Source organism: Solea senegalensis, linkage group LG11, assembly GCF_019176455.1.
Source record: "Solea senegalensis isolate Sse05_10M linkage group LG11, IFAPA_SoseM_1, whole genome shotgun sequence".
In the NCBI taxonomy this organism is placed as follows: domain Eukaryota; kingdom Metazoa; phylum Chordata; class Actinopteri; order Pleuronectiformes; family Soleidae; genus Solea; species Solea senegalensis.
Window position 1 is genome coordinate 23699501 of NC_058031.1, and position 246478 is coordinate 23945978.

Below are 246478 nucleotides of genomic sequence, written 5' to 3' on the forward strand. Positions count from 1 at the left end.
GCATTTAACTCAGGGGGCTCAAACTCAAATGACCTGGGGGCCCCAGAGCAGATAATCTGGTCATTAGGGAACCAGTCAGAGGGAAAAAACAATATTTGTGATGATATTTAACAGAATTTTAAAATAAAAAGGGTTTGTGTTGATATGATAGCACATTACTCACTCTCCCGTCCCCAGTGTGCGAACAGAACTTGGAAAAAAGACTTCAACCAACGACAGAACACCCTCAAACTCCAAAATCTGGTTTCTTTGGATTATTTAAAAAAGGGTTAGGGTTCGTATAAATATAAATCATCAGTCCCGTTACTGCTTTTAGGCTTCTGTTGTTTGGTGAATGCGTGTTATTGTTTTATTGAAATTTGATGTGTGTGTTTTTTTGTTGCTGTTGCCTCTTAGCCAGGACGCCCTTGGAAAAGAAATCCCATTGCAAACTCAGTGGGATTATCCCGGTAAATATAAGTGAAATAAACAAATAATAAATTATCGTTCACAAAAAAAAAACACATTTATGATTCCCACATAAAACACACATAAATAAAAAGCTGTGGACACAAGGGGGAGCTCCGTAGAGACTTGTTACGAGTAATTCAAGCAAAAAGTGAGCTATAATACTTTATTATAAGTTAAATATTAGATTTTTCTCGAGCAAAACTTGCTTGTCAATATTTATTTTTCTTTTTAGGCAAAAAAAATAAGAACAATTTCCCAGAAACAAGGCCAATTTTACGTTCGTATGCACCAGCTCTGTGTTGAGAAAATATCACCAAACTATACCTCGATGGGTTTGACCGTCAACGTTGCTTCTTCAAACTTACATCTCAACCTAAAGCCATGAACCTCTGCTCCATGAAACTGCAGCAGGAAGAGGCTAAAAAAAAAAACAATATGGTACAGAGGATGAAGAAGAAGCTGGAGAGTAGGAGGAGGAAGAGGAGGAAGAGGAGGAAGAGGAGTTTGGTTGCCAGACTGGAGCGAACGTGTCTTTGGTCCTTTAGCAGATTGGTAGCGCTGGGAAATCAGTGATACTGCGAGAGTGGCTGAAAGCTGAAAATCTGCTCATATTCCTTCAGTTTCCACCACACTGATCTCTCTCCCACACACGCACACACACACACACACACACACACACAGGCGTGCAGATCCTTCATACGGACACGAACAGCCCACTGGGAAGTCCTGCTGATATGCAGAGCAGCAGGACCGACACCTCACTACCAAATGTTCATCCTCTGGAGCGCTAATTACGTGAGCCGTTTGTAAACGCCACGATCAGCGCTCTTAGATTATTATCGATGTCATTACAGAACAACGTTAGCTCGTGTACTTCACCGAAAAACCTCAGGAGTGATGACACACGTTATTGAGATTATTTAAGATAAGAGAAACAAATGGAGGAGCCACACGGTTGGTGTCGTGGTTAGCGCTCTTGCTTTTGCAGCAAGAAGACCCAGATTTGCGGGTCTTCTTGCTGCGGGTGTGTTTTCTCCAGATTCTCCGGGTTCTCCTAATTCAGGGATTAGGTCATTTGGAGACTCTAAATTGACCATAGATGCAAGAGTAAGAGCAGACGGTTGTTTGTCTCCATGTGTCCCTGTGATGGACTGGCGAACTGTCCAGGGTGTGACCCCGCCTTTCGCCCCCTCGAGACCCTCATGCGGAGGATTAAAGTGGTAGAAAATGGATGGAAACCAATGGGAAATATACTATAATGTCATTTGTCACATATAAAAAAAACAAACTACTTTGTGGTTAAACGAACAAATAAGGAATCGAGCGAACATCACATGACGGGGAATTTCAGGATCACTGGTAATCGTCAAGAAGACTCTGATGAGTCCAATGATGCTAAAATCGTGTCTGTTAATCCGTCACACTGAACGCTGATCCACCATGACGGCTGGAGCAAATTCCAGTGAAGCTGAATCCCAAATGCTCTAAAACGAAGTTTGAATCAACATAATAAACATACGTAAATAGCAGAATCCTTTGTCCCAATTATTTTAGGCCACAGCAACTTGGACTGCTCTGCATCGCCAACCTTTTCCACCACTTGTTTTTCTTTCAAGGCAAATGTGAAATCTGAGGCGGTGAGAGAGCATCGCCGAGTCTGACTCACAGAACCAGAGGCAGCAGAGGGAGCAGATTCCAAAATCAAAGGCAGAGTGGAATCTGTGGGCAACGGCGCCGCTATAACAACACATTTCATACCACACATATGTTGAGGACACGACTGGCTCCCCCACCGCGCCGCGCAACTTCACAGATCTGCCAGAGAAGCTGGAAGCCATGAAGTCGGTGCAAGTGAAGCAGGAAAATGTATTCATCTTGTGAAATGTCACAGGTACACTTGTCTGAGATAATCCAAAGATGGGAAAAGATGTTTTCTTTAGTAAGGATCGTAGTTTGGAGGTTTTGCAGATCTATAGTTTTAATTTCAGGTCAGGTCAAATGAATGAATGAAACTTGGGCTGAAGTTTCCTGGCGGGAAATCTAAGGAAAGCTACGTTAACGTTGTTGTTAACTATGTGAATAAATAAGAGAAATCCTGCAACTCTTCACGTTTCCTTCAGTTGGACAGATATCGCAATGATTGTCTCGCAATATATCGATGATCAAAGAATCGTTGTATCGTGATATTATTAGTATCATGGACCATGTATCTTGTGATTCCTTCTCCTGTAATATGTTGAATACATTTGTAAAAAAGGCACTACACATTATAAATTAAATGGCATATTCATATTGATTCAAAATACGTTTTAAAAAAAGTCACTTAATCGCACTTTTTGTGTGTGTTGTAGCTCGGGGTGACTGCATATTAAATGAAATGTGGAAGTTCTTCAAATACAGTAGCCCTGAGGGAAACGGCTCATAATTATAATTATTATTATATGTGAAGAATGAATATACAGCTGCACTGACACTTCATGCTAATAATAATTAGCACATGCAGTCCAATTATTCTGTGCAATATCATCACACTGCCACTGTGGATTACTGCACGGGGAAAACAGTGACGCAACCGTTTGGTCCATAAAATGTCATCAAATGTTGAAAAATATTGTACTGAACATATCACTGGAAATGATGATGTTCTCAAATGTCTTGTTTTTGTCCACAAACCAAAAGATTCCGCTTTAACGATTTCTTTGTTTATACGGCGCAAAGAAACCAGGCGATATTCACATTTAAGAAGCTGAAAAAACTAGAAAACCTGTTTTAATTCTTAAAAAAAACACTCAAAATGATTAAATGATTATCAAAATAGATGACGATTCATTTAGTAATTGATTAATAATCAATTAATCGAGTAGTCTTTCTAGCTCTATACTACAGTAATGGAAAATGACGTGACTAGGGCTGAAACAATGACTTGATTAATCGACTACTAACCGATTACTAAATGAATTGTGAACTATTTTGCTAATCGATTGATCGGTTTGAAGCTTTTTCGTGACTTAAAACAAGATTTCTGATTGCTTCAGCTTCTTAAATGTGAATATTTTCTTCCTTTCTTTGCTCCATAAAACAAAGGAATCATTCAAGCAGAGGTCTTTACACATGACGCCTCACAAAAGGTTCCTTTCACCGCTGATGAAGGACAACGTCCTTAGAATTCACTCCACAACGACTCAGGCTCGAGAGCTCGGGGGCAAAAACACAACTCGAGAGATTTAAAAGGGGGATTCAAACGTTCAAGAGCTCGGTCCAACTGAACTGACACGGAATCTGTTTAACAATGAAATGTATTGAATTTCATAAAACCTTCTCACAATTTATTGCACAATGCAAGATGTGTAAAAATACAATGTTTCACATCGGAACGCAACAAATCATCTCATGACGGGAAATATTTCTTGTTACATGACAAATGTTGGCATTACAACGTCAAAAATGTTCACATTATAACGGGATTATTTATCAAATTACAATAAAATGTCTCGATAAAACGGAAAAATACACTGTTTCACTTTAAATCTCTTCAGCACATGAAATATGTCGCGTCATCGCGTGAAAAAACCACATCATTTACCACATTATAACAAAATATTATAATAAGATGTAAAAATACAATGTTTTTTAGGCTAAAACGTGATGGGTCATCAACTTATAACATGAAACGTGTCACGAAAATTGTCACATTTGAATGTAATAATTATTATAAAATTTCAAGTTTTAATGTTAAGAATTATACGTTTCACATTATAACGCGACAGAGTTACTCACATAGGTTTTACAATAAAACATGATAGTTTTTCACTTTGTAAAGTCATACGTTACATTAAAAGTAAAGTCTGATGGTCGACTAGAGGTTACTCGGGTTGTCTCTCAACGGGAAGACCAGGGGTTCAATTCCCAGCTCAGCTAGTCAACTAACAATGAGCAATGGGCATTGCGTATGTTGCTCAGGGGTACCCAAGGCAGGGATTCTAACCGGCAACCCCCTTGTGACAAGCCCAATGTCCTTCCACTCAACCATGGGGTGCCACAACAATTTTTCACGTTTTAATATCACAATTTATCACATTTAATGCGATTAATTGTTCAAATAAAATGCAAAAATGCAACATTTCACATGACAATGTGGCAAATGATCAACTTTTTGTTGCGACATGTCATCGTAAACGTGAAAACAAGAGGACAAGACATGAAAATGTTCACACGGTGCAACAGTGAATTCTCTTTTTTTATTATTACAGTAATTATTCATTTAATTAAAGTTCACCTGGATAATCTGTGACTGCGATGAAAGAAAAAGGCTGCAGGTAAAACAAGCGTCTGTTGTTCAGGGAGCACATAGTGAAAATTAAAACTATCCACACATAAAGTATACATATATATATATATATATCTTAACGCTTTGTCGCTGAGAGCACACGCTATAAAAAGCTCTACCTCTGAGCTACGACTGCGAGCTGCCGGCTAAATTGAAAAGCCATATGCTTTATAGACGTGCGCACAAATAAAAAAGTGACAGGTGCACAGAGAACAATGCCCGCGCGAGGCGTTTGACGTCGCCACAACTGCGGCAAAACAAAAACAGAATCACTAAGCAGGAGGTAAACCTGGGCCCGGCTCATTTGCAGTCGCGAGGCGTTGGATCTGTTCCTGCTGCTGCGCGTACGGCGGCGGCGGTGGCGCTCGCCACACACACAAAAATATACAAATAAAAGAAGACCTGAAAAACGCAAAGACTTCATTGCACCGCATGTAAATCAATTAGGGGCCCCGAACATGAGAGCTGATGTGCCACACTGCCACTTTGTCTGCTCTCTGTCCACTGTCTCCTCTCTCTGAGATGAGGCTGGTGCTGGGAACAAGGCCAAACACACACACACAGAGTGACACACACACACACACACACACAAACACACAGACACCATGACTGGGCAAACAGGCTGAGGCACGCACCTGACTGCAGATGCAGTCCCAAACAAATCAGAATCATTTAATCAGTTGCATTTGCCGCATCTAATTCACTGCCCAACTCTGCTTAAACCCAAATATCTTCTTTCGCCGCGTGTCATTTACAGGTTGTTGTTCTTTGTTCTCCCTCAGCCCGATGTTGGAACGCCACCCAGGTCTCATGATCAATTTGTGTACAGGATAATTGCCTAAATGTTCATTAGCAAAAACGTGTCAGCTGCTGTTCCATTCATAATGACACTGCTCTGTTTCACCGGAGTGGAACAGTCCGGTTTGGTTTGGTCAAATCAGCTGATTGGGCGACAGAAAAACATAACAACTCCAGAACCATATCATGATGTTAGAGAATAAATCAGCATCTATTTTGAGTGTTTTTCAAAATAAAGGTTTGTCGAGATGATGCAGAGTGCGTCAAAGTTCGACTGCATGGAAACGACCGCGCTACCTGAAACTTTACCATGTATCAAAAATTATATATATCTGATATCTGTATCCATACGGTATTGAAAATTGTTACTCAATTCCCTGCCCCACCTTTATGTGGAGAAGAATGAAAGTGAACTTTTCTTTAACCGACAACAAAGCATGAAATTTACAACAAATTTAGCAGATATAGAGTCCATTTTTTTTTGTTTACCATCGTAAGTAGAAAACTCACAAATACAGGTCGACAAATGTGAGTTTTCTATGTCTGATAACAATTTTTAAGGGTTTTTTTGCCCATAAATATAGCCAATTTCACCTGAATAAATTTTACTATATAACGATAACAAATAACACAAAAAAACCTTCAGTAACCAGTTATTGAGCAACACTAACAGTCCGTTTCTCCAATCTACATTTAATGTCTCCACTGCAGTCCAGTTAAATACTGTATTTTCAAGAGAAATCATTTCAAAAATAAAGTTTTAGTGACTTTTAGCAACATTTATCAATTGTTTGAGAACAAAAAGTTGAAATTTCAGTTAAAGAGCTCATCATTAAATAATAATCACCCACTGCGATGATTAAAAAAAGGCAAATATTGAACCGATTAGCTGTAAACCACTTTGTTTTTTTTTTTATTTTAAGTCTATGCTAACTGAACTGCTGAAATGGAGTAAATGAAGAGATTAGCGTGTTCGCGTGACGGCCAAATGCATCTTAAGTCGATGATTCTCCTCATTTCCTTTCCCTCCACAGAGAAAAACCAGACGTCTCTGATTCAGTTCTGCTTTCACTATAATAACAGCGAGTGATCATATTCAGTTGCATCCTGATACTAAACTCCCAGCGACGCTTTCTTATTGAATCACCTCAGCAGGGAAACAAATCTTTATCTTGTTTACAATATTCCATGTCAGCCATTTTGTGTGAAAACACGAGTTGAGGAGCCGGGCAGAACGAGGGGGGGCGGGGAGAGAATAGATGGTATTACAGTGGAGTATTTTTCTCCACAGCAGTCTGTGATATTGCCTCCTCACACCTGGGGATTTGTCTGCTTAGCGGCACTCATTTCTCTTGAGGTACAAATTGTTTACTTAGCATACGAGTGTGACAAGAGTTTCAAAGATCAGGGGCTGAGTGCAGCCCGGGGGTTTCTGCGTCTGTGTGCGAGACCAAGGTCTCCGAGGCCAAGAGTCTCTGAAAGCATCCTCGGAGGCGGCCGAGCCGGCCAGGTGCCAAATCTGTTACTGCAATTACTCTTGACAGCAGCGCCTTGGCCTTCCAGGAAGGTGGGCTTCTTCCTGCGCTTCACCACAAGCGCTGGCGGGACCCGTGTGTGGGCAGCAGCAGCGGCAGCGGCAGCGGCAGCAGCGGCAGTAGCCACGCCGGCTTTCTCAGCCTCGGTGAAACCATCAAGCGGAGTATGTAGGCGTTTCTTTTGTGTGGTAATGAAACTGAGGAAAGACTTAGTGGGAATGACTCGGAGAGGTGAGGTGAGGTGAGAGGGGAAAAAACATGAAAGGATTCAATGATAAACAATGTTCAACTTGGACCTGAAAAACAAAATAAGAAAAAAAACATTGATTAAACGATGTAAAAATGATGTAAACGCCCTGTTAGCTGCCTGTTAGCGCCCCCTTGATGCTGCATGCTTGGTTTTTAGTTACAAACTCACTGCTACATGTTTGTTTTTAAACTTCAGTGAAAAATAATAAAACACAGTTCACGTCACGGTTTCTGCGACCTTTGACCTTTGAATATTTTTTTTCTATGATACAACGCTGAGCGCGAACACGCTGAGTGTAAAATAGTCTCAGAGCTCTGTGTGAGATCACGACACAGAAAACACAGTTTGATGTTCGACTTAATTGAAAGGTTTCAATTATAACAAATAATAACAAATAAATAAATAAATAAAACCACATTCATTTACACAGAGATGTAGATTCTTCTGATAAAACTAGTATTTCAAGTCCTGTTCTGATGTTTGTGACAAAAATACTGTGGAGAACGTTGTCAACAACGGCTAACCTGAGATTAAAATTACAATAACCTGAGATTAAAATTACAATAACCTGAGATTAAAATTGCACGTGTTTTTTCAGAAAATGTTTCGATGTCGAACTTTAGCTTAGCATTAGCACCCGAATAGTAGTTAGCTTAGCATTAGACAAAGGAGAGTAGTTAGCTTAGACCAAAGCGAGTAGTTAGCTTAGCATTAGCCCCAGAAGAGTAGTTAACTTAATATAAGTCCCAGAATAGTAGTTAGCTTAGCATTAGCCATTGGAGAGTAGTTAGCTTAGCATTAGCACCAGTATAGTAGTTAGCTTAGCATTAGCCCAAGGAGAGTAGACTTTACTTGTGATCAAACAACCACAGTAACATGACTTGAACAGCAAAACACACATGAATGAGTGAAATGAATGAGTGACGACAGTCGACTTTAACCTGCAGCATAAGTCACAGTGACTCTGTGGTCAGTCAGATGTCACCATGGCAACAACTGCTGCTCATCCTTAAATTGTGTGTGTGTGTGCGTGTAATTACTCCGGTGAGGAGCTGAGCCAAAAATGCAGGTCTTTGAACACACACACACACACACACACACCACACAGTTCGACATTCAAGACTTGAGGGGACATTGCATTGACTTACATTCATTTCCTGGAGACTTACTCTAACCTTAACCACAATTACTACTGGCCTAATCCTAATTCTAACCCTAACCTCAACCTAACCTTAAAACATATCTTCACCTTAAAAGGTAGTCATTTACATTATGGGGACTTGATGTTTGTCCCCACAAGGAAGACAAGTCCCCATAATGTGACTGTGTAAACAGTTTAGGTCCCCACAACATTAGTAATACCTGGACACACACACACACAGAAGCAGAGTAATGGAACAGTAAATCAATGAGGTGACAGGATGTTTGTGAGGCTCACAGGAAATTGAGGATCTCAGCAGGTGACTGCACCACAGTGTGTGTGAGTGTGTGTGTGTTTCTTATTAAAATCAAACTTCTTGTCATAAATGTGAAGAACGTGACGTATAACGCTGCATCGTCAGCGTCTACAGAGACGATGAACGACTGAGGTAAAGGCCAGTTTCAACCTAAACTCACTGTGTGTGAGTGTGTCTGAATGTGTGTGTAACACTGTGTGTGTGTAACAAATTAATATTCATTGATTCATCTTATTTACTAGATCAATGGTTTGGCTCAGAGACAATGATTGAGTTTGAGTTTCTTTGTTACAAAAAGCAAAGAAAGCAGAAAAATATAGTCACCAATTAATTAGTAATGAATGAATTAATAACGAATGACTCACTGAAACACCATCATGACAGATCAATATGGAAACAAACAACTGATCACAATGTGTATAACTATATAAAGTGTCAGTGAGCGGCTAACGTTGAGACAACTGACACCTTTAATTCCTGCAGAGAAAAATGGAGAATAAATCACATTTTACTGTTCCAGTGTGTGTGTGTGTGTGTGAGTCACACAGTGCTGCCTCCTACTGGTGACTGTGACTAACTTAAAGCTTAACACTAAGCTATGTTGTGGCTAACTTATAGCTAAAGTCTTGACTGTCATTTAGCTAACTTTTGCTCAGGGAAAACATTTTGTTAAGATCTTTCTTTGCTTACTGTAGCTAACTCTTAACCAACTTAAGTCTATGTTTATGGGTATATTTTAGTTATTGCTCTTCATAAAAAGCAATCTTTTTTGCTTACTTTTGGCTAATATTTAGCTCTTTTAAGTAACTTTCAGGTCTCTTTTCATTAACTTTTGGCTAACTTATGGCTAAAAGGCAAACTAATAACTAATCATTTTAACACTTGACTGTCAATTAGCTAACTGTTAGGAATCTTTTGTGCAACTTTTTGCTAACATCTGACTTTGTCAACTGTTCACTTTCAGCTCTGTTACCTAACACTAAGCTATCATTTTATCCTTTGACTAATTTAGTCAAGGTTTTGACCATCTTTTGACTAGCTTTTAGCAAACGCTAACCCAGGGGTCTCAAAGTCACATGACCTTTAACATCTAGTTTGCTCAGGAGTGAAAAAAACGGTCAAACCTTTTGGGAAAAAGGACGTCGTGGTGAAAGTGTTTCATAGTGGACAAGTCTGTCCTCTCTCTCTGTGTGTCTCTGAGGGGACATTTCATTTGTCCTCCACAGGGGGCAACATTTCTCTTCTCTATTTATTCATCTGTTTTTCTATGGTTGCAAACAGCTTCAGGCTGTTTGACGTTACACTGGACTCGTCCTCACCCGTCCTCCACCTACACCTGGTCACTCGCTGACCTGCACCCAGGAGAGCTCAGTGTGTGTCTGTGTGTGTGTAGTTGTTTGGCTCGGAGCAGCAGCAGCTGCTTCCTAACTGTGAATCATTGCGTTACTTTTTTTTTTTCATTTTCTCCGCCTGAACGTTGTCGCTGAGTGACCACAGATCGACTCACTCTGACCTCTGACCTCAGTGCTGTCACTGACCTGCTGTGAAGCCTGGAGGACAGAGAGGAAAAGGTTCTGAGTTTAGAGCTGAGTTTTCCTTCTTCCTTCCTTCTTCACCAATAACTCTGTAAAACTGATTTTAACCATTTAAAAGAGACATGTGTAATAAAATGTACGCCAGTTTAAGTCTGCGATATCTACGTCACATGTTCACGTCTTTATCTCACTGTTAGACAGACGTTTCCAACAGGAAACTGAAGTTCTTGTAAAGCACTCACTCACAGATTTTAAATGCTGAATTTTACAAAATCAGAGATTTGAACTTAGTGATGGAGGCAGCAGAGGACCAGCAGCTCCTGTGTCCCGCCAGCTAAAATCACTGATTTTCTCTCTGTGGTTAAAGTGAGTGCTTTACAAACGTCAGTTTCCTGTTGGAAAAGTCTGTTTGTGTTCACTCAGATTAAATCAGATTTTCCCTCTTTAAGTGTCGGAACGCTACATTTTTCACTTGGTCATTATGGCATGTTGAGTTCAGACTGATCATCAGGCTTCAACACATGAAACACATGGATGATGATGTGTTCACTGACATTTAAAAACAGTTTACTGTAAAATATTATCCATGAAAGATTAATGTGCTGATCTGCTTCAGACTGTCAAAGAACAACAGCTTCACTCCCTCCATCCATGTCATGTTAACTCCTCCATCACTGTATCACTCCTCCTCCTCCTCCTCCTCCTCTCCTCCACCAGAAAAGTCATCTTCAATTACGTTGATACAAACTGCAAACAAAACAGAGTCAAGACAAAGAGAGAGAGAGGCAGAGAGAGAGAAGGGAGACTTTCACCTCCTCTCTCTCTCTCTCTCTCTCTCCCTCCAGGCAGTTCATCCATCCTTCCTACTCAGAGACAGAAATAGATGCCGGAGAGAGAGTGTGATTCTGCAGGGACATGACCACTGGACACACACACACTTTATATATACAGTATATATACGTATATATATATATATATATATATATATATATATATATATATATATATATATATATACTGTATATATACAGTATACATATACAGTGCGTGGCTGAGCGCAGCCTCGGCTCAGCCATGATGACTGAATATTTAAAAGCTGCTGCTTCACTTAATACTTTAACTTTAACGATTTAATGATGTATGTGTATCTGTGTGTGTGTGTGTGTGTGCTCTACTTACATATATGTGACTTCATTATTCATCAATCAATCAATATTTTATCTGTGAGATGTCAGAAAACTTTAATTTTGAAGTTTATTTTCATCGTTCACGTCCAGTAAAAACCTCAGCAGTTTGTTGTCGAGGTTAGAGCGCCCCCTGGAGATGTGAATGTGTGTGTGTCGTACACAGCGCTGCCTCCTGCTCGTTTCAATGTGCTATTGAAATCAATATTTCTGTTAGCTAACTTTTGGCTAACCTTAAGCTAGGTTTGGGCTAACTTAGCTATCATAAAGATAACTCAAAGGTATCTTTTAGCTAACTTATAGCTAATATTTATTGGTTTTGGTTAAGTTTTTTAACTTTACTGTCATTTAGTTAACTTTTATTTAAGCTTTAGCTAAGTTGTTGGTGTCCTTTGTGTAACCTTTAGCTATCTTTTAGCAAACCTTTCAATAACTTTTGACTATCTTGTGGTTAACTTTAGCTAACTTTTAAAAGCAGCTTTTGATATCTTTTGGCTAGCTTTTAGATAGCTTTTGGAACCAGCTAGGTTTGGGCAATTTTTTGCCAACGTCTGTCAATGTTTGGGCTAAGTGTTATCTCACTTGTCCTTTGTATAACTTTTAGCTATGTTTTGACAAAATGTTTAATAACTTTGTCTTTTTGGCATTTAAAAAAAAATAAAAATATCTTTTTGCTAACCTTTAGCGAGGTATGGGCTCCTGACAATTCTTTAGGACACAATGCTATCTTTTTGCTACTTACAGGCAGAGAGGACCGCCCTCTTTCTGGAGTTCTGGCTCCTGATTGGATAGAGTTTGTTTCAGAGACACATGATCATCGTATTTAACAACATGAAGATGTAACTCAACAACGTCAACAGTCAATCAGTCATTCAATCTCCTGCTGATTCATTCATGAAATGAGCAAGTGATTACTGTTTTAAATCAGCTGATGCACACACACACACACACACACACACACAAATCTTTCCTCTGACTTCATGGTCAATGACAGCGCTACACTATAATCTAAGGTCTGACATCAGTGAGCAGCGAGCGATCAATCATGTGGTCAGTTAATCAATGAGTCGGTCCATCAATCACTCTGTCTGTCTGTCTGTCTGTCCACCTGATGTGCAACAAAAACTGAGAGAGAGAGAGACGTCAAGGTGAGACGAGTCTTCTGTCTCATCTCCTCCATGTCTCTCACTGTGTCTCTGCGCAGTGATCAGAAACACATGTGGGAAGAACGGACACACACACACATATGCATGCACACGCACACACACACACACACACACACACAGAAGAATGTGGGGGAGAGCAGGTCATCTGGAGCTGAACCAGAATCTTCTGTTTGTCGAGGCAGAAATACAAACTCACTAACCCTGTTCACACTGGACTTAAAGGCATAGTTTGTGTATTTGAAGAATGTATAGTGACTGCGATGTGAGGAGCGCCCCCTGCTGCTGAGCCTGTACCAGCCTGTAACCAGCCTGTAACTGCATGTATCTCTCTGTGTTTCTGTTATGTGTAGATCTTGTGTCGCCCGGTGACATTTTCCTGCTCTGCTGCTGTATACACAAAAACGTTCCCTCAGTCAGGTCTGAGAGAGTTACGTACTGCAGCTTTACATGTTTTGTTCAGTGAGTTAAATCTGTTTTTCCTCTTCTTCTTGTTGTGTTGAGAGTGAGGCCCCTGCGTGTCAGACTGCTTCTCAGCAGCAGGGGGCGCTCACAGCACGTTTAAAAAGACTGAACGACACCTTTAACTGCTGCAATGTTTCTGTTGCAGCCCTACAGCAGGACTGTGCCCTGGTGAATGTGAATGTAAATGTGTGTGTGTGTGTGTGTGATACACACTCACAAACTGAGGCCATTCCCTTGTTGTGACCCAGTAACAGGAGCCTCACATTCCTGATTAATGATGCAGGTTGGACCCAAACAATGAAAACACACACACACATGACTCTGCATTGACTCCCTCTCACTTAAACAGACTAAACAAAGTCTGATCATTAACCTTAACCTTAACCACAATTCTAATCTTAGTTCTCCTAAACTTTAACAGAGGCTCTGCCTCATTAGGACCAGGTTTTGGTCTCCATGAGGACTACTGGTCCTGACAAGTTCAGTGTTTACGACAGAACACACACACACGTACACCCAAACATGCAGCGGTGCGTTCAAGGACGTCGTTCCTCTCCGATGCTCATGAACAGACCGTGAATCAGTGAGAACATGAACAAAGGTCGTGACCTTTTACAATGAGTGTTTGTGTGTGTGTGACATGGAGGTGAAAGGTCACGAGATGTTGCAAGGTTTACTGCCGTGACCATTAGAGAGATCACTTTAAAGGGACAAATCATGCTCTTTTTTTCAAGTGTGCTGCTGGGGACAACCACTCACTCTCCCACACCAAACCCCACAGAGAAAATCAGTGATTTTAACATCACACACACACAGGAGTTGTTGATCCACTGCTGCCTCCTTCATTCAGTTCAAATGTCTTATTTTAGTGAATTCTTCGTTTGGATTTACCGCAGTGACACAAAGTGACCACACGAGGCAGCAGAGGACCAGCAGCTCCTGTGTCCCTGCAGCTAAAATCACTGATTTTCTCGATGGACTTTGGTGTGGGAGAGTGAGTGGTTTACAAACTTCAGTTTCCTGTCACATGAATAGAGGTAAATCAGATCAGTGCAGGAAAACCACTGTGACTCATTTAGCTGAGTGCATTTGAAGGAAGTGAATAAATCAGATAGTGGCGACAGCTCGTCAACATGATGGACGGGTGCAGGGGGCGGGAGGAGGAGGAGGAGGAGGTGGAGCCGACGTGGAATAAACCCAGAGATCGTAGAGTCAGTTTGTGAAGGTGAGAGCAAAGTGAGTGACAGTGATGTCATCAAACAGATGACCTCTGTGACCTCAGGTTTAACAAGCACAAGCACACACACACACACACATTCTGCTCACGTTCGCCTTTAGTCACTCCGGTGAGGTGAGTGAGTGATGATGAATAACAGGAGCAGGAAGAAAAGGAGGAAGAGAGAGAGAAGGAAGAGGAGAAGGAAGAAAATGAGAGAGGAGAAGAAGAGGAAGAGTGATGAAGAGGAGGAATGAAACACAGTGAGCATGTGTAATGAAAAGAAGTCCATGTTGAAGAGACTCCTCCTCCTTCAATTTCCTTCATTCTGTTAGAAAACATGAGCAGAATACTGATGGAGGGATTACACACACACACACACGCACACACACACACACACACACACACACACACAGAATCTTGCAAGAAAAGTAATGACTTTCTGCCTTCTGTGTGTGTGTGTGTCTATAGAGACCTGCTCTTGAACCAGGTCTCCAGACTCTCCTGGTTCAGTCTTCAGGTGTAAACACAGTATGTAGCCCCACACACACACACACACACACACACACACACACACACACTCTCACACATGTGTGTGTGTGTGTTTTCCTCTTCATTTCATGCTTCAGTAAAAACCTCCTCAGTCTCCGTCTTGTTTCTCCTCCTCCTCACCTTCATCTCCTTTCCTCTCTCACTTTCATCATGTCTCCTTGTCTCCTCTCCTCTAAATCTCTCCATGCGTCTTTGTCTTCTTTCCTCTCTCACATGTCTCCTAAATTCTCCATGTCTCCTTGTCTCCTCTCCTCTCCTGATATTTGTTTGTTTTGATGCCGAATTTTTTTGATTTCTTTTAAAACAAAACTTGAGACTTTAGTAACTTTCTCTCCTTTGATGATGAAGATGTTAAAGTTTCTCCTGCTGATGAAACTCAAACCTCTCTCCTTTCCTTCCCTCTCTCCTTGTTTCTCCTCCATCCTTGGCTCTGTCTCAGTGAAGGTCACTCGCTCACTAACGATTACCGATTTCATTCATTCTGCTGCAGTGAGGAGGGGGCGGAGTTTTCAGTTTGTGACCTTCACTTTTGACTGAAGGTCATTAAAGAAGGCGTCAGCACCACCGTCCGGCTGCAGCTGTCATTACAGCAACAACAATGACGATATCGTTGATATGTGAAGTTTGTCCTGAGTTAAAGAGAGACTTTTATTTTGAAAACTGCAGGGTTGGGTTATAGCATGAATGAAGAGAAACCAAGACTTTTATTTTGAAAAATTGTGCATGTATTTTAGCATGTGTGAATAGAAACCAAGGCTTTTATTTTGAAAATGGTAGGGTTGTGTTTTAGCATGGACATTTGTTGGGATTCAAAATTAAAGTTTCAATTCGTCCACATTAAAACAACGCTGCCCTTTTCAAAATAAAAGTCAGAGATTTTTTGTATATATATAATATAAATATATAAATAATTTTTTAAAACATTAGCCCAGATTAATTAATTCTAATTCTATTACAATTCATTTTAACAAAAAAAAATTATTTTCAGTATTTTCTGAATCGGCTTCCGTCAGCCTTTCATATACAATACCACCACCTGTTGGACTAGCAGGGGAATTACAGGTACACGATGCTAAACAGAGAAAAAAAATGACTTTATAATGTTTTCAGCGCGGACACTTTGTGTAAATAAGGTGACGAGTTTAAGTAAATTTTAGTATTTTATAAAAAATTCATCACAACAGAGAAAAATTCTACAAAAAATAAAATACAATATGAAAATGTGTGTGTGTGTGTGTGTGTGTGTGTCCTGCAGGTTCCAGTCTGTAACAAGTTCAAAGGCCGCCAGTCTGTGTTGCCATGGTTACAACCTTGGCCCCACGAGGAGAATCAGCTGACTCTGTGCGATGATGTCATCGCTTATCAGCAGCCAACTTTCCTTACATCCCATAATATTTGTGGGGGGTTGTGGAGCGTTAATAGATATTATAATTATTGGAATTATGAACTTATCATTGGAAACATGATATAAATGTGTGTGTGTGGGTGTGTCTGTGTGTGCGTGTGCGTGTGCAGTGAAGGTCACATGTCACACATCAGCTGATCACACTGAGGAAACATGACGAGACATCATCGAAAAAACAACAACAGAGAAAAGAGCAGAGGTCAAAGGTCAAAGAAACAACTTCAGGCAAAGTGTCATCACACACACACAGCAGTGATGTCACATGTTCATGATAGCTTGTACGACACATTAGCATGTTGTATTAATGTGCATTAGCATGTTAGCACATGCTAATAAAAAAAACTACCGTTGACCAGAGAACACAAACTTTTCTCTTTAACATTTCCTGACTTTATGACAATAATTCATTTATCAGTGGACGTGATTGACAGCAGCACCACGTTAACATCACATTGATTGATTGATTGATTGACTTGAGCTGATAAACAAACTCTCTGATCAGTTCACTGACCTGACACTAAAACTGTGACTGCAATGACCACTGAGGCCTGTGGAGGGCACTGTTGTTCATGTTCATCCACAGAGTCAGGAGGAATCAGCTGTCACACACACACACACACATTTTAAAACCACTCACTCTCCCACACCAAAGTCCAGAGAGAAAATCAGTGATTTGAGCTCACGGGGACACAGGAGCTGCTGGTCCTCTGCTGCCTCGTGTGGTCACTTCTGAACACAGAATTTAAACTTTGTGATGGAGGCAGCAGTGGATTAACAACTCCTGTGTGTGTGTGATGTTAAAATCACTGATTTTCTCTGTGGACTTTGGTGTGGGAGAGTGAGTGGTTTACCGGCAGCCATTTTCTTTTCACCGAGGCTGAGTGTCAGCAGCAGGGGGCGCTCACAGCACTGTGTCAAAATAAACCAAAACACTCCCTCCCTTCCTTCCTTCCTCCCCTCCCTCCATTCATCCTCTCCCTCTCTCTCTCTCTCAGGACTGACCTCAGTGTTGCGCAGCTAAAACACACCCACGTGTTTTAAAGCAGGAAGCGACACACACACACACACACACACACACACACACACACAGCAGTGTTGTGTACCTGTTGTCGTGTCTCCTCGTCACTGTCAGCAGGTGTTTTCCACTCTGACCTCTGACCCTGTGCAGCAGGAGGATGATGATGACGATGATGATGATGAAGTCTCTCACTCTCTTGTTTGTGTCTCTGTTCAAACTTCAGCTCAGTCGTCCTGTGTGTGTGTCTGCAGACCAGAACAGGGGGTTTGTGGGTAAAACACAGAAGAAGTAGCCGTCTCTCTTCTCCTCACCCCTCCTTCCCCCCTCTCTCTCTCTCGCGCTCTCTAACAGCGTCCCAGAATTCCCTGGTGCAGCTGCTGCCGCTGAGCTGCTGCTGTTGGTAAAACCATCTGTTGCAACACGTCTGCCTCTGCACTTTCACTCTCCCTCACTCTCCCTCACTCTGAGGCTGAGAGAGAAGAGCGAGAGAGGGAGAGGGAGGAGGCGGGGCCTGAGACTCACTGTCAGCCAATGGAGAGGCCGAGAATTCCTTCTCTCGGTCTCTTGCTCTGCCTGGAAGAGGAGGAGTCTTGGGCAGAGAGGACGCACGCACACACACACACACACACACACAGAGACAAGGAGACATTAAAATTGAGAGGAGAGGAAGCAAGGAGACACTGAAATTAAAGAAGACAAGGAAAAAACAGGAGGAAAGGAGACTTGGAAAAAATTGAGAGGAAAGGAGACAAGGAGACATGAATTAAATGAAAGGGAAGGAGATAAGGAGACATAAGAATTCAGAGGAGAGGAGAGGAGACAAGGTGACATGAAGAAGCTGATAGATGAGACAAGGAAGGATGGGAAAAAAAATGGGATGTGTCCTCGTCTCCTTGAATGTCACGTCCATGTCTCCTTTCCTCTCAATTTCCCAGAAGTTTTCAAAATAAAAGTCTGAGATTTTGTTCACTCACATGAAACCACAACTCCCACAGATTTCAAAATAAAAGCAGAGCAGCTGTGTCTGCCAGACACTCTGTTTTAGTGGGAAAGTCTAGAATAAAGTGGATAAATAAACTGAAATGTGCAGCGAGGACAAACTGTCTCTGAGGACGTGTGTGTGGACAGCTGTCCACTGTCCGACGATGATGATGATGATGAAGCACAGGCGCTGTCATAAATACTTTCAGTGACGAGGCAGCAACAAACTGAAGTTTGTAATCCACTCACTCTCCCACACCAAAGTCCATAGAGAAAATCAGTGATTTTTACATCACACACACAGGAGTTGTTGACCCACTGTTGCCTCCATCACTAAGTTCAAATGTCTTATTTTGTCACTAGTATTTGAAATCCTACATTCGGGTTTATTTCAGTGACACAAAGTGACCACACGAGGCAGCAGAAGACCAGCAGCTCCTGTGTCCCCACCAGCTAAAGTCACTGACTTTCTCTAAGAGGTTTGGTGTGGGGGAGTGAGTGGTTTACAAACTTCAGTTTTCTGTTGGACAAGTCTGTCTAACAGTGAGATAAAGACGTGAATGTGTTCTTAAGACATTGTAGACTTGAGGGCGCTCACAGCACAGTCCCTTCATGGCTACTTTTTCAAGCTGTAAATGTCCCTTTATCACCAGAATGTTTATCAGATAAATAGAATCCAGTTCACAAATAAAACGATCAGAGTGAGACGTCAGTGACGCTCGTCTGTGAGAAAAAGCTCTGCTGCCTCAACATCTGTTTGAATCCAGCGAACAATAACATACAGTGATGATGTCACATGACGTCGTCACACAAACCCTCAGCTTCTTATACACACCCTGAAAGTAGAGGGGGATATAGAGAGAGAGAGAGAGAGAGAGAGAGGGAGGGGAGCAAAAAGAGCGGGATGAAAGGTGGGGAGAAAGAGAGAGAGGAGGAGGAGAGAGATTGTAATGGAGGTGTTGGCACAGCTCCTGTCTGTTCATGTGGCTGGTGGCTTCACTTAAACTGAGCAAACAGAGAGACAGAGAGAGAGACAGAGAGACAGAGAGAGAGAGAGAGAGAGAGAGAGAGAGACACAGAGAACAAGAAGTCTTCTTGTTTCCAGTGAACGACACAAAACTCAGACGGAAACCATAAAAAAATTCAAGTGTTCATGAGTCCAGTAAAGACCTGCTCTTAAAAACCACACAAAAACAAACACACAAACGCGACGTGATGCATTTAAAGACATGTTTTCGCCGTTTTATTATATTATCACATTCAGCCATGGTTACGTGACATGACAACCATGTGTGGATGAAGCTGATATAGCTTTTCCTGCTAATGCTACGTTACATTGGATCCCAAGTGTGTCCAAACAGTCACGGTCAAAACAGCGTCCAACAATGATAAAACACTCCAACAATCTTTTCTAAAAGAGTTAGCTCGTAAAATCTACGTCAGTTTAAGTCTACAATGTCTTAAGAACATGTTCAGGTCTTTATCTCACTGTTAGACAGACTTTTCCAACAGGAAACTGAAGTTTTTAAACCACTCACTCTCCCACACCAAACCTCATAGAGAAAATCAGTGATTTTTGCTGGTCCTCTGCTGCCTCGTGTGGTCACTTTGTGTCACTGATTTAAACCTGAATGAAGGATTTTAAATGCAGAATTAACAAAATAATACATTTTTACATACAACATAATATATACTTAGTGATGGAGGCAGCAGTGGATAATGGAACTCCTGTGTGCTGTGATGTTAAAATCACTGATTTTCTCTATGGGGTTTGGTGTGAGAGTGAGTGGTTTACAAACTTCAGTTTCCTGTTGGAGAAGTCTGTCTAACAGTGAGATAAAGACGTGCACATGTTCTTAAAGACGTCAAAGACTTTTGTTAAGGGGATAAAATCTCTGCTGGCAGCCATGTTACATTCTATTTCTCCTCCCTCAGCAGTTTTCTCACACGAGGAGCTCACAAACCTCTGAAAACACTGCAGTGAACACCATCAGTGGCTCTGAGCCAAACTACAGTGGAGTGAATTAACTCCAGTGTGTCTGCGTCAACACAAACTGATCATTATGGACATAATAAAAGTTTATTTTATGGCACAACAGAAGCATTAGAACTGCAATGAGTTCACTGTAAACTCATCCAAATGTACATTTACGTTTAATTAAGTTTGAAAATTAAAAGTTTGCTGCTGTCGAGTCATGAGTCGTTCACTGCTTTTATTGTTGCAGAGTTTTTGTGAAGGTCAGAGGAAATAAAGGTTTGATGCATGAAAGAGAGAGAGAGAGAGAGAGGTTTCAGTGGATGCTGTTTCAGGTAACAAATGTAAAGTTCTTGAAAATTCTCTCTCTCTCACACACTGGGAACTTTCATTGTCTCACACTTGTTTCTGACACTTTTTGGCAGTCGTTGTTGGTGGCTGAATAGAATGGCTCATTATTTAGCAGTCAGTCTTCTGGTGGATGTATAGAATGACCCACTTTTTGGCATCAGTCTCTTGGTGGTTGAAAAGAATGGCTCATTATTTGGCAGTCAGTCTCGTGGTGGATGTATAGAATGACTCACTTTTTGGCTGTCGTCTTTTGATGGCTGCATAGAATGGCTCATTATTTGGCAGTCAGAAAGTTGGTGGATGTATGGAATGCAGTGTTGTTTTTGTCAACGATGACGATGACAAAATTATGCCCCTTTTTTTCATGACGATAACAAGACGGTGAAGAGATGAACATCTCATGTTTGACGACGAAAACTTGACGAGACATGTGTGAGTTTTCGTTGACGAGACGAGAATGGACGTAAATGTCAGTGTGTGGTTTGTCAGACGTTCAAAGTACACAACATTTCTGCTTATTGTGCGTGTAATCTGTCAATCAAAAGCTAAAAATGACTTGGTCCGTGTTTCAAGACGATTTACACTCTTCGCCCTGATGACGCGACACGGTTGGGGCGCACTGAGGACAGTCTGCTACGATCAACAGTCGCGCCGGGGGCATGTCCGCGGCCCTGGGAAGCGGCGCGGTCCGGGCGGGGGTTCACTGTAAAACACTTTCGCCCCAAGCCTTCCAAGACGATCTGGAGTCGGTCGCGGCGCACCACCGGCAGAGGAAATTTCATGTCAAACTTATGTGTGACACTGTTGTATGATGAAGTCGGCATCAATTCATGAGAAAAACTGTTGAAAAGTGTACTTTTTTTAACTAAAACTGACTAAAACTTTTTTGAGTTTTCGTCGACTAAAATTGGACTAAAACTATCACATATAGAAATGACTAAAATGTGACTAAAACTAATAAGAGTTTTAGTCCAAAAGACAAAAACCAAGACTAAATCGAGAATGGCTGCCAAAAACAACACTGATGGAATGGCTCATTATTTGGCAGTCAGAATCTTGGTGGATGTATAGAATGGCTCATTATTAGGCAGTCAGAGAGAGCGAGAGAGATGGAGTGAGGGAGATGGTGATGGATGAGTGTGTTCTCTGCAGAGTAATTAATTTCTCAACCTAGACAACATTTACTGTCAGTGTGAACAGGATTAATGACACACACACACACACACACACACAAATCTTAGTCCCAAACTTTATCCAGTTCCACAGAAATGAGTTTGTTTCTGTTTCACGAAGAACGAACTAGGCAGAAGAACCTGAGTGACTGAAGCTAACGGCACACAGTTCAGACGATTAATGTCGCCCAGCACAGCTGAAGCTAAATTTACACACACACACAGCACATCTCTCTCACACACACACACACACACAGACACATCTCTTGACACACCAACATGGAGCCCCACCCGTCCGTCAGAGGAAACTTGTTTCTATTCAATGAGCTGCAAATTAGACTGACCTGGTCCCGCATACACACACACAGTGCCCCCCCCTTTTCACTTTCTTCCTCCTCTCTTTAGAGACCCGGTCAAACCAGACACAGAGTGGCCATCAGTCAGACCACACACACACACACACACTCGGGAAATGAGGGGGAGAGAGTGACTGAGTGTAAAACGCAGGCAGACACAGAAGCATGCGAAAGGTTAAAGGTCAACTGATTGATTGTTTTAAGCCGATCAATCGTCTCTAAAATAGGACATTTTTATATCGACATTATAAAATCGTCAAGTAAAAGAATTCCTGCAGTGGTTCTGACCCTGAACGCAGCATCTCTGTGCGCTGTGGTCGTAACTTTTATGTCTTTTAATTCATATTAGTTATTTTCAGAATGTATTTTCTTGCGTCGATTAATCACTTACTAAATGAATCGTCAGCTATTTTTATAATCAATTAACTAATTTGAATGTGTGTGTGTGTGTCTGACAGCTACTGTAGCTTTAACAGGAAGCTGTGTGTGTGTGGTCAGAAATGTCCGTCCTCTAGGGGGCCGACAGCTGGTTACCATGGCAACAGAGCGCTCCGCTGTGTGTGTTTTAAGTAAATTAATGGTGAGATGTTAATTAGACCGCCAACGGGCTCCTCACAGCAGGACCTGCTTTCACACTGTTAAACACACACACACACAGCGACAGATGGAGATTAGATCGTTTAATAGTTCATCAATATCTATGAGGTGGAAATCTGCTCTCATGCAGCTTTTCCAGCTCTGCCTCTTCAGCGTTAACAACAGAAGAGCGAACCCTGGAAAACCCTGGAAGACCCTGGAAAATCCTGGAAAACCCTGGAAAACCCTGGCGAATCCCAGCGTCTATCTCCCACCCACTGATCCGCTGACTCCCAGAGATGAGCTTCATTTGGTTTTAATGTGGAGGCTGCTACGGGAATACGAAGATAAACAGCTGATTCTGAACAAACTCGTGAGGCGTTCTGATCACGTTCTAGAGCAATGTTTAGTGCTGAAATGTAAATAAATACAACAATTGTAGAGGAGGCGGAGCCTCACTTAATGTCTGAGAAAAATCAACACTGCCCTCATCAGCAGCACAGGTGCATGATGAGTACACAGGCGTCAGATTTAAATAAATACGATACATGCTCCACAAGATGATACACAGTCCATGATACGATACATGCGCCACAATACGATACATGCGCCACAATACGATACATGCTCCACAATTTGATACATGCTCCACAAGACAATACACAATCCACAATACGATACATGCTCCACAATGCGATACGCAGTCCACAATATGATACATGCTCCACGATATGATAAATGCTCCATGATACAATACATGCTCCGATACGATACACGATATGATACATGCTCCATGATACGATAAAAGTTCAACAATACGATACGCTGTCCACAATGCGATACATGCTCCATGATATGAGACACAGTCCACGATATGATAAATGCTCCATGATACAATACATGCTCCGTGATACGATATATGTTCCACAATACGATATGCGGTCCACGATACGATACATGCTCCACGATACGATACACGGTCCACGATATGATACATGCTCCATGATACGATAAAAGTTCAACAATACGATCGCGGTCCACAATACATGCTCAATGATATACATGCTCCACGATATGATACATGCTCCCGCGATACGATACACGGTCCGCGATATGATACATGCTCCACGATACGATACGCGGTCCGCGATATGATACATGCTCCACGATCGATACGGTCCATATGATACATGCTATCGATACGGTCCATATGATACGGCGATGATACGATAAAGTTCAACAATACGATACGGTCCACAATGCGATACATGCTCCATGATATGAGACACAGTCCACGATACAATTCATGCTCCGTGATACGATATATGTTACACAATGCGATGCACGGTCCACAATGCGATACATGCTCCACTATATGATACACAGTCCATGATACAATACATGCTCCACGACACAATACGATCGTGGAGCACGATACCATACGTGCTCCACGATACGATACATGCTCCATGATATGATACATACATGTATCGTATTATACTGTTAACCTCACTCATTTAAGCAGCGCCACCGTGAGGAGACGTGAAGTAGAGAAACTGGCAGGGACAGTTTACTTTAGAGCGTTTTCATTTATTCATTTAAATATCATTATTTGCCTGGAGTATCGATTATCGTTGCACGAGGAAGGAAGGACGACTTCTCTCCCATCCCTACTTCTCCTCTTTTTCTCCACCATGTTTTCCTCTTTTCCCTGACCTCTCTTCTCTTTTCTCCTCTTCCCTTTTTACACATTCTTGTCCATCCTCTCGCCTCCTGCTTAATTCTCCTCGCCTCCTCAGCAGAAGGTCAACAGGGTCGACAGGAAACATCCATCATGTTTTCTTCTCCACCACTGAAGGCAGTGTGTGCGTGTGTGTGCGTGTGTGTGTGTGTGTGTCCATCAGCGTCAGATACAACCTGTCACTCAACAATGTTGTCGCCACACACACACACACATACACACAAACACACAGCTGATAACAGTGATGGCAGATGAATCTCGCCGCTGTCGTGTCAACACTCACTTAATTTGCCACTGTGGTTACAGCAAGTGCAGACGTGTCGACACACAACCACAGATTAAAATGAAAAACATTTCACTTTAACGTGTAAATAAAATAATTAAGTCACTGATGCTGAGTCAGTGACTCTTAAAGGGAAAGTTCAGGCACTAAATTAACTGTGTTGTTTATTTTAATCACTAAGGTTTCTGTTTTTAAATGTGAATATTTTTATAGTAGTTTTAAATCATAGTCACTTTTCTTTTAAAATGAAGTTGAAACTATGGGATTCCACAAGGTTCATTATTGTTTACTATACATATATATGTATATACTTTATATATCTCCTTGGGCAGGACATTCTAAACTCATCGCCGTCTACTCCTGCAATGGCTTCTGAACATCTTCAGCATGTGTTTGACAAAGTACAGGACCAACTTTATCAATTGCAACTTGTTTTATTTGTTTGATGGTTTTTAATATTTTAAATAACACTGTAAGGGTACTACTGCTGCTGCTGCTGCTGCTGCTGCTACTGCTGGTTAAATGAAGGCTAAACAAATGAAAATAAACATGTGTGATGAGTTCAAATTAATCAGCCACAGAGAGAAGATGTTTCTACCGAAACAGAATGACTTCATGTGATGAAGACGAGGACTTTCTTTACTGTGATAGAGAGCAGACATACTCTTCCTCCTCCTCCTCTGACACACAATCAACCCCTTCACATCCTCCTCTTCCTCTCCTTCTCCACTCTTTTGTCGCTCCGATAGAAAAGGGTCAGTGTCTTCTACTGTCTGTGTGTATGTGTCATGACGGAAACCAGACACAGTCAGTCTGACTCTGACACTGACACACACACACACACACAAACACACACACACGCAGTGTGGATTAACCTTGGTCCTGCTGAGGGTTTTGTTATAAATAGTCTGATGTTAATCCGGTGAGTTTTAATCCCGCTCAGTAAATATGAAACATCTGGAGTTTCTGTGTTTGTGTCGTCAGGTGCAGATCGTCCTGATGTTCAAACATCTGGAGCAGATGGAGAGTGAGGATGATGAGTCAGAGTGTGATCTGTGTCAAACTCACAGAAACAACACAAACACTGTTCAGCGACACCAGATCACGTCCAACATGGAAACACTCTGTTTGTTAAATGATGGCATGAGGCTTGGTTGGATGCTTGGTTGGATGACTGTAGGTTGGGAGTTTGTTGGTCAGTTGGACGGAGGTTGAATGGATGAACCCAACATCAGGATTATGGATTATCCATCTGTCAGAGATGAAGCAGGACCTCATCATCCAACAATGAGGTCATCTCCATGAACTGAACCTGACGACCCCTGACGACCCCGACAACTGACAACAACCGACGTCGATGAGAAAACATCAGCATCGAGAGACACAAAAACACGTCGTCGCCAAAATCTTTTGAAGTTCAGCCAGTGGCGGCTCCAGGGAGGAGCTAGGTGGTGCTGTGGCTCCGCCTATAATAGCCGATGTCTCCATAGTTACATCTATGATGCTCCAACATTGGACTTGTGTTGGTAACTGTGTGTCTGTTGCTGCTGTTTGCTGCTCTGTTGTATTCAGAGCTCGACTGTGACACACAGCGTCGTCGTACCTGGTGAGAGGGTTCAACACCTAAATGTTTTCCGCCTCACTACAGTCGCTCTGTGTCTGCGCTCGCTGCGGCTGCCTAACACCCCCCCCCCATGTTGTTGCCTCAAACATGGCACTGGCTTTGAGTGTGACCGGCTGATGATTGGCGGTTCTGCCTTAAGTCCCGCCTCTCTTGGTGTGTTAGATTTATCATTTAGCTCGTGCTGAGGAGGCGGGAAGTAGCTAGGTTCATAGTTCACACACTACAGAGTTTTGACTTGTTTTCCGTTACTGTCAGTCACTTTTGGACATATAGAAGCCCGAAGTTATCAATATTGATTATAAAATATAAGACATTATTCAAAGGCATTCATTTTCACAGATACAATTTTTATTTTATTAGTCATGTTTGTTCCAATATCTTTAAGTCCGTTTTTATTTCCTGTTAGTTTGTAGATCTCTTTATTATTTTATACTGAGTGTTTTTATACTATGCAAGCAACCTCCATCATGACACGCCCCATATCACCTGCAATAGATTTGACTTCAGCTAAATATAAAATCACATGACCTGATGTCACAAAAGCAACACATACACACACACACACACACACACACACACACCAGCCATGTACAGACTGTAATATCAAAGCAGTGACAGAGACTACGATAAAGATGCAGAGAAAACTGTTGGTTGGATGAAGGTTGTTTGTTTGGTTGGTTGGATGTAAGTTGTTTGTTTGTTTGGTTGGATGAATGTTGGTTGTTTGGATGAAGGTTGGTTAGTTGGATGAATGTTGGTTGGTTGGATGAATGTTGGTTGGTTGGATGAAGGTTGTTTGTTTGGATGAATGAATGTTGGATGGTAGGATGACAGTTGGTTGGATGAATGAATGTTGGATGGTTGGATGATGGTTGGATGAATGAATATTGGATGGTTAGACAAATGAATATTGGATGGTTGGATGAAGGTTGGTTAGATAAATGTTGGATGGTTGGATGAAGGTTGGTTGATGAATGAAAGTTGGACGTTGGATGACGGTTGGTTGGATGAATGAATATTGGATGGTTGGATGATAGGTCAGGTCAGATAGGTCTCTCTCTCAGCGCCACCAGCTTTGTAATACTGTTAAAGTATCACAACTATATTATAAACAGTGACTGGTTGCACGTGTCTTCACTTTTCACGGAGGCTCATTTCAACAGTTAAACTCAATCAGTGTTGAAGGCGTCGTCACGGCAACAGCTCTAATAACCATAGCAACAGTAGTAAGTAACACCTCCGGCTGTCGCACGGTGAAAGTCAAACTTATTTCCCTGAATTTAAAACACTGTCGACCTTTAAAAAAAACCTCACAACACCAGTTGAGTGTGTTTATGTTCAACAGTTCTTCATTATAACACACACACACACACACATATATATGTAGTTGATTGATATACTGAAGGGATTACTCTGATTTTTCTTTACAAAGTTAAATTGATACTTGAAGTCATTATCTTTAATTAACAAAAAAAATACAGTGATATATGTTAGTAAATGATAAATAATGATGATTTAATGCAGTTTCTTCACGTGAAACAAAACCTGAGACAGAAAATCCACTGATCTATACACAGGTCTCCACAGGTAACTGTGTGTGTGTGTGTGTGTGTGTGTGTGTGTGTCCGACACACCCTGAATCACATCGGTGTCTGATGACTCACTGATTCTCTCGCACACACACACACACACACACACCACGCCCATTCTCCCACGCAGAAAATGATTCTCACATCACAAAGTAAAAGGTCAGCGATTCAGAATCTATGAGCAGAAATGTAAAGAAATAATAAACTCATTTTATTATGATTTTTGTTTTAGCCAATTAACAAAAGTAATAAAGTCAGTAGATATAGTATATTCTCATTAGTAAGAATATGTTCACGTCTTTATCTCACTGTTACACACACTGTTCCAACAGGAAACTGAAGTTTGTAAACCACTCACTCTCCCACACCAAACCTCATAGAGAAAATCAGTGATTTTAGCTGGCAGGGACACAGGAGCTGCTTGTCCTCTGCTGCCTCGTGTGGTCACTTTGTGTCACTGAGGTCAATCTGAATGAAAGATTTTAAATGCTGAATTAAACAAAATAAGACATTAGAACTTAGTGATGGAGGCAGCAGTGGATCAACAACTCCTGTGTGTGTGAGGTTACAATCACTGCTTTTCTCTATGAGGTTTGGTGTGGGAGAGTGAGTGGTTTACAAACCTATAGGTTTGAATCAAAACTGGTCCTCACAGCATTTTAAAGACATGTGTACACACACACACACACACACACACACTCTCAGAGTGAGCAGTAATGGGCTCTTCTGGGATCAGCTTTATCAATATCGCAGTAGACGGAGGAGTAAAGCATCAAAGGTTGAACAATTAAAGCTGCAGATGAAGAACAGACAGAAACCTTCAGAAGTTCACACACACACACACACACACACACACACGGTGAAAGTGGCACCCGTGCGTTGCTCAGCGGCTCTATAGCGCCCCCCCAAGGTGAAAACAGAGGCACAAAAGTTGTTAACGTGCATCAAATCTCTGGAAACGTGGCACGGAGGTCAGATCTGGCAAAAATGTGATATAGTCATTGTGCTCAGACCTGTGCGTTGCACCAGAGTTCTATAGCGCCCCCCTAAGGTGAAATGTGGATGGAGCAAGCCAAAATTACAGGAAGTCGGCCAAATCCATCCTAGTGATTTGCACGAGTCCGTACCAACATTAAAAAAACACGACACGATCGCAATCCAATGAGATCAGAACGCAAACTGACCCAGAACCAGATCCTGGTCCTCATCAAAGCTGAGTTTATTTCCATTTCATTTATTCAGTCTTCAGATCAAGGGTTTTTATGGAAAATATGTGAAAAGTTTTTTCTGCTTCTGACTGAAGTTTAACGACGACACGTCAGACTCTTCAAACCCGCTCAGCTTCAAAGAGCCTCAGTTAGACGTCAGCTTCAAATATTAATAACTGCAGCCAGTACGGGTTACCCTTTAATCAATATCCCTGACACACACACACACACGCACAGTGTCTCTGTGTCCATGTCACTGAATGTGTCCACGGGACAAAAACCTGAGTCAGCGATTCTTAATCTTCTGTTTCAATCTTCAGACACTGTGTGTGTGTTTGGACATAATATGCATTATATAAACGTATATAAAAGTACATAACACCACATGCATAAAAAATGTATAACTACACACACACACACAACTGCATGTATAACATTACTCACACACTTATGCTCTTATGTATACGTGTATATACTGTATATCACACATTGTGATGAATTTAATATTATGCAAATAAAGTAACATACATGTTTTTATATGTATATATATATATATATTAATATACAGACAACCACAACATAACTGCATGTATAACATATGTAAATTATATGTGTGTGTATATATGTTAAAAAAAACAGACTATGTTTAGAAATACATATGACCACATTATATTAAATGTATAACTACACATACATATATATATATAGACAGTACATACACGTGTACATAAGAGCATATATGTGTGTGTGAGAACCTGTTGACTGCTGAGTGAACTTCCTGCTGAGAACACGAGTCAAAAGCTTCAGGAACAAACAAACACACACACACACACACACATACATCATCCCTCCGCTCTCTGACAAACTGTTGCCACGGGTTACCATCACCTCCCATCAATCACTGCGGCAGGAAACAATGCTGTGACAGACAGGGTCGCCATGGCAACACAAAGACCCGCTGATGACTCAATGGAGAGAGAGAGAGGGGGGGAGAGAAAGGGAGCTGCCTTTCTGAGCCCGAGTCTGGTTTAAGAGGATTATCATCTCTTTACAGAAACTGATAATCAGACTAATTAGACTGAGAGAGAGGATTAAAAAAACATTATTTATTCATAACACGTAACAAACTTTTCACCCTTTCATCCTGCGTACGATGAATACATTCAATGACTTCTATTCTGTTATAAAATAAATGTGAATATGAGAAATAGAAACATCACAGACTCCAGGAGCTCGGGCCACAGTTAGCTGCTTTTTCATTAGGAATCAGATGTATGTGCATGGGGGGTCTCTCCATATATGGGCACAGAAGTGTCATAAATGTGGAAGCTGTGGGGCCTTCATTGGTAGGAGGTTCATTAAAGGAATACTTCACTGATGTGCACTCAGTTCAGTTTCCCCTGAGTCAACAAATATCTTCATTCTTGTTGTTACCAGTGTCACGTGGTCCGAGACGACGTGAACGTAAACTCAGACTCTGACAGACTACCACCTGTATATACATAAATATGTAAATATTTAAATAAAATATATAAATAAAAGTGGTTTACAGTGAACTTCTTTCTCGGTTGTTTTTGTCGGAGGTGAACGTGTGAGATGTGTTCTTCACACTGAGAAACACAGAGCTGCTCATGATCTCTGTGAAAAGCCACAGCACACAACACTGCGGCTGTGGCTGCTTTTTCACAGTAAAAGTCATTTACATGAAGGAAACCAGTGTGTGTGTGTGTGTGTGACTAATTAGGACAAGACTAATAAAATCCACACACACACCAGCTTATGTGTTTCCTCTGACACCAACGGTCACTGATGGAGTTCACGATTATCCACAGTGTGTCTCATCGACCAGAACAGATAAAAAAGGAGGCCCCAGTGTGTGTGTGTGTGTGTGTGTGCGTCTGTGTGCACTCGAGCCCTTTCAGATTCAGACGGTAAACAACTCATTCATTATTTCTCTCTCGCACACGTTAACCATACCAACATCAAAGAACCATCACCTTCTACGAGACACATCAAAGACGAAAAGTTACCTGGAGGTTGTGCAGGTGCAAAAGGGCGTGGCCACGGCAACCATCGGATCAATTGCCAAGAAACAGGAAGTGTCCTGTAACTTTGACCGTGAACAAACTCGAGCTGATCGGGAGGAAACAGCCTCACCACTGGGGGGCAGCAAATTGTGTTTAAAGACAGGATTTTTGGTTTAAAAAAGTTTCCAAAGTGAAATAGGATTCCAAGATGGCCACCAAGTAGTGTGCTGTGATTTGAAGAATAACATTAATATTAAACTGTATTTACAACAAAATTTGATTGTTTTAGCCCAATATTATAATATTAACAACTATCTTATAATTTAACTTTAACCTCAACTTTTGTTTTTACAAATTTTACAAATCTATTCCTGTTAATTCCCGTGGAAAGTTTCCAATTTGGAAAATTAATTCCCTCAAATTTTGCAACCTCTAATCAGAAGTGAGCAACGTTCATGTTGATGAAATTAACTCATCAAGAGTTCAGAGTCAAACTGGAGCAGATTGAAACCTCAACTTCTACAGCTGCTCATTAGCATCTCCGCTAACACACACACACACACACACACAGGGGTCCCAGGCCTCCTGTTGTGTAGCGTGTGATGATTACAAAGACCATCTTGTGTGTGTGTGTGTGTGACCCTGAGGTTTTATTAAAAAGCTCTTTTGTGGCTTTGAGATGCTAATCGTTCTATTATCAGCAGGATAAAAGAGAGTTTAGCTGCTTAAAGACAAACAAATGACTTCTGGCAGACACACACCATACATGGCTAATGAGCGCTCTGCCTGTGTGTGTGTGTGTGTGTGTGTGTGTGTGTGTGTGTCAAAGGTCAAAATCCTTCAGTGTACTTTAAGGTCAAAAATCCTTCAGTGTACCCAAGGTCAAAGTCCTTCCATTGTGTCCAAAGGTCAAAGTCCTTCCAGTGTGTCCATGGTCCAAAAGTCCTTCCAGTGTACCCCAAAGTCCAAGATCCTTCAGTGTGTCCAAAGTCCTTCAGCAGTGTCCAGGTCCCAAGAATCCTTCAGCCCAAAGTCCTTCAGTGTGTCCAAGGTCAAAGTCCTTCAGGTATGTCAAGGTCCAAAGTCCTTCAGTGTGCCCAAGGTCAAAGTCCTTCAGTCCAAAGTCCAAAGTCCTTCAGTGTGTCCAAGGTCCAAAGTCCTTCAGTGTGTCCAAGGTCCAAAGTCCTTCCGTGTGTCCAAGGTCCAAATTCCTTTCAGAACCAACTGGATCCAAAAAGCCGTCAGGGAGTTGGACAAGGATGACAAAACAAACGCAGCAGAGAGTCGACGACGCTTGAGGATGTTTTAAGATTATTTAAATTATTGCACAAATAAAGAAAAATGTTTAGACATTTCCCTGCCTGGGTCAGTGTGGATCAACTATAACTGAGACTTTTATTTTGAAAATTGCAGGACTGTGTTTTAGCATGGATGAACAGAACCTGATGGTTTTATTTTGAAAGCTTTGGGCTTGTGTTTAAGCCTGGATTAGTAGAAATTAAGACTTTTATTTAAAAAAAAAACTGCATGGCTGTTTTAGCCTGAATGAACAGAACCTGAGGCTTTTATTTTGAAAGCTGCAGGGTTGTGTTTTATGGATGAAGAGAACCTGATGCTTTTATTTTGAAAACTGCATGGTTGTGTTTTATGGATGAACAGAACCGGAGGCTTTTATCTTGAAAACTGCATGGTTGTGTTTTATGGATGAACAGAATGTGAGAAGATGAAGGTGAGAAAAGAGGACAGGACTGTCTCTGTGTCTTTGTGCTCCACATGTGAGACGTGGGAGGTTTTCTGCTTCCTGTCCTCACACCTCGTCTTCACACACACACACACACACACACACACACACGCACACACACGAATAAAGATGCTCACATGAAAGAAGAAAACCTGAAACTTTAGACTTCAGAGAAACAGAGGAGTGGCCCCCTGGTGGACGTTCAAGAAAATACAAAACAGATGTTAGCATAGCATTTTCATTAGCATCAGCCAGATCACATGATGTCAGTGGTGTGTGTGTGTGTGTGTGTGTGTGTGTGTGTGTCTCTGTGTCCATTTAAGTCTTTATATAATCCAGTATGAATAAACATGAGATGATTTATGAATAAACATGGCAGCACTCTGAAAACACACACTGTCACACACACACAGTTCATGGATATTCAGCAGCAATCCTTCTGTCGTTCACTCTCTGTTCTCCTCTGACAAAGGTTCAAACTTTACCTGCTTTTTCTTTGTCCTTTTTCTCCCGACAGACACCTGAATGCAACACCAGTTACAGACACCTGACGCAACACCAGTTAACAGACACCTGAATGCAACAACAGCCACAGACACCTGAACGCAACACCAGTTACAGACACCTGGCGCAACACCAGTTAACACCGCAGCACCAGTTACAGACACATGCGCAACACCGGTTAACTGAGCAACACCAGCTGCAGACACCTGAGCGCAACACCAAACAGACACTTGAAGTAACACCAGTTACAGACACCTGAACAGTTACAGAAACCGCAGCACCAGTTAACAGAACAGAATACAACACCAGTTACAGACACCTGAACACAACACCTGTTACAGACAAACAACACCAGTTAACACCTGAACACAACACTTAATACACACAAGCACCAGTTCTAGACACCTGAACACAACACCAGTTACAGACACCACAACACCAGTTACAGACACCTGAACTTTACAGAACAACACCAGTTAACACAACACCTTACACAACAGCACCAGTTAACAGACACCTGAATTACAGACATGCAACAGCCACAGACACCTGAGCGCACCAGCAGCAGACACCTGAATGCAACACCAGTTACAGACACCTGACACAACACCAGTTAACAGACACCTGAATGCAACAACAGCCACAGACACCTGAGCAGCATTACAGACACCTGTTACAGTTACATTTAACAGACACCTGAGCCCACCAGCTGCAGACACCTGAGGCAACACCAATTACAGACGCGAAAGTAACACCAGTTAAAGACACCAGAACACAACACCTGTTACAGAAGCGTGTAGCAACACCAGTTAACAGACGCAGAATACAACACCAGTTACAGACACCTTTAACAGACACCTGAACACACGGTTAATGACACACCACAGTTACAAACAACACAACACAACACCAGTTATTACAGACACACAGTTTAAACCAGTTAACCACCTGACAACACCAGTTACAGACACAAGTTAACAGTAACACCAGTTACACCTGAACACAACCTGTTACTCAACACCAGTTAACAGACAGAATACAACACCAGTTACAGACACCTGAACACAACACCAGTTAACAGACACCTGAACACAGTTACATGTTAACAGAGAATACAACACCAGTTACAGACACCTGAACACAATTAACAGGTTACAGACACCTGAACACAACACCACAGACACCACAACACTTACACAAACACGCAACACCAGTTCTAGACACCTGAACACACACCAGTTACAGACACACACAACACCAGTTACAGAAACTTGTACACAACACCAGTTCACCTGAACACAACACCAGTTACAGACACCTGAACACAACACCAGTTAACAGACACCTTTACACACAATGCAACAACAGCCAACACCAGCAGCAGACACCTGAATGCAACAGTTACAGACACCTGGCGCAACACCAGTTAACAGACACCTGAATGCAACAACAGCCACAGACACCTTTACAGACACCTGGCCAACACCAGTTAACAGACACCTGAAGCACACCAGTTACAGACGCAGGACACCTGAAGGCAACACCAGCTGCAGACACCTGAACGCAACACCAATTACAGACACTTGAAAGTAACACCAGTTATAGACACCTGAACACAACACCTGTTACAGAAAGCGTGCAAACCAGTTAACAGACGCAGAATACAACACCAGTTACAGACACCTGTGTTAACAGACACCTGAACACAACACCAGTTAATAGACACCTGAACACAACACATTAACACCAGGATGAACACAGTTACAGACACCTGAACACAACACCAGTGACACCTGAACACAACACCAGTTACATAACACACCTGAACACAACACCAGTTACAGACACCTGAACACAACACCAGTTAAAGACGAACAAGTTCACCCTGAACACAACACCAGTTAACAGACACCTCAACACGACACCAGAATACAACACAAGTTACAGAAACTTGAACACAACACCAGTTACAGACACTTGAACGCAGCACTGGATTCAAAGAAGCACGTGACTCACCTCGACAATGTCCCCTCGTGTCGTCGTGACGTCATAAAGGCGGTTGTCACCTGTCGTGATAAACTCTTTTTTGACGTCACGAGCGGTTCATTTAAATGTCATGTCGAACATCAATTCCTCCTCTTCTTCCTCTTCCGCCTCTGCTCCTGCCGCCAAAACTGTGCCGGTGACGTCACACGCCCATTCTCTTTCTCACCTTGATGGACACCACCGCTTGTCTGTTTGGCTGCAGTTGCCTCTTTGCACCACAAGGACTGATAGAGAGTAAGAAAGTGACAGTGAGAGCAGCTGAGCTGCATCAGCAGGTGAACACTGCCTCCCTGTGGCTTTTCACTGGAACTGCACCTTCACTGGGTCAGAGGTTTTTTTCATGGATTTTTATGTCATGTTATGTCATGTCATGTCATGTTATGGTTATGTTATGGTTATGTTATGTTATGTTATCCATTATCTACGGCTTTATCCTCCACCGGAGGGTGCTGAGCCAATCTCAACTGACATAGGGCGACACCCTGGACAGTTCGCCAGTCTTAATTTCATCACTTAAGTTACTTTTATATTTTAGTTACTAATTACTTACTTCCACCCCCACGACCCGACCCCGGATAAGCAGAAGAAGATGAAGATTACTTACTTCCATTGCTCATGAGCAGCCCATGGACAAGGATTCAGGGTCACCAGTTCAAATCCCAGGACAATAACTGGGTGCTATTGAGCAAAAGTAAACCCCGCCCACTCCTCCTGTGTGTGTAAATAAAACTAATACTTATAACTTTATGAAAAATCAAGAATGCAGTGGTTTTCAGATCTGAGTTCAGCTTTAATGACACAAACATCATCGTTAAATTTGTGTAAAAAAAAATAAAACAAATGTTACTGATCGTCGTTTATTGATCAAACTCCGTCAGTGAACTGAACAAAGAAAAAAAAGATCAACACTAAAAATGGAACCTGGCCTGTATGAAGTCATATGTTCGCCTCTTCCTGTGACATCATAATTGAAACATAATCAAAGCAAACACAACCGGAGGGGGCGGGGCTTATTCAGAGCGATGGCAGAGCTTGAGTTTGTCAGGTCAATCACAGCTGTGTTATCTGAAAGGGGGCGGGTTTAGAGTTGTTGTTTTTTAAATAAACAAAATGGCTGCTGGCAACAAAATTGATGACAGATCAGTGTCTGGATGTCACATGACTATGATGTGATGTCACATGTCGTGATGTCACAGTCACGTGTGGAGGCATTTGTGTCTGAGCGTCGATGAAATTAAAAAAAAGAATTTAAATAATAATAAGAATAAAAAAGATGACATTATAGGAAACATTTAAGTTTCACCCGGAACATGAATAAATGTAAACATGACACTTATTTTTTTGCGCATCAGTTTCGTAACAACAAAACAAATCGCGACGACTCGTCGAAAATGAAGTACGACATTTCCTCGCTCTCTAAAAACAAACGTTTAAAAATACAAACTAAAAAATAAAAGCGCTAACTGCGGCGTCTGCACGTGTCATTTCCTCCCACTGAGGTCACATGACAGGTGTTGACTGACAGGTGTGAAGCAGCCAATCAGAGGCCGCGGAGTCAAACGCCATGACATCACTCCGGCTGCGTCGTGGCGGCAGCGCGGCGATCGGACGGCAGATGGTCACAAAAGTCAAAGTCCAAGGTTTGGAGGCTCCGCCTTCTTTTCTTTTTTAAACTTATTTTTTAGCCCTCTGTTGTTGATCGCCCCTCAGGTGCGCCTCCTCTTGACTCCTCCCGGACTCGCAGGATTTGATGATGTCAGCAGTTTCTCTGCTGCTCGGCTCCTCTTCCTCTTCTCTGCCTCCTTGGCTCCTCCCCCTCCCAGGGCTCCTCCTTCACTCCCTCCCTTCTCCTTCTCTCGCTCTCTCTCTTTGTCGCGACTGCTGCTTGTTCGCTCTGACATCTTCACTGACGAGTTGCTTCCTGAAGAGAAACACGACACAAGATGGAGGCGGTCACTGAAGGTCAGGGGGCGGGGATACACGATACATGTTGCAAGATAAGGATAAAATAGAGACAAGTCTACGATATCTACGTCACATATTTGTCTTTATCGCACCATTAAACGAAGTTTGTAAACCACTCACTCTCCCACACCAAACCTCATAGAAAGAGCAAACTTCAGTTTCCTGTTGGAAACATCTGTCTAACAGTGAGATAAAGACGTGAGCATGTGACATACATCATATATCGTACTTACACTGAGCAGAAGAGGGCGCTCAAGCACACATCAAAAACATGAACTCAGGTACCTTCTTCATGTGTTGCTGGAGGTTCTCGCTCCATCCTGAACTCCTCTTTACTCTCCTCCTCTGAACCTAGTTTCCCTACACACACACCAAACAAAACAACAACTTGTCAACACAAAATAATTCCCAACAGGGGGAGGAGCCAATGAGGGGGAGGGATTAAGAGAGAGAACCAACCTTCTTTGACCTCCTGAATGATGTCCTCGGGCAAAGAGAAACTCTTCTCTGTGTTTGGAAACGGTAAGATCTCTGACTCGTGCTACAACACGTGCACACACACATGCAGACGGACAGACACACACGCACACAGACACACACACACAGACGTTCAGGTTAGGGTTAGGGCACTAGTAATTATGGTTAAGGGTAAAGTAAGTCTACAGGAAATTAATGTGTGTGTGTGTGTGTGTGTGTCCTCACCAGAGCCTGCATGTCATACATGGTCCCCAGATGATCCCAGATAACAGAAGACGACACCTGACGTCCAATGTTCTGACTGAACTTGTCTCTGATGCAGATCATGTGGAAGTGACGGTTCACACCTGAGAGGCAGACAGACAGAGAGAGAGAAAAAGCTCAGGACATTGTTTTTAAACTAAAGATAAAAAGTCTGCTTTTAAAGTCTTAACAAAAATCAGATCCAAATCAAAATGAGACTAACACAGAGAGAGACAGACAGGCAGGCAGACACACAGTGGTCTCAAACTCATGGGCCGCCCCCTCAGTCGATGTCCTGTGACCCTTCACTTATATAAGCTCGTCTATTGTTTTCATTTGATTTCTCGGCTTCTTAAATGTGAATATTTTACAAATAAATAATTCAAACTCAACTATTTTGGTTTCATCATAATTTTATGACAATTTCTGGAGCACTTTTTTAAACAGTTCAACTTTACTCTTGTTTATTTTAAATAACGTAAACATAAAAAGGGGTTTCATTGACGTCATCACTACTTGTGGTGTGACGTCACACTGTCGTTTACATATAAACAAATAAATGAAGCAAACGAAACCTCACAGATTACAAATGTTTTCATTTTATTTGTTTTTTATAAAGAACAGGTGAATGCGATCATCGTCACTAGTTAAGGTCTAACTAACTAACTAACCCCTCTTTGAAGTGATGCGTTCACGGACGTCTCTCTCTCTCTCGGTTGTTGTTAGCATGCTAACGTTAGCTTCTCACCCACGGGCTTGTGTCCGATCATCGCGTGAAAAAGACAAACTTCCACTTCGTGACTCCAAACCACCGAGTCATCTCCCGGGACCAGAGCCGAGTCCGGAGGCTTCTCTTCGGCCTGACTCAGTGTCACATCCGCCTCCCCCATCTCCGCCGCCGAGCCGAGAACCGAGCGAACACAGCCGCCGCTAACGGAATCGAGCGCAGCAAGCACCGGAAGTCCGGGGCATTCGCTTCCGGCTATTGTTGGTTTTTCACAATAAAACATTTCTGCAGTGAAATAGGCCCCGAAACAACTAAATCACCGACATGACGATAACAATCTGATATTGATTTAATTCAGAGTCGCAAACAACTAAATAACGGTCAGAAAAATGACGACATCGATAAATAACAAACGGAAAAGGATATGAATGTAGCACTTCCGGTCTCTTTGTCAGAATAAAAGCCTAATTTCAACTGTTAATGTTAAATAGATAATTACAGCATTTAAAAGTATGATTTATTTTGGATTTTGTCAGTAGTATGTTACAAGTGTTTTTATTTTCCAATAAAAGTGACTCTCATTATATTACATGTAATTTAGCAGACGCTTTTATCCAAAGCAACTTACAAGGGAATTGAGTACACATAATGAAATCTGGTTGTACATACTGTGAGTGAAACACCAGATCAGTGTTTGAATCCTATTATTAAACATTAAATATGAATAATTAATAGCATTATAAGATTTTCTCACATTTACACAAAGGATTTGTGTCATTCCTGTGTAAGGGGGGTGGAGTGGCGAAAGACATCATGGTCGCATGTTCGACTCCCCCCCCTGGCTGATTGTACTCAATTCCATTGTAAGTCGCTTTGGAGAAAAGCGTCTGCTAAATGACATGTGACGTAATGTAATGTAAAAAAATAAATGTGGAGTTACAGATCCTCTTTAGTTCTTTAAAATCACTGAGTAATGATCAGTTATTTCATTACAATCATGTGTATTCATTTAAGAACTCGGAGACAAAGAAGTGCCGTGACGGCGACGCCTGCTTCTCTATACGGTGATCGACCCACCAAAAACTTTATTGCAAATAAAATACAGTCGGAGCCGTGAGACGACGTCCTGCACAAACAACCAGAGAGAGAAAAAGAACATAATAATAATAAGAATAAGAATAATAATACAATGTTTTTAAACATGAGTTTCTGAGCTGAACATGAAAATAATGATGATCCTTAAGTTTTTATTTCTCATTATTTACATCAACATAGAAAAAGTCTCTGAATGAAGCATCAACGTCGTTTACGTCCAGAATCTTTATGTGAAAACTCGTAACATCCACACAGTCCTTTCTCAAAAAAACAACAAAAAATTAACAAAATTCTCCCTTTTTAATTCTCTTCTCGGATCCTTTACCAAGTTGCATTCTGGGACATTCTGTGCTTTTAAAAAGGTGCAGTGTGTGAAAAATAAAATAATTATCCTTCATAATGAAGTAATAAAATCACCAGATTGATTTTCCATATCCGCAGAATGAGCCGGAGTAGATTTTTGTGACAAACTTTTTTTTTATCTCGTCCGCAGTTACAGGACAAACACGGACACGTTTAATTATTTAAAACACTAAGTGAAAAACTTAAGGGTTAACCGTTTTATCATGGGTTAAAGCTGCAGTCGGCAAGATTTCTCTCACACAGATAAAGCTCATCTGAGAGAGAACTGGACTCCTCCTCCTCTGGATCTCTGACCAATCACAGGACAGTTCAGAGAGAGAGAGAGAGAGAGCCTCCTACTGGCTGTAAACAGCTGTTTCAGTAAAAAAGGTCAACAACACAACACGTGTGATAACCAACAACACTGCAAAGAAACAAAAACTAATACGATTCTGAATGTGTCAGAGTGGGCGGAGCCTATCAGATTTCCTCAGCTTGTGTGTTGTACGTGCTCGTCTGGTGGGTGGAGCTTAGAAAAGAGGGAGAGAGCTGCAATTTCAATCGACACGGGTCATTAAAAATGTTACGTGTGAAAAGTCTTGAAAAACATAAGATCGGGAAAATGTCGGACGACAGAAAATCGTGTTTCAGATCAACGGAAAATCAAGTTGTAATGTCGCGGACAGACACGATGAAAAACGGACGCCTCCTCCAGCTGATGATGTCACAAGGCCCCGCCACCCTCAGAGCAGCAAGAGGCAAGGCTCCTCCTCCTACTCTGCTGCGCTCACAGGCGCTAACATTCTGAAAGTTTAGGAAATTAAGTGGGCGGAGCTTTAGAAAGAAAAAAGCCTTGTTTCTGCAAAAAAAAGTAAACTAATGGCAAATTCTAAGGTTTAAAGTTACTTTAAGTAAAAATTTGTTAAAGAATTTCTTTGCTTGTTTAACTTTCATCTTAAATTCCTTGTTTTAAGGAAAATTAAGTCTGAAAGTAGCAGTATTTTAAATCGACTAAAGAATACTTGGCTGGTTTTATTTATTTATTTATTTTTACAGTGCAGCACTGAACGTCGATGGCGTTTATTTCATTTACGAAACTTTTAGCTGCTCATGAAGTTTTTCTTTGTGCTTCAGACAAATTGGTGGCGACGACATCGAGGAAACAGAAAAGTCGCTATGAATCTTAAAAACTACGATAAATAATTTGGGTTTTTTTTTTCCGTTCAATTTCATCAAACATATCCATCTGCCACTAAAAACAAACATTTTATGATTTGGAAACCTAAGGGGGCAGAGCTTTAGCACACAAAGGTTTATTTTCAATTAAGTAAAAACGAGTCGCATTTCTGGGAAAAATAATCTCGGCAAATACAAGAAAAAAGAAACAAGGCCAGAGGCCCATGTTATCGCCACCTGCTGGTGAGGAGTGGAACACAGTTTATCCACTCAGACGGATGTTTCTTTCCCGAAATCACACCTCAGTGTTTGTAATCGATTGCCAACTCTGGTGCATTCAAGAAACTTGGTAAATTTCAGATATTTGCTGCTGCCACCATGTGGGAAAAGATGCACCACAAATGATCTCAGAGTAGAGAGATATTCTTTTACAGAATGCAGTAACTGATAAAAACCATATTCTTTCAGTTTTGTACCTTTTTTTAATATTCCGATAATATTGAGAAAACGTCCGAGTGTGCGGTTTATTTCTCAGGATTCACACAAGTGAACACCATTTCTACACATTTAAAATAAAAAAATGAACAAAAGGAAAAAGAAAATGCACAGAATTAAAATTATACTGGATTTTTCATCTTAAAATTCTGGCCTTAAACACGAGAAAAGTGACGCAACACAAATGATGACGACGACGATGATGATGATGATGCTGATGGTGAACAGTTTGTTTCACCTCAATCTTGCAGAAACGACGTGGTGACACGAGCGTGAGGCGAGGGGCGTTCAGCCAGATGGTTAACGACAGCCGTTACCACGGAGACCAGCGGCTGCTCCCGCTGCTTCAAAGACAAAAAATACACTAGCAACACAAGCTTCGTTTCCCTCGACGACAGACAGACACAGCTGGAGCGGCGAGACAGGGAGGAGGGCGGGGCTTCAGTGAAATGTGGTGGTGGCAGCAGGCTGGATGACGGTGGAGATGGGCGGAGCAGAGGGCGGGCAGCGATGAATGCTATTGGTCCTTCTTCTGCGATTCTGACCCCTCGTCTTTGGCCTCCTCCTCCTCAGGTGGTGTCTCCTCGTACCTGCAGGGAGAAGAGGAGGGGGGAGAGTCAGAGTGATGTCATTATGTAGAATAATCTAAATCTAAACGGATGATGTCATATGTTCTGATGACACAAACATGATGATGTCATCAGCTGGTGAAACAGGCTCTTTACCTGCCCAGGTGAGACTAGAAGACTAGGGAGAGTAAACAGAGGGGGGGCGGGGTTTCTACATGGCAGTTGGCTGTAATCGGCGGCGGCAGGGGGAGGAGCCTGTTGTCATAGAGACGGCATCCATTGAGCTCGCCAAGCTGGCAGGTGAACCGCTGACTGTTGGGAAGGAAGTGAGTCTAGGAGACGCGGGGAGGACTTCCTGTGCCGACTCATAGCTAACCATGACGAGGGGAGAGGAAGGAGGAAACAAGGAAAGGAAGGAAGGACAGGATATGCAGTTGACGAAAATTTTAAATAAAAAAAGAAGAAAAGAGGATCAGACGGAAAAGAAAAAAGGGAAAACATAAGAAAAGAGAGAAAGAGAAAAAGTTACGTTTTTATCTTAAGTTAAAAACTAAGATGTGAGAAAATGGAGGAGGAAAGATGGAGGTGTGGGAGGAGCTAAAGGGGACGCAAGCAGCTGTCAATCAATGATGTCGCAGGGCAAGGAGACGATAGAAAAATGGACATGATCAGTTATCTTTACACAAATTAACGTTCTCTCCAAAACCAAACCCCACAGAGAAAATCAGTAATTTACAGGAGCTGCTGGTCTACCGCTGCCTCGTGTGGTCACTTTGTGTCACTTAAATAGTCTGAACGAAAACTTTCATATGACAAAAATGTACTAATTTGAACTTAGTGATGGAGGCAGCAGTGGATCAACAGCTCCTGTGTGTGTGATGTTGAAATCACTGACTTTCTCTATGAGGTTTGTGTGGGAGAGTGAGTGGTTTACAAACTTCAGTTTCCAGGTGGAAAAGTCTGTGTAACAGTGAGATAAAGACGTGAACACGTGACGTAGACATCGTAGACTTAAACTGACGTAAATTTAAATCAGCTGCATCTTTGGTTAAGAGGCTATATCTGTTTTTCTTCATGTAAGACTTCCCGTGTCGTGTGCGTCTCTTCGGTCCATCAGCAGGGGGCGCTCACAGCACAGCCAGGGCCCCACAACATGTGTCAGTGTACTTTTAATTTGAATTGGTTAATGAAACAAAACTTAATTGTATATATATATTTTATTTCAAACATATACAAATAAATCTGGTTCCCCTGATTCATGTGTGGGCCCCCAACCCAGTGTTTGGGAATCAATAAACCTGAACTGTCCCTTTAATTTACTGTAAAAACATAATTATCTCCACTGAAACTAGAATTTGATCATGTGACAGGGGGAGGGGGAGTGGTTGCCATGGTTACTGACCTGAACATCTCAGTGAGCTCTCCTTTGATCAGCGCGACGATGACAGGGAAGCCGATGCAGGCCGGGACCAGGTAGAGCAGAGCGGGCTGCAGGTCAAAGGTCAAACACAGTAAGACAAGTTAAAGGGGACATATTATGCAAAATCAACTTTTTAACCATTTTAATACTTATATTTGGGACTCTGGAGGCCCGACCAGTCGCCAAAGTGTGGAAAAAGAATACTCAGTCATGTTTTCGTGGTCCCCCTTAGTGTAAGTATAGGCGATAAAACACGCGATGTTGAATTCCCTGCGCTTATGACGGCAGCATGCGCATTTCACTGCGAATGTTACCGCCCCACCAGTAAGTTTACTTCGAGAGCTCCACCTTAGCTCCACCTTGTCCCTGCGAGAGTGCAGGCGAGGGAGGAAGAGCGGTATTATGTCAACGCGGAGGGACAAGTGTGCTGTTGGTGGCTGCACAGTGGAGCACAGTGTTTTACAGAGGATTTTATATATGAAGCTAATGTGCCGGATAAAGTCAGCAAACGTGTGTTCGCACCACTTCACATTAGACTGCGGCCGGCGGTCGCCGTATTTAGTCAGGGGACATATTTCACCGACGTACAAACACACACATTGTTAAGAGGTGGAGAGGTCTCCGGAGCACAGTCACCGGTCTGATACAGTAACATACAGCGGCAGTTTATGCAGCTTGCCGCGCGCCGCTGGCGATCAGCGGTGCTGTTCCTAAGTGTTTTTAACTGATTTACAGTTCGGCACTGTTCGGCTAGATCCTTATGTAGGACGTCTCTTCCTGTGACGGCACTCTCGCTGTTTTCTGGAAGAAGTGGGTGTGTGTTTGCCTGTGTCTCATTTGCATATAAAAGGGACCATGCACGAAAACCGAGCGTTCTGAAAGGGGCGGGTTTAGCAGGGTTATTGAACTGCTATGATGCTTCATCCTTATGGTATTTTGACCAAAGCATGTCACTGACATGTTCATTAGGACACCAGGGAACTATTTTAATGGGGGAACTAGGGTATAATATGTCCCCTTTAAAATATTCAGAAACACAGTGAGGCCACGCCCCCCCCGAGCAAGGACGTACCTGTGCGTGTTTGAAGGTGTGCATGACGAAGATGGTGAGGCCGAGTCCAAAGATGTAGGCGAGGAAACTGGAGTAGAAATATGTCCTGCTGTTCTTCTTCAGGCTGCAGGTGAACAAAAACTTCATTTAATAACCATGTAAACATAGACGTCACAGAACAGACAAGGGGCGGGGCTTATTACCTGACGTCAAAGCGCAGCAGCAGAGCGATGAAGATTCCAGGGATGACGATGTCACCGAGACCCAACATCGCAAAGTTATTGGCCTGAAGACCTTTCTCTAAAAGATCCTGAGGAAACACCACTACGCACACACACACGATGATCATTTGTGTTTTTTCATGCTACCTGTCCTGCGGCTAATGCTAAGCTAAATACTCTCATGTGGCTCATACTATGCCAACTACTCCCCTGGACCTGATGCAAAGCATACCACTCTCTTGTAGCTAATGCTATGCAATTTACATATCCTGCGCTATTGCGAAGCATTCTACTCTCCTGGACCAAATACTACACATGACACTCTCTTGCTAATGCTATGCTATCTACATATCCAGTGCTAATACTAAGCATACTACTATCCTGGACCTTATACTAAGCATACTACTCTCCTAGGGCAAATGCTAAGCTAATAACTACCTGGTGCTAATGCTAAGCATACTACTCTCCTGGGGCTAATTCAATGCTAAGCATACTGCTCTCCTGAGGCAAAAGCTAAGCTAACTACCATGTGTTGCCAGTGCTAAACAAACTACTCTCCCTAGGTCCATGCTAAGCTAACTACTATCTGTTGCCAATGCTAAGCATACTACTCCCCTGAGGCTAATGCGTAACAATTATCTGGTGCTAATGCTAAGCGTACTACTCTTCTAGGGCAAAGGCTAGGCTAATTACTCTCTGGGGGCTCATGCTAAGCTAACATCATCCTGGAGCTCATGCTCATCTACCTACTTGTCTGGGGCTAAACAAACTACTCTCTGGGGCTTATGCTAAGCTAGCAGCTGTCCTGGAGCTCTTTATTATAATTAACAAACGGAGTCGACAGGTGGCGCTGGTTTATGAATGGACTGTTGTATCAGAGCACTTATATCGTAGATTTTAGAGGCAGTCAGATATAATCCAATACTCGTTTTTTGACTGATATTGGAACAATGTCAATATCGGATCGAGACATCCCTAAATCTGCTGCTCTCACAGGGCTAATGCTAAGCTAATCACTCTCTTGAATCAACTCTGTATTAAATCTGACTGCAGTGGACATAAAAACATGTCGTAATAAAGACAGGAGGTAAATGTTTAATGTAAAAATGAAGTGCCTCTCCACTTACATTTGATCGGAGCCTCAAAGGACTTAGCAACCGTTACCATGACGTTGGTCCCGAACACCTGGGGGGCATTAAAGTCTTCATAAAGTCTTCTGAATTAATGAAGTATGTTTGTATTAATCAGTTATTACTATTGATCATCTCACCCAGAATACGTCGTAGACAAACAGTCCCCCCAGCAGGATGCAGCCGGTACTGACGTTGTTCAGGTGGAGCAGCTCAACGCCGTTCAGAGCAAACGCCAAACCAAACAGGTTATTGGCTATCCAGTGCTGTGACATCAAATACAGACGTGACGTCATCAAACACAGACGTGACGTCATCAAACACAGACGCAAATCTATTTCCACATGGTACTGTATATTTTAATAAATATTAATTAATAAATGAAGTTAAATATTTAAAATGTGAGAATGTGATAACAAAATATATGCATTTATTAAAAGTATTTCATATGTTCATTTATCAACACTGTAGGTGGTGGTAATGAGGCTTATGCACTTGGAGCTACCCGCCATTCAAACAATAGAACAAGGAAGTAGCTGCTGTTCCAATTAAAGAATCATACTTGTGTACCCTGTACAGTCGTACTTCTCAAGAACGCAAGTACATGCATACGTGAGTATTGAGTATGTGGTCGTCCCAGGTTTAGTGACATCATACAGTAAATGCGACGTGTGAGCGTTTACCTTCTTGAGCAGGTACCAGACTCCCACCACACTGCTGACCACTAAACAGATCAGGTTCTTGTTGTCAAACTCGTAGTTCACGATTTCTGCCGACAAACATCAGACAGACATGTTTTTATGTTAAAAACATTTAAAAAAAATACAACTTTATTATTTACCAAATTTCTCTCTGGTGGAGGAATATGCTTTAATCTCCTTTGACCGTGTCTTTCTAAGAATTCTCGAGGCTGATTTTTTGTACATTCATCGCATTTATTTGTGTCGTCGTCCTCTTGTAAAGTCCTGGAAAGTTGTCACATGGGGGTTCAATGACCTTGTGGTCGACTCTCTGCCCGCCACATGATCAGTTTTGTGAGTATTGATGACACACAGGCGATCGCAGCCGATCAGTGAGGTTCACGGAGGGAAAAGTGTGTGACGCAACATCAGTAAACACAAGTGAAACTCTGATTGACAGGACAAGGCGTGAGTGTTGTGTCGACCGTGAGGAGACGCGTGTCTCACCTTCTTTGGACTCTCCAGAGCCTTGAGTGAAGAGAAGCTGGAACTGTTTGTTTGGGAAAGAATCTGGAAAGATTCTGGAGATCAGAGGACTGAGACACAGACAGGGACAGACAGAGTGTCAGCATCAAACGTTTAAAGTGTCAACGCGACAAACGTCCAGTGTCCTCCTCACCTCATCGTGTGAGACAGAGCGAGGACGCCCAGGACGAAGAAGTAGACGGACAGCAGCAGGTTGATGTACTCTTGAGAAAACACCTGCAAGAGAGTCGCACATGTCCTCACATCAGGTCCTGAGGATGCATGGAGCCACTCCCCCTTTGTCCACCCCCCTGCAGAGCTGCTGAGGAAACCCCGCGTTACCTTAAAGAAGAGGTAGAGTCCGAACAGCGTGCAGCTGGCGATGATGGGAAACCTCGCCGCGTCTCTGCTGGTGATGGTTTCAGGCATGTCTGCTGCATTCTGGGAGAAAAACACAGAGACTCTCAGTGACGATGTGGATTAAGGCAATTAAATCAAATAATACAAACAGACAAAAACACACGAATATTAGTTAAATGAGTTCAATTATAAGCTGTATCAGCCAAACATCCAGCAGCTTGACCTTCATGTAAGTGAATGTTTCTACGAATTTAAAATGTCATATTGATATAATTATAAAAAAGAAAAGCATTTATTGGGTTGTTTTTTAAACTGTGGTTGTTGCTGCTTACTTTGAGTGAAAACATGTCTGCCAGCAGAAACAACACTCAGCTACTGGAATCTATGTCGACGTCTTCAGAGCGTGTTCACGTCTTTATCTCACTGTGAGACTTCACAACAGGAAACTGAAGTTTGTAAACCACTCACTCTCCCACACCAAACCCCATAGAGAAAATCAGTGATTTTAACATATTACATACACACACACACACACACGAGTTGTTGATCCACTGCTGCCTCCATCACTAAGTTCAAATGTCTTATTTTGTCACTTCTGCGTTTAAAATCCTACAATTGGGTTTACCTCAGTGACACAAAGTGACCACACGAGGCAGCAGCTCCTGTGTCCCTGCGAGTGCAAATCACTGATTTTCTCTATAAGGTTTGGCGTGGGAGAGTGAGTGGTTTATAAACATCTGTCCCAGTGAGATAAAGACGTGGACACGTTCTTAAAGATGTGACTGACACAGATCTTACGAGGTGAGCATCTGTCATAAAGATGATCATCACAAAAACAATCGACAGAAATTAAGTTTTAAACTCTTCAAATTAAGATTAAAAAACACAGGGAACCCGAGCAGCAAAAACAATGATGAAGAAGTAACAAACACCAAACATCAACATACATGAATCAATGTGACAAATGAAATGGGCTTCAGGACGATATTGTAGCATGAAACTCAACAACATCAAGACAAGAAACGACGAGATCAACGTTGTCTCCATGACGACAGACTGAAGATGACAACAGTGCTGCGTTCACATTCGCTCAGACTTCACCATCATTTACACGTGGACAACAACTTCGACACAAATCTGAAAATACACTGCTGTCAACGACAGGGGAGCCCTCTGGGCGGGGCCAAAGAGACGCCTCCATCTATATTCTCCTCCATCGAGTCTCCTGAGACTGAAACTGGGTCAGAGACGAGGAGATGAGGACAGAAGGAGAAGGAAGATTCCCTGACGACGAGCCGTGGATTAATTCAGACGTAAAAACATTTAGTTTCATTCACATCAACAAAATGAAAAAGATAAGAATTAGACACCAAACATATGCAGACGACGATGAACAACACATAGCAGCAAAGACCTGACGGGGGGTGTCGCCGATTCTCTGACGGACAACCACCACAAATTTAACCCCGAAGTTTCCTAATGTGAACTTTGACCCAAGCGACGTCTTTGTTTACAGAAATTAGAGTTACTTCTATTTAACGTTTCAGTTCACGTTTAGTTGATTTGAGCAAAGTTTTAGTAGACTCTTCACAACCTTTTGCCGTTTGCTAATTTTTGGCGAGCCTTGACCTAACATTGACAGTCAAAGTTAGGTCAAGGCCAGCCAAAAATTTGCTAAATCTAAGCTATTTTGGCTTAGCTTCTGACTACCTTTCACCAAGTTTTAGCTGAATATCAAACATTGAATGTATTTTCCAACTTTTAGTTAGCGCTCGGCTAAATTTTAGCTAACAGTCAACTGGTAAACTTTTAAATCACTAACGTTTGGCAATCTTTAGCTAACGTTTAGCGAGCTCTTTGCTAACTTTTAGCGAGCGGTCGGATTAAAAAATTAACTTGTCAACTGGCAAACTTTAAGAGATGTTTTGTCATTTTTGACAAACGTTCGCTACATTTATATAATAAATAATATATATAAAGTTTCTGTCCATTGCTACGATTAGCTGTCCCCTCCGTTGTTAACGTTCTAAAATGTTAGTGTTGGCAGCCATGTTTTCATTGAGCGTGAGCTACAGATGTTTTGTTAGCATCAGTGCAGTAACAGCGTGTGTGTGTCACTCTCATACTCACGCAGAAACCAGAACCGCTACCATTCTCTCCCAGCTCCTACAGACACACAAACGGACGGACGGAGAGGACAGACATGCCGGCAGACAGACAGATGAGCAGACAGACAGGAGAGACAGAGAGAGACGATCAGAACTCAGAGAGGACACAGCGTCTTAGATCTCAGGTTTCTATGGCGACCATGTTGTACAGCAAAGATGGTCGACTTAGGAGAGAGAGGAAGTAAGACATGCAGAGGCGTTCAGGAGCTGGAGTCAAACCTAGGAAATCACAGTTACCACCTGACAGAACCAGAGTATTTGATGAATCAATGGATTATAAAAACGATACAAAAAAGTTTTAACATTTATAAAACCAAATCTTTCTACTGCAACTGTGATGACCTCATTTGACATTGCATCTATACATATCTATCTATCTATACATACATACATACATACATATATATATATACACACACACACATCTATCTATCTATCTATCTATCTATCTATCTATCTATATATCTATATATATATATATATACACACACACACACACACACACACATATATATACATACATACATATATACACACAAAAAGTTGTAAAAAGTTACATAGAGTTTAAGGGAGTTTCTGAGAACAGAATTCAACAGTGTTTTTAAAAACACAGCAGCTGTTGCTGCAGAGGATGTGGGAGGTTTTTTAGGGTTTTTTAAACTGTCACCTAAAGGCAACTGCGCATGTCTGAAACACACACACACACACACACACACACACACTTGTAAAAAATGTGCAAATAACTGAATATTGTACACGTGTCTCTCTCTTTCATTTAAATTCCTTCATCTACTCTTCACACCTCTACCTCTTTATTATTATTTATATTATGGTCACTTCAGGCGTGACCCTGTGACGTAGCGAGCTCCGTCAGGTTAACGTCCATCAGCAGGTAAACAACACAGACACACGATTGTAAACAAACATCTGTCAACACAAGAGAACCCACTTGTCGACACAAGAACACGTTGCGGTTATCACAACCACAATGAGCAAGGTTTGCAATATTATTGTTCTTTAAATGTATATTCTTACACCCAAGCGAGCCTTTAGTTACATTCAGTCGTTTCACAGGCCTTTCAGAAAGTGTGTGTAAATAAAGATTTATCAGGTCAACATCAGCGCTTGTCAAACTCTGGAAATGATGTTCTCAAATGTCTGAAAAGTAATTCAGTTTGAATGATTTATTTGTTTTATGGAGCAAAGAAACAAGCAAATATTCACATTTAAGAAGCTGAAAAATCACACAAACTGGTTTAAATTATAAGAGGAAAAAACACTCAAACTGATGAACGATAAATCAAATAATCGTCACTGCAAAGTTATTACAAAACTTTACGAACATTGAATAAAACTCATGTTATACACATTTCTCACATGATCAAACTATATTAAAATAAAGTTATTTGGCATTCCCAAATAAACCACTAGGTCTGTATGTTGGTTAACTACAGTCTATTTTCAACGTCACGCCACGGTTTTCTTCTCGATGCGGGAAATTCACCACGTTTGATTTTTAATCAGAATAATATCGTATATTTGCTCCATCGCCACGTCAGACAAATAAACGCCTCTGATTTGTAAAACCACCAGAACACATACGTAGCAACAGGTTTTTAAAAGCGAATTCGCTTCTTTGAAAATAATGAAAACATTCGTAACATCTGTTGGTTTTCAAACAGACAACTGTGCGTTTTTATGTTTTTAAACATTAATCTGACATCGGTGCAGACTTAGTTAATAATATACTTCGTCTTTGAAGCTCATTGACTGTCGGAAATCTTATTTCAGACTATTTTAAAACCGCTAAACTAGCTGTTTGCTAACTGTTGGAGGCGGAAGCACGCGGCAGCCGGGCTGCGGTGAAACCGCTAAACCGCCGCTCTGCGCCGCGCCGCTTCCACGGAAGCTCACCTTAGATTTGGAGCAGTCGACGGAGCGCAAGGCTCCGAAGAAGATGGGCAGCAGCGCCATGAACACCAGGCTGCCGTACGCCAGAGCCGTGCCCTCTGGTGTGGCCACGAATTTAGCCGTGGCGTTGAGCACCTCGGTGCCGTTCGAGTCTGTGGTGTTCAGGGCGTCCAAGATCGCGGCGGCGGCGGCCTCCGAGGCCGAGGCCGGGGCTGGTTCTGCCTCAGACATGGTTCTTCAGAAACGGGCTGGTGTAGCTGACAGACGCGCGCGTGTGTGTGGAGGAGGCAGAGACAGAGAGTGGCGTGATTCTCATTCATCCACACCGGTAACGGTCCTGTGACTGACGCTGACGCGCTGCTGCTGCTACCGCTCAGGCGGTAAGGCCACGTTTCCTAAAGCAGCGAGCACAGAGGCAGACATGAGACAGGAGGTGTCACTCCGCTGCTGTATCCAGGAACCAAACACATCACTGACGAGTCCGCAGCATCTTCACAGAGGAAACTACACTATTACGTCATCACCCACTTGCTGAGCTTTTGTTTTGTTTAGGAACACACAGTTTTGTATTAAATAAAAGTGATACTTGATTAAGTACTTATGTTACTAAAAAATGACTTTGGTAGAAGTTAAAGTCACTTTTTATAATATTAGAAAAAGTCTTGTTTATGACATTTACTGGGTTAGGGTACGTTTTTAGAAGTAAAACTATTTTAAAAGTGAATCAGAATTGAGTGGTGCAGTGAGTTATCATTCAACTTGAAGGTTCTAGGTTAGATTCCGAGCTCCACTTGTCTACATGCTCGGTTTTTTTACAAGTTCAGGGGGCCATTTCCTGTTGAGGGATTCTGCTAAATGCTATGATAACAAGGCAATCAGAGATGGCAGACTTCACCCCATTCACGTAACAAACCTCTTTCTGCCTGTACGTGTAACAGACTCGTGTTGTGGCGTAACAGAGCGCCTGACTCCAGATCAGCAGGATGCGTGTTCAGATCAGTCATCAGGGTCTCAATTCTAACAAGCCTCTGTCGCACAGACAAACAGTGAAGTAATGCTGCTTAAAAATGACACACTGTGCTTTAAATTATGAAAACCCTGACCCTGTTTATCAGGATATCAGGAAGCTACGCTCAGCGCGAGACATCTTCACTGACATAGACGATCTGTGCTATGAGGAAGTAGCGCTTCATTTTTTACTCGCCGACAGAAAAAAAAAATGCAAATGTTGCTGCAGCAGAAGCAGCAGCGCCCCCAGAGGATGAGCATAGTACTGACGTTCTACTGAAGTACAAAGAAATATGACTAAAATAACTAAAGTATTACAAAAAATCAGGGTTTTTTTTACACATATTTAAATAGTAAAGCTTTTATTCATGGTTCTGTGTGTTTATGGTTGAATATTTTCTGCAGCGGGAGCTCAGACGTGCGCATGTTTCAAACGCAAACAAAAAATAACAATTTGAATACAGAAAACTTTATTGATTATTAAAAACAGTCATTTCTCAAATATTTACATCAGATTCTGTACAGAGACAAAAACAGAATGAGGAGGAATATAAAATAAAATAATGTTTGTTATAAAAACAAATCAAATTTACCTAAGAAATAATAACAATAATAATCCAGACACGTTTAAATCTTCATTCATTCATTCATCAGGTCACACAGCGTGAAGAACCACGTCATTGTCAGAGTTTTAAATGATTCTGTCGCCATGACAGTTCAACGAGACGACGTCAGAGATCGTAAAAAAACATCTCAGTGACCACGTGACTCATGTGAAACACTGGTCACTTGACCTTCACGACACATCGCTCACAGAGACCGGAGGAGCTGGACGACGCCGAGGAGGAACAGCAGGGGCGTGGCCTGAAGGAGGAGGGCGGAGCTCTTCAGTCTCACCTCCACAGGTAAGTTGTCACTCATCTTCCGCACCTGGAAGTCAGAGTTTGTTTATATTAAAGGGATAGTTCACTTTTTTAAATGCTGAGTGCCTGCATAAAAACATGGCTGCCAGAGGAGACATGAGCAAAAACTGAATTTAGCCATTTATAATAAAGTCTACGATATCTAAAGAACATTTTCACATCTTTATCTCACTGTTAGACAGACTTTTCAACAGGAAACTTAGGTTTGTAAACCACTCACTCTGCCATATCAAACCCCATAGAGAAAATCAGTGATTTTTACATCACAGCACACAGGAGTTGTTGATCCATTGCTGCCTCCATCACTAAGTTCAAATGTCTTATTTTAAAACCTTCAGATTGACCTCAGTGACACAAAGTGACCACACAAGGCAGCAGAGGACCAGCAGCTCCTGTGTCCCTGCGAGCTAAAATCACTGATTTTCTCTATGGACTTTGGTGTGGGAGAGTGAGTGGTTTACAAACTTCAGTTTCCTGTTGAAAAGTCTGTCTCACAGTGAGATAAAGACGTGAACATGTGGCGTAGAAATCGTAGACTGTGTCAGGTGTCGCGTCAGACAGGTAAACAAACCCTTTTCCTTTGGATCTTGAGCTCTCTTCCGATGTTGAAGACCTTAGCGGAGTACGGAACGACCGCCTTCAGGAACACCCTCCCATGAACCACGATCCTGATACACGCACGCACACGCGCACACACACACACACACACACTAATATTTTAAAAGCTGAAAAATCATACAAACTTGGTTTGAATTATTTACAAAAAAGGTGACAGTTATTTTAGTCATCGTTGGATTATTTAAGCCCTAAAACTATTTTCCTCTGAATATTTTTAATATTCCACATTTACCCTCTCTCTGTCTGTGTCGCTCAGTCTCACACACACATTCTTGTACAGCATAAAGGGGACATATTATACCCTATTTCCCCCATTAAAATAGTTCCCTGGTGTCCTTTGGTCAAAATACCATAAGGATGAAGCATCATAGTAGTTCAATAACCCTGCTAAACCCACCCCTTTCAGAACGCTCGGTTTTTGTGCATGGTCCCTTTATATGCAAATGAGACACAGGCAAACACACGCCCACTTCTTCCAGGGGGTTTCTGATTTGTCCTCTTTACAGCACTCACTCACTCAGCTCCATTTCTCTCCCCCTCCCTCCACTAGTTCTCTGACAATATCAACATGGCTGCGTGCGCAGAAAACAGCGAGAGTGCCGTCACAGGAAGAGACGTCCTACATAAGGATCGAGCCGAACAGTGCCGAACTGTAAATCAGTTAAAAACACTTAAGGACAGCACCGCTGATCGCTGCATAAACTGCTGCTGTATGTGACTGTATCAGACTGAGTCTGTGCTTCGGTCATGGAGGACGTACTGAACAAATATGTTTAATTAGGACGTGTCAGAATGGTCAGTTATGAGCTCTATGTGACCTTTTCTTAACAATGTGTGTGTTTGTACGTCGGTGAAATACGTTTGCTGACTAAATACAGCGACCGCTGGTCGCAGTCTGATGTGAAGTGGTGCGAACACATGTTTGCTGACTTTATCCGGCACATTAGCTTCATATATAAAATCCTCTGTAAAACACTGTGCTCCACTGTGCAGCCACCAACAGCACACTTGTCCCTCCGCGTTGACATAATACCGCTCTTCCTCCCTCGCCTGCACTCTCGCAGGGACAAGGTGGAGCTAAGGTGGAGCTGTCGAAGTAAACTTACTGGTGGGGCGGTAACATTTGAGGTGAAATGCGCATGCTGCCGTCATGAGCAGATTTTAAAAAAAGAGTTTTTCTCAAACGCTGTAATACTCACGCCAGGACTGTGTGTGGTGCTGTAGCTTCATTTGAAGTACACACACACACACACACACACACACACACACACACACACACACACACACACACACACACACACACACACACACACACCTGTCAAAGGGACAGCTGGTGTCCTCACGGACGGTCGTGTCCACTTTGTCTCCGATCAGCCACGAGAACGAGGTGTTAGCGAAGAGTTTGATGTTTTTCTTGTCGGTCTTCTTCATGTACGCACAACCAGCGTGGAAATCTCCCAGGAACATCACATTCTACACACACACACACACACATACATCTTCACATGATGCTCACTACAGTGATTATGTGTATCTCTGTGTGTGTGTCTGTGTGTGTGTCCGCACCAAGTTGTCCCACAGCTTGGTCACCGTCTCAAAGACGTCGTACAGTTGGTTCATCTCCTGAACGGCCTGAGCTGGATCAGAGTGAAGAGGAACCAGAACAAACTTGTTGACTCCTGCAGAGGAAACGAGGGAGGAAGAGGAGTGAAGGAGTGAAGGAGGGAGGTAGAGGAGGAGATGATGATGAAGATGAAGTGTCTCCACTTACTGGTTTTCATGCTCTGGAAGTGAACGGCGAACGGTGCCCTGGTGAAAACTTGTGGTTTGCTCTCGTACTGATGTTGACCAATCACACTCGCCGTCTGTTCTCTGATTGGACGAAAGGAAAAGATGTGATAATGAAGATGGAGAAGAAGATAGTTCTGTCCTCTGTGAGTGAACGTCTGACCGTCTCAGCTGCGGGTGAGCGACTGAACGTCTCACCTGTAGATGAATGTGTGAACGTCTCACCTGTAGATGAAGACGTACTTCTGCATGTCAGTGGCAGATTTCCCCAGAGGTTTACTGGACACAGACTTGTAGACAAATCCGTCGTACCTCAACACAAACACAGAGAAACACTGTTACTACAGCACAAACACAGAGAAACACTGTTACTACAACACAAACACAGAAACACTGTTACTACAGCACAAACACAGAGAAACACTGTTACTACTACAAACACAGAGAAACACTGTTACTACAACACTGGAACACACAAACACAACAAAAGAGAGAAACACTGTTACTACAGCACAAACACAGAAAACACAGACACAGAGAAACACTGTTACTACAACACAGACACAGATAAACACTGTTACTACAAAACAACCACAGAGAAACACTGTTACTACAACATAAACACAGAGAAACACTAACACACACAGAGAAACACTGTTACTACAACACAAACACACTGTTACTACAGCACAGTTCACTGTTACACAACATAAACACAGAAACACTGTTACTACACAAAACACAAGAAACACTGTTACTACTACACAAACACAGAGAAACACTGTTACTAAACACAACACAGAGAAACACTGTTACTACAACACCGACACTAAACACTGTTACTACAGCACAAACACAGAGAAACACTGTTACTACAACAAACACAGAGAACACTGTTACTACAGCACAAAACACAGAGAAACACTGTTACTACACACAAACACAGAGAAACACTGTTACTAGAACACAAACACAGAGAAACACTACATTACACAACACACACAGATAAACACTGTTACTACAACACAGAAACACACAGAGAAACACTGTTACTACACAAACACAGAGAACACTGTTACTACAGCACAAACACAGAGAAACACTGTTACTACTACACACAAACACAGAGAAACACTGTTACTACACAAAACACAGAGAAACACTAAACACAGAGAAACACTACTACACAAACACAGAGAAACACTGTTACTACAACACAAGAGAAACACAGAGAAACACTGTTACTACAGCACTGTTACTAACACAGAGAAACACTGTTACTACTACACAACACACAGAGAGACTAACACTGTTACTAGAACACAAACACAGAGAAACACTGTTACACAGAAACCACAAAACACAGAGAACACTGTTACTACAACAAACACAGAGAAACACTGTTACTACAGACACAACACACACAGAGAAACACTGTTACTACAGCACAAACACAGAGAAACACTGTTACTACTACAACAACACAGAGAAACACTGTTACTACAGCACAAAACACAGAGAAACACTGTTACAGCAAACACAGAGAAACACTGTTACTAGAACACAAGAGAACACCAGACACACACTGTTACTACAACACAAACACACTACAGCACAAACAAACACTGTTACTACAACACAAACACAAGAGAAACACTGTTACTACCACAAACAAAGAGAAACACACAGCATAAACACAGAGAAACACTGTTACTACAGCACAAACACAGAAACACTGTTACCACACAAACACAGAGAAACACTGTTACACACAAACACAGAGAATAACAACACAACACACAGAAACACAGAGAAACACTGTTACTACAGCACAAACACAGAGAAACACTGTTACTACAACACAAACACAGAGAAACACTGTTACTACAACACAAACACTAGACACAGAAAACACAGAAACAGAGAAACACTGTTACTGCAGCACAAACACAGAAACACTGTTACTACAGCACAACACAGAAACACTGTTACTACAAACAAACACAGAGAAACACTGTTACTACTAAAACAAACACACAGAAACACTGTTACTACAGCACAAACAAACTGTTACTACAACACAAACAGAAACACTGTTACAGCACAAACACAGAGAAACACTGGCTACAGCACAAAAACATAGAGAAACACTGAAAACACTGAAACACACAAACACAGAGAAACACTGTTACTACAACACAGAGAAACACAACACAAACACACAGAAACACTACAAGTGTACTTACACAAACACAAAACACAGAGAAACACTGTTACTACAGCACAAACACAGAGAAACACTGTTACTAAAACACCAACACAGAGAAACACTGTTACTACAGCACAAACACAGAGAAACACTGTTACTACAACACAAACACAAAACACTGTTACTACAACACAAACACAGAAAAACACTGTTACTACAACACAAACACACAGAAACACTGTTACTACAACACAAACACAGAAACACTGTTACTACAAGCATAAACACAGAGAAAACACTGTTACTACTACAACACAAACATGAGAAACACTGTTACTACAACACAAAACACAGAAACACTGTTACTAAAAACACAAAACACAAACAAACAGAGAACACACAAACACAGAAACACTGTTACTACAACATAAAACACAGAAAACACTGAGAACACACAAACACAGAAACACTGTTACTACAACACAAACACAGAGAAACACTGTTACTACACAAACACAGAGAAACACTACCACAGCACTGTTACTACAACACAAACACAGAAAACACTGTTACTACACACAGAAAACACTGTTACTACAACACAAAACACAGAGAAACACTGTTACTAAACACAGAAACACTGTTACTACAACACAAACACAGAGAAACACTGTTACTACAACATAAACACAGTGTTACTACAAAACACAGAGAAACACTGTTACTACAACATAAACACAGAGAAACACTGTTACTACAGCACAAACACAGAAAAACACAGAGAAACACTGTTACTACAGCACAAACACTACTACAACACAAACACAGAGACTAAGAAAACACAGAGAAACACTTACAACACAAACACAGAGAAACACTGTTACTACAACACAGAAAACACTGTTACTACAAAAACACAGAGAGTTACTACAACACAACACACAACACAAACGCAGAAACACTGTTACTAACACAAACACAGAAACACTGTTACTACAACACAAACACAGAGAAACACTGTTACTACAGCACAAACACAGAGAAACACTGTTACTACAACACAAACACAGAGAAACACTGTTACTACAGCACAAACACAGAGAAACACTGTTACTACAACATAAACACAGAGAAACACTGTTACTACAGCACAAACACTGAGAGAAACACTGTTACTACAACATAAACACAGAGAGAAACACTGTTACTACAGCACAAACACAGAGAAACACTGTTACTACAGCACAAACACAGAGAAACACTGTTACTACAACACAAACACAGAAACACTGTTACTACAGCACAAACACAGAGAAACACTGTTACTACAGCTCAACAGTGAGGTTTTATCTTCACCACGTTTGTTTGTTTGTCAATGAAACAATGAGATTTCCTCAAACTTTAGCATCAGACGCAGGAAACATTCAAATAGTTTTCAATTTACAAACTTAAAATTGACAATTAACTTGAAAGAATCATTAAAAAAACTGATTATACTATATTTGTTATTTATTACATACCACATTATTTTGTATATGAAGTGATAATACTAATAATAATAAATGTACTTTTACTAAAGTAGAGTTTAAAATGTGAACCCACCACTGTGGCAGTTGTCCGTTAGCCTCGTTAGCCTTGTTAGCTCTGCATCAGTTTAACCAGATTACCAAAACCACCAAAAATCAAATGTCAATCACATGCTGATCAGAGGTTTACACCAGAGTTCAGACAAAGAAAAGGTTCCCTTTTTGCAGAAAGCAGCTGGTTAATGTGTAACAGGAGGAGAAAAACCATCCACCACAGAAACTGAATCAATGATTCACTGACAAATCCAGAGGAAACATGAACAGAGAGGAAGCAATCACTTTATTAAACCAGATTAATCCAGATTATTGTGGTGTTTTCTCTTTATCTAAAACAGCAGCAACAGTGTGGAAAAGAGGCTTTGTTGTTGGATTAATTATTGATTCATTTTGTATTGGCAGCTATACTCCAGTATAAGTACACAAGAGTGATCCTGGAAATTCAGATCACATCTATATCTACATCTCTATATCATCTATCTCTACATCTCTATATCATCTATATATCATCTATCTCTACAGTATCTGTACATCTCTATATCATCTATATCTACATCTCTATATCATCTATCTCTACATCTCTGTAGAGTCTTTATTGATTGATCAGGACATTACTTGTATATAAAGTATTGATCACTTTACGACAGTAAATGTACAGAATTCATTTCACATTATTTTATAAAACAAACAAAGTCAAAAATGAATGTCTCATTTCTCTGTGTTTGTGCTCAAGCCAATCAGCATCGAGAACCCCATAGAGATAATCAGTGATTTTAACACTACACACACAGGAGTTGCCTCCATCTCTAAGTTCAAATGTCTTATTTTGACACTTCGGCATTCAAAATTACTTTTATTCATATTTACCTCAGTGACACTAAGTGACCACACGAGGCAGCAGTAGACCAGCAGCTCCTGTGTCCCTGTGAGCTAAAATCACAGGTTTTCTCTATGGGGTTTGGTGTGGGAGAGTGAGTGGTTTACAAACTTCAGTTTCCTGTTGGAAAAGTCTGTTCTTAAGATCAAACTGATTAGATTATTGTAGCCGGCACTCGGCAACAAATAAAAAACCACTTGTACTGTGTATATAAGTCACAGTGATTCAGAGTTTGTGTTGACTGACGGACTTGTTGATACTCGGTGAGTGACTCTCCCTAAAATAAAGTGTTACCTGTTAGACATCAGGATTAGTAGAGCGGGTGAATGAAGGTGATTGGCGGATGATTAATTCTGATTAGATAAAGTTTGACATTAAAGTCCACAGTACCTTTCAGATTCCATGCTGGAGGCAGACACAGACACATCATCATCACCATGTCCACGGGTGTGTGTTAACATCAACATTCTCATCATCTGCCACATGACACTGCGTCCACAATCTTTTTTAGTTTTAAGGGTATTTTCAGTCTGGATTTTGTCTGTTTTTCAAAATGACTGTGACCTTTAACCCCAGGATTTCTCGTTGCTTTTTTTTTTAAAGCTCCGCCCACTGCAGTAAAGAAAGTGAGTAGCGTCACTTGTTTGTTTTTTTTACCTGTTGATGGACTTCAGCAGAGCTTTAATCACTGAACCATCAGGATCAACAACGTCCTGCAGGAGACAGATGTCACAGCGATACACCACCTACCCACACACGCACAGACACACACACGCACGCACACGTCAATTCTACATGTATGTATTGAAATATTAAAGGCCTAGTTGAGTAAGTGCTGACTGCGCTGCCAGTGCCCCCTACTCACTCTCCCACACCAAACCCCACAGAGAAAATCAGTGATTTTAACATCACACACACAGGAGTTGTTGATCCACTGTTGCCTCCATCACTAAGTTCAAATGTCTTATTTTGTCACTTTGGCGTTTTAAAACCTTTGTTCAAATTCACCTCAGTGACAAAAAGTGACCACACGAGGCAGCAGAGGACCAGCAGCTCCTGTGTCCCTGTGAGCTAAAATCATGGTTTACAAACTTCAGTTTCCTGTTGGAAAAGTCTGCGATAAAGACGTGAACATGTGACGTGGATATCGTTGAGTTAAACTGATGTTGATTTTAGTGTGTGTGTGTGTGTGTGTTACCCGGGTCAGAGTGTTCATCATTCTGTAATCCTTAGCTTTTTCCTTGTTGAACTTTTGTATGTTGTACGAACAGATTCTGAACTCCGACGTTGTACTTTCACTTTTCGCGGGCGTGAGTGTGAGGAGAGAGAGGAGGAGGACGAGGAGGAGAGGAAGATGAGACGAGCGCCACCTCATGGCTGAACTGTGGAAACACCAGAGGAAACACAGTTACATCAAATCTGCTGTTAATCAGGAAACATCCTGGGATTTTACTGAATAAAAACAGTTTACGAAAGTCCATAGATTTGATTTGATTTAGTTAATATTTGTTTGTAACTCTAACCCTGTTTTTGTTAAAAAAACACCACCAGGTACCAGGTTCTATCACTGATGGAAGAGAAGAAGAAACACCTGCGCCGAGCTGGAACTGTGGATTTAACAGGGTCAGAAGTCAGACAACAGCGGTGAATGAGTGAGTGAGTGCAGGGGGAAGTGGTTAAACTGGTTATGACCGAGGATAAACGTGTTCAAACCTGCTCTGAAATCACACAGACAACTGGATACACACACACACACACACCCCTGTCCATGTTTAAAGTCACAATGTTACGACAACGACTGTATTTGTGACTTTGTTTTTTAAAGTTTAGTAAACATAAAGGGGCGGAGCCTTCTGTCATCATGTAATCTACCGTCATGTGGTTTTGTATCCGTGCATCGTCAGAAGATCCAGAAGAAACCGGTGAATTAATGTTACAAATGTTACCAAGTCACAAAAATAATATGTTACTGACGTTAAAAGAACCTGCATGACCATCATGTCCGTTACTAAGGTAACAAATAAGTGAGTTGTTTCTTCAGGTTTTGTTAGCAAATACAACTTCCACTATGGATTGAACATGTTTACAGTGTCTTTCAGAGGGATTTAAACGTAGTGATGACTGTAACATCGTCACTGAGCGTCAGCGTGGAAATGTTACGTCATAACAAGGAGGGTCTGTTATCATCAGCGTCAGTTTGTCCTTCTGTTAAAAGGTTTTTTGGTGGATCAGTCTGACGTGTACGTGATCACACAAGTATGTTTCCCATCCAATTTTGGTAAGAATTGACTCACTGATGACGTCACAAAACACGGTCAAACTTTCAAGAACGCCCAATCACTTACAATGGGCAAAACGGTAAATAAGCATCTTGATATCTCTGTCAAAACTCATCAGATTTGAATGAATGAATGAACGGTGTGTGTTTGCAGGATCACACTCTCTGAGACTGAGTTTCATCTGGATTTGGCATCAATGTAAATGTAACACTGTTCAGTCTCATTGAACAAGTTCAGATGTTTATGTTTCAGCAACTTGTCCCGTTGCTCCTCACCGGGTTAAACATGCGTCCAACATCATTTTCGTCAAACAGCTGATATGGACGTCCAGCAGTGATTCAGCTGTGTCTTTGTGTGTGTGTGTGTGTGTGTGTGTGTGTGTGTGTCGGGCCCTGGGGCCAGTGTGGGACCGGTTGAGCCACTTATATTCCAGACCTACGACACTCCTCTCTCTCTCTCTGCTCGCTCACACACACACACACACACAGTGTGACTAATGCACACGGGTAAACATAACTAACCTAACTATAACTATTAATACCAGGACAAACACGTAGAGTTTGTGCTGTGGTCAGTGATACTCCGCTCAGACTCACTGGATCAGATATTGGACAGATCTTTAAAAAAGAAGAAAAAGTAAATCCACCAAATTCAAAATGGCCGACTTCCTGTTGAGTTGAGGTCATGGTCCCAATGGACTTTTTGGCCGTTTCTCAATACTCAAGTAAACAAGTATGTACTTGCTTACTTGGGAAGTATATACTTGAGAAATACGCTGGGAGTATATACTTGAGAAGTACAGGAGTACACAAGGCTGTTTCTCAATACTCAAGTAAGCAAGTATGTATGTATTGTTCTGCTGTTTGAATGGTGGCTGGTGCTGCAGCCTCATTAGCGCCACCTATGGTGTTGATAAATGAACATATGAAATACTTTTAATAAATGCATATATATGTAGTTATTATTTTTACATTTTAAATATTTAACTTCATTTATTCATTTATTTCTATTAAAATATATAATACAAATAATACAATGTGGAAAATAGATATATTACAGCATTGTAGAGTAGTATATATACAGTATATGTATACATATATACTACTCCATAAATATATAATGTGTACAAATCTCTACATATCTAATATTTACATATAATATTTATATACAATGGCCGTGCGACTTTAATATAAATTTACATTCAAAGTTAAAAATTAAAAATAAATGAATAATATACAAACTTTCAAACTGTCAGGTCAAAACGTTTCCATTAAAAACAAAATAACACGTCAACAACAAATCTATGGATCACACCGAGCATCTAAAGACAGCGACGTCTGAGCCAGCGGATCATTTCATCAGGACAGGCCGAGGTCACGCTGCTCTGTGCCGGGCACATTGAGCGCCGAGCGTCCGCAGAGGCGGAGCTAATCACCGCCGACAAACGTCGCTGCCAAACTATAAATACGTCAGATCTTAATACATAAACCACATGTTTGAATTCTAAATGACTAATTTCTCGCTTCAAATGATGTTAAAACTTTGTTCTGGGACACAGAAAAATATTATATATCTGGGATACATGGCCATCCCAAGTACGCTTAAGTCACCTCCGATGCATACTTGGTAAAAATGGGCGGAGCGAGAACACTTCCCGGGTTTGAGAACCGTCCTCGCTGTTCGCTTACTTGAGAATTGGAACAGAACTGGGACTGAGGCTGATGACGTTTTCACAAGTACGGGAGTACGCACAAGTACGCACAAGTATGGATATTGAGAAACGGCCTCTGTTCGTCTTGTGCTGTGACAAGTTTACACCAGGTTTCTAGAGCTGTAAAGTCGATACGTTCTGGTTCGACTCAAATTCTGTCTCAAAGCCGACTTTTTGCTGTGTTCATTTCATACAGTTTTTGGTTAATTTGATTTCATCTGGAGGAATCTACCAAGTGCTAATGGGGGTGTTTTCAGAGCACCCCTGTTCCACAGATCGCAGCATGTCTTCAGAGAACACCCCCCTTGTTTTCAGTATTTTGGATTAGCCCAACCCACAGCTCGCCTGCAACAACGACAGCAATCTATTTGTGTCTCAGCCGTGAAGCGGAGCTCCTATGTTCAGTGTCTCCGTGTGAGGACATGAGACAAATCATCTAAATAATCCTCAACAGTTGATATCGCGCTGATATCAACGTAGTATAGTATATAGTATATTTTCAGAAATCATGTGCTATCATATTGATCAGATGCAAAACGCTTTCAGAGCCGCCAGCCCCGCCCCCCCCTCGACTAGTCGATTTTGAGTGGAAATTTCAGGGCTTCAGTCGACCAAGAATTTTTTTGGTTGATTACAGCCCTACAGGTTTCGTCAAAGTTGGTGTAACCTAACTTTGGCTCACACATCGGAGCGCTCTGACAATATCACATTCCCGCCACACCTGACCTCCGTGCCAAAGTTTCCAGTGTTTTTATGCACGTTAACACAGATGTGATGCACTTTGAGCACCTTTCATTTTATTGTAAAGTGCTGTAATGCATAAACACTGAATTTAAAATATCAGATATGGATGTAAACGAGTCGCTGTATTATAGAGGGTTGGGGGGTTGTTATTTTAAAAGTGCATACATGTTTCCTATATTTCCTGGACGTCGATAGAGAAATAAATACACCGCGTGGTCGCTGTGGAGTTGATAAAACGATTGATATAAATCTATTTTTAAAAAATAAAAAATGTCTGTCTCCCAAAGTGCTGTCAAAAATCATGCCACGCCAACAGGTGGCGATATAGCTGTAACTGTAAACCCTCGTTAGGCAATCTGAAGTCAAAGAATGTCACTGTTAGACAGACTTTTCCAACAGGAAACAGAAACTTGTAAACCACTCACTCTCCCACACCAAAGTCCAGAGAGAAAATCAGTGATTTTAGCTGGTGGAGCTGCTGCCTCGTGTGGTCACTTTGTGTCACTGTGAACGTGTTCTGAAGACATCGGATTTTATTCCACACGTCTTTTGTTAAGTGGTTAAAATCTGTCTTTTTGGTTTCACATCAGATTTCACATTCATAACTACAAGTGTCTGAGCGTGACTGCCCCCTGCAGGTTGATGATGATGATGATGACCTGATCCAAAAACTGATAATTCACATTCATCATGTTTGTGTGTCGACACACAAATGAGACGTGAGTCACTTCTGCCTGTCTGTGAATGTTGTCCCTCATAAAACCACACTTATTAAAAAAAAACATGAATAAAACGCTGTTACCAACGATCAAAACCATCTCATCACATCGAGAACGTTTGGCTGAAATTGTGTCAAAACCAACTTATTTAAAGTTTCCAGTAACAGAAAAACATGAGAGTTTGTTTCAGTGTTTCAATAAAAACAGGAACAAGGTTTATGAAGCATTCAGCAAGTACAGAGGAATTTTTTTAAAGGTATGTTAAGAAGAACAAAACACACACACCTTAATTTAGGCCACATGCTGACACACACACGCACACACTCAGGCAACAAACACCTTCCTCAAACTGGTTAACCACACACACACACACACACACACTGAGCAGCAGCTGGTTCTGTCCAGTCTCTGAGCAGAGTTCTGTTTTTTCTTACCTGTGCAGGTGAGCAGAACTAAGGTGAGGTCAGTGGAACCGAGTGTGTGTTCACTGCTCCTGCTGCAGGGTGGAGGCGCTCAACAACTGCAGATCTAAGCCCCGCCCACTTCACGACACCTTCCTGGTTCTGCTGTCAGGTTAACCACGCCCACTATTCATCACTACTGCTGCCTTCACTGCCCGTGGGAAAAAGAGAATGCAGGTGTACACATATAAATATGTATGTATATATATATAATTACGAATATCAAGATTTCACTGTGGTCACTTTGTGTCACAGGTCAATCTGAACTGAATTGCTGAATTAAGACAAAATAAGACATTTGAACTTAGTGATGGAGGCAGCAGTGGATCAACAACTCCTGTGTGTTGTGATGTTAAAATCACTGATTTTCTCTATGAGGTTTGGTGTGGGAGAGTGAGCGGTTTACAAACTTCAGTTTCCTGATGGAAAAGTCTGTGTAACAGTGAGATGAAGACGTGAACATGTTCGTGAACATGAACTATCACTCGTCAACAAGACAACATTACTGCTACGATTTCAGTTCAAATATTTGTCTCCCTCTGCTGGTCGCTGTCAAACAGCACAGCGGTGAATGTATGTGTGTGTGTGGATGTGTAAGTGTAAGTGTGAGTGTGTAAGTGTAAGTGTGAGTGTGTATGGGTGTGGATGGTTCGGTGCTGCCTTTAGGTTCCAGTCCTCGGACCTCGTCACTCCCTGTGACCGCTGTCATGGACTAACATCAGCGGGACCAAACTTCTCTTCAGTCCGCGGTGAGTTTATTTATCTTTAACGAGTCCGTGAACACATCACCAGCCGTTAAACTAACCTGTTAGCAGCGTGTTCGCTAACTTTACTCTGTTGTGTGTGAGCAGAGCGGGGTTTTATTTTAGCTGTTAGCTTCACTGTCAGTCCCAGTTCAAACCGCGACAGTTTTACGTTTAAAAGTTGAGATTTAACGGGTTAAAAAATGAAGTGAACGCAGTGAGTTAGCTGACAGAGACGCTGCTAGTTAGCTTAGTTTACTCATTAACGCACTAACTGCTCATTTATTCACTGTGGTGTGTGGAGCTAACAGTGTTAGCAGCCACCTCCTTCACTCAGAATAACCTCAGGCTAATGTTAATCTAGACTTCGGTTCGGTTTTTTTGAGCCGCGGTTCGGTTCTTGTATGTGGAGTGCGTTCATGTTTGTGTTGTAATGTTTATCTGGACTTGTTTTCACTGTTCGGTTCGGTTCTTTTGAGCTTAAGTTCGGTTCTTGTATGTATTGGAGTGCGTCCATGGGATGTCAGAAAAATCTGAAGTCACTCAAGAGTTTGGAAACTTTGTAAATCCTAGATCGTGACTCACGAAGTCATATTCATCGAAATGAGAAGAGAAAGTGAACGTGTTTAAAGCTGCAGTATGTAACTTCTGTAGAGCCACAATTAATGACCATGATGTACTTTCACAACAAATTCATCTGTCAGTCATTTCCTTGATTAACCGATTAGTTGTTTGATTGTTTCCTAAAATGTGAGGAAAATATGGATCACTGTTTGTCAAAGCTGGAAATTATATCACAACTTTATTCTCATAATATCACAACTTTATTCTCATAATATCACAACTTTATTCTCATAATATCACAACTTTATTCTCATAATATCACAACTCAATCATAATATAGTGACTTTATTCTCGATCGATTACTTGAATGATTATTTTGTTTTATGGAGCAAAGAAACCAGGATCATTTCATGGTTGCAGCGCCACAGTGAACCTCAGTCAGCGTCCCTCGTGTCTTTCACAGAGGACGCTTCTTTGTCCTAAACCTGTTTTTCATTTTATTCTTAAAATCAAACACAGCTGATCAGAGTGAAGGGAAGAAGAATAAAAAAGTTTCCACATGTTGAGTGTCTTCTTTCACTGGACGATAAAATGATGACACTGCATTTTTCATGGCTTCAGGCTGACTCAGCAAGCTCCTGCATTATTAATGTGAGACACGATTTCCACTGTGAGACGTCTCCATCTGTGAAACTGGAGACACGTCCACTCTGCTGCTGCTCTGTGTGTGTGTGTGGATTCTGTCTAATATAAATCAGATCAATAAACCACGCCCACAGCTTTGTTTATTTTGTTATTGTTGTGGTGACATGCCACCTAGTGCTCATCTTGGTGAAGTACAGAACGGAAACAAACAAACAAAAGACCTCACAAATGCTGATGTGTTTTTCCCTCTCTGCTCTCTTAGCCACGCCCCCCCCCCTCTGCCCTGCTGGGCAGGTTGTCATGGCGACGCGGCTGCTGGACCGTCTGAAGCGGTCGCTGTTCAAAGATGGTCAGGGGGCGGGAACGGAGCAACAGGAGGGAGGAGGTGCGCAGGGAGAGGAGGAGATTGGCAAGGAGCGCTGGGAGGCGGAGCTAGCAGAAGAGGAGGAGTGTGTGACGGACCGCCTCGGTGGGACGCTCTGCTTCGACAGTGGAGTCGGGGGAGGGGGGGAGGACGGCGGCGAGGGGGAGGGGTCGGGGCTGGACAGTGACTCTGACTTCCTGGGCGAGTCAATGGAGGAGGGGCTTAGCAGCACAGGTGAGGTGGCGTTTATTGAAGCGGCGTCTCTTTAATCTAAAATGAATCCTGTTCTTCTGTCTCGTGCAGAGATCAGTCCCGTCGGCGTGTCTCCTGTTGGCCCCTCCCCCTCTTCCCTGCTGACGCGGCAGCTCCAGGAGAGCTGGAGACACCTGCGTGGACTCGGAGCAGGAAGTCCCGCCCCCTCTGGGCGGAGACAGACGGAGAGCCTGTTGTTCGAGGTCACGGACGCCAGTGTGGTGCAGGACGCAGCCTCCAAGTACGTGGTGAGTTCAAAGACTCGCTCAGACGTTTGAATTGATTTTGGAGGTCAAAGGTCATTTTCTGAGTCTAGAACAGAAGCGGTCTGTCACCTGTGGCCACTTATTTAACCTTATTTTATTTTCTAATCTCATTTTATTTTTTCTTTAATCTGATTTAATTTCATGTAAAAGATATTTTATTTTATGCCATTTAATCAGAATTTTTTTATTTTATCATTTTATTGATTGTTATAGATTATTTTAATCTCATTGAATTGTATAATTTTTTTAAACCATCAACCAACAAATCTTATTTTCTGATAATTCTGTATCATCTTATTTTATCTTTGTTTTCTTTCACGTTCGTGTTGAGATTATTAAAATAAAAATTGAGATTAAAGTGTCGTCGTTGTCCGTCAGCTCTACACCATCCACGTCATCCAGTCCGGTGGCAGCGACAAAACCCCGGCCGTAATCACTCGCAGATATTCTGATTTCCAGCGCCTTCACGCCACGTTACGACGTATCCATGGAGACCAGATGGATCGTGTCTGCTTCCCGCGTAAGTGGAGTGTACACACATTGTTGTCGTCATGGAAACCTGACAGCCTGTCATGACCCCGCCTCCCCTCCCCCTCGCTGCAGGAAAGAAGATGAGGAGAAACTTCACGGCAGAAACGATCGCAAAGAGGAGCCGAGCGTTCGAACAGTACCTGTCTCACCTGTGTTCACTGTCCGGCCTGCGGGGGGCACTGTGTGTGCGACACTTCTTCTACCTGAGTGACCTGCACACGGGGCAACTGCTCATCAGGTATCTGTTGCACAAAAGGTCTGAAAATAAAATTAGAAATATTTATAATTTAAAGATGAATTGTAGATAATTAGTGACAGATATTGATGAATTATTGATCATTTGTGATAAATATTGATGAATTATTGATCATTTGTGATAAATATTGATGAATTATTGATTATTTCTGACAACTGTTAATGAATTATTGATCATTAGTGACAAATATTGATGAATTATTGATCATTTCTGACAAGTGTTAATGAATTATTGATCATTTGTGACAAATAGTGATGAATTATTGATCATTACTGACAGATATTGATGAATTATTGATCATTAGTGACAAATATTGATGAATTATTGATCATTAGTGACAGATATTGATGAATTATTGATCATTAGTGACAGATATTGATGAATTATTGATCATTAGTGACAGATATTGATGAGTTATTGGTCGTTGGTGACAATTTTTTTTTCCCGTGGAGGGTGGGACATTACCATGACGCCCTCGGTCCGCTGCTCAACGCGAAGAGACTGCAAGAGAAACTGGGCTGGGCCTGTTTCTACGACAGCCAGGCTCAGACTCCGCCCCCGGCCTCGCCCCATTGGTTCTTCACTCTGTTGGGTCTGACCTGTTGTTTCCAGGAGGTGGAGCAGCTGGAGGAGGCGCGGCTTCACTGTGACCTTGCCCTCCGTGTCTTGACCCTCGCTGAGAATGAGACTGAGGGCAAGCCCCTCCCACAGACTGACATGTCCCACCCACACAGAGACAGACCGCACCCCCTGCTGCTGCCACTCTTGCAGTTGGTGGTCCGCCTCTCGTGGCAAATGGGGAGAGACAAGCGGCAATGGGAGGAGCTTCTGCAGCAGCTGGAGGAGCAGTGGGCGGGGCTAGACAATCAGCCAAGCATCAAAGAGTTTCTGGTCAAACACAACCTGCAGGAGAGCGTGGGGGTGAGTTAGAGCCAGGGGTTTGTACTCTCGCTCACGTACAATCACGACATTTCATCAACAGACTTATATGAAAGAAAATAAAGAAATAAAATGATTTAAGAAGAAAGGGAAAAACATAAATATATATATATATAACAGTGAAAACAATTAATTCATTAATTGTTTTCATTAATTCTACATAAATTATTCTTTAAGAATAAATTATATTTATTGAGTCATCATTTTCCAAAAATATTGTTTACAAAAAGAAAATATTTTACGATTCTGTTAAATAAAGAAAAAGTTTATTTCAATAATTAATTTGTTGTCAGCTGACCCTCACACTTCATCTCTGGAGTCGGTTGCTATGGAACTGGTGGTCAATGGTGAAGTGGACGAGGGACAGAAATAGACATGAAGAGTGAAAGGATGAACAAAGTGATTTAATAAAAAACATAAGAGATATTTCACTTTTTATATCAAACAAATGATATAAAAGTCACTCCGACTTTATTTATGTCGTACTTTTCATACAAAGTATAAATGTTTTTTTATTTTGTCTTATAAACAAAACATGGATGCTAACCACTGTTAGCAGTGTTAGCATCACTAGTGGACAAAAACACTCACATTTACGACAGATTCACTGTGAAGAAGGAGGTTTTCTTGTATGAGTGACGGCCATCTTGGAATCCCGTGTCAGGTGAGAAAATCCAAATTCAGAGGTCGTTTAATTTAACAGGAACACGCCCCCTTCTGGGTTGTTTTTCTTTTTCTTTTGTTAAAGTTTGCAGATTTCTTTCTTCAGGTTAAGCAGAGTTAGCTAGCTTGTTTTTTGGTTCGGTTTTGTACCTTAAAGCTTCTTTGTTTATTCTTAAAGCTAGCAGGGTTAGGATTAGCATTAGCAGGCCTATGACATCATCACTACGCCGTCGTCTGTTGGAAGAAAAAGTCTGATATTTTTCCGATTTTTCTAAACTTCAATTTAGCAACTGTTTCTTTCTGTCAGAAACAATTCCTATGTATGTATTTCCATTATTTACATGAATATTCACTGAAAACACTCTGTAAACGGCTTATTTTCATTAAAAAAGTGGTGCAACTGGTTCCTGAACTTCCTGTAGTATTTTCCACCTCACAGCTGATCTCTCTCACACACACACACACACAAGAGGTGAAATGCTGCTCCCAACTGTTCAAAGTTTTGTTTTTAACTCAATATTTGATTTGATGATCAAATGTCAGATGTGATGGATTGACTTTTGACCTCTGTTACTGTTACCGTGTGTGTGTGTGAGAGAACAGCTGATGTTTATTTTACTGAATACATTTTCTTACAAACAGCAGGTGAGTTTATTATTTATGTCAACTATGTCAACAATGTCACTGTTTCCTGTGACGACGATGATGTCACTGTGTTTCCTGTGACGACGATGACGTCGCTGTGTTTCCTGTGACGACGATGATGTCGCTGTGTTTCCTGTGACGACGATGAGGTCACTGTGTTTCCTGTGACGTCATCACTGTGTTTCCTACACTGTGACGACATCACTGTGTTTCCTGTGAAGTCGTCACAGTGTTTCCTGTGATGACGTCACTGTTTCCTATAATGATGTCACAGTGTGTCTTTCTTTTCTGTCTGGTCTTTGTCTTGCAGTGCCTGCAGTCACCAGCAGAGGACGTGTCAGATGTGTGTTAAGATTTTGGAGACATCACAGTGTGGTGGTGACGTCATCATCATCATCACAGGTTAAAATGCTCTCTCTCCTCTCTCCACAGTCGTCACGTCACCATGGCGACACGGCCAAGAGCTGAGACATGGGCTGCCGTAGAAACATCAGTTGCCATAGCAACGGTCACAGGACAGAAGCACACCAGTGTGGCCGTCAGTGCGAAGTGACACATGGCTCCACCCACAAGTCAGCCACTCACAAAGTGTTGTTGATGTGGAGGAAGTTTTAACACTTTTATTCATGAGGAGTGATGATGTCATCACACATGCTGTGACATCATAACAAGGGAAAATGTCTCCATGACTGAGAAACATGAGGACGAGACATCAGCTGATGTCCTCCTGTGGGACGACATCAGACGGTCATCATGTACATCTGTGAGTAAAAGAGGGTTCAACACATGAAAACAACACACACACACACACACACTCTCTCTGTCTCTCTGTCACACACACACGTATGGTTCCTTATTTTTGAAAGACACCTCATGGCCCAGTGGAGAGGGAACTGGGCTTGTAACGTGAGGGTTGATGGTTTGAATCTGTGCCAGGTCATGAAAAGTCTGGGGTGCCCCGGGTTCTGCTCAAAGGTTCCTAGTAGAGGATCGTTTGAACCCTCAGGGTTCCATTTAATTTACTACCCTTTTAAGTCATTAAGGACAAAAATATCCACTTCCAAAAGCTGCTGTAAAAACTTTCCAGATTAATAATTTTCTCTGTGTAAATCTCTTCAGTAACTTCAGCCATGCTCAGACCTACCAAACATTCAATCATTCTGAGGATTTTAACCCTTTCAATGCCCGCTTTTACACTACATGAGGTAATATACACTGCCTGGCCAAAAAAAAGTCACCACTTATCATACGCTCTAGGGTCATACGCTCTAATAGCATTTAGCTTTGATTATGGCACTCATTCGCTGTGTCATTGTTTTCGATAAGCTTCTGCAATGTCACAAGATTTATTTCTGTCCAGTGTTGCATTCATTTTTTACCAAGATCTTGTATTGATGATGGGAGAGTCAGACCACTGTGCAAAGCCTTCTCCAGCACATCCCAAAGATTCTCAATGGGGTTTAGGTCTGTGAAAATTATGCTTCCTCTTTCACAGTTTGAGCCCGATGAATCCCGGCATTCAGTATATTCCGGTAGTCATCTGAAGTCATTCTTATGCACGTGATGTTGCTGAACCTAGACCTGACCAACTGCCAAGACTACCAACAATAAACGGCAACTGGCCAGGCAGTGCATATATATATATATATATATATGTATGTACTGTATGTAGTATGTATGTATATATGTGTGTACTGTATGTATATATATATGTATGTATATATGTGTGTATGTGTGTGTGTATGTATGTATATATATATGTATATATATATATATATATATATATTATATATACATGTATACGTGTGTATATATATATACACACACATATGTATGTATGTATATATATCATTGTATTGATTTATTAGAAAATTTAGAACACTGAAATAAGTGGAATATTTTGAATATTTTGAGGAAAATTTAATCAAACTCAAAGTACTTCCTGTTTCCCCACAAAGTCCCACAACATTGAAACTAGTTAGCTAGCCTCTTGTTGCTAAACTTGAGTTTAACAAATCATTGAACGTTCAGTCTGCGATGGAAAAAACAAAATAAAGTTACATTTACATGTAAACGTGGTTAATTGTTGGTGAAAACCAGGACATGCTAGTTCTGTGCGAAACGACTCTCAATAAAAATCATCCATCTTTATTTACCGTCGTTGATATTACAGTGCATTCCAGTTTGTACTCGGAGGTCGCAGTCGCCCTGTTATGACAGTTGTAGTGCCCCCACAGTTAAAAATGAATTCAAACTCAATTCAAGATGACTGCCCCGAGCATCAGTGGTATGAACTACACTGTTGTCGCATTAGTTTCTAGCTAGAACGCTAACATTGGTAAGGTTAGCATTATTTGGGGGCTAATGTTAAAACTGTAGCGTCCGCGTCCTCGGAGACAACTGGACTGCACTGTTTATTGTGAGTTAGCATGCTAGGTAACATTGTATGCTAACAGTTGATTGTACACTCTCATCTAAGAACATTAGCTTAGCACAATTTAACAAAAGTTTAAATCTATTCAAGGCAAATAAATGATAAATAAAAATGTGTAAAAAAAACTACTACATATATATGTATATATATATATATATACATGTATATGTATATACATGTATATGTATATATATATATATATATATACATGTATATGTATATATATATATATGTGTATATATATATATATATATATATATATATATACATGTATATGTATATACATGTATATGTATATGTATATATATATATATATATACATAGTTCATGGAAGAGATGAAATCCCATATACTGTATATGTATATATATATATGCACACACATATATATACACACATATATGTGTGTGTGTGTATATATATATACATATACAGTATATGGGATTTCATCTCTTCCATCAGAATATTAAAAATAAAGTGACTTGTTTTCCATATTTAACAAAAAATGCATTAGAGAGAAACACAGATAAAGACAAATGTTTTTATAATCTCTCTGTCACATTTTATATATGTTTGTTTTTTACAAATGTCAGAAATTGAAACAAACTAAATAAATAGTTTTACATTTTGCAAAAATAAAAATAAATAAAGAAATGAGCTTTTAATGCTAAATGTTATGACGCTTGAGTCGTGGTGTAAATGTACAGTCGCGTGAAAGTTGTTCAGTGAATGGGTGTGGTAAATTGGAAATGGGAGGGGCAAAAACCAGACCTGAAAAACGTACATTATGCTATCTGGCAGCAGGTTTCACGTACATAAACTTGTACATCGGGTTGGGAAACACAAAAAAGTTTTAAAATAAATGAAATCCTGTGTGGCTGCTAGGGGGCAGCAAAGTTGTAGCGAATTCTGATGTTACGCCACAAAAAAACAAACTGATTTATAGTTTCTTTATGTTACTTTTACAGAGTTGATCGAATCCAACTCAAAACTGGTGAAATCATTAAAAACACATTGTAGATTATGTGTTTCGAGTTTTGTGATGTATCGTATAGCGGTGTCCGATTATCGTCCTGCCCTGAAGACGTGGGGGCGTCACCATCTCACAGGGGCATTGGTGCTACCAGCTATCTTTAATTTACATTTGTGCAGTACCACCGGTAAACATGTGGGGGCCGTGTGGGTTACTAAAAATGAATTTCAAGTTGTAAAGAAATGAAACAACGCAGCCACGTTTGCTTTGTCTGTTGTCGCTATAAACTCCGCCCACGCTAACGCAAAGATGCATGAAAGTATGATGGCGATTATTACGTTTGACGCATTTTTAAAGGTAAAAATCCAGAGAATCCTGTTTTGAAAGCTAAAGTTTCACATTTGGTTTTATTTTGGGTTTTAAATGTGCAACACGTTTGATTATATTATGGACTTTGCATGGCAAAGACGTTTTAATGTTTTATAACGTTATCGATTCATGTTCATGAGTCCAGACTTTAGGAACTGACAATCCTGTCACTCATTCACTCACTCACTCATTCAGTCACCTGACAGTGAAACCGTTTATTCAAAATCTCAAATTATTTCTTAAAATAAACTGGTTTATGACTTCTTCATACTTATTTACACTCCTGTAAAGTCTGAGTCTGAAGACGCTGAACCATCCACGACAAACGAGTGAAAGTTTGGAGAAACTGATCCAGGGTTCAGAGAAGGTGCCGGAGTTTCTCCACAGATTTCACTCGGAGACACAAAAACAAAAATGAAGACATGTTTCCAGAGGTGTGAAGAAACCCATCAGCTCTTTAATGTCTGATTACAGACCTGCACACTGTCCTCTGTCCTCACTGTCCTCTCTGTCCTCTCTATCCTCACTGTTCTCTGTCCTCACTGTCCCTAGCTAGACAGGACTATGTGCTAGAAACCTGGAAAAAGCTTGTGAACTTAAAAGTAAAATCCCGTTGACTGGCGTTCGGTGATTGGCTGAAAATCCCGTCGCGTGAACGAGGTTAAAAATACGTCTTTGCCGGTGAAAGTGAAATCCAGATTTCTCACGTATTTCTTTGATGATATGTTGCTTTTTTCAAAACAGTGGTTCCCAAACACTGGATCAGGACCTCCAGATTTTTTCTTTTGCCGATTCTAAATGTTAGGTTTTACAGCTGTGACTGTGAATGAGTCAGTTTATGTGGTGGTTTGTTGTCTTGAAAAAGTGTGTCCTGGTGGTTGGTTTAAATGATGAATAAGTGCAGTATTTAGCAAGTGTTTGAATGTTTCAGTTCCATCAGTGACTGGTTCGGTCGGTAACCTGACACACCCGGGGTTTCAGTCCGTCAATAGTCAGCGGAGTGGGACGTCCTTTGATCAGACGGTGGTAACTGATAGCAACGGGCTGGGACACAGCTGATTGTCGCTCTCCACTCGTGTCCCGTGGGTCAGCAGCTCCTCCACCGTGGTCCAGTCGTCGAGTAGCTTGCTGTTCCTCAGCCGGTTCTGCTTCATGTGGCTCAGCTCCAGCAGAGTCTGAGACGACGGCGAACCCTGGACCCCCTGGTCCTCGCCGCCTCTCCTCTCCCTCTGTTGCCGTGACAACGCCATGTGACGTCTCCTCTCCGTCCGACTCCAGTATCTCCCCGCCAGTCGTCCGTCCTCTCCCTCCTCCTCCCGTTCTCTGGCTCCACCTCCTCGCACTTCCTCGTCCGTGGTGACCTCGCTGCGTTCGCGGGCCAGACGCGACGCTCGCGCTCTGAGCAGCTGATTCCTGACGGACTTCTGATTGGACGGTCTGCAACGCGGAGACGGCGGAGAGTGCGAGCTTCGCTGTGGAGCACCAAGTGTGCTGTATAGAGGCACAAGAGGCCCTTTGTGGTTGCTGGTGCGATTCCCAAGAGTCTGGAAGCCTCGCCAGTCCGACACTCCACTGGAACCCGATCCTGGACTCTTGGAGAGCGAGTCGTCCTCTCTGCTGCGAGTGGTTCCGTGACTGTTTCTGGGTGAGTTTTGGTGATTTGTCAGACTGGTTCTGTCCATGCTGAGGTGACAGTTAGTGGGATAACTGGCCCCGCATCTTGGACCCAGACTGATACGGGCTGGTCCTGGCTGCTGGTTCTGGACTTTGTTCCTCAGACCATTTGGATCAGTCATGTTGGGGTGACTGGCTCTGCGGCGGTGCTGTGCGTCACTCAAATCTTGGATGGTTCGACTCCGTCCTGGAGCTTCTATGGTCACACCTCCTCCTCGCTGCTGTTCCAGCCACAGCGCCCTCCTCTGGCAGGGCTCAGTACGACAACCTGCAGATTGGAAAAAGAAATCATTTGCACAGCGTTTACGGACCGAATCTTTCTGATGCCATTCAGGTATCACTTTTGTAATAAACGGTGGGAGTCTGAGATTTAAGATACGTTCTCACTCAACGTGAAAAGGTTTTTCATGTGATGAGAAATATCTAGTCGAGGCAAAGACATACGAGCAGATTCAGCAGCAGTAACAGCGGTTTGTGAATCCAGCACAAATCATTTGCTTTAGATGCTGAAGATGAAAAAGATGTGAACTGAACTCAGATGACACTGAAATCTATATTCACCAACAGACTGACTGCCAAATAGTGAGCTATTCTATACATCCACCAACAGACTGACTGCCAAATACTGAGCTGTTCTCTGTGTCCACCAACAGACTGACTGCCAAATAATGAGCTATTCTATACTTCCACCAACAGACTGTCTGCCAAATAATGAGCTATTCTACACATCCGCCAACAGACTAACTGCCAAATAGTGAGCTATTCTATACAACCTGGATTCTGATGAAATGTAACACTAGAGACCAGCTAATGCGATATTTGCCAAATAATGAGCTGTAATCTATATTGACCAGTAGATTCATTGCCAAATAATTAGCTATTCAACATATCCACCAGCACACTGACAGCCAAACAATAAGCATTAACAGACAGATGGACACTCCTTAAATAAAATTTCACAATCCAGTGTTTGGTGAGATTTTTCTAATGTCTGGATGTTGTGTCAGAAATGGAACACAAGTGGTGTGTGTGTGTGTGTGAGAGAGAGAGAGAGTGAGAGAGACTGGGCCATGAAGAAGAAGGCGGGGCATAAAGTGAGTTAAGTGAGTGCTAGTAGTTGTGCAATTAAACAAAACTTATTCACAATGCACTTTAAAAACGATCCTTCAAATTCAAATCAGTCTGGACGAATATCCACGTTTAAATAATCTATTTTTAAAAATGATGTCAGTATTCACCTGTGGACGGGGACGGTGGTGAGCGTTGGCGAGGTAGTGTGGGACTCCGCTCCGCTCTGTGGAAGTGAACCGTGGTGGTCGTGCTGTTACCCACAGTGCAGCGGGAGGCCTGCGCCGCTGCCGGATGAGTCATCGGAATGGTTTCAGGGATGGACTCTAAGTCCCAGCGTCCTCTCTGCTCTCGGGGGGAGTGGCCTGAGCGGAGGTGGTGGGGCTGCCGGTGGCCGTGGATTTTGTGCAGCCGCCTGTGCTCGCCGGTGCTGACACTGTGGAAACCCGAGTCGCTGGGTTCTGACGAGACGAGGGACTCGGAGGAAGAGGAGGAGCCTTGGGAGGACGCGGTGTGACCCGGCAGCGAAGACATGGCGTCTGTCTCGGCCTCGGAGAGCGCCACCTGGTGGTGAGGGCTGTCAGAACCACAGCCTCGGCCGCTGTCGAGCTCACTGAGAGGAAGGTACGCTAGAGGATGATCTGAGCGCCAAGGAGTGCGATAGTCAGACTAAAGAGGGAGGAAGAGAGGATATCATTTCTGTTATTATGAGTATGAAGACGTGAACATGTGACGTAGACATCGTAGACTTAATCTGACATAGAAAACCTCACTTTAACACTAATTCAGTCAAGTCAAGAGTAAACGATCAACAATATCTTCTCGTACCTGTCTGGAGAAATGTTTTGGCTCCTGGTCGTAGCAGCCGATCAGACAGCTCTCTGAGTTTGGCTGGTAGGGCGACATCTCGTGTCCCTGGAATAGGAACAAGAATCAGCGTCAACTGTTTAAATTACGTTCATAAAAATAATCTTAATCTATGTAGTCACCTGGTAATCCAGTCTGTCCAGGTGATCTAAACTGTAGGAGACGCTGGGCAGGTAGCTGTGACCCGGGTGCTGGTCGCTCGACGGTCTGGACAGGAAGCCGTTTGGAGGATACATGTCCGACGACATCATCATGCGACTGTTGGTGGAGTAAAGGTCAGGTGACATGGTCATGTGACCGTAATAGGCCCTGTGTAGAGGAAGGACATTAAGTTACGTTAGGTCTAATTCTGGGAAAGTCTCAGTCTGGAGAAGAATTTATCTTATTTCACTATTATTTTATTCTGTCTATATTTTGTATATTCAGTGAAGAGTCTACTGTTTATTTTTGATTTTCTTGTTTCACTTATAAGCTGCTGGAAATCTAACTTCCCTAAGGGAGTCATTTCAAGGGATCAATGAAGTCTAAGACAAGAACACTCTTGGTCTTGGTCTCTAAAAGTCTTGGTTCCATGCTGGTCTTGCTTGATCTTTGAGCACTTTCCCAAATGTTCCTTGAATCGAGCCCAAACCCATACCCCCCCCCATGGCAACCTGACCACACTCACCCACAGCGCCCCCCCGTGGCCTCATGACCACACTCACCCACAGGGCCCCCCCGTGGCCTCATGACCACACTCACCCACAGCGCCCCCCCGTGGCCTCATGACCACACTCACCCACAGCGCCCCCCCGTGGCCTCCTGACCACACTCACCCAGCGCTGAGTCCGTCTCTCTGAGTGTCCTCCGCCTCCATCATTCCCATGGCTCTCAGCGCCTCCCAGTGTCTCTCTGTGGGAGCGCTGCACTCGATCGCACAGTGGGACCGCCTCCTCCGGTGGCCACGCCCCCTCCCCCCCTCTACCTGCATCACGATTGGCTGGCCGTACTCGTCCACGTAGTGCAGCTCCTCCCGGTGTCGGTGATGAGGAGATTCACGGGTTTTGTCCTGATGAGAGGGAACGCGACAGATCAGATTTTGTGAAGCAGTGTCACAGTGCCACCTACAGGCCTATTTCTGTGTTTACAGCCTGAATGTCCACGTGTTATAAAGGACACAAAGGACAGACGCAGCTTCAGAGGACACTCTGACAAAATGTCCACCGAGTCCAAGTGATGACAAAAGTTAAAGAAAGAGAGCAGCGAGATGTGGGTCAGGATTCAGGCGCCTGCTTTAACCTCAGGGTCAACACGAACACGCACAGGCACACGCACACGAACACACACACGAACACACACACACACAGAAAAAGTCCATGTTAGAGTGATGTGCTGTACCCTGGAGAAGTGTTACGCTCCACCGCACTTTGACATTAATGCAGACTGATTTCTCTCTCTATGCCTGTGTGTGTGTGTGTGTGTGTGCGCGTCGTTGATTCACTTTTGTCAAACTGCAAAACTCTGTAAATCACGACGCTCCTCGTTCTCGGCACAGAAATCACAGTGAGCTCGTAACATGACATCAAAGTGTCACATTCAATGAGCGGCGTGAAACTATATCTGAACTGATGAGAGGGTTTCACTGTAGCACACACACACACACACACACACACACACACAGACACACACACACACAGAGAGAGAGAGAGAGAGAGGTCTGAACTTAATCAAAGTTTGACGTTTGTTTCTCATTCTCTGAAACCACTCACTCTCCCACACCAAACCCCATAGAGAAAATCAGTGATTTTAGCTTGCGGGGACAAAGGAGCTGCTTGTCCTCTGCTGCCTCGTGTGGTCACTTTGTGTCACTGAGATAAATCTGAACAGCGTTTTCAAACACTGAAGTGACAAAATAAGACATTTGAACTTAGTGATGGAGGCAGCAGTGGATCAACAACTCTTGTGTGTGTGATGTTAAAATCACTGATTTTCTCTGTGGGGTTTGGTGTGGGAGAGTGAGTGGTTTACAAACTTCAGTTTCCTGTTGGAAAAGTCTGTCTCACAGTGAGATAAAGACGTGAATGTGTTCTTAAAGGTATCGTAGACTTAAACTGATTTTATTACCCAGGTCTGTTCTCACTGAGCGCGCTGACTTCAAAACACCTTAACTGTCCCTTAACACTCACATTCACCACCAGTAGAGAAAAATCTGATGCATGATAAAAACTAACGAGCTCCATGAAAACTACACTTTTTCACAATCTGACAAGTCACATTTTTCTATTTCAGGATTTTTTTTTATGACGAAACAAAGAATCAAAACAAAGAATCAAAACAAAGAAACCCTTCAGCCGCTGAATCATCCGTGCAGCACAATATTTCAGGCTTTTTTTGTCAAACCACTCCATGACGAGCCGCCACCGCTCACTCGCTCTCGTCGTAGAAAAACATGACTCACTCTTTTCCTCAGCTCATGATATTGACTCTGTTTTGTCCCTGAATGTGAAAACACTCACACAAACATCAAACTTTTATTAGATTTCCTCAGACAAACACGCCGACCTTCATAAACACAGTTAGCTCTTCAACGCCACTGTGTCTCTATGGAAACCATGTGTTTACATGTCAGTGAGCACAGACGTAAACGTCCTGAGGTTTGTCTGATGTGATGCGTTTAAGGACATCTGTTAATTGTCTTTTTTTTTTTCGTGAGCATGTGAGATGTTTTTTTACATCGTCCTGACGCAGATGAAACTAAACATTAGAGACCAAATAATGACAAATAAAGTGTGTAACATGTAATATTTACTTAGTTTATACATTATTCTGATGTTTAAATGCTGCCAAATAATGAGCTGTTATCTCTATCCACCAACAGACAAACTGCCAAATAGTGAGCTTTTCTAGACATCCACCAACAGACATGGTGGATGTCAAAAGCCAAATAGTGAGCTAATCTAAACATATACCAACAGACTGACTGCCAAATAATGTGCTATTCTACACAACCTGGACACTGATCAAATGTAACACTAGAGACCAGCTAATGTACATTTGCCAAATAATAAGCCATTATCTATATCCACCAACAGACTGCCTGCCAAATAATGTGCTGTTATATTTCTGTTATTAAAAACTGTATTTTCTTTTTTAAATCTCAAAGTAAATATTCATGTATTTAATGTTTAGTTTGTACTTTATTTTACGTAAACTATTCTGTGTTTTACATCAACTTTACATGAAATCCTGCATATTTCTCAGTTGGAGGAAAAGGAAATTTTACTTTTTTTAACAAATCACAGACAGAAAACTACAGAAGAGCAGCTGTAGTTTTCTGATGTCAACAAACTACGTTCATTCCTGAGAAAACAACACAAGATCAAATAAACGCACACACACGCAAACACACACACACACACACACACACACACACACACACACTAACCCAGATACCAGCTGAGACAAAGACTGAGGGAGAAGATGAGTGAAGGCTGGAGGCCACTGTGTGTGTGTGTGTGTGTGTCCGTGTGTGTGCGTGCGTGCGTGTGTTTTCTGTCATAAACATCTCTCTCTCTCTCTCTCAGTCTCTCCCCCTCAGTCTCTCCCTCTCTCTCTCTCCCTGTCTTCCTCTGTCTCTCTCTCTCTCTCTCACTCTCTCACCTTGACACGTGTGAAGCGACAGCCCATTCTGACTTTTCCACTGAGTGGTAGAAGTTAGCAGGAGAGAGAGGGGGATGAAGAAGGTAAAGAAAAGGAGGGATGAACAGAGAGAGAGAGAGTTAGTTGGTCCTCGTCCATCCGCCACTTCACATGTCCACACTGTGATGTCCCTCAGTCTTCGGGCCAATCAACTGTCATCCTGTGCTGCCGTGGAAACTCCAGCTCCCATGATGCCGTGGTGTAAACAGCAGCAGCAGACGGAGGGAAACTGCAGCAGCTCCATCACATTAACACCCTCTCTCTCTCTCTCTCTCCTCATAATCACAGAGCAACACGGGGCGAACGAAGAGCCTCTGAACGAGAGGGGCGAGCGAGGCAGAGATGAAATCTCAGAGAGAGAGAGAGAGAGAGAGAGAGAGAGTGGTGAAGAGCTGAGCTGTTCTCATCTGACAGTTTCTTCTTCTTCTTCTTCTGTCTGCATCTCTCTCTCTCTCTCTCTGTCTTCTCGCTCGCTCACTGTAGCTCTGCTCCTGTCGGCCAATCACAGATCCCGGATGAGAGGAGGAGGGAGGCAGCTGTTCTGATTGGCTGAGAACAGCTGTTACTCACAGCATCCATTCAGGGTTTTTCTCTCCTCCTGTGTGTGTGTGTGTGTGTGTGTGTGTTTACAACAGGAAAGTCAGTCAGTCAGTCATCATCTACCGTTTAATCCTCCACCAGAGGGTCGCGCTACAACAGGAAAGTGAAGTTTGTAAACCACTCACTCTCCAACACCAAAGTCCATAGCATCACAGCACATAGGAGCTGCTGGTCCTCTGCTGCCCCGTGTGGTCACTTTGTGACACTGAGGTCAATCTGAAAAAAGGATTTTTAATGCCGAATTAACAAAATCAGACATTAGAAGTTAGTGATCAACGAAATCTGGAACAAAAGGTTTTTTAAAAGAAAAACTATGTTTTATTTCTTTTTATTAATCATATGTACAGACATTTACAGCAATCGTACGAGTATCTATAGTTACTGAAGAGACTTCCTGCTGAAGGAGAAACAGTTAGACTGTAGTTTCAGTCTGAGTGAATATACAGAGACGTACAGTAGATACACTATATTAGAAGACGCAGGGTCGTCTGTTAGAAACACACACACAGCAAACATCCCCTCACGTGCTGTTAATAAACACGAGACACAATAACAAAGACGAGATGATGAGGACGATGATGATGCTGTGGATTTAGTGCAGTGACGTCACCTTCACCCTGTAGAGACAAACAAGTCTTCACTGTTCGTCGACACGTTCATGTTTCCACGACGAAAGAAAAGCAGGAAATTACAAAACTCCTGGGTTTAAAATACTGCATCTTATCCTGTTTGTGCTTGTGTCTGAACTTTGGCTAAAAGTTAAAGTAGATGAGACATCAATAGCCTAGCTTAGCATACAAACAGGAAGCAAGCACTGGCATTGTGTCAAATGCCTAAATAGGAAAGAAATAAAGTTAAGGTAGATGATAAAATCTGTTTCCAGTTTCATTAGCCTAGCTTAGCATAAAACAGAAAGCAAGAGCTAGCTTGTTTCAAACTTCTAGCTTAAAAAGAATAAAAAACAAAACAAAAAGTTAAGGAAGATGAAAAATATGTGTTTCCAGTTCCAAGAATATTTTAGATATCATTAGCCTAGCTTAGCATAAAAACAAGAAGCAAGAGCTAGCTTGTGTCAGACATCTAAATAAAAAATACCTGTGAAGATCATTTGTAAAATCTTTGATGACTTATCATTTCCACCATTTTAAAAATAAACATCGCTGATGTCATCAGTCAACGTGAGGCCAACAGGTGGCACTTGTGAGCTCAGTGTTAGCGTGTGACGTGTCAGTGTTTATGTTAGCATGGATGCTGCTGAGGCTAATCACATAGCTAGATCATTATCATCGTACGGACGTATACCAACACATGCTGACTCAGCAGCACCACCTACTGAGCAGTTTGTGCATCACAAACGATCAATATGTCACTTTAGGTTCAGTTTGTCGGTCTTGATTTTTTTGATTCTAGTCAGTTTATATATCCTAAATTTTAGTCGTATACTTTGAGTTTTTTCCCCTCTATCGATGTTTTTTTTTGCGTTGCGTTGCATTTACGTTTCCTGCCTGTGGACATTAAAGGTCCAGTGCGTAACTTTTAAGAAGAAGAGAATCTCACCACTCATTATGTTTACATGATGTTAGAAGAAGAGAAAAACTGACTTACTGTGACTGAAATTCTACTCAACTGAATTTTTCCCGCCCCCGACTGACCTTTGACCCGGAAAAGAAGCAGGTTCAAGAAGTTAATGGCTGGTAGAAACACGGGTAATTGAGCCGTACATGCTAGCAAGCCACCAGCTAATGGTTGTTTTGTTCTGTGACGTCATTATTGGACAGAAGATGCCTGAAACTGCGCCACCTAGAGTAGTGGAGTCAAATGCTAGTGTTTATGTTTACATTGAAGAACAGTTGTTCTCACTTGGTAAAAAAGGTCTAGAAGAAAAATCTAGAGACTCACCACTGGGTGTCACTTGTTAACATGATGTCAGATAAAAACCTGACTGAAATTACACGTAAACACGTGAAATTTAACTCACTGAAATAGTCAAAAATCCAAACAGTTCTAAACGCTCTGCACAGGTTCCACAGTTCCCTCCCCTTGACCTGTGACCCTTTGGAAATAGTAGAAGAAGCAGGTTTACAGAAGAAGAAGAAGGCAGCGAGAAAAACATGTAGAAATCTAGACAGAATTTTTGCTGGGTCATCTTATAGAAGCTCACAAAATTGAGCTGGACATGCTAACAACTAGCCGCCAGCTAAAGGTTGTTTAGTTCTGTGATGTCATTATTGTCCAGAAGTCGCCTGAAACAGCGCCACCTAGTGTGGTGGAGTCAAATGCTAGTTTTTGTGGAAATGCACGGATTCATTCTTACACACTGGACCTTTAACATGTTAGCATCATGGTTTTAAAAAAAAAACACGTAAAAAGTTGACGAGGTCATGTGATGTGTGATGTCAGCAGGTCACATGGTTTCCTCACACAGCTGTTATCAGGCTTCTGATGATGAATTATTAACTGACCCATTTCACTCGGTTACCACAGGACGGACTGACAAGGTCCGGAGGAGATGACTCCTCCCCCTGCTCCTCCTCCTGCTCCTGGTCACAGCTTCAGAGCGAGGAGCACAGTCAGAGATGCTAACAGGAGCGACGGTGAAGTTGTTGAACCAGCACTCGTTTGTTGAGGTTTCTTGGGATTTTTTCTCACTATGTCACTTCCTATTTCTTTGACCGCCTTTTCTACAGATTCCTTTCTCTCCTCGTCCTTCTTCTTCGTCTTCATCTCCTCCTCCTCCTCCTTCTTCTCCTCAGCCTTGTTCTTCTCGCCCTCAGTGGTTGAGTGGACCAGAGGAGGCGGTGTCTGCGGCTCAGGAGTGACCTCAGGGTCGTCCACAGAGATGGTGGTGGTGACTCCAGATGTTACAGGAGGAGGAACCACGACATCTCCCTGATCAGACGTCACTGGAGGAGGAGGAAATGTCCCCCATTGTGTGTCGTCCGGGTCGTCTTCATCCTCTTCTTCCTCCTCCTCCTCCTCCTCAGCAACTAAAACAAGTACGAAGAAATATGTTTTCATCACCTCGTCTCATAGTTAATGAAACATTTAAAGCATAAAAAGGCTGACATTTCATTTATAGTTTCACAGTAAACTACACAGAGAAAATCAGTGATTTTAACATCACAGCTCACAGGAGTTCATCCACTGCTGCCTCCATCACTAAGTTCAAATGTTTTATTTTGTTCAGATTGTGCCAGAAAGTGACCATATACATATATGTATGTACATATATGTATATATACATACATATATACATATATATGTGTTCCTGCCAGCATGGCGGAGTAAACAAACTGAGTCATGTGACGTCTGTAGCTCTAGACTTTTAAAGAGTTTCTTACCACAGAGGTTGTTTTCACACTTGAGCAGGTTTTCAGGACATCGTGAACACCAGTCTCCTTCAACGTAGGGACGCTCGTCCTCGTAGTTTCCTCTGAGGACGCATGCACACGCGCGCACACACACAGTGGTCGTTAGTGGTACTGCAGGAGTTCAGTTATGGTAAACCTTAACGAACCTTAACTAGTAGAGATGTAGTAAAAGTCAAAGTACTTACGGTGGGTAATAGTTACAGACGAGGAAGGAAACTCTCTCCCAGCCTAGACCCTCCATGGTACTGCAGAGATGAAAGGCACAGCCCACTCTGTGTGTGCCTGCCCACACCATCTTTGACACACACACACACACACACACACACACACACACAGAGGGAAGGAGATAAGGAGAGAAATGGGGAAATTGACAGTGTGGACAAACAGAAACTGGGACAAGAGACAAGAAGACATGCGTGTGTGTGTGTGTGTGTGTGTGTGTGTCACCTGTGTGTAGTGTCCACACATCTTGTCTTCGTCACAGCTGTGGTTGTTAAAGTCATAATGCAGATGTTCTGCAGGAGGAAACTTGTGTTAAATACAGAAAGAAACTGTCGTGATAATAATTATAATAATACAGATGCATTAACTTCAGGTCAATCAGTCTTTTATTATTTTCCATATGCAACACAATGTGAAGTTATAAATTGATAAAAATAAATAAAAGTGTTTAATGGCCAAAGGAAATGTTAAAAACTAAATTCTTAAAAATAAATCAGCAGCAGTAGATGAAATATGAATAACTGTAAATAATAATAATTGTCAATGAAGTGGTGAATAAATACAAATAAGGTGAAAGCTTAATATGAATTCATCATAAATTTAATTTCTTTCTGTTTGCAGTGAATTCAACTTACATACATTTTACCACCAGGTGGAGACAGAGAGCATTGGATTGGAGTGGATTGATTATGTCACAGTTGTTTTCTGTTACTATGACAAACGTCCTGGTTTTTAAACATAAATACAGATATTTATAGATATATAAATCCTACAGGTACTGAAATATCACTTTATCATTGTTATTATTATTCCTACTTAGTTGTTAAAAAAAATCCACTAATATCATATATTTAATAAAGTTATTTAGGAAAACTTTTAAAGAAATTTTATTAAAATGTGTAAAAAAAAAAAAGGAGAAGAAAACTTTTCAGTGAGAATTCAGATGTTTGGACTCACCCAGGAACCATTTCTCCAGAGCTTCTCGAAGGTCCAGAGATCCAGTTCCAGCGAACAGGTTCTCTCCGGTGTCCGTCAGCTCTCGGTTGTGGTTCCAGATACATTTAGCCGCATAGCCTTCTGCTAACAGCTTCAAGCTAGGGTCCCATTTCTGCAGACAGGACGATGAAACGTCACTGTGTTTATCTGTGTTAGCCTGAGTTAGCCTGTGGTAGCCTGTGTTAGCCTGAGTTAGCTTGTGGTAGCCTGTGTTAGCCTGAGTTGGCCTGTGTTAGTGTGTGTTAGCCTGAGTTAGTCTGCGTTAGCCTATGTTAGTGTGTTTTAGCATGTGTTAGCTTCCATTATCCTGTATTAGCCTATGTTAGCGTGTGTTAGTGTGCTTTAGCATGTGTTAGTGTGTGTCAGCCTGTGTTAGTGTGTGTAAGCCTGTTTTAGCATGCTAACGCAGGTTAAATTGACTGCGACATCATAATGCTCTGCTAAACCACTTTTTATCTGGCCTTCATTCAAATGCACAGGGCAGCAGATTGTGAGCATATTTCCTCTGACTTGACTTTTGGCAGAGAAAACAACCTCAGGGTGGTTTTTTTTAATTAAAAATATACTGAAAACATGTGACCTGGAATTTCTGTGTACAAGAAATCCCACATTCGGACTTATAATTGAACGCAGCATGTGCAGATTTCAGTTTCTGACCACAGATGGTTGACGTTAGACTTACACGGCCTTAAAAATGTTTCTGAATGTTGATGCGTTCTGTGGAGATTTATCCTGTATTATGGAAGCTTTTACTCACGAAACAGAATGTGTACAGACGGACGGATGGGAGGGGCCTGCAGCCCGAAGCTTTAAGAGCAGATGTTCTCACAGAGGAAGTTACTGTAAATGATAGTTCAGCTGTTTTCAAGTGTTTTTTAATCGAGGTCCTGATGATGTGTGTGCGCTCTTAAAACCTTCACACACACACAAAATGGCTGCCAGTGGGGACTCCAGGAAAAACACTCAGCCCATTTCTCAATATCCATACTTGTGTGTACTCCCGTACTTGTGAAAACCTCATCAGCCTCAGTCCAAGTGCTGTTCCAATTCTCAAGTAAGCGAACAGCGAGGACGGTTCTCAAACCCGGAAGTGTTCTTGCTCCGCCCATTTTTACCAAGTATGCATCGGAGGTGACTTAAGCGTACTTGGGATGGCCATGTATCCCAGAATACATTTCGGCGGAGCATAGCAGCAGATAATAGAAATATAAATCTGAAATAAATATTTTTCTGTGTCCCGGAACAAAGTTTTAAGATCATTTGAGGCGAGAAATGAGTCATTTAGAATTCAAACATGTGGTTTATGTATTAAGTAAAATTTAAAAATAATAACAACATATATATGTATTTATTAAAATTATTTCATATGTTCATTTATCAACACCGTAGGTGGCGCTAATGAGGCTACAGCACTTGGCGCCAGCCACCATTCAAACAGCAGAACAATACATACATACTCGCTTACTTGAGTATTGAGAAACAACCACATACTTGTGTACTCCTGTACTTGTCAAGTATATACTTCCCAGGTAAGCTAGTACATACTCGCTTACTTGAGTATTGAGAAACGGCCTCACTCTCCCACACCAGAGAGAAAATCAGTGATTTTAGCTCACGTTGGTCCTCTGCTGCCTCGTGTGGTCACTTTGTGTCACTGAAGTTAATCTGAATGAAGATTTTCAAAAGCCGAATAAACAAAATAAGACATTAGAATGTAGTGATGGAGGATCAACAACTGATTTTCTCTCTGGACTTTGGTGTGGAAGAGTGAGTGTGAGCGCTTCACACGGCTGGTTTTAATTATCGCGATATAATTACGATGAAATGACTGTGCAGCTGCTTTTCATTCGTCGTGACTCTGGTCCTTAAAAACTCTCAGGGAAAGTGGAACTGTTTTACTGAGGCTTTGTGTTACAAACCAAAGACTCCAGGGACGAGGATTTACAGGAAAGAAAGAGAAGAAGAAGAACTCTGGTTCTGACAGTCACTGCTTAGAAAAACATGTAATATTATCATCGTCATGACAGTGAGGAAACAAAAACACAGGCTGTTTTATTTATTTATTTAATCTGTGTCGTTTCCTTTGCACTCACCAAACTAGAGCATCACCCCCCCGACCTATGACCTCTGACCCTGTGACCTCTGGTCTGACAACAGTATGAGCTGAGGTATGTGATTTCCTGTGCGGTGCACACTTTCAGAACATCAGTATCATGTTTTCCATGCAGTATTTGGACCTTGTGTCGCCCGGTGACATTCTCGGGGCTGCACACAGGAAGTGATTTGTGTGACGTCGACACAGACACTAGAAAGAGCTACAGTGAGTCACGTGAGATGTCCTGACGCTAACAAGTCGAACTTCCCGTTCCTGTCTCCACCCGCCCCTGCTCTACTGCTGTATACATACAAACGCTCCCTCCGTCCGTAATAGATATCAAAACTTTGACGAAAGTAAGAAAAGTCTCAAGTCTCGTGACCCGTTTAAAGTTTCAACCACGCCTCTGCGTTAAAGTATGACGACATTGTGAGGCTCCAAAGTGGGCGGGGTTCCGATCATTTTTCCGACTGTTTCCCATTCGTGTGTGTGTCACAGTCAGAACATGTTTTCTACAGTCACTAAGAGTGTGTGTGTGTGTGGGTGTTTATTTGTTCTGCGATGACACACAACACAAACAATAGTCAGGGGTCTCCTCCACATTCCTCGCTCCATCTGGTCTGTGTTATGACTTTGGTTCATGTGCACAGTCACACACACACACACACACACACACACACGCGCGGCAGGTCATTTGATCTGTGAACAGCTGATTTTGTTTCACTCAGTTAATCCGTGATTGATTTCATCTGTTTATGTTTCAGGATCTTTGATAATCGATGATGTGTTTCTGCTGAGTCACCATTTCTGACACAAGGCAAAACTATCACAATGTGACAGATTATAGATTATAGATTATAGATTATAATTAAGATCACCTCGTCTGTGTGTTTCGAACAGACAGACAGAGAGTGAGAGACAGACACATTCAGACAGACAGACGGAACTGGGTTTTGGGATCAGTAAGATTTTTAGAAGATTTTTACATGAGTAAGACTGTAACTCTGCTGATCCAGGTCAAAGGTCAAACTGTCTGAACTTTCCTTCTTTTATCTCCTCACTCCTCCGTCCTTCCCTCCTCACTTATTCCCTTACATCTTTCTGCCCCTCCTTCTCTCTCTCCGTCTCTCTCTCTCATAAAGTGAGAAACAAAAACCTGAGCATGGAAATGTTCCAGTGGGGCTTCCATACAGGTCATGACCTCTCCTGCTCTACACACACACTTTCTCTCTCTCTGTCAGCTCTTTCTCAACTGGTTTCCTCCCATCTGTTGCTCAACCTGAGGCTCGACTCTCCTCCTCTCCTCTCCTCTCCTCTGTGATGGAGGGATGATTTCCTCTACAGTGCTCTAAAGCTCACATCATGATCTGGATCATGGTCTGAGGAGGAAACACCCTGTTCCTGGATCTGAGCCTAATTCAGCGTTTCTGACACGCGAAAAGAAAACTGATTCTGATTCTGATTCTGATACTGATACTGATTCTGATTGTGATTGTGATTCTGATTCTGATTCTGATTCTGATTGTGATTGCTTTACTTTCTTAGAACCAGGGTACCTGCCTCTACCTAAACAGCAGCTACATCCATGTAAATGTATATTTGATATAAAATGACAATAATAAGTCAAATGTCTCAAATATGAAACGTTATATTTGAACGTTTTAAAGAAAGAAAAAAGCAGAAAACAAAGTGATGAACACATGAAAAACAGAGATAATTAAAACAAGACAAAAACACAGACAGAGCCAGAGGTGACCTCACATCTATAAATCTGTCCTTTAATCTCTGACTTCCTCTTTTTCTTCTTCTTCTTCTCTTTTTTAACCATATCATTTGATGTGAATGTGTTAATGAAACAACAGCAGCTGCAGAACCTATTACATCACTTTATAACAATCTCGTTATTATTTAGAATAAATCATCATTTCATCTGTTTCTGCCCTGGTTTATGTCTTTAAACCAGTTTATAAGTTCATATGTCTAAACCGGTTCATATGTCTAAACTGGTTCCTATATCTAAACTGGTTCATATGTCTAAACCGGTTTATATGTCTAAACCGGTTCATATGTCTAAACCGGTTCATATGTCTAAACCGGTTCATATGTCTAAACCGGTCTAAACTGGTTCATATGTCTAAACCGGTTTATATGTCTAAACTGGTTCTAAACTGGTTCATATGTCTAAACCGGTTCATATGTCTAAACCGTTCATATGTCTAAACCGATTCATATGGTCTAAACCGGTTCATATCTGTCTAAACTGGTTCATATGTCTAAACCGGTTTATATGTCTAAATTCATATGAAACCTTATATGTCTAAACTGGTTCATATGTCTAAACCGTTCATATGTCTAAACCGTTATATCTAAACTGGTTCATATGTCTAAACCGGTTCAAACTGGTTCATATGTCTAAACCGTTCATATGTCTAAACCGATGTCTCTATATCTAAACCGTTCATATGTTCATATGTCTAAACCGTTCATATGTAAACCGTTCCTATATTTAAACCGGTTCATATGTCTAAACCGTTCATATGTAAACCGATTCATATGTCTAAACCAGTTCTAAACCAGTTCATATGTCTAAACCGTTCATATATCTAAACCAGTTCATATGTCTAAACCAGTTCATATGTCTAAACCGGTTCATATGTCTAAACCGATTCATATGTCTAAACCGGTTCCTATATCTAAACCAGTTCATATGTCTAAACTGGTTCATATATCTAAACCGGTTCATATGTCTAAACCGGTTAAAGTTAAACTTATTTTATAACACTGATCAATATTTTCTGATCCAAACAACTAATGAATGAATGAATGAATGAATGCTTCGAATCACTCGTGTTTTATTCACTCTCTGAAAACATTCACACGTGTGATATTTTGTCCTTTCATCGATTATCATTTTAAACTTCGATTTGTTTTCATCAAAACGAATTTGCTGAATTTTCCCCAAACATTGAATTAAGATTTCTGTTTTTCTATGTTTTAAATAATGAGCATACAATGAAGTCGTAAAAATAACATAACAAACTTTAGTTTTTACAGAGATGGTAATAGTTCTAAAAAGGTAATGTTCTATAACTGTATTATCAATCAATCAATCAATATCCTGTCACTGTGAGTAAGTCACATGATCAGAGGAGACGCAGGCGTTGGTGTGATCCAGTTTGATTCTTCCTGTGTGACTCGATCATTGTGAACAATGAAGCTCAGTCTGAAGCGCAGCGTCGTCACATGAACACCAGCGTCTTCTCTGTTTCTGTCATTCTGCACATTCTCCGTGTGTCATCAGCTGTTGATTCTGGATCTTTCCCTGTTCATATTGTTTAGTTTCAGAGGCGTCAGAGGTCACTTTAATGCTACGATATCTTTACAAACATGTTCACGTCTTTATCTCACTCTTAGACAACAGGAAAGTGAAGTTTGTAAACCACTCACTCTCCCACACCAAACCCCATAGAGAAAATCAGTGATTTTAACATCACACACACAGGAGCTGTTGATCCACTGCTGCCTCCATCACTAAGTTCGAATGTCTTATTTTTACACTTCGGCTTTAAATATTCTTAATTCAGATTGACCTTAGTGACCACACGAGGCAGCAAAGGACCAGCAGCTCCTGTGTCCCTGTGAGCTAAAATCACTGATTTTCTCTATGGGGTTTGGTGTGGGAGAGTGAGTGGTTTACAAACTTCACTTTCCTGTTGGAAAAGTCTGTCTCACAGTGAGATAAAGACGTGAACATGACGATTTGTTGATTGAGCCTCAGGCTGGTTCTCAGCAGCAGGGGGCGCTCACAGCACTCAGCTGTGTCCGTGTCTCACACAAACAACCACACACACACACGTACAGAGTATATATACATATATATATATATATATATATGTATATAAATATGTAATTAAATAATTTCCTGCCATAATAAGCCAGGTGTGCTGCCCCCTGGTGGCAGCAGGTGTTAGACTCTTACCAGTGGCAGCATGGCGGAGGCGCTGGGCGACACCTGTCCTCTGTAGTGGTTGTGAAGCTCCACCAGCAGCTCCTCCTGCTCCTCGTTCAGGAAGCTCCAGGCTCCTGGAAGCAGCAGGAGGACCAGGAGCATCCTGCATACCCATAGAGGAGCGCCCCCCACTGGGCAGAGGCTGCAGTGCGAGGACCCCCGACTCTGGGGTCCGGAGCTCCTCAAGAAGACTCCGTCCTGGGTAATCCTTTGGGTCGAGACCCTCTGGAGCTCTGAGCGGCTCCTCTGGTGCATGATGGGAAACTGAGTCCGGCGGGACGGGTCAGTCCAGAGTCCAGTGAAGAGAGTGTGTGTGTATGTGTGTGTGTGTGTGTGTGTGGACAATAGGCTGTTGTCTTTGTTTTCAGTGTGAGTGTGTGAGTGTGTGAGTCCTCTCCCTCTCAGCTCTGCTGATCTCTGTCTCTCTGACACTGTTTTAAGAGTCAGAGGATCCTCCCCTCACACACACACACACACACACACACACAGGCTGCACCGACTGGTACGCACAAGCCAACACAACACAAAGCTGCTTACTCCATATTCTTCATGTCTCCTCCTCCTCCTCCTCCTCCTCTTCTTCATTCTCACACCTTCTCTTCCTCTCTCTTTCTTCTCTTTCTCTCCATCCTTTTCTCCTCCTCCTTCACCTCTTTAGTGGAGAAGACGTGAAGCGTCAGAGTGTGTTTCCATGTTTGTGAAGTGTCTGCACAGAGGAGACGCTGAAGACATTCACTTCTGTTGAAACTTTACAATTCCATCGTTTAAGTGGACGCAAAATGAAAAGATGATGTGTGTGTGTGTGTGTGTGTGTGTGTGTGACTCAGACACTGTCACACCCACTGACTCTCACTCACTAAAGCTGTGTTTTCACTCACATCGTAACATGCAGCCAGCTGTAGACACACACACACACACACATTACACCGTCCAACACATTCCTCACTGTGTGTGTGTGTGTGAGATGATCTGTGTACTCACACACTGATGTTTGTCACAAAACATCATTTTCAAAACTGAAATATCTGAAACTTGACTTAAACTTTTCTTTCCTTTAAAAGATTTCTGCTTTTGATTCTGAGATAAAAATCACAATTCTGAGAAAAAAACTCTGAATTTTCTCAGAAAACTTTTTTTTCTCGTTTGTTTAATTTTTTTTATAATTAAAACCGTGCATGCGTGTCTGTGTGTGTGTGCATGCGTGTGTGTGTGTGCGTGTATGTGAAACTGAAAACAGTGGATGGATGAGGAGAAAACTAGCATCGTTCCACGATCACATGACAACAGCAGTCATGTGACGTGGCATTGACAGCTGATTGGACGATTCAAAAAACAAACTCCAGATGTTTATCCAGAGTGGAGAAGAGAGAGAAAAAAAACAAGAAAACAAAAATATAGAATAAAGAAGATGAAGAGGTTAGGAAGAGGAGGAGACTGGAAATCCCCTTTACACACACACACACACATATCTATACATCATGTGAATAATATGCAATGCTGTGTGTGTGTGTGTGTGTGTGTGTGTGCTTGCAAACTGAGCCACGCCCATGAGATTCTGTTGTCATTGACTGGTTGCTAATGGCTAACAGATGATTGTGTGTGTGCATGCGTGTGTGTGTGCGTTTGTGTGTGTGTGTGTAGGGTGTGGACCCTCTAACCTTCAGTGTGTGATTAGTTCAAGATCCCAGTGCCAAATTTCACACACACACACACACACACACACATTATTATGCAATAACATAGAGAAACCCGGCCTCATCATCATCACTGTGTGTGTGTGTGTGTGTGTGTGTGTGTGCCAGGAACATATGACCCTGACGAAGAAGAAGATGATGATGATGTCGTCATGGTTACAGAAAGTCGACCGCTCCTTAGAAACGATGTCTAACCTTCACAGTGACCACACACCATCATCTCACTGAGGTCACTGAGGTCACTGGGCTGTGCCTGTCCTGCAGGAATTGTGTCAGTTGGTTTCATTGTGTCAGTTGGTTTCATTGTGTCAGTTGGTTTCATTGGGTCAATTGGTTTCATTGTGTCAGTTGGTTTCAGTATGTCAGTTGGTTTCATTTTCAGTTGGCTTTCATTGTGTCGTTGGTTTCAGTATGTCAGTTGGTTTCATTGGGTCAGTTGGTTTCATTGTGTTAGTTGGTTTCAGTGCTTCATATGGTTTCCAGTTGGTTCTTCATTGTGTCATGGTTTCAACTGACCCAGTTGGTTTCATTGTGTCATTGGTTTCATTGTGGTTGGTTTCCCAGTTGATTTCAGTATGTCAGTTGGTTTCATTGGGTCAGTTTCATTGTGTCAGTTGGTTTCATTGTGTCAGTTGGTTTCATTGGGTCAATTGGTTTCATTGTGTCAGTTGGTTTCATTGGGTCAATTGGTGTCATTGTGTCAGTTGGTTTCATTTCATTGGGTCAATTGGTTTCATTGTGTCAGTTGGTTTCATTGGGTTCATCATTATTCATTGTCATTGGTTTGTATGTCAGTTGGTTTCAATTTCATTCATCAGTTGGCTTTCATTTGGTTTCAGTATGTCAGTTGGTTTCATTGGGTCAGTTGGTTTGTTGGTTTCATTCATATGGTTTCAACTTCATTGGTTTCAGTTGGTTTCATTGGGTCAGTTGGTTTCATTCAAGTTGGTTTCATTGTGTCAGTTGGTTTCAGTGGTTCAGTTGGTTTCAACTGTTTCATTGTGTCAGTTGGTTTCATTGGGTCAGTTGGTTTCATTGTGTCAGTTGATTTGTATTGGTTTCATTGGGTCAGTTGGTTTCATTGTGTCAGTTGGTTTCATTGTGTCAGTTGGTTTTATGTCATTTGGTTTCATTGTGTCGTTGGTTTCATTGTGTCAGTTGGTTTCATTGGGTCAGCTGGTTTCATTGGTTCAGTTGGTTTCAACTGACTCAGTTGGTTTCATTGTGTCAGTTGGTTTTCAGTTGGTTTCAGTGGTTCAGTTGGTTTCATTGTGTCAGTTGGTTTCAGTGGTTCAGTTGGTTTCATTGTGTCAGTTGGTTTCATTGGGTCTGGTTTTATTGTGTCAGTTGGTTTGGTTTCAAGGTTGGTTTCAACTGACCCAGTTGGTTTCATTTGGTTTCATTGGGTCAGTTGGTTTCATTGGTCAGTTGGTTTCAGTATGTCAGTTGGTTTCATTGGGTCAGTTGGCTTCAGTGGTTTCATTGTTTCAGTTGGTTTCGTCAGTTGGTTTCATTGTCAGTTGGTTTCAGTGATTCAGTTGGTTTCATTTGGTTTCATTGGTTCATTCATTCATTGGTTTCATTTGGTTTCATTGGTTCAGTTGGTTTCAACTCTGGTTTCATTGGTTTCATTGGTTCAGTTGGTTTCACTGGGTCAATTGGTTTTGTGTCAGTTGGTTCATTGTTGGATTGTCAATTGGTTTCAGTTTCAGTTTCCGTTGGTTTCATTGGGTCAGTTGGTTTTATTGTGTCAGTTGATTTCAGTTTCAACTGATTGCTGAATGGTTTCAACTGTTGTGTCAGTTGGTTTTATTGTGTCAGTTGATTTCATTGTCAATTGGTTTCAACTGACCCAGTTGGTTTCATTTTTCATTGTGTCAGTTGGTTTCATTGTTGGTTTCAACTGACCCAGTTGGTTTCAATTGGTTTCATTGTGTCAGTTGGTTTCATTGTCAATTGGTTTCATTGTGTCAGTTGGTTTCATTGTGTCAGTTGGTTTCATTGGGTCAGTTGGTTTTTGTCAGTTGGTTTCATTGTCATTGGTTTCATTGTGTCAGTTGGTTTCATTGGGTCAGCTGGTTTCATTGGTTCAGTTGGTTTCAACTGACCCAGTTGGTTTCATTGTGTCAGTTGGTTTCATTGTCAGTTGGTTTCATTGTGTCAGTTTCATTGTCAGTTGGTTTCAGTGGTTCAGTTGGTTCATTGGTTTGGTTTCATTGGGTCAGTTGGTTTCATTTCAGTTGGTTTGGTTCAGTTGGTTTTATTGGTTCAGTTGGTTTCATTGTCGTTGGTTTCATTGGTTCACTTGGTTTCATTGTCAGTTGGTTTCATTGTTGGTTTCATTGTGTCAGTTGGTTTCATTTTCATTTTCAGTTGGTTTCATTGGTTCACTTGGTTTCATGGTTTCATTGTCAGTTGGTTTCATTGTATCAGTTGGTCATTGTGTCAGGTGGGTGATTCAGTTGGTGTGTCAGTTAGTTTTTGGGTTCGTAGTTTCAGTTAGTTTCAGTGGTTCAGGTTTCAATGTGTCAGTTGGTTTCATTGTGGTTGGTTTCAACTGACCGTTGGTTTCAATCAGTTGGTTTCATTGTCAGTTGGTTTCAGTGGTTCAGTGGTTCAGTTGGTTTCAGTGGTTCAGTTGGTTTCATTGGGTCAGTTGGTTTCATTATGTCAGTTGGTTTCATTGTATCAGTCTTTATCTCACTGTTAGACAGACTTTTCATTACATTACATGTCATTTAGCAGACGCTTTTATCTAAAGCGACTTCCAATGGAATTGAGTACAGTCAGCCAGGAGTGGAGTCAAACTTGCAACCATTGCGTCCATGATGTCTTTCGCACACAGGGTACCGGTCTTAACCACTGGGCCACTCCACCCCCAACAGGAAACTGAAGTTTGTAAACTACTCACTCGCTCACACCAAACCCCATAGAGAAAATCAGTGATTTTAACATCACACTCACAGGAGTTGTTAATCCACTGCTGCCTCCATCACTAAGTTCAAATGTGATTTTGTCACTTCAGTGTGTGTGAAATCCTTCCTTCGTTTTGTACGTGACACACACACACACACACACGAGTGACTAGTGACTTTACTCCAGACTTCTGTAGTTGTTTTTAGGATTGTTCAGTAGTTTTAATTTATCTACAATTCGGCACTGTTCGGCTTGATTTCTGTCCACATGTCTCCGGAGTACAGCCTCCTACTCCACAGTCTGTGATGCCGCTCGCGATCAGCGGCACTGTCCCTAAATACACCACTCCACTTTAAAAGACTCCTGTTAAATATAGAGGTTTCCCTGGTCGTTGTTGGAGATTAACCCACGTTTTTAGGATATTTAAGTAGTTTTAAGTGATCTACAGTTTGCGCTGTTCGGCTTGATTTGTGTGTGGGACGTCTTTTCCTGTGACGAGACTCTGGCCAGTCAGCGGCCGGCAGTCTGACCAATCATCGCATAGTACCTACTTAAGCACGCTTGGAACCTCGCCGGAGCAGGGTTAGGAAGCATAGTACCTGCTGGTGGAAACACTACTTAAACCGTGCCATGGCGTGACGAGGCGAGTAGAGCCGGTGGAAACGCCACACGAGGCAGCAGTAGACCAGGAGCGCCTGTGTCCCTGGGAGCTAAAATCACTGCTTTTGTGAATGGACTTTGGTGCAGCCGCAACACGGCTCATTTGAACTTTAGGAATTTAAGTGTTTTTCATTGGTCGCTTAAAGTGTGAGGCGTTTAAAGACAGCGTGTTGCGCTGAGTTGCAGTGAATCTCCTGTGACTGACTTCACTCCTTCAGGAAACAGAGCAGCTGAGGCGGATTACATCAACACATGTTTCTCTCACTGAAGCCACGAGCCAACGCACAGAGCTAATAACTGTTTACACAGCGACGCACTGACACGCATAACAGTGTCAAATAAACACCAGGCTAATGCTGAGAGATGACGCTGGCTGAAATGTAAGATTAAAAACTCTTAAAAGTGTCACTTTTTTAAAACCCCTCACTCTCCCACACCAAAGTCCCCATGGAGAAAATCAGTGATTTTAACATCACAGCTCACAGGAGTTGTTGATCCACTGCATCCATTTCATTTGGATTGACCTCAGTGACACAAAGTGACCACACGAGGCAGCAGAGGACCAGCAGCTCCTGTGTCCCCGTGAGCTAAAATCACTGATTTTCTCTATGAGGTTTGGTGGTTTACACAAACTTCAGTTTCCTGTCGGAAAAGTCTGTCTCACAGTGAGATAAAGACGTGAACGTGTTCTTAAAAATATTGTAGACTTAAACTGACAGATTTTATTAGCTAAATGTTTAGTTTTAGTGGCTAAAATCTGATTTTCCAGCCATTTTGTTTTTACTGAGAGAGAAGTTAAGTGTCTCAGGCTGCAAAGTAGGTGATTTACTGGACATGCTAGTATGGTATTAAAAATCATGCTGAATGATAGTATAAGTTGTTGGGCATGGATGCTAACATTAGCAGCTAGCACCAGAGGTGACACAGCAGCTCCTGTGTCGAGCTAAAATGACTGACTTTCTCTATGGACTTTGTTGTGGGAGAGTGAGTGGTTTACAAACTTCAGTTTACTGTTTCATGTGAACATGTTCTTAAAGATATCGCAGACTTACGAAGCCTAGAGGAAGTAGCAGTTACCACCAGGGGGCGAGCTTCTGCTTTGTTGTGATGTGGTCTGTGGATGGATTTGTTCTTCATGTTTCTGTACAGTTTTACTGTGTGAACATCATCACAGAAGAACTCGCTCATTTAGGGTGGGACTGTCTCTCCTTCCCTTGTCTCCTCCTCTCCTTGTTTCCTCCTGTCTTTGTTGGGGTGGGGACCCTTTTTCTTTCATCTGACCTTTTTATTACTCCTTCATTACTCCTCCCTGTGTCTCCCTTGTCTCTTAAAATGTTTATTGTCTCTTTTTTCCTCCCACTCTTCCTTCATTCCTGTTTTTTTATACTCATCTTTCTGTCTAAACATCATCTGTTTTCTTACTAACTTTCCTCCGTCCTCTTCTTCCTGCTCTCCTCAACTTTCCCTCCTTCTTGTATTCATTCGTTCATTCCTTCCTTCTCTCCTTCACTCATTTGTACATTCCTTCCTTCCTCATGTCCTTCCTTTGCTCATACTGTACATGTGTTACTTCCTTCCTTTGTTCATTGCTACTTTCCTTCTTTTGTAAATTCCTTCCTTCCCTCTCCTTCTCGACCTTCATTATTCCTGTTTTTTACTCTCTTCTTGATCTCTAAACATTTTTCTTTCAAACTCCCCTCCTTCCTTCCATCCTTTCTGCCTTCTTTCATTCATTCGTTCATCTTCTTTTGCTCGATTCTTCTGTCCTTCACTTGTGAATTCCTTCCTTCTTTCTTTCCTTATGTCTTTCCTCATACTCTCATACATCTGTCCTCCCCATTCCTTCCTTCCTTCCTCGCTTCCCTCTCTCTGTCTCCTCATCAACCTTCATTATTCCTGTTTTTCAATCTCTTCTTTATCTCTAAACAATATCATTTTTCATTCAACTTCCTTGTCCCCCTCCCTCCCTCCCTCCCTCCCTCCCGCTCCCCCCAGCCCTCTCTCTGGGTGTGTCTCTGGATCAGTGTGTATTGATGACTGAATCATGACAAACAGCTTTTACTTGACGTTTTTCCAAATGTGTCTTTAAAACATTAGAATCTCTGTGACCTCATTCTTTTCTCCACTGTCTCCGATTAAATAACTTCCATCTTTAATAACGTATACGATCATTCAGCATCGTTTTTTAAAAAAACATATTAGCGTGTTAAAGACTCGTTACCTTCACTCAGTGAAAACAAAATGGCTGGAAAAAAAGATTTTAGCCACTTTAACAAAAGACTTCTTTAAAAAAGTTGAAGTCTACGATATCTTTGAGAACATCTTTGTGTTGACTTTTTCAACGTTTGTAAACCACTCACTCTCCCACACCAAATCAGTGATTTTAGCTTCAGCATCGTTTTTTAAAAAAACATATTAGCGTGTTAAAGACTCGTTACCTTCACTCAGTGAAAACAAAATGGCTGGAAAAAAAGATTTTAGCCACTTTAACAAAAGACTTCTTTAAAAAAGTTTAAGTCTACGATATCTTTGAGAACATCTTTGTGTTGACTTTTTCAACGTTTGTAAACCACTCACTCTCCCACACCAAACCTCAGTGATTTTAGCTGCGGGGACACAGGAGCTGCTGGTCCTCTGCTGCCTCGTGTGGTCACTTTGTGTCACTGAGGTCTTTTGTAAATAAGACATTTGAACAAATCAGTTTCCTGTTGGTAAAGTCTGTGTATTCTTATATCGTAGATTTAAACTGACGAGGAGTCTTTTGTAAAGAGGCTAAAATCTGTTTTTTGTATTCTTACAGTGACAAACTCAAACCCCTCTTTATCTGCACATGATTAGAAAAAATTAAATACTTGAAAAACGGCAAGTTTCCGCAGACATGAAGTCCTCTCCTCCCTGACCTGTGATCTGTGGTGCTGCGCTTCTGCTGCCCCCTGCTGGCAGCTCACAGCAGTCACAGCTAAAACAGTCACATTCAAGCACTTTCAAAGTCTCTTTTTACACTTTTTCAGCAACAAAAACCTTTAAACCACAGATTTATATAAAACACACACAACTCATTATTCTTCCACCTCGTGAGCAAACTATTCAGAGAAACTCAGTCACTATTTGTCTAAAATTCATTGAAATGACATCACAATATCGGTCAGAAAAAATGGAATTAGATATTTTGACCTAAATCATTGAGCCTGAATAAAAGCTATGGTGTTAAAAATGTAAAACATCACAAGATTTAACTTTCAATTCCATCTACACCTGTAAGATTAATTATTAAAATAACACAAGAATTACTTTATATTTAGTTATTGACTTAGTCGGATTCAATACTGCAAAGTTTAACTTTAACTAATCATGAATATTTTACAGTTATTGGCTTTATTACAAAATAACATATTTAGATTTCGTTAACGACCACCTGCAGTACCGTCACAGTCCACCGGGGGTCTGGCAGAAAAAATGTAATTTGCGCTTTTTTAAAGATTTGGGCGGAGACTTTAAGTGGATGGGGCGGAGCCTTTAAGCTCTAGCGTGCATAGAGCATAATAATAAAAAGACAACAATGACAAAGTTTGTAATAAATAAAATTATATTTCACCTTCAGTTTAAATTAGAGCTTCACAGTAAACACAGTTCGTTCCAGTCGGATGTCACATGACCTCAGTGGTGACATCATCATGGGGTCGGGTGAGGTCAGGTGTTGTCGCTGAACACCTGTCCCAAGACGGCGAGTCGAGCGCTGAACGGCTGCACGGGACACGACAGCGGCGGCGGCGTCGACTTCTTCTCGCCAGCTTTCAGCACAATGCTGTCCGAGTGGCCGGTGGGCGGGGCCTCTGTGTCTCTGTGGGCGGGGGGCTGTGATTGGCGGTCGGGCTGCGACAGGTGCAGCAGGAGCTCTCGCAGCTGCTGGCGGTCGTGACGGTGGCGGCTGCAGCAGTAAAGTGCCGCTGGGTCCAGTGGGTGAGCCTCCGTGTTGAAGACGAAGCCGCCGGCGCCGAGGACGCACTGACCGCCCTCGCCGCCCTCCTCCCAAGACCCGCCCCCCTCTGTGCCCCCACCATGCAGGAAGTGGGCAGGGTCAAAGAGTAGGTAAAGGTACTTGATGGTTTCGGCGAGGAAGAAAGACTCCATCCTGTTGTCCAGCTGATGATCGCGCAGATCTTTGACCTGCAACGCGAAAAAAAACAGTTTTATTTCTGTGCAGTTACACCTGTGACCACCAGAGGGAGCAGTGGACATTACATGTCATTTAGCAGACGCTTTTATCCAAAGCGATTTACAATGGAATTGAGTACAATCAGTGGTTGTCAGGGGTGGAGTCGAACTTGCGACCATTGCGTCCATGATGTCTTTCGCACACAGGGCACCGGTCTTAACCACTGAGCCACTCCACCCCCAAGCTGTAGTTTTTGTTCGTGATTTTCCACTCGCTAACAAATTTCACACGTTACAGCTCATCGCGATTGAACGACACGATGTTTGAACTTTAGCCAGTTTTCTTTTTCTTATATTTAAATGAAGTTTTTGTGATTTTTCTTTGCTCCATATTTGTGATATTTTTGGTTCGACAGATTTATCGATTATGAAAATAATCAGAATTTGACGTTGTGATTAAAGTCGTGAACTTAAAGCTTTGTTTGCGTGTTTGTTGGTGGACAGACACACACTCACACTCGCGTATCCACACGACGTCTTGGCGATCTTCTCGATGGACTCGAGCGCGTCGAGGCCCAGCTGCAGGTAGGTGTGGTCACCTGTGGCTCTGAACAGGTACATGGCGCTCTCTATTAACTCTGGAAAACAAACACTTCATTGATTCACAGATTCTTCACAGACCGCGTTGTTACGGACGCTGTGATTGGCCCAGAGGTCTGACCTGGTCTCAGTGGGTAACCCTCTCTCTTATCCACCGTGTGACCCTGAGGGATGCTGTAGAACTCGGGCAGACCTCCGTACTGTCTCCACACAGAGTAATAGTTCTGGAAGGTTCTCACGGCTCCATCCAGGTTCCCTAACAACGACTGACACCACAACAACAACAACAACAACAGGTGAAAATAACGCTGACCACGCCCTTCAACGACAAACGTTTAAACTTTGGTTCAGGTTGGATCTTCTGTCGTGAAGGTATGACAGGTTCGTAACTCTGGCGCCACCTAGTGCAAAATTGGCCCAAAATGGCCGTCAGTTCTAAAATGGCTTTGGTAAAATGTTGTTGCTTTTTGTCTGTATGTAAAGTGGGCGTGGTCACTGCTTAGCCACCCCCGTTAACCAAACCTGCTGTACACCTTTTATTGTTCAGTAAAAAAAAACCTCACTTGCTAACAATGCTAGCCCGAGCTAGGTTAGCAGTGGTCACTCCCACTTCTGACTCTCGATATAAATGTAACACACTTTGAAGCTAAAGCTTTTATGCGAGCATCTGTGTGTGTGTGTGTGTGTGTGTGTGTGTGTGTGTGTTACCTGCAGACCGGGCCAGAACGCCTCCAGACTCTGAAACACCGGCATGGTAACGGTGCCTTTATGCATCTGGACCCACAGATACCAGTCATCGAAGCGAGTGTAGTTCTGAATGGCTCGGTCGTATTCTGTGACAGAGACACGCCCATGTGAACGTGATTTCACCGTGAACGTGATTTAACTGCCGTGAGTGAAGAATGTGGACTTGTTTTTTTTTTACCCAGGAACATGTGGAGCAGTTCCTCATCCTGCAGCATGATGGCACCTTTCACCAGATACTCAAAGTAGGAGTCCACGCCAGCGCCGATGCCGGCATCCTGAGCGACCCACTTCTTTGACACGACGTCAATGTGGTTCCCAACCTGGACAGAAAGACAGACGAGACAGAGATGACGACGGACACAGAGACAGAAGAAAAGAGTCAAAACAGCAGGAGTGGAAAAGTCGTCACCAGTCCGATGTCAGATCTGGTCGTCCACAGAGACTTCAGAGCTCGCCGCGCCGTGTCCTCAAACGTGGTGTCCCCTGTCAGTCGACTCAGCGCCGCAAACTCCAGGATGAACGTCCCCACGCCGGCCGTGCAGGTGACCGGCGTTTCCGAGGGACTGACGCCGCGCAGCAGGTTAACCGTCCCGTACGGCATCCCCGAGGGTGTCTGAAATGCTGGACGGCACGCGGTCATGTGACATCGTCTTCATTTGGAGTGTGCGTGTGTGTGTGTGCGTGCGTGTTTCATACCAGGCAGCAGTTTCCTGGCAGCGTCCTCTGCCATCCTCAGCAGTGGACCAGAACACGGCCAACCGGGTTCCAGCTCCATCCCTGCTCGCCCCGACAACAGGTGAGCGGAGAGGAGACCGCCCACCACTGCGCACGCACACACACACACACAGATGAATGAATCACAGATTAGTGTTTTAGTCTGGATTAGAATAAAAACCTCTCTCTCTGTGTCGTCACCTCTGATGTTGGTTTCAAACACTGACGCGTTGACATCGATGTCAAAGTCCACGTTGTCCTGAAGCAGCGACGCCACGCGACGGAACTCTGTACCATTGCCCAAAACCTACACACGCACACGCACACATACATACACACATGCACACACACGCACACATTTTTGTCGTCATATTTTTTTGTTTTTAATGAACGACATATTAACTTTAAACGTCATTTTTATTCAAAAACAATATAAATATATATAAATAGAATAAATCTAAATGATATTTTACCAGCAACGTGTCGAGAGCATCGATCAGAGTCAGAGAGAAACTGTGGACGAGAGAAAAAACGTTTGAGACAAAACAAACAAACAACAGCAACGGAAGAAAACGGTGTCGTAAACAAACACACCTGCCCCAGGTGTCCTGTCCGTCACAGGTGAGTGGGCGGAGCTCGTCATAGGGGAAGGCGTGGTCTAGGTAACTGTCATAGGCGTGGTAGAACATGGACTTGATGCGTTGTCTGAAACACAAACAGCTTCACTTTTACTGACATAAATACATAAATATAGTGTATACTGTATAAGTGTGTATATACATATACACAGGTGCACTATTAACAAATTGTCATTAGTAATAATATTATTATTATTATCATTATTATTATTATTATTATTATTATTATTAATAATAATAATAAAGAAGTGTTTTATGACTGATATTAAATTTGTGTGTCAAATGAGAGACTTTGTATCTATGGATTTCTGGTTAAATTCTGCTGTAAAAATCAACCACTTATTTTACACAGACATGTTTTATTTATTTAAAACATTTTAATTAGAACATTTGACGTTGTGTGTGTGTGAGTGAAAATGTGTAAAATTCTGCTGAATCAGCTTGTAAAAAATGTTTTATTAACTGATGTTACATTTGAGTTTTGTGAGTGAGACTTTTTATAGTATAAATGTGTGCATATATGGTTAAAATCTGCTGCAAAAACGTGTAAAAATGAATTCATCATCACATAAAGATATGGTTTGTAACTGATATTAAATTTGATTTTTCATGAGTCAAATAAGATACTTTTTATTGTATAAATCCGTGGTTTTGTGGTTAAATTCTGCTGTAAAAGCTTGTTACAAAAAAATTACCTGTTAGATAACGACATTTTTATAGTGAAAATCTTTAGATTTTGTTTACAATGAACGAATTATTACGTAAAGACATGGTTTATTTATCAAAAAAAACATTTGTTTATGAATGCTGTGGTTTCATGAGCGAAATCAGAGACGGTTTACAGTGAAAATCTGGTTGTAGTTGTTAGTTTTCAGACTGAACAAAGTTGTGTTTTGACACTTTCAGATGAAATTATGATAAATAATGATGAGATAACGCTGGAATAACGACCTGACAGCGAACATCTGCTCCTCACTGAAGTGACGAGCCGCCGCATCATCGTTGAGCAGCAGCGACAGAAACAGCAGCGACACACAGGCGGGAGCGCGCATGGACGCAGCCGAAAACCCCCGAGCACGACCGGAGAAACCCGAGGACACCCAGAGAGACGCGGAGCTTCAGATAAAAACGAGAGAAAACGCACAGAATGAGCGGTTCTGTCGGAAACGTTCTGTTGATCTCTCTGCTGCTGTTGTTGCTAATGCTACAGCAGAGAAACAGGAAGTGGACCAACCGCGCATGCGTCAACATCGGTTTTTTTTTTTCTTCTTCTTCCTGCTACTTTATTGACACAACAAATTGACAGAACGAAACAACACACTGTTATTTTACACTGGTTATTTTTGATCGTGAAGTGATTTTCTGTTGTTCCGCGTCTTTGACATGTGATTGTTTTTTTGTTTTTTTGTTTTTTTTAATGTGATTGTGGGAGGAGTCAAATTCAAACAAGTCGTCTGCACCTGAGATTTAGACAAACAGGTGTCAATGTCGTCATTTACATGTGAAACTACTAAACCATCTTTAAATCCATAAAATGGACATTTACGCCCGATTTTTTAAAGTCCGTGAAGGCAACACGGGAGCATCCACCACGTGACGCTGTTTTTGGTTGCCATGGAGACCGAGAAGGAAGCCAATGAAGCTGTTGGTGAGTTACATTTGTAGTTAAAGTTCGTTACGTTCACGTGGAATATTTGACCCATTGTTTTCTTTTGAGCAGAAACTAGTTTACACTCAATGGTTTTCTTTAGTAATGTGTATTTAGTAACGTTATTTATTGTTCATAATTTTCTTCTTTCGGTTTTCTCCACCACCAAAATTTTATGAACTCAGTTAGTTTTTCGTAGCTATTTTACAGCTGTTTGTGAAATTCTTTGATAGAATTACGATTACATCCATGACATTGTTGCATTACAACACTGCCGTCGTTGATGTCTTTGATCTTTGATAATTTCACATCAAAGGGTTCATGGTATCTATGTTTTAATGGCAATGATATGACTTCACTCTTACGCTTGATGATTTAATTTACTTTGTGTCTTTGATTTCATTAGTTTTAACAAATATCAGGTAAAAAATACACTGGAGGTGACATAATATAATGCTAATGCTAACATGTGCTAATGCTAAAGTAGTGTTTAAGCAACAAAAACAGATTCATCAGATTCAAAGCCGACAGTCATTGACACTAGTTTATTTAATGTTTATAAAAATGTATATTAAAGACTGAATGTTAGTCATTGTGTAATAGTTTACTAACCTTAGCTAATGTTAACTGGTCTAGGTTTAACAGGTGCTAATGCTAATATAGCTTCAGGTTTAGTTGAACAATCATTAACAGTGTAGTTTATTTCTTTGTTTTTCAAACTAACGTTAGCTGGTTAGCTTCTTCTGTGGTTAGCCGTAGGCTTACCTGGTACAGGCTAACAGGAGCTAATGCTATGTTAGCTTCTGATAAGTGTAATATTTGACTTAAATCTTAAAAAATAATCAACAGATTTAACATTTGCAGTCATAAACACTTTACTAACTGAATTTAAGTCGATGTCTTTAGTTCTCTGTAGTTTACTAACCTTAGTTAAAATTCATTGGTACGGGTTAGCAGGTGCTAATGCTAATCTAGCTTCTGTAATATTAGTTTAACGACTAAATAGATTCAACAGATTCTTTCATGAATATTGTAGTTTATCTAAACGTTTTAATGATAATGATGAAGTTTATTTACATGAAACTTGTCTGAACTAGCTTCCTGTTCAGTGAAAGATGAAATGCTGTTTGACAAACTAAAAACAAAAACAGATTAAACAGCTACAATCAAGAACATTTCTGATAGTACTAATGATAATAAGGATGTTTATATTAAAAATGGTAGTTTAGTCATTTTTCGAGGTTACTGAACCTAATGCTAATGCTAAGCTAGCTACTGGTTCAGTGGAAGATAAAAAATACTGTTGTTGTTTTTTTACATGACGACAGTTTCTGTGTCTGGACCTGAAATAAACAACGTAAACTCGAGGTGAGGAAAAAAATATTTTTTCACATCTGCACAATGTGTGTGTGTGTGTGTATGTTCAACACGTAACTATTTAAATATATCCTTTTAATATGTTTATTAAAGTTGGAGACAGACGAGCAACTGAGGGAACAGACACAAGAGGAGGAAGAGTCACCTCAACAGCCTCTGTGAATACACACACACACACACACACACACACACCAATGTCCACAGAGAAAGTCAGTATTTTAACGTGACAGCGTGTGATAATGGACTCATGTCATGTTACAAAAGATAGTCAGTTTATAATATCTACATCACACGTTCACATCTCACTGTTAGACAGACTTTTCCTACAGGAAACTGAAGTTTGTAAACCACTCACTCTCCCACACCAAAGTCCATAGAGAAAACCAGTGATTTTAACATTACATTACATTACATGTGATTTATCAGACGCTTTTATCCAAAGCGACTTACAATGGAATTGAGTACAATCAGCCAGGGGTGGAGTTGAACTTGCGACCGTTGCAACCATGATGTCTTTTCGCACGCAAGGTACCGGTCTTAACCACTGAGCCACTCCACCCTGCATGTTGTCTTCACCAGCTTGAACATGGCCGACGCCTCCTATCCCAGGTCCTACACCACTAACACTTCTCAGGAGAATGAACTGTTGGCCATCGCCGACAACTTCCACCGTCAGTTTTCTCACCTGCATCCTGAACGCAAGCGGCTGCTGCTCTGCCCCGTCAACGAGTGTGGAGTAAAGGTGACGTGCGTTCATGTTTACGCGTCTGTGTATCGGTGTCTCTGTGTATGTGTGTATGTGTGTATTTGTGTCTGTGTATCTGTGTCTCTGTGTCTCTGTGTATATGTGTCTGTCTGTGTATGTGTGTCTGTCTGTGTGTCTCTGTCTCTGTGTGTCTCTGTCTCTGTCTCTGTCTGTCTGTCTCAGTGTGTCTGTGTGTGTCTGTGTCTCTGTCTCTGTGTGTCTGTGTGTATGTCTGTGTCTGTGTCTCTGTCTCTGTGTGTCTGTGTGTGTCTGTGTCTGTGTCTCTGTCTCTGTGTGTGTCTGTCTGTGTCTCTGTGTGTATGTCTGTGTGTCTGTGTGTGTCTGTGAGTCTGTGTCTCTGTCTCTCTGTCTCTGTGTGTGTCTCTGTGTGTGTGTGTGTGTGTGTGTGTGTGTGTGTGTCTGTGTCTGTGTCTCTGTCTCTGTGTGTGTCTGTCTGTGTCTCTGTGTGTCTGTGTCTGTGTCTCTGTGTGTGTCTGTGTCTCTGTCTCTGTGTGTGTCTGTCTGTGTGTCTGTGTCTCTGTCTCTGTGTGTGTCTGTCTGTGTCTCTGTCTCTGTGTGTATGTCTGTGTGTCTGTGAGTCTGTGTCTCTGTCTCTCTCTGTCTCTGTGTGTCTCTGTGTGTGTGTGTGTGTGTGTGTGTGTGTGTGTGTGTCTGTGTCTCTGTCTCTGTGTGTGTCTGTCTGTGTCTCTGTGTGTCTGTGTCTGTGTCTCTGTGTGTGTCTGTGTCTCTGTCTCTGTGTGTGTCTGTCTGTGTCTCTGTGTGTCTGTGTCTCTGTCTCTGTGTGTGTCTGTGTCTCTGGCTCTGTGTATGTCTGTCTGTGTCTCTGTCTCTGTCTCTGTGTGTCTGTGTGTCTGTCCATCTGTCTGTGTGTCATGACACCGTGTGTTTGTTCCATCATCAGAAGTTTGTGTCGACGACGATACGACCTGCTCCCACGGATCATCCTGAACTGTATAGCTGGCAGGGCTGTGCCTCGTTTGTGTCTGACTTCCTGACCCTGGAGCCTCTAGAGCTGCCCTACGACCCCGTCAGTGAACATGCACACACACACACACACACACCATATGACTGTATACCTACCTACTACCTAATTATCTACCTGGCTAATTACCTACTTACTTTTAAAGAAGTTACTGACTCACACACTAAACTTTCATTCTCATTTTCAGAACATGAAAGTATATCATACAGTTTCTTGAGTTATCAGCAGCTCTACGTTAGCAAGTGTCTAGTTAACCAAGTGTTTACGAATAATCTTGACTTCCTGTTTATTTTTACATGAAATGTTTCTCCCACAACAAACAACAAATGTTTCACTCGATACACTACCTCCAATACCTCTGTTGCCCACCAGTGGGAAACCCTGACTTACTTTCGTGTGTGTGTGTGTGTGTGTGTTGTGGTCACAGCCCGCTCGTCTCTTCTCGTCCACACTCGTTATGCAAAATCAGAGAGCCACGAGTTTTGAGTACGCCGTCCTGCTGTGCGGTCTGCTGCTCGGCGCCGACTACGACGCCTACTGCGTCAGCGGCTACGCCCACCGAGAGATGTGTCTGTTGGACCAGAGGTTGCAGGACTGCCCCCTGCTGGGCACTCAGGCGGAGGTACGTACCGCCCTGCAACTCGACAACTGCGTTTAAGTACAAATTTGTAGAATTTGTACTTTGTTTTGATGTTATTTTATGCAAAATATTGTACTTGTGTGTGTGTCCAGAAGGTGGCGTCAGAACATCAGTCCCCGCAGGACAAATACACGGTGAGACCTCCACGGCAGCTAAAGAGTCACTTTGAGGAGCAGCTGCAGGAGAAGAAGAAGGAACAGGAGGCAGAAGCTGCCTCGCTTCACGAACAGGAAGTGGAGGAGGTAACGTGGCGACACACAGCGTTACACAGTGTCTAGGTTTAGCTTCTTTCACACTAAAATGTTTGGGTGTAACTGTGATTATTAAGCCTGGGAGAAGCTGTTCAGTGGCCCTGTTAAAAATGATTTTGAACAAATTACTTTTCACTCTCTGTCCCGGTGCAGCCGGGTGAGCAGCGACCCTTTGACCCCCTGTGGGTTCATTGCTGGGTCCTGGTTCTGTCCGGGTGTCGCGGTGTCCAAGAGAACTTCTTCATCGACCCTCTGAGCGGCCTCAGCTACAGCACTGACACTGCCAGCTTCCTGGGCATCGAGAGCCTGTGGAACACCTTCAACTGCTATGTCAACAAACAGGACTGTGGGCGGGGCTGCGGGGTGAGTTCACGACACACCGTCCAATTTAGAGTCAGGGTCACAGGGTCACGCAGACTGATGTTCTGATGTTGGCGAGTTTAGTTCATGCTAAACTCACTGTTGAATCGTACCGACTAACCTACCTACTAATCTACCAACTAACCTACCCACTAACCTACCCACTAATCTACCCACTAATCTACCCACTAACCTATCTACTAACCTAACTAACCTACTTACCTACCTGCATAACCTACCCACTAACCAACCTGCTAACTACCTCACCTACCACTAACCTACCCAATCTGCTAACCTACTAAACCTACCTACCTGACTACCCTAACCTGCTACTAAACTACCTACTAACTACCAACTTACTAACCTACTTACTAACCCTACGACTAACCTACTACTAACCTCTGCCTAACCTAACCTAACTAACCTGCTACTAACCTAACCTTCTGCAATAACCTGCCCACTAACCTGCCTAACAACTTAACTAACCTACTAAACCTACTTACTAACCTAACAACTAACCTACTTACTTACCTACTGACTAACCTACCTAAATCTACCGACTAACTGCACTAACCTACCACTAACCTGCCCACTAATCTACCGACCCTCCTAATAATCTACCGACTAACCTACTTACTAACCTACTGGCTTACAAATCTGCTAACGACTAATCTACTAACCTATCTACTAACCTGCCAACTAACCTGCCTAACCTACCGACTACCTACCTACTTACTAACCTACTAACCTACTAACCTACTAACCTACCTAATCTACCACTAACCTGCTTACTAACCTACCAACCTAACCTACTTAACCTACCCTCTACTGAGTAACCTACCTACACTACTAACCTACTGCCTTACCTACAAATCTAACTAACCTACTTACTAACCTAATCTCAAACCTATCTACTAACCTACCCCTAGAATCTAACTAACCTACCCACTAATCTGCTGACTAATCTACCTACTAACCTACCTACTAACCTACTTACTAACCTACCCACTAATCTGCCGACTAATCTACCGACTAACCTACCAACTAACTTACCTACCAGTGACGTGCAGTGAGGTTCATGACTGGGGAGGCACTCATCGGATGTACAAATATATGAACCTAAAATAGAAGCTTATATTTCAATTCTGACCTTAATTGAAACATTTAGTTGTTTTAAAAGCTTTTAGTTATGCTTTAATCAATTAAACCACAAGACTCTGCAGGCTCACAGCGCCCTCTGCCTTGAGTCAGGCGTACTGTTTGTCTCACAGCTGTTTGATAACTAATCTGCTAATCTTATAACTAATAGATTTTGGAAAGTCAGAGCACATCATCAGAGTGTTTTATTTTGGATGTACAGAGGGACAGCGACACATTATTTGCTGTTTGTGAGGTATTACCAACACCATTCACCGAGCGGCACGGCAAGGTGCTGCCTCACGACACGTCTCCTCCTGCATTTGAACGGGACATGCAGAGATTTTGACATTCTTAATTGAAAGTATTTTTTATCACTGGATTTGTACGGAAAAGGATTTGTAATACAGGAGGCTCTGCCTCCCCTGAATGCACGGCACTGCTACCTACTAACCTACCTACTTAATAATCTACTATCTCCCTACTTGTGTGTGTGTGTGTGTGTGTGTGTAGGACGTGCTGTATGACCTGGAGGATGTGAACCTGTGGGAGCCGGTCATCTACGGAGCAACAAGTAAAAAGGAGCTGATGCTGGAAATCGAGAAGGATGAGCAGCGTTTGTTCTCTCAATACATAGAGGTGTGTGTGTGTGTGCGTGTGTGTGTGCGTGTGTTCAGCTCAGACACAAAAGTCAGTCAAACACACTTTTTGTCTTGAAGCCGCTCAGAAAATAAGAATATTTTGAGTAGCCAGAAGGGGGCGACTTCTCCGGTTGCCAAAAGAAACTTAAATTTTCCTGTTTGACAGTAGTCTGAGGCCTTTGGTGTGGGAGAGTGAGTGGTTGTCACTTTAAAATATTGATTTTAACACTGAGTTGTTTGTGTTGACGATACAAAGGAGGACGAAGACGTGCAGCTGGCAGAGTACAAGGAAGAGGAGAAGGAGGAGGAGGATGAGGAGGAGCCCCAGCCGTTTGCGATGCCCACACCGTGGGTCACTTACATCAACATCACCAATCAAGGTAGAGCGCCTCCTACTGGTGATCTGCTCATGTGACACAGCAGCGACTGACCTGTCGTCTCTCCCTCAGACCTGGAGACTCGTTTTCCCAGAGGACAGAAGGTGAATCGCTACAGGAAAGCTAAGCTGGAGCAGTTTGTCCCGTACCTGAGGATGGACGGTCTGGTGTCCCGACTGAGCCTCTACAAAGACCGGGACTGTGAGTGTGGACCAGCAGACACTGGTGAAGACACATGGACCACGAGGTTCAGTGTTACAGCAGTGTGTGTGTGTGTGTGTGTGTTGAAGGCACTGAGGTTGCCATGGTGAAGGAGGAGTACCTGCACAGATCTGATCACCTGGAGCAGAGAGAGGTCAACAAGGTCGAAGACTTCACCACAGATCGCTTCAAAAGAGGACGACGCTTCCATCTCATCTGTAAATCTACTTCCTGTTGTATCTCATCTGTAAATCTACTTCCTGTTGTATCTCATCTGTTGTATCTCATCTGTAAACCTAATCTCATCTGTTCTGTCCAATCTCATCTGTAAATCTACTTCCTGTTGTATCTCATCTGTAAATGTACTTCCTGTTCCATCTCATCTGTAAATCTACTGCCTGTTCCATCTCATCTGTAAATCTACTTCCTGTTCCATCTCATCTGTAAATCTACTTCCTGTTTCATCTCATCTGTAAATCTACTTCCTGGTCCTGGTTCTGACTTGTTGGTCCTGGTTGTGACCTGCTGGTCCTGGTTCTGACTTGTTGATCCTGGTTGTGACCTGCTGGTCCTGGTTCTGGTTCAGTCCACAGGTACCGGTCCATGACGGTGGACAGTATTCATGAGATGGAGTTCAGTGACGCGGCTCGTGTGGATGATCTGGTTTGGAGGGTGGTGACACCAGGAGAGATGACGGAGACGTTCCACGCTCGACCGGACTTCCTGTACTACAGACGCTCCGTGTTCGGCCGACACGTCCAGTTCTCGCAAAACAAGGAGGCCGACCCGAAGATCCACCTGGTTCAGGTAAACACCAAAACCTGTCCAGATCCCAGACCTTTAAATTCACAAAGTTCTGGACTGACTGGAAAGATGCAGCTCCTCCTTGTAGCATAAATATAAAGTCTTTATTTTGCGATTGTGATAATGAAAGTCCTGGATCCTGGATCACACCAGGATCAGGTCTGGCTTAGACTGGTCTCTAACGTCCACGATGGTCTGTGAAGGTGGTGGAGCGTTTCCATAGAGACGAATCCAAAGCAGCCAACGAGGACGTGGCAGAGCGCGTGTTCATGATGAGCGAGGGACGCATCGACGTGACCTTTCACCTGCGGGAGCACAGGATCATCGCGCTGAAGATGAGCTTCACCACGGCGGCAGAGAACACGCAGCAACGGAGAGGGGAGGAGCTAACACCTGCACAGGTACGCATGCGCGCGCACACACACACACAATAAAAGTTTCTACAGACACACTGTTAAACGTGCTGTTCTGTGTGTGTGTGTGTGTGTGTGTCTCTCTGTGTTTATGTGTGTGTGTCTCTCTGTGTGTCTGTGTCGGTGTGTGTGTGTCTCTGCGTGTCTGTGTCTCTTGTGTGTATGTGTGTGTGTGTTAGATGGAGTGTCTCAGGACTCCGACTCTGCGTGAGATGACGTCTTTGATGGCGGATGAGGATAAAGTGTCTGTCCACATCAAAGAGTCCATGAAAGAGGTAACAATGAGGTTATATGACTGATCACATGACTGTAAATAATATCTTCATCCTGAAATCCATGTTCCTGGGTTTAATCTCAATAAAAATCCATGTTCCAAGTAAAATCCATGTTCCTGGGTTTAATCTCAAGTAAAAAATCCATGTTCCTGGGTTTAATCCTAAAGTAAAAAATCCATGATCCTGGGTTTAATCCTAAAGTAAAACATCCATGTTCCTGGGTTTAATCATAAAGTAAAAAATCCATGTTCCTGGGTTTAATCCTGAATTTTTATTCTGATATTCTGATCCATGTACTCATGTTTACGTTGTCAGCTGATGTAACGTTACCTGTGGACAGGTGAGAGACATTGTGTCCTGCAGAGAGAAGGAAGAGACAGACATTTACCTCTTGTTTTCTCCATGGACGACAGTAGGGGCCGCCAGAGCGCGCACGCAGAGAGAGGAAATGGTGAGACACACACACACACACACACACACACACACACACACTGACCTGAACTTCCTGTCCCTGCAGGAGAGCCTGGCTGAGGAGGAGCACCAGTGGCTGCTGGAGAAGGAGAAGGACATTCTGGCTCCGGTTCTGCTCCGACTGAGCAACCCGAGGACTCTGAGCGCCAAAGACGCCAAACACCTGCGTCAGGACTGTCTGAATGAGTTCAGACACAGACTGGCAGAGAGACAGAACATCATCCTGCAACGCTTCGAGAAGGTAAACCACCATTCACACTCTCCCACAGAAACCCCATAGAGAAAATCAGTGATTTTAGCTCACAGGGACAGCTGCTGGTCTACTGCTGCCTCGTGTGGTCACTTTGTGTTACTAAGATAAGTCGGAAAGAAACATTTCAAATGCCGAATTCACAAAAATAAGACATTTAGCAGTGGATCAACAACTCCTGTGTGCTGTGATTTTAAAATCACGGATTTTCTCTATGACCTTTGGTGTGGGAACAAACATCCTGTTGGAAAAGTCTGTCTCACAGTGAGATAAACACGGGAACATGTTCTTAAAGACATCGTAGACTTAAACTGACGTAGGTTTTTGTGAGTCTGCTGGATTCTTAGCAGCAGGGGGCACTCTCAGTCAGTACCTCATAAAACCTGATCACTTTGAAGACTTTAGAGAAGATGGACGTGTGTGTGTGTGTGTGTGTGTGTGTGTGTGCGTGCAGGAGAAACAGGAGCTGCAGATGAAACAGGAGTGGTACCAAAGGAACCAGCTGAACATGACGGAGCAGGAGGAGGAGGAGTATCAGAGATCCTGCTGCGAGAAAACTCTGACCATACACGTGATCGAGAAACGACTGGACATGTACGACACTCACACACACACCTGCACACAATAGTTCCACATAATGTATATATATGTATATATATATAAGTGAAAATGAATAGTTTTGGATCATTTTGTTGTGTTTTTCTCTCACAGGCACAAAGAAGAAGCTCCGGCGAAGCTGCTGGAGTTTGATCATAAACTGAGAGAAGATGATCGTTTGGTTCGTCTGCTGCTCAAGTGTCCACACTGAGCTCAACTACATGTCCCACAATGCACCAGGGCTACACAAACAATCCCTAAACACACTAATATGGGAAAATAATGCGAGAAAACAGGAAACAGATGCAAATGATTAAAATGTTCCTCATAGTTTTCAGGTATTGTTAAGGTTTTACATTTATGTCAGTAGGTGGCACTTTAGGTTATAGAAGAGGATCAGGGTGATGCGTGAGAATGTTTTTAGAAACAAAAAAAGAAGAAAAAAGCAAGAATTCTAAGTCTGTGAAAATATTTCACAGAATTTCAAAATAAAAGTTTTTGTTTTGATACGAAACAACATATGGTTCACAATGAAAAAATATAATTATCATTCAAAATGAATCTATAAATAACAGACAGTATTTTTGATGATATTTCACAGAATTTGACACAGTTTGCTTTTAATATGAATTATTTTATAGAAAATGTATTTATGATGCAAACTGAATAAGTGAATAAAAAATAACTATAGAATAAACTTGAGACCTTAGATTCTGTCAAATGACATTTTTGTTGATAAGGTGTCTACTGTCTGTTTTAAAATACAAATAAATATGTTGTATATGTTGCAGTGTTTATGTCATTTAATTATTCACAGCATAAAACACAACTGTTACCAATATTTGCTTTGTTTCAATAGAAAAACAAATGAAAAGGTAAAATAAATGATAAAAAAGCTGAAAAATCACACAAACAGGTTTTAATTATTAAAAAAACTCAAACTGATTAATCAATTATAGTAGGTGATTCATAAGGTAATTGGTTAATATTTGCAGCTCTAAAAATATTAAATAGTAATAAAATCAAACAATGATCTGTGTTTCAGAATAAATAATCATTAAAAACATGTGTTTTAGAATAAATAATCATTAAAAACGTGTTAATCATCGTCGGCGTCATCAGAGGAGAACTAACGTGATGACGTCATGAAAACGAACACCTCCGCTGTGTCAGATGACACAAACACTTCCAGCTGGTGGTCGGTCTGTGTGCGCGCGCATGCGCGGTGCGGTCGGTTCGTCAGTATGAAGAGTGAATGGTAGCAGTGTCTGCTGCAGCAGAGGTAAATAAAAACATCTTTGCTTTTCCTTCACCTGCTCTGTGACGGATGAGTGAGCGCGCAGGTTCTCGCCTCCGCCTTGCGACATCAAACACGAAACTTTAATGTGCCGCCGCTACAGCAGCTGCTCTGCTCAGGCTAGCTGTTAGCCGCGTTAGCTTGTGACACTGAATAGAGAGGAGACACGGCTCCGTTTAACAACACACACGAGCTCAGCGGCTCCTGCGCATGCGCACCATACTAACATCCACCTATAACAACAAAGTGCGCAGTGTTCGCGTGTTTGTATGTGACGCTAACACAGTTCGCAGCGTTAGCATGTTAGCTACTGTCAGAAATCTCCGAGTTACTCCGGAGGGGGCGGGGCGAGTTTTTGTTTAGGTTTTGACTGACAGTAGAAGCGTCCAATGACAAGTGTGAACGAGCGGCCCACGAGCCAATCAGAGTGTATGACAGAGAGCGCTTACACAGCAGATGAGAGGAGGCGTTTTCTGCAGCTGACGTGGAAAATTCACTTCATTTTCAAAACAAAATCATCTGAAAGAAAATATTGTTAAAAGTCCAGTGTGTAATATTTTGTGGCAGAAATTGAATCTACTACCTATTATTGTTATTATTATAATAATTATTATAATAATTTTGATCACCGTACATGGAGAAGAGATAATATTTCACTTAAATAACTAGTTTTACTTTGACATGCCACAAGGGGCAGCTGTATCTTTCCTGTCTTTCCAGGACCTTTCACCTTTCACAGGAAATATTCTGAATGCTTGGTTACATGAACCACTCACTCTCCCACAACAAACCCCATAGAGAAAATCAGTGATTTCAGCCCGTGGGGACACAGAAGCTGCTGGTCTACTGCTGCCTCGTGTGGTCACTTTGTGTCACAGGTAAATCCAAACAAAGGTTTTTAAATTCAGAATTAAAAAAAATACAACATTTGAATTTAGTGATGGAGGCAGCAGTGGCTCAACAACTCCTGTGTTCTGTGACGTTAAAATCACTGATTTTCTCTATGGACTTTGTTGTGGGAGAGTGAGTGGTTTACAAAAATCTGTTTAACAGTGAGATAAAGACGTGAATATTATATTTTTCTGTGTGTGTGTATGTGCAGATGAAGACTCCTCCTGACAGGGCAGGAATCATATTTGAGGTTGGAGCACAGGTGGAAGCCCGAGATCGACAGAAGACCTGGTCTGAACTATTAAACCTCACACACAGATGTTTTCTTATTTTGTTTTTACCTCTGTGGTGTCTCTCTTGTCTTTCACTCCTTCACAGAGTTCTGTGCTGTTGTTGTTATTTTCATTGCAGGTACCCTGCTACGATCGAAAAGATCGATTTTGACAAAGAGCGAGTCTTGATCCACTACCGTCAGTGGAGCCGACGGCACAATGAGTGGTTTCACTGGAACTCGCCGTATCTGCGGCCGCTGGAACGCGTCAGTCTGAGGAGACAAGGCCGCAATCCTCCAAACTCTCAACCGGTACGTCCTTATGTCCCTACGTCCTTACGTCCTTACGTCTTTACGTCCTTATGTCATTACGTCTTTACGCTAACACAGGAACATTTTCTTATGTTAGATGTGTAACAACAGATTTCACCCACTTAATCAAAGTAACTAATACAGTCTGCATCAGCTACGACATCTTCAGCACACACACTGTAACACTGTAAATTTCCCCACTGTAGGACAAATAAAGGGCTGTCTTATCTTATCTTGAACATGTTCACGTCTTTATCTCACTGTTAGAAAGACTTTTCCAACAGGAAACTGAAGTTTGTAAACCACTCACTCTCCCACACCAAACTCCATAGAGAAAATCAGACATGTAAACACATTCCGACAAAGTAATAACAAAAAGGGACTTGTACTAACATTAAGGTGTCAACACATGCATTACCAAAAAATGTACAATATATAAAGATATTAACACTAGGACTACAAAAAATGAGTTAAAATAGAATGTGTTCATTGTAGACAGTTTGCAGAATATACACAATATGGGCTTGATATTTACTGTATAAATAAACCAAGGTTGAACATGAACAAGTATGAGTATATTGCACTTATGTAAATTTACAGTATATAGCACAGTATATTGCATGTGCCTTCTTAACATGTCGAAGATTTTATTAGCTGAGTCTTTTGTTAAGTGGCTTGAATCAGTTTTTCTTTGTGTCTCTGTTCTGGGCAGCAGGGGGCGCTCACAGCACAGTCAGCTCTGGTTATGTGTTAAAAAGCTGAACCATCCGTTAATAACTGACACGTCCACCTCTGTCTCCTCTCTCTGTGTCTCAGATGTTTGTCTCCGGGACAAAGGTCCTGGCCTGTTGGACCGACTGTCGTTTCTACCCGGCCAAAATCCTGCGGGTCAACAAAGATGGTGAGACTCACCTCGACCTTTGACACCTGACGGGTCACTGCGTTCCTGTGTGTTCTAATGTGTGATCACACCTAACGTCACGCTATGAAAATACGTCAAGTGTTTATGCAAAGATGCAGTAACAGTAATCTGACAAATCTGTGCTTTTGAACTGATTCACAAACTCCAAACCAAACCAAAAATGTGTGAATGCACCTTTATTCCCTGAACAGGAAGTTGACTCTGTGTGTGTGTGTGTGTGTGTGTGTGTCAGACTCGTACACAGTGCGCTTCTATGACGGCGTGGTCAGGACTGTGAAGCCCACCAAGGTCAAACCTTTCCAGGAAGTAAGAAATACTCATCCTTTGATTGGCTCCAAATAAATAAACCACACCTCCTGTTGATGCTCAGAGTTCTTCTCTTTTGTACGGAAACAGAAATCAAAGTCGGAGAAGAGTGCCGTGGGAAGCGAGGGATGGGAGGAAGGAGAGAGTGAGGAGGAGCATGAGGAAGATGGAGGACAAGGAGAGGAAAGACAGGGGGAGAAGAAGGAGGAGGAGATGGAGGAGAAGGTCACATCAGAGAAGGAAAGAGCAGCAGAAGGAGAAGAGGAGGAGACGAAGAGGACGACAGAAACTTCATCCTCTCATCCACCAGCAAAGCAGAAAACAGACGACAGTAAGTCACATGATCTGTTTGAAAACATGCAAATCTGGTGGATGTATAGAATGGCTCATTATTTGGCAGTCAGTCCCTTGGAGGATTTACAGAGGAGCTCATTATTTGGCAGTCAGTTTGTTGGTGAATGTATAGAATGGCCCATTATTTGGCAGTCGGTCTGTTGGTGGATGTATAGAATGGCTCATTATTTGGCAGTCAGTCTGTTGGTGTATGTCTGGTCATTACCTTTAAGGGCTGTTGCATTGATAATCATTGTATTTATTGTATTGAAAATATTAACATTAGATACATTGATTAGAAGATCATGAAATTGACAAAATTGAATTTAAAAAAGTCACTTAACACTTCTTTAATAATATTTGTGTTATAGCAGAATTTGACCATATTTATAGTCAATGTGAAAGTGAAACAAATTTCAGTTTCAGGCTCTCTGTCCTTTTTTAACCGTGACCTTTACCCTTTCATTAAAAAGGTTGTTGTTTTTTATTCTCCACCGTCTTCATGAGTGTTGAGTGTTACCCGTTTCCTCTCAGTATCACACACACACACTGCTTCTCTGTCCAGATAAAAGCAGCGGAGCACAGAATCAGCCGATCACAACTGACTCCGCCCAGTCGACTGCTTTCAACTCCGCCCACATCAACAGAGGTGAATCTGAGTTAGGAAATTCAGCCGTGACACGTGTGTGGTCACAATAACAAAACTGTTACTGTTATTTATTTGTTTATTTATCAGGTAAATGTTTCTCTCTCTTCCCCAGACGTTCTTTTGGAGCGACAAGTTCACCTGCCAACCACGCACAAATTCAGCAGAGAGCCGTGTGAGTGCTGACACACTCACACACACACATTCGACATTCATGCCTTGAGGGGGACAATGCATTGACTTACATTCATTTCCTGGAGATTTACTCTAACCTTAACCACAATTACTACTGGCCTAATCCTAATCCTAACCATAAAACATATCTTCACCCTAAAATGTAGTCATTTACATTATGGGGACTTGCTTTTTCCCCATAATGTCCCCATAATGTGACTGTGTAAACAGGTTTAGGTCCCCACAACATTAGTAATACCTGGACACACACACACACACGCTGGTTTTGCATGCTTTGTGTGGACACTCACAGACATAATGCATTCCCTAGCTCCTTACCTAACCATCAAAATGAAATGCCTAACCATTGCATTAAGTCCCACAACTTAAGACCAGCCAACATGTCCTCAGATAGGTTTACTTGACAATTAGTCACAGCTTCACCAGTTCCTCAAAAAGGAGGTTCTTTCTGCCTCGTTAGAACCAGGTTTTGGTCTCCATGACTTCTGGTCCTGACAAGGTCAAAGACACACACACACACACACACACACACACTCACTGTCCGTCCGTCCTCTCTCAGTGTACAGAGTCATTAAGAACCAGCCTCCTCCCATCCTCTCCATTGAGTTGGACCACAATCCGTTCAAGTGTCCGGCACCGGACTGTACCAAGTCTTTCAGGAAGGCGAGTCTGCTTCACTACCACATCAAGTATTACCACTCTGACCAGCAGCTGGACGAGCGAGGCGGCGAGGAGGAGGCGCCGAGGTACACTCACCCTGAAACCTAAAGCCTTGAAACTGTGAGGGACAGACTGACATGTCCTCACACACACACACACACACACTCTGACTGTGGTCGTTGCAGGAGGAAGCGGTCGTCGTCTGAAGGAGGTGATCAGGCGTCAGAGAGGAAGCATGAGAACCAAAGTATCGTCTGTCATCATGATGACACGGAGCAAAGCATCATGGGAACAGGTAGGACACACACACACACAGGTGTTTGACTCAGGTTAGAGTCACCAACATGTCTGTCTCTGTCTGCGTCTGCCAGCAGAGGTAAAGAAGGATGTGGGGAGGGACAGGAGTGGAGGACAGAACAGGAAGGAGAGGAAGAACTTCCTGAGGGTCAAACTAAAGAAGAAGAAAAAAAAGAAGAAGAAGAAAAAGAAAAGTCAGTCTGGTGAGACACACACACACACACGTCAGATTAGAGGAACAATATGCAGTACCCCCATGAACACTAGAGGCACTAGACCCACTTTCATGATCTGGAATAATCTCGCCACATTTTTATTTACAAAATACAAATACAGTTGTTTAATATGGTTGTGTTTTAGAGTGGATGAACAGAAACTGAGACTTCTATTTTAAAAACTCTAAAGGTGTTTTTAGGCATGGCTGAACAGAAACAGAGTCTTTTTTTTTTGAAAATTGTGGGGTTATGCTTTATATTGGACAAACAGAATGTGAGACTTTTACTTTGAAAACTGCAGGGTTGGCATTTAATGTGGATGAACAGAAACTGAGACTTTTATTTTGAAAACTGTCGGGGCATTTTGAGGTGTGGTGGAACAGAACTTGAGACTTTATGTTATAGCGTGAATCAGCAGAATTGGTGGCTTTTACTTTGAAAACTGCAGGGTTGTATTTTAGCGTGGATGAGACTATTATTTTGAAAATTGTGGGGTTGTCTATTAGCGCAAATGAACCGAATTGGGGACTTTTAATTTGAAAAATGCAGGGTTGTATTTTAGCGTGGATGACCAGGAGACTTTTATTGTGAATTAGCTTTATATCCTGTTGTTCTGTTCATCGGTCACTCATCATTTCAAACTAACATAAACCTCGACTGAAACGACATTACAGATACAGTGTTTCCTGGTTTGTAAAGAAGATGATTGGCTGCTGGCTGAAGGGGACTTATGCCCCACCCCACCCCACCCTGACACGCCCCGTCATCTTTAGAGTTACCGGATCTGTCTCCTTCCTGTTACATGTCCCCTCTTCTGTGTTGTCAGGACTTGGCAGCAGTGACGATGAGAACGTGAACAAACCTCCGATTGCTGTGAAGCTTTCCCCCAGACCTGACGACACGCAGCCACAAGGTGGCGACACAAACAGATGTGAGCGTTGATTTACTGCAGACGTGCGTATCAAACATTCAAAGAGACTCGTCTCAAACGTCTGTCTCTTGTTTCAGTCGATGAAGGCAGCGACTGGTCGACGCTCACAGCAGAGAGTGGCGAGGACACGCCCTCTTGGCCTGTTGCTATGGACACAGACGAGTGTGAGGTGGTGAGGTGTGTGTGTGAGGTGAACGAGGAAAACGACTTCATGATCCAGGTAAAGACCACGCCCACTTCTGATGCAAACACAATCAGACATACAGAAAGCATTTCCTTCATTAAAGTGTGTGTGTGTGTGTGTGTGTGTGTGTGTGTGTGTGTGTCTCTGCAGTGCGAGTCATGTCTGTCTTGGCAGCATGGAACCTGTATGGGATTATATGAAGACAACGTCCCTCACAACTACATCTGTTACTACTGCAGACACACTGCAGGTGAGACATGACTGCACTAATCCCAACCATTCATGTTCCTGGGTTTAATCCTAAATATAAAAATCCATGTTCCCTGCTTTAATCCTGTTTTAAATAATCCAAGTTTCCAGGTTTTATTCCTGAATTTAAAAAATCAAGAATCCATGTTCTGGACTTTGATTTTAAAATACCTTTTTCCTATTTTTAATCCTAATTTTGAAATTCCATCTTTAATCCTGAATTTAAAAATCCATGTTTTCCGGTTTAATCCTGATTTAAATAATCCAGGTTTCCAGGTTTTCTTCCTGAATTTTGTTTTTTCCTGAAAAGTCAAGAATCCATGTTCTGGACTTTAATCTTGAATATGAAAATACCTGTTCCCAGGTTTAATCCTAATTCTTGAAGTTCCAGGTTTAATCCTGAATGTATAAATCTATGTTGCAGATTTTAATTCTGGAATTGTAAATGAATGTTCCCAGGTTTAATCCTGAATTTGAAAATCCAGGTTTTCAGGTTTAATCCTGAATTTAAATAATCCATTTTAGATTTGAATCCTGAATTTAAAGAATCCATGTTCCTTGGTTGAGGAATATAATATGGATATTTTTTCCATATTATATTTTATTATTTTATTATATTTCTTCCAGGTTGGAGGCGGTCTCTGTGCCTGCGATCGGAGCCTGATTTGCTGATATCTGGTCACATGTTCGGGCTGTCGTGTGTGAAGGAGAACTACTCTGAGATGAACTCGTCAAAGATCACACACACAAACCGTCTGATGTCTCACACTCACGGTCTCAGTCAGGTCCTCAGTGGACTGCAGCTGAAGATCAGCCTCTTACAGTGAGTTTGTTTCATCTTTGACTCGTTCACGTTCAGGTGTTTGTGTGTTTACTGTTTGTTTGTTTGTCCACTGTCCACGCAGCTCTCCGTCCCACCCTGATCTAAAACTGTGGAGGTTACCATGGAGATGGGAAGAGGAACCCAGACTGGCGCCCAGCCCAGCAGGAGAACCGGCTCTCAGTTATGTCAGCAGCGAGCACTGCTACCAGAAGCCTGGAGCATCATGGGAAAAAACAGAGGAGACACAGGAAGACAGTGGACACACGGTAACAGCTGAGCACATCGGTGTATAGATCAACGTAAACTACAGGGTTGTGTTTCAGTGTGGATGAAGAGAAACTTTTATTTTGAAAACTACAGGGTTGTATTTTAGTGTGGATGAATAGAAACAGAAAATTTATTTTGGGAACTACGGGGTTGTATTTTAGTGTGGACGAAAAGAAACCTTTATTTTGGAAACTACAGGTTTGTATTTTAGTGTGGATGAACAGAAAAATAAATTTTATATTGAAAACTACAGGGTTGTATTTTAGTGTGGATGAACAGAAACCTTTATTTTGGAAACTACAGGGTTGTATTTTAGTGCGGATGAACAGAAACCTTTATTTTGGAAACTACAGGGTTGTACTTTAGTGTGGATGAACAGAAACGTTTATTTTGGAAACTACAGTGCTGTGTTTTAGTGTAGATAAACAAAAACTGTGACTTTATTTTGAAAACGACAAGTTTGAATGTATACAGAATGCTCTTATTTGGGAATTTGTAGCGAGTGGTGAATCCAATGTCGCTTACACTTCCTGTCTGTTACTAAGCAACAATGACAGGTCATGCGACATGTGTTTTTTGCGTAGCAAAAATGCACATCTGTGTGGTTTTCTGTCTTTAGTGTAAACAACAATTATGGTTGTGGGAGGAGCTCAAATATGTGTGTGAATATATATATATATATATATATGTATATATATATATATACAGTATATATCTGTGAGGTCGTTCAGTGCTGTGAATAAAACAACAGTGGGAGTGAAGTGAAAACAAAGAAGCTGCTCCTCATCTTCGCTGCTGTTGCTATGATACCACTGTGGAACTATTTTTACCTCAGAGTGTGAACGCAGTGAACACACACTAAGCTCTGTGTGTGTGTGTGTAGGACATAAAGACTGAAGATGGCGACAGACACGTGACCGACACGACCGCGGACGATTGCAGAAACATGGTGGCGGCAACCTTCGCAGAGGAGCGCAGCCATGGCGATTTACGCAACGTCAAGACAGAGCGTCACACACACACGGAACACAGGAAACACACACACAGCGGGACACACACACCTGTGACACACGAGTGTGAGCTGAACCTGCTGGAACACGTGGAGTCTCTTCAACAGCAGATCAGTGCGAGGATGGATGTGATAGAGAGAGAGCTAGACGGTAACACACACACACACACACACTTCAAACAGACTTTTCCAACAGGAAACTAAAGTTTGTAAACCACTCACTCTCCCACACCAAACCCCAGGGAGAAAATCAGTGATTTTAACATCACACACACAGGAGTTGTTGATCCACTGCTGCCTCAATCACTAAGTTCAAATGTCTTATTTTGTAAAATTTGGCATGGGAAATCCTGTGTTCAGATTGACCTCAGTGACACAAAGTGACCACACGAGGCAGCAGAGGACCAGCAGCTCCTGTGTCTCCATGAGCTAAAATCACTGATTTTCACTTTGGTGTGGGAGAGTGAGCGGTTTACAGACTTCAGTTTCCTGTGTGGAATCACTAACATCTAATCATAATAATCTCTCCCTCTCTCTACACCTCTGTTTCTCTCCCTCCCCCTCTCTCTCTCTCCCCCTCTCTCTCTCTCTCTCTCTCTCTCTCCAGTCTTGGAGTCCTGGTCCGACCTCTCAGGCGAGCTGGAGCCTCCCGACCCTTTGTCCCGCCTCCCGGAGCTGAAACAGCGAATCAGGCGGCTGCTGTGTGACCTCTGCACCGTGCGACGCCTGTCGTTCTGTCACTGACACACACCTCCCTCCTTCACCTCTGAACTCTGTGACCTGGGAGGTTACTGACAGAGAGATGGACGAGACCAGATCACTGACTGTTGTCAGAGAAAACTGTTTCACTGGCAGGACAGCGCCCCCTGTGGTGGTCGCAAAAGAGGACTTTTTTTTTTTATAAAATGACTGAACAGGAGATTTTTAGTATTTAAATTTCACAAAGGTACAAAACAAACGCTTCCATCATGATGCCAAGACTGCTTTGATTTTTGTTTGATTTTGTTTAAAAGAGATTTCTGTTGTGTTCTGTGAATCAAGTGTTAGGAGCTAAGGCTGAACTTTAGTGCATGCAGCTAACCAGGCTAACGGTCTTCCTGCTGTGCAATAACATAACCACACTGACATCTGAGCAGCACTTTGTCCCAAATATGTTTCTGTCGCTCGACTGTGTCATTGAAGGGATTTTTGTTTTGTTTTGCTTTATTTCAGATTCATGTTGAAGCTCATCCTTTAATTTTTAACCAAGCGTTTTTTTCTCTATGACAAAACATTTTAAAGCTCACGCCACATGGTCGTTCTCTGACACGACAAACACAAAAACAGGCTTGTGTGTAAATATTCTTTTTTTTATGTGACTGTAAAAAAAAGCTGCAGATTTATTTTGATAGATTAAGACGAGCTTCTGTTTATGAAGCTGCAGGAGAGTTTTAGTGAAGAGTGGAGATTTGTTTAAAGAAAGTGTTGAGATTTGTTGTAAAACTCAAAATATTTCACTGAATTAAATAATAAAAAATACATTTCTCGAAACGTCACTTTTTTTAATCCTCTGATGCCAAGTCCTGAAGTTATGCATAATATTTAAGTTATGATAACAGTATTATCATAATATTTAAGTCATGATAACTGTATTGCAACGTTTAAATCACTTTAAGTGTTAAGTGTTTTTAAGTGTATTCAGTGCAACTTAATATTGGCTTGCTCCATCCATATTTCACCTTAGGCAGCGCTATAGAGCCCTGGCGCAATGCACGGGCCTGAACACTATGACAATTACGCATTTTCGCCACACCTGAGTTTTTATGCACGTTGCCTCAAAGATGATCGCAAAGCCACCAATATAATATAATAATAATCTAAAGAGAAACGGTACCTGCCCTAATTATTTCATCTGCTGGGCTCATTTAATGTAAAGTGTCTCCATCTAGTGGAGCAGAGAGGTTATAATATCGCTATAATGAATTCGTAAATACAAACGAAACACATGAAAAAAATCAAATAAAGTATGAAAAAAACGCAGAAATTGATAGAATTTTTCTCATGTAATTTTTGGTCACGTGACCGCGGAAGCAGTGTCCTGTTATTTGCGTGGCTCCGCCCTCCGTTACTGTCCGCGTGCAGCTGTAGCTCACACGCACACAGAGAGACACTCACGTCAACAACTTCTCCTGCGTTCACACAGTGAACCGATTAACCAGCGAAACTAACCAGCTAAACTAGTCGTTGGACTAATAGAGGAAGTGAAGTTAGCCTCTGGTGCTGGCGGCTGCTGACGGTGAGTTGCTAACTAACTGCGGCTACCGGTGAGTTTTAATTCATTACTGCCACCATTCGTCAGCTAATGAGCAGCTAACGTTAACTCTATCTGTGTATGTGAACGGTTAACAGAGTTAGCTCTGTTAGCAAGATGTTCTCCTTCTGTATGGCGACAGTATATTAGGTTACAGGTGCGTGTGTGTGTACGTGCGCGCCATGAGCTCATCCGTAGCAACGGTTGCTAAGGCTGAGCTGTCTGTCTGGTGCTTACATTAGCATCCCAGCTCATTAATTAAGAGGAAGCAGAGTTTAGCACCGATTTTAGGTTAGCGTGTGTGTATGTGTGTGCGTGTGTGTCTTTGTGAGGACCATGTTTATAAACCACAGGAATAAGGACACTTTGGCTCAGTTTAAAATGACTGTTTTTCTTTGGTTGAGACCTGTTTTTTTTAGGTTTAGAATTAGGGCTCGGTTGAGGATTAGGTGATAGTTAGGTTCGTGTGTGAGGGTCCTGTGTGTGTTCTTGTGCTTGCTCCCTCTTTACATCTTTCTGTCATAAACTTTGACCTTGTCGGGACCAGTAGTCCTCACGGAGACCAAAACCTGGTCCTAATGAGACAGAACCTAATTTCTGAGGAATTGGCTAAGATTGGAATTGTGATTAGGTCATGGTTAGGGTTAACCGTTAACTGGTTATGGTTCAGGTTAATGATAAGGCTTTGTTTAATCTGTTCAAATGAATGGATGTCAATGCAGAGTCCTGTGTTTGTGAGTGTGTGTGTGTGTTCGAGTGTGAGTGAGTGTGTGCATGTGTGTGTGCTTGTGTGAGTGAGTGTGGGCGATCATCACAGAAACATCCTCAGACCTGCACCTCACTGTTTTCGTCACATGTTAAATTCATCTATTAATCGATTTTAAGGCATGAGCATGAAGACAAAAACATTGTGATTTATTTTTAATCTCCACCCACACACACAGTGTCGTGTCGTGTCGTGTTGTGTAACACAGTGAGCCTGAGTGATGCTGGACTTTCAGGGCCAATATTGATGTTCGGAAGTTTTAAAAAAAATCACTATATTGGCAGATACATACTGTTGGCTCCAGGATCTGAAAACACATAAAAATAACTTTAATGAGGATTCACAGTGTTTTGTATCTGTGGAAAAATCAGTTCAGTTCTGCTCCGACTGTTTCCCTGCACCTGAAATATCCAAAACTCTCCACTGAAACAGCAGATGTTGACTGTGAACGTGACGTGTTCACTGTTTGTAGGTCATTGTAGCTTCACACTCACTTCATCTGTTTGGGTCAAAGCCAAAATCACCCGAGGGAAGGTTCGACATCAACCAGAGAGCCACTCACACAGGACTCTGTATTGATTTCCATTCATTTAGTTCCTGAGAAATGAGGTTCTGCCTCATTAGGACCAGGTTTTATGTCTCCATGAGGACTACTGGTCCTGACAATGTCAGTGTTTATGAAAATGTCCTAAAGAGATAACAAATACAAGAACACACACACACACATAACTGGGTTACTGCCATTCGAGATCACTGACTGTTTCCATTAGATTAAAACACACACACACACACAGGAAATATGTCTTATTTTTGTCCCTCACTTGTCTCAAAGGTGTGTCTCACTAAGTTGACGGACAGTACATCAGTGGTCCCATGATGGAGGAGCTTCATGACGTCCAGCTGACTGAGATCAGACCACTGCTGACGGGGCAGGTGAGGGGGGCGGAGCTCAGTCTGGGCCAATCTTCTGTGTTTACATTCGTACGTTAACTGTAAACACATGAGGTTGTTTACATTTTGTTTCCTATCGTCCATCAGTCTTTAGTGAACTCAATCAGGAGGTAGTCATATATTGAATAGCCAGCAGGGGGCAGCTCTGCTGTGAGGAGTTCAGATTGATGTGAATCTATGAATGTTTTGGAAAAATTGAATCTCATCCTGGATCAAAACTGAATTCATTCAGTATTATTAATATAGCCATGATTAATCTGTTTCTCTGTGTGTGTTTTTCTTCAGAGTGGTAGAAATCTTCAGGATTTTGACTGTCAGGTATGTTCATCACTGTCACACACACAGTCAACTCCAGAAAGATTTCATCATCATCAAGGTTTTCAGTGGCTCTTTCTGTTTGTGTTTCCGCACTGGCCAATATGACCAACAGAGGCTTGTTTTGCGTGAATGGGTTGAAGTCTGCCATCTCATATTGCTTGTTTCTGTTAGAAAGAACTTTTTCACTCTCCAACACCAAAATCCATAGAGAAAATCAGTGATTTTAGCTTGCATGGACACAGGAGCTGCTGGTCCTCTGCTGCCTCATGTGGTCACTTTGTGTCACTGAAGTAAATGTGAATGAAGATTTTAAAATGGCAAAGTGACAAAATAAGACATTTGAACTTAGTGATGGAGGCAGCGGTGGGTCAACAACTCCTGTGTTCAGTGATGTTAAAATCACTGATTTTCTCAATGAGGTTTGGTGTGGGAGTGATTGTGAAGATCCATAAATAAATCTGTCAGGTGATTCGCAGTCAGTTGATTAATCAAATTAGTCTGTGACACCTCAACCTCGGTATGAACCATATGACCACACCAGGCTGCTGCTGCTGCTTCACATGACACAGCATTGTTCAGCACCAGTGACTCAGCAGATCCACGTTCCACAGTTAGAATGTGGTGCTTTTATGAATGTTATTTTCATCATACATGATTGATCAGTGAGTAGCTGTCTTCTTCACGCATGTTCAGAAGGAGGTCGACTCTCTGTGTGTTGTTCACAGTAATGAGAGTGTTTTTTTGTTTGTCGCTCAGGAGCACGATGTGGAGACGGCCCACGGCGTCCTGCACGTCACCATGAGAGGTGCCGTGAAGAGCAACCGACCCACAATCCTCACCTACCATGATGTCGGACTGAACCGTGAGCTCACTTCACTCAGAGCTAACACCACAGGTTACCAGGTTACAGCAACCTAAAGTTAATGTGTGTTTTTACTGTGTGTGTGTAGACAAGTCGTGCTTCAACACCCTGTTCAACTACGAGGACATGCAAGAGGTGACTCAGCATTTCTCAGTTGTGCATGTTGATGCTCCAGGACAGCAGGAGAATGCTCCAGTCTTCCCCACAGGGTAACGCACACACACGCACGCACGCACTCACACACACACACACACACACACACAAAGACCAGTTATGTATGTCATCTGTGTGTGTACAGGTACCAGTATCCCTCCATGGATGAACTGGCTGAGATGCTTCCGTCTGTCCTCACACAGCTACAGTGAGGTTTACACACACAGAAACACACACACTGTGACTCAAATATGAGTGTCATGTTCATCACCTCAATTTACAGTTTAGCAGGATGAATTCAGCCACACAATTCACTGTGTGTGTGCTTGTGTGTGTCAGTGTACAGACTGTGATTGGGATCGGTGTTGGAGCTGGAGCTTACGTCCTCACCAAACTGGCTGTAAGTAAACAAAGCTGCTGTGATGATGACGGCTGCTCATGTCTGACCATCGACTGCTCATGTCTGACCATCGACTGCTTTGCTTTTAACTATATTTTAATAGATCTACATATAAAAAAATAAAATATAGTTAAATAGCTATAACTTGTGATTTGAGTATCTTATGGTAACGTGTAGCTAACATTACCTAACATCGTGACTCTGGACTTTTCCGATTAGCTGGAACTTTAGAGGGGCGGGGCTTCTAGAGAGATTTTTTTCCTTTTGAACAAAAGCAACAAATCTAGTGACTAATCTAGTTAAAATGATTGTTGTTTCAGCTGAAGAAGCCAAGTCTGGTGGAGGGTTTACTTCTGATCAACATCGACCCCTGTGCAAAGGGCTGGGTGGACTGGGCTGCCTCCAAGGTAACACACACACCAATGGCACTTTTCCACTGTACAGTTCCAGCTCGACTTGACTCGGTTTGGTGTTATTTTCTATGACTTTATCGTACCTCCTCAGGTTTGGTTTACATAGTTTCATAGTTTTCAGTTTTCATGTCTCATTGTTTCTCTTCTCTTCTTTTGTTTGTGACAGCTGAGCGGCTTCACAAGTAACCTGGTCGACATCATCATGGGACACCACTTTAGCACTGTGAGACACACACACATACAGACACACCCACACACGCACTCAAGCACGCACACACGCAGACACACACACACACACACTCACACACACACACAGATTGACATAGGGGATAAATGTATGCACATTTCATGTCAGTTTCCTTCTGTCACTCAAATAGACACAATTATTAATATTAATATTTAAGCAGGAATAATACTTGATTGAAATGAAAATGTCCTGTCAGACAGCTGTACACAGAGCTTATACAACACATTCAAATAATTTAAAATATACATAAACTAATGTGAAATCACATAATCAGAAAGATGTTCAATAAAATGAATAAAGTTAAAGTAAAACATCTACATTCAAATGTCTCTGCCTCCAGTTCATATTAAATGTTTTAAAAAGTCTGTGACCTGTGACCCGTGTGTAGGAGGAGCTGACAGAGAATCAGGAGATCATCCAGACGTACAGACTGCACGTGTCTCAGGATATTCCTCAAGAAAACCTGGCTCTGTTCTACAACAGCTACGAGAGGTACGACGCCCCCCTGTGGCCAGTCATGTTTTACTTAGGAATCCCCCGACCTTCTGTTTAGACACATAAATACTTACATATATAACATATCATTTTTAATGTGTAAATATAAGTGGTAAAGCCTTCTGTGTGTTATCTACCTTCATGTGAGGAGAAAACACTAAAAACAACAAAGTTAAAGTCTTAACTAAATCATGACGACCTAGAACAGACGTGGGCATTTTACAGCCTGCGGGTCCGACAGGGATGGCCAAAGGGCCATATGTGGCCCGCGGGCCGTGCAATACAACTGTGTTGCTTTTATTTTGAAAAGCCTGACGTATGGACGCACATGTCTGCGTCTGTCTGCACAGTGACAGGTGATGCAAGCCAGGCCAGCCCTGACCCCCTAAAAGTGAAGAAAAGTTAATTCCGAAGGGCTCGTTTTCAACAAGACATGGACTGCTAAATATTTCTTTACAGGCGTCAAAGGTAACGCTGTGTGTTTGTGGTACACAAGTCGCTGTGTTTCAGGATTACAATCTGAAACGCTACTACGTGACCAAACATGAGGAGAAATACAAGAACCTATCTGATGAAGAGCGCGCAAAGGAGTCGGAGGCAGCCGATATGGAAGACAACGTTAAGAACGATGTCTGTGGTTCTTTTCTTCTACAGGAGTTATCATTATCTTCCTCCCTGTTTATTATCTTATATCTAACCAGCGAAGCTCCGGCACTCGTATGTGAACTCGTCCGGTGTGATTGCAGCATTAGTGTCTGTGTGTGTGTGTGCGCGCGCTCTGTGTATGTTCACTGCACTACACCACAGTAGTATAGTATAATAGTATTCATTATATAGTGCAGTAATTTGATATTTTCAATAAAGTTGGTTAGTAATTGTGTGTTTGTAGGCTGCCCAATTTACAGCAAAACAATACAATTTACTGCTTTTTTAGATAAAAGAGGTAAAATTAAATTAAAATTAATTCAAATTTGGCGCAGCCCTCAACAATATTTTCTGTTTCTCATGTGGCCCCATGGGGAAAATAATTGCCCACCCCTTACCTAGAATATGCAGCTCCCCCTGGTGGCACTTGACAGTAAATCACTAGGACCATACGTTTGTGAGCTCATGTGAAAATGTTAACAACCTTCTCCGTAATTACAATCTTCACAATTATGTAATAATCCACCAGATTAACTAAATGTGTGTTTGTGTGTGTGTTAGTCGTGAAGAGTTACAGATAGAGCGACCTGTTCCTGGTATGAATGAAAACACCGTCGTCACACTCAGGTACCCTTCTTTATTCATTATTGTATTATTATGAGAGCGAGAGATTTCTGCTGACTCATGACTGTGTGAAAGAGAGATTTCCGCTGACTCATGACTGTGCGCGAGAGAGAGATTTGTGCTGACTGATGACTGTGTGAGAGAGATTTGTGCTGACTCATGACTCAGTGTGTGTGATTTGTGCTGGCTCATGACTGTGTGGTATTTGTGCTGACTCGCGACTGTGAGAGAGATTTGTGCTGACTCATGGCAGTTTGTGGTATTTGTGCTGACTCATGACTGTGCGAGAGAGAGAGATTTGTGCTGACTCATGAGTCAGTGTGTGTGATTTGTGCTGGCTCATGACTGCGAGAGAGAGCGAGAGATTTGTGCTGACTCATGACTGTGTGTGTGTGATTTGTGCTGACTCATGGCTCTGTGTGTGTGTGATTTGTGCTGACTCATGGCTCTGTGATTTGTGCTGACTCATGTCAGGTGTCCTGCTCTGCTGGTGGTTGGAGACTCGTCACCTGCTGTTGATGCAGTGGTGAGAGTGAACTGTTGTTTATTTAATGACATAAAAACTGAAAACACGCTTTTTATCCACATGTTATTGTTATGATTTATATCCTGATATAAAAGATCAGTTTAAATTAAAAATGGCTGTACATTGTGAACGTCCTTGAATTATTAATAACTTTTATAATGAATGAATTAATCTGTTTCCATGACAACTGATACTGTGTCATTGTGATGTCGTTGTATGTGTTTGTGTGTATTCATTTGCAGGTGGAGTGTAACTCCAGACTGAACCCGACCAAAACTACACTGCTCAAGGTGTGTGTCTCTGTGTGTGTGTGTGTGTGTCTGCTCTTTTCTTTTCTCTCATGTTTTCAATAGAACGGTTTCTTCTCTTCAGTTGTTTTTTGTCACCTGACTTTGTTGTTTGTCTCTCTAAGATGGCGGACTGTGGAGGACTTCCTCAGGTGGTGCAGGTAAATCTGACTCACTTCCTGTCTCATAATCTAACAGCACTTTACATTCTTGCCTTTTAGACTGTTCCACGCTGATTATTTATGTTGTTTTCTTCTCCGTCCTCAGCCTGGAAAGCTCATCGAGGCTTTCAAGTATTTTGTTCAGGGGATGAGCTACAGTGAGTATCAGTGAGTGAGTGAGTGAGTGAGTGAGTGAGATTCACTCTGTGTTACAGTCATGTTTACACTGACAGAAAACTTTTTTATAATGAAAGTTATTCATCATCAAAACCTGATTTATTATGAAATTATTAAGAAATCACTTGAATTAGGTGTGTGTGTGTGTGTGTGTGTGTTTGTGTGCAGCCCTGGTTCACTAACTGTAAGTCACAGTTTGCAGTGTTGGTGTCCAGTTGTGTACATGTTTTCTGTGTGTGTGTGTCTGTGTGTGTCTTCTGTGTTTTTTAAATCTACAGTTACTACTCCTCCTCCTCCCTCTCTTCTTCTTCTCCTTGTCTTTGTCTCCAGTCCCTCATGTTGTGTTAAACCACCTGAGCAGCCAATCAGGTATCAGGATTTTTACACACACACACACACACACACACACACACACTCACTCCTTATGTTCATGTCCGCTCCCTCTTTGTCTGACGTGTGAAATCAATTAGGTGTGTGTGTGTGTGTGTGTGTGTGTGTGCTCTTGGTTTATCATATTGAATCATTCTGCCCCAAATCTTAATTTATAATTACAACCAGTTTGGCTTCTAAAAACTGATTCAATCTCAGAATGAGGCGAGTCTTTGAAAGGCCCCGCCTCCCCAAGCTTTTCAAAGAGCTGTAAATCACAGCCTTAGACTCATTGTTACATTTGAATCTTCACTGTCCATGATTGAAATCTCTTCTGATTGGACAGTGAACTCACACACATACATACACACACACACACTCATGTCTCTGTGTCTCCCTCTAGTGCCCTCAGTTGGTATGACCCGGCTGGTTCGCTCCAGAACTCACTCAACCTCCAGTGTCAGCTCCACTGACGGCAGCCGGAGCCGCAGTAACACCAACTCACAGGCAGAGGGCGCCGCCTCTGACGTGACGCCACCGCTCAGCTCGTAGACGTCCAAGTAGGACGTTCTCCTCCTTCTTCTTCCTCCATCTTAACTCCTCTCCTGCCGTTTCAGTCGTAAAACGTTCTTCCCGAACCTCGGCGGCCATTTTGGCTCGGGTTTGCGTAGGACACTGATGTGGTTGCTGTGGTAACGATGTAGGAGTTAGTCCACAGTTGTTGTTTGTGTTTTGTTTTTTTTCTTCACTTCAGGCCTGATCCTTTCTTCTTCTTTATTATTAATGTGCTTTTATTTTGAAGGAACAGTTTCACCAAAACACTTTTCTTTTTATGTCGCTCACTCCTCTTCTTTCTCTCCCTGTCTTCTCTTATCTTTTCCTACTTCCTTCCCCTCCCTCCTACTTTCTCCTGCTTCAGTTCTTCTCTCCCTCCTTATTTGTCTACCTCTCCCTCCTTCCAATTTTTTCTCTGCTTATTTCCTTCTTCCTCTCCTCCTCTTCTTCACTCCATGATTATAAAACTCTCAAACTTCTCGTTAAAACTATTTGTTAAATATTGAACTAATTCATTTTCTTTGTATTTATTTAGTTTTTACATCAAAGTCGATAAAACTAAGATCAAAGGAGCTGATTATTGGTTATTAACTGTAACCAGCACTCACTCATCACAGCTCTGCTGTAACTGTAAATCTTGTCTCTTCCGTGGTTTCCATGGTAACGACAGCATGCTGCTCGTGGTGACAACTGTTCAGTGACTGTCGTCGTTCGTGTTAAACAGCAGCAGCTGATGTCACTCCCTCATCCCAGAGCCAATCTCTGAGCTGTTAGTTTCCGTGATGACATTTATTATTGATTATATCAGATTGATGAGCCGTGGTCATGTGACGTCGCGCACATGTGTGCTCAGAGAGGACGATGCTGCCCCCTGCTGGACGACTTTAGGAACAGAGAAGGAAATAAAGGTCGATTTGACGTTTATTCGAAAGCAAAAAAAAAAAGTTTTTTCCCCCGAATCATAAAATGCTTGAGAAATGTTTAAATATTTCTGCGTTTGATTGTTTAGGAACTTTAACTGTAAATCTGCTACTGCTCAGTATTTATTCAGACGTTTGTTGTTTTTGACTTTTAATGGAAACAGTTTGTTATGAAATAAAGTTTGTGATCTATAACCAGGTTTTTTTTAAATCTCTTACTTTACAGACGAAACAATACGACATGAACTTCCCTCACTTAACAAATTAAAAGTCACTTTCTCTTCTTTTTTTTTTACAGTTTTAACATCACAATGAAAAGTCTGTATTTTTTTATTCAAAAATTATACATTTACATGTCACATTTTTACATAGTTTTGCCTCCAAAACACTGAGTCACTGTGGTGTGAAACAAGACACGAGACATTTATCTGGCTGACAAACAAGAGGGCGGGGCTTAGCAGGATTCAGCTGGCAGGGGGCGCTATGGTCTTACTGCAGAGTCGAGCGAGCAGTCCGGCCATCTGCAGCAGAGAGTTCACGCCTTCAGCCACACGCATGTGAGTATAACCGATTTCCTGCAGGGGGGAAGAGACGTCACTTTTCAGAATAAACCTCTCAGATTTTCTTTGTGTAAATGAAAATACAACCCTGCAGTTTTCAAACTAAAAGTAGTCTGTTTCTAGCCTCCACACTTAAATACAACCAATCCATGCTAAAACACAGTCTGCAGTCAAAATAAAAGTCTCACATTTTCTTTGTCCAACATACAATACAGCCAGTTTTCAAAATAAAACACTCAAATGTCAAAAGAGTTTGTTTGTCCATATTAAAACAAAATAAGCAGTGTGGACTACAGGTGTAACTAAAGCAACAGTGGTGTGTTTTAAACCTGGAGCTCCGTCCCACCTTAATGAACTCCAGCTTGAGGAACTCGGCCATGTTGAAGGTCTTACAGACCCTGAAGATGTTCCCGATGACGTCCTCTGGAGAGTAGCCCAGCGACCACAGCTGCTCCACCACCTTATACGCCTCGTCGATGTTTCCCTCCACACAGTGTCCCAGCATGCTTTTCACCAGCAGGGGGTGTGGCTCGTCGCACACCTTGAACACATTCTCGCTGCTGATGTAGCCAAAGCCAGAGTGTGTGGACTGCAGGTTGTTCAACGCCTGAACAATACAGACAAAAGAATAAAGGATCAGGTGGGAAAAAGACGACGGGGCGACCGAGGTGAGTGCCGGACTCCGCCCCCTCACCTGTCTCATGTCTCCCTGGGCGGTGAAGATGATGGCCTCCAGCCCGTCATCGGACACGGACAGACGTTCCTTCTCCACCACGTCCTGCAGCCGCGCGAGGATCTGACCGTCCGTCAGTTTGGAGTAACGCAGCACGGCGCAGCGCGACTGGATCGGCTCGATGATTTTATCGGAGGCGTTGCAGGCAAGAGCGAAGCGAGTCGTCTTGGAGTAGATCTCCATGATCCTCCGGAGAGCCTGCTGAGCTCCATCTGTCATACTGAGAGAGGAAGACGACGGAGGCGAGAAAACATGTGACGTTAGTAAACCACTCACTCTCCCACACCAAAGTCCGCTGATGTTTAAATCAATGATTTGTTGATCCACTGCTGCCTCCATCACTAAGTTCAAATGTCTGATTTTGTCACTTTGTTCAGATTGACCTCAGTGACTTAAAGTAACCACACGAGGCAGCAGAGGACCAGCAGCTCTTGTGTCCTGACAGTCAAAGCCATATTTTGTCTATGGACTTCAAGTTTAAGTTTTACTGTGAAAGGTCACAGGCAGGAAGTGATGTCATGATGGTCTCACCTGTCGGCTTCATCCAGGATGATGATCTTGTGTCGTCCTTTGGGCAGCGTGACTTTCTGCTGAGCAAACATCTTGATCTTGTTCCTCACGGTGTCGATTCCCCTACACACACGCGCACAGACACACGTCAGTGGACACAGAGTCAAAGTTATACTGATGATGCCACAGTGAATGCCTTTTTTGATTGTTTCTCTTTATATTTCCCATTTGTCAGATTATGTCCTGTTCCTCAGTTTACAACCAGTTCCTCAGATTATGTCCCTATTGCTGAGTGTATTTCCTCTTCCTCAGACTATATCCTCTCAGATAATGTCCCTGTACCTGAGATTATGTCCCCTTTGCTCAGATTACGTCCCTCTCACCTGTCGTTGGAGGCGTTCAGCTCCAGCACGGCGTCCTTCATGGACGCTCCCAGCAGAGCTCGGGCCAAACACAGGATGCTGGTGGTCTTTCCTGTTCCTGGAGGACCTGCAGTCACATGACCTCAGATTACATTCTTCAGTATGTGTGTGTGAGTGTGTGTGGTCACGGACCTGCTATGATTGTGTGTATGCGCGCACCTGCTATGATGATGTTAGGAACGTTTCCCTCTCTGGTAAAAACCTCCAGGCGGCTCACCGTCTCCACGTTCCCCACGATCTGATTCAGTTTCACGGGTCGGTACTTCTCCACCCACGGCAGCTCATAGGAGCCTCCGGAGCTTTTAGACGGACCCTCCCCGGCCTCCGTGCCCGCCTTCGGGCCGCTCTCCGCCGGCCGCTTCTCACTTTCATTCTCCGCCATCTCCACGTCCATGACACCGGTGTGTTCCGCTGCTTCAGCCCGCCAACAGACTCCCCTTCGCCGGCGACCGCGCCACAGCAAACTGACGCCTGATTGGCTGAAAGCGAATAGCAAAACATCTCGCGATATTTAGAATTAGACGTTCTCAGAACGCCGCCCCCGCTACCTTTGATTGGCTGCGGATAGAAGACTGCGAAACCTAATACTGCTATTGTCACATTATATACTGTATATATTATATACTCATTTTAAGTAACGTCTGTCTATGCACTCTAGTGGAACTATTGCTAAAGGACCGGAAGTCGTCATCGATACGGACTGACCTGACTTCCTACTTCCGCAAACACCGCTCGTCCGTCGGCTTCAGCTCCAGCAGTTTCCCCGTCTCTCGGTGGTTCAATGCGGCGGCGGACTCCACTCCTGCCCCGGGTCTCTTCCTCCGCACTGCCGAACATTTATGACTGATTGATCCGCAACCATGACGTTCAACAGCCGCTGTTCCGCAGCGGATCCTCCGGGCCTGGAGAGTCAGCGGCGGGAGGTCGAGTCTCTGCTGCGGGAGAGTGAGCTGTGTGTCGGGGACAGTTGGTGAGAGAGCGGGGCTAGCGTGGTAGCTAACGGTTATCCAGCGGCGGTTACCGGGGCGGTTTAACGGCAGGGCCGGGTCGCTGTCGGTGTGTTGGTGTCGGTTTAACTGTTCGGTGTCGGTTGTTCACCACTGGTGCTGCTGTTTTTGTTTGTTTCGTTTGTGAGACAGACGCTAACTGGAGCGTTAGCCGCAGCTGCTAACATTAGCCTGTCAACCAGCTGTGAAGAGGCGTTCACGGTCCGGCTCGGAAAAACTTCCACTTTTGTTTTTTTACCGGAAACAGCGTAGTATTAGTCAACACGCGCGGTACACGATAACATCGCGACATTGCAGCTGTAATCTACCCGTTTATGTCATAGTAAAATACCCGTTTGTAATAATAATTTACCCGTTGATGTAGTAATAATGTGCCCGTTTACGTCACAATAAAAGTTACATGTGTGACATGTAGCAGTTTATAACTGTTCATAACTGTTATTTTGCTACTCAAAATAAACTTCACTTCCTGGAATCTAAAAATAAATTAAATCAAATCTGAAAATAAGTTATTTTCGTTTTTAATCAGTATATTTAGCGCTGGGTGATGTATGTTTTAGTCTGTATCCCACAGAGCTGCAACTAACTGTTGAAACAAATGTTGGAAAATGTTCTTAAATGTCTTGTTTTTGTCCTCAAACCAAAGTTATTAAGTGTGAGTGTGTGTTACAGGTACATGGTGGAACGTCGCTGGTTTGATCAGTGGAAAGAATTTGTGGAATCTGGAGACCGGAACTCGTCTTCGTTCCCCGGTCAGATTGACAACACCGAGCTGTTTGAGGGTCAGTGACCTCTGACCCTTTACACCACCAACAAATTTAATAATTTAAATTCTCATTTAAATTATTATTATTTGTTTTTTTAAATAACATGTTAGTTGATGTTAGATGCTGCTAAAAACAAGAAACGTGTTGTCTTCAGAGCTGGACTCGTATCACCTGAAGGATCGTCTGGTGGAGAACGAGGACTTTGTGCTGTTGCCGGCTGAGGCATGGCACAAGCTGCTGTCCTGGTATGGCCTGGTGGACGGTCAGCCGCCGCTGGAACGCAAGGTGACCCCACGACACGACGCTGTGACGCACACTCTGTCTGTGGAGACATGCTTTAACTGTGTGTGTGTGTGCCTCAGGTGGTTGACCTGCCCAGCACCATGAAGGTAGAGGTTTACCCCGTCGAAATCTTCCTCTGTCTTCATAGCGACATGGAGAACGTCGTCACTGCACCGTTCAGCCGCACTGACGACATCTGTGAGTGTGTGTGTGTGTGAGTGTAGTAGGGTTGCAAAATTCCAGGACTTTTTTGTTGTAGCATAAACTTTGGTGTGGGAGAGTGAGACAAATGTCTTGTGTAATAAAGTCTTCAATCACCTATGATATCTCACTGTGCTCGCAGGGACACAGGAGCTGCTGGTCCTCTGCTGCCTCGTGTGGTCACTTTGTGTCACTGAGGTCAATCTGAACCAAGGATTTCAAACATCTCTGTTCAACAAAATAAGACATTTGAACTTAGTGATGGAGGCAGCTCCTGTGTGCTGTGATGTTAAAATCACTGTTTTTCTCTGTGGAGAGTGAGTGGTTTACAAACTTCAGTTTCCTGAATCAAAGTTTAAGTTAATTTGAAAAGTAAAAAAAAATTGATGGTGAAGAGTTTTAAGAACTTTCAGCAGATTGAGAGACGCCCTCCAGTGGCCAAAAATGGTGTTTACTCAGAAGAGAACTGGCCTTTTTTTACTTTCTGCCCCCCCCCCCCCAGACTCCATCCAGAGAGCAGTGTGTCAGTCGTTCTCGGTGCCTCCGGGTTCAGAGTGTCGTCTGTGGATGAAGAGTTCAGACAGCAGCTGTGAGCGTCTCAGAAACGTCCACATGAGTGTGTTGGACACGTGTTTGAGTTCAGGGATGGTGAGAAGACACACGCTGTATATATATGAAACATGTTCAGAGACACTTCCTCATAACAAATGAGCTGGAACATGCCTCTGTGTGTGTGTGTCAGACGGTGATCATGGAGACGAGGAATGCTGACGGTACTTGGCCGAGCTCCAGACCTCAGATCATGTAAGAGCAGCCTCTCTCTGTTTGTTTTCATATTTTTATCATGTTTATCCTCTATCTTTTCTATATCATTAAAACATCAATTATTATTCAAATAATCCATTATTAATCATTCGACTACTTTTCAGCTTGTTAAATGTGAATATTTTTTCATTTGAGTTTGTGGACAAAAACACAGACATTTCCAGGTTTGACTGGAACACTGATCAATATTTTCTGACATTTCTGACATGTTTCTACACACCAGTGGAGTCGCCCCTGGTGACAGTTCAGTATATTGCTTCTTCTGAGTTGGCCTCTGTGAGGTTAACGTGAAGTGTTGTTGTTTCTCAGGAGAAACTCTGTGGAGGAGCAGGAGTCGTACCGAGGTCAGCCTGGAGTCTGTGGCCTCACTAACCTGGGAAACACCTGCTTCATGAACTCTGCTCTACAGGTGAGTTCACATCCACACACCAGCTTACAAGTGTGTGCGTGCGTGCGTGTCAGTCATGATGCGTTCACTGTCTGTTGGTAACTCTGTGTGTGTGTGTCTCTGCAGTGTCTGAGCAACACTCCGCCGCTCACCGAGTACTTCCTGCAGAGCTCGTACCTCGAGGAGCTGAATTTCGCGAACCCTCTGGGGATGAAGGGTGAGATCGCCGAGGCCTACGCTGACGTCATCAAACAGATGTGGTCGGGGAGACATTACTCTGTGGTGCCGCGGGTTTTCAAGGTACAGACACATTAACGTTAACCACGACTTTGAAGTGACAGAAAGAGGCTCATGTTTCAGGAGCCAAATATGTACAGGGACACAAACACACACACACACACACACTCACAGGAGTTGTTGATCCTCCATCACTCAGTTCAAATGTCTTATTTTGTCACTTCAGTGTTTGAAATCCTTGGTTCAGATTAACCTCAGTGACACAAAGTGACCACACGAGGCAGCAGAGGACCAGCAGCTCCCGTGTCCCCACGAGCTAAAATCACTGATTTTCTCTATGGGGTTTGGTGTGGGAGAGTGAGTGGTTTTCAAACTTCAGTTTCCTGTTGGACAAGTCTGACTAACAGTGAGATAAAGACATGAACATGTGACGTGGACATCGTAGACTTAAACTGACATAGATTTTATCAACGGAGTCTTTTGTTAAAGAGTCTGAACCCTGTTTTTCCTTGTGGCAGCCATTTTGTTTCCACTGAGCACTCACAGCTTGGTGAGCTCTGATTATGTGTCAGTACCTGGTACAACCACACTTATATGACGTGTGTGTGTGTGTGTGTGTGTGTGTGTAGACAAAGGTGGGTCACTTTGCGTCTCAGTTCCTTGGTTACCAGCAGCACGACAGCCAGGAGCTTCTGTCTTTCCTGCTCGATGGACTTCATGAAGATCTGAACCGAGTCAAAAACAAAGAGTACATTGAGCTGCGGGACGCAGACGGACGTCCTGACCAGGTGAGACACACACACACACAAACACACACACGGTCAAAAGTGTTTGGTTTTTTTATTCCTCACCTCCTTCCTGTGTCACAGGAAGTGGCGGAGGAGGCGTGGCGCAACCACCGGCGGCGGAACGACTCGGTGATCGTGGACAAGTTCCACGGCCTCTTCAAGTCCACGCTTGTCTGTCCAGAGTGCCGCAAAGTCTCGGTGACCTTTGACCCCTTCTGCTACCTGAGTGTGCCACTTCCTGTCAGTAAAGAGCGAGTCATGGAGATTTTCTTTGTCTCTCTGGATCCACACGCCAAACCCGTGCAGGTGAAAGTTTCAGACAAGATAGATACACGCACGCACGCACGCGCGCACACGTGCATCAACAATCACGTTAATGTTTGTCTCCGCAGCATCGAGTCGTCGTTCCTAAAGCAGGAAAAGTGTCAGATCTCTGCTCTGCTCTGTCTCACATGACCAACGTACCTGCCTCACAGGTCAGTGTGTGTGTGTTTGCACAGACCATAATAAAGGAGTATTATATAACTTTGCTTAATTTAAATAAACTTGTGTCATATGTTGTCGAGGAGTGTTGAAGGTTAACTGTGTGTGTGTGTGTGTGTGTGTGTGTGTGTGTGTGTGTGCCAGATGGTGGTCGCTGACGTCTTCAACCATCGTTTCTATAAAATCTATAACCCTGATGAGTCTCTGAGCTGCATCCTGGACAGAGACGACATCTTTGTGTAAGTTTGTTTGTTTTGGTTTATTTTCTGTATTTCATTATATTTAGTTTATTTATTTCTGTTTGTTTTTATGTCTCACAGATATGAGCTGAGTGAGCAGCAGCAGCAGGAAGAAGAGGAGGAGGAGGAGCAGGGAGCAGCAAGCAAGGAGGAGAAGCAGCAGCAGGAGGGAGAGAGCAGCAGCAGGGGGGGAGCAGCAGCAGCAGCAGCAAGAGGAGGAGCAGCAGCAGCAGCAGGAAGAGGAGCAGGGGCAGGAGCCTGTACTTCTCGCTCTCTACCTGCGGGAGCGCTCTCATTACAGAGATTATGGGTCGGGCAGCAGCTCGTATGGGACGTCGCTCTTCGGTCACCCGCTGCTCCTTAATGTGCCGCGCAGCAGCTGCAGCCAGGAGGCGCTGTACACACTGTTCCTGCAGAGGCTGGCGTGAGTACATAAACATCTGTGTGTGTGTGTGTTCATCATCTCGACATCAGTTTTTAATACGTGTGTGTGTGTAGACGCTATGTGCGACCTCCTGACCCCTCTGAGGAGTTGGAGGAGGAAGAGGAGGAGGACGACGAAGAGGAACTTTATAAAACACAGACCAACGGCATCAGTGACGGTAAGTTCAGGCTCATTTTCATTAACCGTTAACTTGATATGAATGAAGCTGATTCGAAAACAATGGCCTTATAAAACTGAGACTTTTATTTTGAAAATTGAGGGCTTTATATTGACTTTGAACAGAAAGAAACAGATACTTCTATTTTGAAAATTGCAGCGCTTTATATTCACTTTGAACAAACAGAAACTTTTATTTTGAAAACCACATGTCACCATGACAACGTGTTGAATCTACAAGTGAATTTTCTGATTGTTTTCTTCTTGTCTGTGTGTGTCTGTGTGCGTGTGTGTGTCTGTGTGCGTGTGTGTGTGTCAGATGACGCAGACAAAGTGGACGAGTCGTCTCCGTCCGCTCCCTGCTGCACTGACACACCGCTGGCCAACAGCCAATCACAGGACAGCAGCATTGCCGCAGAGCCCCTCCCACACCTCAACCACACGCCCTCCTCAGTGGACAACAGTGACCCCATACCAGAGACCAGCAACGGGTCACATGACCAGACTGAGCTCTGCCCCTCCGTCGTTGCCACAAACTGCACAGACGGCGTGGAGCACGGTCGCGATGCGAGCGAGGAAACGGACGCAAATGTCTCAGAGACGCCGCCACAGACCTGTGAGACTGAGGACGAGGAGCGAGAGGAGGACAAGCAGGAGGAGGCGCGGTCTACCAGCCCGTCCACCAATGAGCAGCCGGCAAAGACGAGGGCGTGTCGTAAGAGGAGGAAGAGTCTGTTCAGCATCCAGGCGGTGAACTCTAACGGGACGACAGAGAGAGGGATGGGAGAGGGAGGGAACGCTGTGTCCTTCAGCTGTGAGTGTGCGCACACACAGACACACGTCTCACACACACGTCTCACACACACGTCTCACACACACGTCTCACACACACTCTCACAGTAACGCGTGTACCTGTCGTCCTCAGCTCAGCCGTACGTGGCCATCGACTGGGATTCAGACATGAAGAAAAGATTCTACAACGAGAACGAAGCCGAGGTCACTTTGTTTGCTTGTGTCTTTAAATACAAATAAGAAATCACACGGATTATTAAAGTAAAGATTGATATTTAAAGATTGTTTGAGGCTGACTGTCAGTGAAAACATGGCTGCCAGCAGCAGAGACTAAACTGCTTTTATTCTCCTTAACCAAAGACTGGCTTCATAAAATCTACATCACTTTAAGTCTACGATGTCTACATCACATGATCACGTCTTTATCTCAACGTTAGGCAGGAAATTGAACTTTGTAAACTATGTCCCCGCCAGCTAAAATCACTGATGAGCTTTGGTGTGGGAGAGTGAGTGGTTTACAAAGTCTGTCTAAAGACGTGAACATGTTCTTTATTAGCTGGACATTTTCAGCCATGTTGTCACTGTGGCGCTGTGTTAGCACCTCCATTAAAGGGGACATATTATGCAAAATCTACTTTTTAACCATTTCAATACTTATATTTGGGACTCTGGAGGCCCGACCAGTCGCCAAAGTGTGAAAAAGAATACTCAGTCATGTTTTCGTGGTCCCCCTTAGTGTAAGTATAGGCAATAAAACACTCGATGTTGAATTCCCTGCGCTTATGACGGCAATATGCGCATTTCACCACGAATGTTACCGCCCCACCAGTAAGTTTACTTCGTGAGCTCCACCTTAGCTCCACCTTGTCCCTGCGAGAGTGCAGGCGAGGGAGGAAGAGCGGTATTATGTCAACGCGGAGGACAAGTGTGCTGTTGGTGGCTGCACAGTGGAGCACAGTGTTTTACAGAGGATTTTATATATGAAGCTAATGTGCCGCATAAAGTCAGCAAACGTGTGTTCGTATTTGTTCAGTACGTCCTCCATGACCAGAGCACAGACTCAGTCTGATACAGTCACATACAGCGGCAGTTTATTCAGCTCGCCGCTGGCGATCAGCGGTGTTGTCCCTAAGTGTTTTTAACTGATTTACAGTCCGGCACTGTTCGGCTCGATCCTTATGTAGGACGTCTCTTCCTGTGACGGCACTCTCGCCGTTTTCCACGCACGCAGCCATGTTGATATTGTCAGAGAACTAGTGGAGGGAGGGGGAGAGAAATGGAGCTGAGCGAGTGAGCGCTGTAAAGAGGACAAATCAGAAACCCCCTGGAAGAAGTGGGTGTGTGTTTGCCTGTGTCTCATTTGCATATAAAGGGCCATGCACGAAAACCGAGCGTTCTGAAAGGGGCGGGTTTAGCAGGGTTATTGAACTGCTATGATTCTTCATCCTTATGGTATTTTGACCAAAGCCTGTCACTGACATGTTCATTAGGACACCAGGGAACTATTTTAATGTGGGAAATAGGGTATAATATGTCTCCTTTAAAAACCTGAACTGCCCCTTTAATGTCTCTCCATATCGAAGGTTTACATTTGTGTTTGTTTTTTCTTCTTCTGTCAGAAATATGTGAAACACGCCAGCATGGACGTTCCTCAGCAGCAGACCACGGTGCAGCTGCAGGAGTGCATCGAGCTGTTCACCACTGTGGAGACACTGGAGGAGGAGAACCCATGGTAACACACACACACACACACACACACACACACACACACTCTCTGTCTCTGTGGTGAGTTTGTATGATGACCTGTGTGTGTCATCAGGTACTGTCCGGTGTGTAAGAAACACCAGTTGGCCACTAAGAAGCTGGACCTGTGGTCTCTGCCTGAGGTCCTCATCATTCACCTCAAGAGGTTTTCTTACACCAAGTTCACCAGAGAGAAACTTGACAGCATTGTGGATTTTCCCCTCAGGTGCCACCACACACTCACACTTTTATTTTGAAAATTGCAGGGTTATTTTATCCAGTGCAGACAAAACCCAAACCTGAGGCTTTTATTTTGAAAAACATGGGGTTGTATTATGTGTGGGCAAATAGAAATTGAGGCTTTTGTAGGGTTGTATATGTTTGTGTGAATGAATGAATGATCACAAACAGGGACTTTTATTTTGAGACCATGGGCTTGCATTTTAGTCAGGGCAAACAGAAGACAGAGAGACTTTTATTTTGTATAACCACAGGATTGTCATTTGCACAGATGAAGAGAAAGAGCTGCAACCAACAATTATTTTCATAATTCGTCATTCGATTCATCGATAAATCGTTTGCTCCATAAAATATCACAAAACCTTTAAAAATGTTGATCAGTGTTCATCAAATCTGAAGATCAAGAAATGCTGTTCTTAAATGTCCAAAATGAATAACTTTTAATGATTTCTTTGTTATCCAGAGCAAAGAAATAAAGAAAATACTCACATTTAAAAAGCTTTGGATGAATCGCTTAATGATCGATCAACCTATTAATTGTTTCAGCGCTCGAAAGATACTTTTATTTTGAAAGGGTCTAGTTCAGTTTGATAAAGTCGTTGAAGAAACATCGCAATGTGACCTTGTGTCATTGTCTTGTTGTTGCCGTGGTTACAGAGGCCTGGACTTCTCCAGCTGTCTTCTGAGGAAACATCTGTCAAATGAGGAGCCTCCGAGCTGCTATGACCTCATCGCTGTGTCCAATCACTACGGAGGACTGAGAGACGGACACTGTAAGTGTGTGTGTGGACGTCAGGTAGCTGTGGCTATTGTTAGCATTAATCAGCAGTGTAATCTACAGACACCAGCAGGGGGCAGTCTTGTGTGAAGGAGTTGTTGTGACAATAATTGTAATAATGACGTGTTTTTGTTTGTGTCTCTCCAGACACCAGCTACGCTAAGAACAAGGACAACGCTCAGTGGTATTACTTTGACGACAGTAAAGTGACCTTTGCCTCCGAGGACCAGATCGTGGTCAGTGTCCGAACTTTTGTTTCTTTAAGTTTGTAAAGTCGTAGAATAATGGGATTAAAATAACTGCGTCCATGATCAAGTACTTAACGTATTTTGACTGATTTAATTCTTTATTTTTGACATCTTACCGTACCTTGTTTTTCCATTTGACGTTTTATTTTACGATGTTTTTACATTTTAACGTCTTACTTTACGATGTTTTAAAATTTTTGATGTCTCACTTTACGATGTTTTTACATTTTGACATCTTACTGTACCTCGTTTTTCCATTTGACGTCTTATTTTGCAATGTTTTTACATTTTTGACGTCTTACTTTGCAATGTTTTTACATTTTTGACGTCTTACTTTGCGATGTTTTTACATTTTTGATGTTAGGACATTTTGGTTATGGGTTGGACGTGGTGTGTGATGTTTTGATGTCCTTTACATATTACTATGTCTTTTTTACGTCACTATACTGTGAAGATTTAGCGTTGTTTTTGACGATAAAGTTGTCGTACCTAGCGAGACGTGAGGATTATTATTAACTAATAACGTTGATTATTGATCGTGTTCCACAGACCAACGCTGCCTACGTCTTGTTTTACCACCGACAAGATAAACTCAGAAAACCCACACTGCCCCCGCCCAACACAAGCTCCGCCTCCTCCTCTGCCCCTCAGCTCGCCAACGACATCACTTCCAGCAAAGATGACAGCACAGATTTGGGCGCCGCCTCCTCCTCTGCCTCCGCCTCTTACATCACCATGGAAACGGACTAAATAAGAGCGAGAGTTTGACTCTGATGGAGTGACTGTTTTTTTTTACTTAAGTCATTTATCAACAACACTTGAACTTTGACCTCTCAGTTCTGCTCTGGACTTTAAAGGGACAGTTCAGGGTTTTTACGTGAGATAATCTACGATTTAAGATGACGCAGATTTTATTAATGCAGTTTTTCACAAAAAAAACGATGAACTGTCCCTTTACAATGAGTCATTCTGGATTCTCAGGTAGATTCATCAGGTTTTTGTTTTTCAGGAAACGTTAAATTAATCTGCTTAAAAAAAATACTGTTTCCACTTTAAATAAATGATCAGTTCATATTTTTATTTCAAAATAAGACTTCAGATGTTAATGTTTTAAAAAGAAGCTATAAAGTTTTTTTTCCCAGTGATAAAATAAAAATAACTGTTTCATATTTCTGTTGTGTACCTAATATTTAGGTCGATTTCTGCTTTAAATTCATTTTTGTTTTGTTTTTTTGTTTTAGCACTATTTTAATTCATTCCATTTACCATGAAATTTAGACAAAGACGTCTTTGACGTTTCTGTTTGCTGTATTTAATAAATAAACATATCTGAACGTTAAATTCATCATGAAATAATTTTGCAATAATCTGCTTTATTTTGAAAATCATGGTGAATGTGTTGGAGCAGAAAGCATCATAGCAAACAGAGTTATTTTGAAGCTGCCACAGACCATAAATTAATCTTTCTCTGTTCATTATGATTGTTTTCTTTGTATTTAGATTTTTGTTCTTGAATGAATTTATTGATGGACAGGTGGAGGACATGAAGACGCTTCTTATTGCTGTTTTTGTTTGTATTTATAGATCAAACGACCTGGGCTTGATCTCTGTAAACACCAGCTGTGTACAGTATTTTTCTAACATCTTCATTATTATTATTCTTCCTGGGTGGAACCAGCAGGGGGCGCTTTCTCTTTATTCTTCCCTGTCAAATATCAGATGAAATATTTTATTGTACTGTCAATTTTTTTATATGAATAAAAAGATTGTTTTCATCATCGGCTTTTATGTAAAATTTACTCTCACAGCAGGCGACATCTGTCTTTCTGTTTGGACGACCTACTAAAGTATGACTTTTTCGTCTCATTTTGGACGACCTACTAAATTGTCTCATTTTAGACGACATACTACACTATGACTTTTCCGTCTAATTTTGGACGACATACGACACTAACTTTTTCGTCTCATTTTGGACGACATACTAAATCGTCTTATTTTAGACAACATACTAAAGTATGACTTTTTCGTCTCACTTTGGACAACATACCAAAGTATGACTTTCGTCTCATTTTGGACGAAATACTAAACTATGACTTTTTTTTTTACATATTTTGGATGACATACTAAAGTATAACTTTTTTGTCTCACTTTGGACGACATACAAAAGTACGACTTTTTTGACAAATTTTGAGACGAAACAAATTTGAGACGAAAAAGTCATACTTAAGTATGACTTTTTCGTCTCATTTTGGACGACATACTACACTAAGTCTTTTTTTTACAAATTTTGGACGACATACTAAACTATGACTTTTTCGTCTCATTTTAGACAACATTTTAAAGTACGACTTTTTTGACAAATTTTGGACCACATACCTAAGTACGACTTTTTCATCTCATTTTGGATGACTAAAGTATGACTTTTTTGTCTCACTTTGGACAACATACCAAAGTATGACTTTCGTCTCATTTTGGACGAAATACTAAACTATGACTTTTTTTTTTACATATTTTGGATGACATACTAAATTATGACTTTTTTGTCTCACTTTGGACGACATACTACGAACAAATTTTATGACTTTTTTTTTTACATATTTTGGATGACATACTAAAGTATGACTTTTTCGTCTCACTTTGGACGACATACAAAAGTACGACTTTTTTGACAAATTTTGAGACGAAACAAATTTGAGACGAAAAAGTCATACTTAAGTATGACTTTTTCGTCTCATTTTGGACGACATACTACACTATGTCTTTTTTTTTACAAATTTTGGACGACATACTAAACTATGACTTTTCGTCTCATTTCAGACAATACTAAAGTACGACTTTTTTGACGATATATGACTTTTTTGTCAACAATTGGACAACATACTAAAGTTTGAGTTTTTCATCTCATTTTGGACGACATACTAAATCGTCTCATTTTGGAAGACATACTAAAGTATGACTTTTTCGTCTAATTTCAGACGACACACTAAAGTATGACTTTTTCGTCTCATTTTGGACAAAATACTAAACTATGACTTTTTTTACAAATTCTGGACGACATACTTAAGTACGACTTTTTTGTGTCATTTGGGACGACAAACTAAATTATGACTTTTTCGTCTAAATTCGGACGACGTACTAACCTATGACTTTTTGGACGACATACGAAAGTATGACTTTTTTTGTCAAAATTTGGACCACATACAAAAGTACTACTTTTTAGTCTCATTTTGGATGACATACTAAAGTATGACTTTTTCGTCTCATTTTGGACGACATACTAAACTATGACTTTTTCGTCTCATTTTAGACAACATTTTAAAGTACGACTTTTTCGTCTCATTTTGGATGACATACTGAACTATGAGTTTTTTGTCTCATTTTGGATGACATACTGAACTATGAGTTTTTTGTCTCATTTTGGACGACATACTAAAGTATGACTTTTCGTCTCATTTTGGACGACATACTAAAGTATGACTTTTTGTCTCATTTTGGACGACAAACTAAATTATGACTTTTTCGTCTAAATTCGGACGACGTACTAACCTATGACTTTTTGTCACATTTTGGACGACATACGAAAGTATGACTTTTTTTGTCAAAATGTGGACGACATACTAAAATATGACTTTTTTTGTCAAAATTTGGACCACATACTTAAGTACGACGTTTTTGACAAATTTTGGACGACATACTAAACTATGACTTTTTTGTTACATTTTGGACGACATACTAAAGTAGGATTGTTTTTGTCAATTTGGAAGACATACTAAACTATAACTTTTTGTCAAAATTTGGACGACATACTTACCTTTGAGTTTTTTGTCACATTTTGGACGACATACTAAAGTATGACTTTTTCGTCTCATTTTAGACGACATACTCAAGTATGACTTTTTTGTCACATATTGGACTACATACTGAACTACGCCTTCTTTTGTCTCATTTTGGACGACATACTAAACTATTTTTTGTCTCATTTTGTCTCACCATGTGTTATCGTGTCACAGAAAGGTCGTGACCTGCTGTCGCAGAATGACAGATGACATAACTCCAGTGGTGAGTGATTGGCACATTTATTGAAGTGTGGCGTCAGTGAGGAAATAGAAGGCGCTAACAGTCCAGCAGGGTGATGACAACAAACACACCTGCGTCATGTATAAAGCTCCTCTGGTCTTTGAGCGCTGAAATGTCCCAGTCGTCTTTGAACGGTGCGTCTGATCCGCGAAACCATGAAACTCGTGCAGAGAAACGTTTTCCTGAGGATTCGTGTGAAGGAACTCAGACCTCGTCCACAAACGTCTTTTCTTCTCTGGAACACAGAACTCACAAACACTGATCCAACATGTGACACTAAAAGTCATGGACTTATTTTACTATTTTGTTGAAGAAAGTTGGCTGAGAAACATCCTGCAAAAGCCTAAAAGTTAACATTTATCTGTTTTCTACTTAATATAACTGATCGAATGACATATATTTTTTGTGCCATTATATTAAATAATAAGGTTAAAGTTCAGAGCCTGAATCTTTTTAATAACCCGTAAATGTTCATCCGACGTCTCTTTTACAGACAACAAATATATTCTATGTTTGTGTATATTTTGTGAAGGCACTGAAGGACGTGACTTAAAGTATTTGAGGTAGTAAATTTATATATTGAAGTGTGGACTTTGTGAGGACTGTGTTCCAGAACCTTCCACTGGCAGAACTCAGGTGTTGCAGGAAAATTTCGTCGGTCGTCGTTCTAAAACATGGCCGACTTCACCTCCTGACTGAAGAAGCTTCCAAAGTTGAGGTCTCTGCTCATCAGCTCCTCCTCCACGTTCTCCAGCGCCCACTTGTGTTCCACGATCTCCAGAGCTTCCCACTCACTCTGAAGCCAACAACGACACCAAACATCCCATCATCATCAAATAACAAAAACAATAACTCAACAAGACTCAGCCTGAGACACAGAACAAGCCGTGTCCACGTCTTTATCTCAACATGAACTAATCACTGAAGTAATTTTAGCTGGTGGAGACACAGGAGCTGCTGGTCAGCTGCTGCCTTGTGTGGTCACTTTGTGTCACTGAATTAATTTGAATTTGAAGGATTTTAAATGACGAAGTGACAAAATAAGACTTTTAAAACTCCTGTGTGCTGTGATGTTAAAATCACAGACTTTTTTAATGGGGTTTGGTGTGGGAGAGTGAGTGGTTTACAAACCTCAGTTTCCTGTTGGAAAAGTCTGTCTAATCTCTCTGTGCTACACTGCAATTGGTGAAAAATCTGTGTAAATAAAGTCGAATCCTTTCTTTGATCATTGGCTTTGTATAATGATGACAAATTATTGTGGAATTATTGATCAATCAATTTAATCTCTCTAAATGTCGCCGTCTTAATGAAGGTCTCACCTTAAAGGCCTTGTTGGGGTCAGGGGGCATCGCCATGGCAGCACCAGTCATCTGATCCTGCATGAGCCGCGACTGATCAGCAGCTGTGAATGACAATACATGCATTTCAGCTTTTATTATTATAATAATATTATTTTCTCATTCTCATAAAACATGGACATTAAAGATTAAAAACCCTACTTTAATCAGTTTTTAAAGGTCAGAGGTCATAAACACTGACTCACCGTTGTCTTGTCCCAGTATGAGGCTGTACATGCTCCTCAGTCCAAACACGTTCAGGAAGTACCAGGACGCAGAACTCACCCTGAACACACACACACACACACACACACACACACACACACACACACACACACACACACACACACACACAGTGGAGAATAACGTGTGGTTTCAGCTTTTTCTCATCAGTATATTCACATTTTTATCGATCAGTAAAGAAAACAGTAATCAGACTCAGGGATTATCAAAGTTACCAGGAAGCATCGAGTGACAGCAAGTCGATTCCTCTCTGTAACATGGGCTTAAACCTCAGAGTCAGAGGGAATGGCACCTTTGCTGAAACACAACAACACAACAGTTATTTAGTTATAAACAAAGACATAACACTAATGATTGACAGCTGGAGAACTCACTGATGACGAATCCAGAGAACGCCCAGTTTATCCATCCACCGATCACAATCATGGGCAGAACGTTGGTCAAGTTTCCCTTCATCATGTCTGTCAACATGCTGGTGTCTGTCAGACACACACACACACACACACACACACAACACAGACACACACACACACACACACACACACACACAACACAGACACACAGACATAACACAGACACACACAGAGACAACACAGACACACACGTTAGAAAAACAATAGCAAATATTTCACATTGTGAAATGTTAGATAAAGATTAGTCAATTAGTTAAATATTAACTAAATTTACAGCCAAAAGTTAACAAAGAAGAACAACAGTGAACAAAGACGAGAATTATAACCAATAATCAAACTATAATCAACCATTAACACCAATAACAACACAGTTAAAGACAAACACAATCCTGTTAATTCATGGTAAAGACAAAGACACACACACACTCACACACCTGTCATAGGGTTCTTGGGGACGACCTTCCTCTTGACCTTCTTAAAGAATCCCGTCTCTACGTTGTTGAAGAAATATTTCCTCATGGCGAAAGACTGAAACAGTAAAAACACACAACAGACCACGTCAGACCACATTGGACCACATCAGACTGCATCAGACCACATCAGACCAACAGGAAGTCCACCATTTTGGATTCTGTCCATAGTTCCACAAGAATTTCAAACACTTTTGGCAAATTATCTGTAACTTTTGTTAGAAAGTTAGAAATAGTGCTACCTAGTGGGAACACAAAATATCCAAGTTTGTTTTTGTTTTTTCTTAATCTATAATTCCTAAAGTGACAGTCGTGTGTATTTATTTACCTGTCGGGGAATGTACTTCCCGTTCTCTCGAAGGATGCGGCTGCGCAGGAGAACCTGACTGAACACAGACATGTAGCTCAAGTTAAAACCAACAGAACCAACATCGTCCAACACTTTAACAGCCAATCAGAGCAAGGGAGGGAGGGGGGCGGAGCTCAGACAAACACTGTCACCTGTCAGAGACCTGCTCCAGCTCAACCTTCTTGTCACTGTGGAGCAGCTGTGTGACGTAGTGACGGATGATCCCGACGAAGAAGGTGATGAAGACGATGGGCAGAACCACCCACAGACGGATACTGGAGTCCAGTAAGAGCTCTGGACCGGCCATCGCTCTGTCCTCAAGCAGCCAACAGAGACAGACCAGGGGATGCTCTGATGGAGGACAAATACAGAGGACATGAGTGATAAAACTAACTATTATTTTTATAATCATAATCATCATCCTCCGCTTATCCGGGGCCGAGTCGCGGGGGCAGCAGTTTCAGCTAGGGACCCCAGACTTCCCTTTCCCGAGCCACATTGACCAGCTCTGACTGAGGGATCCCGAGGCACTCCCAGGCCAGAGTAATCTCTCCAACTTGTCCTAGGTCTACCCCGAGGCCTCCTCCCAGCTGGACGTGCCTGATACACCTCCCTTGGGAGGCGCCCAGGAGGCATCCTCACCAGATGCCTGAACCACCTCAACTGGCTCCTTTCAACGTGAAGGAGCAGCGGTTCTACTCCGAGCTCCCCCCGGATGACCGAGCTTCTCACCCTATCTCTAAGGGAAAAGCCAGCCACTCTCCTGAGGAATCCCATTTCGGGTCATGACCGAACCTTCATGACCATAGGTGAGGGTAGGAACGAAGATTGACCGGTAGATCGAGAGCTTTGCTTTCCGGCTCAGCTCTCTTTTCGTCACAACCGTTCGGTAAAGCGAATGCAATACCGCACCAGCCGCTCCGATATTGATCGATAATATTGATCAGTGTTTGTCAAACCTGGAAGTGATGATGATTTCAAATGTCTTTGTTTTTGTGCACAAACCAAAATGATTTTGTTTTAATGATTTCTGGAAAATATTCACATTTAAGGAGCTGAAAAATCACAGAATCTGGTATTAAATCTTAAAAAAAAACCAGAAAGAAAACACTCAAACTGATGAATCAATGATTAAATTAGTTTAATCAATTAAGTGAGTAATAGTTTCATACTAAAACTGTTTCTGTCATTATTGATTATTTTCTTCGTTAATCCCGTAATTATTTTGTCCTTAAAATGTCAGAAAATTGTGGGAACAAAAGTATTTTTCCAAAAGTAACATCAATAATGTCCTCAAAACAAACCAGAGCTTAATGACATTTAAGAAGCTGAAATCAGCTTTAAGTTAATTCAATGAATCAGTTTGAGTGTTGTTTTTAGTAATTAAAACAAACACACACACATACGTGTATATACATATATATACACACATACGTGTATATACATATATATGTACATATATATATATATATATATATATATGTATACACTTGACTGTATGAAATGTGTTGAACTAATAAAGTTTTATTGATAAATTGAAATGTTTAAAATAAAACAGAGGAGGCCATTTTAAGTCCTGACTGTGGATGAAGTGACATAAATAAAAAACTTTGACACATAAACTGTGATTTTAAGACAAATATAATATACTTTTGAGTGAATGCTCTGATCAGTTCAATTGGTCAGTTAAAAACGTAACGTCACCAGATTATACGAACATTTAAACAGTTTCCTGCGCTCAGCTTCCAATATCAAATAAAATCAAAAAATTAACTAAAATAAGCAGCAGGTTTAAGGAGAAACTACCGGCTAACAGCTAACTATACATGGACTCACCTGTTGTTGTTGTTTTTTAAAGTGACCTTCTTCTCCTGACACCTGCGGACAGCTGCTACCGTTAGCATTAGCTTACCTCACTAACCTGCGCACTCTTTCACATTTAAACGACGCTTCCTACAAACTGTGACAGTCCGGTTAGCTTAAGAACACTCTGGAGAAATGTCCGTTAGTGAGAAACATATCCGTGTTTTAATTCAACTTACCACATTTATTAAATCCGAATTATAAAGCGAAGCGAGCGACACGCGACGTAGCTTTAAACAGGCGGAGAGGAAGTAGCTGCTTCCGGATTAACCGGAAACTCAGCCAAAATAAAACAAATAAAATATAATTATCTTCATATATTAAAATGTTTAGGACTCAATAATCTTGGCATAATTATTAGTGCCAAGATTATTATCCTTGACTGAGAGGAAACTAAACTAAAACACACAGATTAAAACTACTGATTTAATCTGAAATGTCAACTCTGACACCCCTGAATAATTTCTAACAAGGTTTTATGTATGAATCTATTTTTGTATTGTTTTTTTTTATACTTGTCACTTGTCTTGTGTTTTCCTGGTTTAGTATAAATCTAATTGTTCTTACTTTAGAAAACATTAAATCTTAGTTTATTTTGAATGAATATCCAGATTAGATCCAGATTATAAGATTATAAAACACTGAGTAATAAAATGAATACATTTTCAAAAAAAAAACTGAATTGTTATGATAAACTAAAGTATCTGTAAAAAATAAAGGTTTTGACCACTTTCTACAACCTCATGTTTGTTGCCATGGTTACTGTTGTTGTTTCAGACCCTCTAAACAGTGCATTTGTGTGAAATCAGACAAACACAAAGGAGCTGCGTCTCCATCGACATGAACACATTTTTATCATCTTAAGAGCAAATAAATATTTCCACTTTTTATACTCCACCCCCCCGTTAATCTCTGCAATTTCAAAAACAAAAACAAAAAGTAATATATATTTATATACACAGCTAAAATGTCCATACATAGTTTTTAAAATAATGTCGTCTCTGTTGACACATATTTGACACTGTACTCGTACAATTTTACATGAAGACTGTTCCAGTCTGTCTTTGCTCTACATTATAAACAAGAAACACCTCCATGTCCATCATGTCCATCATGTCCATGTATAAATACACATGACACAGACAGGTCCTCACACGGGAACAGAAGATATTTTTAAACGTAATGAACCTAAATTTTTTTAATAATCCAATCAGATGTCATTCTAATGCGTTTAAAAATAAAATAAAAGCTCTTGAGTTCCCAGTGTAAACAAAGCGTCTCCTGTTCTTCTCCCACTTCTGTACATTCATGTTTGTAATACAGTTTCATTCAGTGCAGATACTGTAATAATAAATACATGCAAACTCATAGTGAGAGCAGACGCAGGCAGAGATCATTAACACAATCAAACTGAAAGAATTATTCAAAGGACCATAGGTGACTTTTTACATGTTCCCGTCTGTAGGTTTGCAAAATACTGTGAATTTTTAAAAAATGTGAAACTTTCCATGGGACTTAATGAGAAAGTAAACGGGGAAATTTGTAAAAATGTCCAGGTCGTGAAATTGAATATAGTCGTTATCTATAAATAATCAGATGTTGAATATTAATGATGTGACTTACTGCAGGGCTGCTGAGGCTACGCCCCCATGATAATACTATGAGGTAGATATTTGATCTATGCTGTTAAACTGTTTAACTAGTTTAACTATCACATCAACATGGACATAGCTGCTAAACCACATATGCTAAATATAACCTAGCTAGGCCATTTAATTTAAGAGGCTAGCTTAGCATGGTGCTAGCTACCTGGAATATGATGCTGTTTCTTTTGCCCCCTGCTGGAAGAATTTATACAACATCCGCTGTCAAATATTTTCAAGCTCACTATATATAATATATATGTATGTGTATGTATACAGTACATACACATACTGTATATATAAGCTATATGTGTGTGTATATATGAATATATATACAAATATATACGTATATACACATGTGTTTAAATGAATCTGCATCATGTTTTTTTTATTGTCTGATTATGTTTATATTTGTACACGACACTGTTTCTTTAAATCATCCCAAAATTTCCCATTAAGTGCACATGGAAAGTTTCTGGAAATGTACCAGGAATGTTCCGCCCCTGTCGCTATGATGACATCATTACTTCCACAAACCACACACACACACGGTTCTCAGCCCATGTTAATCCTCACACACAGTATTTTGCAGCAAAGGCTGTCATCGTCACAATCCTGCAGGTTTGTCTGAAGATGAAAAGGAAAGAGGAAGTGTTCTGATTCTGATAATCTCAAATCAATAAATATGTCTGATTTTCTTTTTTTCTGACCGTTTTTTTTTCCTGAGAAACTCATGAAAAACCTACAACTGAATTTAAATCTGCAGAAACAAATAAATGAACAGAAAAAAAGACCGCAGTGGCCAGTGTGTGACGCCAGAGTCATGTCAGGTGTAGACCACGCCCTCAAAATGTACATATTTGTTACTGAAGGTGTACGACCTGTTGCCAGTAGGTGGTGTATCATCGTTGTGACTGGGCCGGAAGTGTGCTGCAATATTCCTGCAAACATCATTTTTTGTCCATGGTTGCCGTGGTAATCCACATACAGATGAAAGGAAGGTGAGGGGGCAGAGTCTGTTTGGGTGGAAGCCTGATGTGTGTTTGTGTGGTCATGGGAAGGCAACATTTTTTTTAACTGTAATTCCTGCTAAATGTATCGGATCGACCTAAAACTCGGTAAGATCGCGATGTGCGCAGCTCCTGGTGTTGACAACGAGTTTGGTGAGTTTTCGTGCGTGATGAGGTCCTCAAATGCACGGGCAAAAAAGAAAATGTGATTACGAACTGTAGAGGGCAGCGTTGCTCCTCTTTGTGTACAGCCTTGGAAAACTTACTGGAAGAAGAAGAAGGTGACGATGGAAAGCGTGTGAGTTTCACTGCGACCAAATCACAAACTACAACAATATTTAAAGTGGAATGAATCGAAAACTAATGTCTCTACAGGTCCTAACGTCCGTCCTTTAGTGGGACATTTAAAAAATAAATAGACTAACAAACGTTGTTATGGAGCTTCAGTGAAAATTTTCTTGATTTTGGTTGCAAAATTTTGAGCGAGGTAGTTTTGACTCAAGATATTTATCTTATTTCACGTGTTTTACTGTGGGGTCACGTGACAGAGACCTGACAGCTCAACATGGTTGAATGGTTCCCATTGAAGATGATGATTTTAGATCAGGTTCAGACGTATGTGTGTGTGTGTGTGAGTGAAAGTAATCAGTCTGTATTATTATTATTGTTGTGATTACTAAAACGGGAAATTCTTGATTTGTGTCGTAGAAAAAAAAAGTAAGTTCCTTTATAAAAAATCAGGTCACACTCATTAAAGCACATGACAAAATAAAAAAAAAAATGCTAAAAATACAAAACAGCCCAGGAGTACGTTATGTTAGTAGAAGCTCGTCACACAACAATATTGATAATAATATCAGTGTCACGCTCTGAAACAAAGAGGTTCTTCAGACTGGAAACAGCAGCGGATCCAGGACGCTTCCCTGAGGAACTACGTCACCTGATCCACTAAAGCTATTTCCACTAAACCCAAACATAAATGTGAATTTTACAAAACATAGTTTTATTCTTTTCCAATGACGGAACCCGAAAATATTGAAAAAAGCCTGAAGAACCTCAATGATTTATTTTTTAGAGCGGACACTTTTCCACCGTTTCCACCGCGTGGAACGGTTCGGTTTGGGTCAGTATTTTTTTTTTACAACCGCTACGTTCTCTGGCGCCGGAGTAAAATAGCACAGTTATCAAGCTCCGCCCACAACAGTCAGCTGTTGGATGTAAATATCCCATGAAAAAAAGATTCCATTGTCGTCTGTTGTGTCACGTTCCACGTTGTTTCTGAGTGGAAACTCGAGCCCGACGCAGGACTTTACCAAACCAGACCAAACCGAACCTTGATGGAAAAACACGGCGTTTGTTAAGTCAAGCAAATTGTGAACCTGTTACAGATCGACGCTGTTGGCCCATTGAAAACGGAACACACTGTACAGTTAATATCTACAGTTTCAGTTCACTCAGAGCATCATTCAAAGAGTTCTGGACCTTTGTACCAGTCGTCCTGGGCCTCCTGACGTCAGCTGATGTGGACTGAACAGGGAAAAAGAAAAAAAACATAGAGAGAAAATACATTTTTAAATCAGGCTTTAAATAAATAAAAATAAGAGCCAAAATTAAACGGAAACAATGGTTTCTCTTTGTTCTGTGTGACGATGAAATGACTCCGCCCTTCAGGAGGGCAGAGTCAGGTCCAGGTTCAGGTTCAGGTTCTGTTGTCGGAGGACGACGGAGATGACAAACTCAGTCCTTCATCGCGACAATCAAGGAAATGGCTTCATATTTGTTATTGTTTAAAAATACAATCAATCAATCAATCGACACGTTATTGATCCTGATGCTGAATTGTCGTTAGATTCCAAAGTTTTCACCTCGTTCTTTCACATCACAACACGTCGTTCATCGTAAAACCGCGACAGATTTAAAACGCGCAAGGGAACTTAACTTATTCTACAGGCAGCACATTTTAATTCACAACAACTCAATTTTAGATCCAGGATATTGTTCTTTTTCATGACGATATCATGACAGTCACGCTAGGCTGGTGTGGGTGAGGGGGGCGGAGCCAATTCCCGCTGACACAGGGTGAAAGGCGGGGCCATCGCAGGGACAAACACAGAGACAAATAACCGTCGACTCTCTAGAGAGTCCAGTTCACCTCTGCATATTTTTGGACATATGGGAAGGAACCCTCCTGCTGCGAGGCAACAGTGCTTGCCACGTGCATCACCGCATTGACCCCATTTAGTCTCTTCAGTAGAGATAATAACATCATCATTTTAAAAACCTGTACGGGGCGCTAACACGAAATATATGTGATAATACATTTTATGGCAATAACCTCGAGCATCCTTACTGAAAACGACAGTGTTCGTGTTCTGCATTGTTGTTTTTGTCAGGATTCTGATTGGCTCGTCTGCCTCTATGCTTCCCGTTACACTGCCACCTGTAGGTTTGGCCTGGTCATGGTCGTGCTTGAAGGTTTCTGTAGTGTACGATGTTATTATAAGATATATTATACAGGGAAAAATATGATTTTTTTCTATAAATACGTGGCTGTGTGGTCTTCTCACGTTGTATCTTCTAATCTCCAGAGGTTATTATTTGTTCAATAAAGTTGTTTTTCCTGATGATAATTCAACTTTAACTTCAGATCATTATTGGGAATTATTATTATTATCTCATAATTCCGCGTTAGCTGACGTTGTTTCCGGTCTTAACTCCTTCATTTACCCTGACGTTTCACTCACGTTTGGCTCTTTGGCTTCGTCAGATGCCGACGAACCAGCGAGACAAATACTCTGTTTCCCAGAATGCACCCTGTTTCAGTACCTTTCAGCATAATCTCCCTCATTGACACAAACACACACACCTATGAAGCGTGAAATAAACGTTTACGTTGTCACAAATTCAAGCTTCAGTTTCCAATAGAACCAGGAGAGGCGATCGTAAAGGGACATTTAATACATCTGCCTTCACAGGAGTAAATTATTGAGCAGATGATGTCACCACTTTAAAGTCCCAATCTGAAACGACAGCATAGCGCCTCCTCCTGCTCAAACCCTGTAATCGCAAACATTAAAAATAAGACATTTTGTAGTTATTTTTTTGTTACGATGGCTTATTTTGAAGTTTTAAAAAAGTTTAGAGTCCGTGTAGAAAGTAAAGTCTTTTCAGTGAGATCCACTAAAGCACTTCATTTTTTTTTTTGGAGGGGGAGGGGCAAATCAACGCTGGATTGGGGCTTTAAATGACGAGAAACTCCCTCCCACTGCATATTTGAACCACACACTCACCGACACTCAGTAGATATTGCACAGGTCACGCAAAACCTGTCTAAGACACAGACACTGCACCAAATCAAAACAAAGCACTCAGCGTCATCTCACGGCTTCTTTAAAGGGACAGTTCAGGTCATTTGAAGTGTGGTCACAGACTCGCGTCACACTCATTTTATTCTCTTAAAATGAAAGTCTTAGCTGATAAAATCTACATCGGGTTAAGTCTAGGTCACACGTTCACGTCTTTGTCTCACTGTTAGACAGACTTTTCCAACAGGAAACTGAAGTTTGTAAACCACTCACTCTCCCACACCAAAATCAGTGATTTTAACATCACAGCACACAAGAGTTGTTGATCCACTGCTGCCTCCATCACTAAGTTCAAATGTCTTATTTTGTAAAATTCGGCATTAAAAATCCTTTGTTCAGATTAACCTCAGTGACACAAAGTGACCACAAGAGGCAGCAGTAGACCAGCAGCTCATGTGTCCCCGCGAGCAAAAATCACTGATTTTCTCTATGGGCTTTGGTGTGGCAGAGTGAGTGGTTTACAAACTTCAGTTTCCTGTTGGAAAAGTCTGTCTCACAGTGAGATAAAGACATGAACATGTTCTTAAGACATTGTAGACTTAAACGGACGTATGTCAGTGTTTGCTGACCCATTGTTTAACCACACTTGAAAATACCTGAACTATCCCTTTAATATCAACATCCAAAACAATGGTACGAGTGCTTTTTGTGCGAAAAACAAAGTGGTGCACTCGTGAGTTTTTTTTATCGTTTGTTTGTTAGTTTTTGGACAGTTTCCGTGAAAGGACTCACGGACGTTCCTTCAGCTAACAGAGTTAGCGCCAAGCGCTAACTGTTGTGTTGAATTCTCAGGCACTGTTCCCTCCTTCTCGACTCCTTCTCGTCTCTTTCTCGTCTCTTTCTCGTCTCCTTCTCGTCTCCTTCTTGTCTTCGTCTGGTCCCCGAACCGTTTGTTCACGTCCGTGACTCACGTGTTCTTTCTCATCACAACACTCCGTCAAACTCGTCCCAGGACAAGGAGACGAGGACGTTTCCTTCACACAAGTGAATGAAAACGCCACGTTTCACGATGTTTCTCCGACAAACATGGCAAGTTTTTACCTGCGGGGGAAGTGGATGTGGAAATAACACAGGCTGAGTAACTTCCTCTTTCCCTCTCTCAGAGCTCTCCTTCGAACCAGGCGGCCATTTTGGTACACTTGCATTTGCCCTCCTCCTCCAATCCCTCTCCCTCTCTTCTTCACTACCGCCCCCCGGTGGCTCGCAGCAGGGTGGCAGACCACCGCTCTTTGCCTTCTTACACGACCGTGCTGATCCGGCTGACGGGCTTCGATTTGGGCCCGCCCCCTTGGCCTCCCCCCACTCCCGGATGCGGGGAGAGTGGAGCGGTAGAGGGGGGAGGCAAGGGTGAGTGCGGAGGGGGAGGCGGGATGGAGGATAGGGGCGGATACTGAGGGGCGTAAGGCTGTGGGGGCGTCTGCGAGACGAGACGTGCCGACGGTGTTTGTGGCGGCGGGGCGGCGAAGATGAAGTGCGTGGAGGGTGAGGCAGAGGGGGAGGGGCTGAGGGGGGAGTGTGTGTGCACGACGTGGTTGTGAGAGTGTGTGTGAGCGTGGGGGTGAGGCTGAGAGTGCGAGATGGTTAGCGGAAGCTTGGCTCCGCCCCCTGGCCGCGCCGCCACCGTGGGGTGTGAGTGGTAGAGTCCGTGTGTAGTAGGGGTGAGGGGAGAGTGTGGGGACAGTGGAGGGGGCGAGGTGAAGCCCAGGCCCGTGGTGTAGCGTGGGTGAGGGGCGGGGCCATGCTGAATCCTCTGAGAGGGAGCGCAGCCGGGCGGCCCCTGCCGCTGCGGGGCGGAGAACCTGTGCGAGAGGGCGTGGTGGTGCGGAACGCTCTGCATGTGGTAACGGTGATGATGGTGGTACGGTGGCGGTGGCGGCGTCTGCTGCTGCTGCTGGTGCCCAGAAACACTGACTCCGCCTCCTCCACTGTTGCCGTGACAATACTGGGCGTGAAGTGCCTGGAGTTTGGACGGAGCCCCGCCCGTACCTCCGCCCCCTCCAACTCCTCCCGAGTCCGACTGACCGAGGTTGGCGGATGGGGAGGGGCATGGGGAAGGGGAGGAGGGGTGGGGGATGGGAGGTGCGGGGGCGGGGTAGTGGGGGGGTGATGATATCATCAGGGGACTCGGAGGACCCTGAGGAGTTGGTGATGTCATCATCAGGGGACCAGGAACCTTCCCTCTGCGACTGCCGAAGAAATTCCCCGGCCGGACGCCGCCAGCTGGGCCGCCCGCCATCCCGCCTGCGCCCCCAGCCCCTCCCCCGCTCACGAGAGGGGAGCTGTTGACCCCCACCACCTGGTTGTGACAGAGCCCCGGCCCACCCCCCACCCCTGTACCGGGGCTCTGAGTAGGGCGGTGTGGCCGGTAAGCTGCTGGAGATGAAGGCACCATCATGGGGCTGTAGGAGAGACCTCCAGCAGGCAGGGGGCGCTGCTGGTGTGGTTGTGGGCTGCCAATGATGGAACCCTGAGGAATAGAAGAGGAGTTTGATGAAAGAAAGAAAAATGTAAGAGAATGAAACACATGAGCTGCTGTTCTTCTGCTGAGTGTGGTCACTCTGACTGTGACTGACGTCAATCTGAACAAAGGATTTCAAACAGAATTTGAACTCAGTGATGGAGGCAGCAGTGGATCAACAACCCCTGTGCTGTGATGTTAAAAAGCGGTTTACAGAGCAACACTAAGCTCACTTTCCTGCGTCTCAGCAGCAGGTGGCGCTCACAGCGCAGTCAGCACTCAGTCGCTCAGTGTAACCTGATCAAAGTTTAAAATGTCACAATTCAACAGACTGACCAAACAAACACATGCAGCAGGGGGCGCCACATGGTGTCAGGGAGGGCTCAACTCCGCCCACCCCCACACTTACTTCAATGGTACTGTCCAGTGATCCCACGCTGTTCCGACGACCTCGCTTCCCTGTGACACAATCACAACAAACATGAGTTCAACATGAAACTGTTACAACATCATTCAACAACAAACATAACATTTTTAATACGCCATAATATTATTGTTAAATAAATATCAAACATACTCATTGTATAGTAAGTATTTGTGACTAAAAGGAATGATGAATATGAGGCTGTTAACCACTTCACAAAGTAAAATCTGTCAGTTTGAGTCTATGATATCTACAGAACACGTCTTTATCTCACTCACTGGACGTTGGTGTGGGAGAGTTCAGTCTAACAGTGACATAAAGACGTGATATCAATATAAGATCATACATGAAAATCAATTTTCACTGAGTGAAATCATAAAAAAAGGCTGAACTCTCCCTTTAACAGCAAAAAAAATCTTTTTTTCACTTGAATTTTCTGAAAATGACCAACTGATTTTGGGCAGTAGTTGCAATTCCTGTTAACGTCCTGCAGGTGGAGATGGAACACAGAGAATCACAGCATGACACTGGAATTGTGATTCCAGTGTCAGTGATCCTAGTTCTGTCTGTTTCACCTGCTGAGCATGTCTGTTGTGATTTAACACCTGTGACCTCTGACCTCACCGCTCACCTGTCTCTGACAGGTCCCTCAGGGAGGAGCTGAGCGCCGTGCGCTTCAGTCCGTCCACTGAAGCGTACGTGTCGTCGAGGCTCGGCCGACCCAGGGTGCCGTTCAGCACCTCACTCTTTGCAGGCCCGCCACCCATAATGGCCCCGCCCACCGTGATGCCGCCGCCTCCCGGTCCTCCCCCCGCCAACACGCCAGGACGCATGACACCCTTCTGCTTCTCAAGCTCCGCTGGAGGGAGAGACGCAGCGATGGAGAGGATTATAATTGAGCTTCAGCTGAATGTCTTTTATTAAAAAGCTGTTTTTATTGTTCACACTCACACTCCACCCTGTACTTCTCCATCTCCTGGACTTCTGCGATGCTCTCTCGGAGGTCGGAGGTGAAGCGTGCTCGGTCCTGTTGACTTGGAGCCGTGAAGACGATCAGCACCTTCCTCTCTCCACCGGGATTCGCAGATGTCAGTCTGATGCCGTGAGGGTAGTCTGAAAAAAAGTGAGTGGTCATGAGTCTCGGTCCTCAAGAGTAGCCAATGTAAACATACACACACACACACACTCCATGAGGACTACTGGTCCTGACCAGGTCAGTGTTTATGACATGAAAGGTCCTCAAGAGGTAACAAATACAAACCAACACACACACAAAAACACACAATGTATCACACTATGTCCTTATTTTCAGATTTAACTTATTGACACTATAAATGTATCAATAACTCTTTTAAGAAGGAACTGTAGGCAAAAGTCATATAGGGAGAGCACCTGCCATCTAGTGACTCTTTCTGGTAACTGCAGAGATGATGAGATACAATTTCCTTGAAGAGTAAAGATCCTAAAAGTCTGACCATAAGATGTCACAAATTATACGCGATAAAATCTGTGTAAGTCTACGATATCTACATCACATGTTCTCGTCTTTATGTCACTGTGAGACAGACTTTTGCAACAGGAAACTGAAGTTTGTAAACCACTTATTCTCCCACACCAAACCTCATAGAGAAAATCTGTGATTTTAACATCACAGCACACAGGAGCTGCTGATGAGTGCTTTACAAACTTCAGTTTCCTGTTGGAAAAGTCTGTCTCACAGTGAGATAAAGTGGGGCAATATGTTGTTATTTTGCAGAGGAACAAACAGAGCATAAACAGGATTGAAGTGACCAAGTATGGAGGAGCAGCTGTGAGGTGCATTCAAGGAACACCGTAACTTGCATCAACAAATCACTGCACTAGTAATTAAGTCGCCATCAGCTCATTAAAAAAATTGTGGAAATACATGAAATTTGTCGCACTAATAAATGACTGCCCAATGGTAACTGACAAATTGCATTATTTTCAATATCATGAATATTGTTATTGCACGTTATCCTGGAAAAATGTGATGTAATTTTAAGCCTGGATCGCCCACCTTTAATATTCACAAAGATACATATAGGTGCATCCACCCACACACACACACACACACACACACAGTGACTGTGCTGATGAATCATATGGGACAATCTGTCCTGGTCACAGTCATCATCACAGTCTGCCAAGTCGTGTTCAGCTGCACCTGCAGAAGCAGAATTGTCAGCAACAACAACAACAACAACTGAACAACACAACACAACAGAACAGCGTCACTTCAGCTCATGTTCACACATGACTTTAAACTTCTTTATTTTATTAGTTTGACGTCAAACAACATCTTAGCTCTGTCATGATAAGCAGTAATGTAATGGAACAAAGTACAATTACTTTGTTACTGTACTTCAGTGCAACACTCGCATATCTGTGCTTTACTTCTTGTTATTTATATTTACTTTCACTCCACAACATTTCCTCTAAATCTCCTTGTTATTACCAAATAAAATCAGAGAAAGAAGAGTTGGTATTATGGTCTGTATTTTATAGAGCTTTTCTAGTCTGGATGAGCTGCTTTACACTACACTTTTCACCCATTCAAACATCTTTCACTCACATTCACACATTCACATACGTTAATATGGGCTTAAGTGTCTTTGCTCAGGGACTCATACTCGAGCAGAGCCAGGAATTGAACCAATAACTTTCCAGTTGAAAGACAACTCACTCACTCACTCACACAGCATGTGTGTGTGTGTGTCTGCTGCCTGTGGTGTAAAAATAGATAGATGAGCGGGAGAAGAGAAATAAAAAAAATAAACTAATAGATGAGACAGATGGAGAGAGCAGATGGACGAGAGGAGATAAATGAAGAGAGAGAGAGAGTACTTACAGGTGTTCTGGAAGGTGTGGACCTGCATGTCCACCAGGGGGAAGGATTGTCTGAAACTGTATGTTACTGAAGACTTCTTCTTCTGGAAGATCTTTGTCACCTGAGGAAGAGGAGGAGGAGGAGACAAAAGAGGAGAGGAAGCTTGATGACGTCCATGTTTTTGCCTTTCTTTCTTTACATTTAAAGGTGTGAAAACCTAGGGTGGTTATTTTTAAATCTCTGCTCTATTTTCTTGTCAAGTCCATTTTTATTTATATCATCATCTCAGTTTGAGCTCCACGTCGTTTTCCATGACGTCAACTACTCCCAATGTTCTTCACTTAAATGAATATGGATTCATGCTGTTGTTTTGACCTTAATATGACCTTGATGTGGAAAATGAAGTTTGTAAACTCACTCTCATCACAGGACACAGGAGTTGTTGATCCACTGCTGCCTCCATCACTAAGTGCAAATGTCTTATTTTCACTTCAGTGTTTGAAATCCTTGTTTCAGATTGACCTCAGTGACATAAAGTGACCACAAGAGGCAGCAGAGGACCAGCAGCTCCTGTGTCCCTGTGAGCTTAAATCACCGATTTTCTCTATGAGGTTTGATGTGGGAGAGTGAGTGGTTTACAAACTTCAGTTTCCTGTTGGTCTGTCTGTATCGACTTAAAATGAGTTTGTGAACACAGACTCTTTGTTGTGAGCGTGTGTTGCTTTTTTACCATCAGCAGGTCGTTGAACAGAAACACCTCCCTCTGGTGGACGCTGCTCCTCTGAGCTCGGTTTGGATCTGGAACCTCGAACAACTGACAGCAGCAGACGAGTCTGCGATGAGGCAGCGAGAGCACCTACACACACACACACACACAGTAACATGTTTGTTTTACAAACAGCTACAGTTACTCATAGAAGTGCTGTCTTTTTAAAAATGTAATATAAATTAATTACTGGCTTCTTGCCGACCACCATCCTCTCCACCGCCTGAACCTGAGACACGTGGTCATCGTTGGTCCTCAGCTCCCACTTCTGGATTCTTCCGTAAATGGACACCAGCAGGTCTCTGGGAATGTCCTGACCGTTATCAACACCTGAAGAAAGATTGACTGACTGGTTAACTGGTTGGTTGGTTGGTTGGTTAATTGGTTGGTTGATAGATGGATAGATAGATAGATAGATAGATAGATAGATAGATAGATCGATAGATAGATAGATAGATAGATCTAATAATAATGGACCACTGACCTCGCAGGTTCTTGATGAAGTCCTCGAGCTTCATTTTCCTCTCCGGCTTCACGTTGGGGCTGTACATGTCCGTGTTGAGGAGGATGATGGCAAAGGCCAAGATGAAGATGGTGTCTGGATTCTGGAACTGCCGGATCAGCACCGGGTTACAAACACAGTACCTCTGACTACAGACAGAGAGAGAGAAGAAAGAGTGAATGAAGAAAAGATCACGGACTGGACTGACAGGTCTGAATCTCCACCGGTCACCTGAAAGCCTCCACCAGCCGTTCTACCCGCTGAGCTTCACCCTGAACTTTGATCTGAGCCTGGAACTTCCTCAGCGCGTCGTCAAGATCCATCCCAGAGAAATCCATCTCATCCAGGACGCAGCTACGGACGAGAGAGAGAGAGAGAGAGAGAGAGAGAGAGAGAGAGAGAGAGAGAGAGAGGAAATCAATTACAACTGCTCCAATTTAAGCTCCTGTCAGTTTACAGCTGCTTCATCTTCTCTCCTCCTGAGAACATAACTCAGACTGAGGTCATGTGACGGCCTTGTACTCACTCTAGCACGTCCTTGTTGAACTGCTGCCGACTGCCCAGGAACTCCCCGATCATCTGCCTGCTCAGTCCTTTCCTCTCCAGGATGAACCTGGCAATACCGACTGGTGTGTCCGACACAAAACCTCTCTCGATCCGGAGTACTGGATCCTTCTCGGCTTCCCTGGGCCAAAACAAGAATTCCCACTTGATTTTCAATAAATTCGTGTTGTTCATGCAGATTTGGGGATTAGGCAAATTGGACATTCTAAATTGACCGTAGGTGTGAGAGTGGATGGTTGTTTGTCTCTATATGTGTCCCTGTGATGTACCGGTGATCTGTCCAGGGTGTACCCCGCCTACAGCCAGCTGAGATTGGCACAGCGTCCCCACAACCCTCATGTGGATAAAGGATAAAGTGGTAGAAGAGGAATGGATAAATGGGCCTTTAGTCATATGAGAGTTATTGGCGTGTCTACCAATATCCGATAATACATTTTAAAACAAATATTGACCAATACTGACATACTGCTCTGCTTTTGGGGCTTTATTGCCTTTATTGGATAGGACAACATAGCTTGAGGGAGAGGAGGGGAGACATACCCTCCCAGATCACTGCAGAAGGCCTTGACCCATGGACAAGCTCTTCTAACTGACTTACTTGTTGAAGAGGTTGAGTCCGATGCGGTACTGCCGCCGCTGCACCACGTCGTTGTTGAAGGCGGGCGAGTCCCAGCTGTGCCGGCTCTCTCTCTGATAGGTCTGCTTCCCCAGCGTGGCTCCTCCCATTGGCTCACGCAGGCTGTCGCGCGACGACGAGCCAGAGCTGCAGTTGTTGACAGTGGTGTCGTCGTTGGAGTTGGTGGTGGTGGAGTTGACGCTCTCATTGTCTCCGTCTGAGCAGAGCAGGTGGTGGTGGTGGTGGTGGAGGTGCTGGTGGTGGGTGAGGGTGCTGCTGCTGCTGCTGAAGGGCCTCCATGTTGTGCAGAGCCAGAGACGAGGAGGACGACAGCGGCGAGGGCGTGAGTGAAGGTGGCAGGGGTGAGAGAGGTGTGAGCGGTGGCACGGGTGAGGGCAGAGGAGAAGAGGGGGGTTCTGGGTAAGAGTGTGGCAGGTGGTGGTGTTGGTGGTGCAGGTGGTGGTAGTGGTGCTGGGCGAAGTGGTGTGCGTGCTGGATGTACGGAACGCCGGGGTGTCCGTGGTGCATGTGCATGATGTGTGGCTGGCTGTACTGTGGGTGATGGTGGAGGATGGTGGGGAGGTGGGGGATGGGTGAGGGGTGAGTGTGTGGGTGAGGGTGTTGGTGTTGGAGTGGGTGTGAGGGCAGGGTCCGGGCGGAGGGGATTGGCAGGGGGACGTTGGCGGGGCTGCGTGTTTGTCCCTGCGCTGTGGCGACCGAACGGCCGTTTGGTTTGTGTTTGATGGTTCCTTGAGGTGAGTCGGCCTCGCTGCTCCCTCCCTCACCTCCTCCTCTTTCATCGTCTTCACTCTCACCCTCACCTTCTCCCGTCATGTCCTCTCTCTCTCCTCCATGCTCGACTCCTGACGGCTCCTGCTCATAAACCAGGCGTCCGATAGAGCCTCGCTCTGACCTGCACATGTAAACAATAACGTTAACAGTTCATATTTAACTTTGTGTAAACGTCTGTTTCTACTGAGGCACCACTTCAAAAATCTGAACTGTCCCTTTAAACAAGACTGTCAATGATGACACAACTGTTTTATCCTCACCTGTCACTCATGTCCACTGAGCTGTCACTGGGCGGTTCGATGGTGAGGACGGGGAGGTGACCTCCGCCCCCTCCTCCACCCCCCGCCCTCCCTCTGTACTCCCCCCGACACTCAGTACAGGGCGTGCTGCTCCTCCGGCTGGCGTTGCTGCCTCCCTCCGTCTCCCTACTGTCCTCTCTCCCCCCTCCTCCCCCTCCTCCCCCTCCCCAGTACTCCGTGTCGGAGCTCGAGGCGGGGCGGGACAGTGGCGAGGACGGTGGGCGGGAGAGCGGTGAAGACGGGAGACAGCCCTCGTCCATGTAGAGGGTGACGTCACTGAAGGAGGTGGCGGTGCTGTCCTCGTGTCTGCTTACACCTCCGCCCACAACTCCTCCCCCGACTCCTCCCATCCGGCCTGTGGAGCGTCGGGAGGACGCGCTGGTGTTGCGCCACGCGCACTGCCTGTAGTCTTCCTCCTCGTCTTCCTCCTCGTCCTCCTCCTCTTCTTCTTCCTCCTCCTCCTCGTCCCCCTCGTCTTCGTCGTCCTCGTCGTCCTCAACTTCTCCGCCTGCTTCCTGTGAGTCCTCTCGTCCGGACTGACACGTGAGTGAGTCGTCCATGGAGTCGGCCAAAGACTTGACCTGTCCACCATAAACACAGAGACGTGAGCAGAAGTAAAGTTCATTTCTGAGCCGCAGCAGTGACACACGTGTGTTTACCTGCTTATTAAAGGAGTCGTCCATGTCTCCTGCGTCCTCAGAAACCTGCTGACCTGCTAACCCTTGACACTGTGGTGGACGCTCATCAAATGAGTACTGAAGCCAACAAAACACACACACACAAACAAGTCAAGTCCTGTAGCGAGGGCATCTGCCATCTAGTGAGTCTTTTTGGTAACTGCAAGGATGATGAGATACCATTTTTAGCTCACAACAGAAACAATTGTTGAAGAATAAAGATCCTAAAAGTCTGACCATAAGATGTTACAAATTCTTTCACAGTAGCCTCTTAACAAAAACAACTCTCCCACACCAAATCCCAGAGAGAAAATCTGTGATTTTAGCTCGCTGGGACACATGAGCTGCAGTGATGGAGGCAGCATTGGATCAACAACTCCTGTGTGCTGTGACGACGGGGTGGGGGAGCTCTGTGGTTAAGATCAGTACAGCAGAAGACTTCATGATCACAAGTTCACCTCCACCCCTGGCAGGTTGTACTCAATTACCTTGTAAGACGCTTTGGATAAAAGTGTCTGCTAAATGACATGTAATGTAATGTTAAAATCACTGATTTTCTCTATGGACTTTGGTGTGGGAGAGTGAGTGGTTTACAAACTTCAGTTTCCTGTAGGAAAAGTCTGTCTAACTTTTATATCGTAAACTGACTGAGTCTTTTGTGTGTGTGTGTGTGTGTGTGTGTGTGTGTGTGTGTGTACCTGCATCCTCATGTTGGACAGGATGATGCGTCGGGTCATCCTGCTCTCGGAGGCGGAGCTGCGAAGCCTCTCAAAGTTCTTGTTCATGCGGTACTGTCTGAACGCGGTCTGGATCGTCCTCGCCGCCCGCCGCGACACAAACGGGCCACCGTACTTCCTCTCCAGCATCTCCACCTGTCAGACATCAGACAGAACCTTTTTATTTGTACAATCATAGAAGAGGAAACTGTTTTCATTCTATGCAGGTGTGTGGCGCTGTACCTTCTTGTCCTGGAGGTCTGTAGAGAGCTCATAGCTATCAGATAGAGCTTTGCAGCGTTTGCTCTCCTCCTCCTCTTGCTTGCGGAGCGCCAGGCTGGCCGGCTGATGTCGACTGCGCTGAGCCCAGGCGAGGCTGGCTGGGCTGGGGGGAGAGATGGGAGAGCTGCCCTGAGGAGAAAGAGAGAGTAATTTAGCCTTAATCTCAGGAGATGGATAAATGTACACTTTCACATCTGGACACCAATGAGGACACAGCAGATTTTAGACACAGAAAAACCAATTTAAATGATAAAATCTACGTCGGTTTAAGTCTTTGATATTTTTTCCAACAGGAAACTGAAGTTTGTAAACTACTCACTCTCCCACAACAAACCCCATAGAGAAAATCAGTGATTTTCACATCACAGCACACAGGAGTTGTTGATCCACTGCTGCCTCCATCACAAAGTTCAAATGTCTTATTACCACACGAGGCAGCAGAGGACCAGCAGCTCCTGTGTCCCTGTGAGCTAAAATCACTGATTTTCTATATGGGGTTTGGTGTGGGAGAGTGAGTGGTTTCCAAACTTCAGTTTCCTGTTGGAAAAGTCTGTCTAACAGTGAGATGTAGACGTGAACATGTGTTGTAGGTCTCAGGTGTTAGTCTTTTGTGAAAAAAAAAAAGTTCCTTTTAAACAACCGTGTGACTCCTGTTTTTTGTGTGCGTGTGTTTGAGGGAGAGTGAATGTGTGTGAGTGTGTCAGTACCTGAGTGTCTGTGTGTGTGTGTGTGTGTGTGTGTGTGTGTGTATGTGTGTCAGTACCTGAGTGTCTGTGTGTGTGTGTGTGTGTGTGTGTGTGTGTGTGTATGTGTGTCAGTACCTGAGTGTCTGTGTGTGTGTGTGTGTATGTGTGTCAGTACCTGAGTGTCTGTGTGTGTGTGTGTGTATGTGTGTCAGTACCTGAGTGTCTGTGTGTGTGTGTGTGTGTGTGTGTGTGTCAGTACCTGAGTGTCTGTGTGTGTGTGTGTGTATGTGTGTCAGTGTGTCTGTGTGTGTGTGTATGTGTCAGTACCTGAGTGTCTGTGTGTGTGTGTGTGTGTATGTGTGTCAGTACCTGAGTGTCTGTGTGTGTGTGTGTGTGTGTGTATGTGTGTCAGTACCTGAGTGTCTGTGTGTGTGTGTGTGTATGTGTGTCAGTACCTGAGTGTGTGTGTGGGAGGCTCCAAAGTTCCTGGTGGTGGAGGCAGAGCTGTCAGGATAACAGGGGCTGTTGCTATAGCGATAGAAGGGAGGAGGATGGCTGAAGGACGAATCAGGGAAAGTGAGTGCCTCCGGACACTGAGGATCGCCCTCCACACTGAGCGAGAGAGAGAGAGAGAGAGGGGTGGGGTGGGGGTGAGGGTTAACTTCCTGCTGATGTTGATCACAGCTAGTCAAACTGATTCAATATGGACATAAAGTAAAAATAAAGAAAACAAGGAAAACACTGGGATGAGAGTGGATACGTGATCAAAGAAGACATAGCAGAATGAGGGCGAAGAGAGGGATGAAGAGGAGGAGGACAAAAGGAAGGAAGGAGACAAAGGAGAGGAAGAAAACTGCAAAACAGGAGAAGAAGAGATATAGAGTCTGAGGAGGAAGAGAAACTAAATATGACGGAGGAAGAAGATGACGACTAAACAGTGGAGACAGAATACACCACTAACTACACCACTACTAACTACACCACTAACTAAGTATAATCCAGTGTAAACCAGTATAATCCAGTGTAAACCAGTATGAACTCAAATGAATGAGTGAATGTGAAATGGATGAAACAGGTTAATGAGACAAACATGAGCTTTGACACTGGAATAATCCACATTAACCTGGACTAAACCAGATCAAACTGGATCCGACCAGATTATAAACCAAAACCAGAACTGAGGCAAAGACCTGGTGAATTGAATCAAAGTCAACTCAAACTAACCAGTCTGACAACAGAACAGGTCACTGAGACTCGATGATTGACAGACGATCGATCAATGAATGTATTGATAAAAGACGAGAAGACGAGTGTGTGTGTGAGTGAGAGCGAGAGAGAGAGGGAGGACTACGGTTAGCATTAGCTTCATCATCAAAGAGGCTTTTCACTGTTGGCACAGAAGCTAACGTGGGCACTGCCAAGCTAAAACACACACGCACGCGCGCACGCGCACACACACACACACGCACACACACAATGACTCACCCTCATGTGACTCACTGTGTGTGTGTGTGTGTGTGTGTGTGTGTGTGTGATGTGAAGGAGAAGCTGAGAGCAGTGTTTGAAGATGAAGTGACGTTTACATCCCAAAAACTTTGATATGAAACACTCTGTCACACACACACACACACACACTCACACACACGTACACACATGCTCGCACACACACAGACACACACACGCGCGCTCACACACACACACACTCATAAATCCTCGGTGAAACTCTGCAGTAAAACCTGAGAGGACGTTACTCGAGACAATTGACTAACTGTGTCTTTCCCCAACTGTTTTCTCCCACTCATCATCATCATCATCATCATCATCATCATCATCTTTTCTCAAGAAGCTCCAGAGAGAAAATCAGTGATTGTCACATCACACACACAGGAGTTGTTGATCCACTGCTGCCTCCATCGCTAAGTTCAAATGTCTTATTTTGTCACTCAGATTGACCTCAGTGACACAAAGTGACCACATGAGGCAGCAGAGGACCAGCAGCTCCTGTGTCCCCGCGAGCTTAAATCACGGATTTTCTCGAAGGACTTTGGTGTGGGAGAGTGAGTGGTTTACAAACGTCCGTCTCATTTAGACGTTTAATGGTTAGTGAGGAGGTTCTAGAGGTTCTTATTGAGGTCCTATAAGAGGTTTTAAAGGTTTTACACTGTTAAAGTCATTTAATGATCAAAGTTGACAAGGTTCTTTGAAGGTTCAAGGTGGGGATACTTCTACAGGCCTTGGTGGAGTGTCTCCATGTCTTCTGGAGAATTTTGTAGTCTTTTATGAGGTCACTTAGAACAGTCATTTAGAATATGAATCCACTGTTTTCCACACAAACTCTGTGGTTTAATGTCTGTTTTCCCTCAGGTTCTGATGGTTGTAGTTCAGTCATAAAACACAAAATAACGTCCTAAAGTGTCTAACTGTCAACACATAAAGGTTTATTCATCGAAACTACAGGAAACAACCAGCAGTTAAAGTCACAGAAAATGATGTTCACCACCACGCGTCTGCTATTTGTGGCTACAAACGTGACGATGAAGAAGCTGATTGTGATGATTCTGTGGAAACTGCTGCTCAATAATGAGACACCGTGTTTTCTGCTCAGCCTGGAAATGGAAAAATGTTCCATTATGTGATGAAACAACAGGAGATGCAACTAATCCATCACATTAAAACACACACACACACAGACACACACACACACTCGTGCACACCCATATTTCAGTTTTTGTGTGTGTGTGTGTATTATTACTCAGGTTGTGGGGACCAGAATGTAAATCCTTTTATTTTGAAGGTGAGGTTAAAGGTTAATGTTACAGGTTCGGGAAAGTAAAATGATGATGTTGACTGAATCATCATGTGACTTTAGAGATCAATCAATCATCAAACACATGCTCAATAACCAGTGTCATGTGACAAACAACAGTAGAAAACAGATTGTCTCAGGATTTGAACCAGCAACCTCTCAGCTCGTCTGCCTTCAGGCTCACAGCGCTCTACTTTAGGACACAACAGGGATTCTGGGAAATTTGTGTTAGTGAGACACAGTTCATCCAGAGCTCGCTTTACCAGAGAGAGAGAGCGCGTGCGTGTGTGTGAGTGTGTGTGTGTGTGTGTGAGGAGCTCATTATCCTAACAGGCGCCACATGGCATCAAAGCCCGAGGCGTCGAGCTGCTGCTCACAACGACACACTCTCACTCTCTCACTCTCTGTGACAACATGAACGCCAACCACTAAACAAAAGACAAAGACTCTGCGTCAGTTTAAGTCCACATCAAGTTTGTAAACCACTCACTCTCCCACACCAAAGTCCACAGAGAAAATCAGTGATTTTAGCTCACGGGGACACAGGAGCTGCTGGTCCTCTGCTGCCTCGTGTGGTCACTTTGTGTCACTGAGGTCAATCTGAGTGAATTATTTCAAACACAGAAGTGACAAAATCAGACATTTGAACTGAGTGATGGCAGCAGAGGATCAACAACTCCTGTGTTCAATTTCTCTTTTTTATCAAGCTAAATGCAACCTGGCAATTTTCATAGTAAAAGTCTACATTTATCTTCTTTTTAAGCTAAAACACAACCCTGCAATTTTCAAAATAAAAGCCTCATGAATAAAGGCTCAGTTCACTCAATTTCAAAAATGACGAGTCATGAAGCCAAAAGGTTGATGAAAGCGTGAGCGAAAGTTCAGGTGAGAAAAGCTGTGAGACAAACAGTGTCAGCTCAGGAGTTTACTGTGTGTGTGAGTGAGTGAGTGACTGTGTGTGTGAGTGAGTGAGTGAGTGAGTGTGTGAGCGAGCGTCAGCAGTTACACACCAGCCTGAGACGCTGACTCAGCACAAAAACTCACTGCTTTTATTTGACACATTCATTTGAATGAAAAACAAACGGACGGCCATGTTGTTTTACTGCATTAGATCACAACTGTGACCTCACTGTTGTCAAGATGGCCGACATGACACGGCAAAAAAACTCACGACACAACGGAATCAATGTGATTAAAAACATAATCTGTTCATCACGTTCACTCAGTTTGTTTACCAAACACACGTTCACCAACAACACGTTCACCAAACACACGTTCACCAACAACACGTTCACCAAACACCGCGTTCACCAAACAACAACACGTTTCAAACACCGTTCACCAACAACGTTCACCAAACACGTTCAACAACAACCACGTTCACCAACATCACGTTCACCAACCACACGTTCAACAACAACCGTTCAACAACGCGTTCATTCACCAACAACCGTTCACCAACATCACGTTCGCAACCACCACGTTCAGCAACAACACGTTCACCACACGTTCACCAACCACACATTCACCAACAACCACGTTCACAACATCGTTCACCAACCACCGTTCAACAACCACCGTTCAACAACACACGTTCACCAACAACACATTCACCAAACACCCGTTCAACCTCCGTTCACCAACACACGTTCACCAACCACCGTTCAACAACAACCGCGTTCACCAACAACACATTCACCAAACACCGCGTTCACCAACCACACGTTCAACAACAACACGTTCACCAACCACACGTTCACCAACCACACATTCACCAACAACGTTCACCAACATCCGTTCACCAACCACGTTCAACAACCACGCGTTCAACAACACGTTCACCAACAACACATTCACCAAACACCGTTCACCAACAACACATTCACCAAACACACGTTCACCAACCACGTTCAACAACAACACGTTCACCACACCACAAACACCGTTCACCAACCACCGTTCACCAACCACATGTTCACCAGCGTTTACAAACAACACCTATCACCAACAACACGTTCACCAAAAACCACACGTTCACCAACCACACGTTTACCAACCACACGTTCACCAACACGTTCAACAACAAGTATCACCAACCACACGTTCACCAACAACATGTTCAGATCTTTTATTTTGAAAGGCTGACACGTCCACATATCACGGAGGATAACACTGTTGCCATGACAACACACCTTTTGCCTTTAAATGTGTTTCTTCACGCTGACTCACTGCCTTCTTTGTGTGTGGACGTATGAATCCTGTCAGTGGATTCTTTCATGTTTTCACTCGTTCCTCGTCTTCAGAGCTGAGCAGGCACAGGAACGACAGCTCATCACGTTTCACTGTGTCTCAGCGGTGAAGTGGTGAGGTTTGTGATTTGTCGTTATAAATAAACTCTCTCTCTCTCTCATGTCACGCTTCCTGCCTCCTCGCTGTTCAACCAAGGTCACCAGAGGTCACGCGCCACTGTTTGACGCCGAAGAGGGCGTCAAACCAGAGCGAGGGAGTGGACAGGTGGGAAAAGAAGAGGTGATAAGGGAGGTGGAGAAAAGCAGGAGGAGGAAACAAGAGAGGAGTTGTGTTTGGAGGAAGGGGACAGAGCTCGGAATGAGGTGAGAGGAGTAGGACGGAGGGAAAGAAGGAGGGAAAGAAGGAGGGAAAGAAGGAGGTGAAAAGTAGATGATGATGAAAGAGGAGAAGAACAGAGGTGTGAAGAAACTACAGGAAGTGACGTTGTGTGTCTGGTCACATGGTTCCTCCCACAGTTTGTCTAAACACAACGATGAAGATGATGCTCACAGTTTCCATGACAACGGCAGAAACAAGCAGCTCTGCAGTAAAACATCACGACAGCAGATGTTTAAATAGAACGGTTTCATGTCTGCTGTAAAAACATCAGCGATTTGAAACAAGCAGCTCTCTGCACACAACTCTGAGTGTTTGGATTGACACTGCACACAGGAAGTGATTTGTCGTATTGTCGACAGTGAGCGAGTAAAGTCACTGAACACACAGAGAACACACAAACAAAAACTGATTTTATCCACTTTAACAAAAGACTTCTGTCTTCGATATCTTTAAGAACATGATCGTGTCCCTGCAGCTAAAAGCACTGATTTTCTCTATGAGCTTTGGTGTGGGAGAGTGAGTGGTTTAAAAACTTCAGTTTCCTGTTCCTGAACAGTGAGATAAAAGTGGCACAAATGCTCAGCCTGACTCACAGGATAGCTGTTGCTAAAGGTCAAGGGTCAAGGTCACAGTGGCCCCCACCAGTGTAATACCAATGTTACTGTATGTAACACATTTGATTGAATTTGTTGAATTAATGTCACCTGATACAAAAATGAATTTATGTCAAAACTACTGTGGGGAATTACCGGGTCTCACACACACACACACACACACACACACACACACACACACACAGTCACATGCATGACAGCGTCAGACCGCTGTGGCGACCGCGTGCGATTCTCGCCTCTATTTCTGAGCCGAGGCGTCGACTGTGTCTCAGGTGAGAAAGTGAAGCTGTTTTAAACTGTGATGAAAAACCAGCTGATCACCACGAGCCTCATGGGTAATTATCTGAAATCTAAATTCATCACTTCATATTAACTACAGCATCACTTTAACCTCTCTTGTGTGTTCATTACACTGCTAATTATCTGTAGTTAAAGCTCAGTGGTGACATTCACTCACGTGTTAATCCTTTAAAATCTGAACTGACTCTGATTTTGCTGAGTCACTGAAAGTCTCTGATCCTGTACATTAGACTTCAGCGACTGGTCCGACAGATTATTTAAAGAAACTGATTTGCTTCACAAAAAGTACAACTTCAGACACAATTCGGAAGTCATGTGATCCGTCATGCTGCTGTGTAAAGCTACACAACTACACAACTACACAACTACACAATTACACAACTACTGACCGGAAATGACAAACAGGAAGTGTTGCACAAAAAATCGCCGACTTACTTCCACATTGTCCTGCCACAGGAGAAGAAAACTGTCACTCATTCACTTATTTTTTTACCTCTGCTTGGAATAAATGGCACATGTTAATATCAGTCCTGGGAGTCTGACACACACACATACACACACGCACGCACGCACGCACGCACGCACGCATGCACACACACATTTGAGCACCTTGTGGTTGGTCTGTTCCTCTGGGGGCGTTTGAAGCCCACAATAAAACTGCGTAACACAAAACACTGAGTAATCTCCCTCTCTGTTTCCACACACACACACACACACACACACACAGACACACACAGCAGTGCAGCCTGTTTCTCCTGCTGCTGCAGTGAAGCTGGTTTCTGTGCAGAGGATCTGAGCTGAACAGACATAATAAGCCCTGATCATCCACCCACTGCCTCCACACACACACACTGTATAGCGCAGTATTTTGCTGCATCATGCCTGAGTGCGTGCGTGTGTGTGTGTGTGTGTGACAGCAGTAAGTGACCAAACAACGAGGAAATATTTCAGCAATAAATTTCTTCTATTATAAAGAAACAAAAACAAATGCATTACATCATTATTATCTTTATCTCCACCAGGGGGCTCCTTCTGTCAGATTTAATTGCAAGGCCATCCTTATTCTTATTAATAATAAGAATAAGAATAATACAATTCTAAACATTCACAAACTGACTGCCAAATAGTGAGCTACTCTCAATAACCTTTGTGTGTGCCAAGTAATGAGCTGTTATATTCATCCATGGAGAGACTGGTTGCCAAATAATAAGCTGTTCCATAAATCCACCAAGAAACTGTTCTCAACATTCACAGACTGACTGCCAAATAGTGCGCTGTTCTGTAAATCCAGCAAAAGACTGACTGCCAAATAACAAACTGTTCGCTATATCCGCAAACAGACTGACTGCCAAATAACGAGGCTGTTCTATATCTACTGACTGCCAAATGCAGACTGCTGCCAAATAATGAGCTGTTAAGCTATATCCGCAAACAGACTGACTGCCAAATAACGAACTGTTAGCTATATCCGCAGACTGACTGCCAAATAACGAACTGTTCGCTATATCTGCAGACTGACTGCCAAATAATGAGCTGTTCGCTATATCCGCAAACAGACTGACTACCAAATAACGAGCTGTTCGCTATATCCGCAAACAGACTGACTGCCAAATAATTGAACCGGCGACCTTCCGGTTACAAGCCAAGTTCCCTTTCCACTTGGCCACAGGCAGCCCAATTATTTTAAGTGAAAATAATTGACAGATGAATCTAATATGAAAACAATTGTGAGTCACAGTTGTAGTAGAATCAACAATGTTATTGTTACAAAACAATCAATGTATCAATGAAATTGTATTTCAAACAAAACACAAGAAATCTTTACAGATTCCATTAAGGGTCCACAGTCCTGCTCCCCATAGAATGACCTTATGACCTTTCCTCACAGTAAAGCTTCATCATCATCTGTCCAGAGCAGCGTTAGCTCCAGAGCAGCTGGAGGAAGTGAGCAGTTGGTCCAGAACCAGCTCCGGGGTTTCCAGGCAACAGCACAGTCCCCTGGGATTAAAGCGACACCGATGCTGAGTCGACTCCTTCAGCATCAGAGTGTTTTTAATGAAGCAGCACATTCCTCCTCCACCTCAACACAACACAACATGAAGCTGCTGCTCTGACTGACGGGAAACATCTGCACGGACGTTCAGAAGAAACAAAGTCTGCCAAACCCCACATCACACACACACAAGAGCTGCTAGTCCTCTGCTGCCTCGTGTGATCACTTTGTGTCACTGAGGTCAATCTGAACAAAGGATTTCAAACTCTGAAATGACAAAATCAGACGAACTTAGTGATGGAGGCAGCGGAGGATCAACAGCTCCTGTGTGTGTGAAGGTAAAATCACTGATTTTCTCTATGAGGTTTGGTGCGAGATGCTGCTCTCTAATAAAACACTGTTGAGAAGGTGAGGTGTGTGTGTGTGTGTGTGTGATCGCTCTCTCTCTGTCACATGACTCAAACTGTGATTCTACCGTGGAGTTTTATTTTGAAAGTGTGTGTCCAGTGATCAACCTCATTACCCCATGACAGAGAGAGAGCGAGAGATCCCACGGGTCCTTGAAAGTTTGTGAATTTGAAAACTAAAAATCCAAGATCTCGGTCTCACCAAAGGAAAAGACAAAGACTGACTTTGACCAGGATCCCAAGGACAATCACTTGTCAACACGCAGAGCATATAAAAACGGACACCATGGACGAAGATGAGTTGTCCTCCCTTCTGTCAGCACATACAGGTCTTGAATTTGAGGACTTTTTTCCTGGAAAGTCCTTGAATTTGATGTCAACCAAGGTGTGGGAAACATGACGCCGTGCTAACGCTGCTCTGCTAACTTCAGACATACTTCTCAAAGTCAAAGACTGCGTCCCACAGAGACGAGGACACACTGAGCTAGCTTGTGTTGTTCATGTTAGCTGTTGTTTATGCCAACAAGTGACGTCAGCTGACAACGATCGCAATCACAGCTCACGTTAATGTTTTCCGAGTTTCAAGTGTTGTTGTCGAGTCATGGCTTCGTATATATTATACGTTTAATAATTACATTTACATCGGACGTAAGAAATCAGAAAAGTGGGAGTGACCGAGTATCCGAGTTGAGAAGTTAAAACAAACATTCTGGGGCGAGTTATTGTACGAAGAAAACAGTTTGTAACAACACTGTACGTGGTATTTTGATCGCAAAGACAATGTAAAACATGTCCTGATATACTGCGAAAGAAATAGGAAAGGAAACGTCGCAGTAAGTCCGACTTTTTGAGTTGGAAATTCCTACAACAACTGGAACAAACAGCAGTCACTGACATCACGTGGTCAGCAGCAGGTAAACAGTAAGAAGCCCCGCCTCCTCTGCGCACACACCAACAGCACAGCGCCCCCCGCTGACACAACATAAACAACACCAACACAGCAGCGTGAGGCGCGCGCCGTCACCGCTCATTTAAAAAAAAAAAAACAAAAAAAACCCCCATCAGCTGTGATGCGGCAGTGCGGCAGCAGCGCGGCAGCAGTGCGGCACCGCGGGCGGAAAAAGCAGACGCGTTGTTTTTCTTACCAGTAAAGAAGCTTGTTGTGAAGAATCGCGGGCGTTTTATCCGAAGCGCAGTTTATGCACCACATCCTTACTGACGCTGACGCTGCAGCTCAATACTGACGCTACTGATGCTGCTGCTGCTGCACCAGAGAGAGAGAGATGCTGCCTCAGCCTCTCTCACTCACTGGCTCCTCGTCAGAAGCGCATCATCATCTTCATCCCTCCTTCCTCTCTCTCTCTCTCTCTTCCTCGCTCTCTCCTTCACGTGCTCAGGAATCTTCCTCTCTCAGTTCTCTGAAGACAAGGACACGTTCATGTTCATGTTGGCTGGGTGCTTTATCTCACTCTCCCACACCAAACCTCATAGAGAGAATCAGTGATTTTAGCTCGCGAGGACACAGGAGCTGCTGGTCCTCTGCTGCCTCGTGTGGTCACTTTGTGTCACTGAGCCCAATCTGAACAAAGGATTTCAAACTCTGAAGTGACAAAATAAGACATTTAAACTCAGTGATGGAGGCAGCAGAGGATCAACAACTCCTGTGTGTGTGATGTTAAAATCACTGATTTTCTCTATGGGGTTTGGTGTGAGACAGCAGGATGATCACTGACTGTATCTGATCAATATTATTGACTTTACTGTGGAGCTGATCATTTGACCAAACAGCACCAGTTCTCTCTCTCTCTCTCAGTAACAGTGGGCAACAAAGCATTAAAAACATGAGAGCTTCCCACGGTTTCCAAGGCAACCAGAGCTGCACGGGGCATTTTGTGTTTTTATGTTCACCTATAACAACACACACTGACCCACACATCCTTCTCGTCATTCATCCATTCATCCACCCTCATCCTGTGTATAATTCATGTTTCTCTGAGTTTTAATCAAAGTGATGAATAATGTAAACATCATTTCTCCTCTTTATTTATCCCTCACTTTCTTCACATCCATTATTTACTCATCCCTCCATCTTCACTCGTCCATCACTCCTGGGAGTGTGTGTGTCCATCCTCACTTTCACCTCCATCCTCTTCCATTCTTCTCCTCCTTTCCGTGCTTCCTGTTTCCTTCGCTCGCCCATAATCGAGAGGGAGAGAGAGAGAGAGAGAGAGGAGGGCGGGAAGAGGACGTTGCTTGGAGACTGTTGCCATATTAACAGGAGGGGAGGGGCAGAGGGAGGAGACATGGTTTCACAGTCAAGAGGTGTTGCCATGACAACGTGGGTTTCACACTGTCACTGTGTGTGTTGCTGATTTTAGAACAGAGTGGGAGGGGCTGAGGATCAGGAACACGCACACACACACACACACACACACACACACACACACACACGACCAAATGCTGAGCAAAGTTTCTTCTTAAAGAAAAAAAAAGGACAATGTCATTATTTACACAACCACAAGAGGGCGCCTGGGATGAAGAGGTAACGTTTTGTGACAGTGGCCTCTATAGGTCTATAGGTCACAGAATTTCAAAATAAAAGCATTAGTTCTGAAATAGTTCACAATATAGACATTGATGATGAAAAATGAATACATGAATTGAAAAAAAAACATAAACAACAGTGAATGCGTGTGTGCATGTGTGAGTGTGAGTGAGTGTGTGTGAGTGCGTGTGTGCATGTGTATGAGTGTCCAGGTATTATTAATGTTGTGGGGACCTAAACCTGTTTCCACAGTCACTTGATGGGGACTTGTCTTCCTTGTGGGGACAAAAATCAAGTCCCCATAACATAAATGACTATATTTTAAGGTGACGGTATGTTTTAAGATTAGGTTGAGGTTAGGATTAGGATTAGGATCAGGATTAGGCCAGTAGTAATTGTGGTTAAGGTTAGAGTAAGTCTCCAGGAAATGAATGTAAGTCAATGCAATGTCCCTTCAAGTCATGAATGTCGAACGTGTGTGTGTGTGTGTGTGTGTGTGTGTGTGCTGCCTGAGGCTGCTGCATGGCTCTATTTTTAAATCACTTCATGATCCTGAATTCTAAATCAACCATGTCACACACTGAACTGTGAAAAACAAAGCATTTAAATTTGCTGAACAAACCTGATCTCTGACCTTTGACCCCTCACTAAAACGTACAGCTCATTTGTCTTTGATGTGGTTTGTCTCCACAGACATTGTGTCCGTGAAATATGATGAATTACGTGGAGTGTGATATATAGACGTGAACATGTGATGGAACAGCACCACCTGCTGTACAACTGAGGCAGTGCAGAAATACACGCAGACAGAGCAGGCTTTCTTTCTTTGATGTGTTTCTTCTTGATATGAATAATTAGGTGAAAAAAGTAGAAAATATAATAATGTATAATATCGTGACTTATATTATTCTTTTGTCCAGTAAGTTTCTCAGTGGAGCAAACAAAACCTGGAGGCACTGGTTTGATGAAGCTTCATCAGCAGCAGTTCTTCTGTTGACATCATCAGTTATGAATGTGTCTTTCAAGTTTCATCAAAGGAGGACAAATCCCAGATGCGTCTTGGTGCAATTGTAATTGTCCACTTTGGACGGAACACGTGTTTAAAATGTCCAACGCTGATGATGAGTTCTTCACACACAAACAGAGGAGCCTCATCGAGTGTCTTCTCAGAGCCATTCTCCTGGAACAACCGGAGAACCTTCAAATGTTCATCCAGGACTATCTGTCCGAGCTGACGCTCTTCACCAGCTCCTCAGGGACAAACATGGAGGATGCCATCTTTGAGTTTGAGAAGATGCAGGAGAAAAGTTTCTTCAGAAATATCACGAGAGAAAGACTGCGGATGTTAGAAGCTCTAAGTTCTGCTGCGTCTCCACAGGTAAAAGACACTGATGCAAAGACAAAACCTAAACATGTCCCAGCAAAGAAGAAGACAGTAGCCAAGACAACAGAGACTCCCAAGACAAAGGCTCCAAAACCTAAGGCTGCAGGACCAGAGGGGACAAAGGCACTGTCCAAAAAAGCTAAGGATGCAGAAGCCAAGGAGACAAAGACACCGCCCAAAAAACCTATGACGAGACCAGCAGGCAGGAAAAGGACACATCCGTCCAAAGGTAAGGCCCCGAGACCGAAGAGTAGCGGCGCAATGAGGAAAGCCTTCGCTCTTCAGGACAAAGAACCGTGGGTAAACGTCAACAAACAACCAGAGAAGAAGAAGCTGCGACTGTCGGACTTGTCCAAACTCAAACCTCACACAGCTCTTTTCTCTGTCGTCCCGCGAGACTGAATGTCTCCGCTGTCCCTCAACGTCTCAGACCTCGGCCCATTCAGCGCCACTTACACTGCTGTCGTGATAAGAGATAAGATGGCCGCCCTTGTAAAGCAAGGCCCCCGTTTAAAGGTCATATAAAAAACTTGGTTTTAAAGAGATTATAAAACCAAACTACAGTTCTTTAAAGGACTTTTGCCTGGAGGGGGCGCTGTGTGACGGAAAGCGGCTCCTTTAATGATGTCTTTGACACATTGTTTACCGACATCTCTTGGATTTCGTGTCCAAATGGCGTCAATGTCGAGAATCGGCGTCAACTGTAGGAAACGTCGGCACAAAATGGCTGCCCTCGTAAAGCAAGGCCCTCGTCTAAAGTAACAAATGAAAGACTTCTTTATTCTGTTCTTTTTAAAGCGATTATAGAACCATACGAGCTTCTCTTGCCTGGAGGGGGCGCTGCTGTGCGACAGAAGCAGCTCGTTTAATGCTACATATATTTTTTGCATTTTCTACCGACATCTCTCGCTTCAATCGTTCAAATTGGTGTCTTCAGTGAGTCACATGTCACGTTTGTTGAACTGTTGTACAGTCATGTGATTAAGACAGATGGACGGACATTTGTTAAGAATTGTTACAGGTTATGAAATAAAAAAACAAAGGTGCAAACAACGAACGTCATAAACACCAGGAAGTATGAAAATGCAACACATTATTATTAATAATAATAACACAGAAATAGCTCGACGTGTTTAAACACGTGAGGAAATATGAAGTCAAGTTCATTTCCTGTCTCCATTTTTCCGACATGGAATAATCGTGATTCACAATATAACAATAATATTGTCACAGAACCAAAAAAACATCACAATTTATCGCGTTTTATGTCGTGTTAGTTTATTTATTCATCTCGTTTTTGAAGAAAAAGAAGAATTTAGAAGAACTGTGAGAAAGAACTTCAAACTGTAGAGGGCAGCGTTTCACCTCTGAGTGAACGTCTGACAGAAATTACTATTAGAAGAAGAAGAACGAAAGCATCGTCACAGATGTCTGCTGCACCCTACTGGCTGGAAATGTGAAATACAGCACAACAAGTCGAGTAGAAGATTGTTTTTGAAACATTAAACAACAAAAACAAAAACAGTTCAGTCTTTCATTTTCATTTACTATATGTAAAGTATGTAGGTAACAGCGACTCTTAGTGTTTAAAACAGGAACTGCAGCAATTTACAGCTCATATCATTTTAAATGAACAAACAAACAAATTAATTTAAACTTCGTTTAGCTTTTTATTTTATTTAAACAAATACACACGTAAATCTCCTGTGACATGTCTGTGGGTCCCGACCCAGTGTTTGGGAAACACTGCTTCAGACCATTGGTTATATGTATATAACCAATATTTGCTTCATTTACATGGTTGATTTACAAGAAAGCTCCTTGTTCTGGTTTTGGTGTTAAACATTAATGGCTGCAGTTCTATCAGATTTTACATGAAGTTCATTCAAATATCACGTGTTCATCAGGAAAGAGAAGACAAGAGAGTCACGGACGATTAATTAGCTTTAAATAACGAGTTAGAACTGTGGATTTTAGCTGTTTTAACACTAATTAGCATGAATTTAGTTTGCAACAAGGATTTTAGCAGTAGGCCAATGGCTAATAACAAATGTTAAACAATTAGCATGAACAGGGATAGCAGTGTGAGCTACTGTAGCTAAAACGAATATAAACAACTTCAATGTACAAACATGTTTCCGCTTCTGTCACTGAAAACCCCTCCCCCCGTGTAAACTCCTCCCCCTGTGTCTGTGTTAGCTACAGCAGCTAGCTCCCTGAATAATTGAGCACTGGTTCACTTTAGCGCGTTCACGCTTCACTTGACGACGTCTCAGCGGGGAACGCGACTTATTTCTGCTCTCCTGCTTTTTCTTCTTCTGTCCGTTAAAATCCACAGTAATTAATGAAATATTATTAATTAACAACACGCTGAACATTAAGAGATAAAAAAAACAAAGTATGATTTAAATAAAACAACAACAATCTGATTTAAATATTTCAGTGACTGAGAGAAAAATATACAAAAATGTATAAAACTATTATATTAAGTGTAGCGATGATTTATGGTTATAAAATATAATATATTCAGGACGAGGACGAGGTGTCTCTGTCCACTGACCATCGTCTTCTCCTGTAAACTCGACCTGATTCAAACTCTGACCTCTAAAAACCAGCTGGTCAGGTTTAAACCACACACACACGGTTAACACTACACACACACTGACATCAAGAGCGTGAACTCCAGATGTCGGACCTTACAAGTACATTAAAACAAGGTCACACACACACACTGCAGCATATAGAATCATGCGATGTTCAATCCCATCCTTTATCTATAAATACACACACACACATGCACACACACACACACACACACACAGAGCTTCTTACCGTGATGAAGACAATGAAGATGTCGTTCATTCATTCACAGTGGGGAGAATGAAACACACACACCTTCACACACCTTTCTCTCTCTCTGTCTCCTCCTCTCTCTCTCTCTCTACATCCTCCTTCGCTTTGTCTACCTCTCTCACCCGACCACTCCCCCAGCAGCTCCTCCCTCCATCTCTGCCTTCCTCTTTCTTCTATTCTCATCCTCTAATAACACTAACCAGTTCATGACAAATACTAACCTTTAATTCATATCTTAGTCCTAAACTTTAACCAGTTCCTCAGACATTAGGACCAGGTTTTGGTATCCATGAGGACTACTGGTCCTGACAAGGTCAGTGTTTAACACACACTGGTGTATTCTCTGAGGAGATGCATGGATGCTTTCTTGACAGCCTCTCCTGCATGTGTGTGTGTGTGTGTTGCTGACAGCTGCTCTAGTGTGAGCTGCATGAGGAGAAAAAAACGAGGGAAGTGTGTAAATAGAGAGATGAGTGCACGTTCTGTGTGTGTGTGTGTGTGTGTGTTTTCCTCTCCAGTGCACACACACACACACACACACGCACACAGAAAGAGGAAGATAGACACTCCTTATTTATGCAGGAATAATAATCATCATCAACATCGTTGTCACATGATCACGTTCAGCAGAAGCTGAATTAACAGGAAACGACCTGCTTTTCCCTCACAGGTCACATGACTGGGCACAATCACATGACTCGTCGGAATCACACAACTCGGCAGAATCACACGACTCAGCAGAATCACACGACTGGGCAAAATCTCATGACTCAGCAGAATGACACAAATCAGCAGAATCACATGACTCGTCAGAATCACATCCGACTGAGCAGAATCCTGCGACTCAACAGAATCACATGACTGAGCAGAATCACACGACTCGGCACAATCTCATGACTCAGCAGAATGACACAAATCGTCAGAATCACATGACTCGTCAGAATCACACGACTGAGCAGAATCACACAACTCAGTAGAATCACATGACTCAGCAGAATCACATGACTCAGCAGAATCACACGACTCAGCAGAATGACAGTTATTCTCGTGGTTGACAGTGAGTGATGATGAGTCTTTAACTCGCAGTGACTGAGTGAATCCACCAGGGGGCAGAACATCAGCTGCCGTCTGTTTTTATCAAATATGTTAGCAGTCTGTGTCATGTGACCACAACTGACCAACCAGAGAGAAGAAGAAGAATAAAGAAGCAATTTCTTTAGAATCATAGGAGATTTTAATCTTAATCTTCATCATTCATCAATAACATCATCATCATCATCATTATCACCGTCTTCACCTTCATCAGGTACATTCTCAGGGTTTTTCAGTGGACAATAATAATAATAATAACAATAATAATAATAGATTTATTTTGTATTTCATACTTTTTATTGGAGTGTATTATTGTTTATCATCCATGGTCGATCTCTTTATTTGTATTTTTTTTAAATAATTTACAGAAGAATAAAGTGTGAAAATGAAGAAAGTCTGTTTGTGTATTTATTTATTTACATCATGAGATGAAGAAATGATGACTTGTGAAAGGAAAGAGGGAGAGAGTGAGGGAGGGAGGTCAATCAACAGGGAAGCCTCTGTGTGTGTGTGAGAGATGTGTGTCCAGGTATTACTAATGTTGTGGGGACCTAAACCTGTTTACACAGTCACATTATGGGGACTTTTCTTCCTTGTGGGGACAAAAATCAAGTCCTCATAACGTAAATGACTACATTTTAAGGTGAAGATATGTTAGGTTGACATTAGGGTTAGGGTCAGGGTTAGGATTAGGCCAGTAGTAATTGTGGTTAAGGTTAGAGTAAGGCAAGGAAATGAATGAAAGTCAATGCAATGTCCCCTCAAGTCATGAATGTCGAACGTGCGTGTGTGTGTGTGTTTCAGAACGAGGCTTTAAAGCGACTTTAGCTCCTGAGGTCGTACGACAGCAACAGCGAAACCAAAACTGGCAAATTATGAATTTTTTGATGGATCAGTCTGAATTTTTCGTGATTTGTACGTGATCACATAAGAATATTCCCATTAAATTTTGGTAAGAATCGACTCACTGATGACGTCACAAAACATTATCAAACTTTCAACAAACCCCGATCACTTAGAGCTGAAAAATATATATTGATATCTCTGTCAAAACTCATTGTATTTGAATGAAATGTGGATCAGACTTTCTACTATCAGATGGAGTTTCATCTGGATCTAATCCAGATTACAATTTTAATGTAACATCCGTTGAACAAGTTCCGATGTTTATCTGAGCGACATCTTAACAGATCAGGACGCACAAGGAAGTGGTTTGACTGAATTTCTAATTATTAATCCTAATTTTCCATTTGCATTGGAAAGAAATTAGAGCTACATTAATTAACTAACCAACTAACTAACCATACACTTAAAATATTAACTTGTGGTTCTTTTATCAGACAACGATTCATGGATTAAAAGAAAAGTTGAAAGTGAAATCATAAAATAAATTCATTTGAGAGAAATCTCGCTAAAAGAATAAATAACAGAATTAACAGCTGAAGCTAACATTCTTCAACGGATAAGAAAAAGACCAGATGAAGTGCTAAATGCTATGCTAGCACGTCAACACTGACACAGTCCACAGGTCCCACACGTTAGCTACTTTAACACAATAAAAATGGTGAAAACAGCTAACCGTTTCTGTTAGCTAAGAAGCTACAACACCACAAACATCTATGCTAGCAGCATGGCAACATAACAAACGTTACTTTAAAAAAATGTTAAAGAAATGTTTTCATGTTTATGAGATGATTCAATGATGACTCAAACAGAACAAAATATCTGCTGTTACTACCATTGTAGGTCATCTCGACTCATGTTTGTCTTATACTGATAAAGTACCGTTAATACTAAAATGCGCAGTCATCAGACTGTCGGTCACTGATTGGTCAGAGAGTGTCGTCGAACTGTAGATCAAGTTAAAAAGACTTAAAAATACTGAAAACATGCGTTCATCTCTAACATTTAGCAAAGCAAATGTCTAAAATGTCAATATTTAACAGAGGAGTCTGGCGTATTTAGAGACAGCACTGCTGAAAGCCGGTGATCGTGACCACGTTCAGTGGTATATCAGTACTGAACGATTCTATGAAGAAATATGTTTAATTTGTCGGGTCAATCAGAATTTTTTTGTGATGTGTATGTGATCACCCAAGAATGTTCCCATTCAATTTTGGTAAGAATCGACTTACTGATGACGTCACAAAACATGGTCAAACTTTCAAAAAAGAAGTTTTTGCCCACTTATAAGGGCAAAACTGTAAGAACAAATCTTAATATATCTGTCAGAACTCATCGGATTTGTATGTCAGTAAGTTTTCATCTGGCTCTGAAAAGTTTAAATTGTATCACGGTTCAGTCCCATTCAACAAGTTCACATGTTTATGTCTCAGCATCTTCATTTTTGAATTTTCCAGATGTAGTTGACGTCTGTGCGTATTATGATGCTTTAGTGTCATGTAACCACAGCTGTTCACCATCATCATCATCAAGTTTTTTTCAGCCTCTTCATCGCTCATGCTTTAAACTCCTCCCACTCAAACATAGATTCTTGCGTATTGCTTTTTTAAACATAGACGATGGAAAGAGAAAGTTCAGGGTTACGACAACATCGAGCCGATGGTTTGAACGTTTGATTAAAGGATGAATGTGTGCGGTCATAAAAACGTCACATGACTCCAGAGTTTTCAGAAACTTGGCAAAACAACATCTTCCCTCCGTCTTAACTTGGCTAAGGTTTTTTTTTCTGTTCCATCTTTTTTCTCCTTTGATTTTCTTGGCACTGATCGGAAGGACGTCCTTTTGTTTCCTTTCTTTTAGGAAGGGAAGGAGGAAAGGAGGGAGGAAAAAAGAGATGAATGACAGGATGAAGAAAGACACAAAAGGCTTAAACTCGTCGTCACCACGTTCACCAGCGTCAGGGTGTGTTTACATGAGCTGCAATGGTTATGACACGCTGAAGGTGGCGCAGTTTAAATTTTTAAATTCTGGCATTGAAACAGAGGAACGCTGCTGTGATGGCGCTGAGGGCGGGACATGAAGTGAGCGAGGAGGGACAGGAAGTAAGCGAGGAAGTTGGATTAGTGGCTAATTTGAAATATTTCAAATATTTCAATTTAAATATAATATTAGCCCAGTCACACAACACTTGCAGAGCTCTAATGCTAGCTACCAAACCTGTAAACCCGAGACACTTGTTACAAACTGTGGAAAAAAGTGATCAGAAGACTTGTGTGAGAGTATCAGTTAGCAGTGGGGGTAATGTTAGCATTGGACTAACTGGTTTTCTGCCGACTCATCAAGTGGCTGCACATTCAGGAACTTTGTTTGACACTGAAAATACTCACTTTTTCTCACTTTTTTAATTTAGCATTAGCAACGCAATGCTAGTAAAGTGCTACAGGCCCACCCACTCAAACAAACCCCACAGAAACAGCGCAAACGTGATGAATTTAATTCTATTTAACTAATTTTTCTATTGAAAATTGTTGAGTTTTATCTGTGAAATTTTTTTTATTTGTTTACAAAATTCTGTCAAAAAAACCAGTGTTAATTCGTATCAATACATACTTATTTATATATACGTGGTTTCCTTTCGTAGCAGGTAAATGTCTATTTAAAGCTGCAGTCAGTGATTTCATCCTCAGTAAACAAATAATAAAGTATTGTTCGTCAAAGTTAATCCTCATAAACCTCCAGTGTGTGAGGTTTATGAGGATTAACTAAAGGGACCGTAGATTAAGACTCAAATTATTATTATTATGTTGGGGGTTTTTTTGTGGTCATAATCCCTCAACTCCATTCTGATCAATAATCTGGTAGAAACAGTAGAATAGGATTTTCCTCCATGTACCAGCAGAAGGAGCTCATGTACCACAGATTATATATTGAATATTTTTAAGATTAAAGGTCGTTCATGTAAACACACTCCAACTGAACATCACTCACTCATGTCATTGACGTTTATTATGTGTGTGTGTGTGTGTGTGTTAGAGGCACCAGGTCTCTCTCTCTCTCTCTCGCGGTGGGAAGCACTTCAAACCGTTCGTTTTTCTTGTTTTTCTCGTTTTTGCTGAAAGAGAAAACTCGCAGACCCACAGAGGCAGAAAATGCTGAGTCAGTGTTAGCGTCGGAGCCTATCGTCGTCCAGGACGACACTTTTTAGCATCACCACGAAAACCAGGAGGGTGATCCACGTATCCACACTTTAAACCACGAACAAATGTCAGAAAAGAATGAGTTCTGCGGAGAATCCTGGTCACTGTACATGAAGATGACGACGACTCGACAAAAACACTAGAGATGTTCCGACACCAGAGTCCACAACGCCTACGATAACTGTCGTAAAAAGCAGAAAATCTCTGCGTGGATCCACTGCGACGTCTTTAAAGGATGTTTATGTCATGAATGCTACACTATGAGAAATAGTTTCTCCTTCACGTTTAAAGATCGGCATTGTGAAGCAGAGCTAAACTGGTGCTAGCGTTCATTGGTTAGAGTCAAATTATCGTTAAACATCACGTTAAACGACGCAGATATCAGTATTTACGCTGTATACTTTGACTTTTCCAGCATTTCTTCGGTTTCCAACTGTTTCCGTAGCTGCCTCCTAGCAACTTAAGCTAATACTCGGTAAAGAAGAATGTTTCGCTCATGTTAGTATCGCTTTTAAGAACTTCTAATTTACAGCAAATGATACCGAGACGTAGCAATAACAGTATCGATAAAATCCTGATCTTTAGTTGTACGACTGTTGGTGTAGAAGAAGCCATTTTTAATAATGTAGTGTTAGCCACAACTAGCTAATAGTTTGTCGTATTTTTTCAAAGCTTTGTCACATTTAAATAAAGTTGTTTTAAATTTACTCACAGTCTTTTTTAAGTCACGAAAAACATGATTTAAAAAGTTCTTTGGCTTTGTTCCCTTTACGTGATTGTTTTATCGGGATTTAAAGGTGCAGTGTGCGAAATTTAGGCAGTAAATTTAATAAAAAGATTTAAAGTTGTTTTAAATCACCTGAAAACTAAGAATTTTAGTTATTTTTACTGTAAATTGAGCCGCCATGTTTGTTTGCAAAATGTAATCAGTTGGGTTCAGTGTGAAACTTCAGTCACCAGGTGGCACTGTTGCTTTAACACGAGCCAGACCAGTGACACCGATCATCACATCATTCAGAGTTAGTAGCATTAAAGAGTAACTAAACCCCTAAACCACTTTTTTCAGTTTCAACCTTGTGTATAAGGTTATCTCGTAATGTTATTGACTGATCCAGGTCATATTCTTGGTAGTTTTGTGTAAAGTATTTGAATGACATATTTTGTGTTAAAAATGTATGTATATACGGCCTTCTCTGGATAAACACCTCCCATTACATATGGATTTTTGTATTAGCTGGCTCCTCCCATGTTGTTATCACTGTCCCAGTTCTCCGTCACACCATCCTCCTCTAGCCACGCCCCCACAGACACAGCAGTCGGGGGGTCGAGACTTGGAGTGGATACGCAGCCCTTGTATTTCTGGTGGATAGCGCAGCAGAGCTGCATAAATTCAGTGGAATTGAGCACAAATGGGAAATGAAGTAGGAAAATAAAACTTCCTGTTTACTTTTCAGAATAAAAGATCCCGTGTTGACACCACATTGTACTTCACTTTACTACATCACAGAAAGAGTCCTCGCGAGCTCAGTGTGCTCCTGTTTATTCGCTCGGTAGAAACACTGCTCTGTTTGTTGTGTCTCTGACTCCAGCTGTGCAGCTGTGTGGAAGCGGGCGGACGTGAGACGGCAGCAGTGAAGTGTAACTGGGCTGAGCTGAGCGGACCAGAACGGAGCACGTCCATTCTGCCCAGCAACAGTGAATACTATTTTCTGATTGGCTGATAGGTTGCTAATTGAATGACAGCTGTATGAATGAACTACGCAGAGCAATCTGTGACTTTTATCACTTCTCAGCATGTGATTGTGTAACTTATTGAAATGTGTGTGTCTCGTGCTAAATGCAGCTCTAAGCTGCCGCTGGAAATACCACAGCAAGCTGCCATGATTTGCACTCGTTCGTCACGCCCCCTGCGGTGTTCACTCACCCCCCACTCAGCGATAACTTGATGCCCACTTTTTGTAGATTTGTAAAATCAGGCATTGGGCGGAGTCAGCTTCAGAACAAGGGTTTAGTTCCTTTAAAATCAGCATTTGCTATCGGACGATAAAATTAAAGTTTGGATATTGGAATTTGAAACAAATAGTATCGGAACATCTCTAGAAAAAACAGGACAGCAGTGTTTGGTTATTCGTGTTGAGGACAATGTCCATGTGACGCCTGGTCACAAGCTAATGTCCCACCGAGACCAGAGGAGTCTTCTGTCCTTCGTCCTGAAGAGTTTCATGTGAGGCCGAGAGGAAACCTGCGCAGACGAGCTCCGGCCGCCTGAGGCTCTGTTTGTGACTTTGTCATGGAAACAGCGGGAGAGGGGGTGTGGCTTCATGCTCGGACAGGGAGGATACACGGCTAAAGTTCCTGATCACAGAGTTTGTTCTCGGGCTGACGTCAAAAAGACAAGCGTGCTAGGGTTGCGCACCAAAAAGTGCCGACTCATCGCCGACCTACAGCTGAGTCGTTGAGGCGTTCACTCGCTGTCCACCAGGTGTCGCTGTCTGACATTTCAAAATAAAGGTTTACGCTTTGAGAGGAAAAGAAAATGTTGCTCTTATTTTAAAGTTCTCCGCGTTCCAAGTCCGTCAGCATTACTTTCTCAACAAAACAGGCTTTTATTGTGAAAAACTCACTCAAGAAGAAATCCTGGACTTTGAAAGACAGAGACGGCCATGGAGGGAAATGGGGAGGAAGGAGGCGGAGCTGTGGATGATGCCCCTCCTTTGAATTACCGGGGAGAGTCAGGGGCGGAAAAGTGTCTCGCGGTCGCCACTGGTTACCTAGAGGAGGGGCTACTGCACTCGGAGGCGGGGCAACAGAACTGATGGGCGATGTCGTCGTCTTCCTCCTCTCTGAGGGACAGAGACAGACAAAAAAAGACAAGAGACAAATAAAGAGGAAGAGATGGACAGAGGAACAAAGAAGAGAAAGGAGGACAGAGGACCAAAGAAGAAGGACAGAGGAACACAGAAGAAGGACAGAGGAACAAAGAAGAAGGACAGGGGAACAAAGAGGAAGGAGGACAGAGGAACAAAGAAGAGGAAGGAGGACAAAGGAAGAGAAGAAGTCTGGTAATGGGTTTGTTCAGTTTATAAATGCAGTTCTGCATTTTAGCCACCAAATGTCAGTGTTTCCACATCTGAGTGAAACAGAGATTGGAGGTGAAGCAGCTTCTTAAGGAGCTCATGGATGAATGGGTGAGGGGGGGATGGTGAAGAAAATATTAACTGTTAACTTTAAATTGACATTTATTTTGTATGTTTTCAGATTGCTAATATTAAGAGAATAAAACAGATATTATAGCTACATTAATAAATAAAACAAAGAAAAGAAGTAAACCACAAAACTGTGACGCTGCATTAAAGTGAGGCTGCTTTTTTTTCCTTTTAATTTTATTCTTTTAATAAATTGTGGCTGTGTTCCAACAATTATCCCACTCAGTACTTTTATGTCTCAGAATCTCATGGTTTGAAAAGTGGGACAGAAGACGACGACGACCGCGTTCAATGTCTCCTTCATATTTCCACAGATGATGAAGTGGTTAAAACAAGGAAAACTATGATCTGAGTGGACAACAGACAAAACTACCTTATTATTAGAATTAATATAATTATTGTAATTAATGTTCTGCTGTCACACAAACGCCAAAGTCTCTGCACCCAAACACAGATGACTTTAAAACCACCAGGGGGCAAAATATCAGCTGTCCAATCAGACGCCACAAACTATGACAAACTATTGTGACCTGAATTGCAAAATGTAAATCAATACAAGAGCAAATTCGTACGACTAATTTCACCAGTTTGGTGAATGAGTGAATTATTTATTGAGATTTTGATGAATTCATTAAAACTCATTATGAATGTTATTTAATGTACATATATACATATATACATATATACATGTAGGTACGTACAGAAAAATCTGAAGTTTGGGGAAATTCAGCAAATTTGTTAATGGACCTAAACATAAGATTCCCATGACCCATCTGTGTGTTCCGACCCAGTCTTTGAAAACCACTGATTCACTCCACTTTCTTCTGCAAATATTATAAAAAAGGTGAAGATGCTACTATGTAACTTGTGAACTAACTAACTTCATGTCTTTTTGTCCTCGTCCAGGGAAACAGGGACGAAGCTAGCTTTGCTAACCACAACTTTAGCATGTTTCAGTTAAAGGTCAAAATGTCACAGAAACAGCATCAATAAAGTTACTGTATGATTCAAAGTTGTAAACGTCTGCGATGAACTGAAGTTGTGTTCATGTTCAAAGTGTTTTTATGAATAAAATAAGTAAAGTAAAAACCTCGATCTTTTACACACACACACACGCCCAAAACACCTGAATCGCCCCCTGGTGGCTGGTTGAGGGATAGCCCCTCCATCATTTCTCTAAATGATGATTGACAGCTGACAATCAGGAGGGTGTGTGTGGGTGGAGTCTTGACATGAACACAATCATCGCACCACATGACAAAAAAACACCAGAACAAAACAAAATGGTGGCCCCTGTAGCTGTGTTTAATCATCGCCTGTTCTGAGCAAAGCCACGAGTCATGCTAGTTAGCACACCTCGCTAATCCTATGCTAATGAACCACAGAATCAGCTGATTAATCTCAGCTGTGACGTCCAGGATGACGAGAACTGAGACTTTAGTTAGTTTTTGTTCTTGTTTGGTTAGAAATAAATATGCTAGCTCGCTAACATCAATAGCCAACTTTCTGACCCCTTGAATACACCGGTTACAGAGCAGCAGCAGCAGCAGCAGCAGCAGCAGCAGCAGCAGCAGCAGCATTTCTACACAGCGCAGAAACAGGAGCACGCTGAGCTTCTTTCTGTAATGTCGTTAAGTGAAATACGATGTGGAGACGGATAAATGACGGATCAGAGACTCAGAGATGGATCAGAGACTCAGAGACGGATCAGAGACTCAGAGACGGATCAGAGGCTCAGTGTGTTGTGGTTAGTAAGTGTTTGCTCTTCACTAAAGTCATCATTCAAAGTTAATTTGATCACGTCAAAATAAAAGCCTCGACCCTGATGAAGGTCATATTTATTTTCTGAACCATTTAAATTTTCTTTCTTTAGTTTAACTGATTTCACTGAGGTTTAATCAACAAGAGGAAAAATATTTCATGAACAAAATGAAAATGTGTTTTTCACAACATATGAATATGGTGGTGGTGGTGGTGGTGGTGGGGGGTGAGAAAGAAAGAGAGAGAGGCTGCTTCACCTGCTGTCTCCTCTGTTCATATGTGTGTGTGTGTGTGTGTTGGAGGGGGCAGAGCAGGTGAGGTGTCATGTGATTCCAAAACGCATCAAGCGCAAATCAGTGATAAAATGTAACATTTAAAATAACCTAAACAGGAAGTGCTTTTACTTTGAAACAGGCACAGACGGATATGAACTGTGGTCAAAAATCACTTAGAGTTCAGTTCTGTTCTCAAAAAACTAACAAATAAACGTGAGAAACACAAGCTTGTCCACGTTCTTTTTCTCCAAACGCTGTAGTACATATGCCTGGCCCGTATGTGGCACTGTAACACTGCCACAGATGTTAGATGATTACTCTGCTCAGATTAATGATGACACACGTTTCATACTGTCTCATCACAAATAACAGACTCCGCCCTCACAATGTTGCTGATTTGTTTGTTTTTTAGTAAAAGTGCACAAATGACCTCAGCGGTGTCAAACTGGCGGTCCGCGGGCCATATGTGGTCCACCTCTTGATATCCTGTTATAATGAAAACATGACCCTTGACCTCCTCTTCCTGAGATGAAGCTGTTTTCATTACAGTCGTCCACGTCATAATTTACTTAATTTACTTACATTTCAACTGATTTCTCTGTTATTATGCATCATAAATATGCTTTTATTGTGAAATGCACATCATTCCATCAAAATCAACACTTTTACTTTGAAATTCTGTCAAATATCTTCATGAAGACCTTACATTAACCACCTGCTACTCAACCCTCATGACACTACACACACGCGAGACACTCTCATTTTTAGAATTAATGTATAATTATTGTGACAATAAGAAGAGTCACTGTTATTCTCTTGTCAGATTCGCTCTCAGTGCGTTGTTGGGGGTCACAACCTCCCTGCTGCTGATGTTGGTGGGTGTGGTACAAGGGGGTGGCCACTGGAGGCAGTGTGGTGGTGGTGGTGGGTGGAGGCAGAGTGGACAGGTAGCGGTTGAGGGGTGAGGGTGTGGGGGTTGTGGGAGGGGACTCTGGCCCTTACCTTGCCTGCTCGTGGTGCTTGGCGGGGGGCAGAGCGCAGGGAGGCTTGGGCAGGCGGAGGCGCGCGGGACAGCAGTACTGATGGTAGGTGGCGTGGCTGTTAGGAGGAAGGCTGGAGGAGTAGAGAGAGGAGGAGGAGGAGGAGGAGGTGGAGGAGGAAGGAGTGGTGATGCTAGTAGGGTTGTTGGAGGTACGACAAGAGGTGGCGGTGGTAGAACAGGTGGAGGAGGAGGAATAAGACCTGACAGAGAGAGAGAGAGTGAGAGAGAGAGAGAGAGAGAGAAGGAGAGAGAGGGAGAGTGTGGGGAGAGGGAGAAAAAAAGAGAGAAAAATAAAGTCAAGAGAGAAACAGAGAAAGAAAGACAACAACAACAGGAACAAACACGCACACATAAACAAACAACGTTAGCACAACTAGCATCACAGCACACTGTCAGCAATAGCTTAGCTTAGCAGTATTAGCATGTGCACACTTGTACCTTGTAAGCGTTAGCTTAGCACACGATAAGTAAGAGCAGCATAGCATCAGCACACACTTGGGAGTAGGGATGGGACGATAAAGGTATATGAGATTATTTCACACCGCAGGAAAGTCATGTTATCGGGATCATGTGATAAAAAATTTTTTACTAAAATTATGTAAAACCACAAAAACATTGTAAAATATTACGATACAAAAATGTGAGAAAAATGTTGCAGCGCAATAAGACTTGAAAATGTTGTAATGATTTATGTTAGAGTGTCACCAGGGGGCGCTGGCATCTTTCCAGTCATTCAGGGACCTGATGATTTGGAATCATTTTAGTTCAAGTTCAGTGTGAAAAACGTTAATTTTACGTTCAGTATAGTTGCTTTATTTAGAAACAACAAATGATTCGTTTTGTATTGAAACACTTTGAGTAACTCACTGTGACTTTAAATGTTTCTATCGTCCCATACCCACTCAACAGAATTAGCAGTTAGCTTAAAGTTAGCATTTCTTACCATGTTAGCATGACTTTAACACACAGTGTAACAGCAGTTAGTGCTAACTGTAGCTCCACCAGCTCACAACATGAACACACACAGGTTAGCATAGTTACAGAATTAGCTCAGAGAGTTAGCACACAGTCAATCCGGGCCATTAGCACGAGCAGTTAGCATCACAGCGCTACATGTAGAGTGTGTAACGTGAGTCAGGAGAGAGAGAGAGAGAGGATGAAGCACAGAGAAACAGAGGTCAGAGGTCACTCCAGGTTCAAACACGGACACAAGAACCACACTAACTGAGCTAGTTGTGGATTAGCCGCTTGGCTAAACAGAAATGAAATGTGACATAAACGAACATGAGTTTAGAAGTTTGACCGACACTTGGTCTGAACCTGCGACATTTTCACTGTACAGCGACGTTCCGGCTTGAGGACTTTGGTGTGGGAGAGTGAGTGGTTTACAAACTTCAGTTTCCTGCTGGAAAAGTCTGTCTAACAGTGAGATAAAGACGTGCACGTGTGACGTAGATATCGTAGACTTAAATTGAGGTAGATTTTATTACACAGTCTTTTGTGAAGTGGCTTAAATCTGTTTTTCCACCACACCAAAGTCCATAGAGAATATCAGTGACTTTTGCGGGGACACAGGAGCTGCTGGTCTACTGCTGCCTCGTGTGGTTACTTTGTGTCATTGAGGTAAATCTGAACAAAGGATTTCAAATGCAAAATTGACTAAATAAAGATAAAGTAGGGTAAATCTGTCTCAGGTTTCCTCTCAGTCTCAGTGCCTCAAACCATCAAATACCACACTCCAAAAAACCCTGAACTTTAATGTGGACCAGCCTGGATGTGACTCGACCACAAACCAGAGCACAAAAGTGTTTCTGCATCTGCTGCTGAGTTTGCATTTTAACAACACTTTAACACCTGAATCAGCATTTTAATGAACTTTGGTTTAACACCTGCACCATAATAAAGTAACTGCATCATGTTTTAAAACAAACACACACACACACACACGTCCTCAGAGGACATGACAATGACGTACATTTATTTCCTGCAGACTCACTTTACTAACTTAAACCGTCATCCATTTAAAAATCGTAAGTTTCACATTTTTAAATGATCATTCTGTGCCACATGAAACGGTCGTGTTGAAAACCTTGAGTGAGTGAGAGGAGAAAAGTGTTGATGTGTCACGTGACTGCTCTCTTCTCACCAACATACAGTCCTGGTGATTTTCTTTCAAGTACCACAAGAGGGAACTGAATCTTTCCAGTGAGTCCAGGTTTTTGAGGCTTTTTAAAAGTCTGAGCCCAAAGACACACAAACACGGCACATTCCACTCATAGCGCCACCAGCTGGAGGCACACTAAGGTTTAATCTGCTCCCATCATCAGTTCTGTGAGTGACGTTTTTATCACGTTCTGTCGGAAAAATACCATGGATGCTAACATATTTATTGATTAGCAGCTAAACGTATGCTTATTATGTTAAAAATAAAGCCTTCATTCATTCATTCAGTCACTACCAGTTTATCTCAAATGCCCTGTATATAGACCCACTTTTTAAAGATAGTAAACTATTGTGACCCAAATAACAATAAAATCTCACATGTATGTATGTATGTGCTATTTGCATATATCTAAGTCTATATGTATGCATACATATTTGTTTGTGTGTGTATATATATGCATATTTGTAAATTTGTATGCATGTACATATATACATATATACATACATATAAACATATATATGTATACATATATGTGTGTATATATATATATATATATATATATACATATATACATATATACATATAAACATATATGTATAGTGTGGTGAGTGAGTGGAGCTGCTGCTCTTCAGTTGTAGCAGCTCCAGAAAATGAGGCCATGCCAACAGTGTTGTTCAGGGCAACAGTTGCAAATGAAGAAACATGTTGTCACGGTAACAGGGACTGCATATGTGCATGCACGCGCAGGCGTGTGTCGGTTTTAAATAGATCCTCCACCAACACTAACATCACCGCTGCTGCTGCTGCTCAGAGGTGATTTACTGTTTCCAATACATTATATATATATATATATATATATATATATATATATATATATATATATATATATATATATATATATATATATATACATATATATATATATATATATATATATATATATATACATGTATACACACACATACATGTATTGTGTACATATACCCAAAAAATACAAACAATAGTAGTATTTCAGTTTTACATCATGATCACATTTCCTTGTTTTAGTTTTAGAACTGAAGCTGAAATAAACTTCATATTTTAAGACCAACAAATGACACCGACACACACACACACAGGGTCAAACCTCAGGGTGTTATCCTGTGGCTCAGCTGTGAGAGGTAATTCATCACCTCTCTATTCATATCAGCCTAGTTTCCCCTTCAACACACACTCACACACACACACACAGACAGACATACACACCAACACACATTCAACAAGCCTGCGACACTCAAACTGTTCACATTATAAATTACAAGTGATATAGGCCACACCCCCGGAAAAACAAGGAGTCTACAAAAAAATAAACAAAATGGACAGAAATCTGTGTCTGTCTGTCCTAAATATTTATGAGGAGTCGCCACACAAACTTTAAACTATTGTATGTTGTGAAGTTCATCTACTGACTGAACTTTAGACACCAGCAAGTTTTCCTTTACCGCATTAACCAGTTTCGGTGTGTATCTCCATCCTCACCATCCTCAGAACTGTCATTTGATGGTGACATGCTTTATCAGCTGTTGTTATGGAGGCGTGATCTTCCTGTCAGATTTAAGGGGGCAACCACACCTCCTGCTGTTCATTTGCTCCCCCAGGACGGTGCTCTGTGTGGCATCAGAAGATACACAGCGATCTGTGTGACGTCGCAAGGTATACGACGCTCTGTGTGACATCGGAAGATACATGACGCTCCGTGGTACACGATGCTCCGTGTGACGTTAGAAGATACACGGTGCTCCGTGTGATGTTAGAAGATACACGGTGCTCCGTGTGACGTTGGAAGATAGACGACGCTCCGTGTGACGTTAGAAGATACACGGTGCTCCGTGTGACGTTAGAAGATACACGGTGCTCCGTGTGACGTTGGAAGATACATGGCACTCCATGTGACATCGGAAGATAGACGACGCTCCGTGTGACGTTAGAAGACACACGCTGAAACGGGTTAACAAGGTACAGGAAAACTTGCTGTTTAAAAAACCAAGTCTAAATTATTGTCTTCAGAGGACACTCAGGGGGAAGACACATTCAGAGGACACTGAGGGGGCAAGATACATTCAGAGGACACTCAGAATTAAAGTGATGAGTAAAAGTGTGATTTGGTTCAAAGTCTCAGGATGTAAATGTACAAACATATTTGATGATAAAGAGTGCAGCCTCTAGGGGGCGCTGACTGAACTGAGCTGTTTGACTTACAGTGGCCTCAGATGAACACACACACACGCACACACACAGGTGTGTTGCCGCAGTGACCCACTTTCTGTGAATATGATTCATATTCTGATCTGATCACAGTGACGAGGTTTGTGTGTGTATGTGTGTGTGCTTAAATGGACGGCTCGGAATCTGTTGATCATGTGACATCACAACAGTTTCACAGAGACTGAGGAGTTTTCTCTTTTCCCAGCATGCACTGCAACAATCCTGGATGGATTGCCAACGATGTCATCAGACTGAGACTCAGAGCAACACACACACTTTTCTATTAATGACACGGAAACACACACACACAAATATATCTGATCCTTATACTGCCCCCTGGTGGAGAAGACGTGCAATAATGTTGGCTCATGTATAGAAACAACAATGTTAATGTCACATTCATATGGAAACATCAGGTGTTAGTTATGAGAGAGAGAGAGAGACGTGTGGAGCTGATAAACTTCATTAATGTTTGTTCATGTTCAAAACTACGTACTACAGTTTTAATTATAGTGGAGCACAGACTTTGAACTTGCTCTGTCGTTTTTCTATGTCATGTTGTTTGTTTGTTAATAAAGTTATTTTCTTTGGATTAGACTTTGCTCAAATCGGATTGGCTGCCACTCATGGAGCTTCCTGTTGTGAGGTTCTTCACTTCCTGCTCTGTCACAGTGATGTCACCAGTGAGTGAGTGAGTGAGTGAGTGAGTGAGTGAGCTGCAGTGTTTGTCTCGTTATGAAACCTCCTCTGCCTCCTGCACCTCATCCTGTTGCCATGACGACACACACATATGCACGCACACGCACGCACACCAACTCCATGTCTCATTTACATGTTGCCAAATATAACAGACAGATTGACAGAGGGAGGGGGAGACACTAACACATACACACTGAAGATGTGATGAAATAAAATGTTAAAGGGATAGTTCAACACTTCAGTGAAAACTATTTTACTTTGTTTATGACATTTTGAGATATGGATTTTATTTATCAGCCTCATCTTCACTGCCTGTTACATCACTCACCGGCTCAGAGTCAAGCTCCGCCCCCACCACACTTTATCAGCTGCACCTGAACGTCACATGACTCATGGGATTGAGAGGATTTCTGATGCCTCCGGTCTGAGTCACACGTCTGTGAACATGCGATTTATTCTCTGAAAACGATGAACTCATGAGTCATCGCTGCAGATTCCCTGGTCTTCACGACCGCGGTCCACGAGCTGTGAGCACGAGTCTGAGCGACAGCCGGCGACAACCAGTGACAACCAGCGTCGTCCTTCAAACAGCCTCTCCACTGTTGCATGGCAACAGCCGGTGACTGCCACAAGTTAACAGCAACAACGCTGCTGTTAACATTTACAGATGAACCGCCTGCTGTCACACACACACACTTCCTTCAGACTGTGTTGCCAGGCAACCAAACCAGATTCTAGAACTTAAAATATGTCTTCTGAGCAACAAAAATTACAACAGAATTGAGCAAAAAGGAAGTGTCCGGTGAGTGGTTACCACGGCAACCGGTACAACAAAACAACTTTCACATAAAGAGCAGCCAATTCCCCGCCGCCTCACAGAAGCAGCCGTTACATAACACAGTGAGCTTCAGTCTGGGCTCCACCAATTAAGGGTGTTAAGAGACGCTGTAGTCATTTAGTCCGTCCGCGTCTCCAGGGTCTCGCGCCGTCCTGCACTATGTAAATTAGCGCTACAAAGTGTAGCTGATGAAAGGATCAGCGTTTATCAAACCACTGACGGCTCTTTTCTCAGCTGCACATGAGCAGAAACAGCCCAGCAATTTTATGTCAGTGAAAAATCAAGCAAAAAAAAGAGAAAGTTTTCAGGTCAAAGTTTAGCACACAAGCACAACCTGCGTAAGAGGAGCTGCTAATAGCAATAACAGAGAAAGAGTCAAAGGTCAACACGAGTTTGGACAAAGCAGCTGGTCTGAAGTGAAAGGATGTCGTCATAGCAACAGCTAAATGTCTCTCCTCAGGATTCCACTGAATACGTACTGAGGCGTTGTTGCTGCGTGCGCTTATACTTGCCAAACACCCATCGGATGAGTTCACAGCTCCGCCCACTGTGCGGCGGAATGTACATATGTAAACACAAAGAAACAGCTGTTTCACCGACCGACCAAAGAACAAGGAGAGAGCGCTGGATTTGTGTCGTTGATGAAGTTTAGTGAAAGATCCATATGGTAGCTTTTATTCTGAAAATAAACCGCACGATTTATTGTTGTATCGGCTGAATTGGAGCCCGGTCAGATCAAAGGTCTTTCTACATGTTTGCATGATCTCCCCGTGTGTGTGTGTGGGGGGGTGGTTCCTCCCACAGTCCAAAAACATGCAGATTTGGGGACAATTAGGTAAATTGGACACTGTAGATGAGAGAGTGGATGGTTGTTTGTCTCTATGTGTCCCTGTGATGGACGGGTGATCTGTCCAGGGTGTCTATGTCAGCTGAGACTGTGACCCTCATGTGGCGGATAGAGCGTTAGCAGATGAGTGTGTGAAGCGTTGCATCCTCTAGCAAAAACAGAAGTCTTGTCTATTCTCTGTCAGTCAGTGGAAGACCACACGTCGACTTTTCAGTGGAATCCCTACAATCGAACGTACTGGCATCAAGAACTAGCACTGACCTGGTACCAGTTACTAATTAGTTAGTGCTGTTAGCATCAGAGTCCAGAGTCAGCAGCCACAGACATCAGTCCAAACAAAGGAACATGAACATGAGTCTGTCCTCTGGTGGTGGACAACATCCTACCGACCAAATGATTGAGTATTTATTACCATCCTCATCATAGCGATCCTGCTAGTGTTGTACAAACTCAAAAGTCCAAAATCAATGTGGACTCTGGCCTCTGGTTTCGGTGCCTGTCATGCTGAATTCATTATGACATCCTTTGTCAAATCACTACCAGGATTTACAAACTACTTTTACCAGCGATTCTTCAGAAAGCATCATTTCAAACCTTCACTGCGATTCCTTTGTGTTACCTTTGACCTTTTCTTGTTGTAGTAACGTTAAAGTGTAACTTACGGTTTGTGAAGGTGGAGGGTGTGGGCGTGGTGGTTGTTGGAGGCGTTGGATCTGTGCAAGCGCTCAATCCTCTCTTTCTCTTTCTCCACGAAGTTGGTGTTGGTGCCAGTGCTGGTGGAGGGGGCCCGGGACAACCGGCTGTGGACCCGCGGCTGATCCCTGGGTGGGATTGGAGGAGGTGGAGGTGGAGCCGGGGATGGGGAGGAGACAGGAACTGGGATCTGGGTCGGAATCGAGATGGAGGCTGGGGCTGACGCTGGAGCTGGAACCGGAATAGCGGTCGCACTGGTGCTGTTAGTGCTGTTGTAGGAGTGGTGGGAGGAGGAGGAATGGGAGTGGTGCTGCTGCTGCTGCTGCTGATAATGCTGGTGATGGTGGTGGTGGCTGTGGTGGAGGGGAATGGAGGACGGAGGCTGGGGAGAAGTTTGGGGCTGGCTGTTGTGGTGGTGGTGATGATGATGGTTCTTGGTAGAAATGGACGCCGGTGTGGTCTGAGTTGTCGGAGGCGGCGGTGGAGGAGGAGGGAGCGGAGGCTCGGGAGCAGCAGTTGGAGGAGGAACGACGGGTTGCCGGTCCAAACGTAGGTCCTTGTTCTCTTGGCTGAGGCGGTCTAGTTGGACCTCCAGCTCCTCAATTCGCCGCCGTTGGGTTTCTAGAAGTTTCTGCTGACTCTCAATAATGTTGTTGAGTTCAAGAAGGTACTCCACGGCCCGGTTAGGGCTTTCTGGGCTGCCCTTACCTGGACCTTGATTAGCATCCATGACCAGAGAGTTCGCAAACAAAGACTTAATATTTAACTTAGACACAGCTAGCACTGAGGATAAATGCTAATCTCCTGCACTGGATGAAATGCTGCCTGAGTAACAGCTGGTGCAGGGTCGAGGGTTCACCTGGTAACCAAGCAGAGTGGTGGTGCTGAAACGTTCAAATGAGCAGAACCGAATAGATCTAAAACTAGTACAAACCAACACTGAGAAAAACTTTTCAATGTCTAGTTTACAAACTAAAAACAAAAAAACTACAACCTAAAACCTAAACTACCCTTCACCCTCCCCCCCACCAGAGGTAAGTGGGGGGGAGAGGACTTCTTCTTTTTCGAGTTCTGATTCGAGGATCAAGATGGACCTCGTCCCTGTGGGCTCCAGTCAGACAGGTTTATGAAGTCGCCAACCATTCCCTGGTTCGATCAGGAGGTCCTCCTGTGGTTCAGACCCATGATGGTCATGAATCAGAACACAGTTCTAGGACATAAAGACGGTCTTTAACTCCTCCCTGTCTCAGAAGAGTCTGTCTCTTACCGTGTTTGTCAGTGACTCTGTTGTATCCAGTTTCTGGACTCCATGTAGAAGATCAGAAACCTGGTTTCTGAGAATCAGGTGTGTGGGGTGAAGCTGATCCAGATGTCATTTGTTCCTCTGGATCAGTGATGAGGGACATTGTCAGAGTGGATTCAAATCACTGCAGCAGAATTACCGTCTGCTCCGCCAACGCTTTCACGTCCACCGCTTCCCTGCAGAACATCATTTGTCATTTGTCAACATGGAAGACGAGACGTTGACCTGTTCCTGGTCCATGGGCTCACCTGCAGGACTCGGCTGGTGTCCCTGCAGTCGTTCTGACAGAGGAGACCAAATTTCATGTCAGATGTTCGTCTTCTCCTCGTGAATTTTGACCCGTCCGCGATCCGCTGTCATTTTCGTCTCATAGGATGGAACTTGTGGATCCGTCTTCACATCACATGGAAAATGAGAGAAGGAAAAAGAAGATGAGAAGACAGTTGCGAACCAGAGAGGACATCGGACTCTGTCCCTCTGTTTTTGAGTCGGGTGATTGGTGTTCCATAAAAACTAGAGTAACGACAACAACAGCATGTCAACAGTATGAAACCCCTCCCGTGTCCCCTCATAGCCATGACGTATCCACCACGATGAGACCGATGCGTCGATAAGAACTAGTATTGGTCCGATACTGGTGATAAGTTAGCACTGATTTAGTTAGCTTAGCTTGTAAAGATCTCTGATGCAGTAAAATATTGGACTGATTCAGACACCGATTATTATAAAGCTCGTCGGTATGAAGAAACCTAAATAAAAACAGAAGATAACAGCAGCTGCACATTTCATCACGTTTAAGTTGTGAGTCCAGAAGTCGCACAAACACTTTATACACACAAATATTAGCAAACTGAGTCCATATGTTTGAGCGACGAGAGAATGTATCACTAAGTACAGGAAGTAAAGACAACGTGACAATCCTGTAACTAGCGAGCGACTGTGTCATCAGGAGAAAACATTTTATTCATTCTTGTTTTTGCTGCCTTCAAGTGGTCAAAACAAACATCTCTTTTCAAACGTAAGTTTTTAGAAAATAACAACTTTTATGATCAAAACCAAAAGGTCAGCCTTACCAAAATAAAAGCTAAAACTATTTTTTTTTACATTTTTAGTTTTTACTTTGATATTTAACATCAAATGAAACCAAAAAAACATATAATTTAGAGACAGTCGCAGCAGGATTTTAATCCACCGAGCTTTCTGCAATACACACACACACGCACACACACAAACACACGTCACATATTTGGACTTGAGCGCATCATCACACACACACACACACACTACAGCAGTTAACACATGCACATACATGTACACACACACACACACACCCACACGTCATCATGCTTATGGCCTATATAGGCCACACACACACATACATGCTGCAGCATCCACACACACGCGCTGCAGCATCCATCACACACACACACACACACACACACACACACACAGGAATAGGGAAGAGGCAGCAGAGGCTCACAGGTTTCAGCAGCGGCTCCTGCAGAGGTGATGGAGGGATGAAGGTGGAGGAGTGAGGAGGAGGAGGAGGGAGGATTATTGATCCTCACTCACCCCTCTCTCTCACTCTCTCTCTCTGCTGTCATCTCCTCTGTAAAAATGATGAAAACAAACGAGTGCTGCAGTTTTTTCTTCTTGTCGTTGATCAGATTGTGATCAGTTGAGTCTCATGTTTTTCCTCTGCTGTTGTCACTGCTGCTGCTGCTGCTGCTGATGATGAAGATGCTGCAGGAGGCCTCGACTCCTCTTCTCCTCGTTATTCTTCCTCCTTTTTTTCCTTCTTGTTGCCGAGTCAATCTCTTTCTAATTATCATTCCTCTGCGTCTGACGGCCGAGAATCTGCTGCTGCAGCGCTGCTGATCTCCCTCTCTCTCTCTCTTACTCCCTCTCTCTCTTACTCACTCTCACTCTCTCTCTCTCCATGAGTGTGAGTGTGTGAGTGTGTGTGTGTGAGATTGGACGCTGCTTTGGTTATCATCACTGGTGAAATATTAGTTTTTTCTTTACTGCTAGTCTGCTGTAGAGAAGAGGAGGACGGTGGGAGGATGGATGGATGGATGAGGGATGGATGGATGAAGTGGGAGGAGGGAGGGAGTAAAAGTGAGAGTGCAGGACGACAGTAAATATGATTTTATTTCATATTCAAGAAAAACTCACAATAACTTTATTTAAACTCTAAATCCTGGTCAGGAGCTCTGATTTAGCTAGTTTAGCTTGTGACACTAATAATGTGATGCTAACTTTATTTAGACTCTGGTGAGAAGCTCTGATTTAGCTCTACAAGCTAAGTTAGCTTGTAAAGCTAATAATGTGTTGCTAACTTTATTTAAACTCTAAATCCTCTCCGGAAGCTCCAATTTAGCTAGCTTAGCTTGTAAACTAATAATGTGTTGCTAAGTTTATTTAAACTCTGGTCAGGAGCTCTGATTTAGCTAACTTAGCTTGTGACGCTAATAATGTGACGCTAACTTTATTTAAACCCTGGTCAGGAACTCTAATTTAGCTAGAATAGCTTGTGACTCTCATAATGTGATACTAACTTTATTTAAACTCTGGTCCAGAGCTCTGATTAAGCTAATTTAGCATGTCAGTGCTCACTTTAGAGACACTCATCACTAACCCTAGCTTTAGTTAGCTTTAGCTACACCTAGCTTCTCCTCTGATAATGCTTAGCTGAGAGTTTGCTAATGATCTACCTATGTACGATAAAAATGCCTTAACATCATATTTACATAGGTAGGTTTTAATAAGTGTAATAATAATAAACAGGCTAACGATAAATGCTAAACGCAATTCTGTAGCTATGGACAGATCAATGAACTCATTGGTGAGTGAATTACAATAGCAGGGGGCGCTCACGTCCATCTGAGTGTAAAATAAAACATTTACTGCGAGAGACTTTTGCGATGTTCACAACTTTTTCTTCTTAAACTCTCAGTATAACTTCAGCCTCAGATTACAAAAAATCACGTAAGAAACGTGACAAAAATAATTGGGCGGTCAACGTGATGTGATGAATGAAGTGTCGCCATGGTTACGTCAAACAACAGTGTGAGGTCAGTGGTGTGCGCCCTCTACTGGAAAACTCCAGTAACACAACAACACCAGTGAATTTGAGCGAGTGAAGACGACATGAATGTGTGAATGTTCAGAGCACACAATGTTGCCTCATACAGCAACACTCAAATCATTTATATCTTCATCACGTGATCGACGTCATCACCGTGACCATGTAGCAAAATGTGTCCTGTTTAAAATCACATGCAACAGGCACACACACACAGAGAATGACAGATTATTCACGATTACAGATTATTGATCCTATGTTAGCCTCGGCGTCATGTTAATCGATCATCGATTGATAAATCAAACGTTAGAAAAACGAGCACTCACATGCGCGCTGGCGTGCACGCGGCAGTACGGTGCGGTGAATCAAAGGTTGTGTTGTGTTGTTTCACCTGCGCTCGCGCCTCGTCCTCTTCCTTCAACTGTGAGAGAATAATCCACATCACACGGTCTCTGTCACCGGAACCTGCCGCTACCGCCGCCGCTGCCGCTCCTGCCGCTCATGCCGCGCTGCCGCAGCTGCAGACAAGCTGCAAAGATCCTCTATGTTCCCCAGCGACAGGAGCGATCACTCTGCCACGTTTACAAACTCGTAGGTTTCTCAGAGTTAATACACGAAACAACATTTTCTGTTTCACCAAAAGATAATAATTCATTATTATTATTATTATTATTATTATTATTATTATCGTTATTGTTATGAGACAATCTGTGAGTTTAAACTAAGACGAGCTCTGTCTTCAAGGTAAACTAGCACCACAGCCTTTAATCTCATAATTGTAATCCCAGAATTCTGACTTTCCCCCCCTCAAAATCTTGAATTTAATCTCATAATTCTAATCCAGAAATCTGACTTCTTCTCAAAATTCACACTTTAATATCATAATTTTGATTTAAATTTTATAATTCTAATCTCAGACGTCTCTAATCTCAGATTCTGGCCTTTTTCATCATCATCTTCATCACAGAGCAGCTTCGACCTCTGCATGTATTTATAACAGATAAGGAAAGTGTGTGTATTTGTCTTCAGGGACATGAAGGAGCATCAACACTGTGATTAATACGCCTACTCATTTAAGTCAACATCAGTCTGTGTGTGTTCGTGTGTGTGTGTAGTATTATAAAGTTATTTTGAAGTGGCGATGAAGCACTGAAGCTGCTTGTATTTCCCTTCTCCATCAGCAGGGGGAGCAACAACCATTTTTATTTACTGAATGAGCTGACTCATCATTTTTCTGTCCTGATTAAACAAAATCACTTTTATTCATTTAAGAGACGCTGTGTGTGTGTGTGTGTGTGTGTGTGTGTGTGTGTGTGTGTGTGTGACCTGTGATCAGTGTGTGGGCTGCAGCTGAGTGGCCTTCATCATCATCATCATCATCATCATCACTTTCATCACACACACTCGCACACACACACTCCCCTCTGGAAAGGGGGAACCAGAACAACTCAGGTGTCTTTATGAAGTATTATTTCACACTCTAGTTAGTAGTAGTTAGTTAGTTAGAACACAGAAGAGTTAGGGCAGAGTTAGTTAGAGCAGAGACGATAGTGGTGGTGCGCCAGGAGAGTCTCCTTACGACAGAGGAACTTTGGAGTGCCTTAGAACATCCAGGCACTCTGTGCACCTGAGCTTTCTTCTCTAACAGATTGGCCTTCCTGTCAGTTTAACACCGTGTTTGTCGTCACACAGCACATGGTTTCTACTGACAGTCCACTTTGACTTGGTAGCTAGCAGGTGGTCGGGCCCACTGAGAGCTGTATGCACCGCAGTCGCACCGTGAGCGATGCAAAGTCTCTGCAGTTGTGGCGCACTGGTGAGGGTCAGAGGTCAAGTGAAACTGACATTAGGTCCACGGTCAGGTTGTCAAGACCGCGGAGGAGGACTGGTAACACATTCAGAACCTGCCTGTCAACAGCCGAGCAGGTGTGAACAGGTGGGGTTCCTGGTTGGGTAAAAGTGGTGTGCGCAGTGACCGTATTAACACTTCTCGAGTCGTCCGCCATTTTGGCTCTCCCAGAATTCCTGACTCACTCCAGAAAAGGGAGGGAATTGTTCAGTCCAGAATAGATTCTCCCAAAGGTCAGCATTCTTTGCAGTGACTTCTCCAGCAACTGGCGCTGGTTCCTCAATGACGGGCGATTTCCGCTCTGCGCCGAGTACTGCGGCGTGGCACGGCTTGGTCAACAGTTTACAGCGGTCCAGCCTTTCACTAAACTGCTTACTATAGCTTAATAAACTTGACCAGAACAACTCTTTAGCTGGTTGTAAAGCGACAAAGCGAACAGGTTCTGACAATCAGTTCAAAGAGATGAAAAAAAGGTTAAACATAAACACACACACACACACACACTACAGGAAACTACAGGTTCAGTTCAGTAAAACAATTGTTTTACTTACTATTTATTTTTCTGTATGTCGTTATTTAATCATTTTCAGTTGTGAATGTGCTTAATATTTATGTATATTGTATATACTATTTTCCTTTTCTACGCTAATATTTTAAAGTTTTTCTCTTTCTTTGTTGGAGAAACTGAAACAAAAGCCTTTCATCCTCTCATTCCGATTCATTTATTCATTCATTTATGGGTTTAGTCTTTACAAAAATATTAATCACACTTCATTTAATTCACCTGCTGGTTTAAATAATCCCTAATCTAATGACAGATGCACGTGCACGTGAAGTGTGCATGTTTGAATGAATGAGTTATGATGACATTACTATTTTACCATGACACACCTACAGTGAGTGATCACATGACATATGACCTTTGACCTTTGACCAAACAAACAGGTCTATATGTAAATAAGCTTCTTAAACGGAAATGATGATCACTGTGTCCCTGTGATTTTAGCTCACAGGGACACAGGAGCTGCTGGTCCTCTGCTGCCTCGTGTGGTCACTTTGTGTCACTGAGCTCAATCTGAACAAAGGTCTTATTTTTAGTGACAAAATAAGACATTTGAACTGAGTGATGGAGGCAGAAGAGGATCAACAACTCCTGTGTGTGATGTTCAAATCATTGCTTTTCTCTGTGGGCTTTGGTGTGGGAGAGTGAGTGGTTTACAAAAGTCTGTCTCACAGTGAGATAAAGACGTGAACATGTGACGTAGACATCGTAGACTTAAAGTGACGTAGATTTAAGATAAGAATTGTCACTTCATTTAAGATGAAATGTAATGAAATCTCAGATGACAGAGGTCACTGACGTCAGGGAAAATCTAAATCTAAGAGGATAAGAGTTTGAGTGTGATGACCCCATGACCTTTCCCACCTGTCCCCTGCGGCCGCCTGTCACAGTGACAGCGAGAGGATGGAGGCGGACGCTGCTCGTGACCACGAGTTTGACCTCATTATGACTCACAAGCTCCCTCTGGACAGAGTCCATCACAGGAGGACCGGTCTGAAGACATGAAGATGGACGCCAGAGTAAAATTCATCTACTCACACACACGGACAAACTGTGACAGCATTCACTCACTCACTCACTGCTGCCTCCATCACTAAGTTCAAATGTCTTATTTTGTAAAATTCTGCATTAAACATCCTTGAGATTGAGCTCAGTGACACAAAGTGACCACACGAGGCAGCAGAGGACCAGCGGCTCCTGTGTCCCCGCAGCTAAAATCACTGATTTTCACTATGGACTTTGGTGTGGGAGAGTGAGTGGCTGTGTGTGTGCGTGTGTGTGTGTGTGTGTGTGTGTGTGTGTGTGTGTGTGTGTGTGTGTGTGTGTGTGTGTGTGTGTGTGTGTGTGTGTGTGTGTGTGTGTGGCGTGTGTGTGTGTGTGTGTGTGTGTGTGTGTGTGTGTGTGTGTGTGTGTGTGTGTGTGTGTGTGTGTGTGTGTGTGTGTGTGTGTGTGTGTGTGTGTGTGTGTGTGTGTGTGTGTGTGTGTGTGTGTGTGTGTGTGTGTGTGTGTGTGTGTGTGTGTGTGTGTGTGTGTGTGTGTGTGTGTGTGTGTGCGTGCGTCGGTCACTTGATGTAATTACTGAGCTGATAAGCAGCAGCAGGGGGAAAAGGAGGAGGAGTTAGGTTATTGATTCAGTGTCTGACATCAGGATTTCTTTTATTATTATAGACACACACACACACACACACACAGTTAAAGCTAAAGTTTTAAAAATAAAGAAAGAAGATTTTCAGAGAAACCTGAGTTTTGAGGCATGAAGAAGAAATATTCACACTAAGATGAATGAATGAATGAATGAACAGGTGAAGAACAATGAGAGAGTGCGAGAGGAAGAGAGAGAGAGAGAGAGAGAGAGAAAAGAGGGCGGGACTCGGAGGAAAATTAATTGCCTGCAGTAGCTGATTGGTCGACTAAAGCTGCTGTTGGAGGAGACGACGAGGGAGGAGACTACGAGGGGAGGAGGATGCTGCAGAGGAGGAGGAGAGCAAGAGAGGCGAGCTAAGGATCATTGATTCACCGCACCATCGTTTCAAACATCCCAGAATAATAACAACCACAAAGAGCCAGAGCTGCTGCTCATACAGAGAGAGAGGACATGAGGAGACGAGGACATGAGGAGACGAGGACATGAGGAGACGAGGAGAACATGAGGAGACGAGGAAACAGGGAAATGAGGAGATGAGGAGATGAGGACATGCGGACATGAGGAAGGACACCAGTCTCTCAGAGAGAAAAACTGTGAGTGTTTCCTTTAAAAATAATAACAAATTTAAATCAGTTTTTCTTCTGTTTATGTTTTATATAATTTTTTTTGTTTTATCAGTAAAAAGTGTAAAAAAACCAACCTTCATTAGTTTTTATTTTCATTCATATTTTCGTAAATAAACAAAGGAAACAGCTGTTATGATTATTAACTCTTTATCTCTTTATTTTTATTTTCCTGGTTCATTTTTTAATTTTGTCATAAAAACAAACCTCATAGGGAAAATGAGTGATTTTAACATCACACACAGGAGTTGTTGATCCACTGCTGCTTCCATCACTAACTTCAAATGTCTTATTTTATTATATTATATTATAGACCACACGAGGCAGCAGTGAGGCAGCAGTAGACCAGCAGCTCCTGTGTCCCTGTGAGCTAAAATCACTGATTTGCTCTGTGGACTTTGGTGTGGGAGAGTGAGCGGTCTGTCTCACAGTGAGAAAAGACGTGAACATGTGACGTCGAGATCGTAGATTTCATGACACGAGTCTTTTGTTACGTGGATAAAATCTGTCTTTTTAAAGCTGCAGCTGAAAAACATTTCATCTCTTTTCTTTAAACTCAGACGGTTTTAATGAGCTTCAGTGTTTGTTCATGTGTTTAAAAGCAGAATCTATTTCCTCTGCTTACTCATTCATTCATTCATACATTCATTCATTTCTTCTTCTGTGTTTAGGAGCGAAACTAAGCCAGGGTTTAAAGGTCTTTGTGGAAAATGTCGGAGCAGCAGAGGAGACGGAGGGATGAAGAGGAGGAGAGAGGAGGACAAGGAGGAGGCTGAAGGAGATTTATGAGGATTCACTCGTTCACCTCTCTGTGGATCGTCATTTTCAAAAAGTATCAACACGAGATTTCTCTGGATTCAGACAAAACTGGAGGATTAAATTTAGTCTGCTGAAGTTTGAAGAAATAATCTGAGACCAGATTCAGATCAACTGGACGAGACGAGGACGAGACGAGAAATTTAGCAAAAATAAGCTTCATATTTCTTTTATTTTCTTTCTTTTCGTCTCATTTTGTTTTTTTATTCACAAACAAACTGTGGATGACAGAAGGAAGGAAGAAATCTGCGTCGTTGAAAACACGTTCCAGTCAAACTTCACCTCAGTTTCAGACTGAGAGACAAGCGTGAACGTATTAATGATCACACGTTCACATGTAAAAACAGACGTGTGATTAATCGTTCATCAGAAACACGATCAATACAAATGAACGATAACACAAGAACGCGAAAAAAACAACCTAAAAGCTGCTGGAGTCTGACTTGTTTTTCACAATAAAAGCCTAAAAACATTTTCACTGAAAAATCATAAATATTTGATTAAAGTTAAAAACACTTTTCTAAATGAATAAACAAATTATTACATTTTTAAAAAGCACACATTTAAAACAAAAGCACAAATGATTACAACAAAAAATATCAAATTATTTCTTAGTGAGCACAAAGTTTTCTGTGATTTACAAATTTTTACACCGATTTAAAACAAAATGAATCATTAAAATCTAAATAATTCAAAGGAGCAGCCAGTAGGTGGCGCTCTCTGAGTTCTATTTTGTCATCACAAGTTCGAAAAAGTGTTGTTTAACTTCCTGCTTCAGGTTTTGGTTCAAAATTTTTAAACAAATTCACAAAACATTTTATATATTGTTATTTTTATTTTGGTAAATTCAGGTTGTTTTTTTTTCTTAATTTTCTTTTCTTTTAAATCTTATGTTAATTAGAAGAAAACAATACGTCACCAATGGTGAATATTTGTCTAAAAGCGTTAATTTAAATCGTGATGTTACTCAAGGCTCAACTCTGGGCCCGCTCACTTTTTTAAGTTTCTTTACAGTGTCGTCAGCTGTTTCTGATGTTTCTACTAAAGGGATGACAACCAGCTGCTGGATAGAACAGCCAACAGGTGGCGCCCTCTGTCAGTGAAATACAACACTTAGAGATATATTTATTTATACTTTATTTTGAAATAATACTTCAATTCAATATAATTCAGATCAAATTCATCAAACATCTTTCTCTTTTTGTGATTTTATTTTGGTGAATTCAGAGCTCAGCGGATGTTTTGTTTTGTTTGTACATTAATAAAAAAAAGACTTTCATTGATAAATATTTATCTAAAAGCTTAAAGTTAAACTGTGGTGTTCCACAAGGCTCGACTCTGGGCCCGCTATTGGTCAACGTGTAGTTCTCACTAAATGACACGAACTGTCAAACCAGAACAGGATATAAATATAAATATAAATATAAACAGGAAGTTTTAAAGTGAGGTCATCAGAAAAATCGCAGATTTTAGAGATTTTTCTGTCACATTCCGTTGTTTTATTAAAAAATAATTTTATCAATGTTTCATTTAAAAAAATCTATGAAATCATTAAATCTAAATTAAATGTGAAAAAAACTTTAAAATAAAATTTATTTTATTTTTATTCTATTTGATGAATCAAAGAAATGTTTGTTTACACACCGACTGGTTGGCATGGTGACGTGAGTCGCACTTTCATCCCTCCATCAGCACATCTTTATCTTTTCCATCTTTTGACATTTTAAATCTTTTACCTCGTCCTTGTCTCCATCCCCGTCTTTGTCCCCGCAGCAGCAGCGTCTGCGTCTCCATGGATACGAGACGCTTTCAGCAGGAGGAGAAGAAAAAAGATCAAAACAGGAAGTGACATCTGTTTGTGATAGTGGATTCAATGAAAGACAGAGACTTGCGGACTTCCTTTAAAGTGCTGACACAGAGCATCTTCTTCATCACATGACCTCCGGGTCAAAGTTCAGAGGACGACACAGCAAGGACTGACCTGAGACAGGGAAAGGTCAAAGGTCAGAGGCCATCATGGGCTGCAACATGTGTGTGGTAAAGCGACAGGAGGAGCAGTACCGGGTCATGCTGCAGGTGAGTGAGGGTTTCCATGGAAACCAGCTGACTTTTAAAAATAAACAAATGTCAGGTGAGTTCACGCGACTTGATTTGTGTTTTGTCTTTTTAGTTTTTTAATTGTGGTGTCGCCCGGTGACATTGATTCGTTCAGAGTTTGACTGAAAACACAAAAAACGTGGCCCCCGCTCTGCTGCTGTATACACACACACGCTCCCTCAGTCAGTTTTCAAGATAAAAGAACAAAGAATGTTAGATTGTTTTTGTTCATCAGGTGTTACGTTCTACAGCTTTAAAACAGAGTGTGTGGCCGTTTCTCAATATCCATACTTGTGCGTACTTGTGCGTACTTGCGTACTCCCGTACTTGTGAAAACCTCATCAGCCTCAGTCCAAGTGCTGTTCCAATTCTCAAGTAAGCGAACAGCGAGGACGGTTCTCAAACCCGGAAGTGTTCTCGCTCCGCCCATGTTTACCAAGTATGCATCGGAGGTGACTTAAGCGTACTTGGGATGGCCATGTATCCCAGAATACATTTCGGCGGAGCATAGCAGCAGATAATAGAAATATAAATCTGAAATAAATATTTTTCTGTGTCCCGGAACAAAGTTTTAACATCATTTGAGGCGAAAAATGAGTCTTTTAAAATTCAAACATGTGGTTTGTGTATGAACATATGACGTATTTATAGTTTGGCAGCAACGTTTGTCGGAGGTGATCAGCTCCACTTCTGTGGGCGTTCGGCGCTCAATGTGCCCGGCACAGAGCAGCGTTACCTCGGCCTGTCCTGATGAAATGATCCGCTGGCTCAGACGTCGCTGTCATTACATGCTTGGTGTGATCCATAGATTTGTTGTTGACGTGTTATTTTGATTTTAATGGAAACGTTTTGACCTGACGGTTTGAAAGTTTGTATATTATTAATTTTTTTTGAATTTCAACTTTCAATGTTAGATTTATATTAAAGTCGCACGGTCATTGTATCTGTACTTAAATATAATATGTAAATATTAGCTATGTAGAGTAGTATATATTTGTACACGTCATATATATATATATATATATATATATACATATATATATACACTACACTACACTACACTATTCAATGCTGTACTCTATCTATTTTCCACATTGTATTATTTGTATTGTATATTTTAATAGAAATAAATTAATAAATGAAGTTAAATATTTAAAATTTAAAAATAATAACAACAGATATATGCATTTATTAAAAGTATTTCATATGTTCATTGATCAACACCGTACTTGGCAAGTATATACTCCCAGCTTACTTCTCAAGTATATACTTCCCAAGTAAGCAAGTACATACTTGCTAACTTGAGTATTGAGAAACGGCCCATGTGTGTGTGTGTGTGGAGCTGTCCATGGTTCTGAACTAAACCGCTCCATGCTGTTTCTGAAACAACTCCAACTCTTTCCTTCCTTCCTTCCTTTCCACTTTAACAAAAGACTCATGTAACAAAATCTACATCGGTGAGTGGTTTACAAACAGAAACAATCAAACAACCATCGTTGTAAAAAAAAGAAAACTATGACTTTAATGCTTGGAGTTAAAGGAATGGTGTGTAGAATTATATAGTGGATAGAGTATTTGTATTATTGATGTTTCCATTAATTTATTATCACCTGAAAACGAAGAACTCAGGACAAAGATTTAATCATTAATCTTCATCACCTCTGTGTGTGTGTGTGTGTGTGTGTGTCTCTCTCTGTTCTCCACTCTCATTCATCTCTGTCTCTTCTCATTGATGCCGTCTTTCTGCTCCTATCTTGGATTTTAATCTTCTACCTCTTTATTTCCTCCAGTCTTTCCTGCGCCTCCCCCCACACACTAACACACGCACGAAAAAAGCCTTAATCATAACCACAATTCACATCTTAGTCCTGAACCAGTTCCTCGGAAATAAGGTTCTTCCTCACTAGGACCACATTTTGGTCTCCATGACGACTACTGGTCCTGACAAGGTTTTCATGACGATATGTAGTTAAATATGTTCAACTCGAGGTCAGTTATAATCTAGAGAACATTTTATAACTTTTACGAGGCCAACTGAACCTAGTGAAGCCACTGTGATGTTGACCTTTGACCCATGACCCCCACAGCTTTCACCAGTTTGAGGAAACAGCAGCTGATCAGATTACAGTCATAAATCTTCTCTGAGATTACAACTGTAAATTTACGAATTTAGCTGCTGTTACCGTGGTAACCCTCACTCACATCACAGACTACACCTTTAATCATTCCTATGTTTCACTGTCGTCAAATTATGTTTGAAAAAAATATATATATTATCACTTTTTTAACAAATAAACATTGAAATTTTTGTGGATTAACATAAAAAGTCTAAACGCAAACTCTCACGACAGCTGCTGTGTGAATTTATCGCAGTATTGTAATAATATGTGATCATGATTTAAGTATCGCGATGACATCATATCGTGACGCTTCACACTCAACGGGAAAATTGGCTCTCCACACATTCATACGTCCACCTCCTCACCATCCTCCTCTTCTTGCCCCCCTCCCCCCCCCTCCCCCCACCATATCTGTCTCTTCTCCTCACTTTCCCGTCACATTTGTGTCCATGGGATGCCGTTGCCACAGTAACCAGGAGTCATTAGGGAGACTGTATTTATGCTTTTCTGCTCCTGAACTGACAGATCTGCAGTAATGAACACACACGCACACACACACACTGCTCTAAGTCTACGATATCTATGTCACATGTCACCTGCAAGCTAAAATCACTGGTTTTCTCTCCAGACTTTGGTGTGGGAGAGTGAGCGGTCTAACAGTGAGAGAAAGACGTGAGTCTTTTGTTAAGTGGCGAACACACACACACACACACGCACACACACAGAAGGTGAGCTGCAGCTGCTGAAGTTTTTTTTTAAATCAAAAGTCTTAACTCTTACTGACTGTGACACGCATGAACATACGGAGCTGATGTTGTTCTTCAGTCGTCTTTGATGATGCCCTGTGTGTGTGTGTGTGTGTGTGTGTGTGTGTGTTAATGATCAGGGTGGAGACGCCTGTTGAAGCCTCAGGAGGTAGTGCTTACACACACACACACACACACACACACACACACACTCTGAGCAGAATGAGATGTGATGGTGGATCCATTTTTCATTTCCAGAGGAAGCAGAGATACAATTACCAACCTTGAGGGGGAGCGAGAGAGGGAGAGAGGATGGAAAGGAAGGGGGAGGGAAAAGATGAGAAATGAGAAGAGAAGGAGAGAACTGGAGGACAGACAGAGAGAAAGAAGGGATGAATAAGAGGAGGAGAGGAGACAGAGAGATGAGAGGAGGATTCTCAATCATCAGAAAGACATTTCTCTCTGTGTGTTTGACCTCTGACCTCCATCAATCGTCAGGACCTCCAGGGTCTGATGGAATCAAGCTGTGTGAGTGTGTGTGTGTTTAATATAAATTATATTTTATCTGAATCATCAAAAGTTTTGTTTCAGTCAATAATTTACATTAAAACACGTCTTTTTTTCAGTTCAGATTAATTTAAGCATCCTTTCATAAACAAACATAAACACAAACCACTCACTCTCCCACACCAAAGCCCACAGAGAAAATCAGTGATTATAACATCACACACACACACAGGACTTGTTGATCCACTGCTGCCTCCATCACTAAGTTCAAATGTGAATTCTGCATTAAAGGTGACATAGAATGCTTGTATCACACATATATGTTAGTTATGGAGGTCTACTTACATGCACCAGGAGGCGCTATGGTGGTGAGAGGAGTGGTGAGGATTTCTGATGACGACATCAAATTAAGGAAGTGCCGATCCGCTTCGCAGAGCTCAGGAAAACAACACAACACTATTTTCTCAGCAGTGGCTGAACTGTTGTTCTGAAACTTTAGGGTTTCATAAACGAGGTCATGACGCAGATACACACACAAACGCAGCGTTAATTGGAGCTTCCGGTCTATGTGGCCTTTAAAAATCCTTTGTTCAGATTGACCTCAGTGACACAAAGTGACCACACAAGGCAGCAGAGGACCAGCAGCTCCTGTGTGGACTTTGGTGTGTGAGAGTAAGTGTTCCTGTTGTACTGTTCCTTTAAATATGTCACTGATTTGGACAGTGAGATATTTATCGCAGCTGTGTGTGTGTGTGTGTCTGTGTGTGTGCGTGCGTGTGTGTATGTGTGTGTGTGTGTGTGTGTCTGTGTGTGTGCATGTGTGTGTGTGTGTGTGGTTACTGTAACTGTAACTGTCTCGACTCAGCTCCGACACATTAGCCTGACAGAAATCACCGCTAACTGAGGTGTGAAATTAATAAGTGAGACAAAGAGCTGACGGATGAGTTTATGCACACACACACGCACACTGACACACACACACACACACGCACACACACACACACACACAGTGTAATGAGCAGCAGCACAGCAGGAGTCACTGGATGTTTTTTGTCTCTTCTTTGTTTTCTTTGTCGAGATGATTTAAATCTGCAGCTTTCATCTTTACACGCGCACACACAAACACACAAACACACACAGCAGATGTTAAACAAAATAAGAGAATCTTCAGTGTTTCAGTGGAGACTGAGATCAGTGAACTACATGTTTACATCACATCAGTTATATAAATATAATATAATAATCTCTTCATTTTAAATATTTATTTATGTTCAAGCTGCAATTTATGATTATTTTCATCATCAATTCATCAGATTATTATTCCTTTCATTAGATGAAAGTCAGTGGACACACTCATGTGCGTCCTATTTCATTGTCCTCTAAATGTCCACATCATTTACAAAATGGACACCATGTTTTACTGAAGAACAGCTGAAACTATTTTTTTTTTTTACCATAGACTGAAGCAGCAGAGTCGCCCCCTGGTGGCCGTTAAACACATTCTTACATAAACCAGTCACATGGAGGGACACGCCCACTTTTTTATTGACGTCTGCGGTGGGAAATTAAGAGTCTGATGAGATGAACGACATGAACCAGCAGCTATTAATGTGTTCATCTGAGATGAACACATGTGGGCGGGGACTCAGAGGTCACACACACACACACACACACACACACGCCTTTGTCGTCCGGAGGTAAGTGTGTGTTGTCAGGGACTCAACCTCTTTCTTTAACATAAACACACTGACACCATGATTGTGATCATTGATCAGTTATTGACAGTCGTAAGTCTTACACTTACACACACACACATGCACACACACACACAGGCAGACCTGCAGAGGTCGTGTACTGAATAACAATCAGCTGTGAATGAAAGAGGAGTTGAACAGTGCTGCTGTGCATTCATGCACGTACTTGTGTGTGTGTGTGTGTGTGTTACCTGCAGATGACTGTGTGCGTTCACTGACGACCCTCGTGAACGTGTGACGACTCCTCGCTTGAAAACCTAACAACAAAACAACAAACACACAAGCAATATTTATGTCACGACACACAACACACACAGGCTCATGAATAATTTGGTCCACGTTCCTGTCAGAGACAGATGTTTGTCCTCACGTCCATCCACAGAGACTCTCTTACTCACTCTGAGAGACAGATGTTTGTCCTCACGTCCATCCACAGAGACTCTCGTACTCACTCTGAGAGACAGATGTTTGTCCTCACGTCCATCCACAGAGACTCTCGTACTCACTCTGCTCTGTTGAAGTTAACATCTGTTATTGAGACTTTTATTTTGAAAACAGTGGCGTTGTGACATTCACGTCTGCTCGTGCATTTTATTTTGTCACAGACTGAGACAAAAACAGAGGTCACAGAGGTCACAGAGGTCGTGAATGTGTGTCACTTCCAGGCCACCGTAGTTTCCAGCAAAAACAGACAAAGAAATGATTTGTTGATGATGATTTTGACTTCTTATAAATAAAACTCCATTTGTCCTTTCACCACAACCTGTCTGTGCACATGTTCTCTCTACTGACCCCTGGTGTTTGTTCATGTTGTAAAGGTTTGTGTCTGATGTTCAGGGACTTGAGATCATGTATGCTGTGATTTGGTGCTTTACAAATAACATTTGATTTGATTTGAAAATTCTAAACCTTATATTGTTCTTAGATTCTCGTAAACATGAAAACGAGTTTTGCATAAAAAAATGTTATCATACCTGACACAGAAACAGTGTCCCAGAGTAAGAAAATTTCAAAATAGATGCACACAACTAAAACACTAGTTTGGGAAAATGCCGATTATCATAGCACCCCCTCTGTCTTGCTAATGCATTTGCAGTTTTGCTGTATCTTCTTTTTATTATTATTATTAGTAGTAGTAGCAGTAGTAGTAGTAGTAGTAGTAGTATTATTGTTCTTTATTATTCTTGTTATTCTTTTATTAAATGTTTTTCCTTGTGTTAAAAACATAATTTTTATTCAATCATCATGAAAAACAGCAGAAATGTTTCTAAGAAGACAATAAACGCCACTGTGAACGTGAAAAAAACAACATCCAATCTCTCTTATCTGTCTCCAGCAGAAAGGCTGGATTCAGTCCCTGCGGCCGTTGGACAGACATGGAAACATGAAGGTAGGACACGTGTGAGGTTCTGTCCTTCATCTGTCCTCATGTGTCCTCATGTGTCCCATCCGTCATCTTTAATAAGGTTCTGCTGCCACGAGGCTGACGATGAACGGATGAAGAACATTTCTGCTTCATCGTAGACTCACTGATTCATCTGAGGCATGAATCAGTGAACTGAGCTGTTCTTAAAGCTGCAGACTGTCCTTACGAGACAGAGTTTTAGCATGGACCCATAGAAACAGAGACTTTTATTTTGAAAACAGCCATGTTATGGTCAGACAGAAACTGAGAGTTTGAAAATGATTAAATAAACACAGATGATATTCTTTGATTGGTTCTTATCTTGTCCTTTAAGGTCCGAGGACGGAGGACATCTCAGCCTCCGTTAGACAGACCACAAAACTCCCAGGAGCCTTTGCAGCAACACGGCTCAGTGCGTAAGAGTCACAGGAAGAAAGGTAAATAACAACATCTCTGTGAGCGTCTCTGTCACAGCGGAGGGGCGGAGCTAACGTCTGACACTCTCTTCGCCTCAGGTACGCTTGTGTGCAGCGGAAACGGGACCAGAAGCTCCTCCCTCTCCTCTGTTGCCATGGTGGCGATTCCCAACTGTGTGGACAACGCCACGCAGACGGACATCAGCTTCCAGAACATCGTGACCACAGGGAGGAACAGAGGTCACCGAGGAGGCTCTTCCTCCTCCCCTCCACCACCTCCCCCTTCTCCTCCCCTACCTCACCTCCAGGGACCGTACGGCATCAGTGAATTGTACGTTCTGACCTTTTGTAAAAAAACATATATAAAAAAAAAGGATTGATTTTTATGTCTCCGTCCTCCAGCTGCGTGTTTGAGTACAACGATCCCAACGACTACTTTGACGTCTCGCATCACGAGGTGGACAGACAGGACGACCTGGAATACGAGGTGAGGATGTCCAGACCACCAGAGGTTATTATGGGTACTTTTCTTGAGTTGGCGTTGTGGTCTTGATGGTGGTCCTTTTGTACCAAATTCCACGAGTATCATGGAATTTGGTGCAACTTAGTTTTGGCTTTGTCCTACCAGGTTTTACACCTTTACTGTACACCACTTTCTTACGTATTCCCCTTATATTATAAACTTTTTTACGACCTTGATGAAAACCGTAATATATATGAAATATACAGTGTATAAAAGTTTCTCAGGTGAGGTCACGTTTCTCATCATGTCTTCACTGCAGAGCCTTGTTTTTCGTAGGTTTGGTTCACATCTGGAATAAAGATGAAGCGGATCAATAAATCCATGTGTTCAGGATGAGAGATCTTATCAAGGGTCTGCGGTGATAAATAACTGAACCAGGAGAGAAGGTCAGAGGAAACAGAGAGAAGAGATGTTTTTCTTCTTTCTGCTTGTGCTGCAGAATAATCCACAGTCCTCAGAAATGTCACTGACCTGAATCTACGCTGCTGTGATTAGTGACCTAATGATCCAACACAGTTTTTAGCTGAATTACCCTTTTCTCTCTCTGCATCAATGCTTTGTTGTTTCCTGTTTGATCATTAAAGTAGAAACAAAAGAGATTTTTAATCCGGGGTTTGGGTTCATGTCTGGACTCCAAATCACAAACGCAATTTCTGTCACAGTCTGGATGCTTTTCTTCTTCTGAGAATCCCACGGAGTGGAGTGAAGTATTATTTTCAGTGGCTCTGTGTGTTTGTCTGTCTGTTTGTGCCTCTGCACTTACCAATATGGCCAACAGGGGCCGACAGAGGCTTGTTGTCTGCCATCTCTGATTGCCTTGTTGTTGTGTTGTGTCTGTTGTGTCGTCGCACCGGGATGATGTCATACTAACACTGACCCAGGACTGAACTGAACCGTGATGGAAACACAGAGGTGTAACGCTGCCCTCTACAGGTCAAAGTTCTCCACCCAATCCGGCCATCTTTGTCTCTTCTTGTTCTTCTAATGACAATAATAATTTCCTGTAGGCTGGACATGAAACGGTCTTACACTGTCCTCCATGGTCTGAAGATCTTCATCCACAGTTCAAACTGCTTCAATAAAACTAAAAAAAGACTCCAGAACCAGAACCATACAGGTGGTCCTGTGATGGATCTGTCCAGGGTATACCTCGTCTTTCACCCCATGTCAGCTGGGATTGGCACCAGCAACCCATGCAAATCTCATGTGGAGGATAAAGCAGTAGAAAACGGATGATTGAATGGAACTTAGCATTAGCTGCTAACCCAAACATTTAACTATTTACATACCTTTGATTCATTGTTGTACACGTAGAAGAACAACGTAGACTCCACCAGTGAACCAATCACCTTGCTCTGATGTTAGACACGCCTCTCCTTCTTCCTCCAGGAGGTGGCGCTGTTCAAGTCCAGTCAGCAGGAGAAGCTGGGTCTGACCGTGTGCTACAGGACAGAAGACGAGGACGACCTGGGCATCTATGTCGGAGAGGTGGAGACATGAAACACATCCATCATCACTTCATTAACCTCCAGCTGACCTCCTGATGTTTGTGCACAAAGTTCACTTTCTCAATTTATTTCTGCATTCTATTAATCTTTCCGCTCACTCAGCCTCTCATTCATCCATTCATTTACTTATTTATAACGTCCACCCTTTAATCACCTCATTCATCATCTATTCATTTATCCCACTGAATTATTAATTTATATCGTTCTCTATTTTCCATACATTCAGCTTGTTTACTCTCAGTCACTGATTAATATTTATTTAGAATGTGTTTAATTCATGAAGTAATTAATTCATTCATCCCTTAACTGTCTCTCCTCAGGTGAATCCAAACAGCATCGCAGCTAAAAACGGACGAATCAGAGAAGGCGACAGAATATTACAGGTATATTACACTCCAATAATCAATACATATAATATACACTATAATAATCAATAATCACGAACTAAACACAAATGTACACAAAAACAATAGATCGCCCAGTAGGTAGCGTATATTAGCCACCACCGAGAAGGTAGCGTCTATCAGCCACCGCCCAGTAGCTAACGTCTATTACCTACCAACGTGTAGCTAGCATTTAGTAGCCACCGCCCAGTAGCTAGTGTGCGTCTATTAGCCACCGCCGTGTAGTTAGCGTCTATTAGCCACCGCCGAGTAGCTAGTGTCTATTAGTTACCGCCCAGTAGCTAACGTCTATTACCTACCACCGAGTAGCTAGCATTTATTAGCCGCCGCCCAGTAGCTCGTGTGCGTTTATTAGCCACCGCCGAGTAGTTAGCGTCTCATAGCTACCGCCGAGTAGCTAGTGCCTATTAGTTTCCACCGATTGGTCATGAACTCTTGACAAAATGCAACATTTAGCTGCCGTTTATTCACATGTTGAAACTTTTACCCAGAATATTAATGGATTAATTAATGTGTCAATAGTTTTAACACTTTTGTCTTCCTGAAAACGAGTTGGATGTTGTGGAAAATGTAGTAGATATAAACCTTACGAAACGTGTCGATAAAGAAAAAGTGTAAACATAAATAGCAGTAAAACAAAAACAATTTTTATATTTTATGACTCAGACTAACACATGAATAAACAAGTCATAAAACGTCAATGGTGAAGTTACAGGTGAAGGATAAAGCAGAACAACATGGATGGGTATTTTTCTTCTTTTTTTATTTATTGATTTGTGGTCAAAGATGGCACCCCAGGCACCTGCCTATAGTCTCTCTATAGTGTCTTTGGTTTCTATGGTCTCTGCTTAGACTCGGCTCTGCTCTTCCATGTCACCGTCCTGTTCCATATAGATGAAACTGTAAATTACTGAGACCCGGGGAAACAGCCTCGACCAATCACAGAAACGCCAAGAGCCTGGTTACTGCGGCACTAAATATAGACAGAGGTGGATGAGTGTGTGTGTGAGATAATAATAAGAGAAATAATAGTTTTCATTGAAATAAATGAACTCAGCGGCTGTTTGTGTGACTTTATCAGACTCAAAATACCAAACACAAGATTAAACTATAAAACACGACTGTGATGGGTCAAAAAATAAAATAAAACTGAGTGTAGACACACACACACACTCTCATTATCCTGAGACTGAAGCACCTCGAGCAAACAGGGAAAAGGTAAAGTTTAAAGTGTGACAAGAATAGAGCAGCGACGGACATCACCATGGTTACCTGGCAGCAGACAGGCCAGTGATGATGTGAGTGGTTCCCATGACAGCCATCAGCATCATGTGGTGTCTTCCTGCAAGTGTGAGGAAAATACAACAAAAACATACACATATGATTACATGGTTTGTGTTTCCGAGGTTTAAATTCAATCAATAATCAATACATTTTAACAGCAAACATGTAAAACAACAATAATTAAACACCTGGATCAAAGTGTTTCTCCTCGTCTCTTATAGATAAACGGAGTGGACATTAATAACAGAGAAGAGGCCGTCGCCATTTTGTCCAGAGACGACAGCATCAACTTCTCTCTGCTGCTGGCTCGACCGGACACTGAGGTAACAACAAGACGCGCACATGCACACACACATGCACACACACGCACACATTCCTTCTGAGGACACTCATAGACAGAATGCATAACCGAGCCCCTATACATTAAATTTAACCATCCCAAGTCTTAACCCTGTGAAAGTCCTGTATACACAAGTGTAGTCTTATCACTATCACTAACCAGTTAATGAGTAACACTAAGCAGTTAATGACTAACACTAACCACCATTCAAATCTTAGTCCTAAACTTAGCCAGTTCCTCAGAAATGAGATTATGCCTATAGGACCAGGTTTTTGGTCTCCATGAGGACTACTGGTCCTGACAAGGTCAGTGTTTATGACAGACAACACACACACACACACACACACACAGGGCCATGATAAAAGTGGCAGCAGGTCCCAGAGTGTGAGTGTGTGAATGTGTGTGTGTGTGTGTGTGTGTGTGTGTGTGTCCACATGTGCTGACAGAGCAGGAACTGAGGACATATTCATACACGTCACTTTAAACACACACACGCACGCACAGTGAACGTGTGTGTGTGTGTGTGTGTGTGTGTGTGTGATCAGTCAGTATTCAAGCGTCTCTCTGACACTTGAGTCGCTCAGATCTGCAGATGATGAAGAACAGGAAGTGATGGATGTTTCATCCACTCAGCAAATAATAAATGAGGACGTGATGATGTGAGGCAGCGCGCACACGCACACACACACATATGCACGCACACGCGCACTCACACTCACAGACAAACACACACACGTTCGACATTCATGACTTGAGGGGACATTGCATTGACTTACATTCATTTCCTGGAGACTTACTCTAACCTTAACCACAATTACTACTGGACTAATCCTAATCCTAACCCTGACCTCAATCTAACCTTAAAACATATCTTCACCTTAAAATGTAGTAATTTACATAATGGGGACTTGCTTTTTGTCCCCACAAGGAAGACAAGTCCCCATAATGTGATTGTGTAAACAGGTTTAGGTCCCCACAACATTAGTATTACCTGTATTACCACACACACATACATATACAAACATGCACACACACACACATAGATTTCAACTGCTGTCTACAGATTAAACATTCTAATCTATGTCATCAACAATTCAATCCATTAGTTACCAATTAAATTAATCCACCACTCACTTTAAATAGTTTAAATATGAATGAATGAATGAGTGTTTCTGTGTTTTCAGTCTCTAAAACAGATTAATCAATGAAGTATAGCTGTGACACATGCACACACTGTGCATGAACTTGCTGTGAACGGATGATGGATGAAGAGAGGAACATGGAGGAAAATGGAGTTATTCGTCTTGTTCTATTTCCTTCTGTCAAGGTCACACAGATTCTCATTGATATCAACTCTTAATAAATCTTAGAAACACACAATTGCAGTGTTTTCATTCCCATCCACAGCTGAAGCTAAACAACACAAATAAGTTAGATTTAGTTTATTTATTAAAACTGTAAAAGAAGATTTTCATGGTGGTTTTATTTTGAAATTTCTCTCTCTTGTTGTTTTTAGAATGAAAATCCTGCGGAAGACGACGTGGACGTGGACATGGCTCTGACTCTGGGGAACGGTCTTTTCCAGACTAACCCTCAAGCCTCAGTCTGCTGCCTCAACTCACCTCATGTCCCTGGGTACTATCGTCTCCACCGAGACAGAGGACGTGGAGGACGAGAGGTGGAAGTGGAGGATGAAGACGATGAAGACGACAGAGACAGAGGAGAGAAGGAGGAGAGGGAGCCGCCTGTCCCCCTCCCTCCTCTGCTGAGTCTGGCTCCACTTCTGTCCAACAGCCAGGAGCTGGACAGCGGCGTGGGACGCACGGACGACAGCACCCGCTGTGAGGAGCTGTCTGAGCAGGAGCTGCAGGGAGAGCAGACCAGCGCCTGTAACACCAGCACCACCAACACACCAGGCAGCACCAGGAAGTTCAGAGCAGGACCCAGTCCCAGGTACGAGCCGAGACAACAGGAGGACCGAGTACTGGACCTTGATGTTCACCACAATGAAGACTGTAGATTAGAATGGACTCAAAGACACAGATTATGTCAACATGATAGGATGGGGGATGGAGTGGCTCAGTGGTTAAGACCGGTACCCTGTGTGTGAATCATGGTCGCAATGGTCGCAAGTTCGACTCCACCCCTGGCTGATTGTACTCAATTGTACCATTGTAAGTCGCTTTGGATAAAAGCGTCTTATCATCATAAGTCTGTTTCACGTCAGCTGTGACGGAAAAATACTAATAAGTTCAAAGTTCATTTAATACAGAGTCAAATAATGATTAAATGATTCCAATCCAGTTTGGTGGCGATTAGCATGAACCTGCTGCGGAGCCCCGCCCTCTATCAGCCACACCCCATTCTTGAAGATGACCCCGTCTCTCTGGTCAAAGATCTGTTCAGCGAAATTTGCTCGTATGATAATTGCGTTCAGACGAGTTTCATTTTATGAAACAAAATCGCCAAGATGGACAAATTCACCAAATTCAAAATGGCGGACTTCCTGTTGAGTTGACGTCATGGTTCCGATGGACTTTTTCGCCTTTGGGGGCGCTACTGAGCCATTTTGCACCACCTTTACAAGCAATTTTCATTGTTTTCTTTGCATTGTCCCCTAGCTATAACAGTCAGTTATAGCTTTAACATCCTGTCTCTTTCTGCTCCACCCAGACCGAGTCCCAGACCGAGTCCCAGACCGAGTCCCAGACAGAGTCCTAGACCCAGTCCTGGTCTCGGTCCAAGCCCCAGACCGAGCCCCAGTCCGGGTCATGGACGTGGAGACACCACGCCCCCTTTCCTCCACCTGCGAGACATTCAGCTCAGCTCAGACTCTCTGCCCGGCCTTGACTGGACAGCAGGGGGCGGGGCAGGGGGCGGAACTTTGTGCAGCCCTCACCACCACCACAAGGTACAGCATTTTAAAGGAGTAAATAAAGGGGCCGTCCACACAGAAACTAAACCTAAACACATACAAACAGACCTGAGTTCTCTCTGTTTCTGTTTTTATCTGTGATGGATTTGATGTAAAGTGACAGCTCCACCTACAGTCCTGGCAGAGGTACTACAGCGCTTTGAGTCGTTTCTGTGGGGACGTAGTTTCCGTGTGTCCACGCTGTGTGTCTGTCCTCTGACTGACCTCTGACCTCTGACCTGCAGCACTTCCACCACCATCACCACCAGCCGCCGCTGACCATGATGATGATGATGATGCCGGGCCTGACGGAGGAAGAGTGTCAGCGATACCAGGAGCTGCTGGAGGTCAAGTGTCAGTACGAGAGACACAACGACAAACAGCAGAGAGATGCGGCGACCAAAGGTCACAAGGTCGCGGCTGAGGAAGAGGGGCGGGACGAGGAGGAAGAAGAGAAGGAGGAGGACGCCGCGGCTTCTTCTTCTTCTGTGGTGGACGTGAACTGCAACGAGACCTTCAGCGAGCACGAGATGGCGCTGATCGAGGAGGAGCTGCGCCACCTGGAGTTTAAGTGCCGCAATATTCTGCGAGCGCAGAAGATGCAGCAGCTCAGAGAGAGATGTCTGAAAGCCTGGATGATGGAGGAGGAGACGGCGGCGGCAGGAGCAGCACGGACAGAAGCCGGTAACCATGACAACAACAGATCAGCATTTTAAACGCACACTAACAAAGTTGCAGTTGAATGTTACTGTAATGTAAAATAAATCCTCTCTCGTAGAAATGGTTAACGATGAAGAGGATGATGAAGAGGACGACCCTCACCATCACGAGTTGTCGGCCATCAACGAGCTCCCGGAGCGCGAGCGCTCAGACGACAGAGACAGCACCAGCGCCTACAACACCGGAGGAGAGAGCTGCCGCAGCACGCCGCTCGTCAGCACTGAGCAGATCCCGCCTCTTCAGGAGGAGGAGGCGGAGGAACACCTGAGAGGACGGCGACGGCTCATGTCTCCGCCTCCTCTCCTCCCCCCTCTGAGCTCCCCGCTAACGCCGCGGCGTCACAGGCATGACAAAGAGAGACGTCACTCCAACCTCAGCTGCTCCTTTTCCCCGAGCAGCTACAGGAAGTATGACGTGACTGGTTCAGGCGGGGCCAGTGGCTCAAGCTCCACCCCCTCCACGCCATCAAAGTTCAGGTCCTCCTCCTGGTTTTTATTGCGATTAACATGTGGTGCGGCTAAACTCTGTAAAAGTGCACGTGTTTAATTTATTTTTATTTTTATTAACAGATCGTTGACCAGAGAGGCGGGGTCATCTTCAAGAAGGGGTGTGACTGATAGAGGGCGGGGCTCCAGAGCAGGTACCTGCTAAGTTATTGTGCAGGTGTTTGTTGTGCGACACAGAGTCAGCAGTAACTGTGAGCGCCCCCTGCTGCTGAGCACCAGAGGAAACGGTGAAGCCACAGACACCAGCAGGGGGCAGTGTTGTACACACAAGTGCTTAAAAACTGTAACAAATGTCGCTGTTGATGATCAGAGCAGCCATCTCGAATTGTAAACTCTTAGCATGAAGAGCTACAGTTAAAACGCTCTGTTCATCTCCACAGAGAAAAATCGCAAACCCATTTTATCGTGCGTTCCATTTTTGTTCTTTCTTAGTGTCGTTTGTCCGTGTCGCACTAAGATGTCGCGTTTTCTTTGTCGCAGATCACAGACACTGCGAAAAACCTCACACGCTATATTTGGTTGCAGGACTGTGACGACGGCCATCTTTGAACGACTCTCACAGCGCGATGTAAAACCACCATCATCAAAGAAACTGCCACGACTTTTTCGTGATCTTTTGTCGGGAACAATTCCGATCATAAAACATTTACTGAGCTTCACGTAGCAGCGCGGTCAAAGATCTTCCTCTCCGTCTTTAAATACGACTTTCACGTGTCCTGTATTTCATTTCCACTGCAGACGGAGCTACCACCAGGCCTGGAGGTGGAAGTGCAGAGTCCAGCCCTTACTTCAGCAGACGACACCACAGGCCGCTAGAGCGATACCAGAGCTGCATGGCCCTGCCCTCCGACACCCTCGTCGTCCCTCTGGACTGCGTGAGGGACAGAGCAAGGGCCGACGGCGAGGAGAGGGGGAGGGGCACGGGCAGTAGCGGACCGGCCAGTCCCAGGAGCGTAAACAGTGCCCCCTGTGGCCTGGAGGAGCGCCACACAAGTGCCTCGCGATTAGGACTGGCCTTACCGCTCGCGTTGACGCAGTCATCACCAACGGCCTCGCCACAGCGTGTGGAGTGGAAGGTAAACGACGAGACGATGCCGGAGACAACTGATTTTATCCACTTACAAAAGACTCAGTTTAAGTTTATGATATCTCAATAACATATCTTAAAAACACAGGAAACCACTCACTCTCCCACACCAAACCCCACAGAGAAAATCAGTGATTTTAACACCACACACAGGAGTTGTTGATCCACTGCTGTTCAAATGTTTTATTTTGTTAATTCAGCATTTAAAATCCTTAGTTCAGATTGACCTCAGTGACACAAAGTGACCACACGAGGCAGCAGTAGACGAGCAGCTCCTGTGTTTCTGAGGTTTGGTGTGGGAGAGTGAGTGGTTTACAAACTTCAGTTTCTCTTACACTTTAAAACGCGACGTCTGCAAATATAAGTGACGTCAATAAGTGCTAAAGTAAAGTGATTTTGTGGTTCAGGTGAAGATCCGCAGCGACGGCACGCGCTACGTGGCCAAGCGTCCGGTCCGGGATCGTCTTCTGAAGGCCAGAGCCATAAAGATCAGAGAGGAACGCAGCGGCATGACGACCGACGACGACGCCGCCAGTGAGATGAAGCAGGTACAGTGTGCACGGTAACCATGGAAACTAGGGGCAGCGAATCACAACACCACGTCAAGTTTGTTTACTCTGCCATGTTGGCAGGAAAACTTCAAAAATATATCAGTGAACCTGACAGACTGAATGTATGGGATCCTTACTGTATACTGCCCCCTGATGCTTTTCTGCAGCATTACGATGGAATAATAAGCATGTAATACAATAAAAGCACGTAAGTTAATTAGCCTCGGAGTCTGTGACGACACTGAAGTTAGGGTTCACACTCACGTCAGTTAAGGGGAAGCTTAACGTGAAAATTAGCACCACTTTATGTTTGGCTTCTGGAGTGTTGCATGATGGGATTGTGTGCCACTGTTTCAGGGTCGATACTGGAGCAAAGAGGAGAGGAAGCAGCAGCTGCTCCGAGCGCGAGAATACCGACGCAGACGAGAGTTCATGATGCAGAGTCGCCTCGACTACCTCAGAGGAGACAGGTACCCAAACATGACTCAGCAGAAAAAACTCGCTGACGTCATGAAATATATTTACACACTTAAATGTTAACTGTGTCTAAAATTCGGTCTCACCTTCTGCTTTTTGTTTCCAGGGAACATTCACCGTCCACAGGAAGTACGCTGGAGTGCTGCTCCCCTCGCGGCGCTCGGCTCCGCTCCCAGCAAGAGTCGCCCAGCAACAGCAACAACATCCTGTCACTGAGTCAGAAGAAGGTGATGAAGAAGAGGAACCGCAGAATCCTGGACAACTGGATCACCATCCAGGAGCTGCTGGCTCACGGCTCCAGGTCCCCGGACGGAAAGAAGATCTACAATCCGCTGCTGTCTGTCACCACGGTGTGACGAGAGGACGAGGAGGACGAAGACAAGGAGGACGAAGACGAGGAGGAGTACGGAGACGAGAAGCTCCTGAATTAATCAAACTAAAGTTCACAAAGACAAGTTTGAAAAATCTGGAGGAACATTTTTACTCTCAATGACATCATCCTGGCAATGAATTATGGGAAAAGAGGGACATTTGTGGACATCCACGTGTTTACCGCACGTTGTTTAGTCTTCAGTGAAGGAACACGAGATTCTCCACGACGTCTATGATCATGTTTCTAATTAGAGATTAAATTTGAAATAATTTCACCATTTTTTTAACTTACAGAATATAATTGAGTGAATCCTCTACGTTTTGTATTAATTGTATGTTCCATTTTTAGTCGCAACTTGAGATTTCCAACCCCGATACAGCATTCCAAGATGGATGTCACTCCTACTAACGCTTTACATTAATTTCACGTCTGTCGTGTTTGGTCTCGCGTTAAATCAGACGTGAAAGGCAGAACTGTTAAATTTGTACACACGTTACGATGTTTGTGTGCGCAGAAAAAAAAATGTGTAGAGTGTTGTTATCGACTGCTAACGGCTAGCCAAGGACATGTAGCATGCATCCATGTTCCGATATAAATGGACATTGGACACAGAGAGAGACACTGTGTCCTCTGAGCTCATGACTTCACGTGGGAGTGGTCGCTGGTTAGCTTAGCATAGCGCTTGCACACTCTGGTAGCTTTAGCAACAAAGTGACTTCAGCTGTGACATAAACTGAGGACAACGTGAGGACAAAGCTTCTGGACTGATCGCCCCCTGGTGGCAGACGGCAGTACAGGTCGTAATCAAACCAGACAAGATCACATGATTCGTTTACGTAAAAAACAAAAAAGTTATTTATGAAAAAATTATTATTGATACATAAATAATGTTTAATATTCAACACATTTTTTACTTCATTATTTACGTAAGTAACATTTCTTGTCCGTCGTGTTGAGCGTGCGTTTTTTGCAGACGAGTTCACGGACTACGGCGACAGTGTGAGATTGTGTGAAATATTAATGATAAAGTGCATGACTTACATATTGAACTTTGTGGATTAATCCTGAGTCTAAAGTGGCGTAGAGAACAAAACTTTGTATTTAGTGGTGAAAAATAAAAATCAAGTGACATTAAAAAGTGTTTTCCTGCCTTTTTTCTCCATTGAAAACGTTAAAAGTCATGTTTTTTACTTGATTCCTTTGAGCTCAGACACAAACACAGGGTTGTAGTGACATCTGGTGGTGAAGCTGCGTATTACAGCCTGATGAATAAAAGGGTTTACGTTTGAACATTAAGTGAGAATAAATGTAAAAAAATAAACACGTTTTTCAGTGTTGACTTAAATTCATGTCTCATTATGTTTCATAAAAGCCTTAAAAGGCAAAAATAACAATTATTTAAATGAATAAAATGTAAATTAAGTGTTATTACTTTGTTTTTGCTGCTTTGGGTTTGATGGTTATTGTTGCTGATATTCTGCTTTATTCCGTTTATTTTACAGGTTTGGACAAAATAAGCATTGAATTTCAACCTGGACTTTTTCCCCCACAAACAAAACAAATCAAAATTACAATTAAATGAAAAAGACAAGAATAATAATAAAAGAACATATAGTGTTAAGTTTGAATGTTCTAAGCTTCTGTACAAACATGGAAGACGTCCAAAACCCAACAGGAACAGGAAATTGAAGTTTGTAAACCACTCACTCTCCCACACCAAACCCCATAGAGAAAATCAGTGATTTTAACATCACTAAGTTCAAACGTCTTCTTTTCTAAATTCGGCATTAAAAATCCTTCGTTCAGATTGACCACACGAGGCAGTAGTAAAGGATTAAAGTGGCAATGACCTGAGCGCCACTGAGCATGTCGTCTGGTCAGGGGTCAGAAAGGGAATGGTCAACAGACAGAAGGTCAAACTTTTTGGGGAAAAAACTATTTTCATGGTAAAATTATGTCAAGATTTATTTATTTACATCAATCAAATACCTCATAAATAAAAAGATCTAAATCCTGATATGAGCAAACGTTTGGTATCAAAATAATCTGTAAAACCTCCTCTTGAAAGCATGATGTCATCCCATAATAATGAAATTATTTTAAATTTTAAAATTATATTTTTTACACTTCATCACAAATGTTTTTGTCGAATTGTGTTAAAATAAAATTCATAAATGAAAAACACGGAAAGGTTAATGAGTCATTTTCAGGTATCATTAAAATGCAAAATAAACGCAAAAATAATTCACCTTTGTTGTTTTCATGTTTGATGTTCAGGACTGAAAAAGAAAATGTTACCACTTCGACGCTCAGCTCTTCGTTTACTCTGCAGTGGAAGGAGGAAACGTCACTGCTGACTCTTCCTTCACTACGCACAGAAACAGGAAGTTCGTGTGTCGGGACCCATGTTGAACAAATGACGTTCTCATTTAAGACCTCAGACACAGAATCTCGCAGCGGCCGCGACAGAGTGCCGTACGTCAGAGGAACGCTGACACGCTGTCACTGCGTTACGAGCAGTTTGAAATCATCGTCACAGACGGTGAGTGTCAACAAATCTAGTGGCTAAAGCCCCGCCCCCTCAGTACACGAGTGGACAGGAAGTTAGCCAAAAGACAGTTTAGCTAACAGCTATTTTTACTCCACTCCATTTCCTCTAACTCTCTTTGTTACTTGTTACTACCAAATAAAATCAGAAGAAGAGTTGGTATTATGGTCTGTATTTATATAGAGTTTGATTCTCGACAACGGCCCTGAAGAAAAGCGACTCTACAAAAGCAGCGGTGCCACCGTCACCGTCCAGCCTGGACTTCTGAAATACTTCTCAGAACGGGAGCGACGTCCTCGCTAGTAGAAACTCACGCTCTGTGACAATGAGCTTCTACTCAACTCAAATATTTCACTTTTTTGTAAACTGAGGGGTCAGTGAGGGGTCACAAAGGTCACTGTACAGGAGGAGATTAAAATGACATCATGATATCACAATATAATAATATTTGTGATAATTATTTGAGAGGAAGTATCACTAACACTTCCTCTCCTACATACCTGGTTGCAGTTTGTTTATTTTTGGTGTAAATGGTATTTTTCTGTCTCAGCGTCCACAACAACACATCCACCTGAATGACCACAGAGTCTGGCCAGACGACAGGTAACATGTTTGTTTGTTTCATGTCTCTGGGTGAACATGACATCATTATTAATATTAATATAATATTTACAGACGCTATTTACTTTGTTCTGTCATGAAATTAATATTTTTTCATAGTCATGTCGCAGCAGTCGTAGATATGAATTTTCTTCATTGTAGAAAGTAATCGAACATATACTGATAATGATCCGTCATGAAAATAAAAACAAACTTTATTTTCCTGTGCCTCACAGACGTGCCTCTGTTCATCAGTCTGACGTTGCTCGTCACACTCGTCGTGTTCTCAGTCGCTGCTCTGGTTTTCTACAGGAAGAGAAGTTCAAGAAACAAGAAATGCACTATTTATGTGTCAGTCACCAGTGTTTTAACCTCAGATAAATGAGTAAAAAATAAATAAGTAAACTCCGATAAGTTGTCCCCTGGTGGCTGTTCAATAAATTGTTTTCTCTATGGAAAAAAATAGATTCATTGTTTTCAGTCAGGCTCCGCCCCCAATCCTCCACATTTGGTCAGAAAAAAACTTCTGTTTTGTTTCTCCATGTCGACGTCAGCTCGAGTTCACTCACCTACGCCGAGGCGAATTTATCCAAAATGGGCGCCTACTCTAGCAACAGCACCCCCTGTGGTCACCACGGTGACGTGGTTTATTCTGTCCTTCAGGAATCAGTGACTGTAAACAAACATGAAGACCAAACACCCAAGTCTGAGTGATTCATTATTCATGTTTTCACTTAGATGAGGTTATTTTGATTCAGATTTAAATTTAAATTATTTTGCGAAACAGAATTTTTTTTATATGCATGCAATCACCTGATTGCACGAATTGTTGTTTATTCTTTACTACAGATTATTATATTATATTGGTGAAAATGTTCAATTAAAAGAATATTAAGGGGAGCATGTACACTTTACACTAAGGGTCACAAAGGGCTTCAACAAAAGTAATAAGCACATTAATCATAGTTAAGTAATTATTATTCTTTAGTGCTATTATACGTAAAATGCTAGATTCAGAAACCTTTAAAAACTGTGAACTAAAGAAAGACATGAAGGATGTCATTAGCATGAATGAAATGACATGTTTGATTTCATCTGCACTTCACTGTTGATACCACACAGCGGCGCCACTGCTTTACTTTCTGCTGTGTGGAAAAACATAGAGAGGTTGTTTGTTTGCAGTGTGACGCTTTGACCAGAAGATGGTGGCAGTGAGTGACAGATGCTCAGTCTCACGTGAATGAAAACATGAGCCTTTGTTTGTTTACAATGAAAGTATTAAATTATTGGATAAAATGATTTTATGGCTCATATTAGTAAATTTATTAACAATAAAAGTGACAAATATTTTATAAATAGTTATATTTGAAATATACAACATATATATTTATATAATCATAACATTTGAATGATAAAACTAGTAAGAAAAAGACTTAAAAGATAAAATAACCTTAAAAAAGACAAAATAAATGG

The 246478-nt window shown here is 42.5% G+C and overlaps 14 protein-coding genes, 2 long non-coding RNA genes and 1 pseudogene across 34 annotated transcripts; 7 read left to right on the forward strand and 10 right to left on the reverse strand.

Moving 5' to 3' along the window:
• Window positions 1-36298: 36298 nt before the first annotated feature.
• Window positions 36299-39176, reverse strand: LOC122776678 (MRG/MORF4L binding protein). Of its 2 annotated transcripts, none has more exons than XM_044037323.1 (5): window positions 38963-39176; window positions 38197-38318; window positions 37954-38035; window positions 37780-37854; window positions 36299-37450 (listed from the first exon to the last, which is right to left on the reverse strand). In XM_044037323.1, the coding sequence occupies exons 1-5, from the start codon at window positions 39102-39104 to the stop codon at window positions 37236-37238; spliced, it is 636 nt and encodes a 211-aa protein (XP_043893258.1). In that variant the 5' UTR covers window positions 39105-39176; the 3' UTR covers window positions 36299-37235. The 2 variants fall into 2 exon arrangements, with proteins under 2 accessions (XP_043893258.1, XP_043893259.1); XM_044037324.1 differs by lacking the exon at window positions 38963-39176 and adding an exon at window positions 38886-38956.
• Window positions 39177-39994: 818 nt separating this feature from the next.
• Window positions 39995-52532, reverse strand: LOC122777230 (minor histocompatibility antigen H13-like). 3 transcript variants are annotated; one of them, XM_044038315.1, is made up of 12 exons: window positions 52088-52528; window positions 50136-50171; window positions 47988-48086; window positions 47800-47882; window positions 47628-47716; window positions 47124-47209; window positions 46581-46706; window positions 46438-46495; window positions 45293-45413; window positions 45111-45213; window positions 44021-44106; window positions 39995-42639 (listed from the first exon to the last, which is right to left on the reverse strand). In XM_044038315.1, exons 1-12 carry the CDS (start codon window positions 52313-52315, stop codon window positions 42567-42569), a joined length of 1188 nt encoding a protein of 395 aa, XP_043894250.1. In that variant the 5' UTR covers window positions 52316-52528; the 3' UTR covers window positions 39995-42566. The 3 variants fall into 3 exon arrangements, with proteins under 3 accessions (XP_043894250.1, XP_043894251.1, XP_043894252.1); XM_044038316.1 differs by lacking the exon at window positions 50136-50171 and having other exon boundaries at window positions 52088-52525; XM_044038317.1 differs by lacking the exons at window positions 39995-42639; window positions 50136-50171 and adding an exon at window positions 42757-42989 and having other exon boundaries at window positions 52088-52532.
• Window positions 52533-53545: 1013 nt separating this feature from the next.
• Window positions 53546-67075, reverse strand: LOC122777231 (deoxyribonuclease-1-like). 2 transcript variants are annotated; one of them, XM_044038318.1, is made up of 10 exons: window positions 66978-67075; window positions 62289-62472; window positions 61748-61836; window positions 61481-61495; window positions 56647-56733; window positions 56405-56505; window positions 56200-56312; window positions 55949-56106; window positions 54587-54683; window positions 53546-54022 (listed from the first exon to the last, which is right to left on the reverse strand). In XM_044038318.1, the coding sequence occupies exons 2-10, from the start codon at window positions 62463-62465 to the stop codon at window positions 53903-53905; spliced, it is 957 nt and encodes a 318-aa protein (XP_043894253.1). In that variant the 5' UTR covers window positions 62466-62472; window positions 66978-67075; the 3' UTR covers window positions 53546-53902. The 2 variants fall into 2 exon arrangements, with proteins under 2 accessions (XP_043894253.1, XP_043894254.1); XM_044038319.1 differs by lacking the exon at window positions 61481-61495.
• Window positions 67076-67596: 521 nt separating this feature from the next.
• Window positions 67597-74250, forward strand: snx21 (sorting nexin family member 21). The gene is made up of 7 exons (XM_044039370.1): window positions 67597-67753; window positions 69219-69554; window positions 69624-69820; window positions 70217-70358; window positions 70442-70607; window positions 71078-71546; window positions 73305-74250. The coding sequence occupies exons 2-7, from the start codon at window positions 69257-69259 to the stop codon at window positions 73338-73340; spliced, it is 1308 nt and encodes a 435-aa protein (XP_043895305.1). The 5' UTR covers window positions 67597-67753; window positions 69219-69256; the 3' UTR covers window positions 73341-74250.
• Window positions 74251-75912: 1662 nt separating this feature from the next.
• Window positions 75913-84357, reverse strand: LOC122776636. The gene is made up of 6 exons (XM_044037262.1): window positions 83895-84357; window positions 81071-81303; window positions 80378-80564; window positions 80217-80303; window positions 79559-80057; window positions 75913-78588 (listed from the first exon to the last, which is right to left on the reverse strand). Exons 1-6 carry the CDS (start codon window positions 83919-83921, stop codon window positions 77663-77665), a joined length of 1959 nt encoding a protein of 652 aa, XP_043893197.1. The 5' UTR covers window positions 83922-84357; the 3' UTR covers window positions 75913-77662.
• Window positions 84358-84828: 471 nt separating this feature from the next.
• Window positions 84829-95568, reverse strand: LOC122776662 (peptidase inhibitor 16-like). Its single transcript, XM_044037297.1, has 6 exons — window positions 95197-95568; window positions 89084-89234; window positions 88352-88419; window positions 88090-88199; window positions 87875-87966; window positions 84829-87520 (listed from the first exon to the last, which is right to left on the reverse strand). Exons 1-6 carry the CDS (start codon window positions 95479-95481, stop codon window positions 87078-87080), a joined length of 1149 nt encoding a protein of 382 aa, XP_043893232.1. The 5' UTR covers window positions 95482-95568; the 3' UTR covers window positions 84829-87077.
• Window positions 95569-104064: 8496 nt separating this feature from the next.
• On the reverse strand, window positions 104065-108573 carry edem2 (ER degradation enhancer, mannosidase alpha-like 2). 2 transcript variants are annotated; one of them, XM_044038975.1, is made up of 11 exons: window positions 108302-108573; window positions 107307-107417; window positions 107186-107225; window positions 106914-107019; window positions 106695-106820; window positions 106408-106619; window positions 106177-106318; window positions 105960-106084; window positions 105373-105517; window positions 105168-105289; window positions 104065-104663 (listed from the first exon to the last, which is right to left on the reverse strand). In XM_044038975.1, exons 1-11 carry the CDS (start codon window positions 108400-108402, stop codon window positions 104187-104189), a joined length of 1707 nt encoding a protein of 568 aa, XP_043894910.1. In that variant the 5' UTR covers window positions 108403-108573; the 3' UTR covers window positions 104065-104186. The 2 variants fall into 2 exon arrangements, with proteins under 2 accessions (XP_043894910.1, XP_043894909.1); XM_044038974.1 differs by having other exon boundaries at window positions 107186-107417.
• A 171-nt stretch (window positions 108574-108744) lies between these two features.
• On the forward strand, window positions 108745-119120 carry LOC122777631 (dynein regulatory complex subunit 7-like). 5 transcript variants are annotated; one of them, XM_044038972.1, is made up of 19 exons: window positions 108972-108998; window positions 110327-110366; window positions 110469-110533; window positions 110904-111117; window positions 112043-112168; window positions 112551-112745; window positions 112856-113005; window positions 113168-113377; window positions 115025-115150; window positions 115409-115532; window positions 115602-115730; window positions 115820-115948; window positions 116317-116537; window positions 116738-116935; window positions 117127-117222; window positions 117563-117673; window positions 117740-117934; window positions 118398-118537; window positions 118655-119120. In XM_044038972.1, the coding sequence occupies exons 4-19, from the start codon at window positions 110962-110964 to the stop codon at window positions 118749-118751; spliced, it is 2403 nt and encodes an 800-aa protein (XP_043894907.1). In that variant the 5' UTR covers window positions 108972-108998; window positions 110327-110366; window positions 110469-110533; window positions 110904-110961; the 3' UTR covers window positions 118752-119120. The 5 variants fall into 5 exon arrangements, with proteins under 5 accessions (XP_043894904.1, XP_043894905.1, XP_043894908.1 ...); XM_044038971.1 differs by having other exon boundaries at window positions 110955-111117; XM_044038969.1 differs by lacking the exon at window positions 110469-110533 and having other exon boundaries at window positions 108745-108998; window positions 110955-111117.
• A 613-nt stretch (window positions 119121-119733) lies between these two features.
• Window positions 119734-129878, forward strand: LOC122777679 (PHD finger protein 20-like). 3 transcript variants are annotated; one of them, XM_044039072.1, is made up of 18 exons: window positions 119734-119822; window positions 120940-121019; window positions 121140-121311; window positions 122128-122212; window positions 122466-122539; window positions 122630-122870; window positions 123438-123521; window positions 123634-123693; window positions 124273-124459; window positions 124559-124668; window positions 124745-124873; window positions 125712-125816; window positions 125894-126036; window positions 126151-126250; window positions 126877-127072; window positions 127155-127338; window positions 128223-128499; window positions 128956-129878. In XM_044039072.1, the coding sequence occupies exons 1-18, from the start codon at window positions 119796-119798 to the stop codon at window positions 129090-129092; spliced, it is 2391 nt and encodes a 796-aa protein (XP_043895007.1). In that variant the 5' UTR covers window positions 119734-119795; the 3' UTR covers window positions 129093-129878. The 3 variants fall into 3 exon arrangements, with proteins under 3 accessions (XP_043895007.1, XP_043895008.1, XP_043895009.1); XM_044039073.1 differs by having other exon boundaries at window positions 124748-124873; XM_044039074.1 differs by lacking the exon at window positions 119734-119822 and adding an exon at window positions 120670-120715.
• A 568-nt stretch (window positions 129879-130446) lies between these two features.
• Window positions 130447-139702, forward strand: LOC122777680 (protein NDRG3-like). Of its 3 annotated transcripts, none has more exons than XM_044039076.1 (17): window positions 130447-130651; window positions 132237-132337; window positions 132641-132673; window positions 133430-133535; window positions 133624-133744; window positions 133834-133896; window positions 134028-134088; window positions 134409-134495; window positions 134668-134724; window positions 135137-135240; window positions 136450-136515; window positions 136987-137038; window positions 137281-137328; window positions 137451-137486; window positions 137593-137644; window positions 137994-138032; window positions 138436-139702. In XM_044039076.1, the coding sequence occupies exons 2-17, from the start codon at window positions 132278-132280 to the stop codon at window positions 138582-138584; spliced, it is 1134 nt and encodes a 377-aa protein (XP_043895011.1). In that variant the 5' UTR covers window positions 130447-130651; window positions 132237-132277; the 3' UTR covers window positions 138585-139702. The 3 variants fall into 3 exon arrangements, with proteins under 3 accessions (XP_043895011.1, XP_043895010.1, XP_043895012.1); XM_044039075.1 differs by having other exon boundaries at window positions 130447-130623; XM_044039077.1 differs by lacking the exon at window positions 137994-138032 and having other exon boundaries at window positions 130447-130623.
• rfc2 (replication factor C (activator 1) 2) lies at window positions 139698-142297 on the reverse strand. Its single transcript, XM_044039078.1, has 6 exons — window positions 141892-142297; window positions 141694-141799; window positions 141332-141433; window positions 140762-141020; window positions 140414-140674; window positions 139698-140082 (listed from the first exon to the last, which is right to left on the reverse strand). Exons 1-6 carry the CDS (start codon window positions 142124-142126, stop codon window positions 139972-139974), a joined length of 1074 nt encoding a protein of 357 aa, XP_043895013.1. The 5' UTR covers window positions 142127-142297; the 3' UTR covers window positions 139698-139971.
• A 147-nt stretch (window positions 142298-142444) lies between these two features.
• usp11 (ubiquitin specific peptidase 11) lies at window positions 142445-152414 on the forward strand. The gene is given in 21 exon segments (XM_044039079.1): window positions 142445-142702; window positions 143412-143521; window positions 143661-143791; window positions 143869-143986; window positions 144492-144637; window positions 144732-144793; window positions 145124-145223; window positions 145329-145502; window positions 146069-146227; window positions 146309-146533; window positions 146620-146703; window positions 146855-146953; window positions 147174-147373; window positions 147448-147551; window positions 147870-148364; window positions 148476-148546; window positions 149962-150074; window positions 150162-150311; window positions 150983-151098; window positions 151251-151339; window positions 151901-152414. Coding segments are annotated over 21 exon segments (3057 nt in total). The 5' UTR covers window positions 142445-142592; the 3' UTR covers window positions 152102-152414.
• A 2997-nt stretch (window positions 152415-155411) lies between these two features.
• On the reverse strand, window positions 155412-160379 carry zgc:86609 (ER membrane protein complex subunit 3-like). 3 transcript variants are annotated; one of them, XM_044039344.1, is made up of 10 exons: window positions 160283-160377; window positions 160077-160118; window positions 158393-158591; window positions 158220-158277; window positions 157856-157949; window positions 157383-157487; window positions 157224-157305; window positions 156972-157051; window positions 156748-156830; window positions 155412-156224 (listed from the first exon to the last, which is right to left on the reverse strand). In XM_044039344.1, the coding sequence occupies exons 3-10, from the start codon at window positions 158545-158547 to the stop codon at window positions 156096-156098; spliced, it is 786 nt and encodes a 261-aa protein (XP_043895279.1). In that variant the 5' UTR covers window positions 158548-158591; window positions 160077-160118; window positions 160283-160377; the 3' UTR covers window positions 155412-156095. The 3 variants fall into 3 exon arrangements, with proteins under 3 accessions (XP_043895279.1, XP_043895278.1, XP_043895280.1); XM_044039343.1 differs by lacking the exon at window positions 160077-160118 and having other exon boundaries at window positions 160283-160379; XM_044039345.1 differs by lacking the exon at window positions 160283-160377 and having other exon boundaries at window positions 160077-160128.
• A 6236-nt stretch (window positions 160380-166615) lies between these two features.
• Window positions 166616-213753, reverse strand: LOC122777029 (annotated as a pseudogene).
• Window positions 213754-223730: 9977 nt separating this feature from the next.
• Window positions 223731-242419, forward strand: LOC122777807 (PDZ domain-containing protein 4-like). 4 transcript variants are annotated; one of them, XM_044039290.1, is made up of 17 exons: window positions 223731-224201; window positions 230686-230739; window positions 231089-231191; window positions 231270-231501; window positions 231573-231657; window positions 233083-233181; window positions 233522-233584; window positions 235111-235212; window positions 236746-237182; window positions 237903-238140; window positions 238389-238827; window positions 238922-239339; window positions 239433-239503; window positions 240108-240445; window positions 240864-241004; window positions 241365-241477; window positions 241591-242419. In XM_044039290.1, exons 1-17 carry the CDS (start codon window positions 224142-224144, stop codon window positions 241838-241840), a joined length of 3243 nt encoding a protein of 1080 aa, XP_043895225.1. In that variant the 5' UTR covers window positions 223731-224141; the 3' UTR covers window positions 241841-242419. The 4 variants fall into 4 exon arrangements, with proteins under 4 accessions (XP_043895225.1, XP_043895228.1, XP_043895229.1 ...); XM_044039293.1 differs by having other exon boundaries at window positions 237915-238140; XM_044039294.1 differs by having other exon boundaries at window positions 231270-231483.
• Window positions 234368-236907, reverse strand: LOC122777808. The gene is made up of 3 exons (XR_006361364.1): window positions 236852-236907; window positions 234878-234947; window positions 234368-234578 (listed from the first exon to the last, which is right to left on the reverse strand). It is a non-coding gene; the product is annotated as an uncharacterized LOC122777808 (long non-coding RNA).
• A 1805-nt stretch (window positions 242420-244224) lies between the features above and the next one.
• LOC122777695 lies at window positions 244225-245416 on the forward strand. The gene is made up of 3 exons (XR_006361358.1): window positions 244225-244399; window positions 244956-245008; window positions 245242-245416. It is a non-coding gene; the product is annotated as an uncharacterized LOC122777695 (long non-coding RNA).
• Window positions 245417-246478: the final 1062 nt, after the last annotated feature.

Bases quoted from the DNA above. Each gene is read 5' to 3' on its own strand.
- LOC122776678 (XM_044037323.1), bottom strand. From the start codon at position 39,104: ATGGGGGAGGCGGATGTGACACTGAGTCAGGCCGAAGAGAAGCCTCCG. The intron at 38,319-38,962 runs GTGAGAAGCTAA...TCTGCCTCTCAG, and splicing joins GATCGGACACAAGCCCGTGG to GTGTGAACCGTCACTTCCAC. The intron at 37,451-37,779 runs GTACCTGAGTTC...GTTTCTCTTCAG, and splicing joins TCCAGCAACACATGAAGAAG to GAAGCAACTCGTCAGTGAAG.
- LOC122777230 (XM_044038317.1), bottom strand. From the start codon at position 52,315: ATGTCTGAGGCAGAACCAGCCCCGGCCTCGGCCTCGGAGGCCGCCGCC. The intron at 46,707-47,123 runs GTAAACGCTCAC...TTGATGTCACAG, and splicing joins TCTGGTACCTGCTCAAGAAG to CACTGGATAGCCAATAACCT. The intron at 45,414-46,437 runs GTAAGTGGAGAG...GTGTGTGCGTAG, and splicing joins CTTTGAGGCTCCGATCAAAT to TGGTGTTTCCTCAGGATCTT.
- LOC122777231 (XM_044038318.1), bottom strand. From the start codon at position 62,465: ATGAGGTGGCGCTCGTCTCATCTTCCTCTCCTCCTCGTCCTCCTCCTC. The intron at 56,107-56,199 runs GTGCGGACACAC...GTGTGTGTGTAG, and splicing joins CCAAGCTGTGGGACAACTTG to AATGTGATGTTCCTGGGAGA. The intron at 54,684-55,948 runs GTGTGTGTGTGT...TGCGTGTATCAG, and splicing joins ACCAGCTGTCCCTTTGACAG to GATCGTGGTTCATGGGAGGG.
- snx21 (XM_044039370.1), top strand. From the start codon at position 69,257: ATGGCGACGCGGCTGCTGGACCGTCTGAAGCGGTCGCTGTTCAAAGAT. The intron at 69,821-70,216 runs GTGAGTTCAAAG...GTTGTCCGTCAG, and splicing joins ACGCAGCCTCCAAGTACGTG to CTCTACACCATCCACGTCAT. The intron at 70,359-70,441 runs GTAAGTGGAGTG...CCCTCGCTGCAG, and splicing joins GGATCGTGTCTGCTTCCCGC to GAAAGAAGATGAGGAGAAAC.
- LOC122776636 (XM_044037262.1), bottom strand. From the start codon at position 83,921: ATGGGCTGTCGCTTCACACGTGTCAAG. The intron at 81,304-83,894 runs GTGAGAGAGTGA...CCCTCTCATCAG, and splicing joins GTCGCTTCACACGTGTCAAG to GACAAAACCCGTGAATCTCC. The intron at 80,565-81,070 runs GTGAGTGTGGTC...TCCTCTACACAG, and splicing joins AGAGACGGACTCAGCGCTGG to GGCCTATTACGGTCACATGA.
- LOC122776662 (XM_044037297.1), bottom strand. From the start codon at position 95,481: ATGCACCAGAGGAGCCGCTCAGAGCTCCAGAGGGTCTCGACCCAAAGG. The intron at 89,235-95,196 runs GTAAGAGTCTAA...TCCTGTCTGCAG, and splicing joins CCTCCGCCATGCTGCCACTG to AAATGGGACCCTAGCTTGAA. The intron at 88,420-89,083 runs GTGAGTCCAAAC...TTCCTCCTGCAG, and splicing joins TCTGGAGAAATGGTTCCTGG to AACATCTGCATTATGACTTT.
- edem2 (XM_044038974.1), bottom strand. From the start codon at position 108,402: ATGCGCGCTCCCGCCTGTGTGTCGCTGCTGTTTCTGTCGCTGCTGCTC. The intron at 106,319-106,407 runs GTGACGACTTTT...CTTTCTGTCCAG, and splicing joins CCAGATCTGACATCGGACTG to GTTGGGAACCACATTGACGT. The intron at 105,290-105,372 runs GTCAGACCTCTG...TTTGTTTTCCAG, and splicing joins GGGTTACCCACTGAGACCAG to AGTTAATAGAGAGCGCCATG.
- LOC122777631 (XM_044038969.1), top strand. From the start codon at position 108,965: ATGGAGACCGAGAAGGAAGCCAATGAAGCTGTTG. The intron at 113,006-113,167 runs GTAACGTGGCGA...GTCCCGGTGCAG, and splicing joins ACGAACAGGAAGTGGAGGAG to CCGGGTGAGCAGCGACCCTT. The intron at 115,533-115,601 runs GTAGAGCGCCTC...TCTCTCCCTCAG, and splicing joins CATCAACATCACCAATCAAG to ACCTGGAGACTCGTTTTCCC.
- LOC122777679 (XM_044039072.1), top strand. From the start codon at position 119,796: ATGGTAGCAGTGTCTGCTGCAGCAGAG. The intron at 124,460-124,558 runs GTACACTCACCC...TGGTCGTTGCAG, and splicing joins GGCGAGGAGGAGGCGCCGAG to GAGGAAGCGGTCGTCGTCTG. The intron at 128,500-128,955 runs GTAACACACACA...CTCTCTCTCCAG, and splicing joins GATAGAGAGAGAGCTAGACG to TCTTGGAGTCCTGGTCCGAC.
- LOC122777680 (XM_044039076.1), top strand. From the start codon at position 132,278: ATGATGGAGGAGCTTCATGACGTCCAGCTGACTGAGATCAGACCACTG. The intron at 133,536-133,623 runs GTGAGCTCACTT...GTGTGTGTGTAG, and splicing joins CCATGATGTCGGACTGAACC to ACAAGTCGTGCTTCAACACC. The intron at 136,516-136,986 runs GTACCCTTCTTT...GACTCATGTCAG, and splicing joins AACACCGTCGTCACACTCAG to GTGTCCTGCTCTGCTGGTGG.
- rfc2 (XM_044039078.1), bottom strand. From the start codon at position 142,126: ATGGACGTGGAGATGGCGGAGAATGAAAGTGAGAAGCGGCCGGCGGAG. The intron at 141,800-141,891 runs GTGCGCGCATAC...ATGTGACTGCAG, and splicing joins TCCTAACATCATCATAGCAG to GTCCTCCAGGAACAGGAAAG. The intron at 140,675-140,761 runs GTGAGGGGGCGG...TGTATTGTTCAG, and splicing joins CCCAGGGAGACATGAGACAG to GCGTTGAACAACCTGCAGTC.
- zgc:86609 (XM_044039343.1), bottom strand. From the start codon at position 158,547: ATGGCCGGTCCAGAGCTCTTACTGGACTCCAGTATCCGTCTGTGGGTG. The intron at 157,488-157,855 runs GTGTGTGAGTGT...TGTGTCTGACAG, and splicing joins CCCCAAGAACCCTATGACAG to ACACCAGCATGTTGACAGAC. The intron at 156,225-156,747 runs GTGAGACCTTCA...TGTTGGCTTCAG, and splicing joins ACCCCAACAAGGCCTTTAAG to AGTGAGTGGGAAGCTCTGGA.
- LOC122777807 (XM_044039290.1), top strand. From the start codon at position 224,142: ATGGGCTGCAACATGTGTGTGGTAAAGCGACAGGAGGAGCAGTACCGG. The intron at 224,202-230,685 runs GTGAGTGAGGGT...ATCTGTCTCCAG, and splicing joins AGTACCGGGTCATGCTGCAG to CAGAAAGGCTGGATTCAGTC. The intron at 239,504-240,107 runs GTACCTGCTAAG...TTTCCACTGCAG, and splicing joins AGGGCGGGGCTCCAGAGCAG to ACGGAGCTACCACCAGGCCT.